At 39.6% G+C, this 238,896-nt stretch overlaps 26 protein-coding genes and 1 long non-coding RNA gene across 48 annotated transcripts; 12 read left to right on the forward strand and 15 right to left on the reverse strand.

Moving 5' to 3' along the window:
* Nucleotides 1-22,651: 22,651 nt before the first annotated feature.
* LOC128254238 (uncharacterized) lies at nucleotides 22,652-26,612 on the forward strand. The gene is made up of 7 exons (XM_052983143.1): nucleotides 22,652-22,840; nucleotides 24,860-25,183; nucleotides 25,409-25,480; nucleotides 25,540-25,629; nucleotides 25,692-25,769; nucleotides 25,836-25,979; nucleotides 26,037-26,612. Exons 1-7 carry the CDS (start codon nucleotides 22,817-22,819, stop codon nucleotides 26,418-26,420), a joined length of 1,116 nt encoding a protein of 371 aa, XP_052839103.1. The 5' UTR covers nucleotides 22,652-22,816; the 3' UTR covers nucleotides 26,421-26,612.
* On the reverse strand, nucleotides 26,612-28,180 carry LOC128254243 (uncharacterized). The gene is made up of 2 exons (XM_052983153.1): nucleotides 26,899-28,180; nucleotides 26,612-26,839 (listed from the first exon to the last, which is right to left on the reverse strand). The coding sequence occupies exons 1-2, from the start codon at nucleotides 27,024-27,026 to the stop codon at nucleotides 26,620-26,622; spliced, it is 348 nt and encodes a 115-aa protein (XP_052839113.1). The 5' UTR covers nucleotides 27,027-28,180; the 3' UTR covers nucleotides 26,612-26,619.
* A 138-nt stretch (nucleotides 28,181-28,318) lies between these two features.
* LOC128254235 (ras-specific guanine nucleotide-releasing factor RalGPS1) lies at nucleotides 28,319-37,999 on the reverse strand. Of its 2 annotated transcripts, XM_052983139.1 has the most exons (8): nucleotides 37,799-37,999; nucleotides 32,985-33,090; nucleotides 32,589-32,914; nucleotides 31,688-32,015; nucleotides 31,176-31,627; nucleotides 30,121-30,324; nucleotides 29,748-29,858; nucleotides 28,319-28,961 (listed from the first exon to the last, which is right to left on the reverse strand). In XM_052983139.1, exons 2-8 carry the CDS (start codon nucleotides 33,042-33,044, stop codon nucleotides 28,349-28,351), a joined length of 2,094 nt encoding a protein of 697 aa, XP_052839099.1. In that variant the 5' UTR covers nucleotides 33,045-33,090; nucleotides 37,799-37,999; the 3' UTR covers nucleotides 28,319-28,348. The 2 variants fall into 2 exon arrangements, with proteins under 2 accessions (XP_052839099.1, XP_052839100.1); XM_052983140.1 differs by lacking the exon at nucleotides 29,748-29,858.
* A 335-nt stretch (nucleotides 38,000-38,334) lies between these two features.
* On the reverse strand, nucleotides 38,335-41,069 carry LOC128254236 (pro-resilin). The gene is given in 4 exon segments (XM_052983141.1): nucleotides 38,335-38,824; nucleotides 38,826-39,482; nucleotides 39,584-39,718; nucleotides 40,037-41,069. Coding segments are annotated over 4 exon segments (1,950 nt in total). The 5' UTR covers nucleotides 40,973-41,069; the 3' UTR covers nucleotides 38,335-38,602.
* Nucleotides 41,070-42,792: 1,723 nt separating this feature from the next.
* LOC128254242 (vitamin K epoxide reductase complex subunit 1) lies at nucleotides 42,793-43,627 on the reverse strand. The gene is given in 4 exon segments (XM_052983152.1): nucleotides 42,793-43,104; nucleotides 43,158-43,252; nucleotides 43,322-43,467; nucleotides 43,469-43,627. Coding segments are annotated over 4 exon segments (459 nt in total). The 5' UTR covers nucleotides 43,493-43,627; the 3' UTR covers nucleotides 42,793-42,910.
* Nucleotides 43,628-46,858: 3,231 nt separating this feature from the next.
* On the reverse strand, nucleotides 46,859-48,805 carry LOC128254237 (actin-like protein 53D). Its single transcript, XM_052983142.1, has 3 exons — nucleotides 48,684-48,805; nucleotides 47,861-48,628; nucleotides 46,859-47,324 (listed from the first exon to the last, which is right to left on the reverse strand). Exons 1-3 carry the CDS (start codon nucleotides 48,769-48,771, stop codon nucleotides 46,912-46,914), a joined length of 1,269 nt encoding a protein of 422 aa, XP_052839102.1. The 5' UTR covers nucleotides 48,772-48,805; the 3' UTR covers nucleotides 46,859-46,911.
* Nucleotides 48,806-49,199: 394 nt separating this feature from the next.
* LOC128254241 (superoxide dismutase [Mn], mitochondrial) lies at nucleotides 49,200-50,264 on the forward strand. 2 transcript variants are annotated; one of them, XM_052983150.1, is made up of 3 exons: nucleotides 49,200-49,303; nucleotides 49,364-49,415; nucleotides 49,527-50,264. In XM_052983150.1, the coding sequence occupies exons 2-3, from the start codon at nucleotides 49,381-49,383 to the stop codon at nucleotides 50,143-50,145; spliced, it is 654 nt and encodes a 217-aa protein (XP_052839110.1). In that variant the 5' UTR covers nucleotides 49,200-49,303; nucleotides 49,364-49,380; the 3' UTR covers nucleotides 50,146-50,264. The 2 variants fall into 2 exon arrangements, with proteins under 2 accessions (XP_052839110.1, XP_052839111.1); XM_052983151.1 differs by having other exon boundaries at nucleotides 49,260-49,312.
* Nucleotides 50,265-50,587: 323 nt separating this feature from the next.
* On the forward strand, nucleotides 50,588-74,398 carry LOC128254380 (kinesin-like protein unc-104). 10 transcript variants are annotated; one of them, XM_052983448.1, is made up of 26 exons: nucleotides 50,589-50,964; nucleotides 61,011-61,150; nucleotides 61,391-61,473; nucleotides 61,533-61,772; nucleotides 61,829-62,013; nucleotides 62,082-62,337; nucleotides 62,488-62,651; nucleotides 62,708-62,847; nucleotides 63,056-63,097; nucleotides 63,819-63,935; nucleotides 64,107-64,889; nucleotides 64,948-65,114; nucleotides 65,317-65,507; nucleotides 66,335-66,744; nucleotides 66,801-66,978; nucleotides 67,039-67,129; nucleotides 67,487-67,783; nucleotides 67,852-68,214; nucleotides 68,784-68,964; nucleotides 69,097-69,489; nucleotides 69,553-69,664; nucleotides 71,396-71,422; nucleotides 71,511-71,700; nucleotides 71,767-71,903; nucleotides 72,172-72,273; nucleotides 72,334-74,398. In XM_052983448.1, the coding sequence occupies exons 2-26, from the start codon at nucleotides 61,051-61,053 to the stop codon at nucleotides 72,428-72,430; spliced, it is 5,046 nt and encodes a 1,681-aa protein (XP_052839408.1). In that variant the 5' UTR covers nucleotides 50,589-50,964; nucleotides 61,011-61,050; the 3' UTR covers nucleotides 72,431-74,398. The 10 variants fall into 10 exon arrangements, 8 of the variants coding, with proteins under 8 accessions (XP_052839408.1, XP_052839413.1, XP_052839414.1 ...); XM_052983453.1 differs by lacking the exon at nucleotides 63,056-63,097 and adding an exon at nucleotides 65,917-66,141 and having other exon boundaries at nucleotides 68,784-68,973; XM_052983446.1 differs by having other exon boundaries at nucleotides 50,590-50,964; nucleotides 68,784-68,973.
* LOC128254381 (mitochondrial sodium/calcium exchanger protein) lies at nucleotides 54,384-57,321 on the reverse strand. 3 transcript variants are annotated; one of them, XM_052983456.1, is made up of 8 exons: nucleotides 57,072-57,321; nucleotides 56,938-57,014; nucleotides 56,215-56,540; nucleotides 55,876-55,950; nucleotides 55,337-55,822; nucleotides 55,069-55,217; nucleotides 54,773-55,007; nucleotides 54,384-54,720 (listed from the first exon to the last, which is right to left on the reverse strand). In XM_052983456.1, the coding sequence occupies exons 1-8, from the start codon at nucleotides 57,222-57,224 to the stop codon at nucleotides 54,425-54,427; spliced, it is 1,797 nt and encodes a 598-aa protein (XP_052839416.1). In that variant the 5' UTR covers nucleotides 57,225-57,321; the 3' UTR covers nucleotides 54,384-54,424. The 3 variants fall into 3 exon arrangements, with proteins under 3 accessions (XP_052839416.1, XP_052839417.1, XP_052839415.1); XM_052983457.1 differs by having other exon boundaries at nucleotides 57,159-57,319; XM_052983455.1 differs by having other exon boundaries at nucleotides 54,385-54,720; nucleotides 56,938-57,320.
* Nucleotides 58,525-60,116, forward strand: LOC128254384 (uncharacterized). Its single transcript, XM_052983461.1, has 2 exons — nucleotides 58,525-59,027; nucleotides 59,980-60,116. The coding sequence occupies exon 1, from the start codon at nucleotides 58,735-58,737 to the stop codon at nucleotides 58,957-58,959; it is 225 nt and encodes a 74-aa protein (XP_052839421.1). The 5' UTR covers nucleotides 58,525-58,734; the 3' UTR covers nucleotides 58,960-59,027; nucleotides 59,980-60,116.
* On the reverse strand, nucleotides 69,745-70,424 carry LOC128254382 (uncharacterized). The gene has a single exon (XM_052983458.1). The coding sequence runs from the start codon at nucleotides 70,405-70,407 to the stop codon at nucleotides 69,817-69,819; it is 591 nt and encodes a 196-aa protein (XP_052839418.1). The 5' UTR covers nucleotides 70,408-70,424; the 3' UTR covers nucleotides 69,745-69,816.
* On the reverse strand, nucleotides 70,798-71,206 carry LOC128254383 (accessory gland protein Acp62F). Its single transcript, XM_052983460.1, has one exon. It carries the CDS (start codon nucleotides 71,164-71,166, stop codon nucleotides 70,798-70,800), a length of 369 nt encoding a protein of 122 aa, XP_052839420.1. The 5' UTR covers nucleotides 71,167-71,206.
* A 193-nt stretch (nucleotides 74,399-74,591) lies between the features above and the next one.
* LOC128254000 (accessory gland protein Acp53Ea-like) lies at nucleotides 74,592-75,226 on the forward strand. The gene is made up of 2 exons (XM_052982758.1): nucleotides 74,592-74,745; nucleotides 74,805-75,226. Exons 1-2 carry the CDS (start codon nucleotides 74,653-74,655, stop codon nucleotides 75,126-75,128), a joined length of 417 nt encoding a protein of 138 aa, XP_052838718.1. The 5' UTR covers nucleotides 74,592-74,652; the 3' UTR covers nucleotides 75,129-75,226.
* A 729-nt stretch (nucleotides 75,227-75,955) lies between these two features.
* On the reverse strand, nucleotides 75,956-79,358 carry LOC128253810 (uncharacterized). The gene is made up of 4 exons (XR_008267488.1): nucleotides 79,311-79,358; nucleotides 76,324-76,939; nucleotides 76,098-76,247; nucleotides 75,956-76,038 (listed from the first exon to the last, which is right to left on the reverse strand). It is a non-coding gene; the product is annotated as an uncharacterized LOC128253810 (long non-coding RNA).
* Nucleotides 77,878-79,196, forward strand: LOC128253809 (uncharacterized). Its single transcript, XM_052982490.1, has 2 exons — nucleotides 77,878-78,347; nucleotides 78,407-79,196. Exons 1-2 carry the CDS (start codon nucleotides 78,013-78,015, stop codon nucleotides 78,738-78,740), a joined length of 669 nt encoding a protein of 222 aa, XP_052838450.1. The 5' UTR covers nucleotides 77,878-78,012; the 3' UTR covers nucleotides 78,741-79,196.
* Nucleotides 79,359-79,499: 141 nt separating the features above from the next.
* On the forward strand, nucleotides 79,500-80,177 carry LOC128254054 (uncharacterized). The gene has a single exon (XM_052982842.1). It carries the CDS (start codon nucleotides 79,515-79,517, stop codon nucleotides 80,025-80,027), a length of 513 nt encoding a protein of 170 aa, XP_052838802.1. The 5' UTR covers nucleotides 79,500-79,514; the 3' UTR covers nucleotides 80,028-80,177.
* Nucleotides 80,178-85,403: 5,226 nt separating this feature from the next.
* LOC128253993 (serine protease inhibitor 88Ea-like) lies at nucleotides 85,404-86,729 on the reverse strand. Its single transcript, XM_052982751.1, has 3 exons — nucleotides 86,679-86,729; nucleotides 85,626-86,618; nucleotides 85,404-85,564 (listed from the first exon to the last, which is right to left on the reverse strand). Exons 1-3 carry the CDS (start codon nucleotides 86,683-86,685, stop codon nucleotides 85,449-85,451), a joined length of 1,116 nt encoding a protein of 371 aa, XP_052838711.1. The 5' UTR covers nucleotides 86,686-86,729; the 3' UTR covers nucleotides 85,404-85,448.
* A 10,666-nt stretch (nucleotides 86,730-97,395) lies between these two features.
* On the forward strand, nucleotides 97,396-160,002 carry LOC128254429 (putative polypeptide N-acetylgalactosaminyltransferase 9). Its single transcript, XM_052983535.1, is given in 12 exon segments — nucleotides 97,396-97,836; nucleotides 123,678-124,491; nucleotides 131,209-131,577; nucleotides 132,013-132,105; nucleotides 132,108-132,176; nucleotides 132,935-133,128; nucleotides 151,530-151,748; nucleotides 153,232-153,374; nucleotides 153,542-153,632; nucleotides 153,752-153,862; nucleotides 157,559-157,666; nucleotides 158,386-160,002. Coding segments are annotated over 11 exon segments (1,986 nt in total). The 5' UTR covers nucleotides 97,396-97,836; nucleotides 123,678-124,064; the 3' UTR covers nucleotides 158,548-160,002.
* On the reverse strand, nucleotides 137,413-139,919 carry LOC128254430 (imaginal disk growth factor 6). Its single transcript, XM_052983536.1, has 3 exons — nucleotides 139,709-139,919; nucleotides 138,507-139,082; nucleotides 137,413-138,181 (listed from the first exon to the last, which is right to left on the reverse strand). The coding sequence occupies exons 1-3, from the start codon at nucleotides 139,842-139,844 to the stop codon at nucleotides 137,529-137,531; spliced, it is 1,365 nt and encodes a 454-aa protein (XP_052839496.1). The 5' UTR covers nucleotides 139,845-139,919; the 3' UTR covers nucleotides 137,413-137,528.
* Nucleotides 160,003-160,439: 437 nt separating the features above from the next.
* On the reverse strand, nucleotides 160,440-161,268 carry LOC128253849 (trypsin-1). The gene has a single exon (XM_052982532.1). The coding sequence runs from the start codon at nucleotides 161,265-161,267 to the stop codon at nucleotides 160,491-160,493; it is 777 nt and encodes a 258-aa protein (XP_052838492.1). The 5' UTR covers nucleotide 161,268; the 3' UTR covers nucleotides 160,440-160,490.
* Nucleotides 161,269-161,468: 200 nt separating this feature from the next.
* On the reverse strand, nucleotides 161,469-162,957 carry LOC128253808 (cilia- and flagella-associated protein 161). Its single transcript, XM_052982489.1, has 4 exons — nucleotides 162,749-162,957; nucleotides 162,173-162,688; nucleotides 162,000-162,104; nucleotides 161,469-161,937 (listed from the first exon to the last, which is right to left on the reverse strand). The coding sequence occupies exons 1-4, from the start codon at nucleotides 162,842-162,844 to the stop codon at nucleotides 161,728-161,730; spliced, it is 927 nt and encodes a 308-aa protein (XP_052838449.1). The 5' UTR covers nucleotides 162,845-162,957; the 3' UTR covers nucleotides 161,469-161,727.
* Nucleotides 162,958-166,560: 3,603 nt separating this feature from the next.
* LOC128253951 (putative inorganic phosphate cotransporter) lies at nucleotides 166,561-180,915 on the forward strand. 2 transcript variants are annotated; one of them, XM_052982678.1, is made up of 6 exons: nucleotides 166,561-166,703; nucleotides 170,367-170,972; nucleotides 178,352-178,524; nucleotides 178,588-179,151; nucleotides 179,217-179,747; nucleotides 180,257-180,915. In XM_052982678.1, the coding sequence occupies exons 2-6, from the start codon at nucleotides 170,909-170,911 to the stop codon at nucleotides 180,467-180,469; spliced, it is 1,545 nt and encodes a 514-aa protein (XP_052838638.1). In that variant the 5' UTR covers nucleotides 166,561-166,703; nucleotides 170,367-170,908; the 3' UTR covers nucleotides 180,470-180,915. The 2 variants fall into 2 exon arrangements, with proteins under 2 accessions (XP_052838638.1, XP_052838637.1); XM_052982677.1 differs by lacking the exons at nucleotides 166,561-166,703; nucleotides 170,367-170,972 and adding an exon at nucleotides 175,924-176,340.
* A 121-nt stretch (nucleotides 180,916-181,036) lies between these two features.
* On the forward strand, nucleotides 181,037-183,514 carry LOC128253953 (sodium channel protein Nach). Of its 2 annotated transcripts, none has more exons than XM_052982681.1 (6): nucleotides 181,037-181,686; nucleotides 181,746-182,036; nucleotides 182,344-182,792; nucleotides 182,852-182,978; nucleotides 183,034-183,137; nucleotides 183,197-183,514. In XM_052982681.1, the coding sequence occupies exons 1-6, from the start codon at nucleotides 181,325-181,327 to the stop codon at nucleotides 183,412-183,414; spliced, it is 1,551 nt and encodes a 516-aa protein (XP_052838641.1). In that variant the 5' UTR covers nucleotides 181,037-181,324; the 3' UTR covers nucleotides 183,415-183,514. The 2 variants fall into 2 exon arrangements, with proteins under 2 accessions (XP_052838641.1, XP_052838642.1); XM_052982682.1 differs by having other exon boundaries at nucleotides 183,034-183,133; nucleotides 183,197-183,373.
* Nucleotides 183,515-184,310: 796 nt separating this feature from the next.
* On the forward strand, nucleotides 184,311-186,446 carry LOC128253955 (alpha-amylase-related protein). The gene is given in 3 exon segments (XM_052982684.1): nucleotides 184,311-184,737; nucleotides 184,739-184,999; nucleotides 185,544-186,446. Coding segments are annotated over 3 exon segments (1,482 nt in total). The 5' UTR covers nucleotides 184,311-184,344; the 3' UTR covers nucleotides 186,372-186,446.
* Nucleotides 186,447-186,568: 122 nt separating this feature from the next.
* On the reverse strand, nucleotides 186,569-198,145 carry LOC128253961 (serine-enriched protein). Its single transcript, XM_052982693.1, is given in 11 exon segments — nucleotides 186,569-190,614; nucleotides 190,653-190,840; nucleotides 190,842-191,996; nucleotides 192,177-192,227; nucleotides 192,436-192,576; nucleotides 192,637-192,968; nucleotides 193,027-193,144; nucleotides 193,932-193,970; nucleotides 194,311-194,469; nucleotides 195,290-195,469; nucleotides 197,485-198,145. Coding segments are annotated over 10 exon segments (3,924 nt in total). The 5' UTR covers nucleotides 195,461-195,469; nucleotides 197,485-198,145; the 3' UTR covers nucleotides 186,569-189,044.
* Nucleotides 198,146-199,493: 1,348 nt separating this feature from the next.
* LOC128253948 (tyrosine-protein kinase receptor) lies at nucleotides 199,494-215,180 on the forward strand. The gene is given in 10 exon segments (XM_052982667.1): nucleotides 199,494-199,778; nucleotides 205,076-206,076; nucleotides 206,429-207,122; nucleotides 207,452-207,944; nucleotides 208,009-208,196; nucleotides 208,583-208,760; nucleotides 208,822-209,855; nucleotides 210,377-210,584; nucleotides 210,656-212,047; nucleotides 212,049-215,180. Coding segments are annotated over 9 exon segments (5,100 nt in total). The 5' UTR covers nucleotides 199,494-199,778; nucleotides 205,076-205,296; the 3' UTR covers nucleotides 212,182-215,180.
* Nucleotides 215,181-215,850: 670 nt separating this feature from the next.
* Nucleotides 215,851-235,534, reverse strand: LOC128253949 (putative fatty acyl-CoA reductase CG5065). 7 transcript variants are annotated; one of them, XM_052982671.1, is made up of 11 exons: nucleotides 235,180-235,534; nucleotides 223,129-224,009; nucleotides 220,581-220,697; nucleotides 220,412-220,516; nucleotides 220,204-220,347; nucleotides 220,002-220,136; nucleotides 219,819-219,939; nucleotides 218,917-219,216; nucleotides 218,713-218,845; nucleotides 218,388-218,645; nucleotides 215,851-217,836 (listed from the first exon to the last, which is right to left on the reverse strand). In XM_052982671.1, the coding sequence occupies exons 2-11, from the start codon at nucleotides 223,546-223,548 to the stop codon at nucleotides 217,689-217,691; spliced, it is 1,881 nt and encodes a 626-aa protein (XP_052838631.1). In that variant the 5' UTR covers nucleotides 223,549-224,009; nucleotides 235,180-235,534; the 3' UTR covers nucleotides 215,851-217,688. The 7 variants fall into 7 exon arrangements, with proteins under 7 accessions (XP_052838631.1, XP_052838633.1, XP_052838630.1 ...); XM_052982673.1 differs by lacking the exon at nucleotides 235,180-235,534 and adding an exon at nucleotides 234,181-234,378; XM_052982670.1 differs by lacking the exon at nucleotides 235,180-235,534 and adding an exon at nucleotides 230,715-231,396.
* Nucleotides 235,535-238,896: the final 3,362 nt, after the last annotated feature.

The raw sequence follows: 238,896 nt of genomic DNA on the forward strand, positions 1-238,896 counted from the left end.
TCTAATGACTTATCGTGATTAAGCAGTACAAAAGCTAAGAGATTTTATTTGTTTTGTTTGTGTTACTGATTGGATTTTAAAGATTATAAGAATAAGTGTTCGAAAACAAATAATAACAAAAAATTATATATACTTAATTTATTTTATGAAAAATCGAATGAAAAATTACTGATTTAAATATAAATATTATTATATTATATTGGCTTTTGCTACCACTCAATGTCTAATGACAAATCAAGACCAAGCATTACAAATGAGGTTTTATAGAGAAATTTAGTAGTAATTCATAAGCGAATTGTTTACAATTGACTAAACTTAAGCCGCCTAAACGTCCATATAAAATAAAGCAAGTTTTTTCTGGAATTAAAATTTTAATAAACCAAATTGTAAACCTTTACTAAAATAATAAATATTTTTTATTTTTATAAACCAAATTGTAAACCTTTACTCAAATTATAAGTATTTTTTATTATTATTAATTATTGTTTTTAAAGCCATAAATATAAGTCTGTACTTGAACCGTTAGAATATTAATTAATAAATGAAATGAACTGAATACTTAAAGAAATGGGAAGATTCAATTTAGTAAATCAAATCAAAATAAAATTCCTTTTTTCAGTGTATGATAAATAGGCTACAGACGTGTTGTCTGCGGCATTTGGCACAGCGATAAAGAGTGGAGGCGAATGGGAATAGGAGTTGGGAGTTGAGCCAGAGAAACAGAACAGAATTCAAGTGTCAAAGTGACAGTTTCGAAATTGATTGCTGCAGCGGCCATTGTGTGTGCGCGTTTGGTTGATAAATAAGGCAGCTTTAAACCGACTTAACCGAGAGCCATTGGGGTTATCTAATAGAGCCAAAGATAGACACCATTGATAGCTGTAGCATACCCCTGCTCCGTATCAATATCAACTTGTTCAAATGATTGACAGGCGACACGTGGTCAGCTCCCTGGAGTTCATGCGCTTTCGATTATCGCGATCACGTCGAACCCATGGCATAAACGATATTTCGCCGTAGAGCCCACCTAGCCCATTTTCAGTGCCACCGACGACAAGGGAATATAAATTAGAGGTGGAAAATTGCATAAATTCTTGACATGCCTACGCGTATGAGAAATGAATCGATAGCAATCAACCAGACTCAGACTCAGACCCATTCCCAAAACCAAAACCAAGTAAACCTCTGGTGGCCCAGGCAAAGACCAAAAATTATTGGAGATACGGGACGCCGCCTGTCAAGTATCGCCAAACAAATTGACAACGAGGGGAGTGCGGAACTAACGAACGTTTCGAATGGCACAGAACAGGAAAATAAAGAAAATTTATGGTCGAGTCCTCCAACAAGAGCAAAAGGTGACCAGGCTGCCCCAACACCTGGAAACAGGCCATACATGGCGAAAAATATGTTCCTAGGTAAGGAATGTAGTTCAAAAATTAAAGAAAAACGAAAAAAGGTTTTTAAAAATATTAAAAGTAACTCGTCTGGTCAAACTGTTTAAGAATATATGTATATACTTTACAGGGTCGGAAATGTCCCCTTCCCTGCGTTGCAAACTTCTGACTGAAATTATAATAGGCTCTGCAAGGGTATAAAAAATGCTAAAACCAAAATAGATTTATTTATATTCTATTAATAAACTTAAAGTTAAAAGTATCTTAAACAATTAAATTAAGTGTTAACGTTGTTTAAAACAGTTTTATATCAGTTACTTTTCAATAAAAACAGAAACACCTTAAGAAAACCACTTAATTTTTGCCGCGTTTTTTTTTTTAGCTTAAAGTTCATTTAACAAAGTTTTATAAAAGTTAGATTTTAATAAAAAATTTAACAATTTAACTAAACTTTGTTATTTTTTATAATGTTTTTAAGAAGGTAATATAACAAATCCCAAAATATGTAAAAAAAATCGTTGAATTTACACTTTGTAGCTATGTCTTAATGGTAAGCATAACTTTTTTAAACTGTATTTTTTCAAAAGATTTCTCAGTTTTAAACCGTACTTAACGTGCGGCCGAGAAAACGGATCTAAGAACAACAGAATCATTTTCTTGTCAATTTTAAAGTATTTATTTTTGTAGCAGTGCCGGAGTAAATAAATGAAGTGCCATGTGAAAATATTTCACACGTGGTAGGGCAAAACTGTTCTGTGGGCAACAATTTGTGATTGTGGTGCTCGTTTGGCTAGCGGTTGGATTGCTGAATTGCCTGGGCTGTTTAGTGGTTGTTATTTGGTATCCATTAGATACAAATCGGCGGTGCTGTTGCGGTTCATTAATTCCGCGGCGTTTGACAAATGCAACTCCAGGAAACGACAACCACAAAACCAAGGCGACCGATGGACTGATTTGAATACATCGCTGCCAACCAACGTTGTGCGGGCCATTTGCATTTTTAAACGATTTTCTCATTTGGGTTCTCTGGTTTACTGTTTTCGATATTTTTATTTTTTTTCCGCTTTTCGGATTTCTTGTTACCGCATCAATTATGTAAAGAGCGGTCGACATTTTATTCGTTTGGGGTCGCCGGCTTTTGGGGACTAAAACCCCAACCCCCGATAAGGGGCACTCGAGTAAAAGATATGCACTCACATAACTGCACATGTTCCTCTTTTTCTGGCCACGCCCCATACATAATTCCCAAATGCCTCGGATGAGTTGGGGGAAAAAAATAAAGGCAAGACTGCAAAAATTTGGTGGCAGGGACTGGGGCAGGGACAGGGGCAGAGGCAGGGGAAGGTTGTTTCGGTGGCCTGGATAGACCCCCAACACTTATATATGTGCCCCTCAATGTATGAAAATTAATGTTGGCAATCTGTAAAATCCTGTAAAGCGTAACTCAAACTCGCCACAAAAAAAAACACAGAAAAACACACGCGAATTAAAAAGCAACGGGATGTCCAGTGATGGGAACTTGGCCAATCGTATCGATGGCCCCCAAAAGATGAGCATCTTTTTTGACTCCTCGTTAAAGACTACCTTTGACAACCAAGCCAGCATTTCGAAAAGGCAAAGCGATGACAACGCTAATACATTTTCTTGCTTTGATATTGTTTGATGTATTCATTTTATTGCTTCCTCGCTCTTTCGGATTGTGTTTTATATTTTAACATCTCTTTTTGACTTCATCATTATTCAAGAGAGATTATATTCTTGCCTCTGGCATTTACTAAATACTGTTTTATTTTTTTTTAAGGTTTTTGACTCCATCTTTATTCAAAAAAGAATAATTTATTTTGCATCTATATCGAAACCAATATTTTGTAACACTTCACCAAAAGCTTCCATCGCTAGTAGGCCAGAAGCATTTCTTATTTGCATTAATTTATTTTAGTTTGTTGCTAGGCAAAATTAAATAGAATTTTAATTTAAAATAAAAAAAATTGTATTTTTAGTACGCGAAATTTGTACAATCCAGAAATTAGTCGAATCAGCTTCATGCCTATACATTTTTTAATAGAATTCCAAAAAAAAGAAAACGTTGAGTAATTTTTATTTTCAAAATAATTAAGATTAATAAGTATTTCCTATATTCTTGCTGCCCAAGAGTGCATTAAAACTTCGTTGTCGGCCTTCCTCGACATTTTTGAAAATTTTAATTAAAATTGTGGCCGCGGAAATTTGTGCGCGCTTCGGTGTGGAAGGAAACCCCGTTCCATCGTTCTCCTGGCTGGCCCCTCCAATCCCTCCCCCTACCCTGCTGCCCCTCCCCAAAAAACTTGCATTGCTGCTGTTGCAAGTTGCATGTTGCATGTGTTGCAGGTTTTACAAGACGGGCGACAACGCTTGTTCAACATGCCTGTTTCTCCTTTTCCTCATCTTGCACTCACACTCGCATCCCAGCGAAATGATCGACGACGTTGCAAAGTATTAAAGTCAGCGCGACACAATCTGCATATTAAAGGAAAATGAAAAAAAAACACAGCAACAGCAACTTGTTGTACAAATACCAACGAATGCACTCCGAGTTACAGTGGTACCTCATTAGTATGGGTTTAAAATTTATAATTTATTTAGTTTAAAATTAAGAATACTATGTATTTACACTCAGAATTAATTAATTAATTTTAGGGGTAATGAAATATTATCCTATAAATTAGGAAAAAATAACAAACAAAAATTACTTAGGCCATGTTTAGGTGATAATAACTAAAATTAAAATTTGTTATTATTTTGGACATTTTTTTGTAAGGTTGGTGACTTTCATAAAAAACATTTTTTTTTGTTGTTGTTTCCATAAATGTAATTATTGTGCTAAATATTAGCATTTTGATTGCTGTTCCAGTGAAATATGATTTTATAAGATTAGATATGTTGTTTTGCGCTGACTTTTAAAAATGTTGAAGGGAAGAAAATTGGTTTATCGATATTGCCCTGTATTTGCGCACATGCAGAAATTAATACACCCCTGACGGGCTCACAATCAAACGAAACGGCCACTGGGAACCGGCCAAGACTGGACGGGATTGGATCGGCCTGGAGGGAGGAGGGGTTTTCTGGGGCTTTGTGGGCTTCGTGGGGCTTGTGGGGGACTGGCACTGGACCCGGCTCGCAGGTGTTTGGCCCGGCCTAGAGAACCGGAAGAGACTGGCCTGGAGACAGGACATTGCTCTTCGGGCCCCCAGCTGATTGGATTAGCTGTGAATTGTGCCAATTCATGCTGCTGAATTGCCGCAGTTGCAGTTGCCGTTGCCGTTTTTTCAAAACATTTCATAAGCATTCCATTTGGTTTTATTTCACTTTTCCGTTGCACACCATATCTCATATGCATTCGTCTGAACTTTTGCCACAACTTCCGCTGCGGACACGACGGAGAGACAAATTCAAATTAAATGTTGCATATGTAACATATGTACGAGCACCCCACCTCCTGCAAGAAAAATTATTGATAGGCCCCAGGTTCAGTTCCCTAGAACTCAGTTCTCGATACTCGTACTCCCTACTTCAGATGTCATGGCTGTTGTTTGTATTTCGCATTTGCACTGTAGTTTCACTGCGCCAGTTGTCTGGCAAAAGGTCGGCAAAGGTCGCATATTTATGGTGCTGGCTTATGTTTTTTGTAAGTGGAGCAGAAACCAAAACAAGCTAAGTCCAAAGCTCCCCCATGCAGAGAAAAAATCAGCGTTATAGTGTTACATACTGATTTTGAATATTATTTGATTTTTAAATATATAAGTTATTATACATGCGAAATCAGTCTAGAAGTACTTAATAAAAAATTGTATGTTGATGATAAGGTTACCATGAGTTATATTGTATTTCCCTAATGAAAAGGTTTAATTCTACATATATTTTTCAACAATTTAAATTTAAAAATTGTAAGCAAACAGTTCTAGAAAATCTATAAAATCTCTAAGTTTTCTTGATGACTAATTGCTGATTGCACTTAGCTCTTTTCAGTAATCCCTCCTGTAAATGGGGGGAACTAAAAGCTAAAGATCGCTGTATTTATTCTGGGCGTTGGACGTGAGTCACTAAAGACGGTGGGCTGTCCAAGAAGATTGCCAAGAAGTCAAGTCGTCAAGGTGGCGGTGTCGGAGGGGCAAAAGTATCTCTATCTCGGCATGGCCGGTGACAAGATAGAAAGAAGTCGGACCGCGTGAGTGATTCAAGTCGAAAGGTATTTTCTCCGTCGCCATTGTGTTGTGTTGTGTTGTTGTTGATGACGATGACGCCGTCGCCACTTTTGCATATATGCGATGCTAAACCGAGATGAAGGTGCGAGAGAGCAGATACATTTCGGCGTTACAATTTCCGAAATACTTTTCAATAGAATGTCAACAGTTGAAATAGCTGTTGCCGCTGAATAGCAATGTTTTTTTTTTTGGTTTGGTTTGATTTGCTTTGGCCAGCCAGTATATAGCGCAGAGTGTATGGGTCTGTCTTTTTATAAATGTATCTCAATCTGTGCATCTGTATCTTTTGTAATGCAATTGAACTAAATGTGGCGACTGCGTGTGACATTTTTCTCCTGCAGCCATAGAAAAACGGCAGCAGCTGAATCTGAATCTGTATCTGTATCTGTATCTGAAACTGAGGCTGATGGGCATGTATCTGTATCTATCAGAGCGTCGCGTCGCTGTCGCTGCCTTGTGGCCAATGTAGCGCAACCATTGATGAAAGCTGAAAGCGACCCAAGAGTTGGTCATTGAACTGGCTATACCCCCTCCTTTTACTCTTCCCTTTCCCCACCATCACGGTACTCTGTGATTTTCTTGAAGAAACTAAAGCATTTAAGTAGTTCGATGGGGACAACGGCAAATGGCTCTTTCGCCGCTTATCTGCTCGTTAATTGTTTTGGGTCTTTTTCGATGCTGTCCTCCCCAGAACGGAAAACCGAAAACTAAACTAAAAAACGAAAATAAAACGAAATGGGAGAAAAAATTTAAATATCTATGCAGTTGGCATAGCTGACATACCCTAGACCAAAAAAAAAGAAAACTTGGCAACGTTGCGTTTGAAGTGTCAATTTTGAAATGTGACTCGTTTCCAACGACTTTTCGTCTTTGGCTTCTTCTTCTCCTTCCCTTTTCACTTTTCCCTTACTTTTTTTGTTGGCAAACTAACAAAAATGTATGAATAACATTCTGGCGAAATCGGGGTGGAGTGTGTGGAGGGAAACACAGCGGAAACTCAACGCCACATTTTCGGGTGGAGTTCAGAAAGCTTGAGGAAAACCTTTGCACTCGATGTTTGCCTAATTCGATGCAACGACCATGTGCCTTAATGCACTGCTCAACGGCGAAACCATTTAACATTTCAATGAACAGTGAACTATGCGCCGTTTCTCTCTCCGTTTCTGTTGGCATATCAATTATTTGGCGGCCCAGTATTTTAAAATACATTTCAAAACTCTGCATACGAAATGGTAGGGTACCCTACGTGCTCATCGGGTCGGGAATATCGGCTTCTGTTATACATAGATAAGTGACTGATCTATGAAAAATTTTAGAATAAATTAGGAACGTTAAAACTTTTATTTAATCCTGAAGCACTTTTTATTTTAATAAGAAGCTTATTTTAAGACCAGTATTTATATTCATAAAACAAAAAAAAATTTTACGTATTTTGTATTAGATACTGATCTATGGAAAATGATAAATGAAAGATGAACAGAAAATCTTAGTTAATCCTAAAGCACCATTTGATTTGGTAGGTATAGAAAAAAATTAACTGAAAGTTAAGTTACAAAATATAAGATAGTTGATGAAACAATTTCAAATAGAGGTTTCATAGGTTTACTATTCCCCGACCTGACTACTCATCGATTCGTTGCGGTATTTCGGTTTCATAGCTTTTAGTCGATTGAAAACCAAGAAGCACCGGGGTGTTTGGGGACCGAGCACTGGGGGCCGAGAACCGAGGACGGAGACCTGGAACCCGGGGAACCTGGGGACCTGGACTGAGACAAATTTCAATTCCACACCGCGTGAGTGTGCGTTATAAATTGCGTATGCAGGCCCATTTGGTCAGTTTGTGAATACAAATCTACGCGTTTTACATAAACAACAAGAGGGATGGGGGGTGGGGGGCGCCCTCTGGATTTATGGTAAATGAGCTGAATGCGTAATCAATTCTAAGCCTGGTTGTCCAAAGTTTTTGTGGGCCCTTTTTTTTATTGGGGCTATGGCTATTCTGGCGAACCATAATTAAGATTCAATTCAATGCAATTGCGGGGCCATAAAACACGGTCACCAAATTGCATTTGACTGTAGGTGAAGAGTTAAGAATTGCGTATGCAAAGCGGCAGCTGAACTTGCTGGTTAATAAAGCGAAATTGAATTGAATCGAATTGAATTGAATTGCATTGAGCCCCATTTCGAATTGGATTTGCTCCGGTCAAAACGATTGGGAACATGACAGCTCCAAATGTATCTGACCGAATCTATTTGGCCGAGAAGAAAGTTCCACGCCGATTGTGTGTTGTCTGCGCTGTGCTAATTGTCTGAATTGATTAAGCCGATTGTCACAAATTGTCATATATGATCCAATTGGAATATGAAATGAATAGTTAATGCTTTAATGGGATCGTCATTATAGCGCCGCCGCCGCCGCCGCCGCCGCCGCCACCGCTGGTCGAGTCAACTTTCGAAAATATGTGGCATTTGGCTAACTCAATTATGTGGCTCCAACTCGTATTAACTTTGCTTCTGGGCTTCTTGGGGCCCCTGAGGTTGGGTACTTGTGGGTTTTCACTTTCACAATCACAACAAGCGCCCAGATACTCCGCGCCTCGGTTACAGATACTTCGTGCTCATAGATGACAGAGAACAGTGGGCCAATAATAACAACAATTGACAGTTATAGATACATGTGTATCTGCAGCTCAAAATGTATTTGCAGCTGAGGCTTTTGGCCAGAGATTTAGTAGCGACTTGGGGCTTTAGTTTTCCGCTATTTTATATACTTTTTTTTAAATTAATGAACCTTAATGAGGATATACATTTTCAGAATTCCTAAATGATTGCTTTAAATTAAAAACATATGTATGTATATTTTTTCTTAAAATTTGGTACAATTCTTATTTAAAGCCTTCTTGTAGTACCATCATTTAATTTTGATGAATGTATTGAAGGTATGATATATTAATTGACTACTTTAAACTAGTGTATCTTCTTCCTCTTATTTTATATTTTCGAGAAAAAGATAAACTTCTTGTCAATCAATCAATCAAAGTAATGAAGATTTAATGTTCCAAGTTTGTATTGTTTTTACTAAAAAAGGAAACCGTCTTGTGATTTAATCATTTAATATCGATGAAACTTATACAGATATGGTACATTATTTTATCATATTATAGAGTGTATTAATTGTGGTGATTGCCTTACGCCCTCATCTCAACTGCTAACAATAAGTGCAGCCGTCATACAGTTGTGCGGTTCATTGGCTTCTTGGGTGCGTTTGCCACCAATAATAACAAAAATAAACAGTAGAATAAATGTTATGAAAATACTTACTAGTTGACTAGTAACTGGGTATCTCTCAGTGTTTGCTTTTTGTCCGTATCCATGAGGCAAAAGAATTATGACCGTGCAAGTTATTAATCATTTACGTGTGACGTTGTAAATGTTTTCGAGCCCCCTTCGCCCATCTTTTTTGTGGAGCCCGGGGCGTGAAAGTCATAATAATTTACTCAGCATAGACACATAATTTTTAGCTCTTTAACAATGGCAAACAAAGAGACAGGGTCAGTTGTACGTATCGGCTGGGCTCATAAAATACTCTTGGCTCTTTGAATCGGCCACAGCACGTGCTCTTCAGCACGATATATCCATAAATATCCAATAAATAACTTACTACAAATGACCAAAAAAATGTCCATAAATTGTACTCGACATCAATTAAAATATACGAAATACCTGAGCGTAAGCTATTTAAATTGGAACCTAAATAGTTGTTAGAGAATTTTGTCCTCTTTACGTGAGGAAATGGGAAGACCTTAAAAATATATATTTTTTGGATGGTTATTGAGGAATTAATCAACTTTAAAGTATTGAAATTTTTAAGAAAATTGGCTTTACCAAAATTGAGTTCATGACATGAAATCGATGTGACAAAACAAAACATAATACCATGCATGTGCATAACTGCCAACTTTTTTATTTTAATTGTATCAAAGTAAATTGGTCTATTTTTAGATTAAACAATTAATAATCTAGTTCGATTTAACCCGCTGAAAACTAACAGGTGGCACTGCCAGCACTTGCATTTCGAATGTGACAAATTAGCAATCAGGTGGTAGACATTTTAGCCACTACCAATCCACAAGCTTCGAGCAATCCACAAGCTACTGTTGCAGCTGCTTCTTGCCAAGTATCTGAATCCGTATCTAGGCAGTGTCGAGGCAATTAGAATAAATTAGAGAAACAGCTTTTGATACAGGTGAGCCAGGGGGGAATGAAGGGGGAGGGGGCGAATGGGTGCCACAGACCACAAAATGTAAATGAAAGAAACACCGAAAAGCCCCGAGATACAGATACCAGATACATTGAGCACAAAATCTGAATTCGAACCGTTTGAATCCAAATTGAGGTTTAATTTTCTTTGTTAGGCGAAGGAAATACAAATACAAAAAGCAATAGAAACAGAAACAGAAACAAAACCCGTTCTGATTTTAAGATCAGCTAGGGTTCGGTTCCCTCCTTCCATATTAGTGGTCTTTTATAGCGGTCCGCTTTCGTTGGTCACTTTTGTTGACTTAATTTATTGACATTAGTGTTTCTTTTTCCATTTCATTTGGTTATTTTTGATTTCTGTTTTATTTTATTCGATTATAGCTCTTGATTTGCCTTTTATGTAAAAATATTTTTGTGTCCATGCATTCTTGACACAAACACCTGACTTCGATAGGTTTCTCAAACTAAACCGGTTGGAATTTTAGTTCGATTGGTTTTCCTAACAGCTGTTGAAGCTGTAAGAGCAAGTAGAGATACTAGCAGAGATAACACTAATGAGATTATGTCTTCCCGATATAATATAGATTTAGTCATGAACCACAGATAAATATAGATATAGATAGAGATATGGGTGATGTTAAAAACGCCACTCGTATAATAAATTGATGTCCCCAGAGTAATTAATTTTATACGATTCATAAAATTGCTCAATTCTCTGATGAAAGCTATCAAATAGCCAATTTCCCCACACCTGATTGCATGTTTTACCAACCACAAACAGTTCGTTTTTCTGTTGTTTTAGTGGGGTCTAAAAATACGCGCAGACATAAAACTTTGGGACTTGATAATAAATGTTTTTACTGTTTATGAAATGAAAACTACATTTCTCTGGGAAGGAGACCAGTTTTTGAAATACCCCTCAATAGACAAATATATCTTTTCATATCAATAAGTTTGAAATATTTTAAAGCTTAAACAAGCAAATTGTTTAGTATTCTTCTTTTGTTGACATTTATTTAATAAAACTATTAATTATATAAATATATTGGTTTTGATTTAGATAAACATTTGATAACCACGTTTTAAATAAAAATATTACTTTTTTTAGATTGATATTTATTTAAGTGAAGAGTAGGTTGAAGACAATGTTTAAAAATGTTTTTTTTAGTTAATTAAATTTAATTCTTATTATTTTGCTTTCTGCTGCCCTAATCATACCTCTTAAACTCATGAAAAATGTAGGAAAAGAATGCAACAAGAGAAATACCACACCCACACACGCATGACGCCCACATGGCGGCTTTAATAGTTGAGGGAAATTAAAAGTGAAACATGAATGTGTCAAATTTATTTATATTATAAACTTTACTCACCTCTGGAATTCTTTGCGGCCTCAAAGGCAGGAAACAGTCAAAACTATTTGAGACTAAATCGTCTCAAAAAAAAACTTTTCATCTTTGTTTCTGAGTGCTGAATGTTTTGGTTATTGTTAAAATTATTTTGGTTGACAATTTATTAGCGTAGATTATTTGCTGCTGGTATTTGTTGTTTGTTTTGTGTTATTTTAGCTTGATTTTAGATTATTTGCCAGCGATTTTGATTGTCACAGGAGGGATTTGCACACACGCAGTGTTTGCTAGAAAAATCTCTTGAAAAATGTCTCTGCTCTCGGGCTTCGTGGGGTGACATAATTTGGCAGCAATTTGCTTGGAATTTGTCAGGATGGATACTCGTGTTTTTTAGTTTTTTTAGTTTTTAGTTTTCCTGTTTTTTCGTTTCAAGTTCAGCTGGTATTCGCTGTTCTAGAGTAATTCACACTGCCATTCTGAGTTCATTTCAGCCAGGAGGATCTGCGGCGACTGACTGACATCCTGCCAACTGTCCGGGCACGAAGTCTTTTTCTATCAGGCCCAAGGACTCAGGACTAAGGACTAAGGACTCGTTCAAGTTCCGCATGCAATATAGTTTTATTCGCCAGCAGTCCGGGGCAAAAACGATGACGACTGCGATGGTATGTGGGTACTTTCCATGGGGCGGTTTCGACGCCTGCGCAGGCACTTTTTCAAAGGACTCCCTCCTCCCATTGCCCCTTTGCCAACATTTATTTGCATTTGCAATACGGGAAAATTTCCGCATATCATGTTAATCGCCCAGTTACACGCAATTGTTTTACCTGGGGCCCCGAAAGTATGTCGCATTTATATTTCCTTTGGTGCTGCGTCGCCGCTGTCGTTTCCTCTATTTAACAGTGGTTTTTAGCAACACTGGGCCTTCTTTGGGCCACAAAAAGCACAGCGCTCTTGGCTGGAATTACCTTATTGCCTGTAATTAATTTTCGGGGCTGGCATACGTTTAAGAGCCGCCCAAAACGCATTTGAATTTATTTCGTTTGTCGCGCGCGTTTTGTTTTGCATATTTTGGATGGTACCACCTTTTTCTGTTAACAATTTTGCTTTAGCCTTGGCAGGAGTTGTTGACCCTGCGGATGTGGATTGCCTGAAAGTAGGCAATGATTTTGGCTGCCAATATATTTATGCAAATCAATTTGCAACGGCGAGAATTCGTAATTGAAAGGCAATTTCGGGTTTACTGTTCGGAATTAATATGTATTATACTCAATTAATGTGCGTGTTTTTAAAACAAATCATAACTTGTGAGTTCTGTGACAAATGTAAAAGAATGTTGGTATTTGTATTTTCCTTTGTCACAATAATTCTAAGTAGAAGTATATTATAAGGATTTAGAACAGTATTAAAGCAAAATTCCACATTGAATCATGGCTAAGTAAAACTATTAGGACCAACCAAGTTTAGATTACGTTCCCCGTCATTTTGACTGTTAAGTTGTCGTAATTAGTTAAATTAAGGCCAGAGCACACAAAAGAATTATAGGCTGGTGTTACTACTCCATAAAGAGTTTGCTAGCAAATAGCGGTCATTAACAGTGGCCGAAAGTAAGAGAGATGATGCCGAGTGGCCCATGATTAGCATAATTTGCGTTGGCGTTGCCTTTTCGTGCGGGCGTGCCAAATGTGGTCAAAAAATGTGGGTCAGTAAGTGGATATTCCCGCTACACGAGTTCCTTGGGGAAATTACGAAGAAAGTGTTGGGTGATTTCTCATCCAACTCGCAGGATTTCTCACTTATGCTGACAGGCCATGTCCTGTGAAGAATGACGTTTTCTTTCTTTTCCACTAAATAAATACATTTTTTTGTGGGTTTTCCGATTCCGTTGTGTGGCTTCGTTGGGTTCCAATTATCGATGAAAGTCTCTCCGAATTCCGATCCCGGTTCCAACTCCCAATTGAAACATTAAACGCCGGCGAGTGCAACTATACAACTATATATTTTTATTCCATGTCCCAAATTAATTAAGCAGAAGGATAAGATACCCACCATGACATGGTGGCAAGGACCTGGGCGTGTATGTGTCTGTAATTCGGAGTACTCCAACTGTTGACTCCCTACGCATCATTTAATTACGTTAATTGGCAGCGGGTGGTGCTGGCTGGTAATGGGTGGTGGGTGGTGGGGGCCAGTGGGCGATGATGACGTTCTTGGTCGACAGAGTTTAGCTGAATATGAAATTACAGGCGCGAAGTTGACCCACATGTGCACGGAAGCAGCGATGGTAAATAGATAGTTATTCAACGTAAGCACAATATCATTTCAAAAGGGTTGACCATTAGAATTAATTGTATCTATAGCTATTTCGTCCTATTGAATAATCTTTTTTAATTAAATGGTATTGGTAAATGGTAAACCAAATGAATTTTACATAAAAGCCGTTTTCAAAGTGTTTTATTAATTGAATTGCGTTTTTTTTTTATTTTATTCAATTGTAAAACACAATTTAACGGCAAACCAAAGAAACCATTAAAACCGAAAACAAAATGGCTGGTATTTGGAAAACCATTTTACAACATAACCGCATCTCTTGCTGTGATTTTTGGTTCGCGACTGCGCAGCATCCTTGGATTCAACCCTCTGGACCATTAACACCCCCAAAGTTAACAGAAACCACCACAAAGGAGGCCATTAAATGTTGCAACTTATGGCCTATGAAAATCGAGTGTGACACACACGAATTCCTTTGCCACACACAAAATCGGACAAGGCGCAGACAATAAGTTGTGGCCTCCACAGACACCGCCCCCTCAACACCCTTCAACCCCCCCAAAAGTTGAGCTAAACATTTCTAATTTATTGATGTTTCCGTCGCCGGGAAAGTTCTTGTCCAACTGCCAAATGTCTTTCGCTCTCTTCGTGTCGCTACTTTTTGTGCTGCTGTTTGACGCGGTGAAGGCAACACGAATTTATGATGATTAAGAAAAATCACAAAATACTTAGGCAATCTATAGATAGTACGATATATGGCCCTGTCTATGGGAAACGTGTGCGCCGCCTGAATCTGATTCTGAATCTCTGTCGCCCATTTCCACTCTCATTCTCATAATTTGTTTGTTGTTTCAAAAATAGACAGCAATGGCCAAGACGACGGATATTTGGCTGGGGTGTGTGGGCGGTATTTGAATGGCTCTATACAAGCACATACTCCTGGATCTGCCCTCGAAGGGATCCATCAATTACGCGGCGAACAGCTGAAAATGTAATCAGGCATGGCAGGGTTAAGATTTAGTACCACTTCTAGTTGGTTTTCAAACGGCATTGGTCATAAGATAAAGAGTTTTTAGATGATTCAGCCGCAATTAAGTTAAGACTCGCAACATTTTTTATGAAATACATTTTTTTTTGTTTTTTTGCAACCTTCGCATTCCGTTGCCCATTTCCCCTTGTAGAAAGTTGTCGGAAAACCAAAGGCAGCAACAAAAATTTGTCATTAAAAATGTCAACTGATTTATGTGAATACTGTGGGCAAGCATTTATAGTTCAAGTGTGCGTGCGTTTCCTTAAATATGTTGTGCTCCACAGTTTTGCGTATTTCTTAATGACCTATTTGAGTGAGAAAAGCTATTTAAAGATTTAAAGCAGCTGACTGAATCAATAAATAACTAACTGAATGAACTGAAATTAAATAAAATACGAAGGCGACAAACAAAAGACGGCAAACAGTATTTTAATTTTTTTTCCAGACCGTAAAGTAGGTTTATGGGTAGAAAAACACAAACACGGCAAATGAGTGTAGATAAACTTTAACTACCCTAGACCCAAATGCGGCACGAGCAAATGAAACAAAATAAAACAAAACGGAAAAATCAACAAACCGAGCCGGGCTCAAAAACCTGCAAATGGAGTTGCCGAAGCCCCTTTTGGCACTTATTCCATAGAGCAAACAGATGCCACACAGTTCCCCCATTTTTTATGCCATTGTATGGGCATTTGCCCTCAAAAATTGCTTTATTATAAATCGAAAAGCTGTTATTTAAAATACAAAGATTTAGGATCTTTGTTTTGGTACGTTTTATTTTTATAACTTATAAAAGCCATACAATTTAAACCATTAATAAAAATCTAAGTTAATAAAACCCTTTTTTTATATGTATACAGTGTAAAACACATTGACTTCTAAAACACACAGAAAAGTTGTCAATTAGTTCTAATCCAAATAACAACAAATAACAAAGTTTCATAATTCATCTGATATTTCCTAGTCTAAATTTAGCAGCAAGTTCTATTTAAATGGCTTAACAAGCTGATTGCAACTGCTATTTTTCGCTTGATAAAGCTATGAAGTATTGCCCATGTCATGACTACGATATTCAGTCAAATTGCATGCCATGCCAACCGTTTTATTTAAACGATCCGACTAGCTCCTGCTTCTGCTTCAAGCTCACCCTCCGAAAAACTCAATCCCGAACCCAAAACGTTGACATAGTTTTAGACCCCTCGTCGGGCAAAAAAAATAACACCACTGGGTAGCTAATTTGGAACACAGTTTTTCAGTTATAGCAGGCTGACTAGAACCCGACCCTAATCGTGCACACAGAAAAAAATGTATTCAAAACGAACACCTATAAATTTTAACTTAATTATTGGCAAAAATTTCATGAATTTTTTTGTTCGATATTTTGAGCCACTTAATAGTTTTAACATAATAAAAATAGGAGAAATAATATGATTTTTTCATGTATTTTTTTTTGTTAAATTAAAAAAGTAAAACAATTATTTATTTGTTAATTTGGTTGTGGTTTTAAAAAGTAATATTTTGAATTTTAAGTTTTTGTAAAAAACTTTCATATAAATTATTAAAAAAAAATTATATTAAATAAGAAGAATAAATCTGCAAAAAAAAAAACACTATTTTAAAAGTACATGAATAACTTTATAAGACAATTACTATTTTTCTGTGTGCTTACACATTTTATGAGTTAACTTCTACTTCCATGGCAATTACCTATTTTTTATAGGTTGGAACTGATTTAAATATTAAATATTATTGAATGATTGATTTTACACATGTTTTGTTTTTCAGTGCGTGGCGGTCGAATTTGCCTTCGCCTAGCTTTGCATGTTCAGGGTGCATATTGGCCAGGACTCTGCTTACCAGCTTACAGCAAGGATATGAAAGTAACAAAAAACAACATCGACTGCCAGTTGTCAACGCATATCCATTTTGGGCTGCAGGCCCCCAAGGACCCCCAACTCCTATTGTTTGTCTCGGCCAAATAGCAACAAACGAAGCCTGTTAAGTGTCCCCTCCTTCTGGTTTTCCCAACCACCAACAACAGCACCCCAATCTCAAACCCAATCCAAGCCCCACTATCCCCACGACCTCTGACATACACAAATTTTCAACATTTTCGCTAATATTTCCGCTGCCGTTCATTTTAATGTGAGCCATTTGTTTGTTTTGCTGGTGTGTCGTGGAAAGTTGCTTCAATGCGGGTCAGTTGGTTTCCTGTCCACTGTGGATTGTTATGGGCGGTGCTGTGCTGGCTTTGTGGTTAGCTTTGGGGCGGTTTGCTTGCTCCGGGTGGCCAACGCTACCCCTTTATGTTGCGGCGCTTATCGGCAGTTTGCGGTTTTGTTTTTTGTTGATTTACTGGGGCAGCCTGTTGAACTTTCCGCTCCAGTGCGGCGACACTAGACAGGACACACCCAATCCAAATGCCCATGCCCAAAGGGGGGCTCCACTCTGCCACCTCCCCTTCCCCACCAATCCACTATAGCCTCATTTAATTTTAATAGCCAAATTTCGTTGCTTGCAGGAAAGACAAATATTTTTAAGTACAAATTCAAAGGAACAATTTATTTCGTAAGGAGAAACATATGTAGTTATCTTTTATATTGTTGGTTCAATATTTTGTTGCTTGCAGCAAAGACAATTATTTTTAAGTAGGAGTTAAAATTAATATTTTTAAAAATATATGTTGTCTACAAACTTTATTTTAATTTGTAATTAAAACGAAATATTTTTGAGTGGCGACACCTATTAAAAATTATAAGAGAGCTTTGGCTTAGCGACCTCTATGTTTTAATTTATTTTAATGTAAAAGTAATGTAAAATGTTTGTCAAATCAATAAGGTTGTTTTCTTTTTTTCTTTTTTCTAAAAATATATATTCTTTTTTTAAAAGTCTATTTACATTTAAATTACAATATAGTTAATGCTCTTTATAAAAGGACTGCGAGCAAACATAACTCATTTTGAATGGCATTCGATGGCAGGTGACGTTACATTACAATACATGTAGAATTTAAATACGTACAATTGTGTAAATAAAAAGTAAACTAAAATTCAAACATTTAATTTAAATTAAAACTGTTAATTTAAAAAACAAATTAATATTTTACCTTTAATAGTTATTGTTCAAAATAAAAATTTTTATTATACATTTAAGGTTAACGTTTAAAAACTGTCTGGATGCAAACTCTTTTAAAAAAATTTAATTAAATACAATTTCCAAAATTGTGTCGATGGCTTAATATATATCATTTTAGACACTACTCTATTTGTTATAAATTTTGTGCAATTGATAGATGAAACGCTGTGATGCAACAAGGAAAGCTCAACCGGATTTTCCGGAGACACAGACGCCTCTTTGAACCTTCCACAGACAAGTGAATTTTCATATAGTATGTCGTTAGATGAAAAACTGGAAAGCCGGCCAGATGAACGGAAACGAAATTGATTGGCACATGTGGTGTGCGGAGTTTTGAGCTCTGCAGACTGTAACGCCACCGCCAACGCCAGAAAGTTGTACAATTATGCAATCGGCGTTGCTTCGGCCGGTCGTTTCAATTCGTTTGCATGTCCCAGTCAATTGGCGAGCGTGACTGCAGCTGACCGAGTGAAGTAAATCAGCTACTGGCACTCGCCATCTCCGTTGATCCATATAGTTAGCAGCTAATTCCGCAAATATTTGCAATTAGCCGGGCTTTTTTGAAGAATGCGACCTTACGGGGGATCCTAAATATATTTCCTGGCCTAAAAAACTATTCAAGTTTTTACTGAATCGACTTTTCAACGAGTTAAATATCACTATAAATTCTGCCACATTCGACAATTAAATAGCTATTGATTATACTATTGATGTACATTTTGAGTTTCCTTTGTTATCGGAAATTGTAAGGAGGTGGAATAATCAAAAATGATCTTTATTTGGTCTATATTTTAGAAAAAAAATATATTTTCTTTATATCTTAACTTGGTTTATATAATGCAAAAAAAAAAATTTCCCCTAATATCAATTTAAATTTATATCATAAGCCAAAGTTAAACATTAAAAATTTTTTTAAAATTAGGCAATATGAAAATTGAATGCTGCAATTTTTCAGATAAAATTTTATTTTTATTTTGATAACAGATAAAGATTTTAAAACGATATAAAGAAAATGTAATGATAGATGAAACTAGATTCAGATTAAATTATTTAAATTGCAAAAGCTATGCTAGCAAATTTATTTTCTTTCCATTTAAAATTAGCTTTTTAAAATTTGGTTTATCTATTTTTCTAACAAACTTTTTAATGTTTTTAAATTTTATTAGTAAATGAAGATTTATGACAAAATAAAATAAAGCATAAACCATAGCCATATAATATTTACTTTTACTCTTAGCTGGGTCAGTGAACTCCATGTGAACCAGTTTTATCGCTTGCATTTCCGCAATTTGTTTATGTCCAAGGGACCCAAGGCGCCAGTGCGTCTCATTATGCGATCGCTGAATTGAAAGGCCGATGAAATTGATATCCAATTAACTGCTTAAGTATGCAAATGACACATCGAAGCGCCGCCGATGGCACTGAGCCATAAAAATGACATAATTCATGCAGTTTGCTTTGTTATGGGCATGCATTGCATGCGAGGTTCGTGCCTTTAGTCTTTTGTTTTGTCCCGAAATGGTGTCAACATATTGCAGCTAACCTTGAGGGGAAAAAATGGGCACTGTTAAATGTGTATATGATTTCCCAGAATTTACTTATCCAGGGCTTGTGCGGAAACTGTTGCAAGTGGGAAATCGTTTTTAATCAAAGCACCAAAATTGGCGGTCCGATTTCGCCATTCATGGCCAGAAACAAGAGCGGTGACAGCCACATCTCGGCTCTTGGCCATGCACATACGCATTTTGTCAAAGCAGTTCGTCCAGCTTCCTTGGCGGCGTTAGCTTATTTTTCGGTGGACAAGCAGGAAGCCGAACTCGATCGGAAGTAAGAGGACCACCAAAATAAAAAAAAAGGTGTCAGTTCATTGGCATGTGTGGTGCGATCAAGTGTGATTGCCTGCGCGATGTGACAGTGTGGGCATATGGGCAGACACGCCCCCTTGCTTACACCCACACCCACTCCCACTTTCAACCTGGCTGACAATCTGCGATCGCTTTGCAATCGTTTTGGCAATTCAAATCAGCCGACGCAGTGCCGCGAGAGCTAGGAAATGCATGCCAAATGTTGCTCTAATTTTCATGCCGGAACCCATTGCAAATGGTGCGGCACAGAAAGAAAAAATATTCCGAAATGTCTACCAAAATTATAGTTTAATTAAATAATACCCAGTGCGAAAAAAGAGTAATCTATTACAGTATAGTTTTTTATACCCTTGCAGAGGGTATTATAATTTCAGTCAGAAGTTTGCAACGCAGTGAAGGAGACGTTTCCGACCCTATAAAGTATATATATTCTTGATCAGCATCACTAGGAGAGTCGATCTAGCCATGTCCGTCTGTCCGTCCGTCTGTCCGTCTGTCCGTCCGTTTATATGCAAACTAGTCTCTCAGTTTTAAAGCTATCTGCATGAAACTTTCCCAAAAGTTGTCTTTCTATTGCAGGTAGTATATAAGTCGGAACGAGCCGGATCGGACGACTATAGCATATAGCTCCCATAGGAACAATCGGAAAAATAAATGAAAAAAAATTATAACTTTGCTGTTTTTTAATTTTTTGTTTAGTTCTTCGACATATAGTAATGGTAAAATATTTCCGATTTACGGTTTAAATTTCATCAAAATCGGACGACTATAGCATATAGCTCCCATAGGAACAATCGGAAAAATAAATGAAAAAAAATTATAACTTTGCTGTTTTTTAATTTTTTGTTTAGTTCTTCGAGATTTAGTAATGGTTTAATATTTCAGAATTACGGTTTTAATTTCATCAAAATCGGACGACTATAGCATATAGCTCCCATAGGAACAATCGGAAAAATAAATGAAAAAAATTATAACTTTTCTGTTTTTTAATTTTTTGTTTAGTTCTTCGACATATAGCAATGTTTAATTATTTCAGAATTATGGTATAAATTTTATCAAAATCGGACGTCTATAGCATATAGCTCCCATAGAAATAATAAAAATATATAAAATAACTATCTAATAATTGAGCTGCAAATAATCATAGTTTCAATGTTTTTTTTTAGCACATACTCAAGTAAATCATAATTTAAATGTTTTCAAAAGTATTTAATTAATGCAATAGCTGCAAGGGTATATGAACTTCGGCTTGCCGAAGTTTGCTTTCCTTCTTGTTTTTTTTTTAATGTAACGAATAAGTTATAAACTTTTCTTTGAATCAGAATCCAATTTCAACTAAAATATTTATATTTTTAAATACTAATATATATACTTCTTATTGGCTTAACAATTATAAATTATTTAACTAATATACTAGTCAGAGAACAAAATTGGTTAATGCTATTTTTGATAAGAAATGAATTTTGATGAAATTATTTATCAATTTGATTTTGCTAATTGGCATAAGAGGAAGCTAAACATTACTGTTTTTAAATATCAATTATTATTATTCTTTAATAATAATACGTGTTTCAAAAAGTTTTTTTAATATTGTTTTTCTCTGTGCAAGCAATAACATCATACCCTTACAGCTCCGCATATATTGACCGATTACCGCCGACGATAAGATGAATAATCATGAAAGGCATAAATAAATAAATAAAACTCAACATCACGCTGTTAGCCAAACGGAGCGGGGGAAAGTAAAAGTGGTTCAACACCGTCTGAAGTTTGCAGTTTATAGTTGGTAAGAGGAGGTGGAGGCGCTGGAGGACTTGGTCTAAGCCGAACGCATGGCCATGGGCAAGTTGTTACGCATTTCAGTCCAGTTTTACGGCTCCACTTCCTGATAGGGGACTCTGGACTATGTATCTCAAATTGATGAATATTAATATGATTTCAGTTTGGCTGCTTTTGGTTGTGTGTGAATCATGTTTGGCACTTCCTCGTACAGAGGGTGGAACTAGCTGTCAGTGGCGGAAAATGATGGTGATGGGTGGCGATTAAGGGTGAAAGGCTTTCAAAATGCGGTGAAAGTCCTGAGAGAAAAATTTAGGAGAACTCTGACATACTACACTTTGGTACTTATAAATTCAATCATCTTATGCAACTGATTACTTCCCACTAAGTGAAACGGAACCAGACCAGGTACCACATACACGCACCTGGAACTCCATAAAACTGGCCAACAGGTGAGCTATCCTATCCGCCGCTCATTCAATCGAAATTAAATCAACATGCAATTAACTTGCTTTTGGCCAAATGAATCGAGCCATTTAAAAAGCGGTATTCCGCATGTCTTCGTTTTGCGGATCCCATTGAAAATGTGGCAGGAAATGAAACGGAAAATGAGCAATAAGCAATGCTGGCTATTGTCTTTAAAATGTCTTGCCACATTGCTGGTTTGCACATGCAGAAATGCAACAATTTAATGGGGATCTGAGCCATAGACACGTCCACGAGCATTGCCCTTAACCGAGTTTGGACCTCGATGGCCAATAAATTACATTAAAAACCATCTAATTAATGCGACACCACTGGGCATATGAAAACACAGACGTGACGACCTTCGATTTCTGGACGATTAAACAATAAGAATTCCCAAAAAAAAAACAATAATCACAAAAAACCGAAGACAAACGCAATAGGCTTGGATATTTCTTTTTGGTTTGTTTGTTTCGTTGATTTCCCATTGCGTGCCATTAATTTGCATTGCCTAAATGTAGTCGTTGATTTTCAACTCTTTTTTTCTTTATTGAGATTTATAACATTTATGGCCATAAGCTTTCGGCGGCGATTACAACATTTGGAGCAAGTCACGTCTCCAGGCCCAAAGAGGTTTTCGAAAATGGCCAAAAGAGTGGCTTAAACCAAAAAAAGAGAGGCAAAGCCGGCTTAAAGCTTTGCCAGCAAAAGCTTCGTCATTGTTTACACACGAAACCGTTATCAAAATTCAAGGTCTGGCCAAGTTTTAACTCTCATTTTCACCGGAGACAGAGAAAAAGTTGGGCGAAGCAGAGCTCTCATTTCGCCGGCTGCACCTGCGCAGTGTGTATTTAACCGTAGGTGCCCGATCTTCAGCGCGACAGTCGATTCCCCGAAAGTGGCCAAAGTGGTGGTAACAACCGCCCATTCTCCAGAGGCAAAAGTGTTATATTTTAAAGAGACCGCCAAAAAGTGAATTCTCAGATAGTGTCTTAAGTTAAGCGTTTTTCACCAGCTGTAATCGGGAGCCATGAGGATCCAGCGGCATTTTGTGGTAATTACAACGAATAGTGAAAAAGTGTCGCGAAATGCAAATTAACATGGAATTGGGGTTGCTGCGGGTGTTGGCTGCACAAGTGGAACTAATGGTGTACTCAGCCCAAAGTTGGCAATCTTTTTGGTTATATTTGCATAAGCTGCAAAGTTTCTTCAGCAATAAATTTTAGGGATTTGCGCTTCAGTGAATCTCTGCTAGGAAAATGCAAAACCTTGGCTTAAGTTTGGCTTGAAAAGCGTTACTTTATTACATGATATTCAGTATTCATGTCGACAGTATTCTTTTGAAAATACATATTATAGAAAGTAAAGTATATTATACATTCAATTATAGAAAGTAAACATAAATTTTGCAGCTAATAATTAATATTATAATATTTATATTATAATATTTATTAATATTAATGCAAAGAGAAGTAAAGCATTAGCCTTGTGAGTAGTGAAATCGATTTATTTTTCAACAAAAAAAACAAAACAAACATTTATTACCAACTTAGAATAGTACATTAAGAAAAACAAACAAAAAATTTAGATTATGTTTTATTAAAAAACCTCAAAGTAATTTTTTGATTCAATAACTTTTAATGATATGATTATTTTCATAATTCATTATTGAATAATAAACTTAATTAAATATTACAATTAAAAATAAAAAACTAAAAATCAAAATTTATTTGATTACAAATCTTCAAAGTTATATTATGCCTCGATTTCGAGTGATATGGTTTTTCCATTAGTCATTTTTCAGTTATAAACGTATAGTGTGCGTTATTTAAATTATTTTTTTTAAATATATATTTTTAAGGAAACCAAGGAATACAATTTCTTTCCTAATGTTTTTTTTATACAATTATTTTTGATGAAGTGATCATTTCTGAGTAAGGAATTTAAATAAGTATGTATTTTTTCTATAATTTCCTTTGAAACCAACATGTTTTAAAATAATTTTAAAGGGGCCCATGACAACACTTTCTTCCTGTCGCTTTGCGTTTGTCAACAGCACGATCCATGCATTTTTCATTGGTTTTAAAAGACCCATGACTGCCCGCCCGTTGGATTCCCTTCCGACTTGCGCCGCATTGTCAACAATTAAAATCGCGATCGTTTCATTAGCGAGGGGATAGCTATATATCGTATATATCGGTAAGGTGCACTGCGGAGTGGAGTCGCAAACTCTTTTCCCTCACGACCGATGATCCAACTGCAGGCGAAACCAGTCGGCTGAGTAGCTTTCACTGCCCACTTGGGCGAGGAAGCTGACACGATCGATCTGCTACAATTAGCACTATCCGATGAGATAATTTTTGCTGGCGCTAATTTTCATTTCATAATCGGCCCATGCCGTACCTCGTTGACATTTATGCGCCAAGTGATTGGGATTAGGTTGTGGGCTTTTGAAATTGTACCCACGGAACCGGGCTAATTTTGCGAAATCATGAAGGCGTTTCGCTCTGACCTTGTTGGATTCTCCAAATGCAGAGGGCTTGCGCCATTTATCCAGCAAGTTCCATATTTATCTTAACAATACAAAAACCCATTTACATAATAAAACAAATTGACCAAATAAAGAGGGGCCAGACCCAAAAAGTCTTTGGCCTGGCATAATTTGTCATCAACTAGCCAACTTGACCCAGGTCAGGCATTATACGAAATTATAAACATCAGAGGCGATATCGTTGTGCAACATTTCTCTGTGGGTCTCCCAAAACAATGCCAGACTGTGACCCACTTAAAACTCGTTTTCAGTCACTCACCTTTCTTTGGAGAATATGGAATTCATTAACATGGTCGTTGCGAATTCAATTTGTTCGAGCTTTCTTCATGCCCCGAGTTTGTTGTCTGAGTCTTTTGATTTGTATCTTTTGGATTTGTTTGATTAAAACAAAGTACATCTATCTTTTTTGTCTTTAAAGCCTTTTAAACTATATACTTTGAATGTTAAATTTTACTTGCTTTATCATTTGTATCTTTTCGATGTTTGATGGAATTTCATCAACTTTTACCTGCCTTTTTTTAGTTGGGTCTGCTCGGTGTGCTCTGTTGGGCCATCGGAGGCAGTCAATCCAAGGCTGTGGTGGATCAGCAGCCTGCCGCTTCCCAGGTGGACAGCAAGAGCGTCGCCCAGAAGAGGATCGATCTGGGACTGGGATTGGGACTGACCGATGGCTTGATCCACGATCACGACCACGATCACCATCACGAGCACATTGTAGAACACCACGAACACCATCATGAGCACCATGACCCCGGGTACTGGAAGAAGAAGGTCACCTGGAAGGAGGGCTGGAAGAAGATCTGGAATCCGGCCAAGAAGCAGATCTGGAATCCCTCGTGGAAGAAGGTGAGCGACAGGGAAACTATACAAAATAACTATAATACAAATTATATAAATAAATTCAGTGAACTAAATTTTAAAATTTAATTGCTCACTCAATGCAGGTAATAAATACACTGTTATTAGATTTTGTTTAAATAATTTTAAAATTTGGTTTTTTCTTTTTGAAAAGCATTTCTTTAGAACGTAGTGTATTTAAGACAATATTCAATTTAACTACTTACTTTACAGATCTGGAAGCCCCATTGGGTAAAAGTGCCTGGCTGGAAGGAGATTCAGGTTCCCGCCTGGAAGCAAATTTGGGTAAGTTATACAGCCACCGCTCTTTGGAAGCGTTCTTAAGTTTTTCGATAAAATTTTAGGTACCACACTGGAAAGAGATTTTAGTGCCCGCCTGGAAAGACATTCAAGTACCCGATTACAAGCAGATTTGGACACCAGAATTAGTCAAGGTACAAAGGAACTTCCTATATATTTCTGAATGGATACATTTAAGAAACTTCTTAATTTTTAGGTTGGCATTCCTGGCGAGAAATATCTTGGCAAGGATCACGAAGGCTGGGAGTACACCAGTCACGATTTGTGGAAGAAGGTCAGTTATACATAAGCCTTTTTATAATTCTTTACCTCCTTAACACTCTAAAACATAACCCTATAGAAAGTGGTCTGGAAGTCGCACTGGAAGAAAATCTGGAAGCCAGCCAAGAAGCAAATCTGGGTGCCCGACAAGAAACTGGAGTGGAAGGAGGGCTGGAAGCAGTACTGGAAGCCAGCCAAGAAGGAAATCTGGACCGATAAATTGGTATGTTTAAATAATAAAATTACTTATAGAGTAAATAAATTATCTAAAATTTTCCAGGAATGGAAGGAGGCATGGAAACAGATTTGGGTGCCCGGCTGGAAGGAGATCTGGGTTCCCGGCTGGAAGAAGATCTGGAAGCCAGTGGTCATTTCCGAGTGGTTCCCCTCACCCGATCACCACCACGATCATCATCATCACGAGCACGGTTTTGATTGGGATCGCAAGGACACAGGTGTCACGGCCACCAAGTCGGCCGATGGCAAGGATAAGGTGGTGTGGAAACGAGATGACACCAATGCCGCCGGCAAGCCCACTTTGCTGCAGCCAGTGGCCAGCGCCGACTTCCAGGCCAAGTCCCTGGAGGCGGCCAAATCCCCTGTAGCCGCTCCAGCCGCCTCCGTGGCAGCCACCTCGCAGTCATTCAAGTTTCCCGGCGCGTAGGAGGCCATTGCAACAGGTTGCATCACAAACGCCCGGTTCCAAGCTCCTTGTACATAGTCGTCGTAACCAGTCGCTAGCTCATAAGGCCATCCATCCACTTCCATTTGCCTTGGCGCCACTTTAAATTATCGCTAGACTTTAATTACAATTACCAGTGAATACAAATTAAAAGATAAATAACTAAAAACTAAAGTCAGTCTTAGTGTGATTTGTACGAGTGGCCCTTTTCCGTCTCCCACTCGTTGGGGGCATTGGGCAGGGGCACCCACTCGTTGTGGATGGTGGGTGTCCAGACCTTCTTCCACACCGGCTCGTAGATCTTCTTGGCCCGCCAGTACTTCACCCACCGAGCGTTCCACGTGGTCTTGTTGGCCCAGAAGCCATCGGCCTGCGGATCCAGAGTGTCTGTGTGGCTAACACTGGCGAAAGGAGGATGGATTAGTGAAAGTGTAGCCCAGTGGTTGCGTAATCCTCTCACATGGTGGTCGTCTTGCCGCCCAGACAGCAGTTGAAAAAAACGAACACTAAGACTAGTAGCCACATCAGCAGTGGTTTAATTTTAATCCATGGATACGCCATCCTGTCGCCACTTTTCGCCGCTTTCATGTTTCGCAATTGACTGGCCGCACTGTTAACCGATCTTCACATTTTAAAGGCCTCCAGTTTGGCGGCAAATCGAGCTCCCTAATTGGGATTCAGTGCGTCTGTGCGAGTGAATTGCAAATTCCCGCACTTTGCACGATCTGATTTGCTTGTAAATAGCCCTAGATGCCTTATATAACGCAATAAAAGAAATGTTTCTTTCTTTCTTTTCGATTTGTGGTTTATTTTTTGTGGTTTGTTTTTGTTGTTGCATTTCTTTCCTAAACTAATGTAAAAACGCTGCAAATGATAATCTGTATGTGTGTGACAAAGCTTAGGAGTTACAATTCATGAGGCCGTCTCAACAGACAAAAAAACAGAAACACTAACATATTACTTTCGTTTTTTACAATTGAGGCATGCATCTTACGAAATATACTTATGTTTGCTTTATAGCTCTGTTTGTTTTTAGAGTGCAACAACTTAAGGCAGATATACAGATTAACTGATGTTGATCAGATATACAGATTAACTGATGTTGATCATGATAGTGGTAGTGATAGCGATACAATATTAAAGCCCTTAGTTACGCGTAGAAAGTTCGTTTGATTTTGATTCATTGTTACAAAGTTAGGTGAGTTGGGCAAATCGTTGCCAACAATCGTTGTGTGAACACAAATTTAGAACTAATATGGCACGATTAGCGCGAAATTAAGTTGAGTAAATGTCAAAGTAATTTCCTTAATATTAAATTTTACAAATACAAAATACAGCAAAGGGACAGCACAATATTAATAATAGACAGCCCTGTTGCCAACATTAAATGGATTGGAAATTGAAAATAACTCGCTTAGAGCTTCTGAGTCATTGCGAAGAAGCTGGCGAAAAATGTTTATTCGTTGACGTGCCAGTTTCTCAATTCCGAATAAAATTTGACTTAGAGAACAGGGCCGTTACATATTTGGGATTCTAATTGCCCTGCGTTGTAGGTTTAGTTTGTTGTTGTTGAGTGTGTGGTTTCTCTGCTGGAACTTCTCCATCTCCTTTATTTTCTCCTCGAATTCTCCTTCTCGGTGTCAGTCTTTTGAAATACCATTTTGAAATCGATTCATCTAGATGCAGGCTTCAATTTGTTCGTTCGTTGTGGTTTTGGGAATGTTCTGTGGTGTTGCCTCGTTTCAGGGAGTGAGTGAGTGGTTTGGTGGGTGTGGTTTTTTTTTCTTTTTGGCTGTGCACGTTTCAAGGGATTAGGCTAACTAAACTAGGTAGTACACTAGGCTACGATGAGGACCATATATATATTCGAGTTCCTGTGCTTGTTTGTTTTTTTTTTTGGAGGGGCCAGCTCATTCGAAGGACATCAGGTTGGTGGGCAGAGGTTTGGGCACTCGCATGTTGGCCAGCTTGCAAATGGCGTTCGACCAGAGGTGTGTCATCTGCGGACTGTCCGTCCGGAAGCGATATACGGTGCCCAGGGCTCGGTGGCACAGCTCGAAGGTGTTCTTGTGCTTGGTATTATCGCTCACATGGGCATACCATCCGTCCAGGGGACACACTTTGCATGGCTCCCGCTTGAAGTCGCTCCGCTCACTGCCCTTGAAGGACTTGGGTGGGAAGTAGAGCAGCGAGTTCTCCCAGATCTGCAGCCAGTAGCGCTGCCATGAGGCCACCGCCGGCTTCCTTCCCTCTTTCTGGACCGTTTTCCGACGAACACATCCCTGCATGGCGGCAGCTGCCTCCGGAGACATCAAATCGCAATCACTGCCAGTGAAGTCACACATTATTCCCTCGGCGCTCTCCAGGGATGTAAGATCCGCTTGGGATAGGGCGTCGCTGTGCTCCAAAACCGAGTCATCTAGAAGGTGGTGACGAGGCTGCCCTTGACTGGGGTCCAGTTCCAGGTGCAGGTGGTGCGGATGCCCATCGCCGTGGTTGTGTAGCGCAATCTTGCCAAAAATGCTGCAAGGACACAAACGCGATTAAGTTAAACTTTTTTTTTTGGGTAAGGAATTCACATTCAGGCTGTTCAAACAAATGAGAACAAATGAAATTGCAAAAAGGCAAACAAGGATGAACTGCGATTTGTGTCTATAAAGGGTTTAGTCGTTTTATAAATCCAACAAGTGATCTGTAGGTTATTCTCAGTTACAAATTTATTTGAAGCTGCGAATCACTTTTTTTTCTTTTCCTTTAAATGTATAAATAATGTATTTCTCATTATGTTATATTCTCAGATATATTCTATAATATTGAATATGTTATTGTCAGTTATAATTTTAATTGAAGCTTGGAAAGAAAAGCTTTTTCTTTAAATTCATAAATTACATTTTTGGCATGAAAGTTTTTTAATATTATTAAAATGGAGTTACAGATATATATAATTCAATTAGCTATGTTAAATGCTCAATAGTTTCTCAAAGATTACATGTATTACAAATAAATACGACATTCCCTTTTGTATATGTAAGTGGACAGGATGTGTGCTGATTATAAGAAGTGGATGAGATCCCATCAAATGAATGGTAACGTGTGAAGGCGTGTGTCTTTTGTGTATTTCATACGAAGCAATTCCAACTCGGGTCCGTGCAAAAGAATAAAAGTAGGAGGAAAAAAATGAACACTTCAAATGGTACGATGACGATAAGGCATCGGATCAGGATCAGTATCTGGATCAGTATCGGTATCGGTTACAGGCTGGCATTACACAGGATATAGCCTAGCTACAGGACTCTGTTCTGGACTCACCGACGGCATGTGCAACGCTTGTTGGAGATGGTGCCAATGCCCGGCGCAATCATCACGATGCAACATTGACACTTCTCGGCAAAGTTTCGCGGCAGGCTGCTGCTGCGAAATCTTCATTCATTTTGGGCAGTGGCAGTGGCGTATGTAGACAATTAACGATAACACATACACACACACAAACGAAAGCATAAGCCAAAATCAAAGCGATTCGAGTGAGAGAAAGAGAATCAAACGAGACGAGGTTTAAACAGATTAATAAGAAGGACCCGGTGTGTACACATGTCCAATTATTGCGCAGTGATTGGAGGTGGGTTGAGTTAAACAAGTGGTTAACAAAAAAGCAGCAGCTGCAGCAGGGGATGACTCTACTCACTTGGTGCCCAGACTACGACACTTTCGGTGACCCGGCACGAACTTGGTGCCGCTGGCCATGCGCATGGAGCCAATGGTCTTGGCCGGCGAGAGATTTAGACAGCCCAGGGCCGGAGTAACTGCCTCCACGTTGAACGATTCCTTCGAGCTGCAGGACGATGAACTAGGTCCCGAAGGCGACGCAGGCTCCAGGTTCAGAGATCGCCTGTAAAATAAAACAAAATACATTAAAATAGTTAACAATAACATTTTGAGATACAAAAACCATAGCAAAAGGGCCTAGGCTTTATAAAGCTGGTTAGATTTTTTTTTAATGTGTTTCTTTTGGACATTTATATAAGAGTTATATGCTGTATAGACCGCAAATTATAAAGTAAATTTTTTGTTTTTGAATAAACAATTGAAATTGATGATTTATTATTTATTATTTAATTTATTCATACAATTGTACTATGACTTGTTGACTATACAATAGAAGAAAATTGCATGAGCTTAAATGACGAATCAAGGGACTTTTATGAAGTATATTTCTAAAATTTGACCAAAGCATAAGAACTGATATAATTTATATTGACGTTACATTTGGAGTAAATTTAATGAGGTTTAATGATGAATCTAAGGGTTTTTATGAAGTGTATTTTTAACACTTAGTTGAAGGATATGTATGAACTGATAAACTATATTACGTTTTGTTGACGTTACAATATGAGGAATTTTCAAGAGGTTGTAATGAATCCCAAATTAAATTAATGAATAGATAATATTAATCTTATTCCATCAAATTATGACTGTTAGTCTAAATTATAAAATGCTGTTCATAACAAACTATATATTGTTAATTGTGAGTCAAGAAAACGGAATTCATTAAGTGAGCTTTTCCTTTTTTGTATTGATAATAAGCCCAGAAGCCAAGTATATTTATCACGCCACACAAGGGTGGTTATGGAGGAGTGTTCCAAATGTCTTACGAATTCGGGTAAGTTTGACTTTTTAATCTGTCCCCAATGTAAAACTGAACTTTGGTTTTGAAATCTGTTAAATAGCAATGCCCCTTACTTGTACTGATCCTCCTCGAAAATGTTTTGCAACTCCTCAATGTATCTTATGGATGTCAGATACTTCTGGGTGGCCTCATGCTTCTGCAGATGCTTATAGTCCGACTGCTGATAGTTTGAAATGACACGGAGTATGTTGTTCATCTTATTTCTCCGCTGCTCCGGTTCCAGTCCGCCCTTGTGCGGATGGGCCAGGTCAATGTAGATCAGATCGGTGAGAAAGAGGCCCAGGTAGGGGATGCACGGCAGGCGGAGGCTCTCGAGGTACGAACGCAGATTGGCCCAGTTGTCCTGGTCGCTAAATATATCGCTGAGTCGCTCGAAGGACTGACGATCCTTCTTCGATAGGCAAGCCCAGGTCTTTGTCAGGCGATAAATGCTGGCGCTTTGCATGGCCGAAATAATGGCGAATAGCGAGTGCAGATTGTTGAGCTCATGCAGCTTTTTGGCCACCTAAAACAAATGATTTGATTATTATGTTTAACATAACCATTAGTTTATTCAATTTCTCACCTTAATAAAGTGCGTCATTATCTCAGCTCTCTGCTTCGGCTGGTCGGCATTCAATATTTCCTGCACTGTCCAAAAGCTCGTGTGGTTGAATCGTTTGGTAAATGCCACAATATTGGGTGTGTTGACATGTTTGTCCTTTTTCGTCCAGGCGCAACTGCTCAGCTCATCCGGTTGGATCTGGCCGAAGACGGGAAAATCCAGTAGCGTTATCTGGTTGGCCAACACATCGGCGGGTACACGTAACGCGCTCATTATAACCGCATCCAACTGCTTGATGGAGGCGTGGGCTGGTAAACTTTGCGACTTGGACGGCGGTGCTGCTGAGGCTCTGAAAAACCCAAGGAAATATAATTAGCAGTGTGTTTAAAAATGCACTTAAATTTCTATAAAACGGATAAAAAAAATAAATTATATTCACTATCAACTTGACCAGATACATTTAAGTAAGCGAGGCATGTTGCATCATACCTTTTATATATATCTGTTTAAAGCTTGGGACATTAAATATATAGTATTAGTTATATAAAGTTAAATGTTTTCACTATCACTATTAAATTTATCACATATATTTAAATAAGCATCTTGCCTTGCTTAGTATGGTAAATACAATTTTTCAACATGTAAAGTTGTATCTACTTAATATCATGTTGTATTGTATATTAATAAAATATTGTACTTATTTAATGTCATAAGCGTAAACTACCAAATTTACTACTTATATTTAAGTAAGCTAGATAACAGAGTGTTTTATCTGCTAACATTATATATTATGTCATAAGCTTCAAACATATAGCTTAACTCATTATCTAAAAATTGCTTAAATAGACCATAAAATTCGGTAAACTATTTTTAAAAAGCTTTTTGGGATAAAGTATAACCCAAGTGATTAATTATAACTTACGCTATGGTATAGTAGCAGCCCGGTGAGTCTGGCGAGGAGGAGAAACTGTTTAAACAACCGATGGAGTTCTTGCGTCGAGTGCTCTTGATGTTAAGCGTTTTGCTGGTCTGCGGTTGCGACATGGGCGGTTCCATATCGTGCTCCTTTTGCAACTTCTCCTGGCGCAAACAGGCCATGGTATGGGCATTTCCGTTGGCGTTTGGACTTCGTTGTTTGGCCAGCCGAGTTGGCTGCTGCGAAGGAGGAGGTGAGCTCTGCTTGAATTGAGTCGAGGCATAAGCCTGACCCGTGTATCCATTATAGTCCGTGGTGGGTTTTCTGCTTAACTGAAATATTAAGAAGCCATAGGCCTTAGCGTAAGTGTACTTTGAAAAAGAAAAGAATTGAGATAGTCACCTCTGAGTAGCGCAGATTATCCGTGGACAGGTCGCGTGAGATTTCCGAGTATCGCATCATGGCAGCCAACTCCGGCTGTCTGTGGACTTCGACCAGCTTTTCAAAACTGCAATGGAAGAGAGACTTGAGTTAACTTCGTGATAAAGTTTCGGCTTTCGGTGTGTTCCGCGCACTGGGCAGACACTTTTTGTTGACTGAAACCGAGTTTGTTTTCCTCAGTTCTGCATTGTGGCTTTTGTGTTGCACGAACGGTAGTAAAAAAAAAAAGAAACAAAAAACAGATGGAAAAAAAAAAGCTGGTGGCAAGTCGGAGCAGAGCTTCTGGCACGCTTCGCTGCTCGATTTTCAATGGAGCGGGCCATGTGAGTCACCATTCCCTGCTCTTTTATGGCAGCTCTCGAGTGTTCAAATGGTTTTTCGGGGGTGCAAGCCAAGCCGCTGATAAAAAGTATCGGGCTGCAGCGGTCAGCGGAAAGTTTGGTTGGAAAACAAGTCACCCGGTCAGAAACCAAATTGGTTTTCGACTTAGTTCACTGAACCCGTCAACTATGGTATAGCTAGGAAATTAACGAAGCCCAATACTTCCGGAATTGTTCCCCTTTCGAGAAAACGAAATGCATTACATACAGTTTCTAATGGTGAGATGGTGTTAAAACACATGAAGGCCAAAGTCCTTATAAATTGGCTTGATAAGGCATAAAATATAAAGCTATAGACTATGGGTTACTTTTAAAAAATGTTAAAAGAAGTGATTAAATTTAAGACGATGATAAATTATAATTTCATCATATGATGAAGCATTTACCATACTAACAGCTACAGCATAGCAAAGGAAAGTAAACCAATAGGTTTCGAAACTTTTCCTCTTTCGAGAAAAGAAAATGCATTCGCTTAAGAGCATAAAACACAATTACTAGTGGTTACATAAGATATACATTCACAAAAGTATGAAGCCTTACGCAAATTTATTAATGGGTTATTTTTAAGAAAATGTGAATAACTTTAAGATGATGACAAATTGTAGTTTCATCATTTGACGCAGCATTTACTATACGGTTTTCAGAATATACATATAGAAACCACTAGTCATTTACCATTTACTACCCCCAACTGCATATATACATAAAATTTTTCTAAGACTGACTGTGCTGACCCCGTCTAATTAATTTCAATTAAGTTTTAATCATTTCAAAGCAAAAGCTGATCAAACGCAGTGACGTCCGCACACATTGTCATTGGGGTTCTGTCTGCGGTTTTCTTCGATTATTTTGCGCCATTCTGTCAGAGCAAATGGAATTATCCGACAGCAGCGCAATTATCTCGAGATACTTGTGGGCGAAACCCATAAGATACATAGTACTAGTTCCAAAACGGAAGAGGCCGATATCTGGGGCTGGGAACGATATCTATTGTTTTTAATTCGGTATTCAGCCAGATAAATTATATTCGAATCATGTGAAACTCGTGTATCTCAGTTGGTATTTCATTTATCTCATAGCCCAAATGAATTACAGCGCATTTACAAAAATATCCAGCAATTTATATGTGGGAGATATATGTAGATGAAATGAAAACAATTTGGGCGGAAAAAGCAAAAAAAAAGATGCAGACCAGACAAAAGGCGAACTCAAATTATATTCCAAAATGCCAGACGACTGCCTCAAGATTTTTGAGCAAATGGACTTTATTGACTATTTGAACTATTCCATATACACATCACTCTTCGCTGTACATTCATATATTTATATGTAGTATAGAGATACATGCCAATCTGTGCCATTTTTCTTCTGGATTTCCTTTTGGTGGGGCAGCTTTTTTATGGCATTATCAAATGCAATTAATGCCAAACAATTAACTCGCCTCATGTGAGGGCACATAAAGTTCTGCCCACTGGGTACAATTTAATTCTTGGCATATGTAAATAATTCCTGCCAGACAGCGTGCTCCTTTAATGCGAGTTTTGTAAACTTTTCGATGGTCGAATGTGAAATCGTGTTGCTTTCGTGGTCAGGGATATGGCGAAATCGAAATGTGTGTGTGGAGGCGAATAGCCACCCACTATAGCTACTCCCCCAGATATTCCAGTGTGTGTTTATTGTTTTTACATAAATTTCTTGAAAGAAAACAAACAACACAGCTGCACAGTTCGAGGAAATCACATTTGCCTTCGCGATTCCGTTTCTCAGTTCTTTTTTGTTTATCAGGCCTGCAGAATTGTATTTAAATAAAATAGAATACATACTCGCGCACATTTCTATACAATCTCGAGGAAACTCGGCGTTATTTTCTCGCTTCTCGTTTTGTGTTGGCGTTTCCCATTGATAAATTCTTTTTCTTGTGGGTCGCTCTGGAATTCGCAATGTGATGACAAGTGACTGGCCATCAAGAGAATTTGCAGTTCAACCTTTTCGCTGACTGGCACTGACCCTCGGCTTCCAGAAATAAGGGGGGTTAAAGATCTCTGGAACAGCTTTCTTTGCCACTCGGAAATGTGGCGAAAAATTTACAAAAGTTATGGTTACACACAAGGTCAACGGCGAGTGGCTGTCGCCAGTGATCTTCGCATTTCCAATTTTCTGCTGTCAGGTTCAATAACCGCCTCCCAAGATTACGATTAAAATTAAATATTTAGCATTTAATGCGGTCAACCTTCGACTTGGCATTCTCTGTGTGTGTGTGTGTCTGAAGTGGGAAAACATTATTAGCTAATCTCCCATTGAAAAACCGAGGGGCGTTATCAGGCAATCGTCTCACTATTTGCTTACACATGCATGCCAGAAAAATACATGCAATTACGCTGGTTTAAAACAAGAGAAAACTACAAATGAAAAGTGCCAAAACAGCAACAGAGCAAGAAGCCTGACTTTCAAGATCGCAGAAGCTGATACCCTAATATAGATGTTTTTTTTTTTAGTTTCATAGGCACTTTAAATTTATATATCTTTGTAAATTACATGTTCGAAATTACTTGTCTGACCTACTTATAGATGCATTAAAACGCATTAATCCATTTATAAGATCTTAAAACGCCCAGCAGTAAAGATTTTATTAAGCAGGACTATAAATTTCTTTATTCAACCCCAAGTTTCCTTCAATTATCCTTAAATAAAACAAACGGACTGACATAAAAGCAAGCTGTAAATTGTTTTTATGGTAGACAAATGATATAGTCATCCGTTTCCGGCTGTTCTGAATTTGTTTATACAACGAAAACCAAAATAAAGGTTTTGTGCATAATTTCAAACAGATGGCATTTGGATTAAGATTTTGAATTTTCCAGAAAAGACAGGTAGATATCCGAAAAAAAAAGAAAGATGTTTATCCTCAATGCAAGATGTGCTGATAGATAAGAATGCTCAGATGTAATATACTTTTAGCAGTTTACATACTATACATATAATACCCACTTATAGGGTACGTAAAAAAACAAAGCGAAGGAAGGCCGAGCGTTCGAGCTGGGGTTTCTTCTTTCGCCTTCTATTCTCATGTTTTGTATTTGTTCCATGAGGTGCTTATATGAGCATGCGATCCGCACCACATGTAAGCCAACGCCAAAGTGGGTCACTTGGTGAGCATCCATCCAGTCGGAGCATCGAGAATCGAGCCTAGAAGTGAGCCACTTTCCCAATTTCTGGTTCGAGTGGCTGTACTTAAGACCAAGGAACATGAACAAAAGGCAACATTCGAAGTGAGGAGAAGAAGCCTTGAGATTCGGCATCTCTGTAACCCAGGCAAAAACATCTGTCGCACATATCCTGTTGGGCCAGTCCAGGAAAAGCAAGTAGAGGTTAAAAAAATTGTTGTGGAAATGAATATACATTTCAGAAATTTGAATATCATCGGAAAAAAAACTACAAAAATATGATATACAAATAAAAATATGTTAGTTTAAGTTCTTACTTGACTTAAAACTCTTTGCGGATACTCATTAAAACTCATGTTTTTATTCAATCTATTATGATGAAAAAATGCTTGTTCCAAGACTTTTTTTATTAGAGTCTACCAATATTAGGATTATAAAAGGTTATTAAGCCGCAAAATAGTGATTGTTATTTAAATGTCGAAAACAAGACATGCAAGACATGACCGACATAGATAAAAATATCATCTTATATAAAAGGTTTATTAAACCGCAAAATAAGTAAGTTCTTGACCCTGTACAGTTTATTTATACAATTTTGATTGTTCATTTCAACAGAAAATAAACAAATTATACATTTTTAGACCCAATAATAAAAGATTTGCCTGTGTTTTTGTTATGATTTCAAAAGTGAACATTGTTTTCTTCTGTGTAGACCAACAGCAGCTGGCACTTGCATTCCGAGAGGCGTTGCTGGGTCTTTGTGTGTATCTTCTTATCACTCCGCTTATCACCTGATCTAATGCCGAAAGGAGGTGCTAAGTGAATTTATTGACCGACCCCCCTGATGATTCACATTTCGAGACATATATATTCCATATATTTTACCATATTCCACCGGCAGGGGCAACAAATCGATAGCATTGAACACGAAATGGAAAAAAGCGAAGCCGAACATAAACACAGATACAGATACACAGGCACTCACGCAATTTGCTTTCGTTAAGGTTCTAAGCTCATTGTATGCAAAGTGTACCGCCCACTCAACACCCACCACCCACCGCCCACTTCTGGTGTAGTTTCGTAATCGTTCCGAAAAAAGAACGAAAATTGCACTTGATACTTGGATGTGATTTGGGCGACAATTGGACAAAGATATGTATTAATAGCGCTGCATATTGTTATTTATAGTTTTCAGTTTCCCCGCCCCACGTAACCAGCACTTTCAACTCACTTCGTAAAACAACTGGAGCATTTTAGTCCGGCTAATTGTAATTGAATTAAATGCGCGACGCCGCGCTCGTTAATTACTATTCACTACACTTATTGGCTTCCTCCGCGCGTTTGTTTATTTCCTCGAGAACAGCGAAAATTGAGCAGCAAACAGCAAAAAACGATCCGCGCGCGACGCCGACTAGAGGTGGAATAACATCGATACCAGCTCGGTGCCAATATCGACGTCATCGATGTTTTCAAAATATCGGTCCTATCGATGTTTTGCAGGGCTTATCGATGTGTATTTATCCATCTCTCTCTCCTTCTGTTAGTTCGACGTTTGGCTAACATTTCGCTGTTAGTTCGACGTTTGGCTAACAGTTCGCTGTTAGTTAGACGTAATTAATTTTAACAAATATTTAAACTACATAAATACTTTTCCAATTCCTCAAAGTATTCAGAGTTGAGAATGATTAATCTGCCATATCAACATCTTGTAAACTCAATTAAATTCCAACAGAATTTTTATATAAAATATATATTTAATTTCTTTACTTACATCAGAAATAGCTTTATCATTTCGTTCTTTTTTTGGGTTATTTTTCGCGCTTGCATTTACAACAACAGGGGCTTAAGACTACGAGGATGAGAGAAGTGAAAATGGACAGAATGGGCAGCGAGAAGTAGAATAAGAATGGACGGGCACAAGGACATGTCGAAGGATGTGGGCCAGACAATGGACATAGTTCTAAGAGGACTTACAACTAGGTACTGCTATAAGTTCGGGGGATGTATCTAGCTTAATGTGCCTGGGGAGTCGTTTCTAGTACCGATAACCGCTGCCATCGTTGTCGCCGTTCTGACCGCCGGGTCCAAAGCCATTCCTGCCTCCTCCCTGACCGCCCGGCCTGCCGCTCGAGTATCCCTGGCCGTCCTGGTTGTCCTGGCCATTGGGTCGACCGCCTGGACGACCGCCGGAGTAGCCATCGCGGCCCAGGTCCTGGCCGCCGCCACGTCCGCCAGAGTAGCCGCCCTGATCACCGCCTGCCATCCTGACCACCGCCAATCACACGTCCACCGATGATCACACGTCCGCCTTCGGAGCCGCCGTTTCCGTTGCCGTTGCCGTTGCCATGGCCTCCATTGCCGCCTGGTCTGCCATTGGAGTAGCCACCTGGTCCCAGATCCTGACCTCCTGGACGTCCACCAGAGTAGCCACCTGCACCTAAGTCCTGACCACCAGGACGTCCTCCAGAGTAGCCACCTGCACCTAAGTCCTGGCCTCCTGGACGACCACCAGAGTAGCCACCTGCACCTAAGTCCTGACCTCCTGGACGACCACCAGAGTAGCCACCTGCACCCAAATCCTGACCACCTGGACGTCCTCCAGAGTAACCACCAGCACCTAAGTCCTGTCCTCCTGGACGTCCTCCAGAGTAGCCACCTGCACCTAAGTCCTGACCACCTGGACGACCACCAGAGTAGCCACCTGCACCCAAATCCTGACCAACTGGTCGTCCTCCGGAGTAACCGCCATTTCCATTGCCATTGCCATTTCCAGGACGTCCGTTGGAGTAGCCATCGGGACCGAGATTCTGGCCGCCGGGACCGCCGGGACCGCTGGCTCCACTGCCATCATTCGCATCTCCCTCGTAGCGGATCTGCGGCCTGTAGCCCTGCTGGTCGGCCTCGTACTCCACGATCTAGGAGAAGGAGAAGAAGAGACCAATAGTTAGCAGTGACAAGAGGAGGAGGAGCAGTGGATCCACTCCCGTTGCCCGCCGCCGTCGCCATCGCCTCTTACTTGCTTCCGTCCGTCGGGCAACAGGACATTGTACTGGCCGGTGGTGAAGTCACCGTCGCGCATCTCTGAATGCCCGAACGAGAGTCCGCTGGGCGCGTCCTCAACCTGGTAATTAAATTCGTACTTGGCGGGCTCCTAAAAACGCATGGATCATGGACAGCGGATCATGGAGAATGGAGAGCGGATTTGGGGCGTGTGGAGAAAGAGAGAAACACAGAGTGATAGAGTGGCTAGGATCAAGAATTCGGGAATTTCTGGTGGGGATGCAAGCTGAGTGCAGGTGAGCGAGTACGAAATCTAGCAAAGATTTGCAAGTGGGCAAATGTGCAGCGGTGCGGGCGGTTGAGCGGTATATATTCCCCTTGGTCCAGGTGATCCCTTTTAGCAGATCCCATTTTCCAGTTGCCAAATAACCCAATTATCCAATAACCTATAACTACCAGAGCTACTCACATCGTTTTCGTAGTCAGGTCCGGATCCACTGCCGCCAGCACCACCAGCACCGCCAGCGCCACCAGCTCCAGATCCCGAGGCTGGGGGTCCGTAGGAGTCGGAGGGTCGGCCACCAGGTCCTGATCCTGGCGCTCCATAGCTGCTCGAAGGACGACCTCCGCCATTGCCGTTTTGGCCCTGACCAGGAGCACCATAAGAATCCGAGGGACGTCCGCCAAATCCACCTTGACCCTGAGCTCCAGGAGCTCCGTAACTGCTCGAAGGACGACCTCCGCCATTGCCATTTTGGCCCTGACCAGGAGCGCCATAAGAGTCCGAGGGACGACCACCGCCATTTTGGCCCTGCCCAGGGGCGCCATAGGTATCCGAAGGACGACCACCGCCGTTTCCGCCACCGGGAGCACCATAACTGCTCGAAGGACGACCGCCATTTCCGTTGCCTTGTCCTTGGCCAGGAGCGCCATAGCTGCTCGAGGGGCGTCCTCCGTTTCCATTGCCGCCACCAGGAGCACCATACGAATCCGAGGGCTTCTGTCCCTGGCCAGGAGCGCCATAAGAGTCTGAGGGGCGTCCGCCAAAGCCACCTTGGCCCTGACCAGGAGCTCCATAGCTACTCGAAGGACGACCGCCTGCGTTGCCATTTCCACCGCCGTTTCCGCCACCAGGAGCACCATACGAGTCCGAAGGTTTGCCGCCAAAGCCACCTTGTCCTTGTCCCTGACCCTGATTCTGACCCAATCCTGGAGCTCCATAGCTGTCCGAGGGTCTGCCACCGCCACCAGGAGCGCCGTAGGAGTCCGAGGGCCTGCCACCCGGACCACTTTGACCCGGTGCTCCATAGCTATCGGATGGCGGTAGATACGAGTTGACTGGTGGCTCCGGTCGCCCAAGGACCACCACCACCAGGAGCAGCGTCACACCGACTAACTTGAACATATCCAACTGGAGCTGCGGACTGCCAACTGCTGATCGAATCTCTCTAGGATGAGGCTAGCGCTTGGGAGCAGCGCCGAATTCTGACTGATCTCTGGTTGCCGCCACATGGCGTATTTATATGTGGTAAGGGCAAAACCAGCGACAAAAAAACTGAAACAGAAACTGAAACTGAAAGTCTAGGATGCACACACACGAACTCGATTATGAGTTGAAGGTGGCTTTGCTTGTGGAGCGTGTGGCAACCGAAACAGCTGCCACATACGATCGTCTTCGGAGAAGCTGCTGGCTGATTCTATGCCGTCCACAGAAAATCTCAATCACTGAGTCGACTCCACTCCACAGTCCACAGTCCACAGACTGGATTTGGCGTGAAGGGTGATCTGCCTTCTTCTACCTCGGGGCGCACATCTTCTCGAGGCGCGGCGTACGAGTTGGTACGAGTTGGTGGTACACTCTGGATCCGCAGTTCGCGTTGGCCCAAAGTAGTCTACTCGGTCTACTCCACTACTTGAACTCCACTGGGTGAATGCTTTGGCGGCGTCTGCCGTGGCTCACTCACTCTCCCAATCCCAAGCGAGTGGTTGACAAGCGCCGAAGTTTGCATTTGTTTGCCTTGTCAGAGCGAAAAAAAAAAAACAAAAAATAGTAAACAAAATAGTAAAAAGCCCAGCGACATATTGAAGAAGATCGTGCCAGCGGCGACCCCAATTGGGAGTAGGATCCGCAGATCCGCAGATGCGTCTAATGGGTGCAGAAGGGTCGAGTCGATCTCATCGCATCGCATCGGAGATTGTGGCGATGGCAATGGAGATCAGTGGATCAAATGAGGAAGAAAGGTAGGTAAATGATCTATACCCTGGAATTCATATAACTAATTGTTCTGATTATGCTTGAAATTGAGATAAACTGATAATTCAATTTGGTTTTTAACTACTCAGAAAGAAACATAGTGCCAGTAATAATTGGATATTCACAAATCAACAAACATTAAATAATGTTAAATTATTATAAAAAAACAGTAACTTTTTGGTTTACCTTTCCAAAAACGATCTTAAATCAAAAAATTAAGAAATATGAAGGATGAAGACTAAAAAAAAGGGGAAAAAAGTTATTACTTTTTCCAAAATCTTGTCCCACTTTTATACAGGCTTTTTAAAACAAATTGACACAGAATTGCAACAAAACGTGTATCATTTTTAAAACATTTTTGTTTCTTTAAATAGTAGGTTACAGTAACTAAACAATTGAAACCAAATTTTGTTTGGGGTCTGATTTGGTGAAAATTAAATATCACTTTTGTTTAGCAAGCCAATGAACATCATTAAAAACCGAATGTCATTAGATTACTGTTTAGAAAGGGTATAGGCTTATATTAATTTAAAAAGTAAAGGATATAGAGTTTAGACAATATAACAGAAGAAAATCTAAATTGAATCATTACTTCAGCTTATGTTATAATCTCTTAGAATTCAAGGGTCTCAGCACAGAATCATCATACCACCTTGATGCCCCTACTTTGATCTGGCATACCCATTGTTTCTCCACCCATTCATTGATTCAGTTGATTCAGCCCATCGGAACCCAAGCCCACACAAAGAGATTCCCGAACTTATGGGAAATTAATTGCGCTGAGTTTTCGTAGTCCGCCCACCTTGTTAGCTTGGCTAACTAGGTTGCCAGAAGCGCCATTCGCAGATGACAGATCACAGATCGCAGATCGCAAATGGGAACGTACAGAATTAATTGCTCGACTACGTGCTTGGTCATGGGAGTTGGTAGTTGGAAGTTGGAAGTTGGATGTTGCCAGCTGAACATCCTGTTGAAAGCCAGACGTGTGGGTCAAACAAGTCGACAGATTAAAATAACTCTCTCGTTGGTAGTTTGCCTTAAGCTTTTATCTTCTTCATAATTTAAACATGACTTTAAATTATAAAAATCTTACAAATAGAGACGTCTATAGCGGCGTACGACTTCCTGAAAGAGCCATGTGTGTATTAAATAGATGGCCAAGCACACCAAACAGCAGTCGTAGAAGAAAAACAGCAGCAGGAATGCCAGATAAACGCAGAGGAATAATGTCAAAGTGCATATTAGCAATTGGGCCAAGCACAGCCATTGATGTTTAAAAAAAGCTGTCAAAGAAATTTATTAAAACTTAATCATTATACCAAAAACATATACTTACAGCTTACAAAATAGAGGACATAAAACACACATCCAATGACTCCATTGGGATAATTTATTTTGGTTATTTTAGAAAGACCAAAGCCATCGCCATAGCTGAAAATAGTAGAATGCATATTTATGAATATGAATATGAATTTTTTATAAATAATTATAGCTAATTACATTGATTTAAATACCAGGGAGCAGCTTATATTATCATTCACATCGCATATGGGCCTATAGTTCTCATCCTCCTCCAGTTTCTTTTTCACATACAGTGAATACACTGAGATGGCCAGGCCACAGGCGCAAATCCAGCGCAGCCGGGAAGGTTGTACTGTCCGCCTGTTCCATTGGGTTGCTGTTTGGATAATGAGCTCATTGTCGCAAAATTCCAGCTTACTATCAGATAGCCAAAGGAAAGATGCTAGGACCATGCCATCGATTCGACAACATTGTTGGCAGCTGCGCAATGCGAAATGCTCCATACTCTTAATATGGGTGTATCAAGACTTTAGACCTTTTAGAATATATATTAAGTTAAGTTTTATGATCCTAAAAGCTAAAACAAATAAAATTGATTTTTTCCTATTTTTAATTTATTTTCGGATCATTTAAAGTTTGACCTGTGAATATTATTTTAGGCTTAGTAAATATTTAAGTTTATACTGTTTATGATGTTTAGGCGTTTAAAAATGTAGTTTCTATTATTCGAAATAAATTAACCAATCTTTATAAGCGACTTATAATGTATGGTTATACGAAAATCTAAAAACCTTTTAGGTAATGTTTTACTTTTTTGTTAATTGATACGACTTTTTTACTTTTATATTAGTATAATCAATACACTTTATATTAAATATCAATATTGTACATTACTATCAAACAGTATAACGTTCCTAGAACTAAAAGCAAATATATATGATTTTAAAGATTTTCTCTTTTAGATATGTATATTTTCGGTTTATTTGAAGACTAACTTTATTTAAGAAAGATTCAGTATTTAAGTTTGAAATAAATTTCAATGATGGTTTGGCAGTATAATTCTTAACAAAATCGTATATGCATCCCATTACCACACAATGATTGTAAGGGTATATAAGGACCGACTTGCTTTGTAAGCATCGCCCTCTTGTTTTCTCAGTTGGGCTCGCATAAATTTCCGTTCTCATTTAATTTGATATGACACGAGGGCAAACGCAACAGGTAATATAAATAAAGTACGTAGCTCGGGGTAGCTGGCCAAAGTGAACTATTTAAGTGGGGTTACTGCCGGAGAAGGGAAGGCCCCTTTGGCCTGGGAACTATCACCTCTGGCTCATCGAACGTGCACATGCATCTGCGGCGAATAAAAAAAAAAAACATAACATTAGGCCACGCTCCATTGCATGCATATGAAATTAGCGACTGCGGCGACATCATCCAAATCCCAGACGACCAAAAGACATCTCAACCCGGCCAAAATCAGACTACAAGCTCATGAAGCCGCATCTGCAACTCGCGGCATGACACAATGATGCCTCCAACTCCATCTCCATCGCCATCTCCATCTTTGGCCCCCACCCACCCACTCGCCATGCTGTGCTCCATGTCCCTTTTTAATTTATAGCCTCACGAATTTGAATTCATGTGTGTTCGGGTGTTTAATAAAAAATATATATATACTATAAATAAGAAGCTGGCCCATCCAAAGTGATATAGAAAAAGCACGTTAGCCCTGAGGTAACCAAGTGGAAACAATTTACAAAATTGCAGTAGCTCTTCGCCCCCAGGAGCGATGATGAAGTGAAGTGATGAATTTACGCAACCTTGGAGTCAGTAGTCTGGCACAGAAAAAAGTCAAATCGAAATCAAAACAGTCACCGCAGCCAGCGACGTGATGAATGGCACAGATACCCATTTGACTTGGAAAACCCTTTCAAACGGCTGTCAACTCGATTCTCACTCAAAACCCAGCCTCACCTGGCCGATCGCTTAATGATTTGCCACTGAAAATGGGCCAGGGTCTTTACACTTCAAATGAGATGCTTCTTTGTTTTTTATACTTTATTTCTTAGTTATAAATACTAATTTGTAAATCGGTCTTAAGGTGTCAAAAGAGAGAAGCCCCAGTTGGTTTTTTTTGGCTAAAAGCTGGCCCATTACCCTCAACTGCAGAAAAATCTCCTCCTCAATGATTTTTCTCCTACTATGTTCTCTTTATCAACTATTTAAAAAACGTTAAGAGATGCAGGATTTAAACATATTTTACGACACGATTGGTTAAATTATTAAAATAAATTTTTAATAGGAATATAGACTTAGGCCATTCAGTGAGAATAATGTAAAGATATTTGATATTTTCCCCGGTGACGTAATTGTTGTCTTGATTTTCAAGATCAGGTACTTGAAGATCATGTTCTTAAGGATCTACAAAAGGACCTTATTTGTAACTTCGTTATTTTTTTCGATAAAAGATTCCACATTGAATAAGGAGTTCAACGAGGCATAACATATTTGCTTAGTTATGAAAAAAATAATCATATACATCTGAATTTTTATTGTTTTTAGGTTTAATTTATTGCTAGGCTTAAATAATTTTCAACTTTATTATTAGTATTAAAAAAAAAACATTGGAAATTTGATTAAGAGTGTAGGAAAAAATTGGGGTCACCTAAAAATGGAACATAATGATAAAAATAGAAATTAGTGCCAGCTATGTTGCTCTGCAGCTGCGATTCCCAGCTCCGTTTATTAGATGATCTTCTCAAGATCGGATGCGTTTAGAAGGGCTTAGGCTTAGGCCAATGGTATTGCTAATGCTAATGCTAATGCAATGTCTTTCTGGCTTTGCCGCTGCTGCAGCTGCTTCTCTTCAAGCACGCGTGTGCTGTTTGTCTCCAACGAGTTTTGAGATTTGAGCTTTGAGTTCTGCTGTGGATCCGTGATTGAAATCAAGTGAAGTGCTCAAACAAAAGCGCCTCCAGCCACAAGTGCAGCTGACTGCGAAATGATGGAGCTTGACGATTAAGATTACGACTGTGAAGGTGAACGCTTGCAACTTGCAACTTGTAACTTGGCTTTTGTTGTCGCCCCGGTGCACGTGCAACTGGAAGGAAGTTAAGGTTACCTACTGCTTGGTGTTCGATTCTCGCCGAGATGTAGCAATCGCACTCGTATTTGTATGCGTCATTTGGCTTAATAAATTCCCAATTAATTAGAATCAAAACGCCGCTGTTGTCAGCGAAATATGATGCTAATGATTGCGTTTATATGAATATTTTAAGGTGCATTTGGCAAGATCACCGTTGCAGGCTAAGTGTGGATCGATGAAGATTTAAGAGACATAAAGCTGCAATTCCATTTAATAATTTAAGAAGCCTTGAAAAATGAATTGTAGTCCAAATTAAACTACTTTTTTTGGGTTACTAACAAGTGACTTATAACTTTTAATAGATTAACAAATAATAAAGGTCAAAATTATGTACAGATTCTGATTTGCACAAAAATTAATAAGTAACTTGGTTCGGTGAACTTTTCTTATAGAATTAACAAATTATTAAAGCCGTGACACTTTTACATTATATAAAGACTAAAATTATTACTTTTTTAGAACATAAAATTATTTTTTTTTTTTGATTGCCCAATATATAACGAAGTCAACGAATAAATGAATGCCTAGTACTTAATTATTTACCTTTTTTAATCATATAAAAATATATTTTTTATTGCTTACTATAAACAGCATTCAAATAATAAATTAACACCATCCCCCTTTTGTCCTTTTTGTTCGCCTAGAAACACTTGCGATGGACGATGGTTGGACCCACTTCGTCGTACTCCATGCTGTCTATCCACATATTTTGAAAACTGGTGAGTGAGGCCAGTACGGAACCACCTGACCAAACGGAAAATCTGCGCTCAGGGCTGGCGTTGATCTTAATTCTGATGGATGGGGGTGCCATTTTGGTGAGGTCCTGCAGGAATCGATGCTCAATATTGCGGAACATGGTCGTGCCACCGGAGAGCACTATGTTCGCGAACATATCCTTTCGCAGGTCCAAGTCGCACTTGAGGATCGAGTGATAGGTGGACTCGTGGATGCCCATCACCTCCTGGCACAGCAAACTGGGCTGGAAGAGAGCCTCCGGACAGCGGAATCGCTCGTTGCCCAAACCGATCTTTTGGCCATCGGGCAGCTCATACTCTGGTAATAAAGATAAAGATCTGGCTATAAAATTCAAAATACTAAATTTCATATATAAATTAAAAATAAAATCATAATATTAAATACAAAGCATATTAAATTGCACGATTTAAATTATATTTATGAATTAATTTGGAAAATATTAAGATTTAAAAACAGTCAACATTATTTTAAGTTTAGGTTTAAACTTAATTAAATTTTTCTGATATTTAAATCAATTCCAAAAATAGTTAAATAAAATTGTAATATTTTTATATTTATAATATATTTTTTTACCATTGTATTTATTCTCTTGTTAATACCTAAATATATAAGCTATTGTGGAAATGGGTACAGATGATTTTAAATGCATTATGCTTAAGTTTTATGTAAATTTTAATGACATTTTTAGATATATAAGTCTATTTCGAAAATGTTCAAAATAAATATTAAACAACATGTAATACATTCATATTTAAAAGAACTAAAAATTGTCATGGAAAAAGGCGAAAAATATTTAATTTGATTTAAAATACTTGATTTACTATTTTTTTTACCAGTGTAGCTATCCTCCCGTTCTTGTTGGCTTTGGTCTTCTTCCGGTGTTCTTGGCTGCTCCATATCCTGGGCATAATTCATGGACACGTAGCACAGTTTCTCCTTGATTTCTCGGACGATTTCCCGCTCTGCAGATGTGCTCATTTTGACACCCCTTTCCAGGAGCAGTGTGCATAGATAGTCCGTCAGATCCCGGCCAGCCAAGTCCACGCGAAAACACGCATGGGGCAGGGCGTAACCCTCGTAGATGGGCACCGTGTGGGTCACTCCATCGCCGGAGTCTACCACCACACCCACAGTTCGTCCGGTGGCGTAGAGGGAAAGTACGGCCTGAATGGCCACGTAAAGTGATGGCACCTCAAAGTTTTCAAACATAATCTCCGTCATCTTCTCACGGTTCTTCTTCGGATTCAGGGGAGCCTCTGTGAGGAGCACCGGATGGTCCAGTGGATCCGCCCTTAGCATCTCATAGGTGTGCTTCCAAATCTTCTCCATGTCCTCCCAGTTCTTGACCACCCCGTGCTCAATGGGATATCTCAGGGTCAGCATTCCCCTTTTACGAGCTGCCGCCTCGCCAATAAGGCAATCATCGACCAGTGAGTCCACCAGGACGTTCTGGTGACGCGGTCTACCCACAATCGAGGGGAAGACCACCCGGGGAGTGTCCTCCGTGGAGAATCCGGCCTTGCACATCCCCGAACCGTTGTCCATAACCACGGCGGGCTGGTGGGCGAAACTCCCATCCTCACTGCTCATTTCTCCAGAGGCTGGAGGAGGAAACATGTTCGACTTCTCTTAGACTCTTTTTTGTAGAAGACTTACGAGCTTGTAGATAGTTGAAGAGAATTTCCTGTGCCCGCCTATCGGTTATATCGATTTTAATACGTGAAGGTATCTGAAATGTCGACATGCTGTGTGTTATGTTGTTGTGTTTCAGGTGGCCTGTCAAACAAGGTACTTTCAAAAGACGTAAAATTCTTTGTTAAATTCAAATTTGCCGCCTGCTAAACGCAGTGCTGGAAAACAGTGGTGGGAAGAATCGATAGCCTTGGGTGGCATTCAAACGGGATGTATCGATATTTGCAAAGCCCAAAACAGGGCTAGTAGGCTTTTGGGAAATTCATTTTGAACCGTTATTTAAAATTTGTTGAGCTTAGATATATTTGTAAATTTTTTCTTAGTGCAAGAATTTTTCAATAATTGTGATTTCAAGAAGATTAGGGTTGATAAAGTAAAGTCAATCCAGAAATAATCGATTTGTTAATTCTGAAGGAATTTAATATATTGATGTTTTTAAGTTAAATGATATATTTATCAAAATAAAATTTAAAAATATGCTATACTCACATCACTGACTTATAGCCCCCTATCGATATTTTCAGCTGGCCCCCCACCTCTAGAAAAATTAAAAAGTTCAAAAGGGAAAAGCAAAAAGCGAGAACGTAAGCCTTGTTTTATTTGGTTTCTTGAACACACAGATAAGAAGTATACTTAATACGCAGATTGATATTAAGCAGAAATGTTTGTGGCCCGTAGAATTTCGCAATCAGCCAGGTAAGTGTGGCAAGAAATAAGCGAAAATCGATGCCGGTATGGATTACATAAATAGCAACAATTGCTATTTATAATGGCGACCCTGATCTTGACAATCTGAAATTCTTATAGCCTGGCGGTGCGTGGCAAGCACACTCTGCCCAAGCTGCCCTACGACTATGCCGCTTTGGAGCCCATCATCTGCCGGGAGATCATGGAGCTGCACCACCAGAAGCATCACCAGACCTACGTCAACAATCTAAACGCCGCCGAGGAGCAGCTGGAGGAGGCTAAGTCGAAGAGCGACACCACCAAGCTGATCCAGTTGGCCCCAGCCCTGCGATTCAATGGCGGCGGCCACATCAACCACACCATCTTCTGGCAGAATCTCTCGCCCCAGAAGAGCCAGCCCAGCGAGGACCTGAAGAAGGCCATCGAGGGGCAGTGGAAGAGCTTCGAGGAGTTCAAGAAGGAGCTGAGCACGCTGACCGTGGCCGTCCAGGGATCCGGCTGGGGCTGGCTGGGCTACAACAAGAAGTCCGGCAAACTGCAGCTGGCCGCCTTGCCCAACCAGGATCCGCTGGAGGCCTCCACCGGGCTCATACCCCTCTTCGGCATCGACGTCTGGGAGCACGCCTACTATCTGCAGTACAAGAACGTGCGACCCTCTTACGTGGAGGCCATCTGGGACATCGCCAACTGGGACGACATCTCGTGCCGCTTCCAGGAGGCCAAGAAGCTCAGCTGCTGAATCATCAAATATTAAACGAATATGTATGTCTAATCCATAAGCATCGGCGGATCGCAGATCCCAAATTGTAGTCTGAGTTGCGGCTTATAAATTAATACCAAAACCTCTGCTGATTTCAATTATGTTGAGGAAATTTATTTTATTTTTTTATTTATTCGTTAACCCCATAAAGTATATACATAAATTCTTTTTTTTAATGGGCCAAAAATATCGTATAACTGCAAAAGGAACGATCGAATAATTCATCGAAATATTTATTTTGTTATAGTCGTTTTAAAAAATATTTATTTTTTTTATGTTTTACTTGTTTCAAATTCTTAAACACAGAATTCTAAGTGGCGAATGCCGCGTGCCGCATGCGTGCGTGCATGGAGGCGTTTTCCAACACTGCCACTTGTCTGCGGGAGTGCCATCACTAGCAGACCAGCTGTGCGCAAACAAAAACAAAACAAAAGCCAGCCTGCCGCGGAATTGGGGGCGGAAAGGAAAATTCACATTTCCCCCGAGTTTTCCCGAGCTTGCGTGCTTTGCGCAGCTGCAAACAATTTTCCAGCACGCGTAGCCGAATGGTGGGACAAATGGCAAGTGCCAGCCGCTGGCAGAGTCGTTTGTTGCCCGTTCGCGTAATGGCCATCCTCGAAAAACGCCCGAACTTTTGAAACAAAAAAAAACGAGACAAAGGAAAGCAATTGAAATTTCCTGTTCGGTGACGAATTCACTTAAGTGCAATATTAATTTAACAAATAACTGTGATTGTGTGTTCGAGTGTGTGCAGAAAACTCTTTAAAAGCGACGACGAGGAAGTAGTTGTTTTTCAAAGTGAGTAGTTAACACTATTAATGGGCAAATTGGATCAGTATATCTCCTTTAAATATATGTTTGTTCAAAGTATAATTTGGTTTTTCACTAATGAAAAACTCCACTTGACTGTATTCGGGAAATTGTGTGAAAAATCAATATTCCACAGCCAGTTGCCCTAGAAATGCGCACGCATCTCCCTGCGGGAACTATTCCGACTTTCGTCCTGTTGCGGATCCTTAAACAGGTCCTTCAGCAGCTGTCCGCCTTTTTATCAAGCTATAAATAAAACCTCTAGACTCTGTTGTGTGCGAATTTCCCCGAGCATATGGTGCAACCTGTCATCCGGACACTTCCCGACTATTCAGAACAAACCCATTTACGTTATCGCCTCGCCAATTGACGTCAGGAGTGGAAACCGAGTTGCCAGGGGAGCTCCGCTTGTCGTCTACCGCTTCAAATCATTGTTGGCGGGCGGACAACCTCTGACCTTTGAGCCCTCACCTCGAGGCATCCCCATTCAAGCGATAAAGTTTTGTGGGAGGATGTAAAGGATGTCCATACGTCTGTGATGCGTGGGCGAACGATTTTCCTTTGAATGAGTATTAGAGTTATAGTATTATCACTGAATTATATTCCATCTTTAAAAATCCCTTGATGACCTTTGACCCATCGCCTCTATGCAAGCCCGACAATATTCAGTGGAAGTATATATATTATCCGTCTGTTATGCGTGTGCAATAAAGTTTCCTTTGAATTCCCACGTTTTTGCGCAATACATTGTTGCATGCTTAGCAAAAATAAAAAGTAATCAGTGTTAAAGTCATAGCTTATGAATAATATTTTTAATATCGTAAGCTTAGTCTTGATACAATAAATCATTCTTAAATCCCTAAATGAGTAAATCTTGTTGAGTAAAGCTAAAAATGGCAGTTCGAATATCCTCAACTCAAACCGCTATCCGCCACCAAATGTCAGAAAAATTTGTGATTGCTTATAACATATCAGTAAAATGTTGCTGTTTTTGTAGATTCATGCTTAAACAGCTTAAAAGTAAATTGATTGTAAATGGGTGATAAAAGACTCAATACTCGAATTTATGAAAACCGTTGATTATACCTTCAAAATACATAAAATATAATAGTAAAATTATATTTAAATTGTTTCAAAATCTAGCTTACTCATTATAATTTAGCAACGGATGACTATTAGACAAGATTTTTAAAATTGATTGTCACGCAATATTCTGAAATAAATGTACTTACCATATTAGGATTAAAATGAACTCAAATTTTTAAGTATTACATTTTTTTTCTGTGTAAAAGTATGCGTCATGTACACAGACACTGTGGTGTGATTATAGTGACCAGCTTGATTGAGAGATTAAGTGTGCAGTGGATTGGAGAGGGATTACGCATATTGTTTGCTTGTGATTGTTTGCTGTTCTAATAATAGAGTAAATCTCCGACAGGGCTCCATTCCTTGCCCCTCGGGAAATATAGATACACCAGCTTTAGGTCCAACCTAAGCTGGTGCCTTTTGAACAAAGCCAACCATAACCGCAGTTTACGAACCGCCCCATAAGTGTCATGAATAAATAAAAGAAAATACTTAAACCGGAAAAAAAAGACCGTAGGAAAAGAGTGGCCAGTGGGGGGCGAAGCAATAAACATAAATTTCCGCTGAACAGCATTAAAAAAGAAAATGTTTAGGGTGGGGAGAAACTCACCTGGTCATTCGCAATGGCTTCCTGCTCTGACAATTTTCCCTTGTTTATTATTAATTATATTTGGCAGGGTAAAGGAGCAAAAGCTTGTGGTTTGTCTGAAATGATTTATGTTACCTGTGGACTGCACTTTTAAGTGTTCCCCATTGCAGTTGCCCCAATATTTGGGGCGTGGTCGCCGCCCAATGCGGTCTACTTCATCACGTGCGGTCAGCTCCTCAGAAAAGTAGGCAACAAAAACTAGCCGAAAAGGAAATCACTTGCTAATCAACGTGTCCTGGCAGCCTCGTGTGTACAAATTATATATCGTACACATATAGAGCGACAGCTAGGCACCGAAAGTTACAACATTCCACACCAACATTGGGACTGTGCTGCGTGGCAAAATAAAAAAAGTACACAGTGGGAATAACTCTAAAAGTTGTTTGTGAATTTAGTTATTTATTTAGTTTTATAATTTTTCACGTTCGATTCCAAGCGACCTTTCATTGTAAAACAAAATGATCTTACAAAACTTTTTTTTATTTAAAAGTTTCAATTCTTTTTTTGCATATAAGTCATAGGAAAATACTCCTTTTTGGATTTTTCCTCTCTGCAGCAGAAACACAGAGTAAACAAACCTTGAAATTATGAGAGCCGAAAAAATATTTGGGAAGTGGGTGGAAAAGCAGGCCTGGCGTGGAAGTCAGGAATGTTTGCCTCTTGAAAGATGATTCACCATTTGGCTTGCTTTTCCTTCCTTCCTTACTTCCTTCCTTATGTCCTGTGGTTCTTGGCAATGCCACTTCGCTGGGACGCGACTGTGGCCAGGTTCCACACTCAAACACGAACATTTTCCTTGGATGAGTCATCCGCCATTTCTCTTTGCGGGTGTGTTGGTTTGGTTTTACTGCGTTTGTGCTTTTTGGCTTTTTTGCGTGGGGCAGGCTTTCTCCACCCCTTTCTCATACATTTTCCTCTATATTTTCTTATTTTTTTTAGCCCCACGCCTTCGCTGCAACGACTTAAATAACCAAATCGCATTAATTGTTTATGTTTTGGACTAAATGGAGGACCCAAGCACTCATACATTTTAGTTTTAAGTGTCCTGGGGGGGCTTTAAAAAATGAGGGGAATAAAGAGGGGTTTTATATACCCATGTCTGACACTCTAAGAGCTCTTGTTTTTCTCTATCCGCCAGCTATGAATGACATTTAAGCTGTAGACTTAAAAAATTGAATTTCAATTTAATTTCACGACCAGCCCAAAGCGAATACTTTTTAAGATGACTCATTCGCAGTGTTGTCTGCTGGAGTGTTACATTTTAATTGCTTGAGCCTCGCCAAAAGAGTCAGCGAACTAGCTTTTGAGCATGAAGCAGTGGAAAATTGAAACTCTTTGACTCATGAACTGTCATTGACATTCGCTGGCGGAAAATCCTTAAAGCTGCCAGTGCAAAAAAGGAATTGCGCAGCCAACAATGAACGTCAACGACCGCTTTTCCCACTCTCCCCCATTTTATTCAGCCACACACGCTCGGTATTATTTGGTTTCGTTTTAGTCTGTGTGTGCTTTTCGTTCCCCCGCTTTTCACGCACTCGCAGGAAAATTCTGCGCAGTAATGCCCATTTCAGCAGTAAGTCCCAGCAACTTGCGCTTTAAATTCCTTGTGCTTTTTTTTTTATTTTTACAAAATTACGTTTTAAACTTATGATTTCAGTCAAGATATCAAAAGATATTACAAATTTAAAATGATATATGCTCTGCGCTAATCACCTAAATATCGCCAAATGCAGCTGAAAGTTGTTTGTTTGGGGTAAACGAATGAATGACTTTCCGTTGAACTAACATCGAGAATATTATATAAATGATGTAAAGACCCATCGAATATAATCCCACAGAGCGACGGGCAAAAAATCCCAATGTTGTGGACCAGAGCAGGATGCTGAAAAGGCCCATACTGAGGAAAACGAAAGCGAAATTGCCATACTCCTCCATCTGATCCCGATGCATATTTTCGGAACCTACGAGGTTCCTAACGTAATTCACTGTGTTTGCGGTTACGATAATAGCTGTGGGATGTTCCATTATTATACGGCAATCAAACAAATACGGTTTACCAACTGAATAAAGGTCCTCCAATGGAGGATGCATATGCCATCCTGGGATAGCCGTGCGCAGCTAATGCTGCGTTGATAAAAAGCGTGCCCAGGTTCCCTGTAAAAGCCTTAATCGTGGCTCCCATGAAATCGTCATCTATGGCCATTAAACTACTAATTACTTCAAATAACGTATCGATTTCCGTGGCGCAGATAAAGATTATGAACATGGAGCCAGTCAGATTCATTACCGTAAAAGCCTGCAAATGTAAAGGGTGTTTATTAGCCTTAAATGCATGTTATGCATTGATTGTGGCTCACCCAGTGATAAGATGGTGGAATATCAGTCCGAGATTGAATCAAAACGAACACGGCAATCGGCACAGTGATCACAAGAGAGTAAGCCCCATAAATCAATTGGTCTTTTATGACAATGTACCATAAAGTGTTTCCCTTGCTGTGTATAAAGGCTGAATAAAAAAATAAAAATTTGCATAGTTAGAGGTTTGAAACCACTTCAAAATATATATTTTAAAACTACGTAAAAGTAATAAAAAAAATTAAATAAAAACAAAAAAAACCTACTCACCCATTAAGACCGATATAGATAGTGCAGGATTTACCATCATATTTATGCTGTTTAGAAGCTTGTTCCAGCCATGTTTTTCCATTTCATAGTCCACCAGCGGAATGTAGAGGGCGCAGAGGACCACAATTGGAGCTCTGAGCAGCAGTAACACGCGACTAAGAAGTTCGGCTTTCCGCCAATCTTTGCACTTGATGGGCCTCAGTCCGAGGAGGAATTCTTTGAATATTCCTCTGTTCTTTGGCAGAGTTCTGTCGTGCTTCACTAATCTGGTGAACCTTCGGTTGACGCTCACTCGATATGTTCGAACCATTCGCATAGTTGTGAACCGCATTCTGGTGCTCGTCACAATACTGTTTTTCTCATAAACCTCTACTTTCCTCGTGTCTTGTGAATAATATTCATACTTCCTTTCGAGATGTCGCAGTTTTAACAAGTTTTCCGGAGTTTGTTCTGCATTCAATAGCTCATCAATTTGTTTACCGATCGCTTTAGATGACAATTAGAATGTAATATTAAAAGTCCTGGGTAAAAATACTTACAGTCCAAAGCCCTGCGCAATAAGTAAAGATCTGCCACGTTCACTAATATGTAAATGACGTAGACAAAGGCCACAACTACATTGTATAAAAATATTTGAGGGATTAGTAGAATATTAGAATTAGATAAAGATAACTTGCGTCGTGTCCTGGTTGTAACTTTTCTGCACACCAAAATCTTTTAAAAGGTTTACATTCGTAAAAATTTTCAAAACATTTTTTTTTAAATGTTTCTAAAGATAAATTATGTATAATCCTAAGAATCTATCTGGACTATTTTTCTGTAATATTTTTTTTTGTAAGTTACAACCAGAACAGCCAGTAGTAGGTATAAATGCTCACTGGAAAATGTAACTTCGCTCGAAATAGTTTTGACGGTCATGAAATAATCCATTAAAAATGTCCCCAAAATCAAGAATAAAATGTCTCGGATTGTCTCGTAGGCATTCATCTGGAAGGGGCTAATGTAGCATACCAATCCCCCGCAAACCATGGTCACAAACAGGGCCGAGGACAAACTGTTGGCGAACACGGGCACATTTACCTCCACGCTTGCCAAGTTTGAGAATAGGTCGGCGGAACTGTTTCCAAATGCCAGTAGAGTAACGCCCGCTAAGTGCTCGTTCATATGGAGGAACCGCGATACGGTCTTCAGAGCAGGACTATAGCTGATATTTCCAAGTCATAATCAAAGTATATATTGAATATTAAATTATAAAATAATTGGAAATTAAATCGGAGATACGCTGGAATAGATATTATAAAATATTCTGCTCCATACTTAATAGACTGAGATCGTTTAAAACTTATAAAAAATTTATCTAGCATAAATAATAGCTTATAAAACACATACTATAATGAAATACCATAAACAGAGTTCCTTATATCATCTATAAAATAAGCAGAGGAAGTTATACACTTTCCTACATTTGAGGATCTCGAAGGAAGTCCTCTATTATATCTAACAGCTTTTATAACAATCATTGAAAAACGCATATGCTTTGCAACTTTCGATACCAAACATATCAAATTTATGTCATATGAGGTAATGTATTTTTAACTTACTAAACGTTGATCGTGTAGATCAGAAAAACCAGTATCTCGAAACAAAGCATCATAAACATTGTGATGAATACCGTTTCCTGGAAATTATTAACACACTTTAGATGGCAAGCAAGTAGTCTCATGTAGGGCACCACATTTGTACTCAAGTTGCAGTTCACGGATTTTTTAACGAAATCGCAACGCTCCTCAAAGGGAAATTGGTTGGCCGCATAGCAGCTAACCTTTTGCCAAAAGTTGTCGAACTCCGCGTCCAATTCATTGGGCTCAAATTTTGATTTGGTCGTCATTGTGGAGTAAGTTGTTAGCTAGCCGAAATCTAAGCTTTGAGTTTGAGATGAGTGACATTATAAATAGGTTTACTTTGTTTCTTCTATGTCAGCAATTCGTCTGAAATAGTTAAAATAGTTAAATAACGGAACATAGTTAAATTGTGGTGCCCATCATAACTCGTTTCTGGATCATTTGAATTCCAAAAATCAAAATCATTATTTTTAGACAATGGCAATTTGTCATGAAAACATCGTTTTTCAAAATTAATATATTAATAATAATAATATTTATAGCTCAACGATGAAATAGTGGTCAAAATGTCAAAACGATTGGTGCAGTAGTTTTAAGTTATGATGGACACTGACTTTAAAAACGTAGAACGTTAGAACATATCTTCGTCAATTTCGCTACGATCGACTTGAACTTTAGACACAATCTCTTATATTACGCGTTCATTTAAAATACTATAGAATATCGAATTTTTTTAACTCCAAGAACAAATCATTAACCTTAAAGCGGCGACTTTATTGTGGTGACACAATTGAAGACTCCCCCCAAACCCTGTTTCCTTTCAACATGTCTCAGCCATCAACCACATCCTTCCCCCTATTCCTCCAACTTTTCATTTTCCTGTCAGCGTCGGCGTCAGTTTTCAATGTCAATGTAATTACGCCGGAGAAGTATACAAATGAAACTACCGAGTAACATAAAAAGCCAAAGCTTGTCGTCTCATGGCGATGGGAAATCGATAGATTGAAAGAATTCGTTTTACGTCATCAGCTGGTGGATATACATGGCTTTGGTAGCTATAGCCACTGTGCCGGCAGCGATAGTGAAATAGCTCATAATAAGATCAAACATTCGAAAATGGGGGGTTGCCACACAGTGGCTGTCTGCGAAAGTGAGCACCTTGAGCTTGTAATGAAATTCTTTGTGCCAAATGGAAGACAGGCGGGCGTTTTGGCTTTGGTCGAACCCCTCAAGCTTTTAGATGAAATTTATGAAATATTTCGCATACCCATATACACCTCGCAGCCCACACACAATATACACTCCACAAAACCCCTGCCCTTCCAGTTTCTCCCCCGGATTTCGGCGCATGCGTTCTCTTGGAGGGCCGTACTGGACGTATCCTCTGAACTTTCCCAGAGCTCACTGTGTCGTCTACCCTTAACGGGTGCAGTTCGTTCTGGTCTTGAATCGTGCGCGAATTTATTTTCTAAGGCCCTCCGCTGGCAAGCCATCGATTTTGTGCAGAAAAGCCCAGAGTTTTTCCCCAACGAATAGTTGCCCAAAAAAAAAAATCAAACAAAGCGCAGCCAAGTAAATCAAATAACAAGTCCCAAATAAAACAATTTGTTTTAAGTGGCAAGCTATAAATTATTAATAAAATACTTTCCCCGCAAAAAAGGAGTGCAGAAATTTTCTCTGTTATACAGAAAGCCAGACCCCTACATATACACATATATGGAAACCTATATATATATAATCAGAATCCTTTAACTAAGTCCAAAAGAAGCTACGCGAATGTGCGCTTTTGGTTACCTCTTGTTTTTCGCCCTATTGTTAACAACAATTCTGGTGCTGTCCATCATTTTTGCTACCACCTCCAAGCGATCCATGCTGGATAGCTTCATACTAGTATTCAATTACACACAAGAAGAACAGCCAGACCAAGAAATGCAGCAGCAACAACAAACGGACTACTATCAGCAACAACCACAAATGTTTTTAAAACAGAAAATATTTTGAGTTCTATAAGTTGTATGAGAAAAAAAAAATAAAATAAAACGAAACGAAACAAAACGGAAAATCAATTGGTAAATGCTTCAAAAAATATTTGCAAAATTTCATCAATTCGCTCGACCAAAACATTTCAAAATTCTCGTGAAACACTAGCCCATAATTTCGTTTTACATAATTTCGATTAGCCTTTTTTTTCCATCATCTAGTATACAGTGGCCTCCAGTAAAGTGTGCATAGTGTGTAGAGTGTAGAGATTTCCTGGCTCGGTGTCCATGGCAAAGGCAACTTGAAAATTTATTAATAAAGGTCAAGAAGAACCCACTGAAGGATATGCCCGCGAACGTGGTTTGTGTGTGTTTGTGTGTGTGTGTGCTTGTGGTTAGAGGTCCTGCATATGGCATTAAGTGCCCGCCGTGTTACCCCGCAGGAAGCCATAAAAAGACCACTATATGACGCAGACGGCAATAAAAGCGAAGTAACGCGAAGGACCTCGAATGTTTCGTTCGTTGCTCAACAGCAAATGAGGGTTTACAAAGTGACGAATAAATTTTCAAGAGCCTAGCCATATAAACTGAGTGGAGGATATCAAAATAAAGGACTGCCAGACAAAGGATATATACCGCTTTAAATTACTTAATTTTTCCGTTTATCAATTTTTGCGCCTTCAACTTGCGTCAGTCTGCATATCATAAAAAATAAAATAAATACATAACACAAATATTTTGCATATTCAATCTCACTTTCGCCCCACTCTCTCTCCATTTCTCTCAGCTTTCTCTCCACATTTCTCCTGTCTAGCGCTTCTGCGCAAATTTTCCCGTGTAGACTTTTTACTGCAGGCTGTTGCACATTTGCTTTGACAGCTTCGTCAAATGGAAATTGAAAGAACAAAAAAACATAAACAAAAGTATTTTTGTCAGGTAAACAAAGAGAGAGAAAGGACGAGAAAGAGAGAAATTCTCACAGCTGCGCATTTGCTTCAAAATCGTTGGAATAGTTTCTAAACTTGGTCTCACAATATTTCAGGACTTTAGTGTACGCGAGTAAAAGAATTTCATTCTTGATCAAGTGAAATAACTACAGGAAAGTAAATAGATTAAATATAAAGTGTCATCTAAAAAAATACAATTCAAACAAAGCGAAATTCATAAAAAATAGCAATAAAGTGCTTTAAAAAAAGTGTTACAAAAACAAATCGCCTTTTTGGGCTATAATGAACTTAAAGGATACTGTTACCCTATAAGCTAACAGTTTTTTGAACGCAATTAAAGGTAAATACATTTTGTTAAATATATTTCAGTATTCCGACATTCTAGTGTTACTATAATAAATCCGCTTTTAAATCCTCCCCTTTTATGCTGGGGTGTGAGTGCTTTTCTTTATTCTGCCTTTTGTATTTGCTCGATGACTCATTCGAGTATTGGCCGACACTCGTCTGCGTTTTATTGGAAGCATTGTGGATTGTGGAATTTTTTCCCTTAGCTTCAAGTGTGAGAGTGGCTGGGTGTCTGTGAAATTTAAGAGGGTGGCGGGTTATACAAAACTATTTGCATAAAAGTAAAGTTTGAAAAAGGCAGAAAACTAATGCAAACCTGTGTGAATAAACTTAAATTTAGAAATTTAAAAATTTAAAAGTTGAATAATAAATACAAACAAATAAATAAAAAAAAAAACACTCTTGAATTCAAAATTCAAACTAGCTTATTTCTTCAACCGAAATTAAACGCAAAGGGCTTACAATACACAACTAAACAGTATCTCTTATAGAACATGAGCCACAACAGTCGTATAACTTAAAGACTGAACCCACATAAAAAAAGCCAACTCTAAGCCCCACCCCTGGCTTCAATTCAAATTTCCCTGGAGACTTGCCGGGGGCATGACTCATAGTTTCGATCTACCACAAGAACAAATCGTGGTTGTCGAGTACATAACCATAAAGTTGGGGCAATTATAAAATGTCAGTGCTGGCAGTGGGAGTCTCGAGCCAATTTGCAGCCCACTCGCATAGGAGAATGTCTATATAAAGTATTCCCTTTCCTCGATTTTCACTCCAGTTAACCGGAAACCAGGACACCCACTGAGCAGCAGGCCAAGATGTCGTCGGTTAAGGTGGCGGTACGAGTGCGCCCCTTCAACTCGCGCGAAATCGGCAGGGAGTCGAAATGCATCATCGAGATGGCTGGAGCCACAACGGGTAAGAGTCCTTCTTAATCTATAGATTGTCAGGGGTGCTCAAAACTTATAGCAGTGCATTTCACAATTAATAAAAACACGCACACATCTAACGGTCAAGGAAAAGACAACAAAATTGAGATTTGGATTTGCGATAAAAAAAACCTCAATATTATTGGTATTTATATTTTTTTTTTGCATAGACGTGAGCACCCCTCTTATAGATTTACTTTAATATAATACCTAACAATATTTTTTTTAGCCATCACCAATCCAAAGGTGCCGCCCAACACAAGCGATTCAGTAAAGCGCTTCAACTTTGATTACTCCTACTGGTCACATGATGTAGGTTCAGCTCAAAGTTACATAAGAAGAAATAAGTTAAACATTATGTATTTTTAAAGCACCACGATGCGGATTTCTCCACACAATCGATGGTCTACAAGGACATTGGTGAGGAGATGCTGCAGCACTCCTTCGATGGCTACAATGTCTGCATCTTTGCCTATGGCCAGACAGGAGCTGGCAAATCGTATACCATGATGGGCAGACAGGAGGAGCAACAGGAGGGCATAATACCCATGATATGCAAGGATCTGTTCACTCGCATTCAGGACACGGAGACCGATGATCTCAAATATTCGGTGGGTTGTAAACAAAAGTCTAAAGTTTTCTGATTCTAATTTAATAACACTTACAGGTTGAGGTTTCCTACATGGAAATCTATTGCGAGCGGGTAAGGGATCTGCTGAACCCCAAGAACAAGGGCAATCTTCGTGTGAGGGAACATCCTTTGCTGGGTCCCTATGTGGAGGATCTGTCTAAATTGGCCGTTACCGATTACCAGGACATTCACGATCTCATTGATGAAGGCAACAAGGCTCGGTGGGTTATATTACAACAAGAATTACCAGTATTTTCTTTAATTAATCAAATTTTTTCACAATTTTTAGAACCGTGGCTGCCACCAACATGAACGAAACGAGTTCCCGTTCACATGCGGTATTCACCATCTTCTTCACCCAACGTCGTTATGATACCATGACCGATTTGACCACGGAGAAGGTCTCCAAGATAAGCTTGGTGGACTTGGCTGGCTCGGAGCGAGCGGATTCCACCGGAGCTAAGGGAACCCGATTGAAGGAGGGAGCCAACATCAACAAGTCACTGACCACTTTGGGCAAAGTTATCTCAGCTCTAGCGGAGGTGGTAAGTTTTGAACTTACTTACATTCGATATTAAGCAATATGCTACTAAACGAATTCTCTTTTTCTGCTGCCTTTTTACTTAACAGTCTGTAAGTTTGCCTGTATTTATAGTTCCCTTCACTGTTACTAACGTATTTATTTATTTTTAAAGGCTTCCAAGAAAAAGAACACCAAGAAGGCTGACTTTATACCCTATCGTGATTCAGCCTTGACTTGGTTGCTCCGCGAAAACTTGGGCGGTAATTCCAAGACAGCTATGATTGCAGCTATTTCACCAGCAGATATTAACTACGACGAAACCCTCAGCACTTTGCGGTAAGTCTTTGTTTCTTTAAACAAATAAAAATTTAATTTATATATTATTTAAATAGCTATGCGGATCGTGCCAAGCAAATTGTGTGCAAGGCTGTTGTCAACGAAGATGCCAATGCCAAGCTCATTCGCGAACTTAAGGAAGAAATTCAGAAGTTGAGGGATCTACTCAAAGCCGAGGGCATTGAGGTGCAGGAAGGTAAGTCATGGCTTAGTCTAAACCATCTAGATTCGGTTAGAATACCTTCCCAACTAAGCTAGAGTACATTAAACCCAGCCACACAACAAATTACTCGCTACACTTGAATAACAAAACACGAAAAAACCCTGCCTAAGTTAGTCTTAGTCGTAGTCTAGTTATGCTAGAAAACCAGAACAAATCCAAAACAAAAACCTATTTCGTTTAGGACCCGATGGCAAAGTGGTGTGTGAGAAGCGCGATGCGAATAGTAAGTAAAGCCAACAGCAATCCAGCGCTAAACAAAACTCAAAGGCTTCACATGCAACAATTGTTATTTAATAAATATGCAAAAATATGTACAGTGCGTTTCAGAGCTTAAGGTGACTTTATATATATCAAGTGCATTTTTTCATGGTTAAATAATAAATCGACTTCTGTTGTAATGTTTCAATGGTAAATAGGAAAAGTTTTCTTGAAGTTCATTTATATAGTTTTGAAACGCACTGATATTGTAGTTTAACCACTGCCAATAATCTTACATAGCTCTCGGTGTGTGCGTCTGTATTGTGCTGTATCGTCAAAGCTTCTATACAAATCGCTTCAGGACGAATATAAACCAATTATTTACCCCATACGATAATCACAATCGAGTCCTCTTTATGTTGCTTTAAAATACGCCAAAGAGACTTAAATAAAAGTATTTAATGATTTATTTGAGTTGCCAAAGTCCAAAAAGAAAGACTGGCACCAACTCTTACAAGTCCGCACTGTTTTTTTGAAGGCTAGAAAGTGGACATGCCAGAGTAATGCATTAGTCCCCCATAAAACCATGAACCATTGGCATTTGCTTCGTTCCGTATAAAATGAACATTTATATCCTATATATCTTTATGTATTTCATACCCTTATAACCTTAGCACGCTTATCACTGCGCTTGTGACCTCTACAAATCAAGGTTTATTTTTCTAATACCTATTTTGGTTTTACAGAGGATGAGCTCACCAAGTCCACGGTTATCAAGTCGCCTTCCAAGTCACGGAATCGCAATGGATCCACCACTGAGATGGCAGTGGATCAGCTGCAGGCCAGCGAGAAACTCATTGCAGGTGAGTGTGTAACCATAAACACGTTATTAAAACAGGGTCATCCTAACGACACGAGCTTAAAACTTATAATTTAGTGCTCTAGTCACAAAAGTCATTTGGATAAGCAACGCACTTTTATGTTTTTACTAGATCTAATCCAAACTTTCTATAATCATGATTAAATTCCCACAGAACTCAATGAAACCTGGGAGGAAAAACTAAAGCGCACAGAGGAGATTCGAGTTCAGCGAGAGGCGGTCTTTGCCGAAATGGGCGTGGCCGTCAAGGAAGATGGCATCACTGTGGGCGTATTCTCGCCCAAGAAGACCCCACATCTGGTCAATCTAAACGAGGATCCCAATCTTTCCGAGTGCTTGCTGTATTACATCAAGGAGGGTCTTACCCGACTGGGAACCCATGAGGCCAATGTTCCGCAGGATATTCAGCTCTCCGGATCACACATCCTGAAGGAGCATTGCACTTTCGAGAATCGAAACAGCACAGTGACCCTTCTGCCGCACAAGGATGCCATAATCTATGTGAATGGACGCAAGTTAGTTGAGCCGGAGGTTCTGAAGACTGGATCTCGAGTGATTCTGGGCAAGAATCATGTGTTCCGTTTCACCAATCCGGAGCAGGCACGCGAGTTGCGTGAGAAGATCGAGACCGAGAACGAGGCGGAGAACGAGGTGGAGAAGTCGGACACCCAGCAGGTGGACTGGAACTTTGCCCAGTGCGAGTTGCTCGAGAAGCAGGGCATCGATCTGAAGGCCGAGATGAAGAAGCGGCTGGACAACCTGGAGGAGCAGTACAAGCGGGAGAAGCTCCAGGCCGATCAGCAGTTCGAGGAGCAGCGCAAGACCTACGAGGCTCGCATCGATGCCTTGCAGAAGCAGGTGGAGGAGCAATCGATGACCATGTCGATGTACAGCAGCTACTCGCCGGAGGATTTCCACCAGGAGGAGGATGTCTACAGTGAGTGGATTTCCAGTTAATCGGGAGTATAAAGTTGTAAATATTTCACCATCCTTAGCCAATCCCATGTATGAGTCCTGCTGGACAGCTCGCGAGGCGGGCTTGGCTGCCTGGGCATTCCGCAAGTGGCGTTACCACCAATTCACCTCCTTGCGAGACGATCTCTGGGGCAATGCCATATTCCTCAAGGAAGCGAATGCCATTTCCGTTGAGCTAAAGAAAAAGGTAAAGCTGTCGACCTAATAAATAGTATTTATACAGCTGCGGTCAAAATTTTCATTGAAAGACTTAAATTAAAAAAAAATTGCTTATGTATAAAAAATTATGTTTTAAAGGACTCAGGGGGCTCATTGCTTCATTACTAATGCTTTGAAAGCAATTGTATATACATGTAGTTTAAATTACATTTTTTAAACTTATATTTTAGGTGCAATTCCAATTTACTCTATTGACCGACACCCTTTACTCCCCCTTGCCACCTGAGTTGGCCTCCAGTGTGGCTCCTTTGCATCAGGAGGACGAGTTTGGGGCACCACCAGTCTCCAAAACTTTGGTGGCCGTCGAGGTGACCGACACCAAGAACGGAGCCACTCATCACTGGTCGCTGGAGAAACTACGGTAAGTTCTTCTATATCCAATAAACCATTCGAATTCCTGCTCCTCCCTCACGTTCATTCTTCTGTGCACTTTGGTTTGGAGATCTTAAATTTAAAGCTGGCTTTTGATTATTCTGTTATTAATACGTGCATGGTGGTTGTAGTTCATGGATTCTAGTTTTTTATCAAATGCGCTAGAATTTGTTGGTTAATTTTGTAACTTTGGCTGTTAACGAAGCGAAGATCACGCCGCCACCATTTACGCCTCAAGTCTCTCATCGCCATTATTCGCCAAAGCTCAGACAGCTTGCTAGGTTATTTTCGGAAACAAATGTTGATTTTTGACTTTTCGGTTCTTTTACTACGTATCCCGAAACCCGAAACCCAAACCCACAAATTCCATCCCAAAATCATTTTCGTACACAAACAAGCTATCGCCTCGAACTGATGCGACAGATATACAATGTCGAGAGCCCACCATCGTCCATGCTATTCGATACGTCCGGCATGGAGGCGCTGAGCGGATGGATCGCACCACCACCCAGCCACCAAGATCCGCATCCAGATCCAAATCCAGATCCACATCCAGATCCAGTGGAGCCACCAGTCGAAAGCGAACGGGGCCGCCTCACATTGGCCAATCTGATACCTTCTAGGTTTGCTTTGACCGCAGGTTTTCATTTGTATATAGACGTTTAGAATCTCTCCTTAGTTGTAGTTGCATGGCTTTCCATCTGGAGCGACGCTCTTCCCGCACCTCTATACCTATGCAAATTTATATTATTATTTCTCCAGCATAAAAAGAGAATACCAATTTCATGTTTCTAATTCTTGGAATCTGTTTTTTAGGCAACGTTTGGAGCTGATGCGCGAAATGTACCACAATGAGGCCGAGATGAGTCCCACTTCGCCGGACTACAATGTGGAGAGCCTGACGGGCGGGGATCCCTTCTACGATCGCTTCCCCTGGTTCCGGATGGTTGGTCGCTCCTTCATCTACCTGAGCAACCTGCTCTATCCGGTGCCACTGGTGCACAAAGTGGCCATTGTCAACGAGCGCGGCGATGTGCGTGGCTATCTGAGGATTGCTGTTCAGCCCGTTCTTGATGAGGAGTCCATTGATTTCAACAATGGTGTCAAGCAGTCGGCTCGTTTGGTCTTCAACGAGGATGATGCCAAGCCCAAGTATCGGGCTCTCAATGAGAAGGATGATGTGCAGCGTTATATCGACAATGGTGGTCTAGACAGCAAGTTGGAAGGTTAGTTTAAATAAGCTTTGGACATACTTTTCATTCATTCATATCCCGCTTAGCAGAACTTGAGGATGTGGATTCTGGGCGTGGCATTGACTCCAATTCCGCTTCCGAGTGCCATGAGAATGCCGAGGAACCTGGCGAGCATCTGCAGGTGGGCAAGGAGTTTACCTTCCGGGTCACCGTACTCCAGGCCACTGGCATTGGCGCCGAATACGCTGATATCTTCTGCCAGTTCAAGTAAGTAATCTTTTAAAAATTCCCTTTAACATTGTGGTTTATAAAAGATTACCTTGACAGCTTCTTGCATCGACATGAGGAGGCCTTCTCCACCGAACCGGTCAAGAACTCAGCTTCAGGCGCTCCTCTGGGCTTCTACCATGTGCAGAATGTAAGTACAACTTTAGACTAAAATATAGGTCGTAAATAAGAGTAATGAGTTTAACAAAATGTATGCCCAAGAAAGCTTTTAGGAAGAACAACAAAAATGCATACATTTCATTTTTGAATAACGTAAAAACAAGGTTTAGTTTTTTTTGTTTATAAAAAATGAAAATAAGTTTTATTTTATTAAAATTAAAAATAAATCAGAAAGCAAATATCTTTAGATCCGATTAGTGTATTAAAAAAAATCTTAAAATATTCAACACCTTCCATATGAGACATCACAAGTACTTTGAGAACGAATGATATTGTGATTGAAAGAATCCTTAACACTGAAATATATATATAATTGCACTTTCTATAGATAACTGTACCGGTGACCAAATCCTTTATCGAGTACTTGAAGACCCAGCCGATTATGTTCAAGATCTTCGGTCACTACCAGACGCACCCATTGCACAAGGATGCCAAGCAGGAGTTTGTTTCCCGGCCACCACCACGTCGCATGTTGCCACCGAGCATACCCATCAGCCAGCCGGTGCGCAGTCCCAAGTTTGGACCTCTGCCCTGTGCGCCCACGTCCACCGTTTTGGCCAAGCACGATGTGCTGGTTTGGTTCGAGATCTGTGAATTGGCTCCCAATGGAGAGTATGTGCCATCGGTAAGTGTAGTGCGCTGTAAACATTTAGATTTTTCAGTTAGTAATGCCAATTTCGCTATTTTTAATAGGTGGTCGAGCACAGCGATGATCTTCCCTGCCGCGGGCTTTTCCTCTTGCATCAGGGCATCCAGCGGCGCATTCGCATCACCATCGTTCATGAGCCCACGGCGGAGGTAAAGTGGAAGGACATCAACGAGCTGGTGGTGGGTCGTATTCGCAACACCCCGGAGTCATCCGATGAGCAGGACGAAGATGCCTGCGTGCTGTCGCTGGGTCTGTTCCCCGGCGAAGTGCTAGAGGTGCCCGGAGACGATCGGTCCTTCTACCGCTTTGAGGCCGCCTGGGACTCGAGTCTGCACAACTCGGCACTGCTCAACCGCGTCTCCCAGGGCGGTGAGACCATCTACATCACCCTCAGCGCTTATTTGGAGGTGGGTTTATTTAAAAAACATGTAGGAACTATTAGTTACCCGTTGCTCAATTAACCCAGAAAATAATGGGGTCGTAGGTGGCGCCATCTGCCGAGCTGTTGATCAACACCTTAAGCAAAGAGAGAACCCCCAGCTAAGAGATATTCGCTTTCTTCCGTTCTTTTATGCTCCCTCAAATAAAATGAACTCCATTAATAACTTTATTGCCAATTATTTCTAAACTTTAGGTTCTAATTTAAAAATTTTTGATTTGTCGATACATATTGAGCGAGTAAACATAGACCGCCCAATAACTGTTCTCTACCATTTTTTAAAATGGCAAGACAAAGTCAAAATAAACAATAAACTTGCGCTTCGTAAACTTAACTAAAATCTGCATGTTAAATCCTAAATCTCTAGTTTGTATAGTTGTCACGAAATCGACATGTCTAATTCGATCCTGATCCTGATTAAGAATATATATACTACTTTATAGGGTCGGACACACTTCCACCTGTTACATATTTTTTTTTATTTTGCGAGTAATGGGTGTTCTAATTGTTCTTAATCAATGTTTTTGACTCTTGCAGCTGGAGAACTGCGCTCGCCCGGCCATCATCACCAAGGATTTAAGCATGGTGATCTATGGACGTGACGCTCGCACCGGACCGCGCTCCCTGAAGCACCTGTTCTCCGGGCAGTACCGCAATCCGGAGGCCAATCGTTTGACCGGCGTCTACGAGCTGGCACTGCGCAGAGCATCCGAAGCAGGTAGTCCAGGTAGCAATTCTCATTGTAGTTGTATACTCGTACTCAGTCCGCTTGCACTTGCTTGTCGAAAACCCGGGAGCTGACCCCCACTAATCCCCATTGCCATTACTTTTTTGTTTTTTGTTTGTACAGGTGTTCAGAGGCGTCAGCGTAGAGTGCTGGACACCAGCTCCACTTATGTGCGCGGTGAGGAGAACTTGCATGGCTGGCGGCCAAGGGGCGACTCCCTGATCTTCGACCACCAGTGGGAGCTGGAGAAACTCACGCGACTGGAGGAGGTGGGTCGCATGCGGCATCTTCTGCTGCTGCGCGAACGTCTGGGCATGGACACCAACCCGAATCCGACCACCAAAACCGAGAAGGATGTGTGCAATCTGGCCGCCCGGGCAGCCACCTCACCCGTGCACATGGTCATTCCACAGTCGCCGCAGACGCCGGTCAAGGATCCGCAGCAAATCATTCCAGAGCGGGAGTACAACCAACGGGAGCAGGACCTCATGCTCAAGTGCCTGAAGCTAGTGCAGGGTGGGTTCAAGTTTGAATACTTTTTTAGCCAACTTGTAACTGATTTCTAACTTCATTTTTAAGGACGCTATACCAAGAGCGAGGCCAACGACACACAGACCCAATCGGATGTCTCGCCCAGCGATGAGGGATGTGCCGACATGACCGTCAGCTGCATCTCCAGCAATTCCATGGAGTGAGTAGTCGCCTAGCCATTCTCATTTTGCACGACATCAGAGCACATCCACACCCCATCTTAGTTAGCTTGCATCCATCCGGCTTTCTTGGTTTATTAAGACAAACAAAATTGGCACGACACCACAGCACACCCATTACACCACACACAGCTCACAAAAACACCCTGTAGATCCCATTCTTGCTCTGTACCACTCCTTTGGGGCAGTCGGAGCGCAGGTTGCAGGCCCGCCGGGCAATATTGTAGACAAATCCGTGCTTACAGCGGCAGGGCGGCCCGCATAGCGGTACACAGTACTTGGAGCGGTACTCGCAGGTCTCCGGACAAACGCCCGCACATCCCACATTGGTGGAATTGTGACAGCAGCCGAAGTAGAAGGGCTGCTTGATCAGCTTCTCCTCGGGAAGTGGCTTCCTTTTTAGGGCTATCATTTCGCCCACCGGATGAATGACGCGGTGTCCCACCTCCAGGCTATCAAACTCCAAAATATCCAACTTATGTGGCTTTTCAAAGAACTCGTCTTCATCTCGCAAGGCATCCAAGTGATCCATCGTACGAGCGGTGCGAAAAGTGGGCGGAATAGTTACGGTCACTGGAAGTTCATCCGGCCAGGTAATCTCAATATCTAGGGTGGCCTCTGTAACGTCTTCGGGCCAGGTCACTTCCTCCTCGGTGGTTTCCGCTGCCCTTTCCAAACATCTTTCTAAGATTAGTAAAGAAAAAAATAGCTTAAGACATGACATTGTTGACAATCTTATTGAGACTGCAGTTAAAAAAAAATGTTATGCTTTAACAAAAAATGGGTTCTTCTGAGATCGCTGTGAAATTTCGATTTGCTTGGGTCAGTCAACTTATTTATTCAAATATTCCAGTTGGTCTTAGTCATCTGAAATGATCAGAACTTCTAGTTATATTCAAAAATAAGTCATTTTACAAACTTAAAGTTAAAGAAAATATGTCCCCTGCTAAAACACTCGATGAGTGGCCACAACCTTCTTTAAATATTTTTGAAAGCTAAACTAAATAAGGCCATTGTAGAGAAAATGTTTGAAAACTTTTGTTTATATCAAAATTTCAAGTTTTATTCAAATATTAGTAATTTTACAAAATTAAGAATGAATTTATTATGGCCCCTATTGAAAAACACGATAAGTTTGCACAATTTTCTGTTTTATATCCGGAGAGCAGTCAGATTTCAAGATGCACAGCTGCAGTTTTTCATCAAAGACATAGTCCGGTTTGCATACGCAATTCACACCGCAGAAACTGGGGCACTTGAGCGATTTGAAGGCGCAGGTTTCGGGACAGACTCCAGCGCACCGCATCATGGTGGCATTCTCGCCGCAGAAGCCCGGAAACGGATTCCAAATGTACTTGACGCGATCCGGGTCCGGGTCCACCTCATGGTTGAGAATGTGTTCCTGTGCAAAGCCAGTTGACATCACTGATTTTATTAAAAACGCTGGCAACAGCAGCAAACAGAGAAGCTTAAACCAAATCATTCTTAAAGCTCAATGCAACTGACGCTCTTAAAAATAATTTCCATTTGTTTGAAACATTTTTATGGCTACTGCTGCCAGCTGTTTCCCAGTAATTGCCGTTCATTTTATCACTGCAGTGCAATAACTAACAAAAACCCCACCACTCATTTTCCCAATAACTCGAGATACTCAAAAACAAAACTTCCAATATTTTATTTGTTTTCCTTTTGGTTTTCTTTTACACAATTAGAAACAACAAATTTGTAAATCGACGCAGGTAATTTTCTGTTCTATCCAGAGAACCTAAACCTAAACCAACTCTGAAATGAGGCTTTAGCTAATTGTTCATACCTTTTTTGCACCAGATTATGTTCGCCGGATCGTGCTGATGCACCCAACGGATGGGAGGCACCTGCTCCGGCCACTCAGCCGGCTCTGCCCCTGCGCCTCTATGTGCCGGAGCTGGAGGAGATTCGCGTGAGTCCAGTGGTGGCCCGCAAGGGCTTATTGAACGTCCTGGAGCATGGCGGTTCCGGCTGGAAGAAGCGCTGGGTGGTAAGTTTCCACTTGCCGATTTTTTTCTATTTAGATAACTCTATTTTAAAAATATTTTGTAAATAGATTGTACGTCGTCCCTATGTGTTTATCTACCGATCGGAGAAGGACCCCGTTGAACGGGCCGTCCTCAATCTGGCCACTGCTCAGGTGGAGTGCAGCGAAGATCAGGCGGCCATGGTCAAGATACCCAACACATTTAGGTGGGTTCGTTACTGGTATCAAAAGAAAACATTTATATGTTTTAGAAGAGAGTGCTTTTTCGAGTATAAAAAAGTATGTTTTAAGGTGTTAGTAACTTTAAAATTAAAATATTTTTAAAATATACCAATACGTCCTAAAAATTTTAAGCCAAACTAAATTGAGCATTGAATGAAAAGTATTCGTTGCGTAGGCGACTATCTAACTTTAAAAGCGTTTTTCTCAAAATGAAATTTTGCAAATAACTTAACAACTTTAATTTCCGAATAGTGTGGTGACCAAGCATCGTGGCTATCTGCTGCAGACCCTTGGTGACAAGGAGGTGCACGACTGGCTGTACGCTATCAATCCATTGCTGGCTGGGCAGATCAAGTAAGTCAAGGCGGTGAATGGACTGCCTCAAATACTAATTGTATTCATTTTCCTCAATAGATCCCGCCTGGCGCGACGAACTTTGGAGCCGGCCAGCCAGACGGCTTCGCAGATTCAGGCCACCAGTGCGGCGAGTGCCAACAGTGCGAGCAAATGAGATACGATCACGATGGAGTCCGTTTTGGTTTACTGAGACGCAGGCTATGGCTGGCTGCAGCGCCTGAATATCGCCCGACGACTGGTCAGGCGGAGATCACAGCCGACGACAGGGGCAGCAGCTGGCAACTGAGTGACATGGCCTGGAGGATTCCATCGGAAGTAGTAGGAAATCGAGGATTGTTGCTAGGGCAAGGCTGAGATGGCAAATCGAAATCGAATGAGAAAACCACTGATTATGTGGCAGAGAGAAACCAAATGCAAAGCGTACGTAATTATTAAGTAGTTCAACAACCAGTTTATGGATTAAATTATGTATTTCGTGATTAGTTGGCCACGGCCCAAAAGAATAGGCACTAGAGAGCAGCTCCAGTCAGATACGATAGCCTACTTTTGTAGAACCCCTTTTCGGTTAAGTTTTTGGACAATTTTGTAAATAGCTTTCGTTTGATTCGATTGTATAAATATTTGGTATTAGTTAATGGATCGTTTAGTTTGAGTTCCCACGTGATATTATGTTGATCAGTTAGAGTATGAATTATTTTCTCAAGTATGCGACAATTATGTAAAGCTTATAATGCAAACAAACACACACACACGTATATGCATTTTAAAGGAGCAAACTAAAGCAAAATACAGAAATATATATAAAGGAGGAACTATATATAAACAAATTAATGTATAAAACCCCATATATTTGCTGTTTATACACAAATTTTCATGTACTTGTATCTTGTATTGTTTAACTTAAAAGTAAAAGAAGAGCAGGCAACCGCCAGAGATAAATATGATACCAAAAATATGTGTGTGTTAAAGAAAGACCGTACAGTATATAGGATATAGGAGTCGTGAGGTATAAGCTCAGCAAAATTTGCGAAATCTCTATGAAGGTAAAGATTATTGTTAGATCTAACAAACAGAACTATATATGCGAATGTAACTATTTTACACACCAGAAAATCGGCGCTGCTATAAAACAGCTGCCCCACATTGTCAACTGTTGACGGCTTTTAAGGCTTCTCCCCCACAGACACCTCCCAAAAAAAGGACAGTTTCGCTTCTATAATGCTCCCACTCGGAACCACCTGCTAAAGCTTCAAGCAACAAGTTACGAAACAACCTATTGTAGTTTTGATAAGAGTCTTAACTTAGTACGCAATGGCCACCTGTACATTTCCCAAAACGAAAACGAAAACAAAAACGAAACCGAAATTTTGCTTTGCTTGCCAAAAGATATTTAAAATTTAACTTACGTTTTGCCTTCGGTTGACGCACGAGCTTAGGTCAGGTTAAAGGATCAATTGGAGCTTCACTTGTGCCCGGATCACAAGTTCCGAAGCTCATAAAAGTTGTTGATGGAGTCACTTTCGTCGGTGTCCGCAAATGAACACTGATCGTTAAGAGATCGTTGCTGGATGAAGATAATTCGCATTCTGAGTCGGCGTTTTGGGTTTGAGTTTATTGTAGCAAAATGTAAACATTTGTTAAACTATTGAATTAATTTCGAATTGTAACATATTAGAGAATTGTAATTAACAATAATCATTATACGAGCATACGATTATATGATACCTATGTAATAACCTATTTTGGCCCAGTTTGAATTTACCAACAATGAATGGCACACAAACAAAAATATAGAGCTATGTATTAGCCATGCGAGGTAAACGAGCAAACAACTCAACTTATATATGCGTATATGGTACAATACATTTCAAAATCTATCTAAATATGTACATCGGCTATATATCAATGTATGTACGAGATGATTGCCTGGCAAGCGTTTTAAATTACAGATTAAAGACCAGAGAGCAGAACCAATACGGATCAAGTTAATGGAAATGAAATGGAATGAAAACCTATGCTATGTGTGTGTATAATCCAAAACAAATTGATATATGCCAGGGCGTATCACTATTAAAGAAATATAAAATAAAACGGCTTTAAATAAAATCTGTAAATTATCAAATGGCTTTTACTTTTCTGAATGTTATATTTATCTGTATATCTATTCTTAAAAATTCAAAATTTAGGTTTTCCGGATTTATTGATAAACAGACATTTAGGTTGTTAGTCTGTTGAATTGCTTAAGATGTACATACAAATATGTACCCAACTGTAAGTAATGATCTTAAAAATACTAATTAAGTCAGTTACACTTTCATCGTATTACAAACAAGCGTGGTTAAACCATTTAATTCCATTTTTTGGAAAACTATATAAATGGCGATTCATTTCAAAATATCTTTTTATTATTTGCCCAAGTTCCTAAACATGAGGTCCAACCAACTCATCTTCACCACCTTCAGCATGATTGTAAGAATTATTGTACCAAAAGATTTTTGCATCTTAGTAATCTTTTCAAATTTTATAAGCTGCTGGCATCCCTGGTGCCATTTAATGTGGCACAAAAAATCGATCTCGACAAGCTTAGCAGTTGCGCTGAAGTGGCAATCAAAGCTGGCAATTCCTTGGCCTCAAAATCTATACCAAGCATCAGAAAACTCGCAACCTGTGTTAAATTTACTCCTTTGAAGACCAAGAATCTCGATATTGTTGCGCTGGCGCTCCTGGGCTATCAATTCCTGCAAAAGGTTATTGGCAACCAGAAATGTCTCTTGAGCTGCTTAAAGGAATCGTACGAAATGGTATCGCCACATTTGAACAAGATTGTTCAAATGAAGTGTTTGTCATTCTAAAAGCTCAAAAGGTAAAGGCTAACCGTACAGAATCAATTTGTGAATGTAAGAACCAATTTTTTCATCGATAATAAAAATATAAGGGACATGTGACAGCACTTTTGAGTGGTAATTTTTTTAAAACCTAAGATATGTCTGCTGTCTAGGTTTAAAATATGTTTTATGGGTAAATAAATACGCTGATGACTGATCATATGGGTGAAATCCTCACGCCTCATTGGCGGCATTGGTGTGCCCAAAAAGAGTATACCCAAAGGAGGTGTTATGGTAAAAAGAGTAAAAAATGTGTTTCATGCCTTCTTCTTACTAAATATCTAACCATAAAATATTATGTCAGTTTATCAAGCTTGCAGCATTTTCGGTGCAGATGGACTCCCTGATTCAAAAAATGACACTCAAAATAGAAATAGATCATTCTTCAACTTTTCCATACAACTTATAAGAATAGGTTTCCTTATATGAATGATAGAGCTCGACAAAGTTTGAATTAATTGCTAAAAGTTTTGACAACAAAAATTAATTCTTAAAAAATTTGGAGCACATTAATACAACTTGACTATTGAATTTAAAATGTTATATATTACATTTGTATTACATATAAAATCTAAATTAAATTTTCCAAAATGAGTCAAATACACAATTTTTAAAATGTTGAATATTTTCATATTTAAAGTAAATAAAACCGCAATGAATGAAAATTAAAGCGAAACAATTTGAGTTCAAAATATTTGGATTTACTAAGCTTTTTTTATACCAATATACCAACAGCACATTAAAAAAAAAATACAAAATTTTTAAAATACAAGTGTTATTTAACAAATTACATATTAGCTTGTGACCCGCTTTTTAATGTATAAGATGCGATTAATTTTTGTACCTAGGCACACAACCAGTATGACAGTAAAGATAACTAAAAGAAAATTGTACTGTAAAATTATAATCATTTATTTTTTAATTTCAAAAACTTACGCAAACGTAGAAAAATATGCATTTTTAGTTATTTTAGAAACGCAGCACATGTTCGCTGCTTTATATAGAAAAATTTGAAAATATTCGTGACTGTTTAGTTTTTTGATAAGGCCAAGGAACGTGAAAGCAATTATATGGGGAAAATCTTACCTGAAAACGTGACTAAGTTTAAGTGACTGGCCAAAATAAAAGCTCCACTTGCCAGCAGCACCTGCTAAGTAATTACCTCAATTCCATGGTCGGAATCCTTTCCATTGTGGCGGTGGAATTTCATGACAACAAAGGCTGGCCACGCTCAGTGATGCAAATCCCCGGGCAAAATGGCGTTGCATAAGCTTCGACAAGCTGCAAAGTGCTTCTGGAGGGGGTGGATTTTGGACTAGACAAATAAACTTTGGAGGTAAGGATGCTATACCCAAAGATCTTCTGTAATTAGGCAAGATGTCTCTGCTTTTTGCCATTTGCTATTTGGCCACTTTTCCCCCGACAATACCATTTTATGGGCTGTTGTTGGCGGGTTTCTCTTCTCTTTTTTTTATGCTGCTGTTGTAGAAAATGAATAATTCAATAGTCCAGCAGCAGGTCTCCCGACATTGCAACCTCGGACCATCTCGTTGGCAGTAGCCATAATTGAGGTCAGTGAAATCAAATCGCCCGGACCAAGTGGTTAGCTGGTTAGCACTTGCCCAGCGGAGTGTGGAGGAACTGGAAATGGACTTGGAGCTGCTTGGCTGCTCCCTTGGCTCTCATGGCGGCTCCACTTTCAATGGCCAAAAGCGGCCATGGGATCTTTCTCGTGGTCGGTCGGTCGCTTTTGTTTCCGTCAGCCAAAATCACAGCCACTAAAAATAGACAACAATTAAATGCAAATCAATTGCATTGATTTCCCCCTTAGTCAACAGTGGGTAACACTTATAGGTACAAGAGAATCTGAATCTACAAATAAATAATTCAATAAAAAAGACAATCAAATTGAGTAAATTTGTATTGAATTATAGGTTCATTATGCAGGCCAACAAGTGGTTAAAAATCTTCATTAAAAAAATAAACAATATAAAACAGTCCAGTAAAATCAATAACTTGATTGGTAAAGATACAATGTTTTTTAAATTAAATTCATGTCCTCCAAGATATGAAGAAAATTGTAAATTGTAAAAAGAATAGCGCATCATTTAAACACAAATTCCTAAAAATCTATCATTTAAAAGTAAAACTAATTTCAGTTGATGTTATTTTAATTTAAATTCTTTTACTTGAAAAGAAATGAAAAGTGTAAAAAGAAAAAGTGCACACAAAAATGTAAAAGCGCAACATATGTTCTTTACGGTCTACTCAAAATCTTTGAAATCAAACGATTTGAAATAAATTTTAATTTAATTTAAGCAATTTTAATTTAAATTCATTTTCTTAAGAATAGGTTAAGAAAGTCTAAGTCCAGCCTTAACTAAGGGTTAAAGTTGTTATTCAACCTCATACTGTTTTATAAATATTAAATTCGTGAAAAATTGAATTAAAGTAATTTTAATTTAAACTCGTGTTCTTGAAAATAGAAAAGGTTTTATTGTTTTGTCGGAATAATACTAAATCCAGACTTAACTGAAGGTTAAAATGGCTAGTTTAGCCCTTACAAATCACACATCCGTGATAAAACTTAGAGAAGTTCCTTGAGGGTTTTTTAAATAGTTCCCCCTGTACTTGGCACTCCCACTAGTCAAACCCCTTGACATTGTCCCTGTCCGCATCCGATTTATCTGCCAATATATCGGCTATAAAAGCCAGCGAACTGCTCGACCAAAGCCAGACGATACAGTACCTCCGGTCCGCTTCTACCGGCTTGGGATTCAGTTTCATCTAGCCATATATCCATCTTTCCGAAGGGCCATACACACTCACTGTTGAGTTAACCAGAACCAAAATGTTCGACTCAAAGATTAGGGTGCCCAAGTACGACTCGGAGGCGTTCGACAATGTCGAGTACGAGCTGCAGATGACGTACACTTTGGAGACGGATCGCCGGATTATGAGCTTCTACGATGCGATGTGGGGCATGGAGGTGTCCGGCGGCATTGACCAATTCGAGCCGCTGACTATACTAAATGTTTCCCCCACCGGATTGGCTAAAAGGGGAGGAATGCGGGTGGGCGACGAGATCACGCAAATCAACGATGTGCCTGCCTTGGAGATGACTTTCAACGAAGCCCTGCAAATGTTCCGCAAGAACTCGCATTACGTTCGCGTTTATGTGAGGGGGTAAGCTTTGGTTTTAATATGTTTTTACTTTTAGAGTCTTAACTATTTCCAACCCTTAGCGATGACGATGCGCCTGGCGAGGAGGACTGGACCTGCGATTGCTGGTTCAAGCCCAGGAAGCCCTGGCGTCGCGATTTCACACCCATTCAGTGGACCTTCCCCTGGAACGATCGTCGCAAGCCCGTGTACAAAGAGTCCAACTGCTTCATGGTGCCCAGCAAAATGGAGGAGAAGATTCGGGCCAGACGTGCCGCCACCTCGGCTGTTCACAAAAAAGAGGAGCTGGCTCCACACACTCGCTCCCTGACGCCCACGCCCAGGCCCAAGAATCAGCCGGGTCCCAATCTTCTGGAGACTGTGCTCCGACCACGAGGACCTCCGCCAAGGGATTAGGAAAGCGATCCGTTGCAGATAAAACTGGCCAAGTCACAAGCAGATGCAGGCAGCGTACTATCCGCTGCAGTGCATCCGGATTACGGATAAAAAAGTAGGCAGACTGCTGTATAGCCAGTGGAAGTGCCTTACAAAAAACCTGCGAAACGGTTTTGAAGATTGTTCTCATGAGGACAGTGTCTTAATCCTGCCCAGAAACAAACAATTTTCTCAATTTATGGAGAAAAGAATGCAGTGCTTAGAGAGTATCTAAAACATAGATGGCAGGCATCTGTGCAAACAGTTGAAGTGCCAACTTAAACTATGAGCTGAGATTTTTAAGAGGTTTCTAAGGGAACTCTGTCAAAATGCAACCTTACAAAAAGTATACAAGTGTTAAGAATTTCCAAGATTATTCTACAAGGAATACTGTCGAAATGTTTATATAACAGTATCAAATAAATATATAACCACTGATTTGGGAATTTAATTTGTTAGCATGTATGTTATATATTGTATTGTTGGGTGAACAAAAAATCAATACGTTACTTTAATGCTAAATTTAAGTAAATAAATGGCCTTACTGTTCACCTATGAACTTGCTGTGAATATCAATTTCTAACTCTTGTCTTCTTTGTCACAGAGCTATAAAATGACTAAATGATACAAGCTTAGCTTATGGTCTAGAAATAAGACCAAAAGCCAATCAGTTAGTTCCACTCGCTGCATTACCAAATTTACTAATGTGGTAATGTGTCGCCCATCCATCCATTTGCTTTTTACAGCAGTGCCGGCATGAGGTTTAGCATTTTAGTGGCTGCTCTCTTCTGTCAGATTCTGCTGCAAGCCCATGGTTTTGACCATGATCACGCCTACAGGACCTGCGAAGGTAAAGTCTACTACGATTGCTACGACTTCTGCCGCAGGGGCTGCTCCGAAACCATGGGCAGGTGTGTGCATCGCTGCCTGAATGGATGCGGATGTGTTGCGGGCTCAATCATACGCAACAACGGGGGCTGCAAGAGGGTGATAAAGTGCACCAGTGATGATCAAGACTCTGCTTCGATGGAAAATCAAGACTATTCGGGGCAATACGTGACAGATTGGTGGGAGGAGATGCAGCCTATGCTTGAAACTGCATTAAAAAAAGCAGTTCCGGCTTTATTGGAAGGTACTTCGAATCGAGGCCGGGCTAATGATATTCCCCCCGGGGAATCGATCGAGTGGAGTAGGGATGTGGAGCCTGTTCTGCTACCTGCCCTCAATCAGCACCCGGGCTTGGAAAAAATACTGGAAAAACGACGCTAGAGGAGCACTTGATGAAGAAAATAATCTGATGAACTAATAAAAAACAATCGAATTTTCTCTAAAATAATTAAAATATGGGAATTATTTTAATTATCAATTCCTTTTAGAATAATATTTGTTGCGCAAGTCAAACGGCTTGAAAAAATTATAAACTAGAAACTATCATTTCAATTAAAATTTACTTCTTTTACTTCTTAAATGTTAAAAAAAAATATAAAATTACATATATATACATTTTAAGCAAAAAAAATTCCATTACCTTTGGATTTAGGAGTACAAGGTGTAATATTTGAAGCTAGGAAAGTTGTCATTTCTTGGCAATTCAGTTGAAAGAAGTTTCTAATATAAATAAAAAGGTGCATACAATATTGCAAGAAATTTATGTATTTTAATTCATTTCAATGACTAGGCTTAGATCAGAATTTTATTGATCAAGAGAACTACAAGTGAATTACAAGAAAATGCTAATTAACAATGCCCGAAATTCATAACACAATAAATTCCAGACAGCTTGATAATATTAACATTCAAAAATAAACAATATATATTAGAGCTTCAATGAGTGTATGTAAATATATGGAAAGTTAGTAAACTAGTGCCAGTGCTGAAAAGCCTCAAGCTATTTATTGAAAAATTACCAAACAGCTCACTTTTATTGAGACCCCACATACATTTTTATCATTATTTGATTCGATGGCTTTTGATTCCAATAAATAATGCCTAAGGGCAAGTTACAATTACTTATAATTAATTTATGAAATTAACTTCCGCAGAAATTATCAAACTGTTGTTATCGATTTGTTGTGAAAATACCTAATATATTTATTTATGGATCAATTAATTTAAGTCAATATAGATATATCTATGCTGTACTTACTGTACTATGCTGTAAGTTAAGTGAAAGCATTCAGCTGCTGGCGAAACTTAAATTTCTGTACGAACCTCTCCTTTTTCCTTCAAGCAACAAAATGCTAATTGCTGATTTAAGCAAAGTACACATTCATGGCTTCGTAAATACAAAGCCATGAATCAGAAATATTATGTTTGCCAAATGAGAAGGCGGTAGAAATGCAAATCGTGCGAATCTCATCTCATTTGGCTCCAGTTTACGTAGAGATGTAGAGCAACTTTCTGCAGAAGGCTTTATTAAGCATATAATTCAATTTTCATTATTCAAAGGAGGCAAAGGGGAGTAGATATTGTGCATGTTCTTGTTGGTTTTCCGGAATACTTCAAAATGTTGGCCTCCAACAACTACACAGCACATATAAAGGCACAAGCCGCATTATGTACACTTGAAGAATTCTGATATGACTTAAATAGAAAAAAAAGGTTTCCAAAATTAGAGAACCATTACGTTACGTTACGATCATAATGTTATTACAATTCAATGCTAGCCGTAGTCCACATAATCTATGTCAATCCGTTATATATTCAAATAAAATGGAGATCGAGTTTTATTTTCTTAAAAAAAAATAATAACATAAGGACTGAAAAGTTTAAAATTATACCGAATAAAGGCTTTACTGGTATAGTTAGACCATTTCTAGTTGCTTTCCGTGACCATGACTTTGTTGTTAAAAAAACCAAAACTAATATTGACTATTTTCGGTCCCTGGCCAAAATAAAAAAAAATTCTTCATTTACTGGAATCTGATTGTGTGAGTATTGGGGGGTAATGGGGTAAATTTCTTTCAGTGGTTTTCTAGGCTGAAACAAGGAGTGTTTCTGCTGCAATTAATTGAATGAAAAGCAGTGGATTCCATCTTGATGAAGTCCTTAACCCTAACGTGCGGGCTGGATCCATTTCGATGCCAGTTTTGTAAGCGGCATAACGCAAAATGGCAGCGAGGGTTAAGCTCACCACAATGGCCTGCCAAAGCAAACGGAATCGGAACCGTAATTAATATTAATTTAAAACGAATATCAAACAGAAAGAGGTAAGTGGGTGCAGGAATGGAAGTAAAAATAAAAATTCCGCGAGTGAATTTTTAATTGGCGGACGAATTCAACTTTGTGCCCCTAATGATGAAAATGATGAATGGAAATTTTCGTTTTGACTTTCCGTTCGAGTAGAGTTTTGATTAATGCCTTAATCGAAGCGAAATTGATGAAAATTGAAGCACTTTTTTAACCTCTTCTATTTTTTTAAGAACTCTTATTCCGCAGCGCATTGAAAACTTTAATGTGCCAAGTAATGCCAACGATTTTCACTGGTTGTTAAAGTTTTCACTTTTCTGCAGCTGATTCAGCGATAAAGTTGCCGTGACAAAAAAACTAATTTTCATCCTAATCACAATAATAATAATGGGGCTTGGCCTGGCACTTTAAAAAGCGAACCCCAAAAGCAATCTATGCAGACACAAACAAAAAAAAAATGAAGGTAAAAGAAAAACAGGTTCGCCATTGGGATTGGGCAAACATTTCCCAATGTCGATTGCGATGATGACGATGATGCCAAACGAGCTGCGGATGTCGTGGGAATCTTGGCCAGCTAAAAGCTGAAAACTTGTCAAAGCGAATGCCATGGAAAATTAGCAAAAATCATTGCAAATCAAATGAAAGACATGACAGGCCGCAAAGAAACTTTTCAGCCAGCATCGAAACGCCAGAGATTGAGTGCCGTACATCAAAGTTCAAAAGTGTCAAACGTTGTAGCCACCTTCTGCACTCCTCCGCCGTCCCCTGGATATGGAGCCCACTCATCCACTTTTTCTGGGGAACTTTTGAGGGCGCCGAGAATGGGCACACACTCCAAAGTCGAAACTCCAAGCTCCAAACTGGTCGACTGTCTGGTCCGGGGCTTAAGCCAATTTATAGTTTGTGTGGTGCCGGGCGACATCGATGCTGTTTTCCCAATGCCATCGGCTAGGACGCTTTAAAAGTTTGCCTCTACATCTGCCTTTGCCTGTGCACACAGAAAAACACAATCGAAGTTGCACAACTAGAACCATAAACCACCAAAGCGTTAGTTACGAACTTTAAGTTTTATACATTTTTCTGTGCTGCCATAAAATGTTTTTAAAGTTAGAAAACAATTCTAGTGGCGGAAGTAAGGGACTTTAACTGAGATTTGGATTATAATTCAACCATAAGTCGATTTTATTACTGAACATTATTCGAGCAGTTAACAACTCTGATTTCAACATATTTAAACATAATTTGACTGTTAGCTTTTTAAGTTTTCTTTCGTTTAAGTTTTCAATTTTCCATTAATATTCAGTAAATCAATATTCAATAAGTTAAAAGCATTAGTTACGACCACTTGAAGTTTATGTTTTATATTGTTTTGTGTTGCTATGAAATAAATTTTTAAAGTTGTAAAGAAAAGGGATTTTAACAGAGATTTGGATTATATATATTATTCGTAAGAAAATTTTATTACTAAGTATTCAACAAATTTGTTAAAAAAATTTAACACGATTTCATTATTAATAAAGTGTTTATTTGTTTAAGTTTTTTACTTAAGATTTCGTTCTGTTCTTTGTTTATTTACTTGTCTAGTTAGAATATTATATTTATAGAATTTAAAAAAAAAGAAATTTAAAATGTTATATTAAGGAATAATTGTTATTTCTTTTTCTCTGGGTGTGATTTTCCCCTGGGTTTGGCTGCTGCTTTTTCCCAATGCTAACCAACAAGGTCGTGAGGTGAGCTGTGAGCCGAGATCTGGTAGCTGGGACTATCAGCTTGGACAAACATGGGAGTACGTATGCGCCGTGTGTTCGAGTGGCAGGGGAAACTTGAGCTGTGTCAAATGTGGGTCAATCTTAAGCTAACCAAATAAACGATTTGTCCGAAACCAGAAGCAAGTCGTGCAGTAAAGAGGCCAGATGAGATTGAATTGGGCTTGAAGCTGGGAAAAATGCAGAAGGGCTGAGGAAAATTGAGAAAAAATTTGTAAGAACAGATTATTTGTTATGACAACAGTGTGCGAAGAAAATGAATTGCTTTGATAACATAAAAGGTTTTTTTTAAATTAAGTAGCTATATGAAAAGGGAGCTCATGATTAATCAAATACTCATGTGTCGATTGATAATGCTCATATTTTATAGACAATGTTGATAAGCTTGTATCTTTATGGGTGTTTTGGATGAATGGGCAAAAAAAACTATAAGGTTTCCTCCCATGGTTGTAAATTGTGTTTTTCTATTTTGTATATATAATTGCTGTATTGTGAGTCGTAATCATAATATATTTTACATTTATTTTCAGAACTGTTGAATATTTTTGTATGAATATTTGATTTATTCCGACTGCCTCAATTCCGATCGCTCTTACGAACTGCAACAATTGTTGGCTGCACTGCTGGCACTCTTCAATTTTCATCCACTCTGCCTGGCAGCCCAATAAATCCTGGAGCCCCTCGACGTCAACTCCAGGGCCTGGCTACTCTGGATACTCTGGATATGCTGGATATTGTTCACATTCAGCTCCTCCGGGCTGACAGCATCAGAGCCCGGTTTTTTTGCCTGCATGAATATTTCATGAATGCCACTTCTCGCAAATAAAGTTGTTTGGCAGTCACATTTTGTTGCCGCTGTGGCCGCTGATGTTCCCGATGCCAATGCCGATGCGAATGCCGTTTCCCGTGTCAATCAATTCATGCAGACAAGAGACCCCTTGACTTTAGGACATATATTCATGCCAACCTTCCTCCTCCTCCTTTCGCTTTAACATTACGCATACGTCGCATAAGCCGCCCGCTAAACATGCCATCAAGGGGGCGGGGATGGGGGCGGCCAGAGCGAAACATTTTTATCGCTGTCAGGAATTCTCACAAACACAAACAGCAGCAGCAGCAGAAGCAGCAACAACTAAAACAGGAGCAGCAGTGGCAAACACAGTAGCCACACCAGCAACAATTCACTTTGGTCATTAGCATAAGAGGCGGGGGAATTTGCCGGCCAACGATGCTCTTAATTACACATTCCTAATGTGGGTCATTCCGACGCGAAACCCAAAAGACAGGCTGTGGATGATGTTTTCGCAGTAGGAGCCGGAAATTAAGATCTATCAGGGCAACGAGTCACAGATTAAATATCGTGACGATGATGTTTCAGTTGGGCGAACGTCTTTAGCTAATTAATGGCTTCCTTTGGAATCTGCGAATTTATTTTTAAAGAAATTCCTTAGAAAGACAAGAGATTGTTATTTTAGGTATTTGATTTGAGTTTGTTTCCTTTTTTAATAAGATTAAATAGCGTGACGATGATATTTTATGATGACTTCATTCCAGAGGGTAGTTCAATTTTATTTATTTTATTTATTTTCTGTACCTTGTTCTAAAGGTATAATACGGATCAAGAAATAAGCTATATAGCAATAAAAAAATGTGTTTATTTCAAGAAAGATTAAAGTAAAATTAGCCATTTATAAATATATATTTCACTAGAGTTAAGAACATTTATAATCAAGTCTTACGGACCTAAAAACTCGCCACTGAAAAGAAGCTGCGATTCGTTAAGAATTGAGAAAAAGAATGGGCGATCCGCAATGAACGTCAGCTTCTCTGTTTCTGACTCCAGTGGGGAAGCTATTAAGTAAAAACAAATACATAAATACGCAGAAAAATGTATAAATAAGACTTAATTTACAATGCGCAATTTCAAAAGGTTCCTCGTTGATGCCGAACTCATCGATTCGAATAGATGTGGCATGCACCATGCTTGAAAGCTTAATTTTGCTAGAAGTAAGTTTGCTGAAGTCAGCATTTTTCTGATGAACCCGACGAATACCCATTCCGTTGAGGGCTCTGGGCACAAGTTCGGCGCGATATTCGAACTCGATCTTGGGCATCTGCACCTCCACGAACTCCATTTTTCCCTTTTTTAATAGTTCAAGAGGATTGTATTGATTAGGAATCTCATAGGATTTCTTATCAATAACCTGGCGACTTAGTAGAATGAGCAGGGTGAGATTGTGATTCAGCGGCAGGTGTAGCAGTTGCAATCCATCAAACTCACTAAACAGAAAGTTACCTACTATTGACATAAAATCAATGGCCACCGGTCGTATCCCGCCGTGTTCATCGAGCTGGCTATGGAAAACCCGCAATCCGGAGTTTTTGGGCTCAAAATTGTGGATCCAATGAGCGGTCATGGTGGCGGTTCCAACAGAAATCAGTTCTGTATCCCAATTTATATAACGTCGCTGCAGGATAGAGGGAAAATAGGAACTCTGGTGGGTCTCTTTCAAGGCTTCATTGAACTTATACAGACTGCGTCTCGGGTAGATAAAGTCTATAAACTGAAGTGTGGCTAGGTTCTCAATGGCTTTTATTCCGGAATCGAGTACTTCAGTTCCAGCTCTTAAGAGCAGTGTATTCGTGTGGTTAAACCACAAGCTTTCACTTATATTTCGAAGTGGCCGTACATATAAGCCATTGAACTCCTTATGGGTTTCACCATCTGTCAAAACTGAAAGGGTTTCGAGAGCCGTCAGCACTACCGGATGACAGATGAGAACGCCAGGTGGAATATGTTTGGGACCCGATACCCATTTGTGTATAAGTTGGGTAGTTAAGCTGGGGCTTGAAATGCCACTACCCAAAAATAAAAGCAGTACGATAAGATTCAACCATTGTGGATCTGAAATAAAGTTGATCTAAAATAATAGTGTTATCAATTGCTTATTTATTCTTTAGTTACATTTCATTTTCTGACTTCTAGGTTTGCTTCATATGATATTTTTCTGTGAACTAATTTTAGTCATATAGATTAAGTAGGTACTGGAATTAGTTACACTTTTATCCTCGATATTATAAAAAGCTTAGCTAATCGCTTTTTAATTGGTGTTAAATTTTTTTTTTTAAATATAGAGAACATTAGATACATAGTTTTGCTCCTATTTAATTTAGTTACTTTAAAATGATTTTTATGAATTTCTATTAAATTTGAGTCAAAGCCTTTAAAGTCCAACTAAATTTTAGGTGTTCATGGATAATTATATAAATTTAAAACCATGTATATCTGTATTAATATTATCAGGGCTAAGCTAATCGCTATTAAATTGGACTAAAGTGTTTGAAGTCCAACAAAGACATAATATATAAATATAAAATGTATTCTCTTGGCATTGTTTAACCTTTTCCAAGGGATACTAAATCGTCTAGCTGTTTCGGAGAAGCTTCATCTTAGTGCACTTCATTAACACCATATAAATGGATCTTGGCTTGAAAAACGACTTGAACTCTGAACCCACAGTTCTCAAAATTCAGGCTCCGACGAACGCGAAATTAATTAACGTTGCTGCAAACTTTGGCCACTACAATCTTTTGTCATAGTTTTCCACCCGTTCCATTTGGTGACCCGCCTGCAACTTCGTTTACACTCCTCGTCTTAAGTTTTTCACAACGGAAAAATGTCACGCAAATAACAAAAGCAACGTTTTCCGCAGGGGGGTGGGGGGTTAAAAGCGTTCAGTAGAGTGGGCAAACAAAACTTAAAACTGGCTGGCAGCCATTTTGCGCAAAGTGTTTCAGTTTCAGTCCGATCCACTGCATCCTCTTATCCTTCCATTTTCCCGAAAAACAAGAGCTCCCCGAGGACAGTCGTTCATTTGGCCTTTTTTTTTGCCTCACAAAAAGCGGCAAAGCGGGCGGGAAATTCCTTCGCATTTGTTTTTCTTCCGCTGGACCTTCACTTTCTTGGAAGAAACCGCAGATCCCTTTAATTATTTGTTACCCACTGTCCAGAGCAATTAAATGTTAAGTGCGACCAAAAAGAAAACTCAAGGAAAGGGAAAAAATTTCCCAAGGCATAAATCGCGGGACTTTATTGCAATTGGAGTAATCGCTGCGTTTCAATTGTTTCATCCGCGTGTTTGTTTCCCAGCTTGTTTGCTTGTTTGTTTGTAGCTGTGTGTTTGCCGCCAAAATTGAATTTCTCTCTTGCTGAGCGGAAAACAATAAACAAGCCAAGTGAAAAGGCGACGTAGCGCAGCGGACAGAAGGAGAAAGGGAGAAAGATGAATGGCCCAAGAGGAAGGAAAGCCAAGGTAACCAAGTTGCGTATACGCCACGTTGCTCTCGAGCTGAGTTTTGTTGTATGCAGCTCTTTGCAATAGGACTTAGTTGATTTGATTAGCGGCTTGGCGAAGGATTAAAATCATACAGAGCTTCACAAAGTTTTAATGCAAACATAGATTTGATTTTATTTTATTTTAAGGAAACGGAATATTTGAAAAAACAAATGTTTAAGTTAAGTTTATGTAAAATAAAATTAAGTGCAACAATTTTTTAATAAACATCAATGAGACAAAAAACGTTTAAGGTAAAGGGTTTTTAATTTTTGAAATTTTGTTCAAGGCTGGTAATGATACATAATAATAAGTAATTGCTTAAATACTACCAAATATTAACAGAAATGCTTAAAATATGTTTTTTCTTCTTTTTTTATATTTTTTTCTTTATATTTTTTAATAGTAATTTAATGTTAAATATTAATTGAATATGCATAAAACTATCGTTTTAGTATAACATGTCGTGTGAGTAATTTTTACAAACTTTTTAAGACCATTATGAATCTTTTTAAACTTAAAATAAATTATTTTAAAGTTTAAATTCATTTATTGCTTCCAAAAACTTATAACACTTAACACGCTTATCTTTATACCGTTTTTTTTTAAATATTTGAAAGAAAAAAAGTGGTATCGAATAAATGGAGTTGAAGTACTTTAATTCGGGCTTTCAGGGTATCTCAAAAGTCACCTCAGCCAAAATATTTAGCATTACCCTTTTCCCAAGGGCTTTTTGCTCGCCTGGTGTCGCTTTTCTTGGCACATTGTTTGGCCGAAACGGAAGGAAACACTTTCATTATCACTTTGGCGCTGCAAATTTATGGCGTCAGCCGAGCGAAGTCGCGACTCCTGGGAGGCCAACTCACGTATCCCTCGATGTCGCAGTGCGAGGAGCGTGCAAAATGTAAAGTAAAGCGGAAAACGATAAAGGCATTACCACCGCGAACGGTTGTGCAATCCCCATGACCAATCGATGTCGGCTGATGTGTGGGGAGTCAGTGTCTGGCCGGGATTACGGCAGTTCAAGACGAGCCATGGCGGCTTTTGTTGGCTTACTATCTTTGGGCCTTTTTTTCGGAGCTATCCAGGCTGAAGAAGCCGACGAGGTTGAGGAAACGCCCGAGGCAAGACGGAAATGGGGTGGGCAGTATGGAGATTACAACTTTGCCGGATTACTATATAACCATGTTGCGTCTACGTTGGATGGCGACCAGGGATTCTTAATCTCACCACTGGGCATTTCGCAGGCCCTGGGATTGCTTCTTTTCGCTGTGGGTCCAAAATCGGCGGCCGAAATCGATGGCCTTCTATTCCCAAAAGGTGCGAATGCAAGTGGCTTGCGACCTCGTCATTTTCTGCAGAGTGGTAAACTGACGTACGCGACAGTGGCTTCGTTGCGACCGGATGTCTATATTGATCCCGGCTTCCTAACGGATGCTGCTGAACTGGATTCGTACGTTTACAGGACACACTTTGCACGACGGGACCTAAAGTCCTTGAACACTTTTCTCAAATCGAAGTCCCAGGGAATTGACGTCAACCTACAGTACTTACTGGACGATTATTATCCTGCGAATCGGCTGTTATTTTTCAATGTCTTGGAATTTGAGGCACAGTTCAGGTATGGCTTTAATATTGAAAAGCGAGCTTTAGTGGCCAAAAGGACCTTGGCTTGGCATGGACACATTCCGGAGCTAAGAAGTCGAGTCCTTGGGACTACCTTTAACGGAATCCAGTGCTCTGCTGCTGATCCTGCTACCCATTCGTAAGGCAAGTGTGCAGATGGTTGAGCGTAGACTAAGCACAGTGGATGTGCGAAAGCTACGCAGCCGATTGAATATAACCCTAATGAACATCAGCCTGCCCAAGGTGGAGATACGGCAGCTCCTCCAGTTACGAGAACCTCTGAGAAAAGCTGGAATAACCACTGCCTTCAACAAGACCACCGCCGATCTCAATGCCTTCAGAACGGAGCTGCCATTGGATGACGTTATAGTTTTCACGAAAATCAACATCTTTAGTCAAGGCATCAATGTGGGCACTTCGAATACCACCAAAAGCGAGCAAATTGCCCAGCAGGAGACGGATAACGAGCGAGCATTCGTCAGGGAGGAGAAACCCCTGCAATTCGAGGCTCTGAGACCGTTTATTTATGCGGTCGTGGATTCGCGACATGTCTACCTAATGGGTCGCCATATCCCGACTTTGTGATTGTGAGCTCTGGAAAATGGTGAAATTAACTCAAAATGCAATAAATAAATAAACAGTTAACTGTAATGGTCGTTGTATATTGGCACTAAATCACTTATCTATTTTGTTATTTCAAAACTGAAATGAAAACTTCGGCCGGTCGTAATAAACAGTATTGGATTTCTTTTTGTAACTAGGTAAGGCACAAGGTAATTGCAAAAATAAGCACTTAGATATATTAAAAAATACATTTTTCAAGTGTCTAGTTAAGGAAAAATATACAAAAAACGTATACAAAAACAAATTATATCTTGCATATGCGATGGAATTAACTTATCTTCGAGTTGCTGTGAAATTATGCCATTTTTTATAAGCATATGTGCAAAAATAACACAAAATTAAATTTTTAGGTATTAAGCTTACTTGAAAACAGAAATAAATAAAAATAAAATACTGCTTTTGGTCGTAGTAAACTAATTAGTTATATTTTTCTAGTTTTTCTATTATTTTTCATTCCCTTATTCACTTCAGTGGGTTTGTCTTGGCCAACTTTGTCGGTGGTCAGCTATAACAATTTGCGAAAATTAGCCAAGGTGTTTTATGGTCATTACCATCGACTCACCCCTCTCTCTCTCTTTGTAGGAAAACAGTCATCGGATGAAGGAGCCGTGGCACTTCGAAGTGGATTGTTGTCCGGCAATGTGAAAATGTTTACTTTTTCTTCGGTTTGCTTTTCCAACACTCTATGCCACTCGTTTGGCTGCCTTTGGGGGCTTTTTAATTGAGGTCTAAGCTGTAATTAAGCAGCTCGGCCTTTTGCCATGTGCTCTAATTCTATTTTTGCAGTTTAATGAAGTCCTTGGCTGCAGGACGTTCCTCCGCTCGTCGGCTAGTCCTTCGTCGTTCGTCCTCTCGTTACCTGTCACCTGGGCAAATTGGCTGGCATTATTCATTCACTGTCCTTTAAAGCTCTGGCCCAGGCTGACGATATAGCCTGCCAGCCGGTCGTTGTTCTGACCCGGCTTAAATGCCAATATATCACTGGCTAACAAAGCCGCCTGTCCGGTGAATTTGTGAGCAAGATTATAGGTGTGGATTTCTAAAAGCTAAAATTTAATGAACTTTTTTGGCTACTACTCATTTAATTAATAAACTATTAACAACTGTTGAGTAATTAATAGCTAAAAACATTATGTTCATAAGCTTGTAAGTTTGTAAAACTAATTCCTGTGAATATAATAAATATTTTATATATATTATTGCCAAATTAAATTGCAGAAAAAAGTAAATTTATTTTTATTTTTTCAAGGACATTGAAGAGCACTAATATTTCCACCACCACTGTTTAAAGATACCTGCAGTGTGTTAGTGCTGTGGATTATAACATGCATCACACACACACATGTCTTCAGAGGATACTAATTATGATTGCGGTGGCAAGGCAAGGACATTGAAGCCTCTGTTCGTCCTAGCACCTGCATCAGCCAGATGAGTAAATAGCTGAGTGTGTGTGTGTGAGCATAAGCCGATGTTTGTGAATGGAGAAGCTTTAAAAGCATCCACACAACTCCAATAAATGGCGTCCGTAGTGAAAGGATATTCCTTCTTTGATGGGATTAAAGCTTTGGCTGAAAGAAAAATGTTCCAGCAGCTCTCCTTAATCTTCTTACCGCTGGCTAATTAAATTGTGCTCTCTCTCTCAAGTTTTTGGTTAGCTTTTGGGATTTTTTCAGTTGCCTTTCCTTAGATGTTTAAGGGAAGAAAACTTAGTTTTAATTAAATAAAGATATATACAACTAGGTTACTTAAAATAGTTGTGCTTTAAGTACTTCCATAGTTTAATTTAATTTATATATTTACTAGTTTACTGACATTTTGGATTAAGAATTAACTTAGTAGAATTTTACCATGGTTAATGGCCCCAATTTACCTTCGATTATTGAATTTTGATCAGCATACCCCATCATTGGCAAAATCCAATTTACCCCGACGAAATTAAGCTTTATCCTTTGTGTTCTTGGCAGCAGTTCAAACGCCCCCAATCGACCACCCCCCTGGGTATTTCAATTTAACTTGGTTACAAATCGCAAGCTCCGTCCTCATCCCTTTGCTATTCAATAAAGAACTCAGCCCCAGAGCCAGAGACCATCATAAATTCTCGTCATTCTCAGCTGCACCTTTGGGCGAATGCATCTTACCATTTACCCGACGCTTTCCCCTTTCCTTCATCCTTTTACCGCAAAACACCTGTACTGCCACACCCCGTTCCTGGGGCCATTTGTCAGGAAAAGAGGGGGATTTGGCAGGGGCATCCAAATAGGAATAGCTGCCAAGTCATGTCACTGCCTGCTCATCTACATACACGCAGAGATCCTGTGCCGGGATACGAGGGGAAAAACTCGTATGCGAAAATACCTTCGCGACTCCGTGCCAAGTTGTACGTGTTCGGGATACCCCCTTTCCTTCCCAAATTTTCCCCCATTCGCGACTTATATTTACAGTTTTTCAAATTGCACTTTGCAACTTTTGGCTGCCAGCGCTATTTTTCCCAGATCCGGACCTTTTTGCCCCATGTGTTTATGGCTTCTTAATTGTGTGTCCCAGCCAAAAACTTTTTCCTTTATGGCCTTTGTTTTTGTCCTTTTTTCCCCGACATTGACAGTTAATGTTAATCTCGGGCTGCAGTAAAAACCCGTAATCAGGTTGATATTAATATTGATTAATTACCCGTCATGTTTGCCCATATTCCTACCATGAATATTGTTTTTAAAAATAATTAAAATGTTTTTACACATTCAATGCCTGATTGGTGGGCATAATTAACCAGCTTAATTGAGCATGAATTGAATGAACGCAACTATTGATGGAATGATTAACTGGGATAAAAACCCACACTATGTGCAAGTGGATTGACTATGGTCGAGTAAATACAAACTAGGAGATGTAACCCAGCTTGATTTATTTTTTAGTAAATTAATGTTACTTTTATTATCTGAAATCCTTGCCTTTACATAATTCTATTTGAGTTATTAAAATCATTTGATAACTTTGGACGCATTTGTTGGTTTATAAATTCTTTGTAATGAAATAAAAGATATTTTAACATATTTTTGCCATTAAGGTATAATGATTATTATATTTTGTTTAACCTATTATTTTAAGTCATTTATGTTTCAAGCCGTTTATAAAATTAGTTCTTAATATTCAACTTTTGCCCTTACATGCTTCTATTTGAATAATTAAGCCCGAGCTCTTTGGAATCGTTTTAAGCCCCTCAGCTTAATTGCGAGCCTGTAGTTTAATACCCAAAAGGATCAAATCGCTTTGCAGTCTTGTTTGTGCTGGAATTTTAATTGGTAGCAAAATCAATAATCAGCAATGCGGCATAAACTATTTATGTGTGTCAAACCAATTGCCACTCCTCCCGCCCCCAAAGCTAAAGTCCCTAAACTAACACAAACACCAAACTAACACACACAACTTCCGCTAACTCACACCAGTGAAAACAACTGAACTTGAGTCAGGAGTTATGGCAGGCAAATTGACTTGAGGAAATTTTTGCTCCAAAGTATGCAACGATTTTTCGACACTCCATTTGTGTCTGTGTGTGTGTTTTTTGGTGTTTTCCTTTGAGTTTTCGTATGTTTTTGGGGGATTTTCGGAGGGGGAGGTGTGGAAGGGGGTGTGTCTGCAAGCTAAGCCGAGCCAAAATCTAATTGGATTTGTGCTCACTCAATGAACTGCAAACGAAAAAGTGTTTTATATGATTACTCCACTGGGAGCCTCCGGGGACCCGAGAAAGAACATTTTTATTTCCATTTTGCACTTTCCATAGTCCATTAAACCGAAGTGCAAGTGATTGCAAAATATGATTCAGACGTCCATACGGAGAAAAAAACTTTGAAATATAGTTAAGATGAAAAAACTACATTTTGTTTGAAAATCAATATATAATTTTTATTTGATTTATATTTATTAAAGGAGTTTAGATAATATATTTATTTTCTTTATGCAAAAGGTTGAAAAACCAGAATTAGCAATGGCAACATTTAAACATCAATGCATTGAAACAGTTATGAATAATTATATTGCAATTTTTAAATAACAGTTCTTAGAGCAATATTTATTAAAAAAGTTTATTTTACTTAATTGTTGTTGGTGCATTATTTAGAACTAGTCCTTAAGTTATTGTGCCAGTATATCTATATAAATATGTTTTTTATAAGCCGCTTGTTGTTCAGCTTTTATTGAGCTCCCTTTTAATGGCGACAAAATATTTGCCACGTGACATTTCCAGCAATTAGGTGTAAAAACACGTAGCCAAGAATGGCGAACGGAATGCCAGGGCATACTTCGGAATCGAGGGTTTATCATAGCGAAAATCGGCGGCAGCGAAACAAACAAAAAAAAAAGGGAGCACCAGCACCAGCAGCGCCAGCTATTTTTAATGAGACGGAAAGTGAGCGCCAATCGCAGCAATTAAAATTAATTACAGTATTTGTCAGCTTAGCCGGGCTAACTAACTAGCTGGCCACCAAGTAAACTCGCCGTAAACCTGGAATAAAACCGAAACCTGGCCAGGATCCATTCACAACCGGCGCGGGGAGTTGGGAGTGTGGGAGAACTGCTTTGATTGCAATCGCGATCGTTAATTAAATGTCGAAAGGAATGTTGTTGGTGTTGCAGCTTGTGTTTGCAGATATTGCAGATGTTGTTGCTGTTGTTGTTGTTGTTGCTGCCCCCTGTGCGTAAAGATCAGCCAACATGGATAAGGGCCAAGTTGCTCTTGCCGTTGGCTATTTATATCTGCATCACGTTGTTGCACGCAATGCGATGCACATATAGCCAAAGTTGCTGTTGCAGCTTTTTCGATGTTGCTGCTGTTGCAGTAAATGCTGCTGTTGCTGCTGCTGGTGCAGTTGTTGCTGCTGCTGCGTGCATTATCGCCCTTGATCTTGGCTAAATCGAAATCGCCGACGTTGCGTGAAGTGTTGCAAATGAGTTTTTGTCTGGGGCGTGCATTGCATTTTCAATTGGTCGGCAAATTGCCAGCGCCAACAAAAACAGCCATCAAATCGAAATCACAGGTGGCACAGCTGTATTGAAATTATTATGCCAGTGATTTGGGAAATGGACACTTTAAAAAGTTATTGACATAAAGTACAGATGGCTTTATTAACTTAAATGGTTTAAAATTCATTAACAAATTTTAAGTACGTGATACAAAATTTAAGTTTCTACCTATTAATAGCTAATATCCAAAACGACTTGTAAAATATAAATCAGTTGTGTTTTTATTAACACAAAGTTGTATGTTATTAGAGAATTAAAAAACAAATTCTTAAAGGAGTACCATTTTTATTTTGGGATTAAACTAAAAATTTTTCGAATTTTAAAAGTGTTTTCCTATAAATCATCCAAAATTAAGAAACAGCCCATATGCTATGGGTAAAGATATAGCTTAACATACAAAAAAAACATATTTTTGAAATGGCCAAGTCTCTAGTAAACATTTCCACGCTCTCTGATAAACAGTTGAAAAATATTTACACTTGATATATAAAGCTCATATGCGCTATATATATATATTGCCAACATATGTAAGGCAATGCCTTTTGTGTACATCACCAAATGCAGTTGTATAAACAGAAACTTGAGCTATCAATAGATGACAACAAACAGTGGAAAACTTGAGACTCGTTTTGGGGCCAAGAAAACTTATTCGCTGCATAGGAAAAACTAATGAAAAATGCAGCGCAGAGCAAAAAAAGTTGATTGGTGTCGTCCTCCCAATTCTCTCCATTGCCCAGTTTGTTTTTTTCGCTCCCCAAAACTTGGCCATGTTTCAATTGAAAGAGCCAAACAAAACCAATGAAAAGTCCATAACGAACGGCGGGCGGAAAATGCGGGAAATGGGAGGTAGTGCCAAAGCGAAGCAATTGAAAAACATCTTCCGTCGGTGTTGCAAATTGTCAATTTCGTGGTCGCTTTTTTTGCACTCGTCAATGGCTGTGTCAAATGCACAGAAAGTTGTTAACCGAAAGTCGATGAACAACTTCAAACTTCTGATAAACTTTAATTAATATTCATGCTTAATCTGAAAGCGTTTCCATTGAATGTGCAAATCAAAAGATTGCGAATGGAATTCCCAGCAGCAACTGCCCCCCAGAAAAGCAACAACAATGGAAGCAACTCCAATATGCAAATGAGCCACGTGCATTCAGATGGCCAACGACAAGTGCAGCGGTCAACAAGTTCGAGTTGCAGCTCGAGTTGCAGTTCGTGTTGTCAGCCGGCTTAAATCTGGCGAACTTGTTTGGTAGTTCGATGTTGACACAGTGATGAGCAGTTGGTTCATGAAAATAGCTAAAAATGTGGTCATTGTGCTCAAAAGATGAAATTCTGTATCAGTTTGGTTTTGATACTTATGGTTTCACTTTGAATGGAGAAAGAAAATGAATAATTATAATTTGTAATATAAAAAATTAAACTTGTTTTTTCACTTGTGAATGTCAAATTGATACTGACACCTAAAAATTATTTTCAGATTTTTAAAAGGAATTCCCGGCTAGGAATCTCATAGAAATTTTTTATTTTATTCAAAAATATTCAAAAATATATAGGCTTAAGACCTTTCACAATTTGTTTCCATTTTTCCTATGGTTAATGGGTATTGGGATGATGCAAGAAAACATTGCAGAGATTTCATAATGTCAATCCCAGTTGATTGCCAACTGTTTTCGCAGGCATTAGTCTCATTAAGAACCGAGTCCTTTTGTGTAACTCTTGTCCAATTCCCCTCCCTCGTGTCCATTAGGGTGGACCGCTCTTGGATTCACCTATTTCAAATTCCATACTCCACATACACCATTTGCCGAATACGGGCTCATTTGTCATTCACAGACTAACAACAATGCCGGGGTGGACAACAACAAAGGCCCTTTCTGTGTGTGTTGGCTTATCAGCGAGTGTTTATCAGAAGGAAAGAAGTGACCCATACGCCCACTCCCCTTTCGTCACCCGCACCCGCACCCCCACCATCGAACATGCAACTCGAACATGCAACTCGAGCATCGAATCTCGAACATGTTGCGGCCTCTGTTGCCGGCTAAAACCCCACGGAAAACCTTTATTCTTTGGTTCAAATTTAGTCGATTTTTGACCGTTGAATTAGCAGGTTGCGGTCGGTCTGTAAGTGTGAGTGAGGGAGAGCGCGCGTGCTAAAGTGAATCCGTTGCATTTCTCTTCCTCTTCCACTCTTCGCACCTACGCAGGTGTGTGTGCGAGTGTGTGTGTGAAAAAACGAATCCACAACAACACAAATCACAATCAGCTGTGAAGTTTCTTTCAATGTGTGAAATAAATATGCAAACGGCTAATAAAGCAAAAATTACAAAATAAATAGTGTGAAATTTCCACACACAAATTAAAGCATGCTAATCGAAATAGCTCAAAGCAACTGAGTTAAATAAAAGTATTACAAAAAAACACAACACATAACCGCAAAAGGGTATATTTTAAGAGAAATTCACTGGCGGCATAAGAACTTGGGAAATTTTGACAGCAGAATCAAGGAGCAAGAGGAGAGCAGAAAGCAGGGTAAGTTTGTATAGAAATAACGGAAAGGAGAGCTTGGCAATTGTTGTAACACGCGATAGGGCGGCATGCCATCTCACTTCCACTCACATCGCACCTGCTTCTCCCCCTTCTCCACCCATTGGCGCCTTCTCTCTTTCGCCTGACAGCAGATCAAACAAAACATTCATGTTTGTTGTTGTGTTGTTTGTTTGCTGCCTTGGTGTGCGTGCACCGTTAACTTGGGCTGACATTTTACAATGCTCCCTCTTCTTTCGCCACCTCTTGTTCTTCGTCTTGTCTTAGCCTTAGTACAAGTCTGCCCAACAACTCTCTTCCTCATTTTTAGCGAGCTTTTGACTTTGTCTGCGGGGTTAAGACAAAAACAATACAAAACATAAATATGCATTCCGTCTAGAATAGTTGCACACAGAAAAAAATGTCTAAAGAAGTTTGCTTTATCTTAGATTGAAAGTCTTAAATATATATATAACAAACATCAAATAATCACTTTTGGGAAGGGTTTTTTCTTTTATAAAAAAAGGAAAATTTAAGATATAAAGATCGTCTAACTATTGTAAAACTATAATTATGTGACTTGTGATCACTAAAAATGTATATTGGAAGAGTTCTTCTTTCTTAGAAACAAAAAAATTATGTTTTTAAAGACAAGATTGAGGGTCTTAAAATTAGAATACGCGTATCAAAAGAACTTGCAATAGTTATTTTGAAATCAAAATTGTGACCTGTGATTTCCAAAATTCCAAATGAAATGGTCTTCCCAAGTTAAACTATTATTCTTCCATTATTAATGTTTAAAATAATCCTTTGGAAATTCGCAAACATTTTTTAAATCCAAAACATGTCATGCCCCAATAAATTTTAAAACCATAATTATTTGTTAATTTATGTTTAGCTTTAGTTAAAATTAAAACTTATTTAGAAGTGCACAAGGTTTTTGAGTGTGGCTTATAATGTTTGTTTTTTCATTTTCTTAGAGTATCAAAAGTTCTTTCTTTACTATGCAAAAAATATGTGTTTTTGCTTGCAAATTACTTTTTATTGGCAATTTCCTTGACTTTGCCGCGCTCTCCTTGTTTTTTTTTGCACTCGCAAAGAAAAATCAATAAATTTCATTTGATTTTTATAGTCGCCTTCTGCTCTCCTAGCAGCTGTGCCTGTGTTTGTATTTATACGTTTGTATATTTGTGCTCGAGGAAAACCCTTGAATGGGCCCGCTTTGTTTTTGCCTTTGGCTTTGCCATGGCAGCACTTCATCCACCTCTTCAACTCCCACTGCCACTCTTTTAGCCTCGTTCATCGACTGTCTGGCTGCGTGCGTTTTGCCGGTTTTTGTTTTGGTTTTTGCCTGAAAAACTCTTTAGCCTAGAATCACAGACACAAAAAGCAAAAAGCCAGAATTTTCCCCTTTTGTTATTAATTATCAAAGACGGTCGTTAGTTAGACCCGCCTAGATTAGACAGTTGATTGTGGGATGAATTGGTGTCATGACTGGAAAGAGGGGCTTCATTTATAGCCGTCTAATTAATATGAATTTTTATTATATTTTAGATTGTAAATTTTGGCATTAATAAGAACCAGTTCAGCTGGTCAAGTATTATTTTCAACTGGTTTGTGAGGCGACTGTCTTTGCAAGTTGCTCATGTGTATAAATAGATTAGATAAGATTAGATTGCTCCAGATATCTTTTGGGGGCGAATGTTATCTTTTGGTGGGGAAGACATCATTATGAAATATTTGGTTCTTTAAATAAAAATAATTACCTTCATCCGCTGTCAAGTTGAGCTCATTGCGTTAATAGGTTTATTAGCAAATAACTAACTAGTACCTAATAGAAATAATGTGTAATCTCTATCTCTACAATTTTCAGTTACAGAACTTCATTTTTATTGGCTTACAATATAATAATTTGCAAAAAAAACATGTCAAATTTATATGAGCAATAAAATGAGTGTGCGTTTGGACTGCATAATTTTTCCATTCGTTACATTTTAATATGCAGCAATATTAAATTTCCTTGATAGAGCTATTTAAATTAAACCAACTCTCTGTGACAAGGGAAAATGTCATTTGTCTTAATGCCTGCGGAAACTCATTTTTTCCTATGGCATTTCCTCAGCTTATATTTCCATTTAGTATTTGCTTAATTTCATAAAATGTACCTTTATCGCTGTCACTTGTCGTTGGTTGCCTGTGACAACGACGAGGGCTGCGTTTAATTTAATTTCCATTTCCATTAAAACGGGTTTTAGGTGAGAAAGAGACCTGGGTTCAGAGGTCTTTTCGGCTCTTTGGCTCGTTTGATGCTTGGTTGCATCATTAAGAAGCAGCAACGGCAATTAAATTTAATTATTTATGTCGGGCAGGGTGAAGAAAAAAGGGTTGGTTGGGGGGCCCCCTGTGGTCAGGCTGCAAAAGTTGAAGCTGTTGCCATTTATGTTAATTTCGATGAATTAATCACTCCGCATATTAGCATGCCTTTTGACTGGGCTTACATCATGGCCCATTCTTTGTGCGCCATTCGTGTTAGTGCGGCATAAAGTTTTGGTATAATATCGAGCAGGTGCCAGCTTAAGTTTCGATTCTTCTCGTACGGCCTCCTCTTCTTTTGGATTTCGCACGTCTGCACGTTCTTTATTGGATATATACAAAAAAAAAAGAAAGAGAACTAGGGAAACACAGTTTAGTTTGCAGCAAAAACGAGCAAAAAACAGTTGTCAAAATGTGGTACATAGGAAAAAAAAACATTATACAATATTCTTTGTCTTCGAGCTAGTTGCACGTTTTGGCGTCGGATCGAATTGGTTGCTGGTATCTAATGTACGGTATGTCGCAGGGATTGATGGGCGTTCTTAAGGGGCGAACTACTCGAATCGGTAGTCAAACGAAACTATTCTGCAGCACGTTCAAGTTGTTGGGCGGTGCTGATAAACCCAACCTTAACCCAGTTTAAAGCACACTTGATAAGTTTGAGAGCAGATAGTTAAGAGTATCCAATTTAGACAGACGAGTGACAGGTTGTTGGAAATCGAGTTGGTGATATGGGGACACCTGCTTTTCAGGAATTTGATTTGTGTTTCGGTTTATTTGTCAAATATACGGTAAAGGGTACTTACTTAGTTTTCCCTTTTTTGCTAATAGTTATTCTTTAATTGGTTAGTTTTACTTGAAATAAAATTTATTTTATAGAATTGCTCTCCAATCCAATTGTCTTATTACTAAAACATTCCTTCTCTAACCTCCTTATAGTTTTCCTTTTCCCGTAATCTTTTTACAGCTGACCTACTAATTTATCTCTCCGAGAAAGTTGCTCCTTGCAAGATTCCTTTAGCACAAAAGCTGTAGCGTAGCTCCTTCCTCTGAGAAAAACGAGATCTTTTGTCAAAACTTGCGTTGTGTTGGTCTTCTGCTGATTTCGGGTTTATTTTTCATGTTTTATGTTTTGTTTGTTTCTGGTTGGCCCCTTTATAATTCCGCTTCCTTTAGCTGATAACAATGCAGAACAAAACTTTTTAGCAGGCTTTTATACACTCCCCTCGCACGTTCACTTATTCAGTTTGGGGCAAGAGTGTGAGTTCCTCAAAGTTGCTGGAACATTTTGGCAACTGCTTTCAGCTGCTTTGCCTTTTTGGCTCTTTTATTGTTTGCAGCTCCTCTTGAAAGGAGTGCGGAAAGTCTGACGCGTAATTCATTACTTGTTGAGGGTTTGTTCTGGGGGCCTTAGTTTGGCTTTGTATTTGTGCCTACTTAGGCACATTCCCCTGGCCCTCCGACGGTTTGCGGAAGTTTCAGCCGAGATATCGCAGAAACTACTCGTATTTGCTGAGTTGCTCATATTTTGCTAGCTCTCCGCTGGACCATTCGCCTCTAATCTGTCGGCCTACGTCTTTCCTCCTCTAATTCCTCCGAAAGTCTGTGCATAATGTAAACAAAGCGAGCACAAAAATGTTTTAATGCGATAAGCAGTTTCTTAGATTGAATATATGAACATTTCCGTTCCTAGCGAAAGTGACCGTTTTACTCATTTATTGTTGAATAAAAAAGGTTTTTTGACCTTTTGACGGAAAATCCCATAAAATAATAAGTAGCCGCAACTGGTTCGGCATGGTGAAATGCTTATCCCACACTCTGAATTCCCTCAGGGCATTTGAGTAAGCAGTGGAGCAATTGGCAGATACTCAGAGTTAAGACTTGAAAATACTTAGTAAGCCAAAAAACTTTTTGAAATATTTACTTAATTTAATAGACTTTAGTTAGTATCCCAATAATATATATTTTGAAAGCCTTAAGCTCAAAAAGTATATTTAATTATTTTAAAATAAGTATAAGCTGCATAAATAAAACCTAAATTCGGCCAAATCATCTCTTAAATATCTGTTAAGCTCAACGCATAAATTTATCGATTCCCATTTTGTATTTATAAGTTGCCGACGAGTATTCTCACAGCGGGATCCTGGGGCAATATACCCCAAATGAATACAATGTTTAACCATTATGTCAGGCCCACATGCGAAGGCTTTCTTCATATATCATAAAATACATATACATAAATTCGCCGACAGTTTAAGTTTTGGCATTGTGGTATGGAGGAACCCTTTTGTTTATATGATAATGAGAGCTTCTGCGCCTCCGAGCGGGTTTCTGTTGATTTCTCCCAGACGATCTATTTCGCCTGGTTTTCAGCCTATTTTGGCCAGAATTCCTTGCCCGCCGTTGCCCTTCCCTTCCCGTTGGCCCCAAGCCATGACATGTGGCGGCGGACAACAAGCGGGCTGCTAGCCAATTTATGGCCATGGATACTATAAATTGTGGCCGGGCTATTGATTTGCTGTTACCATTCTGCTGCTGCGTGTGCTGACAGTTGACAGTTGAGTTACAAGGTCATTAAGTGGGGTGGGGGAGGGTGAGGGTGAAGAGTGGGTGGTAGGAGAGTCGGGTTGCGAACCCCCGAACATGAACCCGTTTGTGCGTCATAAGATACAAATGTAACTGTGTATCTATCGTATCTAACACAGTGCGTGTTTCTTTGCGCAATTACGCTTAATGTCCAAAGCGTGGATTCATTTCCGTTTTAAACAATCTTTTTTTGTTTTGAGAGTTTTTTGATTGATTGATGGTTTTGGTTAGAGAGGCTGAAAGGTCACTGAGATGACTGGCAGCAATCCCTCATCTTTTGTTGCTGCCAAAGAAAAGGAAAACACAAAGATGATCCCTGGAATTGAGTTGTTCTGCCTTTTTGTATCCCACAGAGATACAAATCTCTTTGTGGCTTTTTTTGCCGCTGTTTCTGCTCTGTTCTCGGGCATTAGATTACCATTCCTGTTTTCGGGTCAATTAGTTTGTTTGGCCAACTGTTTGACACTTCGATAAGGCGCGAACTGGAAATGGAAATGGAAGTGGGTCGTCGGGGCCTGAAAATGCAATGTGAAAAGATGCGAACGCTTTCACCCAACTAGAGTGCAGAGATACAAGGTACAAGATACAAGATACACATACTGACAGCTACTTAATCGAAGTAGCCGCAGTCTAAAGAGAAATGCGGCGCTGATTTTTATGCATTTGCAGCTGACCAAAACCCAGACCCAGACTTAAGATTCGAAAACCAAGATGAGTCTCAGTTTTCAGGGCAGATGACTGCCGCATTCCACTCAAAAGAAGCTGCAGGCCCCAAAAAAAAAATACACACACTCGTTCATGTGTAAGCCAAAGTCTGGTCTGAAGTACAGAGAAAAAAATGTGTACATTTAGTGGATATTTTATTGCTTATCATTACAAATTGGTCATGTAGACTAGACGATTATATATTGAACCAAAATTTAAAAAGTAATGGGACTTTTGGCCAGACTTAAGCACTCCATACACTTAATTTTACATGTTAATTTTATCTCAATTTTTCCCGGTGTATATCTTTGTTTTTGGTGGATGCAGGAGAACCTGTTTGGTTTGGGATTTGGCTTCTTTTTTCCTCTCTTTATTTTTTTTTTTCTTGTATGTTGAAAATTTACGAGTTTGGCGAATACCCAGCGAGAAGAATTCAATGAACTCGTCTTCTAAGTTGGCTCCTCCGTCTGCCGGGCTAAGTGGGCAGATCCCAGACATGGTCTTAGGCCATGTAAATGGGGGTTCTCAACAACCCACTGCCCCACCGCACCATCCCCCCACCTCCCCACATCACCAAGTCCCAAAGCCCAATCCACCCAGAAATTGCTTTCGAATTGGATTAGCTGCATAAAAAAGTTACTTTGTAGGCCCACAAAACTTGTAGGCCGCATGTTGCAGTCGTGTTGATTTGTTGTTGCTGCTTGTCCCAACATTTGTCTTGTCATTGTTTTTACTTTTTACTTTATATTTTTGTTTGTATTGTTTGTATAGTTGCCATAGGCCGGGAGGATGGCCCGTTTTCGGAGTTGGTCCGACGACAATTAGCTGCAGACTCTGCCCCACTTGCCCCACTTGCCCCATCATCTGTGACAAATCTGTGCTCCGGCCGCCCCACCCACTTACCGAAAGATATTTTTAATTGTGGACAACGCACAATTAGTCCTCAAGTTATAATTAAATGTAGCCAAAGCTGTGATGGCCACTAAGCGACACTAACAGTCGGGCATCTAAGTTTTAATTGCCGTCATTTGCTGAAGTGCCTGAAATGGCAGATGGGAGGAAATGAGTTGGGGAAATCACTATAAATACATTTGTGCAAAAAGGGAGAGTTTTGGCGTGCGATTTGAATGCGAATCAGCTTGTGGGGCTTCATGCCATTGGCAGTGGGAAGTTTTGCTTGCAAACGTTGGTGAGAATATTCTTGAAATCGAAATAAAAATTTAAATGTCGAATAAAAGGCCAATTTATCGAGAAAATTTTTAAATAACAAATAATTAATGTAATAAATAATAATTAAACTCACTCACCCAACACAGCAATCAAAAATTAATTCTATAAGCATTACAATTTCTTCAAAAGAGTCAGTTGAATTTAAAATTGCACTTAAATATTCAATCAATGCCAAGCAACTATTTCCTTTTGTTCCAAATGAAAAAAATACATAGCAACATGTGGAAAATCCAAGCTGTTTAGTGTTGTTAATATCGAACAGCAGCCTTGTAGTTTCATTTTGTTTATAGTCTGTATCGTTTTCCCAGCAAATCATGTTTTATTCAACACCTTTAAAGATAACATTCAACTATTTTAATTGATTAACAATAGGTTTTCGAAGCATTTAACTAGGAACATAACAAAAATCCAAGGCAAAAACATCTTCAATTTATGGCAGAAGCGGCGGCAAATGCAGCACTAATGACTTAAACTAACCTTCGGCAACAAATCATGGTTGTCAGAAGCGGCAGCAGAAAAATGAAAGATAAACATACAGAAATATAAAATACAAAAACAATGGCCAAAAGAAGATTTAATAAAACGCCACCGACACCGAAAGGCCAATCGAGAGAAACCTGTTGCAATTTCTTGAGTTTGCCTCCGACGGACGACGGGTTTTGTTCAGTTTATATTTTTTTCTGTGCTTTGTTTTATATACTAAACTACGGGTGGCTTTTGCTGCATTGCGGAGAGTTCTGCTAGCTCTTGTTCACAGTTTTTCCTCTGTTTTGGCATTAGGAGGCATGAATGTTCATTAAACCGTAACCGCAGCAACAGAATCAGCAACAGCAGCAGCACCAGCAGCAGCACCAAGTTGTCAAGCTCTCGGGCTCACCTGAGCCGAACATTGCCGCAAATGCCAATGCAAATGCCTCAGGTGAGCTGAAGTCACCTGAAACAAGGAGAGCCATATCAGTGGCATTTAACCAGGAAGGTGCCAATGACGCTGATGGACAACGAAGATAGGTTGCCCTTTCCAAAGTATGAAGATGGTGGTTGAAAAGATATAAGATCTTTTATGGCATAATAAAATCAACGACATGAAAGCTTTACAAAAAAGCTACCAATGAAACCAAATATTCTGTTCCTTTAAAGTTTACCAGAAGATCTTATTAAAAGTTTTATTTCAGAATTCACAGCATTTTTATTACAGTATACATTTAATGTCTTAATAAACTTACCAAAATATAAACAAAAGTTGTTGAGTGTCTAAAACTTGTAGCTAAGTTTGTTTATAATTAGGCAACTTTTTTTTTAACACTTAGTATGGCCAGTACATTGTTTAGATAAGTTTGACGTAAGTGTAGGAATAGAAAAAAATGGGGTGTTGCTTTCAAACAACAGATTAAAGCCATTTTTACTAATTTTCACATTCTCAAAATGGAGCAAACAAATTGGTTTTTCGCAAGTTTATAAAAATTGTAAGTTGTGTGGGTTGAAGAGAAAACAAATTTGCATTTATCTTTATGACTCACAGCAAATAACTAAAAATGCCATTGAATAAGTTCTAATGCGGGCTTTGCCCTCAAATCTGTTCCACTTATTAAACCCCGATCCTCGTCCAACACAAAAAAAGGTTTCAGTTTACAACTCTGAACTAAAAAAAGAAGGAAACAAGCCACTTTGAGAAAGTCAAACGCGCTTCTGGCCTTCGGGCATAAAACTTTACTTAGCCATGGGTGCTTGGGGTTTTTTTTATACTCGTAACTTTTTACATTTGTGGCAAATGTTGCATCATCATTAATACAAAACGTTGGCAACAACACAACAGCACAATCGGTGATGATGTTTCGCTTGGTTTGAGTTTGTGGTTCCCCTTTTATAAAGTTGCCCCCTGCATTTCTATAGGCCACAATCTTGCCACTTCTTTCGCCCTCTTCATTTCGAATCGACACTTTCAAATGCAAATGCAGACGATGATGACAGCTTAGGCTTCTACTTTTTTTCGTGTTCAACAACAGAAAAAAAGTAGAGACTGACTTTTGAACTTTACATTACGAAAAAATAGTTCCTGTTGATTTAAAAATACAAATACTCAAGAGTAAGAGTACAATACACTGAAATTTGTGTTATAAAAATGGTTAAATTTAATTTTAATTCAACCTATTTCCATTTAAAATATATAAATTTTTTGCTGTGCCTGCCGTTAAGCTTTTGTGTTTGAAATGTTAATGGTTAATGCCGGGCCTATGCCTATGAAGGTGCAGTTCATGAGTCAGCCTAACCAGAAAATGTCAGTCTGATCAGAGAGCAGCAGTGGGTTAAACCTGAAAAAGAAACAGGCTGTACTCACCAGCGACTGCAATTTATCACAGGTTGCAACAGAAAAATTTGTAAAATGCATTCAAGTGCCGCAAAATATTTAAAGCATGCCACCGGGGCCACCAGACTCGACTCTCCGACTTTAGTGAAGTCATTAAGCTGGAAGTTAGGTAACTCATCGGATGGTTCGCCGCCATGAGGCAATTTTCCGAGCCCTGCAGCAGCAGCCCCATCCAGCATTCAACAGCCAGCATTCAACAGCCACCAGCTGAAGCTGATTGAGCCGTAATTAGGCGGCTGCCTCATCGGATCTTGCCAGGGTTTTCACCATTTTTATATACTTCTTTTCCACTCGCGGTGTGTGTGTTGTGTGTTGCAAACTTAATTAGACGGAGCCGAGTTGTCAGTGGTTATGTGGGTCGCCTGGCAATCAACACCCGCAAAAATGTGTTACAGATATACGCAGATAAAAGTATAATTTGACAACTGCCAGCAAAAAGCAGTCGAAATTGACATGGACGGCCGCGAGTCATACTCGTGAAGTGGAATTCCAGGCACGTTGAAAATTAACCAAAAAGGTGTATGAGCGAGCGAGTATATATAAAAAGAAGAAAAGAACAGGGGGCACAGAATAAAAACCATAACCGTATAAAACGAAAACTGGGCACGGTCCAAAAGGTGTTGAGGTGACCAGCGACCAGCGACCGAAAGACCAGGTGAACAACCGTCTGATTGCCTTTTGGAGATCTTTACAGCTATTTACTTATGCCAGTCTCGCCCCCTCTCTTTCACTCTCTCCACAGCCGACTCTTTCTTTCATTTGTATTCCTAATTTCGGTGGCCGAAAGGCACCTGATTTTGTTTGGTGTTTTTTTTTTCTTCCAACATGTTGAGCACTCTAATTATATTTGTTGTTTTCCTTTTTGTTGATAAACAAAGAAAGTTTGTGGTAAATATAATTAAAACAACATCGCGATAAAACAACATATCTCGTGCTATTGCAATTAAGGTGTAACCAAAAGAAGCTGTAAATGAATTGAAATAAATCATTATGAGTGCATATTTTATACCACAATGCAGGCCTAATTAGGAAATTAAGGTGGTATTAGGTGTTTAAAGAAGTTAACTATGCGTATGTACGAAAATAATTAGTTTCTTAGAAATTATAGTTTATTTATTTGTGAACATGCTATGTAAATAAATGCTTTGTATATATAAAGACATGCATGTGGAATTTCACAAAATCAAATCTTATCGCTCAACTGAAAAAAAAGACTGTTAAAAATAAACATATTTGTCTAGTCCTTATGAACATTTATTATTAAGAAATACCCTTTATTAAAATACTCCTCCATTTAAATTGGCTAATCCTTTATAATGATTTTCCTTGCATAACTTTTATCAACTTTGACGGAACATTTCCCGTTCCAGCTTTCATAAGTCATGATTATATTTCTCTCATGTTTTCTTTTGAACTTTTGCTAATTTTGTTTTTTTTTGTTTGAAGTTATGTAAAGTTAATGCTCGCTCCATCAATGCTGGTAGCTCAAAACTTTTGTTCGTTCATATTTACGTTTTTTTGCCATCATCATCATCTGCCGTCATCGTGTGTCTATCCGTTGGATCACTTTCACTGACGTTGGTTCCCCCAAGGCTGTTTCCAGCTTGTTTTTGTAGATATTTTTTAATTTTTTGCAATGTTGATATCAACAATGAACAAATGCGATAAATGTTTATTATATTTAATGTAGGTCAATTTTTTTAACCATGATGCTAGCCATTCTTTTCTTTTGTATTTATCTATTTTTCCGATGGGATGCACAAGAGCGATTGTGAAAATTCATTTGTAAAATTATTTTTGTCAATTTTTTGATATGCATAAATCCCCCTAAAACAACAACGCAAAGAACGATACAGAAAAAACTCGCTTTGCACAGCAGTTGCATAAATACGTAAATGTAAACATTTTTGGCAACGATTGGACAAATATTTGTTAACAAAGTATGTATATGTGTGTATAATGAATGGAAAATGTAAAATGTACAAAAGGTATGAGGGGGAGGTGAAGAGCGAGATAAAGAATTGTGGCAAGGTGCAAATATACTGTTTTGTTATCCGTAATGAATGTGGGCAAATAATTGCTATATCGAGTGCATTGAATTTACAAGCATGTGAATATATATCTCAATATTTACAGTGTTTTTGCAACGTATATTGCACGTGGCCCATCAGTCAGACTATTCTTTCGATTTCGACTTCGATAGTGTGTCAAACTGTCATGCTATTTCATGGAATTCCGAATTTTTTGATTGATATGACGCCAGAATTAGTTTCTAATTTTGTTTTTTTACCATTTGATTATAGAAAAGCGATAAGGCTGTGATTGGGCTAGAATTCAAGGTGTTTGAGTATTTTCAGTTTCGGCTAAAATTCAAGGTGTTTGAGTATTTTCAGTTTAAAGTCAACGCTAAATGTATCGCAGCAAAACAGAAAACTAGATAAACGATTCGTGAGAACTAAACTTTAAAAACGGTTTGAGTTTAATAGGTAATCAAAAATATCTTAAAGTTCGTGTTTATTTTCCTGAACCTCTATTATTTTAAACAAATCTATGCAAATCGCTTTCTTTCATGTTTTATCTAGATGAATAAGTTATTCTTTAATCTTACTTGTAGCTAACCCCCAAGCCTTAATTAATAAAAATACATCTAATCTTATCAGAAAGGTTGATAGGGTTTTCTTAGAATATAGGTGTTTTAATTAATTGGTTCCATAAGGAAATAGAATGTTTAAGATACGTGAACTCTGGGTTAACAAATGGTTGCCAAATTTCCCAAAATGAATAGATATTAATATCAATTTACTACTGATTAAAACTTGCTTCTCGGAAATCAGAGTTATTCTCTTTCCTGCAATCTGTGTGTTGCAAGTTCCAGTTAACTATACGCAAGATTGAAACTGTAAATTACCTTTAGGTTGTGGGTAGCAACGACAAACTTGTAGATACAGTTACTTTGCTACCCACTCACGCAGATTCGCAGATACAGGAAAGTGCAGTAACACAACTCTTCGAGGCCATCGCTGTCGTCACAACTACATATCGCCGACGCCTCGCCTGCAACTTTTACAATCGCAGCTAATTAGCAAATTCATGCTAATTTCGAGTTGTAACAAATAAAATTACAAAGTGCACGTGTTGCTTTATGTAATTAGTTGCAACATGTTGGCAAAACTTTGAGCTCTCAAGAGAGCGGAGATAAGTCCTTGCCTCGTTTGGGGTGATAAAACAAAAGTTATGTCCCATGGGAACGAGAACGAGAACGAGAAACTGGGGAACCGCGAAAGCTGGGAAACTTCGAAGCGCATAATTCATAATGAAGATGTTGTAAAGAGGCGATCGCTCCAAAGTCTAGACAAAGGGACTGCTCGTTTATCACAATGCAAAAAAGGGGCTGCCAGAAGGGGCTGCCAAAAGGGGCTGGCTAGGGTCCCAAAAGTGGGATGGTCCCCCGGTTCTAGAGGAAGTCTGCGCATAATTACAACTCTTAACTCTTGGCCCAGGCGTCTCCACCGATTTCTATGGCTCGTTGAGATATGCTCACGAAACACGATTTTCACAAAATGTCAGGCACATTTTATAAAAAACTCATGTTAAATTATAAATATTTTCGAGGATAAAAAATTTCTAATTGTTAAATATATTTTTAAATGAGGTAACTGAACTTTACGTCTTTAAATTTACTTAAAGTTCGATAAATATATAATTTTTAAAAATTTTGTATTTCTATTATAGTATTTATTTTTTTTTTAACTATCTTAGTTTTGAATATGTTTTAAGTTATCAATACACAAAATATTTTACATTTAGAATCAATACTTTTATCATTTAAATATATTTTTAAATGAAATCAAAAGTCGTTTTCGTTAAAAGGTTAAATTCAAGGAATAGGACTTCTCCCTATTTCCCCCTTCGTGTCACGAGGTCATTTCTGTTTTAAGCTGGACAGCTACTGAAAGCTTTTGAAGGTCCAAATCGATTTTAGTTATTGATTGTAATGATTCCTTAGGCACCATCCTTCATGTCAGCTTCCTTTAGGTCGCCTTCTATCCTTTCCCAGAGCTATGATTAATTTTTGTTTCGAATCAGGTTTTGCCGGCTTTGTTGTTGTTGTTGCTGCTGCTGCTGTCTTTTGTGATTTGAAAAATTAGTGCAAACTGCAAATGATCATAAATCAAACAGTTTTGTTGATTGCATTCGAAGTGCCCACAAATTGCATGATTCTGCAATTTCTGGACTGCATCTCCTCGCCAAACCTGCAGTTTGCATTCCCCGGATGCTGCTGACACGACAACAACATTGGAGTTGGAGTCTTGTCCCTTGGAATCCCAGAAGTGGGGGATTTTCGAAGGAAGGGAAGGGAAGGCATTCCTGCCCATGGTAGTTCCGCAAATAGTTCGAATGTTTCTGAGGCAAATACAACCTGAGTCAGGCATTTTTATATCTTTCGGTTTTTATTGTCTTTCTGCCATTTTTATTGCATTTTAATTATATGGTATTTTGGTAAAAATAAACTTCAATTCTCTCTAATGTGTAAGGCAAAATATTAGCAGCTATGATGACGAAACCCCGTGATAACTGGTTTGCCAGCTATGTAAATTCCCTCTCCATCTCTAGTTAATACTCAAAAGAAGCATCGCGTGTGTAGTTAAGGCCACACGACCTTCGCTCATCGATGATTATGCGGGATATAGCATTGACCACTCAAAACGGTTCAAGACAATTGCACAAAATTAACTGCCATACCTGGTGATGATGATGATGATGATAGCCACATAGCTCCATGACGTAAGCCCAGCACTTTGTCCGTCGATCATTAGCAAATAATTTACGCTATTTATTTGGGGAGTGAGCAGAGAGTGAGCCGGGTTACCTTTCGGCAACTGGGAATCGTTCTTGTAATCGGCTTAAAGTTTATGGACCACCATTTATCTTAATGAACTGCCATCGAGGTTTTCAGCAATAGTTTGGGTGGTCAATTTCTGTAAGTAGCTTAAAGTCGATCGCCACAACATTTTGTTCTCGCTTCTGTGTTTTGTTTTCGAGCTGCATCTGCATCTGCTTTGGCTTTATCTGGCTTTTAGACAACAATGTGTGTGTGTTGCCAGGGGAATTGCAGTCCGCATTTAAAGCATCGCTAATTAGTGTTGCCATTTCAATTAGCCCATTGATGTGTCGTCGAGACGGTAGTTTGCTCATCTATTTGGGTGAGTTGGTCACCGCATCTACAGCCACATCCACATCCAAACGACTGCTGCCCACACCATATTGCTCTTCGGCATGCGATTGGATCGGAGTTCTCTGCCAAGTTGTCTGTCCTCGTGTACCTTGAAGTAGCTTGATATCAGCAGACAACGGCCAACACCTAACCGGTTTGGCAGAGGGAAAAATGGCAAAAAGCAGGAAAAATATGCGATAATACATAGTATGTGGGCGTTTGAATTGAACCCAAGAGAAAGCCAAGTAAAGTGGAGGAGAGAAAATGTCGGAAAACCCCGTTGGGAGACACTAAACCATATTGATTAGCCAGTGACCCAAAACGAAAATGTTTGGAAAACATTTAGGAATCTTGAAGGCAAAAATGGGTTTTAAGAAATTTCTCTGCATGCCCCATTTTATTAGCTTCAGATTAGAGGAAATAAGTATAGAAAATATGGTTTTAGACAATTTTCTGAAGCGTATTTGAAAAATATAATAATATAAAATATATCTGTTTTTGAATGTATTCAAAATTATATTTATATAATATTAAGTTTGAGAGTCTATATGCGAGGTATTTGTGATCTTAAAATTAATCAGAATTAAAAATGTTCCTTTTATGTCATAGCGACCATGGAACTTTAATTTGATTAACTTTTATCAATTTCGTTACAAAATCGAACCATGTTAGAAACAAACCGTACATAATCCACTAAAATGATTATATAATATTTCTGTGGCAATAAATTCTGAATATTAATTTCATATTCAGCATAATAAGCAAACCAAATACAAACCCTTTATTATAATGGGAAATTTACCATGTGCCTGGCCGAAGCGGAAGTGAGACTCCCACGACAAACATATGGTTCCAGTGTCATAAATTCATAGCCTTACAAAAATAATTAAATACATTGTAATCTATAACTACAAGCAATACATTATCTTGTTGATAGTGAGAAATTTATCGAAGCTTTAGCTTATATTCTGTTTGCATATTTTTCTGTAATTGCAGCTTTTGTGGTCACGCAACGAAGAAGGGAAGCCAGGAAGCGGGCAAGGAAACCTATGCAAAGGTGAGCACTCTGCAGGGAAAACAAACAAATTTTCAATGTCAATTTGTAGCTGGAATTTATGATAGCCATTGTTTTGTGCGCCAAAGCCAAATATGGCTAACAATTTCACTGAACATGGCCGGCTACTTACGGCCAGCTAACTAGCCAAGAGACCAGGTCTCATTGTCTCGAATGTGTTGTGTGGCTGCCTTTTATTTACTTTTCTTAACTTTTTCTGTGTGCCCTGCTGTCGGTCTCTTGGCTCTCGCTCTTGGCCTCGTTATTGTGCCAAATGGCCATAAAAGGTTAATTGGGTCCTTAGCAACTCGGCTGCTGCTACAAATAATGCAGGCATTCCTTAGACTTGGGCGACTGCTTTTTTTCCTACCTAGGCGCGACATAGAAAAATCTTAATTAGTTAATTAAAACAACAAAGAAACTGCAGTCGCGACAAGAACTGGTCAACTGCTTCAATGGTCCTCTTTTTACCTTACTTTTTGTCCTTTTCAGTGGGTCTCTTGTGTCCGCTGCACAGATACAAAAATGAAAAGCTAAAAAAAAAATATATTGCTATTGAATTTAACATTTTAATATAACATTCTAGTTCTTAACACAATCCATATTAAATTTATTGATTTTATTTAAAAATATTTGAGCTAATGTAAAAAATGTTTCCTTTTTTTTAGATAAATATTATTATGGTTTACATTTAAATACATTTTTTATATATTGGAATACATTTCGAAAATAGTCAAATGAAATATTAAAAAAATACTTTTAATTTCCATATTAAAACAAACTAAAATAAATAGAGAATGAAAAACTTTTATGTACTATGATTTTTGTGTACCTGTATACATAAAATGGAACATTAGAGGCAACATTTTCTTTAAATAGAGGAAAACAAGCCTGAGTATTCCTTGATATGCATTTTATTCTCTTTGCTTTCTTTAGTATTTGAAAAGTTAGAAAAGTGATGTGACATGAAAAAATCCATACTTGGTTTTTCCTCTGTGCACTTTTCTGGTCTGTTTTCCAAGGGCGGACTGCAAGTAGTTCACTTGGGCTACTGCATAATTCATTCGGTTTTAATGACATCGAGGCGTGGATGCTGGACTCGGATAGAGACACGTTGTCTGCTCCTCCATATATCCATCCATTCGCTCCTTCAAATCCCTCGAGGTGACATTAAACTATGAAAGGCATTTAGTTTAGCGATTTATATAGGCGACTTTTTGACAGTTTTATGTCGCCCAGATGCAGTTACAGATACAGATATAGATACGCTTTGGCCAGCGATAACGAGCTGCAAGCAGCTGAAATGTTCTCCTTGTTTTGCTTTCCCGCAGCCTCATTAAATGGAGCGGCAAATGTTTATATATATTTATTTGCAGACAACATTCGCCCCACAAATACTCGTTATCCTTTGCCATCGTCGATGCAATTGCCTGGCAGGGATTTATTTGCTTTTAAGCAGTTTGTAATTGCCGTACATCCAACGTGCAAGCAACGTAATCCACCAGTGAGATGTGTGTGTCCAGTGGCCAAAAGTAAACGCCAAAGGGTTCAGGGTTCCTCCTTCGAGTGCAGCTTAGCCCCCAGGGGATTTCAATTTTATTTTACCCTAACGAATCACATTAAAACGGAGGAAGTGCAAATGAATTTAATGAGGAATTGGGCTGTAGGGTGTTGCAGTTGTTGAATGCATTCAGAGAAAATTTTAAACTAAAAATGCTCTTGTATTACGTATTACATATTCAGAAGAACATATTTAGTTGTATTCAAAGGTTATAAAAATGACAGAAACTTTTCTTGTGCACATTATGCAGGGATTATTAATTTCTAGACTTAAACTTAAAAGTTTGGACAACCCCTTTTGCTCCAAAACAAGCAAACTTTTTGACAGGTTCAAAGCGCAGCCAATTTCCCTTAAACTTTCCATGCAATATCATTTATGATCTAATTTGACTCATCTCATCTCCATTTTCCCTTAGAGCGACCTTTGCCAAAAAAAATGGAAAAACTTTTGCTTCCAGCAAATTGTTGGACATGGCAAACCTCAGCAAAAAATTCGCCACAAATGTTATTTTCAATTTCTTTTTTTTTAGTTCCACAGCTTTTGAAGGGAAGGGTTTCCCTGAGTTTTCGCCTCTTTCCCACCCCCTTCTTGACCGCAAAATGTGGGCCCTAATCTGATGCCAACGAAAATGAGCATCAGGAAAAAGGACAAAGTAGAAAAATAAATATAATATAGGAGCATGTTGTGGGCCTAGACATGAAAAATGCCCATGAGCGGTGGGGCACACACATTCAGAAACTGAAACCATTTTTGTCATTTGACAGGCAATTTTCAGGCGTAACATTTTCGATTTTTCTAGCCCTCTGCTTTTCATTTTCCGCCACAACGCAACCGAATTATCTCCCCCGAAAAAGGGCCTCTCACTAAAAAGAACAGAAATAAAATGTGTGCTGTCCGATGGTGACCCGAAAAAAATGTCCATATATAGTACAATCTGACGATTATAGTTTATACAGCCAAAAACATGTGCAGGACACAGGCGTATATGTGTGGTGCTAAATCTGTTGCCATTTCTCATGTTTCAGGACCCGGGTCACAAAACATTTTTCCCATTTTTCCACAAGCCTGCCAATCTGCTGGGAAATATTTAATCGAGCTGCCACATTGAAATATATTGAGTGCATTACCAAATCCAGCAGCCGCTCACAATTCAAATCTAGCTCTGGGCTATCATTTGATTAAATCTAAATCTGTTTACGAGCCGCAATTTTCCCGCCGTTATAGTCTCTCCCTTTTTATAGTCCCAGTTGCAAGTAATAAATTAATTTTTCCCCCTTCATGGCGGTGCTTTGTTTTGGGACTTTTTGTTTGCTCTGAGTAAACCTGAACAAACAAAATTAACGCTGATAACTTGTTGTGTGTAGCTCGCTCTTTTTCAGTAGTTTGGCAAACAGTTCTGGCGCGAGTTTGTTTTTGTGCAGCTTTGCAAACGAATTAGAGGGTATATGGGAATTAGCTTGGAAACGAATAGTTGTGAGTGAAAAATACGAAATGGTAAAAGTCTTTGCTCTAAATACATGTGCTAACTAATATCAGTGTCATATTAATTCACACATATTTGTAATGTCTGGAATTTATGAGTGGATTGTAATTTAATTTGCTGTGATTAAGGGTCAGTTGTAAAAAGTAAATTAGATACAAAAGTTATTTTTGTTTCAGCAGAGCATTTCTATTTAAATCATTTCTTTTTAAAGAAATTATATTTATTTGGGGATATAAAGCGTTTATTTAAAGGGCATAAACTAGTCTCCAACTCTCTGTTTCAATAAAAAATATTTCAGTTTGTTGGAAATTAGTTTCTTATTCAATTTGCCAAAGTTGATGGCCAAATGGCCAAGGGCCAGCCGTATTGAAAGCGGCAAAATGCAATTCCCGCTCTAAAGTGCAGAAAAAACCAAAAAAAAAATCTAAACCCAAACATAAGTCGAAAAGGCCAAAAAAGGCCAATAAACAAAAAAAAAAAAAAGGAGAGAGCCGTGAAAATCGTGAAGATGCCGCTGACTGGTCAGGTTGAAAAATGGCATGGAATGGAAATGAAATTGAGGGCCCGGCGGAATGGCTTTGACTTCGAAAATGGCAAAAAAAAAAAGGAAAACAAATAAATATTGAGGTCGTGCAATAAAACCGAGGAAAAGCGCTACATGGGGAGTGGTTGATGGTGGACACTGCAAGTGGAAAATGCATGCATATGCAAATGAACAATTGAATTCCTTGCGGCTCATTTTGAGTTTTATTTGAAACGAGTTTTACTTTAAGCTTTCGGTCTTTTGGGACTTGCTGCGCCTTTTTGCCATTTAATTTGGCCAACTTGCTTGACCTTCAAAATTAGTTTTGGCACGGCATTAGACAGTAGAACGCTGACCTTGTTTTCTGGTTGTGCAAGTGCAAGGTCAGCAGATAAAAAATAAAGCAAAAATTGCTGAAACGGAGTCAGAACAGAGAACTTGGTTGGACCAAAAACCGAAGCTGAATCTGGGGAATTCTGATTACGTTCCATTTGGATTCTTCTCAGATTTCTCGCCACACATTTTTTATTTTGGGTTTTGGGCTGGGCCAACAAGTTTGGCAAGTTTCTTTTGGACAGTTTGCTGAATGAATTAGGCAAAAATCTAGCCCGACTTTTTGACAAGTTTGCTGGCAACAAAGGAAACGATTTGTGGCCAGTTGTCATAGATTATCAAAGTCTGGCGGCCAAAAAAAGGGGAAAACAAATAATTTGATTTGATTTCTGGTTTATGTGAATCGGATAATGATGATGATATCAGATGGGCCAGTTTGTTCAACTCCAGAAACTCTTAAAACTCAAGGAAATTTCTTTGCAGAAAACTTTCCAAAATTTAAAATACATTTCTAATGCCGTTCCATGCAAGTTGGTAATCAACTCTTTATCTCCCAAGAGAGATATATGGAAAATCCATGAATCTTGTTGACTGCCAATTGTTTAATTGCAGTTTAATAGCCCTCTCGCACACTCTCATCCTGTAATTTATTTTCGAACAATGAAAAGTGCACACACAAAAACGGCAGCGAAAGAAACAGATGTTAGAGGAAAAACATTTACTTACATTTTCCACATGTATAGTATGTGGAAAAGCATTGCTGCTGCCCCCGTTTGTCAAATTAAGAGCCATAAAAAATGCGTGGCATGTAAGCAATTGTCGGCGGGGATCGCCGCAGATTGGTGAGGATGCAGTGCAGCTGGAACAGGAACAGGTCCTAGTCTCGTCGGTCGAGCAAAACGAAGCGAACTGGTTACCTGCCTCGCAAATTAACAGTTAAGCGCCAACGGTAAATAATTGTCAAAGACCACAACCAGTCCAAAGATGCTGCCTCTGAAAAAAAAGCGTTTCGTGATGCACCGCTCTCAGGTGAAGCTGAAGCTAAAACTGAAGACGAAGATGAAGATGAAGTCGCGCGCCGGTTGCATTTGCCATCGCAAATGAGGTTTGACTGGTTTCCGTGACATGAACCAAATGCCCAAAAGGAGTTCTGCCAAATACAGTGGGCTCTGACTTTGAAGGTTGCGAAAAGAATTTACGTATATAATTAAGGTGAAAACAGAAAGAAGTATGAAAAGGTGAAACGAAACTTTTGTTAACTTAATTCAAAACTATTGATCATGAACAATTTCTCAATAAGATGAGCATTAAATTAATGCCACGAAATTTTAAAAACAAAACGTACATATGTGGTTTAAAAATAAGCCCGAAGACTAAAGTTTAAGACTCTTCGGTATTAAAATGAGTCTAACAAGTAATGGGGTTATATTAATATAATAACTTATACTTTAATACTGACTGTAGCTTATTTTGAAGGCACACTTATTGAAACAAAACGTTCAGTTTTTGTTTGGGTGTTTCTAATAAGTAAATATTTTTTAAGGGGCTCAGCTAAAAATTTTTATACTGCAACAAATAGTTGTGGGAATAGCAAATACGAAAAAAAAGATGGTAAATATTTAAACATAATAACTTGAAACTGTCATTGCCTTAAAAATATATATAAATTAGATTATTTTAACCAAGTCAAATGATTTCTGACCTACTTTCATAGTCACATTGAGTATTTATTCTGCCGCATGAATTGATAATTATTGAAATGATATAAAATTGTCAAAATCTTTACCGAGATTCAGACTTTCTATATGTGAGTTGTCGACCAAAAGATTTTGAGGAAAGCTCTTCGCCGCAGGCTAGTCAGCCTTCTTTCATTTAATACTGATATTTTCTGGCAAGGAACCAAGTTTGCCCGGCCGCATCAGAAGCGCAGACCAAGTCGAATTCAATTACCATCCGTTGAGATTTCAATTTGTGTGTGGTGGCTGCCTGCGATTCTCACTGTACCTGCTTGGAAAGAAGACCTGCCTGTCTGTATGTCTGTCTGTGGGTCTGTTGGCAGCAAACCCATCCATTCCCCACCGTTTTTGCCAAGATGCTGGCTGGTCTGTGCTTCTTAGACTGGTAATTCTAGTCGCCTTGGCAACTTCGCGCTGCTGGCGGATGTGCAAATATTTTGATTAAATTTTCTCCATGGCAACTTTCTTTCCACGAAGCGAGGCTGCAACTGCAGAGGCAACCTCATCATCATCAGCAGTTGGAAAGAGCAGTTGCAGTGGCACCGGCAGTGGCAGTGGCATCCATCTCCCAGTTTTCTGGCTCTGGTGTTCTCAGTGAGTGCATTTCCAGAGTTTTCTTCTGATTTTCCCCCCACTGATTTTCAAACACGTTCTGCCAGCGTATCCCCAGTCCTCAAACTTGACTTACTGATGGACATAATTCCCAAAAATTATGGTGCAAAGTTCGGGCTAAAGTTCGACCTGCTATAACACAACGCAACTTCATTCCTATGCACTCGAGAACCAAGAACTCATTAGAAACTAAAAAGTTTTCATTTGCCACCGAATGCAAATGAATATTAAACGGGGGGTGCAATGAGAATGGAAGTTCGCTGTGGCTGCTTTTTAATAACTGTGGATTAAGTCTGCATAAATAATAATGATTATAAACTGTGTGAACCGCAGACAGCGTGGAAATGCGCAGTCCGGAAAATTCCTTCTTACAGCCACGAAAAGTTTCCTGCATAAGAAAATGACAAATGATCGCCGAGCAAAAGTATTCAAAAAGTAGCTAGCAGTAGCGGCAAAAAAGATGGAAAGCTGAAACCGCGACAATAAACTTTTCTTCCCCTTTTTTCTGCTTTTTTCTGTTTTATTCTGTTCCAAGGAAAATGCGAAAAATTCTTGGACTTTGTTATGCGTAATTTGAGATCTCTTATACACCGACCGATTCCCCTTGGCTTTTTCCGCAGGCGTGCCTTTAATTTGCAGTTAAGTGTTCGACGAATTATCTTGGCAATTATTTTTTGAAAGCACTGATTAATGCAGAGCATAGATAAGGCGATCCGAACTAAAAGCAATTTGCGAGTCAACTACTCTCCTTTCTCTTTCCTTAGCACCCGAGCTACTTGCCTATGGAATTTAATTGTATCTTATCTGGGGAGCAGAACAAGAGCGAGCCTGAACTAGACTCATCAGGGAAGGCACAAATTGCCCGACTCGCTTATCAGTCAATTAGCCAGGCGATAAGACGCAACACGAAGCGAAAAATTAGGTAAGACAGGTGAAGAAGGTGAAGAAGGTGAAGACAAGTAGCCTACAGGGAAAACAAAAGTGGGGAGTAGTCTGCCAGTCATTAAAACGCTTACCAGGTCCACGCTTACTTCCTCTCCGTTTCTGTAATTTCCCTTATCGCAGGAACAATAAAAGTTTCCATTCCTTATCAAACCGGAAATGGGATTTTTTGGGCCATCAGGCCAACAACCAACATACATAAATAAAAAAATCTAAAACTTTTTAAAGTAATATTTTTACATATTTAACTCAGTCATTTTTATTTCCTCCTGATAAAAATTTATTGTTTGGCGCAAACGAAAACAGAGACTAATGGGACAAAATAATCTGCAGATAAAATCCCATCAGTCCCCTCTTTCAACATAATTTTATACAGATATTTTAGCAGCGAAGCACCAATGTTGGCTATTTTCATTAGCTGCACAAAACCCTAAAACCCACACACATTCTCACTAGGAAATCCAAATAAATGCCAACATTAAATACCCATTTGGAGCTGAACATGTTTTCCAAACGGCAGGCATATAATATTATGATATCTATGGCCCAAAATAACTGCATTTCAAATTTATACAACCTAGCCCAAAGACCAAACCCCAAACCAAACATTACGCATACGCCGCTTGAACCGTTGCCAAACCAACGGCGCAGCAACAGAAGAGCATTTTAATTAATTCACAAATTTAAACGACCGACCGACCTGCCTGCAATCTATCAAAGAAGTCATCAATTATAGGCGGCTGTCGGGAATTTTATTATGAAGTCAGTGGTTCGATTAACGATAGGGAATTCCGAGTGAGTGAAACAGACGCCGACTTGCATCTGATAAATACTCCATTTAGTTGGTCGAAAATAGACGAAAACTGACGGCAGAAATCCGGCAATTAGCGTGTTGTTGGCGAGTATTTTGGGATGGTTCCGAAATAATAATTGAGATTGTCAACATTTGGTTTTGACAACCCCCTCGCCGTCGCCCTCGACCTGCCTGCCAACTTTAATCGCTCTATTTTGCCCGGGCAAACTCAGTGTGTGTGTGTGTGTGTTGCTGTTTTACAGCTGACTGAGGACATGACATGCTGGTTACGACCCCTTTGGCACCTCACCCTCGCATCGCCCTCGCACCCACCCGAAGTCTTTCTCTTTTGTTTTCAATTTATAAGCGCATACAACGGAAATTGCCAACATGGCATGGGGAAAATCATAGAGGGTCGCGGGCTGGATGGCACTTGAACCCAACGAGCCATAACAAAAGGCACACGAAGTAATTAACTTGTATTTATTGTATGCACACATAGTTGCCATGGTTAGTTTGCCGTGGTGAGAGGGCGATGTGGGGATGCTGCCCTCTAATTGATAAGCTCAGAGTTGGATTGGCCCTCGATCCACGGGCTCTTTCTCTGGGATTTCTGTTCTGCCCAGCATAGCCAGCATAGCCAGCATAGCCAGCATAGCCAGCATGTGCAGTCAATTACTTTGGGCCAGAACTGCAATCTGTGGCCGGCGCTCGAAAAGCCTTCAATGAGTGCCGATCACTGAGGCGCCCCGTCTAATGTTTATTACTTTTCTTCTTTTTATACACATTTTCCTCAATAGACTTTAAATTCCAGGCTATGTTTTTTGCAACTAAGCTACACTTGACAAAATGTGGGACAGATGCAAGCACAAGTTTCTTAATATTTAAAATTTTAAAATAAATAAAAATTTTGGACAAACGAAATTTAATTTTCTTAACTTAGCTAATAAGAAACTCGTTATTAATTTCATATTTTTCAATTTAAAAGAACTAAAAAAACTGGTGCTAGTGCGTGTTTCGCTTGTCAACTTTGCCAGAAGTATTGGAAGTAGTAGGGTCAGGCAACTAATCCTGGGGCTAATTCAATTTAAACCAGTATCAAACGCAAACTTGAACATTTGCCATACACATAACCCACAGCGGCGGCAGTCGCTAATTGGATTAGCATCGAAGGGTATTCAACTGCGGTTGCCGGGCGAGGAACCACAATTTCTTGTTTTCTGTTATCCGTTTCTGTTGCTGCTGCTTCTCGGTGGATGCACTGCACCAACCTGACACGCAACTTCACTCTCTGTGGGGCAACCACTTGAGCTTCTCACCCTATCAATCTTACCCATGCACTGGAATAACATACATGAGTAGGTTTATACCCCTGAATTATAACTTGTGTTATAAAAAGAAAATATGTATATCTATAAAAAACACTAAAATTATACTAAAGAATCTGGATAACAAATTTGTAACAGATAAATACGGTTTCTACTATAGTTTTCCTGTAAAAGTATTGTCTTACAAATTATTTAATTTTAATTAAAAATACTTTTTTAACCTTTAGTTGTAAAATGTACTGGAAAAAATACATGACAAGGCTTACACGCTCATAATTAAATTTTTTATATTAATGAATGATCTACATAATTAAAGTATTGTAATAATGATGAAAGGTGCTGTTAATAAACTCTTAACATAAAAAGTGTTTGTTATTAAAGTTTTCCTGCAAAACTATTGTCCTAAAACTACTGTATATCCAATTAAAAATGATTTTTAAATGTTTAATTCAAATGTTTTCTGTAACTATCCCAGATTTGGGATGTAAGCACGCCCTGAATAATACCACATTCAAGAGCCATTCTTACAGCATGTTGGACATGTTGGTCTGCCTTGGACATTGACTCCATTTTTCCGTAAGTCCACCTCTGTCCCGTTCTGTTTCGTTGGCTTGGGGGCTCAAGTGGCGTGTCCATGTCATTTACCTGGCAGCCACTCAAGTGGCAAGAGCAAAGGTGGTGCGCAGGGCTGAGTGGGCTCTGCGGATCGGTACACAGTTCTGATGCGGTTTTTGCTGCAATTATATAATATTGACATTAGTTGCATGTTGGCTGTCGTATTATGTTTGTGACGAGGCCGGAGACTGGAGGTTTCGAGATTCGAGCTTCGAGCTTAATTGCAAAATGCAGCAACAGCAGCAGCGTCGAAAGATGAAGATAAAGATGCGGCATCATCAGCACAAATCCAAAATCAATACTATCTTTAATGGCTCAATTACTTGATTTGCGTTTCAGTTTAATGGCTTAAAAACATATAAATTAATTGCCATTTGAGGTCTGGGATTAAGCTTGAATCTGTTTAAATTGAAATCAGTAACCTTTAAGTATTTTTGCATCTTTTATTCACAGACTCTGCCCAACGATCCTTCCGTTCTTAAAGTTCTTCGGTCACACATATCCAGGCGCTTCAGACTGATTGAATGCACAGACTGCTATTAAAACATAGACGATATCTTCCAAGAGGACAACGCATATCAGAAAGAGAGAACAAGGAGCAAAAATACGATTGGAAAACGAGAAAAACATATCCTGCATCATAAATCATTGCCTGGCTTTGATTAATGTTGCGTATACGCAATGTTGCCGGCCCCCGTGTTGGCCTCTAACTAAGTGAAAGCTCAAATCGGTCAAAGCGAGCGAGATAGAACACTTCCATTAGCACCTTCTGGGACATAACAACAACGTAATCATCATCATCATCACTAGCTGTTTAATCCACAAATCCAGAAACCAAAGATGGCCTTCATCTGGCGACGACGTTCCACAACGATTGTGAAGCTAGTGGCCTTCCTGCTGGCCATTTGGTTCTGTATAGCCTTTCTGGTCTACACGGACGACACGCGGCGAAGAGCCTCCCAGGATGGGGGCGGTGGTGGGAGTGGCGTGGGAAGTGCCCTGGGAGGGGGCGGCGCTGGAGGACTAGGTGATCCCGTTGCAATGGCGCTAAGGAACGAACCCGTCGTCGAGGACTTTGGCATCAATGGGAATGTAATCGGCGGAGGAGGAGGTGGAGGCAGTGGAGGAGGAGGAGGCGGTGGTGGTCAGAAGCAGGTGCACGATGAGGCTGATATCCCACCCACCGTGGGCAAGCACAAGATCGACCTCCAGGCGGAAAGGCTGCGAAAGAAGGCGGCTGAGCAACCGAAGAAAAAGCCGCAAGACGGTGAGTTTTAATTGCATATTAACAGCATTTATTGGTTAATTGGGAAGTGGAGAAATTCTATGGAATAGCTTGAACAAGTTGCATATTAACAGCATTTATTAGTTTATTGGGGAATAATATAATTCAATAGAACAATTCGAAAATATTTAACTAGAAACTAAGTTTACCTAATTAAGTTAATCTAATTGTATGCAATAAATGCCGGGCAGTTTTATTTATTTATAATCAGAATATTATAAATTAAATTTTAACTCAATTTAATTCAACTTAATATTCTCAATAGTATCAACAACTAGAACACAACATCATGGAGCACTTAACAATTTAGAATTGCTGCCAGAATATTACAAATTAAATTTAAACTCAATTTAATTCAACTTAAAATTCTTAATAGTATCAAAACAAATTTTTTACAACCAATTCATTTTCCAGTTTCACAAAATAGCTAAACTTAATTTCATGTAAAATTCTCAACATTATTCCAAAAATTACATTTCCCAGTGACAGAAAAGGGCCACTTATTCCCATTTTCCCGAAGATTTCTTAAGGGCTTTCTCGATTCTCTACGTTCTTGGCCCATTAGTGCCCATTGCACGTTGCACATCGGAATCCCTCTGTTCTGCGTTCAACAATAAGCATTTATATTGAAATCAGTTGCACATTTATTTCTGACGCAAAACCCGGCTATTTCTCCACCCCTTCCTGCCCAACTATTCAACTGCCTTTTTCCGCTCTTGTTATCGACGCCAGCGATTCTACTAGAATATTTCCTCGTGCACCTCCCTTTCCTTTTTGCATCCACGATTTCAGTTTTTTGCACTTCATTTCCACGCAATCGCTTGCAACTTGCAACACGCAGGCGAAATCTCCGCCTCCTTTCCAACCATTTCACCCCACTCTAAATTTCCCTGCTCGTTTTTTACGGTCACACATCCTCAATCCCTGTTTGGGAGGTTGCATTTTGGGTCACCAGCCCGATTCGATACAAGATGCTGAAAGAAGCGTACCAAACGGGGGATAATAACACATATTGCTTTCCTGTGTTCGCCCTCCCCTTTCTGTATCCCCATCCCCCCTGAATTTCCCTCGCCTGCGAAGAAAAACTTGCTGCTGCCACACTTCCTCCATTTGGCCACCGCCTTTGTGCCTTTAAGAAAATTTCTAACAAGTTTTACAACAATGTCGAAGATGCCTGCAGCGGCGGGCACTAACAGCCCGAACACAACAACATGCAGCACTTAACAACTTGGAATTGCTGCCAAACAGCATTTTCAATGTCAGGGTAGGGGACATTCGGAACCCAGAGATAGATATTCGCATTAGGTTTTGGCGGGGAAAATAATGTTACTTACTAATCAAGTCAAGTCTTAGGAGCTGAAGCTGGTCCTGGGATTTTACTCAATGGTCGCCCAGGCAAATCAATGAAGCCAGACCAGAGCCAACCAGCCATGAGTTTCGAGGAGGGGTCTGGATGGGGAATTGGATGGGACCTAGACGGGGTCTTGTATCGTAGCTTCCTGTACGTAAGACCCTCCTCCTTCATCTATTGCCTCGCATGTGGAACAAGCATTTAAGATTGCATCAGCATGTGGTCTTCGGTCAGTTGGGTAAAAAGGGTGTCGGGGATTGGGGACTGGGGATTGGGGAGCAAAGCCGGGAGATCTAGTCTCCCTGGCAGACAATGCACGTATTTGCAATTTCGCATATCATGTTTGCATCTCTCGTTCCTCGCTGCTCCTTCATCGTCATACCTGTAGTCATTCCCATCCCATCCCACCCCATACCACCACCATCATCATCATCCGTGTAGCAGCATCTGGATCTGCTCATCAGCGTTGAGGTGGCAAAGCTACAAGTTGGACCCCGATCCTTGGCAGCAAGTCTCGGCAGATTCACTTCCAGCTTCGGAGGCATCAGCGGCTGCCCTATGGCGTCAAAATTATGCGCAAGCTTACAAACGTTTACCAACACTCCCAAAGAAAAGGGCTCGCACAGTGTGAGCTATTGATTTCCAGGCACAGCGAAGTCAATATAATAACAAAATAAGTCTGAAACCCAGTGTTTGGTAGCAAACGAAATATTACGACATGTTTTTAAGCAGGTTATCAATTTCAATGACCGAAAACCAGGAATGTTTAATCACTAACCGTTATCTTTCTCGTATATCTCATGAATATGTAAATTTGTCTTTATACAAAATGTATATTGCATGGTATATGAATTAGTTTCAGTGTTCATTTCTCTGATAGACTTATAATATTAGAAAATGGAATTATTATACGTAACAAAATTATCATGAATTATCTGTAGAAAAATTAAACAATCATAAGAATTATCCATTTCCTTAAAAAATACCGATCTTGGTTGTATTGAAATTCAATGCTTTTCAAAATGTGGTACACATAAAGCTAAGAACCAGTTTTAAATATGCTAAAATATTCCCCCTTAGATTTATAGTATTAAAAAAATTTATTTTCTGTGCCATATTAAATTGGTGGTACTAAATTAAAAGAAAATATATATTATTGAATTTCTGTTCCCTAAAAAATATTTTTGTTTCATTTAAAGCTTGCTTAGATTTGTTAAAGTAAAGAACTACTTTTAGAGATGCTTATAAATCGCCTTTAATAAATAAACTTTGTTTTATAAATTAAAAAAAATAAGTTGTTTACGGATCCGAATGCTAATGGCTTCTATTCAAAACTAGTTTCAACACTGATGTTTTGCATTTGATCAAACGATCCCAACACTTATCTTAATCTTGAAAAGACCCTCTTGAAAGCAGCTCATTAACTATGGTTTATGGGTCTGGCACAAGATTGCTCTCGACCTCTTTTCTCAAAAGTCTAGAGCATTTTTACAACTTTGCATGTGGATCACCTAACAATAGGGTTATGGTCTCGAAATAGATCACTCATGTGATGGGGGCCATAACTTTAAACCACGCTCAATGGGGGGCTATTGTGACCACTGTGGCGTACTCCTCATCTGGATTCCTGCCAGTCCCTTAGAGTTTCTCAATTCTGTGTTCGTAGCTGGTAATTAGTGTTGTTGTACTTATTGGCTTTGGCCTTGGGGCGCGTTACCACCACCGAAATGGCTGAAATGGGAAGAGGTTGTGCGAGTGGCTGCAACACGACGTTTATCGCGCGCTCGCATCGGGTTCTTAAGGCAACTAGCCCCCCTCCCCCCCAAATCCCCCTACTACTATACCAAAAGGCAGCAAGGGAACCTGCCTTCTGGCCATGTTATCTTGATCGTTTACCCGTTTTCCCTGGCCACCTTTTACCTCCCGATCGCCTTGATTCCTTTCCCTTTGTTTTTTTTTTTTTAATTTTGCTCTTCATGTATGCATAATTCTTGTTTTTACAATTTAGCAGCGATAATGATTTTCTATATACATTGACAATGCGGTCACGCCCCCTTTGGGCCAGATTGATTTGCCTGGCTTGTGTGCTTTTAATCAATGCTAATCCCACTAGCCTTGATGTGCTCCTCATGTTTCTTTGCATGTCTATTGCTGTTTATGGCCCACACACACACACACACAAACACACACATGCAAACATCTATTATATACGTATATATTGAGATCCCTTTCAGCATTATGCGAAATAACGGTACTATAGCATATTATGTTACTTTTATGCGGCAAACATGATGATGAAACGCAGGCACGCAGGCCAAACATCCGATATGTCAGTTCTTCTCCCCTTTCCTTTGCACACTCACACACACGCATTTGTCATGTGGCCACGCCCCCTTCCGCCTTTAGTATATGGTGCATAGCACCCCCCTTTTCCACCTGCTGTCGCTGTCTATAACAAAACATTTATAGCTTCCTGTCACGCTCAGGCGTGTCCCTCGAGCTCAGTTCGCTACGATTGTCTCCTTTTGTCTTTTCCGCCAAAGCCCCCCTTCCCCACTCCCCCCTCACAAATTCCAGTACCCAACCATACATAGACGACCCCCTTTTTGGCAGATGCCAGGACATGAGCACTTGGAAATATAACGCATACGCCCCGCTGAGCATTGGAGCTTACAACAAAAAAATACTTGTCAACTTCGATTTGCCAAATGCGCTCCAAAGTTGAAGGTGAACTGATATATATTATAAAAGTCGGAAAGAAAAAGTTGACAATTGAATGATCTATTATCACTTATCTTGATTATGATAAGTATGCAAACATAAAATTGGAAAAAGTTTATTTTCAACACAATGAGTTTACATTTAGTGCACTCAATAAATTGTCAATATTGATTTATGAAATCATAAATATTTTATTAAGAAAATTGAAAATGAAAGAAAAGTCTGAAATTATATTTAATACTCTGTATGTATAATAATTTGAATAATTGCATTTTCTTGTTATATATAGTTAAGAAATTTAAAGAAATTGTGCCAAGCATACATAGTCACTATAGCATATTATAATTTTGAAAAGTTTAATACCAACAAACACCTACAACACTCCGTTAATTGTCTTTTGTGATTTATTAAATACAAATAAATGACTTAATCTAAAGAATATTTATTTTAAGAAAATCCCTTTTATATTAATTATGGTGTTACCTTTCTTGACAAACTGTAATTAAATCCTATCTTAATCACATATGTATATGTTGAATTTTATAGGTATTTAAAGAATGTATAGCCATACCCAACTTTGTTGGACTCACCTTTGGCGAATAGGGCGTGACCATAATTGGGTTAATTCGACTGGAGCTCAGCCAGTCGAAAAAGGGACAGCAATTGGAGGGAAAAAGATCGCCTGTGTTTCCAGCACTCTTGGGCGGAATCATTAATATCGAAAGAGGACATAAACATGCTACAGAGAACCAATAAAAGACATAAATCCAGTTACAGTCCCTCCTCCGCGCCTTGGGCAATATTTTGTATTGTTTTTTATTATGATGATGCGTGTGCGAGCCCAGCATGCAAAAAAGTTCATTACGATGGGGTGTGGATTTGGATTTAGGATTTGGGGATGGGAAAAAGAGTACCCATCCGGAACTAAGGATGCATGCCCAAGTCCTTGGCGCTCGCGTGAATGTACCGCAATGATGTTGTAACTACGGCAACCCGCGGTAAATCATAAAATTTATGAGTTAAGGGAGCCTCTGCCCCCCTCCCCCCTCCTCTTTTAAGCCGCCGCCTCTGGGCAATTTAATGGTTTTTCTCTTATTTTCCATTTTTTTTGCGAGTGAATTTATTGTCGACTGATTGGCCTCTTGGTTAGGCTGCTAGCATAATGCGGCTGAAATCCTCGCTGGATCCCCACCCCTTGCACTCATCCCACTTATTTGCCAGCCTTTATGGCTTTTTATTTTGCCAGCTAGCTTTTTTATGCTTATTGAAATTGAAATGATTGTGGTAATTGAAATGTTTTTGCATGGTTGAAAGTTGACCACTGGGAATGTCTAGAATATGTCTGCGGGTACAGGAATATGCTTCTCAATTTGGATGGGCACCGAATCGGGTAGAAGATGTTAGCTTCAGTAAAAATGAGAGAGAAGAAAACCAGTTAATACGGCCACTTTCTGGCCAAGCACTCAGTTAAGTTTTTATGGGCTTTTAATTGAACCGGTTCAGCATGTATTCTAAAACTTATAAAAGAGCTGAGAATCAATTAAAATAAAATAAATTTTATTTTTTTTTTTGGGCTCTAAAACAAATTAACCATTTGTCCGCATAGAAATTAAAATCAAAGATCTGTTTGCAATTCAGTTGACAAAAAATTAAAAAACTTCTTATTGTTTTAAAAAAACTTCTGAATTTTCACATAAGACTTTGTTTCACCGTCTTTACATTTCTGTTGGCTGGCCCTTAAATTCCCGAATGCAAATTTGCACACAACTTTTTAAGGTGTTTCCTATTTTTTTGCCTTTATAATCTGGGCTTAAGCCATTTAATACTTTAAAGGCAAAAACGCCAACCAATCGTAAGATTGTTGTTCTTTGAGCCCATTTAATCCGTTTGAAATTAGAAAACAGTGATTTTATGATAAGAAAATACTTTTAATTATATTTGCAATCCCCATGAGCAACGACTCAGGTTGTGCCTGTGTTTGTCTTCTCTGAAATTTCCATTAATGTGGTCCCGTTTTGCAAAGGACAACGAACACGCGCACAGAGACATATACAGAACTCAAACAGGCATTCGGGCGATGCCCAATAAGTGTCACTTGTGGCTGACAAATCGCATAAAAAGCAGGAGGCAGGATCAGTGGCACGAGGACATGGAAGTGGAAGTGGAGCAGTGTATGCGTAGGAAAAGCTGGAGTAGAGTGGTAGCAGCTGAGAAGAGGGAATTCATATTTCCATGCAAATGCAAATAACAAAATAATAAAATGCAGAGCAAGGGGAAAAACACTGATAGCCAAGGAAACAATTGAGGGGGGGCTTAAAATGGGTTGGGGAAAAAAGAAGAAGGAGCAGCATGGTGCTTCCTCACACTCACACATGTGAGGAAATTTGCAAGGCAAACGATTTTTCATGACCCCAGAACGCAGAGCACCCTCTGATGATGGCAACTTTTCATGTCCAATGCACCAGGAACTGAGTGTTTCTCCTTGTATTTTGTCGTAAATTTCACGCATAACAAAGCTTTATCTTCATCCGGCTAGGTGTTCAGCCCTCCTTTGACTCACAACTTGGTAGAAAATATAAAGTAATGTCGACATTTACTTACCATTTTTCTTCTCTTACATTTTGCAGACACAAAGAAGGTGATAGACGCCCCGAGTGACTTTGAGGAGAACCCTGGCGAGTTAGGCAAGCCGGTGCATCTGCCCAAGGAAATGTCCGATGAGATGAAGAAGGCCGTTGACGATGGCTGGACCAAAAACGCCTTCAATCAGTACGTATCAGACCTGATATCAGTGCATCGAACGCTGCCCGATCCTAGAGATGCCTGGTGTAAAGATGAGGCTCATTATTTGACCAATCTGCCCAAAACGGATGTCATCATCTGCTTCCACAATGAGGCTTGGACTGTGCTGCTGAGAACTGTCCATTCGGTTTTGGACAGGTCGCCAGAACATCTGCTTGGCAAGATTATCCTGGTAGATGACTACAGCGATATGCGTGAGTATTCACTGATTTTATTTTACATAACTATTAATGTGTTTATACGATGGGCATTTCATGCAATCATTTAATGAAATGGGAAAATACTTATGTGTATAAACACCATTTCATATATTGGCTTACCTACGAAAGTTGACTGTGAATTCAGATCAAAAGCGCGAAATGATAAGGCACAACCAACCTAATTGCTATAAATAAGGAGGACGCAAAAGAAAAGAATTGAAATTTAATTCTTTTCGCCCTTAAAATGATATTTATTATATGTAGTTGTTCTTGTAATAATCATCTAAAACAATAATACAAGCAGAGCTGCCAGACTTGTAAGCCAAGTTGGTAACTCTGCTTATATTATTTTATGCATTCGCCTGAATTGTATAAGTAGGGGATATTTTGAATTTATGATTCAAAAATTCACGAAATTCGTTTCTTTAGCTCACTTGAAGCGTCAGCTGGAGGACTACTTTGCCGCATATCCCAAAGTTCAGATCATCAGAGGCCAAAAACGAGAGGGTCTGATTAGGGCCCGAATTTGGGTGCCAACCATGCCAAGTCCGCCGTTCTCACCTATTTGGATTCCCATTGCGAGTGCACAGAAGGTGAGTTGGCCAATAATTTAATTATAAATTCAGACAGCCTAAAAGTATACAGCAAATTTTTATACCTCTCTTAATGGCATTTCCATTAAAATTTGCAATATTGCCAATATGCTAATAGCCCAAATTAAGCTCTTAATTGACTTACCAACTACGTTAGTCAGTTTTGGCTTATAAAAAATTCAGTCTAAATAAATATTTGAAATATATACAGCCCAAAATAAAAGTTAAACATTCAAACGGCAAATTTTAAAGCTTCCATTTTTTTTTGTTTATCTGAGATTTCCACATTTCCCAATGGACTCTAGTCGTATCTTGTTTATTGTCGGGAGTAATGTTCTCTGGAATACTCAATTTTGATGGCCATCAAACAAAATCCGCTGGGACGAATACGATGCCAATAAAACAAGAGCCGAGCTCTAGAAAAATCACTTAATCTTCCGCATTAGGCCGACTCCGTATCTGTTTCTGCTTCACATTTTCAGCTTTTATTAAGCTGGTGAAGAGCGATAAGTAAACCAAACCGAAAAAGGCAATGGATTTTGTTTATTGCGAAACTTGGGAAACTGATTGTCAAGAAGTAAACAAAATGAAGAAGCACAAAGGGAAATCATGTTTCCCTGCCGTTGATGGAAATCAAAAAAAGCAATTAAGCCTGGCTGTAAATGAATATTTTTGACATATTAGTTTGAGCCTTTCTGATGGCTGACTAAATAAATATTCTGGATATTTTAGCGATATTAATGTTTACCCTTTTGCAGGATGGCTGGAACCGCTTCTGGATCGCATTGCCCGTAATTCCACCACTGTTGTTTGTCCAGTTATTGATGTTATTAGCGATGAGACTCTGGAGTACCACTATCGTGATTCTACTGGCGTTAATGTTGGAGGATTTGATTGGAATCTGCAGTTCAGCTGGCACCCAGTTCCTGAAAGAGAAAGGAAGCGCCATAATGTAAGTCATATCATAGCTTTTTTCAGCTTTCACACTTTATTTTATTTAAAACAAATGAAATTTTAATCAAAGTTTATCATACGATAACTTTCCTTTCTGTGCGTTAAATATGGCTCGTTAAAAGAGCGGTTTTTGTGTGGTCAACATACATGGCCATTTATACCATTCTGTGTTTGCTTTTAGTTATGTTCGTTTTACGCGATGGTTACCACGGTTACCTATGCCCATCCTCCAACTTTGGTTTCTAACCCCATTTGGGGAGTTTTTTCCCCGTTGGAATGCCAAAAACATGAAGCCGCTTAAGCGCTCGAACGTGACTACAAAAACTGAATGTTTGCCGTGAAAAGGGAATGCGGCTGTCAATACAAACACACAAGCTCACATTCACGTGCCAAAGGAAAAAAGGGAAACGGAAACAAACCGTCATCCTCACGTACAGGCCACAAAAGTGTCGTTTGCTATATACGCTATTAGAACTAAGAGTCGTTTCCCTTGCTCAGATGAGTTTGCAAATTTATGCTCAAGTTGGCTCGACGTTAAAGTTAAAGTTACTGCCTTGGTTAGTTTTATACCAGGATAGTGGCGAAGACCCGTAAAAAATTTCAGAATTTTTAAAGGGATATAAAAGTTATAGCCGTAAAAAAGGAGGATTCTTAATCTGTAATTTCCCTTTTATTATGGGGATTTTAGAGTTTATACAGAAGTTTAAGTACAGTAAAATAAAGATGAATACATCATTCGGTTTTTAAATTAATGAATTTATAGCGTTTTGATTATAAGCATAATTTTTTTACCGTAAAATTTGTTATTTTTATTTATTACTTGCAGTTTAGCACATATATATGGCATATCTTAGTTTTTAGCAGCGGTTAACATCTACAACATTTTATTTATTTAGATTATTACCTTACAAGCTTGAAGTATTTCTTTCGCGGTTTGAAAACGCAGAAATGTTTTTGTTATTTTACGACCGCCTGTGCTCAACACGTACAAACTTTCCCCACACTCTGACAAGCAATTAGATACTCCCGCGCACATACACACTTAGCAGTGGGGGCAAAGGAGCTTCACAAATGGACATTCGAAACTGTCGACGGGCTTTCAGATTCGCCGACAGCTGCTGCCGCCCGTGTAAATGGGGAAAAGTCCACCTTGGCTGAGCCATTTTCCACTTTTCACCTGCCTTGCTACATACCTTCGGGCGGAAATGCAATCGAGGATTCCTGGCGGCTATCCATTTCATTCCATTTTTATTATTTGTTTAACGTTTTAATTAAAATTTCATAATTACACTGTTCACTCTTTGGATCGTGTGTGAATTGCCTTAATGCCTGCACACATAGGCGATATATTGCGCATACGCCGCAAATTGAAAATGGCTGAGGCGAAGGAGCGGAACAGAAAAGCTTCATGACACTGCAATTAAAAGCCAAAAATGTTAACGGCAAATTTTCGTTGCCTGTTTCGGCTGCTGCTTATGCTGCTTCTGTTGCAGTTGCTGTTGGCACAACGCTCTTTTGCGGCGTAAATATCTGGCATAATTGTTTTTACAAGCGCCATGGGGATTTATGGCAGGATTGTTGCCGAAAAATCCTTTCGCAGGCCGGAATTGTTGCTGCTTCCTGGCAACTGGCAACATGCGGCGTGGCAAACTGTGTCTCTGTCTCCGTCCTCGCCTCAAGTTGCACTTAGCAGCTAAATCAAGTAAAGCATTTCCCGTCTGCAACAACATTGGCAATTTGCCGAGCAGCGACTTGCGGAAGGCAACTGCTGCTGGAAACCATAAATGTTGCATGCTGCCTGCTTTCTGCCATGTGTGCGTTTTGGGGAGGGAGGAGATAATGGCCGACGTTGTGCCCTGCAAATGACAGCGAAAAGTTTTTGCTGGAAAATTGAAAGAAGGGCTGGCTGCTTGTTAAAGCTGTATCTTCTCTCAACCGATTGCTAATTTCAAATATCTGTTTGAGTTATGCCATGTGCCACCTGGCTGAAACAAAACTCAACGGATTGGGATGTAAACTCATACACTTCTACCGCCCATCAGGGATTTTCAGATGCCGAGCACAGCTGTTGACAGTCCCAAGGCTGCCTGAACGAAAATCCTCCCAGCAACTTCTGATGTCTGTCCAAAGTTGCTTAACTTGTTACGAGTTGGCAGCAGTAGAAGTAAAAGCAACAGCAACAATAATAACACTAGCATGGGGAATCAAAAATACATATTCGTTATAGGCAATGCCATTTCCCCTGCACTCAAAGTTGCTACTTCAGCTTTTGTTTGTATTTCCTTGGCGGGTCCTTCTGCTGCTGCTTGTGCTGTTGCTTGTGCTGCTCCAAGGTAAAAGTTTGCGCTGTATATATTTTTATATTTTCCAAAGTGAAATCACCAAATTGAAACTGAAAAAGAGCTGGGGACTTGGCTAATGGCTTTACTTGCCTTCAGCAAATCAATCAAATCCAATTTTGAAAATAAAAAAATTCTTCAAATCTTAGGCAGTTAATCATTTCAAACAACTTAATTCAAGCTGTGAGTCCAAGTCGGAAAATTGCTTAAGACTTATTTTACTTGTTCTATGTTTGTAAAAGCTTCTCTTTTGATTACATCGCAACATTCCCCACAAAACATAACGTTTTTTCCTATATATGTATCCCTTATTTGCCTGGGCAAAGCAATATGGAAATTTTAACATTTTGGGAACCACAGCAAATAACATGAAAACTAATTCGCTTCGTTGGTGAAACACCGCAGGCTGTTAAATATATATATACGTGTGCGGCAAGGCAGTGAAAACTAATACCCGCAACGAGAAAAAATCTGGAATAAAACTACGGGTGCAAACAAATTCACATGGAGCTAAAGCAGATCCGAGTACGTACCCATTTGGCTGCTGTGTTTAGGGCGTTGAAACACTAATCCAATTATTTGAGTATAAAGAGTAGCAGCAGCTAAGGCAAAAACTTTTTTGATAGCGTTGCCAGGGCGTATGCGCAATATGCGTGCTTCGGCAGCCAAAGGCAAACGCACACGGAGCACTCATACGCAATGTTGGCCAAAGCGTTTAACTATACATAGGAAGGCCAAATATACATAAAGAAGAGTGTGCCTGAAGTGCCAAATCCTCGCAGCACGCGCTCTCCACTCCCTCCTTGTAGCTGAGCCAAAATACAGGAGAACTTCTGTAATATGAACATGAATAAATTGTTTCCTAACTAGAATTCGATTTATTACATTTTGATTGTCATTAGCGTTTAGCTTGACACTATTTTGTCATAAAGACGTTTTCAAGCTAAAAGTTAATGCAGAATTTAACCAAGCAGTGTGGCTATATGTTTTTATGGCTTTTGAACTACAGCTAAAGCGTTGCTTCCTTTTGCAAAGTATCTTATGAGAAAGTCGTGTTTACAGGAGCTCTTCTGTAAATATAAAATTGTGGGCAAAGTTTACCTTTAAAAATTGTTTAGGCTGTCGTCATGGTTCGTCGGCTCTCATTCCAACCAGCCACATATATATGCAAGTGTAATGGGGCCTGTGCGGAAAGGTAAATGTTTTCTAATACCCCAAGAAATGGCAAATTGGATGGGGATTGGGTAGGACTGAAGATAGAGCTGCTCTCATCTCGGCTATTGTACGTTTCATTTCATTTCTTTTCGGCTCTTTTGCCTCTGTTTAGCTGTTGTTGTGGATGTGAAATCGTGCATAACACAGTGCTACTATACAGCTACCGAGTTTGAGTGTGTAACGCAACGCGCTGCGTATGCGAAATTTTCGACGTTTTCGCTCCAATGACAAATGTTGAGCAGTCAATTCAGAGCTTTCGTTGCCAGCTTTTCGGGTACTCCATGGTTCTTGGGGGGTGTCAGCCACTCTGGTTGCTTTAATGATGGAGCCGATTTGGTATTTTCTGTCAAAGTCAATTGGATTTCGGCTATTCATCAGAGCATTAAAAGTCTGGGGGGCACACAAATCACATCTAATGGCTTAATATTCCCCTGGGCCTTTGCGATTGTGTTACTTATGAACAGCGACTCGGTACATTTATTTCGAGCCTATATATCGATGTGTATGGAAGCTACAAAAATACAAGAAGCAAATTAAGTGTACAGAAATTTATAGCGGATTAAATGAACAAATGTTTAAGTAACTGGTTTAAAAAGAAATGTTTGTTGAATTTTTTTTTTTTTTTTTGTGTTAGCCTACTGTAACACATAATAAACGGCAATTACCTCAAATATATATTCCTTCGAGACCTTCTTGCCACCCTTAATAAACACTAATTGAAGCAACTATTTGATACATGTTCTACGTTTCTTTATGACATTACAAAAGTTAATGGGACAAATATATCTTGATAAAGCATTTCATTCACATGGTCATTTATACATTAATCAAAAGGACACCCATATTAGTTGGTCAGGCGATACTTGACCGCCCTGAGGATGGGGTACTTCTCGTTGGTGCAAAGTCCTCGGAAATCGTCAAAGGACAAGTCGAATAGGGCCACTCCACCCAGGTTTTCGGTGCGCACATAGCCAGCCTTTTCGGCGGCGGTGTCGGGATCCTCGAAGCTTACCCAGATGCCATTGTCGCCCTTTTTGTCGGCCGCCCTGTAGGCATACGACCCGAATCTCTTGGCTGGATCCTGAACCTTGGTCAGAGGGGCATTGGCACCCTTGGCATAGGCGTTGTTCTGGTTGGGCAGCAGGGCACACACCTCTGGCCAGCTGTAAATGCCCGGCAACATGGTGTTGCCACCCACGGGAGCCTCGTCCTTGACGTCCTTAACGGGGGGAACTCCCGTATCGCCGGAGTCATCCGTCAACTTCCAGGGACGACCGTAGGTGGCCACGCCCACATTGATCTTGCTGCCGGGACAGTTGTTTCGCAGCCAGTACTTCACTTGGGCGGCCACATTGAACTCGGGATTGCGATCGCTCAGCTCATAAATGGGTGCGATATAGTCGGCCACCTCGGGATTGCGCTGGGGTGTGGAGAAATCGAAGGCTCCCAGGTTCACAAAGTCCAGATAGTTGATCACGGCAGGAATGTCGTAGAACACTGGGGGAAAATTATAAGATTACAAATCAAGGTCGCAAGAATTCTGATATGTACACTGAATTCAAAATTGTATGTTTCATATACAATGCTTATCAAACTGCATGATTTAATTACTTAATGTGGAAAATGTTCGATTTCTATCTGATTGGAAAGCATTATGTTTAAGAAAACATGGTTTTAGTTTAAATTAAATTTTCAGTTACTAAAACAAGAAAATAATTTTAATATTTCAATATTTCTCTAAAAACCGAAATTAATCTAAGCGAAAAATATTTAATTAAATAGTAAACCATTCCATTCTGAATGTGTGAATGGTAGCACTTACAGGATGAGTTCACATTGGGCAGAACGGTGGTGGAGAGCAGCAGGTTGTCCGGGCGGAAGGCGTTCTTGACATCACGCAGCAGCGCGGTGAACTGCTCCTTGTGCTCCTCGGACTTCTCGTCCACGATCGAATCGCCGGAGAAGACCTTCTTGAATCCCTTCCAAAGGCTGCCAATGCCGCCGTGCACCTTCTTCGGCTTGTTCTTGGGGAACTGCCAGGCCACGTCGAGGCCATCGAAGCCGTAGGTCTTTACCAGCGAGTAGACGGTGTTCACGAAGCGATTGCGACCTGTGGCGCTCTCGAGCAGCTCCAGATACTTGTTGGGTAGCTCCTTGCCATCCTTGTCCAGTTCAATGTCCTTGTCGCCGCCCACGCTCAGTAGGAACTTCACATTGGGGTACTTACGCTTCAAGCGGGTCACAGTGCGGTACAGACCCTTGCCCAAGTCGAGGTCCAACTGCTGGTTGAGACTCACCGCCTTGTTGGAGTCGCGCTCGATCCCGGCATAGCCATAGATCAGATAGTCGCAGAACTGCAGAGCCGGCTCCAGTTCATCGATTACCAGTTTGCCCAGACCTAGATTAAACAGGGGATTTTGCGATTAGAGGAAGGTTTTACGCACCGGGAAAAACACAGACTTAGTCAGATAGTGTTAGTTATCATTGATTTCCGGAGTCAAATGCTTTACTTTTTATGCTTAACCTTTTTCAACGGTTTTGTTACTTTAATACATTTTAAAAAGTATTTTGCTACGGTAAAAAATTAATTAAAATTAGTTATCATTGTTTCCGAAATTAAAAATTTTACTTCTTATGCTTGACCTTTTTCAATGGTCAATATTTAATTTCATACATTCTATGGTCGACCTTTTCCAAGACTCTTTATTAAGTACAATTAATTATTAAACGAAGGTAACAAATAATCAATGTCATTCAAAAAAACTTTATGGTTGAAATGGTTTAAAACATCACTTAAACTATGATCAATTTAGGTGCTTTTTTTTGTTGTGCGCTACATTATCGCACTCACATTTGACTTGAATAGCAAATAAACTACCTAAGCCAAGTTCCAAGTATTTGTCGATAAGCTTTGTCCGTTTGTTTTCGATTTCGTTTTCATCTTTTCTAATTAGCAACTTCCAGGCGGAGGTTACATAACATTGAACAGTGCACTTAATAAGAAATATTGCCTGGTACGCATACCTTCCTTGACGAAACTGGCGGAATCGTAGTAGCAGACCAGGTGCTTCTTCGGCATCTGAGACTGAGGGGGTCCCACCTTCGAGGCCTGAATGCTGGCCAGGCATAGCGATACGATCGCTAGGGTTTTAATGATCATCTTTGAGTTGATTTCACTTGATTCCGCTGAGCTGTGCGCCGCTCGATTGCCGACTTGGAACTGAAACTTGGGCTTTACTTGGCATCCCAGCTTGTCGAAGGTTGAGACGTGGTCGTCGCCGTCATTGTTGTTCTTATTTTCGCTGTTGTGGGTTGAGAGCAAAGTGTGAGCTGATAAACACAGCTAAGCTTTGAGGCGATCATTAGAAATATATACAGTGGAGCTTCGATGAGGAGAAAAGGTTATGATTATTCATTGTAAGTCGATATCTACTGCCCTTGTGTTTGTTCCTTTAAAATATATATTTTGTTCAGGTCATTGTGCTGTTTATTATCACTACATGAATATAAGTAAATCTAAAATTTCCATTACTGGAATAACATTACCTAAAAGCCCTTTTTAATTTACTTCTTAATAACTGCACTTTCATTAGCCTAAACTGGTTTCAACTACTTTGTAAATCATAAGTAATCTGGTTCATGTGTATAAACTGTCAAAGCTTATTCCTACTGTATTAATTCCAGTACATTTGTGTGGGCCGCACACAAATATATTTAAATTTTTACGACTTGGATGTCGACAAATTTTAATTTTGCTGCTTTTTCCTTTGCTTTTGTATAGTTTATTTGTTATTTTTTCTTGTTTGCTGATGTTCGAGATTTTTTGTTTTTCGGCATCGCCATGTTTAAGTTTTTTTGGTTATTGCTGCTGCGCTGTTATCAATTCCCGACCCCGATTTGCGTTTTTTTTTTTGGCTGGGGCACCCTAAGACCGAGTTTCTTGTTTCCATTCTTTTCTTTGTTTCGTTCTCTTCCTTTCTTGTCGGTTTTGGCATAATTCTTGTGTTTGCTTGCCCTAATCGCTGTTCAATCCACTTGCTTCCTTTTTTCTCTGTCTCTTTCGGTCACACATGCTGATTTTCTGATTTTACAGGCAGAACAAATAGTACACGTTTAAGATAAAGAAATTTATTTTAATTTTGAATTTAATATATATAAAAAAATCAAATCAAGTAAAAAATCAAAAAATAAATGTAAGTTGGTATTTTAAAAAAAATATTATTTATCCTACAAATTTTATTGGTTAATGATATTTATAATTAAACAGTCAACTTTTGAAAATTCTATCAAGTTATTTAAGATCTTTATTTACAAAAATTAAATATAAAAAAACCGCTAAAATAATTTGTTGTTCTGAATTTTTGTCTGTGCTTGGACTGCTCCATCGTCCTTAATAATTCATGTTTTTGGAGTGGGTTTGTGTGAGTAGAAGTATGCTCCATCAATTCCATTTGCTTAGTCCGAGTTCCTTTTCTTTCCTTTTCCTTGAATTTACACTGCAGTCTTTTTATCCGTCTATATCTAAGTTGAGGAATTGTTTTCGGTAACACAATTGCTTGCTCTTGTTAGCTTTCCGAATTAGAAATTTCCAATTTCAGTTGATTTGAAATTGAGGAGAAGTCTGTGTGTTTGCCGTTGCTTGGTACTCAATTATTTCTTGTGCAATTTCAATTTTTTACATTATCAATTAACGGACTAGCTTTCATCTTTTTTTCGGGCTATTGTGGGTGTTAATTCACAGAAAGTGAGAGAAAAAATCGGGGTTAAGCTTTGGCTACGAAAAACCAATCACATGCACGAGCAATTTCTCGACCGCAGGAAGTAACTAAAAACCCGGTGCCAGGGTAAAAAATGTTTTTTCTTAGGTCGCAGGGATTTTCGCATTTTTTTTCGTCTAATTTTCAGCAAAGCTTTTACTTTTTCTCTTTAAGCATTTTGGTTAATTAATTTTCGCCATGCGCTTTTTGCTCAGTCAGCGCCAGCGGAATATTACTTACACATTTTCCTTGTAGTCCGCATAATTACGTGCACGTTTAACTTTTAATTGAAATGTTGTAACAAGAGTTGATGGTTGAGATGGGAGGTGGGAAAAACGGGGAAAATATGGGAAAAACGGGGCAAAGTGGGGTTCTAGGTCCGTGGCCTGCGGGCTTGTCATGGCAATTCATAAAACTCCTGCTCGCTTGCTCTTTTCTGCCCTATTCGCTCTGTCTATATTTCAGTTTATTATATCGAGCTAAAAGCTGGCGTTCTTTAATTAAAAGCGTAGCCAGCAGACACACTCCACTCACACGTTCACGTTTATATCAGATATTTATGAGCGACCCCGAAGTATGCTACACTTTAGTGGTTTTGAGCGAAAGCGTCTGGGTAGAGGGCCAGCAGAATGTTGCCAGTTTTTCGGCTGCCACTAATATTATTCCAAATTATTATGAAAATAACCAGCAACTGAAGCCAGCTTTAACGAGCCAGCAGAGGAAAAGAAATTGAAGAGAATGCGTCTACAAAAGAACCTTTATAAAATATTCAGGGGTCTTTATATGTTTCTTTATAATAAATGTTTCTAGTGCTGCAAAGTTTAACCTTAAAATTAGTGGTCTAGTCAATAGAAAGAATTTTAAGTTAATTGTTAGATTTATTTGTATTAATTATGTTCTTAAGATTCATTATTAATTATATAAGAAGTGTTTATAGTTAACATTTTTAAAGTGTTGGGTTGGTTATAAACCTATTTTCCTTATTTTTCTTTAAAACCATTGCATGACATTTTATATGTTATTATATTTTGTATTTTTGTTGGAAACATATAAGAGCACCGCTTCTCAACATCCATCCCTCAAAATTTAAAATAATATTGAATGCAATGCCTGATCTCTAGAGAATTTGAGTTATAGAGTTTCGACTGTATCGCCTTTTGCCTCCCTGACTTTTCCTTTCCCCCATAACTTTGCATATTAAGCCATGTGCAGAGGGCAAAAACCAGCACACACCAGTAAACAGAGAAAACTTTGTTGGCTGCTCGTTTGTTTTTTTTCACCAGCACACAGCCCCCTTTACCCATGATAGCCGGAAAACCGCAGCAACTGCAACTGCAACACCATGAGCAGCAACAAGATCGTCCAGCAATTTTCCCTCGTGGCTGGCAAGTGTATTAATTTGCACCCAATGGCGGGGCACAACAGCAGCATTTTTTTGGGAAGGGAAGGGGGTATGGAAATCCCCTTAAACCCGAAACTAACGGCCCTCTCGATGGTTGTTGGGGGCGTGGTCGAAGTGATTTGTGGCCCCAGAAGACAGATGGAGACCAGGGCTGGCCGACCGATGAGATGCAGATTGAAGTTCTTACGGAAAGCGAAGCAGTTCATTTGGGAAACTAATTGGGCCAAAGTGCATTTGTGGCCTGCAGTTTTCCAGCCCTGGCACTTGCAGCATATGCAAATCACTCACTCAGGCGCACCCGAATATACGTACATACTATAAATGGAAAGGAGAAGGGAAATATATCCTGTGCATGAAAGTCGGCTTACGTGGCGCATGATTTATTAAAAAACGCTCATAAAAATGCACAGCACACTCAACGAGCACAAACAAAAAAAAAAAAAAACAGGAAAAAAGGGCGGAAAAAAGAAAACAAAACATCAAAGGCAGAGCAGCAACAGTATGATAGCACCCACTGTGCGACAGCTACTGCTACTGCTACTGCTGCAGCAAAAATGCATGAAAAATAACTATGGAAATAAGCTGAGGCAGCGGAAGGAGCAGTGCCACTAACAACAGAAGCACTAAAAATATATATGAAATTTTTAAAGCGTTCACAGCGACTCTTAACCCATGGCAGGCCCAGCCCAACTGGCCACGCCCCCCTCCTGCCAAGGCAAACACTTAGTCGCGCATGATGAGAGTTGTGGGCGGACGGGATATACACGGGGGGTGTACTATATGTATATGGGGGGCGGGGACGATCGACTGTGGGCCAAATTTTCCAGACCATCCATCAACTGTCAGAGTCGGGTTCATTTTTAAGCAATTTTCGCAAACGATGCGAGGGGCGAATTGTATGCCTCTCAGGATGCATGCAATAAAAATGAAGAGCGAACAAAACTATGACATCTAAGCTCGTACGAAAAATTGCATGAATAATAAAACATTCCAGAAATATAGACATGAAATGGTGTTTTTAAAAATAGTTATTTGTGGAACTATTTCCTAAAGTAAGAATTTCTGGTCCTATACTTATATGTGCCACTACCATTTGTAACTAACTTGACTAACTTTTAAAAATAATCGCTGATCTATTTATACCCTAACTTTTCTCTTTGCATTTAATATAATCTTATTTATCTTAAATCTTAAAAATGTCATTAAAAGATTATATGATGCAATGTAAGCTGAATTTTTACTTTAGATTTAGAAAGTAGGAACCAAAACTAGCAAAACTGTATTAAAAAAAAAGTAATCAAAAGTTGTAGACATTTTGAGTTCGAGGCCCTAGGCGTGATTCTTCAAATCAGCTTGTTTTAAATTTTGTTTCTACTAGCCTATTCCCATTATAATGCTTAAGACTGGAATTTAAAATTCCTTGTGGCTTAAGAGGCATTGATTTAAATTTTCATATATCGATCAAATTTTGTATGTACTTTCACAATCTAAACTCCAAAAATGTTGTTTACATTTCATGTGTTTCACTGTGTTATCATAGTCTTTTAGTTTTAAAAGTTAAATGGAAAAAAAATTGTTATATTATTCAAGTTTAAATAGTACAAAAAATTGTATTGGACTTTATTAGGAAAATATTTTAGAAGTTTGGGTTGGAAGACATTTAATATCTAATATTAAAACAATAGAAGTATCTCATGTTAATAAGTATTATACAAATAAGATTTTTAGGATTCCAAATGGAGACAAATTTACAAATCCTACTTTTTAACATATGTGACTGATAATAACTATTTTTTCAATGTGCATGCGCATAGAATTTAGCGGCAGCTTTTCTCAGCCACAGCTCCTCGTCATTATCATGGGTGCCGTTCTGCATTGCCGGTCAGGCAATCGGGAAATGTTGAAACGGCAGCCATGTTTGGTTTTCATCGCCAGTTCCTGGCAGCGCAATTTCGTATTATTAATTAGCTGCCATTCCGAAATGGGGGGTACGACACGGAACGGAACCACTGTGACGTCATGTCCGTGGCACATTTGTTCTGGTTAGCTGCGGTGGACTGTGGACTGTGGACTATGGACTATGGACTCTGGTATTGGGACCCTCGGCATTGCCGCCAGCAAATTGCCAGTTAACCCATTCCAAACCAGCCCAAACGGAGCGAACCAAAGCGAACAAAACTGGGCTTCATTTGCATAGCGTCATTTTTGGGGAACATGTCTTAAGTCCCATTTACACCAACTAATGGATGTGGGGCATTTCAAATGACATCCTCGAAATGATAAATGTTTGAGAATTAAGGGCGAGGTTTTTTGTTTTTTTGCCGTTGTAGGTTTGGTGAGAAAAGCTTCAGTGCTATTGATTTAAAGATAGCCAATCTGAAAGGAATACTCTTACTTCCAAGAGCCTTAATTTATTAATTAATTATCATTCGTATACACTTTCCAACTTCAGCTGTATCTTTTTAAAGTTTTTAAGCCACGTAAAATTAAAAAATTCCCAAGCTTAAATTCCTCTTTAAAATCTACAATCCCTTACTTAAGATGTAAACGGGTCATAGTAAGCGAGCCATCTGCATTTTGTTAACTGCTAATAAGTGCATATTTTCCGGAAACTCGCCGTACCGTCAAATTGCATGCATAATTTATGCAGGACTTGAGACCAGCGTCCATTTTCGCTCATCAACTGGATGTAAGCACGTACTTAGAAGGCAGTTACCAACCTTCCATTTCCACTTCCACTACCCTACTAAGTTTCCCATCCATCAGCCATCCATCTGCCCGACTGCTATGCAAATTGAGCACGCGTTTCGCATAACCAAAAATTACACTTTCATCAAGTTTCAGAGGAGGAGAGTCCTTGGAAGTGGGCAAGATAGAAAGTGGGAGGGCCTTGCCCACGGATGCGGACAAGGCCATAGGTAAATGTTCATCTTGAAGCGAAAAATATGACTGCACTGAAAAATGTTACAATCTTATTAGAACTAAGGCGCATAAATTTAAAAAAATATTGTATAAACAATATATAATAAACAAAAATGTCTAAAATGGAAGTCAAATATTTTATATACATTTGTTGTTAAATTTGAAAAAAATATTGTAAATTAACATTCCGAAAAATGTCTAAAATACAACTGTAATATTTGAGATGTGTTTTCAAAGCTCTTGACAAATTCACCATACATTATCCTGAATTTAATTGACAGAAAGAATCTCGCAACTTTCGTCTTACTTAGTCCGCGGGCTTAAAAACTTAAATAACATCAGAACAAATTAAATAAGCGTGGAATTTCGGACCGTCCTTGGGTAGGTCAAGCACGTGCTGTTGGCCAGGCCTCGCTTCTGCCATTTTGACAACGTAATTTAGTAATGTCCTGGGGGGTGGCGAAGAAGAGTGCGGGGGAGGTTTCAAGTGTACTGGTGGCGGAAAGCCTGCCAGCAAACATTTGCCATTTTCTTTTAATTTTCCAGCAGTTAAGCTGCCGCCTCCTCTTGCGCTCGCGTTTCTCCCTGGCAGATTTTACTGCTTAATACGCAAAGTTGCACTTTGGTTTTTATTGCACTTGGTCCAGGGGATTTGCCGACGCCTCCAGGACTTCGAGGTAGGATGCGCTGCGTACTGAAAACGTACAAAGTTTTGTGCACGCGCTTTCGCGCCTGGAAATCGCTGCTGCGTTTTATTACTCCCCTTTTAGAGGCAGGGGCGCCGTGAGAAAGGGGTTCTAAAAGGGCTTCAGAGAAAATGGAGAGAAGCCGACCTAATCCTGCTTTAATCGAAATTCCTGCCTTGCAACTTTTCGATGTCGTTTAGCAGAACTGGTTCCAGGAGAACTAAGTATCAATTGGATTTAGCTGATGTATTTCCCTTCAATTAGACAAAAAAGTTAAACATTAAAACCCTTTTCGGCTATACTTTTAATTTAAAGTAAAATCTTTGCCAAAGTAAAGCTATTCAATATTGTTAGGTAATGCTAAGAATAACAGATATTGATGTAAGAACTACTAGAGATATAAGTTACCTACTACGCTTCTGACTTTGTGTCTTCCACTTTTATGGTGCTGGTGTGATGGCTAAGGGGTTTTGAAGTGGGCTTGGGGCGCTTAAGCATTTGCTAACAGTCCAGTGAACCGGTAATCAAAGCAAAATCAGCAGAGCACTAAAACAACTTTTTTATGCTAATTTTTACCTTAACCTCCCGTCCCCTTTCTTCTCTGTGTGTGTGGGTGTGTGTGTTCGCTACATTAAACATTTAAATACGCTTTTAAGCAGCCTGATTCCTTTGCACAGCGATGCCGAGTGGGTTAAGCATCATTCAAAAGAACGGAAAGGATTTGCAGCACTCGAGCAATAAGCCAAATTGTAGCTCGCAGATACATCCACGCAGATGCAAGGCTACTTATTCCGCTTCCACTTCCACTTCCTCTGCTTTTCAGTCGCCCATTGACCTGAAGAACTCCTCAACTATTAACTTTGGCGAAGATTGCGACTTTTTGGTGCATGACTCGAAATGCAAATAGCAGGCGGAGGAGCGCATAAAACTTTCAAGCTGTCCCCGCTAAGTTGTCACTTTGCCATCTCGCAAATACAGCCTATATTGTGTATCCTGTGCTCTGTATTCTACATCCTGCATCAGTGTCTGAGTGTGTGAGTGTGTCAGTGTGTGTGGTGTCGCCTTTTTTTAGGGGGGCGTGGCACGGCCCAGGCACTTGTCAAAGTCAACTTCACATTATGTCAAGCAGCGTTTTATTTTTTTTTTTTTGCGCGTGTCTCGCCTCCCACCGACAACGTCTTCATTATTTTTTCGAGCATTACATATTACCACTTACAGGGTAGCAGGGGCCTATTGTTTTTAGGGTTATTTAAAATTTGTAAATTTCATTTTGCAAGATATAACATACATATTTTAAAAATGGGAAAAAAATAAATAAATAATATTATAAAATAATAATTTCTGAAAAAGCTTTAAATACTTTTTTTTTAATTAATAAAGGTTTAAGAATAATTTAATAATTTTAATTTTAATTAAATTTAATTTTTTTTAAGGTCTTATTAATTCTGAAATAAATGTATATACTTTTTTAAATGACTTCATTTCTTAATAAGTCAGTTGAAGTCGTTTATAGAAATATTTACATCATCCATAAAATTAAAATATAAAGAAAATAATTTTATTAATTTAAACTTCCCAAGATAAACAAATATGTTAAAAATTTCTAAAACAGTTTTACCACCGATAAACTAATAAATAATTAAAGGTCTAATAATGTGATTTTAAAAACAAAGATAAACTAGAAAAATTTATAGAAAATTTCACAGCACCCTGTAAGAAATGTATCATAAGTAGGCAAATTAAAGATGTTTCCCATATTAATAGGGTGCTCGCCTAGTATGATTCCCCTATACTCTATATTTTAAACATTATCATCGCCTGCCGCCTCCTGGACCGCTGCCTGCTGTGAGCTAAGAGACCCATCGGCACTTGGTGCGTGTCAGGAGGGAATCCAAGTCCACCCATCCGGAAAACACCCTAAGATCCACCACCATCATCCAGCCCTAAGGCTCCTCTGACATTTACGATATTCCTGGGCATATTTTTTTTCGGCGCCTCCTGCCGCTCGACGTGACTGTTTTATTTGATGTTAATGTGGATATGTTGATGCCCCGCCCGTGGAAGAGGTTTTATGGTGGTAGGGTGGCGTTTTTACAGGCGCCTTGGCTTGAAAGCCACAGCAGGTTAGCACATTATTCACAACGCCAGGCCTTTAAAACCGAACCGCACTCTGAGGTTTCGCTTGCTTAATTTGCGGTTGAGACACCCAACCCGTCCCCTGAGATTCGCCCTTCATTTCTCATCATAAAGTGTGTCACACACTTTAACCATTACGAATGGCTAGCGATTTATGTTGATATCCAAATATGCCAAGTGAATGAGAAATGGGCTTAAGTTACTTTTGACGTTCTGTCGTTTTAAGCTTTATTTCCGGGTCTTGTGTTCTCTTCTTTTTTTCTTTTGGCTTGTTTATAAATTTCTTGAGAAAAATTGATTGCTCTTGGCCATAAATCCCTATTTGGACAACTTCCCAAGTGGGCCTAATGGCAGGATTTGGTGCAAATAAATTATCCGTAAGAAAAGCGGCGTGAGAAGAACAACTGGCTTATTGAAAAATTTATTTTGCCACTTTATTGTGGAATTTACAGCTTTAATGGTCGATTGAAAAAATACTTTGTCCGCCGAAACGTAAGCCTCTTGATTGCCCTTCACAATGTTATTACTTTGTTGCAAACAAACAATTTAAAATGCAATTATTTTCTGTTATTATTAATAGATTGTTGTGATGAAAGCGAAAATTCTTTTCATGTGGGGGACGTGTTTGTATTTTGTAAGTCAACAATTTTATATTGTAATTTACATAATTAAAAATAATTAATTAATTTCCAATTATGTGGCGAAATGAAAGATTTCGGGTTAATGTTTTTATTGCGACAAAACTATTTAAACGAATTTAAAATTTGGGAATACACGTTAGTATAAAAAAGATTATTTACGCCAGTTGCGGTTTGATTTCAAAATTTATTTGCCACCTTTCCTTGGCTTGTGTCGACATAATTTTCCTTTTTTTTTTGTGCACCCACGAAACGCCACATGACACGGCCATAAAAATTGCGTTTATTTGCCCGCTTTTAAATCATTTAAGCCGCATTATATGCAGCCAATGGCAAACACACACAGCACACGCGGGCCAAGAGGAAAGAGGGAAAATGGGCAAAAGGGGGATAGAGGGCTTGGAAAAGCGAAAAGTTCTGCAGCGTTGTTTGCACAAACAGCAAGTGCAACTGCAGCAGCAGCACACGCTTCACTCATATTTTCGTGTATATTTATTTATTCAGCATTCTGCATTTTATTTCATTTCAGTTTATTTTCGCTCCTGCGAACTCTTTCTTTTTTGTTTTCAATACATATGTATGCATTTTTTTTTTGCCTTTTACTTCCATTTCCCGAGCGGAGAAAGCGGAAAGGAAAAACGGATACACACACAGGAAAAGCGTACAAAATAAAAACCGAAGCTGGTGTGGGTTATAATAATAAAAGGAATCTTTTTACATTCGCATGCAGAAAACCACGGCTCCAGCCCCCCGGAACCACCTTGAAGCTTTTCGCTTTTCACTTTTCACTTTTGCTATTTGTTCTGTCACTTCCGGTGGCAACAAAAAATGGCCGCCCTCATGCCAGCAATACTTGTTTTTCCCCGCGCTTTCCTCTGCTCGGTGCGTTTCGCATATTTGTCCACATTGCTGGGCCTGTCCACTCAGTTTTAACCCCTCTTCTTTTCGGTGAGCCGTTGCAGGCGTTTATTAAATGTCACACTGCGAATTTTCCTCCCCTGCGGAGGTTTTTCATCCGCAAAAGGACAATGGTACTTGTCGCGTTTGGAGATTTCACTTTGTTGTCCGGCAGCTGGATATTTTTTTGGATCCTGTACTTCTTGTTGACTTTAAGTTACACTTTTTTTTCGTCTTGCACTCTTAGTGCCATCGCTTTTCCCCTTTCCCTTTTCCCTTTGGGCCTTTGCCGTGACAATTTCATTTATTTTGCCATTTTCTGTTTTACGTTTGTCAGCGTTTTTTCGCTCATGAAACTCAATTACTTGACTGCAATTGTATCTGTTGGCTAAGCCATCCTTGTTCATGGATGTTTCCCTTTGGCCCTGCGACGCTGCGTATACGCAATATTTACCTCAGTGGCATATTTTGCATTGTTCCATAATAACGAAAATTATTATGATGTCTCCCCAGCCGGCAATCCATTAAATGAAAAGCAATCACAATAAATATATTAAGTGAGCAGAAAATCGTATTTCCTGATAATTTATTAACAATTACGCCACAATTAATACCCTTGTCTTGCTGGCATAACAGTAATTATTGTTTAAAAGAGAATAAATACGAAATGAAATGATTAATATTAAACATTTTAATAAATCCGTAACTAACTAAAAAATGTTGACAATTTTTTACTTGTAAATAAATAAAATAAAAAATGAAATCATATACAGACAGCATTTTCGTAAAACTTTTTGTTTTATAGGGCTGTAAACTTATTTTCCTTACAATTAAAAACAAATGGAAAACTGTATTTATTTTTAATTATTTTATAACAGCTGCCTGCTGGCATAAATACAAGTGCAAACACAGCACAAGCCAGAATACAAATTCAGGCAAGAGCAGAGATACCAGACATTTAATTGCACTCCAAAATAGAATGAAATTCTCCAATTAAATACTACCAAAAGCGAAATCAAGGGCCCTAAACCAAATATTCAATTACAAACAAAATTCTCTGCTGCAAAAGCGTATCGAAAGTGTGAAAGAGATAGCCCTTTAAAGGAGCGAGCAATGAAAATGTTATACTAAATAAAACGTAGCCTCAAGTGTTTTGTGGCAAGTTGTTGAAAGTAACCAAAAAAAAAAAAGTAAAGTAGGAGGGAGGCAGCAAACTTTCTGCTATCCAAAAAGAGAAGTAGAGATTGGGGTGGCTGGCTGCGGAAAGTTTGCTCAGGTGCTCTGCCACTTGTGGCACATCCTCCTCAGTGTTTATCTCTGGTTCTTCGCAGCCGAGTATCAATTAGCCAAATGAAATTGCTCTAAACCCTTTGATTTTGTTCATGTTTCCTTGTTTGTTTTTTCCAGAGCACTGCCGAACCCGTCTTCTCACCCACGATGGCCGGCGGACTCTTCTCCATCGACAGGGAATTCTTCGATAGACTGGGCACCTACGATTCCGGATTCGATATCTGGGGTGGCGAGAATCTGGAGCTGTCCTTCAAGACCTGGATGTGCGGCGGCACTCTGGAAATAGTACCCTGCTCCCACGTGGGCCACATTTTCCGAAAACGTTCGCCCTACAAGGTGAGTGCAGTGCCATTGATCAATTATTGAAAAGACAACCGAAAACCGAGAACCGAAAACTGAAAATCGAACTGAAAATGGCAAATCATTGCGAACAGAGGAGAAACCAATTCCGTTGGCCGAACCCCATTGCTCATTAAGCAGCATTGGCATTGGGTCTCTGGCTGGAATTTAAAACTCTTAGCCAACATGTGTGGGCAGCCTCAGGACCAGTTACCAGCTACCAGCTACCAGTCCGGTCCAGAGCTTCGTGTTTGGTCATCAGTGTCCCTATACCGATCCCCTCCGTCTACTCCGTTTGCCAATTGGCAGCCGCAGAGCAGCAACATGGCACACATGGCACAGACATTGACCCACACATCTCCACTGACATGGACATGCATTGCGGCTGTCTTTGCCACATGGCAATGGTGATTGTGTTTGTGATTGTGTGTGTGTGTGTGTATTTGTGACTCCCCTACGTTCCCTTAACATCATCCTCTAGTTCGGACCAGCCTCAATTATCAACGGTTTACGCTTGACAAAAGTTTGGCAACTGTTTTGATGTCAGTGGCGTGGCACACGCAATACTCTCAGAGTAGCGCTGACCAATTGGACACCTGCCAAAATCCCAGGGGAGTTTTGTGTTCGACCTTGCTGTAAAAAGATTATTTATAAATCAAAATAATAAAGGGTTTACTAATTTGATTTATTTCATCTTATTTTCTAAAGAAGTTTAATTTAAAAAGAATTTTGATTGAACAATATAATGAAAGAAATATTAAATTAATTTTTCTTATTAGCTACAAAGAATTTAATGTTTATAAAATCCCACTATTTTGATTTATATTAATAGCCATAAATTGATTTAAATTCATTTTAAACTTACTCCCTAATAATAACAAACAATGCAGAACAAATCAAGCTTATCTCTAAGCAACAAGATTACACAATGCAATATGAGTTCAAGGGAATTGATCAGCTATTGATTGCCGTCGGCCTCACAATTTACAACCTTATCAGGCGCTTTCAATAAATGTCAGGAGCAAACACTGGGTGCACTTTCCCTTTAGGCCAAGCATTTTCCTGCTGTGCGACAATGAAGCTGAGCCCACAGACACCTGTACGGTGAACGCATGAACACAAAACAAGACACACAACGGGCAGACATTGTTCCGGTTTTTGGGGGAGGGGGTTGAAAGGCAAAGATAGCCAAGACAGATGGCCAGATGGCCAGAAACAACCGCATAAGGACTGAGAACCGGAGCCACCTAATGCCACTAAGCAAAAGCTACTCATTCAGGTAATTAGGCTTTGTTGTTCACTCTGCTCGGTCGCCCATTCTGCTCCTGCCTCTTGCCTCCTTCGTCCTTCGACTCTGTTTGCTGGCCAAATATTTCCATTGACTCCGGCACCGGCAGCCGTCCACTGATTGCGATTTCCCTGCACCAACCACCTCCCAAAACCATCCACTCATGGCCATTATGGTTCCCTTCAATTGCAGTGGCGTTCGGGCGTGAATGTGCTGAAGAAGAACTCCGTGCGTTTGGCAGAGGTTTGGATGGATGAGTACTCGCAGTACTACTATCATCGCATCGGCAATGACAAGGGCGACTGGGGCGATGTCAGCGATCGCAGGAAGTTACGGTGAGTGGATTTAGTATTTCGAAATTGCTTAGTCTCCGAAAACTATCATACTAGCTATAGGATATAGACGTCCGATCTGTGTGATTTCTGTGCCACTTCCCTATATCTTAATGTGATAATGTCTTAAAAACAAAAACCCAAAACAATGTTCATTTTTTTCCACACAGGCGAGATCTCAAGTGCAAGAGTTTCAAGTGGTATTTGGACAACATTTACCCCGAACTCTTCATTCCCGGCGATTCGGTGGCCCATGGAGAGGTAAGTTCTCAGAGTTTGCATAACATTCTTAACCCCACATTCCGAAACCCTGAACCCAAATCTAATACCAAAGCTAACGAAAACAAACGGCAACCCATAAACACTATCCAATTCCGCAGATAAGAAACCTAGGTTATGGCGGTCGCACCTGCTTGGACGCACCTGCTGGAAAGAAGCACCAGAAGAAGGCCGTGGGCACGTATCCCTGCCATCGGCAGGGTGGAAACCAGGTTTGTTAGCCCATCATCTGGGCCATCTAGACCATCTAGTGAGCACTGCGACCGCCACAAACTCCGTCCAGTGACATGAAAACCGCGCCAGGAACAACATCGAACTTCTTCCCCCCTTTCTCTACTTTCTCCACTCCTTTTTTTCTACTACTAAAACTCTAAACTCGGGCATTTGGGTGTCACACTCCCCTAAGACTCCTTCCTTGAATAGCTGTTAGATGGCTCCGCTATAAAGACAACTTAAATTACAGATCGCCAACGAGCCTAGCGGCATGTGCCTGGATGCGAAAGAGAAATCCGAAGAGGATGCGCCGGTGTCCATTTATGAGTGTCACGGCCAAGGAGGAAATCAGGTATCCACCTTCACTCTGAACTCTGAACTTTGAACTCTGAACTCTGAAAGGAAGAGGCGGCGATTCAGAGTCCCTGATTTCCAATTTCTCGATATCGTTGCTTGGGGAATTGTTTCTGCTTCGGTTGTGAACTCTCCTGTTTTTGAGTTGACGCTTAATGCCATTCTTTTTTAATTTATTGGTATCTTTTTGTTAATTTTTCCTGCTTGCTTTAATAACTTTAGACTAAAACCAAACCCAGTTTCACACTAGACAGTATACTCCTTCAAGTCACATCACATAACACCATCATCGCTTAACCAATTTACAACTTCAAATATTTTTTATAAATTCTTTTAAAAAAAACCTATTAAATTAACTGCCTAAATTAAATTCATTTCCTTTCCTCAGTTTCCTCTCAAAAGAGAATTCAACAAACCAACACAATTTTCAAAACACTAAATCTATAAATAATATTTTGTTTCCTAACTGTAGGTCTTTCAAATAACTGGTTTAACTCTTTTGTTCTGGCTTAACTTTACTACTTAAAACTTTCTTTATATTCTCTAAAATTCAACTAAATACCCGTAATCTTTAACTGATTTCTTCCTCGTTCTTTGTTTGAAATTTGTCCCCTTAATTTGTTTTTGATTTTTGGTGCCTGTTGGGAAGTCCTCTTCTAGAAAGGTGTTTTTCCTCCTTAAAATACCTGACAACAATAATATTTTTGTCGTTGTTAACTGCTACCCTTGTGAAAGTCCTGCGGTTCTGAGCACTAATTTTGACGGAGTTTGTGGCTACAATAACAAAATCTGTAGAGTATATAAATAAAGTGAATTTATTGCTCTCGGGCAAACAATTCATATTCAATTTGTTAGCCTAGCTAAAGTGAAAGTATTTATCAATAAAAGTTGCCAATTGAAATTTCATTGACAATTTAACAGTTTTTCAGGATGCATACAAGCGCACCAACACACAACATACACACTTACACGCACAGAATTGCATATTTTGAGGATTTTGGGGTCGATTTATCTCATGTCACGAAAATTAATTAAAACGCAATCATAAATACAATGCCAAATGATAAATCGTTTACATGACTTTGGCTTTAGCTTTCTCATTTTACATCGTTCAGCTAGCTAAAAAACAACCACATTTACAATACCAATACCTCAAAGTTTCACACAAAAAAAACCTTTAGTTACAAGTATTTTGAACTACAATAAAAGTACGAACAACACAAATGCAAGTAAATGAACTGCAACAATGGAACCTCTCACAGACACGCACAAACTGAAACCGAAACTAGAAAATATCCTATCGACTGCGCGACACCCTTTTGCCATAAAAAACATAATCACAACCTTAACAAATATTAACATTTTTGAAAATGCTTGCTTGCTTACAAATTTTTACAAAATATGCTTTGGAAGACAGAAATGTAGGAACATTTCATTTTACAAATACAACACACCCTTGTTTCTTACAAATACCAGGTATTAAAAACAAGCTCAGATACTTTTACACTGCGGATGTGTGAGACTATTGTATATTCAACATTTAAGAGCGGGGGGAAAGTGTTGACCTCGTTCCGCTTGCTCTAGAATCGCCCCAGACAGACAACTGCCACGCCCACTGCCCAAAGCACCGCCCTCACACACACAATGCCACAAAATAGAAGCCACATTTAAAGGGGGAAAAGTATTGAAAAAGATGCATCCAAATGTTTGTTTGCACTCGGAAATGCGGCTAAAATAATCAACATTTGCCAGGCAGACACATAAGCGCGGAAGAATATGCGTTTTTCGCTCTTTTGCCCGCAAATTTTAATTTTGCACTTCGTAAAATTTAGCCAGCGAACACAGCCAAATGGGAAAAATGGGGAAATAAAACGCTTTCGACTGAATCGTCAAAGGATAGCGCCAGCGAAAAGTGGGTTGAAAAAAGGGGGTGTCCACATAATGGAAGTATTCTCCTCATGCGGAAAAAAAAACGCGTCTAGGCTAGCAAAAATATTTTTGCCCAGCCCGCAAACAAATTTGTTCAGTGGGCGAAACAAAAAATGAAGATACATAAAAAGTACACTAGATAAAAACTGGGGAAGTGGTAAAAAAAACGTAATTAAAAACGCATCTCACGCGCACACAGAAAAACCAATACGAGCGCCGGGGAAAAAGGGAAAACATGATAAAAGAAATGCAAATTGAGACCGCCAAGGACGACAGTAAAGAGAGGGGCGGGGTGGTAGGGTAGTGAGCCTAAATCGGTGCAAAGGAAAACGTCCTTGGGCGGTCGGTGAGTGGGTGTGCATTAGTCTGGATACGCCGACTGTATGTGGTACGGCTATAAAATAGACTTATAGTATAAGGACTTTTATAGGGAAACGTTTTATTGGTCTAGAAATAAGCCTCTTTAAATTTGTATTTTTGTATATTAAATAAATTTTTTCTTTAAATAGGTGTATCTTGAAATGAATCTATCAGCATAAAGTAACAGAAATTTTATGGATTCAGCGAAATTTGTCTTAATAGTTTTGACAGACGTTTTTATTGAACTAGAAATTAATTTTATTAAATCTAACCTTCGTGCTAAGATAACAATCGATGAGACCCTGTTAAATTTGTAGTTATTGTATATTAAATACATTTTATTTTAAAATTGTATCTTAATATATCAATATAACCTAGCAAAGAGGGCATGGAAACATTTTTTTTTACCAGTTTTTGTATCCAGAACTGTACTAGGCGTCATTGAAACTGCCTTAATTGAACCGGTCATACAATAAGAGTAATTATTCATGGTACAATCGCTGCGCTGACCAATCTCATCATTATTCCAGTCCTGGCATCATTATAAACAAAATAAAGACGGAGGCCCATCCGGCTGGCGGTGCGGAAGCGGAAATGGTAACACAAAATGGCGGCTGGTCACGACCTTATAGCGAGCGAGAGAGAGGGAAGGGAAGGGCGGGACAGGCAGGGGGCGTGGCAGGAGCGGGGCAAACAATGGCAATTTCAGTCACCAGCAGAATCTGAACCGAGCTCAGGCCATCTGGCAATGGCAACGTGTTTTAAATTATAAATAATCATGGCCAGCGAGTTTCAGACAAAATCCAGACTCACACAGACGCGACCACCCCACACACACAACACTCACATACACTCACATACACTCACACACACAGACAAAGGCAAGGATATACACACTGAAAACCGAGCTGCTTTTTTGGCATTTAATTGAATAAAACATTAGTGTGTAATAAGTTGTGCGCTTGTAGCCCTGGAAAAACTTTTGGCAACTGGCAAACGCATTCCCCGCCATTACAATTTATATTAATGTGTTTTCCCCTCGATTTTCCCAGTACTGGATGCTGAGCAAGGCAGGCGAAATTCGACGCGACGACTCCTGTCTCGATTATGCCGGCAAGGATGTGACGCTCTTCGGCTGCCACGGCGGCAAAGGAAATCAGGTGAGTGCATAAAATAAATGCACAAGGGTATAAGAGTAGCGGGGAATATAAGCATTGTGTAAAAGAATAGGGCGGAATTTAAGCTTTGAGAAACACAATGACAATGGAGACTTAAGCTTTAAGAACCCTTTGTGACATAGTCGTGTTTATAAATTTTAAAAAATACAACAAATAAAATCAAAGTTATCTGCTTTTAAAAATTGATACCTTAAAATGAAACCATTGATATTTAAAATTAGCAAGCATCAATATGCCTTCAGCACAATTTAAAATTTGTATAATTTCTTTTTTATCCTCATGACAACGACAATTTAATTTTGAAAAGCTTAAATTTTATATTAATAGTGTTTCACCAATGGTTTTCGTCATTTTGTAAGCAAGGCCCTGAAAGTTGTCATACATTTATAAATATTGTTATTTGAGACATTTATTTAAAAAAAAAACAAATATTATGGTTGTTTAAAATTATTTTAATGACTTCAGGGCAACTAGGTTTTAAGAAAAATACATCACACATTGGTGCTTTAAGTAAATGTCTGTAAATATGAGCGCAACCTTCAAAACCTGTTTTAAAGTTCAGTCTTACTTTTGTGGGTGTGTTTATTTGATCTAAAATTTCTACGGTAAAGCGTTTTTTGAATCTGAAATAATCGTAGTTGAAGATTTTTATATTGACAAATTTAAATTTTCATGGTATTTTAATTTTCCATTTTTTTTAGTTCTGGACCTACCGCGAGAACACCAAGCAGCTGCACCACGGCACCTCCGGCAAGTGTCTGGCCATCAGCGAGAGCAAGGACAAGCTAATGATGGAGGAGTGCAACACCAGCCTCAACCGCCAACAGTGGACCCTCGAGAACTACGACAGCTCCAAGTTGTGAGGCTACTTCTATGCGAGGGGCAACCTCCTGTTGCCCACATCGCGGCGACACCAACAACCACATGCATAGCGGCCTGGCCAGAAAAGGATGCGCAGACAGGACATGAAGTGGCGGCAGGAGCTGGAGTAGTTAGATTCCCCGAGGCATGTGCAATAAGGAGTGGGACGAACGGATTGTGGCAGCGGCAGCAGCAGCAGCATCACTTGCCATGCTATATAAATATTATTAAAATTTATATGTTTCCAAACAACAGATTAGACGTTACTTAGCCTTAAGTACCACACCTCCACAGACTAGACAAACAGACACTGAAAAGATAACGACTGCTGTACAGTAGCTATAAGTTAATAAGACCTAAGTCGGAGCACTTAGGATTAGGCTAATGGAGCCAGGCCCAAGGACAATTGATAATTGAAACTTGACAATTGCTGGCCAACAAAACGAAGTCGTAGCGCAATTTTTGCATTTAAATTTGTAAACATTTAGCACAATTTACGGAAAGTGTGAACCTTGTCTCCTGTGTACTTGACTTATTCCCATGGCCAACGACTGGCGAAAGATGTGTCCGGATTATTTATGAATTTTACAAATGTCATCAAATGGCTCTGCGAAAGCCTCATTCCAAATATATGTTTTAGTGAGTAAGCCCTAGGCTAAGTCTAAGTTGGAAAGCATTTGGTGATAGCCTTTGTTTCGCCTGTGACCCGAGCATTCCCATTTATTATTTCCTCTACCTAATACTACCTAAATATCTCTTTAAATGGCGAACCAAAATTTTGATTTTATTTATTTTCATACGATTTAGGAACAGTCTTGTGTTGATTTTATTTTAGACGAGAACGAGCGTTGCGTTTATGCCAAATTACGTTTAGATGTTTAGATTTCGGGTAACTTTGCGTTCTCTTTGAAAATCCGTTGCATTTCATTTCGTTGGATTCTCACAACGACAACATATCCTATTTGTTGGACAAAGCCAGCTTGTAGTACTTACAAATATCAGTTTCCAAACTACCGATATCACACAAAATATATAGCGTTAGTCCCTAGTGGTTAGTTCTTAATGCAAATGTGCATAGTGCCTTCTATTTATAACGGACGCATTCTTCACAGCGACTGTGTATATACTGTATACAATTTCATATCGCATCCTGCAGAATGTGTACATAACTATGATTAAATACTGTTTTATTCAAGACTAAAAAGTACATATTATATCCAGATGGTAGCCAAGAGCCAAGAGTTGCGCATTGTTTTTCATTTGCTATGCTTAGCTTCACTGTAGGCGGCATTTACATTTTACTTACGAAACCAAAAGCCATAGGAAGTGGTCGATAACCTTTTTTAAACTAAACTTACAGTAGTTAACTAAGCGCGTAAAAAATGTGTAGTAAGGAAAATATTGAGCAAGGTAAAGATATAAATAAAAGGATAAAGTTATAAATAAAAATGTGTGAATTGTAAATGTGTTTTTAATTATTCTATTGTAGCTATGGCCATCTATGGAACAGGTGGCCAACATCTTGGCGCCACCTAGCGGTGGTGTTTTTCCCATGTAAAATTCCCGAATAAGCTGTTATGATTTTGATAAAAAACTGTGTTTTGAATAGTTGATTTTTGTTCTTTGAAACCAAATTAAATTGTAGTAAGCTAAACATTGAACTAATTTTTATGGATCAACAAAAAGTAGCCTGCATTTGAAATTTTTTTAAGCTCAGCTTGAAGCTTCTATGTTTTGTAGAATACTTTTGGGCTTACTGTTTGAGAAACATTGTAATTGTTTTTTTATCTTTATATTTGTTTACCAGTAATGATGAATATTGCGGCTTTTTACCTTAATACTTTTGCATCTTTTAGACGAAAAGTAAAAAAAATGTAAAGAAAAATGTGTAAAGTAATGTTGCAATAGTTTTTATTTAAGGTTTTTTCACATTTACGTTTTTCATTTAGACATTGGCGTTCTGCTTGATCCAGGACCTCAGGGCACCCACATAGGTGTACATGGCCGGGCGTCCCTTGGCCCCGCAACCGAATCCCCAGGACACCACACCGAAGAGCTTGCCATCGACGGTCAGGGGACCGCCGGAATCTCCCTGGCAGGAGCTCACCTGCCCACTTGGATGTCCGGCACACACCATGCGATCCGTGAGACCGGGAATGTTCTGGGAATTGCAATAGTCACGGCTCCACAGCTGCACCTGTGCGAACTTGAGGCGGTTGGGCAGCTGCAGGTTCTGATTGATGGCCCCGAAACCGCTGATCATGGCCATCGTATCGGCCGCGTAATTGGCATCCGAATCCGCCAGTTGGATGGTCTTCACAGATCCGCCCATGGGCACCGGACTGCTCAATCTAATCAGCGACATGTCGAAGTCCTGGCTCTGCGGATTGTACTGCGGATGGATGAGAAACTCGGCAATGCTGAAGGTCTGACCATTTCCAGCGCCCAGATCGTTGGTTCCCAAAATGGCCTTCATCTGGCCTGGACTCTGACCCCTGGTGCAGTGGGCAGCTGTCACGATCATCGTCTCGGAGATCAGGGAACCGCCGCAATGGTGGCGACCATTCAACTGGAGCGACACCTGATGCGGAAATTGTCCAGGAGCAGCAAACTGGCCACCTATAATCCGGGATTCTTCCGCCGCCACATCCACCTCGCCGAGCACCAAAGCCGCAACAAGGAGCAGAATCAAAGACTTTACTAGTTTGTTAACCGAAGACATGGCAAAGGTTGAGTGTGTTGAATGCCGCTCGGCTGTTCTATATTTATAGGTCTGGCACTGTGTTACGTTCGAGTGGTTTTATCACCAAAGTGGCACACTTTCATGTAGGAAGTACCACCGATAAGGTGGGTCATGTTTTTATACTTTATTAATTTTTGAATACCAAAAATAAATATATTACATCATACTTGTTGACATGTGCCACTTAATGATTTAATATAATTCCAGATTTTAATATTTTTGTTTGAGTTTTTTTATTCACTTACTATCTTAAGTACCGCCCCAGTTAAGTCTATTTTCGTTTCAAATTAACCCCGCAAATGCCAATTTCTATCTAGGTCATAACAGCAGGGGCTCGGCTAGGCAAAGTAAACGTGCGAAATTTAAATTTTTGCCTCATAAAAATCAAGTTCACACACCATCTAATTGCGTTACCCTTATTTTTACCACTAAGTAATGCTCAGTGAGACGAAGACTTGGCTGATTTTGAACCAGTCTGATATCCATTGCTGATAATCCACACATTCTTCCAGATCTCATGCTTGAAGATGTTGCGATAGTTTTGAACTGACACCAGAAACTCCGGGCCAAATAGGGTTTGAGTTAAAACATTTTCGGCAGCTAGATTTCGATTTGTGGTTGCATGTACAATCACCAATGGGGAATTGCTCTGCGATGATATATAATAAATGTGATTATTCAAGCCTAATCAAAGTTTGAGCATATACTTACCGGTATATCTTCTCCTTCGCTTTCAAAACGCTGCTTTGGATCAATGTGTCGGCAGAACCAGTTTGTATAAGCCAGGGGTATGTCATTGTCCGGGCAGGTGAATTTCTGGGCAATTAAAATTAATATTAAAATACAAATATTCATGATAATGATAATAATACTCAATTTCCTACACTGCGATGCACCAGTCCCAGGTTCAGATTGAGCTCCCCGTTTTTGTGGGACAAATAGGTGGCATTGACGCCCTGCTGCAGGTTACATTGCTTGGGCCCACTGTACAGTACTATGGGATCGTGTTCCGAGGCCATGCACTGCAGCTGGAATCGCTGACCGTACTTGATGTTCTCCCCCGTGCGATCGCGGCCATCTCCGCTGACTATCCTGAAGGAGTTGCGCACACAGGGCCGTTTCGAGGGGGCCACCGAAAGTTCACAGTCCTCATTGATTGACTGGCTTTTTCGCACCACCTTCTCATTAATAACCACCGAGAGGGCGGCGTTCAAATCGGTTGTGTCCATATCACTAATGTTCATAGAGATGGGCATTAATTGCACAACAGCACCAAAAATAATAGTCTGCTTGGGGGCAGCCAAAACGACCTCCTTGTGGAAATTATCATACAAAGTGCGAGCCTTTTCCACGAGAAGCTCGCCCCGATCGCGTTGTTTCTTGAAGTTTACTATTTTGTCCTACAAAAGAAAGTATAAAAATATAACTTATTTTGTTTATATTTATCTGTTAAGCACTACCTCTTCTAGGCAATGTTCTTCCACCCAATTTCCAATTCTTACACTTGGCTGAAAGCGAGCTGAAATGGAATCCGTATCGCCGGCTCTGCAGGGCATTTTGTTGTGCTTCAAAAAACCGAAAAAAATAATTTTTTAAGTAAAAGTTGAGTTTTTGGGTGAGTATTTGAGAATGAAAACTGGTGTGCAAATGTAAGGCTACTAAATGGTTACTAGATTGATTAAGAATTATTGTTTCTACTAAACAATAAAAAACAAATAGCAAATATGATGGTCACCCTTGCTTCCATGATTGCACCACTTTTGGCAACAATAATCTACTTTTGGGCTTTAATGGCAAATTTAATCTGCTGTTCTGCGAGTGTTGTTCATAGCAGACATGGCGTATGAGTAATGTCAGACCCAATATTTTGCACTGGCACACATTTCCCAGCACTAAGACATTTATTTGCCGCTCTCGGACAACTCAAACAGCGATGATTGGACCTGTTTGCTGTAATCCAAGTCTGCTGAGTCCATTTGTGTCTCATACTCGGAGCTAAGAAGTCGGGAATTTCTGCCCCCATGATGATCACTTGCAAATCTAGCCAAATATCGGTGACAAGATAAGCTGCCATTTAGCACATTGCCCGCTCTTAATTGTGCATGTTATTCATTATCGCGGTTGTCGTTGGGTTGTTGTGGTTATACCTGTTGCTGATTTACCTGCCGGTGGGTAAACGTACCTGGCCGAATGGATCGGCGTGCACATCACGTGAACGTGAACGAGCAGCTCGGCCGATTTGCGGCACGTTTCTTATCTAGCCACTTGATTGCAATGGCGGCTATATGAGATATATGTATATATATTGTCCCCGGGGCTCCAAGCTTTATGACTATATTTACCCCCGGTCCAGGGCGCGCCTTCTAATCGAGACATCCAATGTTCAGCCTAACACTGATTTTTTGTTTTTTTTTTGCACCACAATTTATTATACAGCAGATCACGTTTGCCAGTAGTTTTTTAAAAATTTAGGGATCACTTAAGTGCTTAAAAGTTAATACACAATCAACCATAGTTGGAGCCAAAGTATTTGACACTGCTCACTTCATAGGATGGCACTTCCACCTGTTTCTCACCGCAATCTGTCCACAAAACGCAGCGCGATTTGCTTTCATCGATTACGTAGTCCTTTTTGCAGACACAGGGACCACCACAAATTCTGGGAGGACATCCAATGGACTTGTACTTGCAGGTTTCCTGGCAACGAGATGAGCAGTAAGAAAGTGTGCCATTTTGCCCACATTCCAGGGTCTGAGGATATGGTGTAGGGAATGTTAAACAGCCCACAATCCTTCCCAAATATAATATTATAAATAACTTATGTACCGGCAATGCCATTATTGTGGCTCTGATATTATTTAAATGACACTAATTGCTAGCGCAAATGAAAAGTGGAACAGATTTTCTTACTAATCTAGTTAATTTATTCACAGCTAGTTTTAGCTACAGCGTTTCGCCTGAGGAATAGAGATTATAAGCATTTGTACTTAAGTGATACGAAACTAGTTATCTAAAACTGTCATGCAACTTAAGATGTCAGCGACTGTGCATTATACAGTAACATAATAATTCTTTTTTATATTGAAACCCCATTAATACTGAGGTTAATACCATATTTTAAAAGCTTAAGCTCAACAAGTAAAATCAGATTAGGCAACTTAAAAAATATAAGTAGGAAAAATAAATATACTTTCTTATCACTTACAATATACTGTGACTGAACGCCATATTTCTTATTCATAGCATAATTTACCTTCTACATTTATTTTATAGTTTATATTTGTGATAAGAAATTATTACAAGACACTCGTAAATAATTTTCAAATGCTATCACTGATGTCCATCGATTTCAAATCCGCGAGTGACTCACCTTTTCAAGAGTTTATTCAGTGCTAAATCATTTCATCAACGCTTATTTCCAGTAATCAAATAAAAATACACCTAGCGTTGTTTTGCACCTGAAATAATGTCATTTAATTGCTTGCTCTGCCACATAGCCACACTGGTTATCTTGACAAAAAAAGATGGAAATCCGAAACCGCGTTAACTGCGTCAAACGACAGGCCCCAAAAAAGCTCAGCAGATCAATATGAGGCGCTGGAATATCTTCTTCGATCCCCCAATTTCGTCACTAACACTCGCTCTGTCCTATCTCAAATTTCGAAATACAATTAATAGCGAGATAGTGTGGGCGCTAGGGACTAAAATGGATCGGCCAAATATGATTTGGCATGGGCAATTGAATCGCACTCAAACCTGTCATACTTATAGTCCCCGCGATAAGAGATCTCTGAAAGGTTATACCGACTGGGTTGTTCGGCTAATCCGATAACCACAATCCGCTAAATCATGTGACTACGTTTTTCCCAGTTTAAGTTGATCGCTCATTCATGGGGCTGCCATGGGACTGTATTAAAACGTATACCGAACCTCACTATTGCTGGTCAAGATTGTGTTTTACGACTCTTTATAGACCAAAATCAGTTGATATTTGATATTGGCTACTGGGGAACAGAACTGGCCTTAGTCTTATCGCTCACCATACTCGGTCTACGGCGCATAGCTGCACTCAGGGAAAACATATACTATAGTAGAATAAGAAGTTTTAGAGAAATCTTGTTTTAATAATTTCCAATTACAAATTTATTAATCTTCTAGTACAAGGATTTGCAATTTCTTTATTCTAGCCTAGAAAGCCATACCAACAAATGCAAGCAAAATAAATTTCTTGTCTTATAGGGATTCGGATTTTGATGATCAAAATCTTTAAAGATTATTTTGTTTAGTGTTGACAGAAAATTTTTTTTTTTACGAATTAAAATTGTTATAGCTGTTTCTGAGCCTTGCTGATATTTGTTTTATATTATATTTCCTGATCCCACAACATTTTCTGACAAGGGTTTTAAATTTATTTATTATAGCCTGGGAAAACCATATAAACAAATTCAAATAAAATATATTTATTGGCCTAAAGGTATTCGGATTTTGATATCCCAATATCTAAATGAAATACTAATCAAATTAATTTGTTTAATGTTGACAGGGAAAAGTGTTTTGCTACGATTTACATTTTTTATATCTGTTTCTTAGCTCCACTTATTTTTATATACTATGTTTCCTGAGCCCACAGCCTTTTCTTTTCTTGACGTCAATTCTGAAGCTCTAAACTGTGGCATTGTAAATCTCCTTATGGGGCTTGTCAATTTGTCAATATCGTAAAAGTCTCTTTTGCCCATCGCCATGTGTCTCTCATGCGGGCGAGAGATTAATTTAATAATTTGCCAGAAAGTAAGAGTGTGCTCACGTGAGCGGCACACGATTTGCGGGAGTGAGTGCCAGTGTAAACTCTCTATAGGAACGTAGTTGGAGTAACTGCATTAACTCTCTTTAACCGGTTACTCAGCTCTCCCGAGGACGATAAATTTCTTAGCTCTCTCTTGGCTCTCAGAGGGAAAAGCGTTAGATAGAGACAGTCAAAAATAACGTCATCAGAAAAAAGCAGATCTCGTGTTTAGATCACCTTTTATATTTGCATCATGGGTCATTTTATATGAGAGTGGGATCCTCGGAAGGCAGCTCCATTATACCATATACCAGTGGTTTATAACGCCACCTTATTACCACAATGGGCTATTATCACCCGGCGGAAAGGTATTTATCAGTTAAACGAAGCTCGGCCGGTGAATCAAATTGAGCGCTTCGTGTTTCCTAACTGCGACGTCGCTGCCGCAGTCGACGGCTCTGCTTCGCGGGTAAAACAGAAACAGAATTATAAAAACGTTCAATTAGCCGAGGTAGTAAGTCATTACAGTGCCAACGCTCGTGGCGAAAAGAGCGAGTGAAAAACTCCAAAAGAAAGTTTTCCAGCAGTTAAGGTTGTGCGTGCAAAACTCGCCATTTGACAACAACAACAAAGTGAGTGGTAAATCTAGAAACTAAGTTGATTGAATTTTGCTGTGCTGTCAGTTTACTCCCTTTTTTCCCCTTTTGTTTTTGTACGAAAATTCGCTGAGATCCAGTTAATTTTGAAGGCATTGCAAAATGAGTGTAAGAACCTTATTTAAAACAGACAAGTCAAAACAGCTGATTCGTATTTTTGAAAAGTTGTTTTTCTGTGCGTTTGCGCGTGTGTTTGTGTGTCGGCGTGAGGTGAGTGAGTTTCTGATTAAAAACCACCAGCCAATTAAATCCACAAAAAAAATTTAAAAATATGTTTAAAACCTCTGGCTGACGAAAAAATTAACAAAGGAAAGAAACGAGTTAAGCAAGCAGAACAAAAACTGCAGCTTTGTATTGTCAAGGAACTCGATTCAAGTGTATGATTTACGATCGCAAACGATGCATTATTTTGTGTAACCATACCATTCACTTCCACCCAGACAAGTGGTTACTTTCAAATCGAATCCCAATTCGATAGCCAACTCAAGTGCGAAAATGCGCGTCGATAAGCAGATAAGACCCCTTGAAGCTCCCAAGTCCACTTATCCAAACAGTCCCTTCTGTTTCCCACTGCTCGAGAACAGCGAAAACAATGTTAAGAATCTGATAATAACTGCCGCACTGCGAAAATTATATATACGTATAAATCGGAAAGTGCGTTTTTATGGTTTTGCTATATCTTAAATCCTTTATTTCGCAGTAATACACTGTAAGGATTGTAACCATTTTTAGTTCCATTTATTGGCTAATAGATCTTTATTTGTTTTTCTGTGGTAGCAAAATATGATAATATTTGCAAAATACATATCAGTTTTAGTTTGACAAAATATTTGGTATACAAATTTAACACTTACGTTGCTAAAATTTGTATATATCTATAATCGTTTACTTCGCAGTTATACACCGAAGGATTGTAAAACTCATACGTTTTTACTACCTTTTATTTGTTTAACATTGGTTGCAAAATATGATCATATTTGTTTTCAGTTTGACTATACATTTTTGGAAACAAATTTAACATTTATCTAAGCAGACACGTTCAAGAAAATTTCTCCAAACATTAGATAACACATTTTCTCCGAGTGTACAACCACTGGGCCGAATCGAATCGAATGGGAATGTGAGTTGAGGTTGAGTCTCTCGGGCCTGAACTTGAACTTGAAAAACTGAATGCAAACACTCGCTGCTAGTGGAAATGAAAATTGAAATGGAACTGGAAATGAAAATAAAAATGGAAATGGTGTGGAAATGTTGGCAGCAATTGGAACAAATAGCGAATAACATTAAAATAAATTAAGAGGAGAGCCAATTCCCATTAAAATGCCAATCTACTGCCGTCGTTGAAACTGAAGCACGGATGGAAAATTTGCTATTGCCTTGTCACGTATCCATCGTATAGGCGACAAAGGCTGGTTTATGGACCAGCGATATGGCCCAATTATGACATAATTAACGTAATCTGATGCCAGACGTCTTGGGTTCCTTCTTTATGGCCGCATCCCCATTTCCAGTCAGCCGAAAAAAAGGTGAATGAAGTGAATAAAGTGTAGTTAGCACGTGTTTCGGTTGGGTCAAGAGGAAGTATCTCGTTTCGAGTCCGGAGTCCGCATGGCCGTGCAATCTATGAGAGCTCCCCCACTCTTAGATAAGCCTATTTGATTTACTGCCACGGTCACCTCTCATGGTAACCAATTCCGATTCGGTTTTGGAGAAGAACTCGTCCGACAATCTGTCAATAAATCTGTCTGAATGGAAATTTATTAGCACCTTGGTGTAGGACAAGAGCGGCATCAAGTATTCTATTGGCCAAATCGAACTTTGGCAGCCTCTTTTTTTTTTTTGGCCCACCTATCTTGCTGAAATTTCCACCACTTCAGTACTTTTCAATCCGATTAAGAGGCGTTAGCGATAGCGATTAGATTCATAAATTTTTGTTGGCCCCTCCACTGCATTAAATATGGTTTTATGGCCAGCCATAAATTTTTCGGCTTTTATTATTATTTACTAATGCACTTTTAATGCCGTCGAAACTTAGCTATAAACTACAGACAACTGACAGTTGCCATACAATGTTAGTCAGCCGTTCAAACCGCAATTTAAATTTATTGCATTATTTAGTTTTAAGGGAGATCCCTAGACCCTTGGGGGATTTTTTTCTATTTATGCATAAGTTCCAGCAAATTAGCCATTACCGGATTGAATTAATTGCATTTGTCGTGACTTATATAATAATATTGTGAGATCAGTGCCTGGAGTAAAGCAACCAACGCTATCAACAGCTTTCAGCGATCTGCGGTCGTTTAGCGGCCGTAAAAAGATAAATCATTCCGTCTAAGTTTGATAGCCCAAATGTTTACCGAAATGTCAGATTGCTAATTGTTCAAATTGATCAATATTTGTAACAAAAATACGGCATAGCAAACTCAAGATTTGCGCTACCTCTTATAGACATCACGTTTCTATTTTTGATCACTAGCTAATAAAAAAGATAAGGCAAATTCCGTATAATATTAGCAATATTGGTTACTCAACAAATGCATTCATTAATCGATTAAGGCAAACATTATGTCTGATAAAATTAAATGTAACCATATGCTCGGCTATTAAATAAACTGATCTAAACGATAACATTTACGCTTGATTAAAGAATTAAACCATAGCATAAAGACCAAGTTTATTTTTCCTACGACATCGAGCTTAGCTTATGGAAATTTTTGTACAGTAATTAGTGGGGTGACATATTTATAGACTGTTTTTTGTTTGTCAGACTTTGGCATTCAAAACAGCCCAATTTGGGCATTGTGTGGGCTCCTCAGTTTCTAAGAAATCTGCGCAAACAAATTGAGACAGCTCCCTGAACAGGTTGCTCCGCCGACTTACGAAACTTTCCAAAAACGTTTTTTCGTCTACTCTCTGACGTGCAAGCAATTCGGACAACAATTGAAATGCGGCTCACACAAAAACTCAAGTGCGCAACTGTGTTATTGTTATTTTGACTTCGGCATATTTTTTTTTAGTTTTTAAATACATGTAGAATCAAAGCGCTGTTATAATCAATTTACCTGGAAATTTACCTTTAAAAACCAGGTAAGAGGTTTCGTCAAAAGGGAAACATTGTCTTGATTTTCGGTAGTTAGCTGTGAGGCAAAAAAAACGTAAAATGTATAAACACATTACATCATCGGTGAGCCGAAATTGTCAATATGTGAGTGGATAAGCTGCGAACGAGATAAGTAGAGCTGTAAGGTTAATTTCATTGCGAGTGTGCGATATAAATGCAAATATTAAGCTAGCCTTGCAATGCCATCCCACAAGGTCTCCTTCTCCCCACAGAACTGGCTAAGAAATCGGGTGGCAAACTGTACTCCAACTCCAGATATGGATAAATGCTATATATAATATTTGTCAAATCACCGTGTTAAATATTTGATCGCCGGCCACTGTTAACTGGGAAAACGTGCGTAGGGCGACTGACTCGTGAGATCTCGAAATCAAATGCCAATCTCGACGGGATGACGGTGGACATTTCGCATTCGGCGACACTTAGCGTTTACCTAACCAATTGAAGCCAGTAGCCAGTAGCCGATAGCCTGCTAAATTTATCAAACTAATTTGTTTACCGCTGCTCTCTGCTTTCAGATTAACAACTTGATCTGCCGATCTGTAGCGCGAAAAGCGGGGAAACTGCTGGAGAAGTGAAGGTGTCCGTATCCCCGAAGAGCGAGTGTCAACAAGCCGGTAAAACGGCGAATAAATCGTGCAAATAGCAGACGGCAGACGACAGACAACAGACGTCTGAGTGGAACCCAGACCGAACCTGACTGAATCGGGGCTTATTTAAAGCCCGCTACCCGCCGACTGTCAATCAGAACAATTCAAGCTGCCGGCGGCAGCAGATCGCGAGTGAAGAAATCCAGAAGAATTCCGAAGAAAGCCGCAGAGGCTTCTGCAAATAAAAAAAAATACTATATATCGGTGGGGAAAATGCTCCGACACCTCGCACACAAAAGTTAAACTGCAAATATAGTAACACCCCCGTACAAAGCATTGTGTGCAGTACAGTATTGTGATATTTAAACGCGCCACCTGCTGCGTCGTAATCAATTTGTTTTAACACTTTGTGTTCAACTTAAACAAAGTCACTAAGTCCATAAAGCCTGCACAACACCACAATTAGCAAGATGTCCGCGTCAAAGGAGGCCATTTGTGCCAGCACCGAGAAGGATCTTGAGAAGCCAGCGTTGGGTGAGTTTTCTCAACATATAAAGTGATAATACACCCTAAATTACTGAAGAAAGCGTGTCCTAAATGCCACTGTAAAATGGTTTAATATTTACTAATTATAGCTGATATAATTCACAATTGTCTTTACACTTATTGCCGAGATAGTTCCCAACTGTTATTGCACTCTTTGCTTGCCAATTATTAAGGGAATGATAGGGATGTGACAAAAACACCATAAATACAATGGCCAACAAGCTAATAAAAATAGTATAGGATGCTTTCTGTTCTATGAGAACAGGTATTTTATATATCTTCAAAAGCTTTTCTATTTTCTAAACAAATTGTTGATAAAATAGATTATACCAAGAAACAATGGTACATAAATAGAATACCTTAATATAAAAACTTTTGTTAAGCTTGTTAAGCTCCACCAACTAAATTTCACTCATTAGTAGGAAACAACCTAGATAGGAAATACTTACCCTTAGCAATTAACTTCTTAACTCTTTCCTGTGAAAGCCAGATTTAGAAAGTAATTTTAAACCCCTTATAATAATCAGTGTATGTAAGTAACATGCAAATGCACATTTTTTCTTTCTTTAATTCAAACAATTACCCGCTTGGTTTGCAATCCATATGATGCATTCTATTATTTCAGTTGCCGGGTAATTGCCCCATTTATTGCAAATAACAATTCACTCGGATATGTGTCTCAAGCGCTGAGCCATATAATTTATATTTATCAGTTGCTCGAAATACTAAGCAAATTAACAGAACAGAACCTGAATAGAAAACGTGAGCACACGTTCCACGCCCGGCTGTTTTGCAATCGTTAAACTCGAAAATTACACTTGAAGTCGATTGAATGGGCTGCTCATTGCTTCTCCGGGGATTCACTTGATTTAAATAACGAAATCCGCCCGAAAACAGATGAGAAGGTTGCCGCAAAACGGAAGTTATTTGTTATGCAACGAAAATGGGGAGAATAATAAAATCCATTAATGAAAAGAGTCGCCAATGCGTGAGCCAAATACACAATTAACGTGTGACACAAAGTACGAAGTTTGCTTAGGAAATATGAATTTATATATTGTGATGACAGTCATATATTTTTCTGATAAAAAATAAATATACCTTGTCAAGTTTTTACAAGTAATTTTTAACTACGAGAAAATAAATACATTTTGCTAAAAAAATTAAGCGTTAAAGCTTGCCAAAATTTATTTTCTTGACAAAATGTTAAAATATTTTTAAAAATAAGACAAATTTGCTCTTTAAATAAATATATATAATTAAAATATTTATATTTTAAATACAATTTCATACATTTTGACAATAAAATAAAACATTTATTGAACAGTTTTTACAATTTATTTTTTAACCACAAAAAATAAATACATATTGTTAGAAAGAATTAAATGATAAAGCTATCCCAATTTTTAATCTCTTCTTGTTTCCCAATTGATTTAAACATAAGATAGATAAAACCATTGTTGTTGCCATTTACGAACAAGCCAAGTGGTTTGTTTACGATGTCTTTGCTTCCTTAATATATTTTATTCAGAAGTCATCTGCTCGACACTTGACACAGTTTGCGCTGAGTTCCCGGTTTACCTTTTTCATAGGCAAGTAGCGTGGTTTGAATCCGAAAAAAACCGGTTACCGGCAAAGGCCCAATAATACAACAAACAAAACAAGCCAAAAAACAAAGCTATAAATCGCGGCAAATGCCGAATACAGTACGTGTTTATAACTGTGCAAATGAACTCTGCAAGGCGAAGACAAAACTCGTTTACCCCCTCGAGATTCGCGGCTAAGGTCAGTCGGGGAAATGCATGCACTCGCCTTGAGATTCCGACGAGAACTTTTCACTTTTTACTTTCGCTAGCGATTACAGAGCCATGTTAGCTACTCGTGTCGAGAATGCAATTGCCAATTGAGAGCGATTTTCGGTCTGGCAGCTTGCCGAGTTTTTCACCGAGTCGCTGACTTTTAACCCTGATATTGACATTTGAATGGGGGCCCTCTGCCTCTGTCACCATCGGTTAATTGGATGAAACAGTAGTGAATACATTATCTATTCAATTTCCCAGCAAAAGCCCCCGCAGTTTGAAATCCTATGTGGAGGTGGGTAACTCACAAAAAACGCCCAGTGACAATTTAACAATAGGAAGGCAGAGTATCAGAATCAGCGACCTGTTCAGCGATGCGCTCGACTGGAGCCCCATATCCATTCCATATATTTCCATGGGATATATCTACTATATATATACCTCTGTATTGTTGGCGTTGACGTCTCGGGGCACTGGCGTAATCCGATTTGCGGCCCATCTCAGTGCGACTTGCTAAATTGAAAAATTGCCTTTACAAAGTAGGTTTTAATTTTCATGCGACAGCGCTTGCACTATAAACTTTTAAACTTGGACAGTTGAAATTCCTCACTTTTTAAGATCGTGACTTATATGACGATTTCGCAGAAATTCATTTTACTTTTTTCGTATTTTGCGACACTGAGTGGCAATGCAAATTACTCATCTCATCTCTTGAGTGTGCATGTTACTATTTTTATAGATTACAATTAGCACGGAAATAGCCCAGCCATTCATTCAGATAGTGCTACCTGAAAAAGGGAAATTGAATTAGAAATTACAGAGCAATTAACCCAAATGCCACCGCAGTTTGTGACTCGCTGAATTGGAACTATCTTATAAAGATGACCAAATAATCTCCGACTGACAACAGTCTGACCTTCTGGGAAAACAAAGCCGCCTCTTTTATGGCCGGTAAATATTTGCGCTACTCTTTTGCACCTCTCAAGATACCCGATACCAGGAACGAACCCTCAAAATGCGACAAGTATTCGTTGTTTATGTTTAAATTGAGTTGAAAGCCAAATAAACGACAATTGTGTCTTATTATTAATATGGCTGGCTGTGGCAAATCGGTTCTTGTTTTTTACCCAGAGTTTCCCAGAATGTTCTCATACAAATACTTTGGGAGTTGAAAGCTTAGTGCTCATAGAAATTCAAGTCACTTATGTTACGTTACGTTACGTGAAAGTTCAACCCAAAAGCATGCACTGAAAACGTAGTGAAAGCTTGCGTACTTTCATGTAGAGTAAATGTAAAATAGTTAACTCTTTCGGATAACCACAAATAAATATCAATAAAATAAATTCCCTTTTGCAGCCGTACTAAAATAGATCGTAATATTTGGCATTCGAAATGAAAAATCACTTAATTGCTTTGGTCGCGCACAACTGTACCGCAGCCTGACCATAAAAATTCCATTAGAAGACTGCCAAAAATTCACCCTACATACGCGAACACTTAAATAATTAGAATTAACATACATCAAGCTAGACAGTGTGGATGGCTTCTCTTTTTTTTGTCACGAGAGCTTAACACGCTCAATGCCAGCTAAAAACAATTAACACAAAAGGAGCCATAAAGAAAGGAAAAGGAAATTATGCTGTTGCGAATATCTAGTGTTAGAAATAATATCATTAATATAAACAAAAAAATAAGAACTATTCATGATTTTTAGCCGCTTAGAATAAATGCTTTTTGCTTCTTGGGTATTCTTTCCCATTCTTCACCATTTAAAATAAAATAATATGTAAAATCAAAATAGCCAGAAATTGTTAGTTAGTATTCTTATAGATAAACTACTTGCGTATGATACTTTTAACTATATTTGACTTTTAGCTTTCTTGTTTTTTTAATGCAGAAATCAATACTTTGATCTTCTTTTGTATTCTTGTAGATACTTACCCTTTTAAAGCTTCCATATCAACTTTTACCTCTTATTCAGTAGTAGCTCATTCGCAAGTCGTTGTGATCGCATCGGATTGGCAATTTGAACTTGTGAGAAGAGGCAGGCGACAAACACGTGTCGGTCTCAGCTGGCGGCAACTTTCGGAGCGGACTCCGCCATTGCCGCACACATTAATAGTATATGAACAAACACTTGTGGTAGTCAAGCGTGACTGTGGCTATTTTTACTGATTCAGCTTTGGTCTCGCTCTGCGGTTTGTTGAAAAAATAAATAATGGTTAAGCCACAAACAACAGGGGAATGGTGTGCTGTTTTGTTCTGACTTTCGGGTTTTGTCAAATTAGCAACAACTTGTCAAAACGATTAAATAGCGTATATATTTTGGCATGACCAGTAATTACACAGAAAATATAGAGTGCACCTTGTGGGGGCGCCTCCATTTAGCGACGTCGCATTTCTATGACTTCATCCTGGGTCTATAGACATATTTACGTATGTCTGCTCATTTGCTTTTTGTTGTGGGTGGTTAGGATAGTTTAGGAACGATAATTTCAATAATTTTCTTTTAAAAAATATATATAATTTTGGTGTTGAAGAGATACTTTTTAAAATGTATTAAACACAATAAACTACAAACTATAAAATAAACAACTTTCTTAACCTTTTCCCATAAAGCACAATAATTATCTTATGAATGAAATAGAGAACATACTTAGTAATTTTCCAAGTACCCCACAGAGTAGCTCCCCATGTTACCATAATCACTTAGCTGTGCATATTTTAGGCAGCGCGTGTACGTGTACTCCATGTGCCGAAAGTCACGAGATGTGGGGGTCTACCAATGCTTACGTCCATCCGATATAATTAGACATATATACTATGCGAAGGCGGTTCGTCCGATTCCGCTGACTTTGGTTCCGACTGAAAAGTTCACTCTATCAATTGACATCAATCGCCGGGCCTGAAATGATGCATTATGCAGGGGAGAATTTTCCATCGCCTCACTTAATTAGTCGAAATCTGAACACTTAAACTGATGTAATCACCCGGCGGCGGTGAGAGCGACGCCGGCGCAGAATCGTACATACTCGTACATTCGTGCACCCATATGCTCGTTCTATATCCGAACCCAGTAGCCGCAGAAATACTCAGGGCTCATACTCATACCCACAGTGCCGCAGTTTATTAATGAAGGCGGCGCAACAGTTGGCGCTCAGTAGGAAAAGCTGAAAGCAACAAGCGGGAGCGCAAACTACCGACTCAGTTGACCGTTCAGCCTCGAGGGAAGAACTCTTTGGGCTATTGGGCTAGCAAATATTATTGCTAATTATTTTCCGATTCGAGCCGAGTCCGAGTTTCCCAGCCCGCGATATGTTACGGGCTTCAGCCGGCCAAGTCAACAGATAGACAATGAAATGGTTTAAGCGTGTGCGCAAAAAGTCTTTACTCGAGAGGAAAACCGAACTAGAAAATATCGAATTTAGTTGCGTTAAGGGTGGCTTACCACAAAATGCCCTTCCGACGCAGCAGTCTGAATCACCGTCATCGCGATGGCCATATTTTGGTGTGGAATCAGAGGAGCGTCCATGAGTCTCTGGAGCAACAGCCGCAGAGTAAGCTAAAATCGCCTATAGCAAGACTTGGGAATGCTATGTTAAGTTCTCTTTACACTCAAAAAAAAATTGCAATCGAAAAGGCATAGAATAATTCAGAAATAGTATTGAAAGCAAGGTGTTCTCGAATATTGATCTAGAAAATATCAACAATTTTATCATTTTATTTTTATACTCCTAAAAAGATTTAATAATCTTTTTTATTCGAAACCGATATCGAGATCAATAACTGAATTAGACAAGCCGTTTGTATATTCAGTGTACTGTTTATGGATATTTGTATTTGTACATGTTGTATTTGAGAATGACTTGTCTATTGAAGGACGTGTATTAATACCTTATTGCCCACTATATACTCACCCTGTTTTTTCCGATTTTTCTAACACCATTTCTTTGATTTTTCCTACACATTTCCTCTGTGCTCACCCTGCGTATACGTAATACTAAGGGTAGAACAAACCGTCGTTCACCTCTTGAACACACATCTCCACCCGTAGACCGGGATTCTTCTCCTTGTGCTGATTTCGCGCGATATACACGTGCTTCTCTTCATCGCCACATTGCTGCCAACGAAAGCAGCCGCGACAATTGTGCAACACGAGATGTGATGGTGGAAAATGGGGGGAAACCAGGGAAAAAAAGCGAGCAAATCGCGCGATTTAACGCTGCGTGAGCAGAAACAAACGGCCAGCGAAAACAATATTTTTGAAATAAAATTTTCAATCAGCAACTTTGTGGTTTTATACCGATTGTTTATTTCATATTTTTTTCGGAAATTTAAGGGGAAAGCTAAATGTTCAGCGAATCCGTTGGGTTATTGAACACAAAAAGCTTATCGTACAGTTTTTGATTTACCGAAAGGTGGGCAAAGTTCATTAGTTTTGAAAGTAAATTGCCTCGACTATTTCTGTTCAGCGGCAGCCTTGAACTTTCAATGCGTCACCCTCTAATTAAGCCATAAAGACCCAGCCCCAGCCCCAAGCCCTAGAAAGCAAACACAACTGTACTGAAAACTGGAATTCTGGATAGCCTCACGTGTTTCACGGCCTTGTGAATTGCTAGTAATGCCGACGATTCACGTTTGACAAATGACACAAACGGCACTAAAAAATAACAAGCACTCATCATTCCCCCCAAACGTAAACAATTGCTTTTGCTTTCATCATAATAACAAAACGCGATCTCGGAATATGACTCTGTGGCCATAAAAATAAAAATAAAGGGGACCGATAGGCCATTGTGAAATGGTGACACAAATCATATAAGAACGAATCATTTTTAATTGGATATTAATTAAAACAAATTTCATTAAAAATTTTATGGGAAATAAAGTATACTTTGTTAGGGTGTACAATCTTCTATGAGTCATTTAGTAAACCTGAAGAGAATCTTATCTCGATCGAGCAACGAACCTTGAGCTAAGCAAACCCCAGACTAGATTATATCTTCATATCTCACTTGTAGTCTAGATGTATTTGGGTTATTTGTGCATTTCCGAAACATATAATTTGCCAGCTAGCATTTATAGTTGTTGACAAGATTTCCGCCTGCCTTAGATTAATTATTTTGTGCATGCTTATTGCTCACTGACGCATGAATCGAGTAATATAAATTCGGTTTTCACCATCTCTGAGGGTGTTCATTTAAATGTTTTATATTCTCTTGGGGTCTCCTTTGATTGCGTTTTTTCTTACACTGGAAAAATTAAAAGTAGTGAATCAAATTTTGTTCTACTAAGTTTAAACATTGTTCGCTGTATTTATATGTTTTAAATCTACGATCTTATTACATTTTTATTGGACTATTTTCGGAATGTATTTTAATATCTTAAAACGAAATTTAAATTTAAAAATTATTTAACTGAAATAAAATTAATTAAAACAAAGTAGGAGATTTTTAAATCTAATATTATACACATTATAGTTAAAACCATGAATTTATATTTCAATTAAAAAATTCGTCATACATTTTTTTTATCTGTGTACTTATTTATATTATCTTTATGTACTAGGATGCTTTGCCACCCGGTACTTTGTGACCTTTATGCTTTTCCTGGGCATGGCCAATGCGTACGTGATGCGCACCAATATGTCGGTGGCCATTGTGGCCATGGTAAATCACACGGCCATTAAGACCGGTGAAGAGGAGTACGATGATGAGTGCGGAGATCGGGATATACCAATTGTAAGTTGGCTTTTCAAATTTAATAACTTTTTCGCTTACCATAACCCTTAATCCAATTTTCAGGACGATTCCCAGGATGGCGAGTTCCCCTGGAGCTCGGCCCTGCAGGGCTATATCCTGTCCTCCTTCTTCTACGGCTATGTGATCACCCAGATTCCCTTCGGCATCTTGGCCAAGAAGTACGGCTCCCTGCGATTCCTGGGCTATGGCATGCTGATCAACTCGGTATTTGCCTTTTTGGTTCCGGTGGCTGCCCGGGGAGGCGGAGTTTGGGGTCTTTGCGCGGTGCGCTTTATCCAGGGTCTGGGAGAGGGACCCATTGTGCCCTGCACCCACGCCATGTTGGCCAAATGGATTCCGCCCAACGAGAGATCCCGCATGGGTGCAGCAGTCTACGCGGGTGCTCAGTTTGGCACCATCATCTCGATGCCACTTTCGGGCTTGCTGGCCGAATACGGTTTCGATGGCGGCTGGCCATCGATCTTCTATGTGTTTGGCGTGGTGGGAACCATCTGGTCCATTGCCTTCCTGATCTTTGTGTACGAGGAACCCTCTGCGCATCCCACCATCGATGAGCGCGAGAAGAAGTACATCAATGATGCCCTCTGGGGAACTGATGTGGTTAAGGTGGGTTGTATGCTTTTTCCTTAATTTAAGTTTAGTTTGTAATAATTTTGCATTGTTTTTTACAGAGTCCCCCCATTCCCTTCAAGGCCATCATGAAGTCGCTGCCCTTCTACGCCATTCTGTTTGCCCACATGGGTCACAACTATGGCTATGAGACCCTGATGACTGAGCTCCCCACCTACATGAAGCAGGTGCTCCGCTTCTCCCTGAAGTCGAACGGTCTGCTTAGCTCCCTGCCCTACCTGGCCATGTGGCTCTTCTCCATGTTCATCTCGGTGATCGCCGACTGGATGATCAGCTCGAAGAGATTCTCGCACACGGCCACCAGGAAGCTGATCAACAGTATTGGCCAGTATGGTCCTGGCATTGCCCTGATTGCCGCCTCCTACACGGGCTGCGATCGAGCTCTAACGTTGGCCATCTTGACCATTGGCGTGGGCCTCAACGGCGGCATCTACTCCGGCTTCAAGATCAACCACTTGGACCTCACCCCGCGCTTCGCCGGCTTCCTGATGGCCATCACGAATTGCTCTGCCAATTTGGCAGGTCTGCTGGCGCCCATTGCTGCCGGCAACCTCATCTCGGATCACAGCAAGGTGAGTTTGGAGTTTAGGTTTTGTGAAATCTGAAACAGGGGTGCTCAAAACTGCATAATGGCAGTGCATATGCTAACACAATTTTTCGTATGTCAGTGAAGAGTCGAGGAAAAGACAAAAAACTAATACCATTTGGATAAGCTATGAAAAAAAAAACTTAAAGTCATTGCTGTTATAAAGAAAAACAGGGACACATGTAACAAATGTCATTGTAAAGACAAAAGAGAAAAACTAATACCATTTGGGTTAGCGATGAACAAGGAACTCATTGTCATAATTGTTATAAAAGAAACGGGCAAATTTGTAACAAATGTCAGTATAGAGTCAAGGAAAGGCAAAAACTAATATCATTTGGATTAGCCATGAAAAAAGAACAGCATGGCAAAGAAAAATCGAAACATAGTTAGTGTATAGCCTGAGCACCCCTTGTCTAAACGCTTGATCTTGATTGTGAACATCGGTAGGGATGATCTTTATATCTTACTAACTTTTATCTTTTTCCATTTTAGCCCATGATGGGTCAGTGGCAGATCGTGTTCTTCATCGCCGCCTTTGTGTACATCATCTGCGGCACCTTCTACAACATCTTCGGCTCCGGTGAGCGTCAGTACTGGGACAATCCGGAGGATGATGAGCAGAAACCGGCCCTGCAGACCTCGAGCACCACCCCGCAAAGGCTGGGCAATGGCAACTCGGCGCCTCAGGCCATTTCCAGCTCCTAAGACTCCAAAAAATGGCCCTAGTATTAGCCGTCATTACTATTAATACGTACACTATACTACATAGTTTAGTCCTTGTTTTAGTTACCTAATTGTTAAGCCAAAAGTTGTTAATATTGATAGTTTAGCCTTTGATCTATTCCTGTGCCTGCATATACACCGCTAAAAAGACAGAAGTAAGCTTCCCATTGTAAATATGTTACTTTTGGAAACTCCAAACGAACCCACACCAAATCGAGCACAAACCGTCAACTTTAGAGTAGGGAAAATCGAGGTCTACCATTGCAAATGCGTAGTTTTCTTTAACTTATTGTGATAGCGACAGAGTTTAGTTCTCTCACTGATTTCACTGTTTTGAAATTAATTGAGCCGCTCAAGCGAACGTTGTTGGGCAAACAACCAAATGTATGGAAACCATTAAAAACTACTAGTTTAAGAAACAACGAAAAGCTACTTTTCATTTAATTGGGAAAAATGTATATTCTCAAATTTCTCTAAATATCCTTTGAGATTTCTATTTTACAGAAATTTTGCCTCTTTTGCGAATTGGTCTACAAAAAGCTAAGAAACAACCAACATGCGACCTTTTATTTTATTCGTAAATTGTTTTTTTTTTTGTATTCTTATAATTTGGCCCAAATTTCTAAAGAACCTCTATATGATACAATTGAAATCGCTGCAATACCAAAGCTTAAGTACTCCCAAAACTGTATGTTAAACGTTCTTTGACGACTCCCTCACCCTCGAATCCTAATTCGTTAATAATAAGCACTTGTCAGGATATCAAGTGAACCATCTTTTCTAAGCCATATATTAAAGTGCGTGTACCAAAGCAAAAGCCTTCAGTTGGCTTTTCAAATGGGTCACGAAGAGGAGCTGAGCCCGGACCAAGTGGATCTGAAAGTGTCTCCTTTGGTGGGCTCCCTTCGACGCACTTGGGGTGACTTCTGTGCCACCAGCAGTATCCATGGATTGAGATACACCCGCGACGAGGATACCAACAAAATAGTGCATCTAGTATGGCTGTTGATCTCGCTGGTGATGTTCTGTTGTGCTGTGGTTATGGCGCACACCTTCTACATGGACTACCGCAGTAGTCCCACGAGAATGAATGTGGAAAGTGATCACACGCCTGTCAGCAATCTCTACTTTCCACCAGTCACCATTTGTCCCGATGTGCTTTTCAATATGCAGAAATCAAAGGCTTTCTTAAAAACTATGTGGGTGGAAATTACTTGAAAATATTTTCCTTAATTTTGAATGTATTTAATTCTAACAGACAACTACCAAAAGGATCCGATTTAAGTGGCATTCTTCGGAAACTTCACATTTTCTACGGTTTTATGCTGGATGATGAACGTTATACTGCCCAGGATATTGAACAAATGGAGACCTTGATCTATATCAACAATTTGACAATTCAACAGTTTGTGGAACACCTACGTTGGGATTGCAATGAGATTCTCTATCGCTGTCGATTCAATGGTGAAATATTGGATTGTTCGCAGATTTTCCAGCTGTCCAAGACTTTTTTCGGTCACTGTTGTTCGTTCAATTTACGACAGAAGGGGTGAGTTAACAATATCACAGGGACTAAAATCATCAAAGGATATTTAATGAAAATAAAAAATAAAAATTGTAAACCCAGATTTTAGGGTTTTTTTTTTGTTCGTCTTGATTTGCTAAAAAAAAAATGATTTGCGACTACGAGCAAAAATTTTTGTTTAGAAAAATAATAATAATAATTTTTTTGAGTAATTTATTGATTCAAAACAATAATAATTACTTTGTGAAAGATTAAATTTAATCAGAAAACAGTCAATAAATAAATCCCTGAAAAATCATTTAAATATTTCATTTAACAATTTTTTGTACAGTCTCAACTTCACAGCGGAACGAGCCAAAGGAGGTTTTAAAAATGGACTTTCAGTTATTGTTCGGTACAAGGATGACAGCTACGATCCAGTGCAATCCTATTCCTATGGCGTAAAGCTGCTAATCCAGGAAGTTGATGCTTTTCCCAGTGCCCATGCTGCTGCAAAATTTGTAGCCTTTAATACAGAAACTTTTGCTGCTCTCAGACCTCAAGAAACATTTTGTTCGACGGCTGTCAAAGCTTTAACGATTGAGGAGAGAAATTGCGTTTTTCAGAACGAGTTCCCACTGCGATACTTTCCGGATTATGTTTACCCCAATTGCGAGCTAAATTGTAGGGTCACAAATATGGTCAAGTTCTGCGGCTGTCACACGTACTTCTTTGACTTTAATAGAACCACAGATCGGATTTGTACCTTCAGGGATATTCCCTGTCTAATTGATAATTTTGGTGGGTGATTTATTGGTTTCGATTATACAATAACAATAAATTTAACACTTTATTTTTAGAAAATATTATTACCAGAAAAAAGAGCACACAGTGCGATTGTCCACTTGCTTGTGAACACCTTGATTACGATGTGCAGGTAACCAATTTTCCCCTCGAACTCAATATGCCAGTTGCGGATAAGTTCTAGTAGGTAACCAAATACTTCTTCACTGAAAAAGTATAAAATTATCTTTGATTTCAGCTCAGGCCTTGCCAAAAATGATGGTATATTGCATGTCTTTATCAATTCCTTTAGCTATCGTCGCCTACGTCGAGATTTGCTTTCCAATATGGTTACTTTGGTTTGTACGTGTATTTCATTTAACACAGCAATTTCTTAACTTATAAAGTTACCTTTTCTTTAGCTAACCTGGGCAGCGCCTTTAGTCTCTTTGTGGGCATGAGTATGCTGTCGGTGGTGGAGATTATCTACTACTTTACAGTAATCCTCCGCAAGAACTATATAATGGAATGTGAAACACGCAACAAGATGCTCAATAAGGTACCAAAGTTCGCCCGGCCCAAAGCAAATGACATGCACAGTAAACACCAGAAATCAGTTTTCATAATTCACAAATCGTAATCACCCGATGGCAAAATGCAAAAAAATATTGTCATAAATAAGGGCAATAAAATCGATTTCAAGCGGCATACGGCGCGCGAATGAACTTGCTTATTTATTCAGTTAGATGGGTATATATGTTTTGCTAAAGTAAACAATTCAATTAAAAACAATTAAAAACTTTTTTATTTAAAAATCGATTTCTAAGAATTAAGATTGAAAACCAAAATTTCGATCTTAATGAAATCAAGATAATATTCGAAAAAATCCATTGGATCTCTTGGAAAATTTTATTTCATTTTTAAAATTGTTTATATTAAAATGTCGTTTTAAATCAATATTGTTAATAGCTAAATACATTTTTTTCTCAAAATGATTTTTATGTCTTTCTAGATGTTTGAGTGCTAATATATTCGAAAATTGAGTTCTAGGAATTAAGCTTTAAGGATATAGATAATATAAAGTTAATATTTGAAAACATAAATTTATTTTTTTTTGAGAAATTAAGTTTGATCATAATAAAATTTTAATTTAAAATTATTTTATCAAAATGATATTATATATATATCATTTATGATATTATGATATTATATATATTTAATGACATTTATGTTCAATATAATATTAGAAATGGAATTTTTATTTTAACGAGTGTATATTTTGACTTAAGTGAAACAAAGTAACAAACAGCAACTTTATCTCATGCACTCACAAATCTAATCATCGTGTCTCATGAACTTCTGGGAAAGCGAAGATACTTGCAAAAATCTGCCCCACTATCTCGTATTGCCATAGGTCAGCCGATGGCCATTGTAAATCTGCCCCCCAATCAAAAGGCGACCATCTGCTAGTCGTAAATCGGACCCAAGCGAAGCAAATCCGCGATAAGATTTGATACCCGTGGGGTATAAAAGGGGATTTTGTTTCAAAGATTGCCTACAGTTTACGGTCATGTTCAAGTTCGCATTGGCCCTGACGCTTTGCCTGGCGGGCAGCCTTTCGCTGGCCCAGCACAATCCCCATTGGTGGGGCAATCGCAACACCATCGTCCACCTGTTCGAATGGAAGTGGTCGGACATCGCCGAGGAGTGTGAGAGTTTCCTGGCACCGCGGGGATTTGCCGGAGTGCAAGTGAGCCCCGTGAATGAGAACATCATTTCGGCGGGTCGTCCCTGGTGGGAAAGGTACCAGCCCATCTCCTACAAGCTGACCACTCGCTCGGGAAATGAGGAGGAGTTCGGTGACATGGTGCGTCGCTGCAACGAAGTGGGTGTTCGCATCTACGTGGATGTGCTCTTGAACCACATGTCCGGAGATTTTGATGGCGTGGCCATTGGCACAGCCTGGCACAGAGGCGGAGCCCAGCAAGAAATCCTTCCCGGGAGTTCCCTTCTCGGCCCAGGACTTCCACCCCAGCTGCGAGATCACCGACTGGAACAATCGCTTCCAGGTGCAGCAGTGCGAGCTGGTTGGCCTCAAGGATCTGGACCAGAGCAGCGATTGGGTTAGGAGCAAGCTTATCGAGTTCCTCGATCACCTCATCGAACTGGGTGTGGCCGGATTCCGAGTGGATGCCGCCAAGCACATGGCTTCGGAGGATCTGGAGGTGAGTTTGCGTGTTTCTCTGTTAAGCTGGGTTGGTGAGTAACTAGATACAAATACCAACCTATGTACACTGGAAAAAAAACGTAACAAATTCAAGTATTTCATACTCATTTTAAATGTTTTTCGTTTTAATTATCATCGATTATGCAATTTTAACTAGTTATGTAAATATTAATCATGTTTTAATATTTGACCATTTTCGGAGTGGGGTTAATATCTGAAAATGTATTTTTAATTTAAACCTTATTAGTAGTAGGTCCCATTTTATTTTAAATATTACATTTTTCACATTAGTTAAAATACTTTTAATATTTGGAGCATGCAATTCACTAAGCATTTACCTTTTTCACGTTTTACCTTATACTTAAAAAATGGTGTATCTTACCCAGGTATTTATTCTGGCAAACAATGTTTTGTACCTTTTTTTGCGAATTTTAGCTTACGTAAAAACTTACAAGAAGTATCACCTTTAACCTTACATAGCTGCAAAAAACTAGTGCTGTTAAATAAAACCTGATTGGTAATGTTTTTTTTTTTAATTGCAGTACATCTACCGCAGTTTGAGCGACCTGAACACCGATCACGGCTTCCCCCACAACGCCCGCCCCTTCATCTTCCAGGAGGTCATCGACCATGGCCACGAGACCGTGTCCCGTGATGAGTACAAGGATCTGGGTGCCGTCACCGAGTTCCGCTTCTCCGAGGAGATCGGCAACGCCTTCCGTGGCAACAACGCCTTGAGGTGGCTGCAGAGCTGGGGCACCGGCTGGGGATTCCTTCCCTCGGGTCAGGCCCTGACCTTTGTGGACAACCACGACAACCAGCGCGATGCGGGAGCCGTGCTGAACTACAAGTCGCCCAGGCAGTACAAGATGGCCACCGCCTTCCACTTGGCCTATCCGTATGGCATCAGCCGCGTGATGAGCTCCTTTGCCTTCGATGACCATGACACTCCGCCGCCGCAGGATGCGCAGGAGAGGATTATCTCGCCGGAGTTCGATGAGGACGGAGCCTGTGTGAATGGCTGGATCTGCGAGCATCGCTGGCGCCAGATCTACGCGATGGTGGGCTTTAAGAATGCCGTACGTGACACGGAGATGGCCGAATGGTGGGACAATGGCGACAGCCAGATCTCCTTCTGCCGCGGCAACAAGGGCTTCCTGGCGGTCAACAACAACCAGTACGACCTGTCGCAGGAGCTGAACACCTGCCTGCCCGCCGGCGAGTACTGCGACGTGATCTCCGGCAGCCTGATCAATGGCTCCTGCACCGGCAAATCGGTGACGGTGAAGGACAATGGCTACGGCTACATCCACATCGGAGCCGATGACTTCGATGGCATGATGGCTCTCCATGTGGATGCCAAAGTTTAAGTAAATTAATTAGGTAACACAGAAATCTGGGCTTTATTTGTTGTCTCAAATTACAATAAAAACGAACGCACATAATGTATGGAGGTTTTAGCTCTAACTATTCGAGTATGCATAATATGTGAGCAGCGGCAACAATATAGTACAACAGTACAATGCAAAGTAAGACATTAATTCGATTCGATTCGAATTGGAACTGGAACTGCAACTGGAACTGGACTTAGTGTAACAAACGCCACGACAACGACATACTCTGAATTAAAATGCCTAATAACGTATGGGCTTGGGCTTAAAATCCCGGGGCCAAATCCACATTCGATCCAGCTGGCACACTGTAAACGTAAACTCGCCCTGAAAATAGAAGAAGTTGGCATTGTGAAATTGTAGTTGGCTGTTGCACTGGCCAGGATTCAAGTCGCTACAAACTCCGTACCTCTCGCAAGCATTCAGAGGCGCAATCGATCAAAAATAAGTAATTGCTCAAGCGATTTGGTCAGCGACTGTGTTGGTTAGTTTCAAAACAAGCAACTACAAATCAAAATATCAACGTTTCTACTGGCATTCCGATTAGTTACGAGTGTAGTGCGTAGTCCTGGATCGAAGGGGGCTCCGGATCCGAGATGTCGACTGGTTATCGCTAGGATTAGCTACCATCTTAACTTGGAATTAAATGCTTATGATGCTTAATTACCTGTAAAATGCTGATATCTTTCGGCTTACGAGTAATTTGCTAAAAAGCCAACGAGTATTACATACAATGTGTATACTTTGTAAATTATGATTTGTTGGATACTCCACTTAAATTTACGGTTTAGGGTTCCTTTGTTTTTAACTGACAAACATAGAATCCAAAAATGTTGCTCAAAGTTTAACACTAAATATTAATTTGATAATGCGATATTTTTCACTTCTCATCTTCATTTTTTTTTGCGGCACAAAAGTTAATGCTTTCTTACATTGTTAAGATTTAAGTACGGCCCCAAATCCAGCTTTAATATACAAACATGCGCACACACACATTCTTGTATGCGCATTATTTTGCTCTGATCTTAGTCTTAGGAGATTATCTAGAAAAACGTTTCTGACTCTTTGCAATAGCAGCGCAGTTCGGTTACATTTAGAATTAAATATTTCTTAGGTTCCTTAGAAACATACAATGTATATCGATTATATTTTGCCATCAAAAATTTGTAATACTTGCGCTTGACTGCGCATATATCTACTATATATATATATATATAGCTATATAACAGGAACCACGTAAAAATGCACAAATACTTAGAATATTCTCTCTTTCTGATTTCGATTTTCAGTTTTTTGGTTTTTGGTTGCCACATTAATTACAACATCGAAGTTTGAACTCGTATGCACATGTATACATATAAACTTTTGATCTATTGTTTGTCGTTAAATAGTAGTCAGGTAAATCGTGGGAGGAATTATTGTTGCGTATAAGTTTGTTAATTATTTAGAATGTACAATATATATTTAATATCATCCACGGCTGGCTATTTGTAGCCGTGGATCCAATGAGTTGGGTTGCTTGACAAATCAGCAGAGATCATAAGTGTAGACCGACTTCGGTCGGCCAAAGTTTACGCCTTTGGTAGAGAGCTTTTGAAACGGCCTAAAAACCAGAACCATTTTATAAAGTTTGATTACCAAACGCCAGCAGTTCGGTGTTATCCTTAACCCTAAAGAGGTTGCGATTGCTAGAGGTTCTCGATAGATGCCACACTGAGATTGTCAAAAATATATGCGTATCGTGGAGATATCAATAGATTGCCGCGAGTATTTCATGAGGTTCACCTGTGTTTTTGGGGTACGAGGTACCAGTGATGGGAATTATATATTTTGGTTACCTAGCTAAACATTTATTACCTGTATTGCTATACAAATAACTTTATTTTTCAACTGACTATTAAAAACAAATTATTTAGTTACAGGTACTTAGATTCATTCGGTTTTAAAACGTGTTATTTCTTTTACCATATATTGAACATCAAAATGTTTTTGTAGAGTAAGTGTTGTTGTCTTCCTTAGCAATGAGCATTAATATTTAGGATTTGCAGGACTTTATGGCTTTTATTTTACAGAATTTGATTCGTTTTGAGATATATTCTTTATGGTATGAGTATTCGAATATTTGTTGAAAGAGTATTGTATTGTACCCTCGGTAAGGGTCTAAAAGGCAGTTTATTGTTAAGTTTATTTATTTGGTTAAGCTAATTTGCGTTATTTTGATTTCTTTTACTTGGCTCTTCATGTAGTTATAAAACATCAAAGCACCAAAATGTACCGAACAGGATTAAAATGACTTACTTTTTAGGAATAATGACCAAAAAGTTTCGAAACTGGGCCTTATTTTAGGCCACTTTAGTTCAATTCGACACTTTCATTGTTCCAAGAATGATACTTTTTGCACTTAACTTCCATTTTTTACTTGCATTTTAGGAAGATGAACTAAAAAGTGTTGAAATGTACTTTATTAGGTCCTTATTTTAGATGGTTTTTGTCTATTTAGTCACTTTTTAGATCATTGTTCCTGAAATGTAGTTATTTTAGATACTTCTTGGGTCACTTTGGTTTTCGCTGGTTTTCTGAGTGTGTTTGATTTCCTATCTAAGTACTTTACCCATCACTGGTGGCCACTCTATTTGCGCCCTACTGCTCCCCCTAGAAGCTCTTCCCAGCATCATGGATTCGCTTGCGGCGACTGTCGCGCCTTCTGTACCTATCTATTATCCTCGATCGATGCCGCTCCGGGCACAGGGCCTCCGGCGAGCTGTCCACCTTCTTCATCACGATGCGGAACGTGAAGGTGTGCTTGGGCGAGGCACTGGCCGCTCGTCTCGGCGACGGTGGCTCGAACTCGCTGCCGCTAGAGAAGCCACCGCCGCCGCCGCCACCGCCGCAGGTGGAGGAGAGCGGTCCAGGATGGGCAAGCGGTACGGGTCCAAAAAGCACCCGGGGTGTACCATTTGTATAGCCCGACGGGGTGGACATTGACCCGGTGGACAGCTGCTGGGTGAGCACGGAGCTGGGACGCGGCTCGAAGATCGAGGCACATCTCTGGTCCGTGCAGAGGAAGGTGCGCACCTCACGCTCCTCCTCCTCCGCCCTACTCTTCTGCCGCACCGTCAGCGGAAAGTGCTTGCGACTGGGATCGCCGTACGGAGATTTCTGCGGCTCCGGCGGATAGCCGTAGCCATGCGGATACGAGCCACTCGAATCGTAGCTGTCCCTGGAGCTATAGTTCGAGGATGTCTGCTGGGAGAGCGGACTGCGTGCCCGGGAAAAGGCACTGAACTGGGACACATGCAGCTGACGGAAGTTCTCCGTTCGCTGCTTCTTGCTCATGGCCGGAAATGGGAGGCTGGGCGAGCGACCATCGGTGGGCGTGTAGTCAAAGTGGGTCTCCAGCGAGGACTTGCGACCGCCGCAGGAGGAGCCCGACCTTTGGAAGGTCTCCGCATCGACCAGCTCAATGGAGCTCTTGCGCAGGTCGACGGCCCTTCTACCGCCCTGAGCTCCCTGAGCGCCCTTCTCATCCGTATCGACAATCTCAAAACTGGAGGTCTGATCCTCGTAACTGGTAGACTGATAGCGCGAAATGGAGACATCAAAGCTGGTGTCCCTGGAGGAGTAGGGGCAATCGAAACTGGACTCGCCGCGACTGGACTTGCTCCACTTGCTCTCGACCAGGTCGAAGCTGTCGCCGCCAGAGTCGAGCCGTTGGAGATTGATCAAATCGGTTTCCGTGTCCACGCCGGGACTGCGCAGCTGCTCGAGGAAGGGCGAGCGGGGGGGGTCGAAGGAGGAGCGGCGCGAGGGCGGCTCAAACTCGATGGTAGGACACTGCAGCGGCTTCTTGAGGGGCTCGGCCACCAAGGCCGCCGCCAAGACTGCAGCCTCAGCCTGGGCGACGGCCAGGTCCGCATCTTCCGTTTCCCGCCGCAGTGCCTGCAGATTCACATAAACTGGTTCTGGGGCGTAGGCCTTCAAGATCTCTACCAACTCGGCGCGCATCTCGTCGGGTATCATCAGATCGTTGGAGTCCGACTCCCGTTCCTCGCTAATCCGCGGCTCTATGGGCTCCCGGCTCTCCGAGCGACGCGTGAAGTGGTGTACAGCGGCTGCTCCGCCTTCGCCATTCAGGGCCACCACTTTCAGCGAATTGGTGACCTCCTCCACGAACAGCGCCATGGCTGCATCGGTTTGCTCCACCTCCACTTCCGCTTCTTTGCTTCCGTTTCCGTTTCGCCTGCCATTTCCGTTGCCTGCTCCCGTTCGATCTCCTTTTCGACTTCCGGTTCTTGGAGCTCGCGTAGCCGCTCATGCTTGATATAGGACTCACCTACCTTTTCGAAGTGCACATTGGCCAGCTCGAAGGGCAGCTCATCCGATCCACCTACCTGTTGGTGCTCCGCATTGGCCTGGCTCAGGTCCGCACTGGGCCTCTTCGAGCCCGCCTGCCGAGCTCTGCTTTTTCTCCTCCTCGTCGCGCTTGGTGGATCGCCTCAGCCGCAGGGACATCTTGGCGTAGTGGGTGAACTTCTGCGATATCTTGGGCTCGAAGCCCACCTCGGACATTTGCTTTTGCACAGCACTCTTGGCCGCCGTCGAGGAGGCGGCTGGACTGGCGGAGAACGTGCTCTGTCGGATTAGCGGGCCACCAGAGGAACCCGATTCGGCGCGTGTGAAAGCGTTGGCAAAGCGGTTGGTCCGACTGCTCAAGTGCTTCGATGGCTTACGCACAAAGGCCAGAATCTCACGCATCACGCTCTTCTTCTCCTGCGGCTGGGCTGCCTCCTTCTCCCGCTCCCGCTCCTTCTCCCGGGCAGCCGCCTCCGCCGCCTCCTTGTAGGTCTCGGCGGGATTCGAGACGGTTATGGGTGGTATGGGACCCATGGGCGAGCGCTTCTCGCTGGCAAAGTAAATGGGTGTGAAGAGACTTATCGAGGGCCGCTTGAGGCCCACAAAGCCAGCCTCTTCCGGCTCCGTGGCCATGTCCTGCACATGAACCGTGGATGTGGGGCTCCTGCGGTGCGTGCCCGGCAATCCGAATTGACAGCCAAAATCCGTGGGAGCCACTGCGCCCAGTGGCGAGCGACGCTCCTGTGTGTGCACACTAAAGGTGGGACTACTCTTACGCGGCTCGCCAGTGGGACTTCGCACCGTGGGACTGGTCATCGGGTCGCATGGTGATCTCAGCCCGCCAGCACTGTTTGGAAAGAGCGGACTGCGTCGCCCCTGGGGACTGCGATCGTTGAGACCCACGGGACTTCGCCTGCCCTGAGTGCCCAGGGAAATGGAGAGCTGTCCGCTGTTCTTTCGCCGATTCGAGGCCCTCAGAGTTCCCTGGCGCGAAAGCGATGTGCTGCTACCCGGACTCTTGGACTCCGGCAACGGCATCACTGGACTTTTGGGCGTTAGAGGACTCCGCTTCTTTTCGCCGCCGCCATTGCCAGAGTTCAAACTGGTGTTTAGCGTGAGATTGGGGGCATTCGTGCTGGGACTTCGCCGCTCCGAGGGACTGCGTCGCGTGCGGAAGGACTGCGACTTGGCCTTGCGGATCTTCGGCAGCGACTGGTGGTGGTGGCGATGGCGGTGGTGGCCGTGCAGCTGCTGCTGCTGCTGCGACGACGAGGAGGAGGAGGGGCCGTTCAACTTATGTTAGTTGCTGTGATGGGGACCACTCGTGGGGTCGCTGCTGCCGCTGGAGCTGAGCGTGGTGTTCGAGCCGTAGGGGTCCAGCGAGCTCTGGACCGACATGGAGCGACCTTGGTTCTGGCGCGCCCGCCTCACTCGGCTAGAGTTGGGAGACAGCTTTCCGGGGTCGATGCTTTCTGGGTCTGCCTGCAAAGTGTAGAATCAGACATAAAGGGGACAACAGGATGGATGGATGGAATGGAGGCGGTTGGCGGTTGGCGGTTAGTTGCATGGTTCGATGGACGGATAGACAGATAGGCAGGCGGACAGATAGATGGACAGATGAAGGCGTGAGTGACTGAGTTAAACACCAAGGAAGCAACGCAAATCAATCGAGAAGCACAGTGCAACCCACCTGATAGGCCAGCGCGTTCATGATGATGGCATAGGGCACGAGATTCAGCGGATGGATCTCCCGCATCAGCACATTGGCGGGGATCTTGTGGAACTGGATGTACTCGCAGAAAGTGCCCAGGATCTCCTTTATGTCGATATTCTGTGGGGTAAGAGCTCGGATAAATAAAGCCCTGATGTTCAAGGAGACCTCATCCTTTACCGGATTGTTGTCATAGTACTTCTTGCTCCACATCAATGCCGCCTGGAACTTGGTGAATTCGTCGGCCCGCAGCTCCTCCCTGGCCAAAATCAGTCGCACCACGTGCTGTGGCAGCAGTGTGAAGCTGCCCAGGTTCAGCACCTCCGTGCCATGCTCATCCACAAACTCCAGGACCTTTTGCACCAAGGTCTTGGTGCACTTGTACTGGATATAACGCTCGGCGGAGGCCAACAACGCGCATACAGTGTCCACATTGATGCAGCACTGCACAAATCCTGCACAGGCGCGACGTAGTTCCTCCAGGCCATAATAGTCAGCGGCATTCATGACACCTGAAAGCAAATAGCTCTATTAGTTTTCATACTAACACTTGTGTCAGTCAAAATTTACCTAGAAGCGTACGAGGTTGCAGGGTCACACAACCCGTGTGGATATACTCAATCAGTTGGCGGAAAACATCCGGTTCGAATTCCTCAATGATCAAAGTCTGATGCTGCTGACCTGAAGGCTAAATCAACAGATCAATGTCAGCATTTATATGAAGTATTATAATGTTTAAACTAACAATTCACTAGCAACTAAGCTTGCAGAGAAAAGTGCAGCGCGTATAATTTTCTTAGGCATTCCAATAGTGAGGATCAGGCAACCCAAAGTGAAATCTTAACTCAGATAGAAGTTAGAGGGAGCTTACTCTCTAATAAATGTTAAAAGCAGGAAGTAATTTCTGAAGAAATATTTTATTATTATTTAATATTTTATTTTAACACGAACAGCAGTAAATAAACATTGTTATCAAAAGTAAATCATACAAGAACTAGGTATTGAAGCTGGGAAAATAACAGAGTTTTTGATGTATAAATTTACATCTAAGCCACGCGAACCAATTATCTGTATGCCAAAATTAAGACAATACATTAAGTGCACACTCAGTCTAGTCATATAGATAAGTATATAGTTTCTAAGAAGTAAGCACACCCACAAAAAAATTGTCATAGAAATTTAATTATTGTTTTCAAGATCTATTAAAACGAATGACCGACGTTTTTAATGTTTTTGGAGGTAAGCAAACATTTAAAAAAGAACAGAAACAGTTTAAAGATTTAACGATCCTAAAAGAAACAAACTCATAAGTATACAATCGAAAAGTTTCTCATTTGAAACGTTTTGAACTTTATCGTACTGCTTGCAAGGACATCAAAGGACTTTTAATAATTACAACACCCACACAGTTACAGTAACAGCTACAGTTACACATACACATACACGCACGGATTCAGTATTTGATGCTTGGTTACCTCGGGTATCGGAGCTAATTGTTGGGTGAAACCGGTTCTCTATGATTACGGATATGAGTTGCGGGATAACGAGTACGAGTACGAGTACGAATGATGGTTGTCACAACAGAAAAGGCACAAGAACATCGATATCAGTTAAATGGAATTTACTGGTTCACACGACGTGTATTTACACACAAAAGAAGGAAAAAAGTAGGAAAAAGGAGGAAAAAGGGGGAGGCAACTGAATAGCTGGATACGAAAATAGCCCCATTGATGCACACCCACTTGGCAAAATGCAAAATCACACTGGCACACCACACCACACATCACACACGTAATCCCCCCGCTGGGTAATCGATTATGGATGAATATATAGAACACATATGCGAATACGAACCTGTTGTGCGGCATTCTGCAGATTGAGCAGGGGCTCCGAGGAGCGTTTCAGGAAGAGGCGCAGCTTGTTCTCTTTGGTGGAGGTTTCCCTTTTCCGCTGGGGCGAGGGGGCAGCATACAGCATTTTTGCAAACACACGGGAGCGGGATGCCAGCACAGCCTATATGGGATTGGAAACCATAATAATATCACTTAGTGGCAGAACATTTAGTGCATACATTAAATACGAAACTACGTTTAAATAGTTTTAAGACGGGGCAAGAAATCATATTTGAAGTTACTCAATATTTTCATGAGCTACTTAATATTTGTACTTGTATAACATCGGAAATTGTTTGAATTAAATTATAAATACATTTTCATTATTGTAGTTTCGTTAAGTACATTCACTTCTTAGTTCAAAATTTAAATTGTACAAGCTTTAATATATTAATTGGTGAAAGTTGACTTTATTGAGTAACATTTATTTTGTTTCTAGCTTCGGTAATGTTAAATGCTTAAAAACCTTTTAAATCATGTCAAATTCGAAATATTAGATATTTAAAGTCGTACGATTTTATGTTCAAACTAAATTTAAATATTTGTAATTTTAACAGCAAATCATTTTGAAAGCTTTAACCTTTTGAGACCACAACAAGAAATAATAAATAATTTCTGTGACCCATTGCATTCAGATATTTTTTCAAAGCCACATTGGTAAGGCAAATAAAAACTTTGTAATTTTTCCAAATACACGAAATTGATGACGCCCTTTTGCCTTGCTTCAGCAACAGTGTAAGGGTTTAAGTGGGAAGTTATTCAGCGCCGGGATTATTCAACAGGAGACGCATCCCAACACTGGAGTTATGCAAGGGGTGTCAATTATTTAAAGGGCCCGTGCGGCGATTACGCAGTGACCTGATTACAAAGTGCGACCAAAGGGGAGCCGACTGGTGAGTACACAATACACAAAGAAAAATAAGGGGGTACAAAGCACAAACCTTGACGGCGCAGACGGGTTCGCGGGTGTCGCCCACCAGGAAGGTTACGTCACACAGCTCGGGCATGGAGGCCAGGAACTTCATGTCCTCCGCCAGGCCCGTCTTGTTCTCGAACGTCGAGAGGTCCGGCTCTGCGTCAGCCATGCCGGGTAGAATCAAAGCCTCGGGCATCTGGGTTTACTGCAATCATAGATCGTAATCAATAAAAATGCTCTCACAAGCAATGTTCTCTTACATTTTATTTAAAGTACCGTTATGAATTTAAAGTTTTTATTTCATGCATCTAACTGTCTTCAACCCAAAATTCTCTTTATTCTGTAGAGAATTAATTTCTCTTTGCAAGTCCATTTTTTTTTCGATCACACATTTCTTTTTGTGCCAATATTCTCTGCTGATAAGACCGAGAATGTCAACAAAAATTTACGGTACAAATTTTTGCGTCTCTTAGTGTTTAAGAATTAAAGAGAATTTAATGGTCTAAAGCCCAAAATTCTCTTTAATGTGTTCCATTCTCTGATCGTTGCCTTATGTTTCTTAAGATAATTTATTTATCTTTGCCCACAGCATACATAAACAATTTTACACAATTGTGATTTTATTTATTTCCATAAAATTGATTTATAAATTAGTTTGTTGTATGAATACAATTTTACATTATACAAATCTAAATATTTTTAAATACAGTATCATTTATTTGTAAAGACGTCAAGTCAAGAATTTAAAAACAGTTAAATACAGCTACTTTGAAATTATTGACTAAATGTTGTATTTATCTGTCTTTATTGTGCCTACACTCAAAAAAAAAAATAATTGATTTTAGGAAAAATAATGAACTTAAATATTTTTTATATGTTGATATTCTTATTGACCTGTACAAACTGATGTGTTGGTTTGAAAAGTGGCAACAATTGTAATCTTTAACAAAAACTCCATCGAAGTCGACTTGCTAGGCCATCGCTTTTCGAGCGTAATTGAAATTTCTATAAATAAATTCCTTAGTATCCAAGGCTCTATCCACAAAGCCCGGCATTAAGCCGTTTGAGACCTGCTGGTAATTAAATTGTAATTCACTTCAACTTCTAGCCCCACCCAGCAGCCAGTTCCCAGGAAACGCGTCTGCGCCTGCTCTTCCCCGTACTTTAAGTCAATACTTTCCACCCCCCGGGAGACCAGACCAAGGTAAGCCTCGAAAAGCCCCTTTGAAAAAGCCACAGCCTCCGCACTTGTCCTTGAACACGGTTAAATGACAACTAAATTACAATTACCATAAAGGCGGGCAAAAAGGCAAATGTAAAAGGTAAAAGGCAACCTCAAATGGCAGCAGACAAGGTCCTGTCACAATCAGCTACGCACAAAACAACAACAAAGATCAGGGTGGGCGTGGCTACAGCCTTGCCAGGGGGCGGTGGGTTGGATGGGTGATTGGGGTTGGTTTTGGGGTGTTTCTCTAGACAATGCAGAAAATTGCTGCACACTTTGGCAAAAGTTTGCTCTGCACAGTGAGGAACATGCATCGAAAATTGGTAAAGTTTACCCAGGGAAAAGTTTAAATTACCTGTATGTATGCTCATTATCAAATATCGATCAAAGTAAAATTAGCTGCAAAAGTTTTCTACTCGTACGTATAACTCACCCACTTGACACTTACCTGTTGCGGCTGCGAATTCGGTCTCTGGTCCCTCTCCCTCAGATATTTATTTTATATATTATTTTAATTTTACACATACAGTTTTTGTTTTTGCAACGGATTGGTGAAAATCCGTTTGCTTACTTAATATAAAATCATTTCGACTGCAATTCCAAAAGTGAGCAAAGTAGGAAAAATCGTATACAAAAAATTCGCTTGCCAAGACATCCAAAAAAGGTATATTTACAAAAAGTGTAAGAAAAAATTGAAGAAAAATGCTCGTGTCCTTAGTACAATTTACAGCATGCCAGAAATTGAAGGTTAAAAGAGGGGTTGGGCGGGGTAGGGGCTTGGGGGTTGGGGGGTGGTGTTGGATACCAAAACTGTGCTGTGTATAAGTGTGTGCCAAAAAGAAAGGAAACAATTTTGTATGTGCCACGAATAAATTAGAGAGAGAAAAAAGAGAAAGTCTAGGGGGGAGGGTGTCGGATTGGGTAAAATTTGATTAGATTTCGGTTAACGTGTGGAAAATTATTGAAACTTTGGCATCTGGGGGTTTTCCACTAACTTTTTTCAAGACAAGTTGTGCGCCGAATGCGAAAAGTACCGAGCTGTCCGATTTCCGGGTCGCTGGGGCGTCTCACTTTCACTTTTCTCCAAGGGTGACGGTGTGTGTGCGTGCGTGTGTGATGTGTACTTGTGTGTACGTGTGTTGGTAAGGCAACCAAGGCAACAAAAGCGACACTGAACACAATCACTCGTCCTTCCACTCACACAAACGCGCGAAAAAAGCGAAATGTGGTTCGCTGAAAATTCAAAAAACTTATGTTTCTGCTATGCAAAAATTAAAGTGCTGTACTGAAAGCTAATGGCCTATAAGTTGATTTTTCTCTACTCAGGCCTTTACTTTGGCCAATACGCACACTCACATCCACACAGAAAGCAGAAGCGTTTTAGCTGGACGAATTATGAACCGTTTTCCACGAGGCACAGGAGCGTTCTGGCCGAAATATTGGTGTCTACATCTGAGGAGGAGTCCTCGGCCACTCAGCATGTCCTGCGCATGTCCCTCGCCAATCGATCCGCTGCCATGGATATCCTCAGACCTCCCAGGACCCCTTTTTTTTGCTGGCCAGCACAACGTGGCCCACAGCCACTTGTTTGCATCACATTGCGTGTTTATCTCGCGGATGCGCAGGCGCCGGCAAACATAAACAAAGCCCAAGCCTAATATTTGACAGTTTTCCAACTGACAGTTGACAGTTGACAGTTGGGCAATCGGTCCACTTGACATGCGCTTTGCAGGCGCCTTTTGCCACTGGACTAGCTACCAGGGTTTCGGCTTTCGGTGTGCGGTGGCAACCCTTGAGGCACTCGAAAAAAAAACACCGACCACACAGGCAATCCCAAAATATTTTCAAGTGGAACGCTATGCACAAACAGTTTCAACAAAATACCATTTGTGACGCAGCGTAAATAATAAACATGTAAAAGTATATATTTAAAAAATTATTATCACTTTATTGACACCGTGCGAATTAAAAGTAGCTATGTATATATTCATACCATTGCAAAAGGTTATATAGTTTCACTCATTTCCGACCCTATATAGTATAAACGTATATATTCTTGAGTCTATCTAGCCATATCTGTGTGTCCGTCTCAGTCCATCCATCCGTCCGTTTCTGCCATAAGTAGTCTTTCCTTTGCAGGTAGTACAAAAGTCGGACTTTTATAACAAAAGTGTTTTTTTACATCCAAAATCAAATTATAGCGATAGATTGTGAGAGTCAATATATAAATGATGTGAGCTTGAGCATTAATCAACATATTTTTCTTTGCAAGTGACTGTGAATAAAAAAAAAAATTTGAATTTTAATTTTATAAATTTGTTAATATGATTTAAATGTTAATGCAAATGATCTTACTTGAAATTCGAATAAGTTTACTTTGTGGATTATTGTTCGGAAAAAATTACTCACGATTTAAACTAAGGTATACATTTAACATAAAGTTCCATTTTGTGCAAATTGAACAGTTCGGAAAAAACCTGGTATTTTCGCTGTGATTTGTGCCCCACTCTTCTTGTGCGTCCCACTGTGATCTGCAGAGTTCGCCAACTTCCGTTCTGCTCCAGCGAATGCATCTTCAGCCGCAGAATCATTAATTACTTTCGCAGCTACAGCTGCTTCCCCCAAGCAAAAGGAAACTGTCGCAATGCCGGCTAAAAATATCTCCCCCTGCGATGCAACGGACATAAATCTTGCGGCTGATCGGACGGCGGCAGGTAGCTGCAGCCCAGCCGGTGGTCAGGGGTCAGAAGTGAGGACACAGACTGGACGAGGTCCATAGGTCCGGGTCCTGACGCCACAGCCCCGCGGCGACTGACGAAACGCACAAGTCAATTTCAATTGCATTACCACTTGACACGTCGCGACGAAAACAAATAAACAAACAAACACACAAACGACCCCAAGGATGCCGATGCCGTAGCCGTGAGAAAAAAGAAACTAGCCGGCGGATTTACTTGTATCTCGTATCTCTTGTGTGAGATGGACTGAGTTTTCTCGGGGCGTCTTTTTCTACGGACGACGCCTTCGCATCTTTAGCTTCTTTGGCCGATCAGCCCTAGCTCTTGTCAGTCGTCGTCGAACATTCGTACCGCTCAGTCGTCGCCCAGCGGATGTCGCACACCAAATATCCAAGAGATATACATATATTCGTAAAAGTACACTCGAGAAACACGCTCATGTGCGCGTCGGCTTTAAGTGAATATAATTGAAGTCCAAGTGATATAAATATAGTGGGATAAACTCTTTCTCCAACCACGACACGTGCCGGGCACACTTCACCCCGAACTGCGTGAGTTTTCCCCTACATAATCTGATGTCTATTTTTAAATAATATATATTTTCTGGCGAAGTGCATCTGCTAGACGCGGACTGCTTATACTGAATATTTTATGTGCCATTTTGGGAGCACTTGGCGCAATTTGCGCATCTCTAAACATTTTACGTCCCCATTTTGATGTTGCAAAATAGAAAACAAAAAAAATATTTAGAGATGGAAATAACATTTTTAGAAATCTGACAAAAATTTGTTGTTGCGATGCTGTGTATACCATTTTGTGATCAAAAATAGGGAGTTTGTAAATCTACAATTGCCAAAAAAAAAAAGGTTTGTTGTGTATTGATACATTTTAGCTTAATCTTGACGATTTTCTGCTATCTTGTTGATCTTTCCTAGTATTAAATGTAAGCGCTGAGTTTTGCTTCTGATCATTACAGTCTTTATCTTTTTCTTCCTCTCTATCCATCTCTTTCTGCTGTCTGCGATTTTCTTCAGCTGCCGCCGACACTTATAAATATGTTTGCATATATTGGCGTGTTCTACAGATATATTATCGTACGTATGCACATATATCTGCACATGTACTTTCATCTTCGCGATTCTATATTCATTTTGGCTACGTCTGTGTCGCCCATTTCCGTTTGTTGTCGTCATTAGTTGATGTTGTTGATGCCAAATTTAAATAATATTAGCTTATTTTGGTAATAAAAAATATGGTTTCAACTGCTGATTTATTTTACAAATATATTTTGCTAGGCTTATGAGCCAATTATAATTATCAATCAATCATTCAAAGAAATCTGAAATTTTAATATTTTTTTTAAAGAAAATATTTTTGGGTTGGTACTATTTGATTAAAAAAGTGTATTTTTCAATCACTTTCATAAATGTTTTCTGAAACAAATTGCTAGAAAATTTTATTCTAATACTTTATTTGAGTAGCTGAGTAGCTTTATAAATGTCCATCAAAGCATTTCCTTGGCATACTTATCAACTTGGAATTATACAATTCATAGGTTTATTGCATGCATCTGACATTTTTGCGCAGATAAAGCCCAAAGCAAGTTTCTATGTTTAGAATATAGCCGTTTGCCCTTTTATCTTGACTTAATTGACAGATTACCATTTAAAAGCTACCAAGAAAATGCTGCGAATTGCATTATTTCCTGTGAATAAATATGTGAGGCCCGGAAGGCGAATGCAAATCTGGGCAGCGCAAGTAGCACCTGTTGGCATCGAGCTTACTTAAAACAAGTGTCCGGCTTACAAGCAGCCTAGAAAAAAGGCCAAGATAAATGAATTTGTTTCGCATCCGTGGCACTGATTAGGTGAAATTACATCGCAGGACGAAGGATGTGCAGGAAGGTTGGGGCTCTAATGCACTGCAAATTGAAAGAGGAAACGCAGCAGCTCCGACTGCAACTGACGCACAAGCAGGCCCATCGGTTTTTCCTCAAACCGCCCCCAACCCCCCTGAAATGAGGGGTTTTGCCACTGCAGCGGCTGATGTAGCTAAATTCAATTTCCAGCAGTTTGTATTAATTTCCCGGCTTATGCCGACCGACAGAGTGCGCCACTGTCGCCCCCCCTCCCCCTTTCCTGCCTTCATATTCAATCAAAAACAGCAACAGCTTTCGGTGTCTGAGAAAAACGAGTGGAAACGCTGTGGAAAATGCAGCGAGTCGGGGGGAAATTTCCTCAATTCAATCTCGCAGCTCTTCGTGTATCCTGTGGCTCGTTTTCAGCGCAGGATATTCGTTTAGCTGCCGACGTCGCGAGATACCGATACCAATACCGATGCAAAGGATGCTGGCCGGGCACTCTCGCATTTTCCCACATTTCAGTCTTCGTTTGCCGAGCGTCGTGCGCGCAAGTATCCCACAGATACGCGGATTGACGGCCTCCAAGAAAACAACAACAAGAAATACCACAAAAAAAAAGAAAATCCTGAAGAAAAAACAATACAGTGCTTAAGAAAATGTTACAACTATATCAGCGGGCAAATAATACCAATAGCAAATGAAAAAGAAGAGGAAACGTGAAATGTGTAACTGAAAACTTCATAATTTTCTTCCGCAAAAAAAAACATATTTTCCTTAGCTCTATACAGCAGCCTTTGCAAATTTCAAGACCCCACACAAAATGAGTGCGTTATGGTAAAAGCGATTACATATTCAAGCATATAGCGAACAAATGTAGTTAAGAAGTCCCCCATAATGATGTTGAAAATACTGTCGAATCTAATGAAAAATTTGTTGAGCTGCAGAAAAAATTTCGTTACTTTCGTCTGTGTGTGTGGTGTGTTTTTTGTGTAGTATCTTTTGTGCGCCTCGGCTTCTCTGTGTATCTGTGAGATACGCAAAACAATTTGTCTGCGCCATTAGTAGCAAAGACTGTCCTATGTGTGTGTGTATCCTGCGCAGTCAACGAAAACGAAGCTGCGTCTCGCATCCTGGCAAATCCCTGCCACCATCACCATCGCCATCGCCATAGCCATCGCCATTGCCAGGAGTCGGGGTCAGAGGGCAGCGCAATATTTGCGACGTTGACGCAGCCTCCACTCGCTCCTACCAATATTGTTGTTGTTGGTCCCGTGTGTGTGTATCTGCAAAATACAGACCAAGGATATTGTCCATGTGCTGTTTCTCTTTTGTTGATTCCCTTCGAAACTTACAAAACATTGTTGGCACTTTTTTATTTGATTACCCGTATCTGTTAATATATTAAAAGTTTATTTTAAAAACATAAGCTTTTGAAAACATTTAGAGGTATAGTTATGATAGTAAATAAATTTTTAATTGGTTTTCGTTTAATTTTTTTGTTATTCTTCTTCACTTAATGAAATAAATAAATAACATTTCTTTTATTAAGTATGGCCTAATATTTAAATGATTGAATTCAATTATGATACGAGATTTTGTAAAAAATCCAGATTAGTTTTAGAAATTGTGGAATCGAAATGGATTACAACTAAAACAAGAAACAAGAAGATTAAATGGATATAATTTTAAAACTAAAGAAAGGGGAGCAAAAACAAATACAATAATATTTACGCTATTAACATTTAAACTTTTTGTATTGATTTAGAATTTCTATACATTATTTGGTAATAAGCAACAACAAATTATATTTCTTTTGCCTTTTAATTTAAGGGAGTTTTTTACCTGTCCCAGTTTTTTGCACTTTAGTTTCATGATTTTTATAATTATGAGTTGTGGAACAAACCATAATATATATATGAACTATAGACAGCGTTTCTTTCTTTTAGAATCGACAAGTCAAGGCCAATTTAGTGGCACTAGATAGAAATATCTTATTTTCTAAAAATGTAATTCAATTTTAAATATTTTAAGTCAATCAAGCTGACAGAAGGGGTTCTTTTGCCTTCCTAGTTGCGCTCCAAATATGAAATACCCACAAAATAAAGTTTTTCAGTGGTATACGCTCGCCATTGTAACCCTCATAGCTTCTGGCACTTGTCCGTGTCTTGAACTTTTGCCTCAACTCGAGTTCGCTTCCTACTCCTCGATTTTAGAGGGTTTTCAGTAGGGCTTAAACGGGGAGTGAGGAAAAGGGCATTTTGCATGCATGTGTAGTTTCAGCTAGTTGGCTTACCGCTTTCCCAGCTTAGCGCTTTCCCGCTTTCCCACTTTCCCGCTTCACCGTTTTACTCGCCGGACTTTCAGCTTCAGTTGCGTTTCCGTTTTCTGTACTCGCTGCAAATATCCCGCAAACGAGTGGGGTGTGCAGTGAAAACTCTATAGTTCTCGTTTCAGTTCATTTTCGCTTTTCTTTTCCTTTTTTCACGAGGCGTGTTTTGGCACTCTTTGTGTGTGTGTGTGAGTATTTACAATTCCGTTTTGTTGTTGTTTTCGCGTCAGCCATTTTGTATAGCATACTTTGCGTACTATAAAGTTACACACACACACACATACCAAAGAACTTTCTTTTTTTTGTGAAAAATTTCCCGACTTTTTCGCTATCCCAACATGGAATATATTTTTTTTGTTGGGGTCTTCGCTTGGCAAAAATAATAGAAAACGTGAAAAAACGAAAGGCGAGCAGCAACAACAACATCATATTCTCACTCTTTCTTTTCTTTAGCTTTCTCTATCTTTCACTTGTCTATTCCTTAGTCTAGTATCCACAAAAAAAACGATGGAACAAATGTTAGCTGCAAAATCAAATAAAATATATGCAGTTGTCATTCGCAATAAAAACAAATCAAGAAAACAAAATTCGGGAAAATACCATTATATTATTGTGCATGTGTGTGTGTGTGTGTGTGTATGTGTTGTATAGCCAAATGTTAAAAGTGAAATTTAACGACGCCCCTTGAGAAGAAGAAAATGCCTGTGTCTACATATACAAGAAATATAAATTGATTCGTTCAAAAAGGCAAATAACTATGAAGAAACCCATTTGGACATGTGAAATTCGGCATCAGGCCAATGACAGGTTTTTCCAATCTCAGAACCAATCTAAAATACAATTTCAAATTAGAATAAATGGTTTATGGAAATTACTTGGCATGCAATAAGTGAAGGCAATTGTTATCAAAATTATTTTTGCTTAAATAAAGAGAATATAATTTATTTTGAGCTCCTTTAATTGATTTCTTTTTAGCCTCAGTTTTAAAGTTAAAACTTATGCCTAAGTCTTCATACTTTTGCTGGTCAATTATATTCTGAAAATCAACTTTGTTCATTGTTCGAAAACATATACGCCTTTAAATTATTTAATATTGTTGTTTTATACAAATTTGGATTTTTTATAGCTGCCAGGGTATATAAAATTCGGATTGCCGAACTGAAAGTCACAGAAAATGCATTAAATTCTATTTCCGAAAAATCATTTACAAATTTTACCCGAATTCCAATACAAGCCTCGTAAATCGAGAAGCGCAATCAATATTTACATTTTAAGGAACTGCGTGCATCTTCTTCAAAATAATCGGAAGGGTGCAATCGATTGGTTTCCCTTACTCAGAAGAAAAACTCGGATTTCTACAAAAATAAAGGCAGCCTTATTGCAATTTTGGGCCTTGGGCTTTACTATGTCAATTGTTCGCCTGTGAGTCGACATCACTCTCATTGATTTGGTGGCAGGACAGGGGTAACGGGTTTTTGTCTTTTGAAAAAGGACGCATGATACTGTGTGGGTTGGCCAAATCCCAAACCTCTGCATTATGAAATGTCATTACGTGGGCTGCATTGTCTCCACTCAAAAGTCAAACGTCAAAAGCCAATAGAAAAATGATTATTTATAACTTTTGGTTAACAAATTACCCTATTTTTTACTCTCAACAGAATCGAACGGAGGTGGCATTTAATTAGCGAAAAATAGCACACTCACCTTTGGGTGAAAGCTTTAGCAATGAGCTGCCTGCACTTAAAGAACTTTAAACGCGTCAAGTGGTCGCAATCTTTACCAAGGAGTTAAGCACCTAACTATCGTACCATAAATACAAATTGTATTGTCTCTGCAATTAAAATCTATTAGAAGGTGGTTAAGAAGAGGAGCTTTTAGAATGGTGCTGCTGTGTGTGGTGGTGGCCTTGGCCCTCCTGCTGGTGGATCCCTCCCATGCTCAGCGACCTTTGATCATGAACCACACCTTTAGTTCGCTGCCCATGTCCCAGCATCCGAGCTTCAACAGTTGGCCAGTTGCGACGGGGGGCAAGCAGTTGAGGAACGGCCGGCTGCATGAGCAACCGCTGCCCCTGCCACAACCCACTTTTCCGGTCGCTACGCAATACGAGGACTACGAGGTGGCCCCGCCAGGATCGCGTAGGGATAACAAACGGCGACTGGCGCAGATGGCTCAACGGCCAGGAAGTGGAAATGGCGGACGACGGGGCATAGAATCGCTGCGAAAGGAGCTTATGAACCCCTCGGTGGGGGGCCCAGGTGGAGGAATCTCCGGCAGCAGTGCCGGCTATCCCTCCTACTCCGCCACCTCCTCGATTGGCCGCATCGATGGGCTTGGTCAGGGCATAGGCTCGGCGGATCGCTATGGCGAACAGCTGCGACAGCCCAGTGGAATGGCCGCCATGACGGCCGGTCCCTTGGGTGGACCCTACTCCACGCGCTTTCCCCCTCTGTACGCCGGTGTCGATGACCAGCCCAAGCGCTCCAACCAGCGAAAGAACTCCATCAGCGAGCTGTACAAGCTGAAGAAGGCCTTTAACCAAGCGGACGAGCCGGCCGGTGGTGTGACCCACGGCAATTTCGAGGGCGATCCACAGCCCGCGTCGGCGGATCCGCTGCAGGAGATCAAGGACCGCATCCGAGATACGTCCCCAAATGCGGTAAGTACAGCATAAAAGAACGCTTTTTATAAAATACCTAGCCCAGTTTGGGTATATATTTTTTAAGAGCAAATCTTCTAGCAGGAGAAATCCGAAATTTCTAATAGTTGTTGATTTTTCGTTTCAAAATTTTTTGTACGGCATCTATTTTTTTAAGTATGAACAACGTTTTTTACATGTTTTCCTAATACTTCCTAAAATTATACATTGTAAGTCCTTAAATCTTTTGAGGCAAGAACTAAGTACTTTTTTTATTCATAAATACTTACTGCAACAGGATACCTCTCCCGAATTAGCCATATATGATTTGAAGGAGTATATTACTTATTAATCAACCTCTTAATTTTTTTAGAACACCTACGCCCCCCACACGGACGCCACGCCCTCGTCGGAGTACGAGTATGAGCTGGGCGTGAAGTGCAATTTCGAGACGCCCTGCAGCTGGACGTGGGGAAACTATACGGATGGCTTTCAAGTCATCAGTGGCACGGAACTGGCCAAGTGGAATCTCACGGGACTGCTGCCAGGACCTGCGGCGGATAGTATCGACGATGCCAACGGACACTTCCTGTACGCCCGCGTGCATCCGAATTCGAGGCCTCTAAATCTCACCTCCCCGGAATTCAGCACCACAATGGAAAAATGCTTCTTGGAGGTGTACATGCACCAGAGCGACATGAGCCACGGACTTTCGAGGGTGGTGGTGGAACTGCTGGACACGGCGGGCGGCAGCTGGGTTCCCGCCGAGATTCTCGGCGATAATGTGCGCCAATGGACCCGGAAAGTGTATCGCTTGGGTCGCATTTCCCGCGATTTCCGCATTGTCTTCGAGGTCGTGCCCGATCTGCGAGTGGGCCAAAAGGGTCACGTCGCAGTGGACAACTTACGCATGGTGAACTGTTTCCCCGAGGGCACAAAATCGGAGAAGTGCAGCACCTCGCAGGTCAAGTGCACCGCCAACAGAGTGCCCGTGTGCATCCACCTACCGCGGATATGCGATATAACCCGGGATTGCGACGAGGCGGAGGATGAGCAGCAGTCATGTGGTGAGTGAAAACATTTAGTATATCACGGTTTATGGTCTTAATTCTTCAGTCGACCTAAGCTGTCGTAAAATCTTAAGCTATACAAAAATAATAAAATCTTAAAAAAAGTCAAATTTAAGAAGTAATGCGATATTATTCAAACAGTGGTTCAATACGACGTTCTTTTGTGGTACTTCAATTAAACTTTTTGTTTGGAACTTTAAATAACATTCATGTACAGAACTGTTTATTTTATGTACTGAAATGTATCTCTTAAAACTTTGAGTATAACACACGTTTTGTACTTTATGTGTTATTTTACATCTATCTAATCTATGCGCCCATTTCAGATAAAATTCCCTATGGCGGTCGCTGTGACTTCGAGGAGGACTGGTGTGGATGGCGCGATTCGGGGAAGACCACGCTGACCTGGTCGCGGCACACGGGCTCCTCGCCCACCCACGATACCGGACCGGATGGCGACCACACCATGCAGCACCTGCAGAACAACACCAGCGGCTACTACATGCTGGTCAACATGAACCAGCATGCGAACAACACCGAGAAGAACTCGATCATCGGGTTCGCCAGCAATGCGATCATGGTCAGCAAGACTTTCAATCCGCCACCATCGGTGCATGGAAATCCGGACTCCGCCTATCGCAACTCCTGCGTGGTGAGGTTTTTCATCCATCAATTTGGCAAAAATCCGGGCAGCATCAATCTCTCCGTGGTGGAGATGAAGGAGAAGGAGAACATCACCACCACGCTGTGGTGGAGCACTAAGAACCAGGGCAGCGATTGGCTGCGGGCGGAGTATGTACTGCCTAACATAACGTCCAAGTGAGTTTTCTATTTGAAATCAATTTCGCTAGAAGTCCAATTAACTGTGAGAAATCCCCCCTAGATACTATCTGCAATTCGAAGCTCGAATGGGCATGCGAATCTACTCGGATGTGGCCGTGGATGACTTCTCACTGAGTCCTGAATGTTTTGGACTCAACATTCCAGAGGATCACCTGGGTGGCTACAATTACTGGGATGTCCGACAGAATCTGAAGAGTCCTACCTACAAGGACTTTGAGTACACGAACTGTAAGTTGAGACTTGCTAAAGATAAATGATTTAAATCATATATAAATATCAAATATCTTTCTAACCACTCAGATTATAAGAAATTTTTAAACACACCTTGATTTATCTACGGATTGATCATTTTCGTGTGATATTTCACAAGACCCTATACAACATTTATACATTGAGTCCTATTTTTTTTCCTTGGTTTGTAATTAAATTATAAGCAAAAACAATTGTACACAGTATATCTTTAAAATATCTTTAAAACCACACAGAAACAAAAGAACATTAAGTCACACATTTTTTCCTTGTTTTGTAATTTAATTTTAATTGTATGAAAGTGTGTTTTAGTTTGAAAACATGGCACCCTATATTAACCCACTGTTTTGTACAATTCTTTTCAGATCTTGAGCTAACCAGCTGTGATACGCGTGGCATGATAGGACCATCGCAGGCGCAATGTGAAGCCGCCTACAAGGAGCAGAACAAGACGCATATCCTGCGGGAAGTCCATGTGGTGGAGGACCAGAGCAGCTACAAGGGCATGCAAAAGTGGAAGGTTCCCCACGAGGGTCACTACACGTGAGTTTGGGATCTACCTCATACAGGATCTGCCATATTAATGTACTGTAATCCCGAACAGAATCATTGCCAAGGGCGCCAGTGGAGGCCTGGGATCGGGCGGAGTGGGCAGCTCTCGAGGATCGGTGGCTGTGGCCGTGCTGGAGCTGCACAAACACGAGGAACTCTACTTTCTGGTGGGCCAGCAGGGCGAGAATGCCTGCATCAAGTCGATGGGAGTACTCAAAGAAGCCGGCTGCGGTACCGATCACGACCTGGATCTGGGTCAATATAGCTTCCGTTCCAAGCAGGATATGGTCAAGAATATCTATATCGAAAATGGCGCCGGCGGCGGAGGCGGTGGATCCTACGTGTTCCTCCTCAATCAGGCCAAAAACGAGGCAGTGCCTCTGCTGGTGGCCGGTGGTGGTGGCGGTCTGGGCATAGGTCAGTACATAGACGAGGACTTCCAGCACGGACAAAAGGCGAAGCCGCTGCAGGCGCCGGAAAGTGGCCAAATTAATGGAGAGCCGCTAAACAAGAAGACCGCCGGTCCAGGTGGCGGATGGCGGGCCAAGGAGGACCAGGCCTTGAGCCCCACCAATGGAGCTGCCCTGCTGCAGGGCGGTCGTGGTGGTCACTCCTGCTACGTGGAACTGGCGGACAACGGCACCTCCGTGCACAGACATGGCCAGGGTGGATTCGGCGGCGGCGGAGGTGGCTGCAACACCGGTGGCGGAGGTGGTGGCTACGCCGGCGGAGATGTCTACCTCACCGAGTCCAATGGCGAGGGCGGCAGTTCGTACATCAGCGCGAGTCGCAGTCTGCGGGAAATAAGCGACATCCATGCGGGTGCCAGCAGTGGACCGGGTGCCATCATCATTATCCCGGCGATTGAGGGCTGCGGCTGCGACTACAGGTGTGTCGCACTGGACGAGTTCCGGTCGAAGGTGCGCTGCATTTGCCCGGACGGCTGGAGTCTGAAGCGGGACAACCACACCGCCTGCGAAATTCGCGAGGAGGCGGGTCAGTCGTCCTTCCAGTATCTCGTCACCATCCTGATGGTATCGCTGGCCGTGCTCTTCATCTGCATCGCGGCACTCATCTTTATGCTGTGTAAGTAGATCAATAAAATTAATGATTTAAAAATTCATTAGAACGTTTAAAACTGTTATAACAATTATTTGAAAAACCAACGAAAAATATTTACTAAAGCCCTTAAACGCATTCCATCAAAACTGGAGAGCAGTTTTCTTTGAGAAATATTTAAAAAAATCTGACAGCTTACACTTGAAAAGAATGAACACAAAAAAAAAATTGATGAGTCATATTACTCGTTTTGATTAAAAAAAAAGCAAAGCATTACAAATACAATTTAAATTTGAATGTGCATTATGAAATTTTGAATTTAAAAGCTAGATATTAATTTAACTATTTCCTTTATTTGTTTTTTAGCAATCATCAAAAAGAAGAAAAAATAAATTCATTAAATTTACTGATCGATAAAACCAATAGTATATCGTACATAGAATAGTTGTAAATTTTATGTGTATCAGGTTCATCATCTTTTAACTACAACTTATATAAACTAAAATTGTATCGTGATTGCTGATCTGATTTCTTTCTTTCTGCCGCAGACAATCGCTATCAACGTAAGAAGCAGTCAAAGAAGCGCCACAAGATGCTCGTGGAGCAGGATCTGCAGCTGACACGCCTGCGCAACAACATCGACGACTCCAATCTTAACAACTTCAATCCCAACTACGGATGCGATGGCATCCTCAATGGCCACATCGATGTCAACAGCTTACCCCAAGTGGCACGCGATAGCCTCCAGTTGGTCAAGTAAGTCACTGAGTCTTGATTAAAATACCAAAAACATACACTAATATTTGAATATATTTATAAATTTGCAGTGCTTTGGGCAAGGGAGCTTTTGGTGAGGTCTATATGGCACTGTATCGCCATCGCGACGGGGATGCTGTGGAAATGGGCGTGGCAGTGAAAACGCTGCGGGAAGATCCCAAGCGGGAGAAGGAGGAGGATTTCCTTAAGGAGGCTGCCATAATGGCCAAGTTCAATCACCCGAATATGGTGCATTTAATAGGCGTCTGCTTCGATCGCCAGCCATATTATATAGTGTTGGAACTGCTGGCCGGCGGGGATCTGCAGAAGTTCCTGAGGGAGAACAGGAATACCCCCGAACGCCCATCGCTGTTGACCATGAAGGATCTGCTTTTCTGCGCCTTGGACGTGGCCAAGGGATGTCGCTATATGGAGAGCAAGCGATTCATTCATCGTGACATTGCCGCCCGCAATTGTTTACTGAGCAGCAAAGGCCCCGGTCGAGTGGTGAAGATTGCCGACTTTGGCATGTCCCGGGATATCTACAGATCAGATTACTATCGCAAGGGTGGCAAGGCCATGTTGCCCATCAAGTGGATGCCACCGGAGGCCTTCCTCGATGGCATATTCACCTCCAAGACGGACGTGTGGTCCTTTGGCATTCTGCTGTGGGAGGTCTTCAGCTTGGGCCGTTCGCCATATCCGGGTCAGCATAACACCCAGGTGATGGAGCTGGTGGTGCGTGGCGGTCGACTGGGCTCACCCACCGAGTGCCCTGTCTCCATCTACAAGGTCATGGCCGACTGCTGGAATCCCACGCCCGAGGATCGGCCCACCTTCATCAGTTTGCTGGAGCATTTGACGGCCTGCACGCAGGATCCGAGCATAATGAATGCCCCGCTGCCCAATATTTTGGGACCGACGGCCTCCGAGAGGGACGACACTGTCATCCGGCCGCCCAATGGCGAGGAGTTCTGCCTGGCAGTGCCCGACTATCTGGTTCCGCTGCCACCAGGTGGTGGCAGTGGAGGCAATCCCTCGGTGGCCAGCAGTTCGGGCTATGTCCCAGAATCGCAGCGCCAGCAGATGAGCTCCTGCACTCCGCCAGCGGTCACATCCCCGGCTGCACCACATCCGCGGCCAGTAGAGAGCATGGCCCCCACTTTGGCAAACGGAGATTGCTGGGAGACGTCCTTTATACTACCCAATGCGAAAGGTGGAAGGGTGGAGCCGCCAGATGCTCCACTGGCGAGTGGCGAGGAGGCCAAGCTCATCAGCCTGGACACACCGCAGCCCACACCCACTACCATCCAGCCGCCGCTGTCCTTCGCCTCGCAGCTGGACGGGATTACGCTGGATCCTTCGGCTCTCGGCAAGAGTTTGCCCAATGGCAATGCCAAGCAGTCGTATGCCAATGTGCAGGTGAAACAAAACGAAGGGGCGGAGGGCAAGGTCATCAACGGTGGTTAGCAATGGAGCGGTGATGAATGGAGACGTCTCCACGGGATCAGCAGGTGGTGCCGACTCACCATTCACCATTCAGGGATATGCGGAACGCTACAAGGACAACAACAATCATTCCGAAATCAGTTGTTAAAAGCCACCACGGTGCCACCAAGGGATGCCAATGTCAGTACACAACACTTTCAAAAGCAAAGCAAAGTCTTTGGATTTCTGGCAGATTTTTAAAGATTTCTAAAATCTTTAAGCAAAATGACCTTTATAATTTGTAACCACTGACTTGTAAACTCTGAGTCGCTCATATGAGTTTGTCTTGTTTTGGGGCAATCACAATTTGCTTGCGCCTCACCAGCGCATTAAGTGTATGAATTCTCAATTTACAATGAGAGAAAAACCAAAAATTGGAATAGCAAAAACCGAGTGAGAACTTCACAAAAAAAATTTTATTGTAATTTAATCTTAAATTTGTATTGCGTAAAACAAAAACAAAAAACCAAAGTCGGATAAAACAAAAAAAAAGAGAAAGTAATACATAAATTTAGTTGAAATAAATAGTTTAGTTTTTTACCAGATATTAGTTTTGCGAAAGAAAAAACCAAAATTGTGCAAGAGGTTGTATATATTAATTGTATCTTAGTTTAACAATTACCCTTAAATAATTTATTTGTTTTTTTTTTTAACCATTTTAGTTTTCTAACTTTAGTTAACTTTTTAAGCTGATGACTGAAATGCCAAACAATATTCCTAAAGTAAAAAAAAAGAAAAGAGCGAAACGTTAGCTTATTTTTAATACGCAGTCCAGAACCGGGAACCAAGTTGTCAACTCAAAGTAGTTCAAAGTCTCTAACACAGCTCGTTTAAAGTTCGCAACAATACCACAAATGTAGTCAGACAGATATGCCACATATGTTTTTAAAATAGGATATATTTTAATTTAGGATTCTCAATTCTTATATGGTTTACTCCGGGAAAAATAAAATAGAGTGTAAATAACAAGCTTCCGTCGTAGCGAATTACGTATATTAAATGTATTTGAATAGTCTTAAGGCAAATGAAAAACAAAAAAACAGTAGCATGTAAAGCGATAGAAGAAAAACTACAATTTACAGGGTGATTTTTATGAAAATTCAGTTGTATGTTTGAAAAACAAAAATTAGCATTAACGAAACCAAGATGACGCAACGACTTTCAGCTCAATTTGAGTTGCTGAAAATGTTGTAAAATATTGTTTTAGCACAGCCCTGTATTTGTTCATAAACATTATAATGCTCTTTTTTTTAGGTGTTGGATTGGAATTCGAAATTTTGTAAATTTAGTTGGAACATAACGAACAAGCTTTAAATTATATAATTTTTATAAAGATATATTAACGATATACAAGTGAGGCGAAAACATAATATTTAACCAAGCAGAAAATATATAAATTATACAAGAACGGGGCTCCCAAGAGCCAATTTTGATTTACTATATATTGAGGTATAATTAGATGTAAGAAAATTGAGTGTGTGTTTAAAACAACAAATCGAATAAAACAAAAAATATATATATACTTAGATAATGATACAGAAACATACATATATAGGAAGGATAATGTTATGTCTGTTTTGCTTTATGTACAAGTCTATGGTTATATGCGCATACATCTATATACACGCAAACATATTCTCGTATATAAACATATGTATAATCAACTTATATATCCAAAATGTATGTGCGACTAAGCGAACCGTAAAATTAAAATGCTGAACAAGCGGAAACCAAAAATCCTGTAAATTACATTATTAATTACATAGTTCTTACCCGCATTTTCAGACGAGCTCCCGATTCTCCATTTTTATGTTTAACAATGAAATAACGTATGATTTGTATCTCAAATAATTATTGTTTTACATTTTAAAGTAATACTTAAACAACTCTGTAGATTATTTCAGCCCGATTTTATTTTCTTAAATAATTTTGTTATGATATATTAAGTTTAACATTTTTCGATGAATTTAAAATGAAAGGACGGCTGAAAATACACCATACATTATACTTTAGATGCGACTTGTCACACGAAACACCGGAACCCAAACAAAAAATGTACAAAATAAAATAAAAAACCAATTGAGACAAAAATATAAATAGACAAAAATCGAACAATGTATGATCTAAAAGAATGCTCAATAAGTATACATCTCAGCATCCATGGCTTACACTTAGTCTTAACACTTAATCGAGTCGTTAACTTGACAGTATTTTTTTGTTGTTGTACGTGTATCTATAATGGTTGTGCCGAGGCATCTTATGTAAGCGAAATAAACTTACCAAAATGCATTACACACACATCTCCAGGAGATCCTTTCCGAATACATGCATATGTATAAATACACAGACACCTGCGAACAGGATTCCCACACATTTTTGTACCCTGACAACATTACCTTGTGTACCTAAGCCCACAACCTGAAAGAGAAGAGTTCAAGATGCATATATCCGCAGATCGTTGATTAATTGTTGGCACTGGTTCAGTTTGAGATTTTTGGGTCTTGGATTCGGGAAGAGGAATCTATATTCGTTCGTTACGTTTAAGATGTTTTTACTAAATTCATTTAATATGATGATAATGTTTAAATATGAATTGAAGATTATTCGATTGGTATTTAAAATAAAAACCCTGGTTGAATTTTTTGCCACTTGGCTTGCTGATTGGGAACTGAAGGTTTTTTTGAAGCTTAGAACCAGGTCAAGGCATTTACTCCCGGTGAGATAAATCATTTTTGGCAGCATAAACGATTTTGATTGGAATATCAGTAGCTTTGCATACACTTCATTTCTCCACAATAACAATTCGCAACGATGTTTAGAAAAAAAAACACAAATTATATATATTTAAAGACAAATTTAAGAAACGAGATAAGTATAAAGATCACACAATAAATGGTATTTTTATATACTACGAAAAACCCCGCAAAAAAAGAGAAAAACCAAAAGACAAAAAAATTGAATGCAAGTTTAGTGCATGCGAAGAGGCTTAAACTTAGCTCTAGCTATAAAATATTAATAAAAAAAACAAAATTAATGGTTTTCATTTAAAATCGTAAATTATTTTGTTACATTTAAAAAGTAAAGGCAAAACTAAACGAAAAACAAAAATAATAAACAAGAAACAGAAACGCAAAGACTAGAACCACATTTTGTAAGCTGGATCGATTGATTGATGGATGGTGGTGGCAAGTAATGTAAAATACAGCATAAGCAAGCCGAACAGCAGCAAAAAGTCCATTTAGAGGAGCTACCACACTCGAAAGTAAAACGAACATAACTTGCTGAAAAATATAACGGCGGGCGAAGAACGCGAACCGGAACTTGGGAATTCCACTCACATAGTATAATTTTCGATTCGGTCTAAGCTATAGAGAAATACCAGCTAAGAAACGTATAATTGACACACACCCCTGCTCGTACTTCCTCTCCCTCTCACACTCCGCTCACCCCCAATCTCAACTTCGGATTTCCAAATTTTCTATGCTTTTCCTTGAGAGGAGTCGAAAAGACGACTCTTGAATTATCTAAGCATAAGCACATCTCACAACGCAAAAACGAAGAATTATAAATATATCTTAATGACATATATATTTGGCGCTATGGAGTGGAGAACAATTTTAATGTTGGTAGCGTGTAAGCGCTGGAAATGCGAAATGACAAAAATCTGAGAAACTGAGAAAAATAATAAAAGTGAAAATTCATGTGTACAAAACCAAGATGAAGTGTGTTTTATTCGGGACATCCGTTTCATCCATTCTTCCATTAAAACAATAAACAATTCTTTTTAATTTTCTTTTATTGAGTTCTTTTTTTTTGGGTTGGATTACTTTCCTGTTTTTTTGTTTCAATTTATTTTCATTCATCTCATTACTAAAGTCAATTTCTTGCCATGGCCAATTAGAACTAAGACTTTGTATGGCTTACAATTTGTTTTTTAAGTTTTAGTTTTTCTCGCCCCTGTCACAAACTATTTGAATTGGATAGTTTTTTTTATTTTTCTAGAAGCTAATAAAACGTTTTTATTTAGGAAAAAACAAAATAAGAACGCGTTGTGGTATATTTGTATTATTATTTCGGAAGTGTATTTTATTGATGCACTGCAATTTACAAATCGATTTAGAAATAAAACATAATAAATTCTAGGCATAACATAAGATATTTAATAATTGCACGAAAACGAACCCGAGAACGAACTATATCCTGGCCGTAACCGTAACCCGGCCAATATTACCTGGCCCATATCGATCAAACGAGACGGGAAGCAAAAGCCCAAAGTGGAGGAAGAATTGGTTAATGACCCGATTTCCTACTGACTGGATGGAATGTTCTTACTGTATGTGTCTTGGTTTCTGTGTGTATTTGTGTGTGTGTCTTTGTGTGTATCGGCTTTTTGTGTTTAATTTATCGCATTTAAATATAAATTTCATAATCATGTTTCTCTAATTGCGTTTGTCTCAAAAAACTTCATTCATAGTTTGTTTGTTGTATTTTTTGGAAACTCTTTTCCTGGCTACGCTTAGATTTAGGTTTTAGGCTGCAAATGCTAAGAAATTATGTTTCTGATGTTTATATATAAATATAATTTTTGTTTTCATTAATTTATTATCATTATGATTTTTTTGTAGTTTTCTTGCTTGTATTTTCGCTTTTTCTCATATACATATACATAAATTGAATTTTGTATATCCGAATTTTGTCTCCTGTCGCATATAATTCCGCTCCTTCTGCTTTGTTTTTATATAAATTGAAAACTTAATTGTAAATGTAAAAATGTTAAAACTACATTCAATTATAAATAATGTTGGTTTTTGTCGTCGTATTATTTATATGCAATGTTCGCTCATTACGTAATAATATTTATAATTAATATTAATTAATTAGCATAGTTCACGTTACTTTTATGTAATTTTTAAAGCAATAACAAGCAATTTCTTTTAATTTCATATATCCTCTCTTCTCCAATCATTGCTGAAAATTATAGCTTTTGTTTGTCTTTTCGAAATATCCTTTTTTATATATTTTTGGATGTATATATTTTTGGATGCAAATTGCTTCACATTGTCGATAAATCCGCCCATTAATTCACTCGATCCCCTACTATCTCTTTATGCAAAAAGGTGGTATTCACTTCTACTTTGGGTTTCTCCTTGCGCGTTTAAATTATTTCACAAAATTGTACAATCTCGCAAAAGGAGAAAGATAATTGGAGACAACAACCGACACCTCTCACACCTGACCTATATTTGCATTGCACCTGAATAAATGTGATGATGCCATTTAATTACCCCATTGCGTTAATGTCTATATTTTAATCTGTTAGTTAGCTGATGCTTCTTTTCTCGTAGTTATTTGGATGTGTTGTTGTTGTTGCTGTTGCTGTTGTGGCTTCTGCAGTTTGTTTACTCATTTGTAACATATATAAAAAATATGAATATAACTATTTGCTAAAAACCTCTAAAATGTACGCAATTTTAAAGCATTTAGAAATCGCAAAGAAAAGAAGAACATCGCAGATCCTGCCAGATCATCCCAGCGCATATACAAATTTCCGCAGTTGCTGTCTCCAAGCTTCCACATCGCAAGGACATCTCCCTCGGCACTTAATTACAATTACAATTACAAAAAGGGTATCAAGCGCGCCATCTTCAGCGCGTTCTCCAGGAAGGAGCTCCACAAGTCGTTCAAGCGCTTGGAGCGCGACATCAGGAAGCGCCAAGTGAGCAGCACCGCCACCAGTTTGGTCAGCTGATGCAGATAGTAGAGCCTGGGGAGCAGAAAACAAGTTTTAGAGATTAACAATTGCAGGAATACAAAGGGCGTACACGTAAGAGGTTCATATACCCATTTAAACAATTCTAAATCAGTGTTTTTTGCCATTAATTTTTAAAGCGGACGTAAGACACCAAATTCTAAGTGTGTTACATATTCATTGACTGAAATCTATAATTTTCATATTATAAACCAATTTAAAAATGTTTGAATTAGTATGCTTTAAGTGTATTTAAAGTCGGGCTCTGCTATACTATTATAACTATAATCAAAAATTAATCATTTAATTTTACTATGCTGTTTTTCGCTATTTTTAGTTCGGCTAAATTAAAAAGCCTAATTAATTTAAGAGTTAATTTTAATCAAATATGAACGTATTTATTTTACAATGCCGTTTTTCTCTGTACCTAGTAAATGATCTGCTAGGCTAAGCCGTTCTATTCTATTCTATTATAATAATAATGATTTTATTTTTGAATTATGTTTAAGATACCCTTTTGGTACATAGTATTGTATTTTCCTGGTTGTATTGTTTATATTTCTTACCTGAGCATGCGCTTTCTGCTGGCCGGCAGCGATTCGGGGCGCTGCTTGAAGAGGAACTCCCTGAATCCCAGGACATAGCGCTCCACGTACTTGTCCCAGTTGATGTGGCGCACGTCGAACACGAAGATCTCGCGATCCTTGGGACTCAATGTGTTCAGCAGGGCGTGGACGTTGTCGTCCTTGAAGCGCCATTGGCGTGTGGCGAAGTACTCCAGGCATTCCACAGCTTTGGCAATTTTGTTTTGTACGTTGACAACGCTATAAAAGATACACAAACAAACAAGGGGGCATTAAGTGGAACGCTCTGGGGGAGCGGCCTACTCACAATGGCTTCTTGCCCATGATTCTTGCCACTCCGTCCAGAATGTAGGCCGGCAGAAAGTGTTTGGCTATACAGTTCAGCGTGTTCATGGGGCGGTTCATGCGCAGGTCGCCAGTCGGATACCACAGGCAGCCCTCTGGGAAAATATAATAATTGCCGGGTAATAATTATATGGTAATGTTCATATTAGGCGCCGCTCCTGCTCACCCAGGGGATGCTTGCGCACACTCGTCATGGCGTGTTTGACAAACTCCGACCAGATGATGGGATTGCGCTGGCCGGTGCAACAATTGTAGATGAGTAGGTTGTTGGACTTGCGGGTCGCTGTGCGCCAGGCGGCGGCAATCATCAGGTTAATCACAATATCGACAGGTACCATATCGGCCACATAGTTCTTCTCGCACATCATCGTGCGGAACATGCCCTTGGCCAGCGCCGAAACCAGGCCCGTTGGCCCATTAAAGTTGTCCACCCATCCGGCAAAAGGCTCATTCAGACTGGCAGTCACTGAAAAGTTAACCCAATTTTTAAAAATAAATAAAATTAAATTCTATTATATGGTATAAGCAACTTGATTTAGTTTTAGTTGTTCTCCAAACATTTTTTAGCCAACCAATTTAGTTATCAAATGATTCAAAAACAAAATCTTTAATTCTTAAGACATCTACTTTATATTCATCAAAATTAGTTTTACTTCTTTAACATTTATTTAGTTTACTACATATTAATTTCATTAATCCTATGGAAATTTACTTGATTTGGTTTCCTATCCTATGATTACTTTCATATAGTCAACTCACCAATTGAATTAATAACAAATCTTTAATTCCTTACGCATCTCGTTTTCATTTAACAAAATAAGTTTTAGTTCTTCCAAAATGGCTTAGCTTACTACAAATTTATTTCATAAATCCTATGGATATTTATTTTATTTGGTTTAACACCTCATAGATATTTTTCTTTAACTCACCAATTGATTTAAAAACAAAAACTATATTTCTAAAGGCAGATAAAGTTGTTCTAGTCTTTATTTAGTTTGCTACATATTAATTTCAAAGTCCTATGGGTTGTACGATTTGATTTTCTGTCTTATGATAAAGCCAACTCACCAATCGATGGCCTCACAATGGCAACGGGCAGATTACCAGCCTCCTTAAGTAACATATGCTCCGCTAAGGCCTTTGTAAATGTGTACGTATTAGGACGCTTGCCAATCAGGCGCGGTGTCAGCTAAAATATTAATTTAAATTAATTAACTAACCCCAATAAATACCATATATTTAAATGCCGACCTGATCGAGTATATCCTCCGGAAGCCAGTTGATTAGTGAAATGATATCGTCGGGATTGTAGGGCGGTGCGTAGATAACCTCAGACACATCGGTTCTATCGCAATTGCAATAGGCAGTGGATACATGGATTAGTGCCTGTCAAAGCGTTTAGTGGTTAAAAAATCAAGTCGGATCTCCGATTTCCATAGCGCAAAACACTTACGTCCAGTGACAGCATGCGATGGCAGAGCTCGACGAGACGTTTCGTGCCCAGCATATTGATTGTGACAGACAGTTTGAGCTTCTCGTCGAATTTCACAGTGGCAGCCGAATGAAAGACAACGGAAACATTGCGACACAGTAGGTTCTAAAAGGGCAAAGTCACAATCAATACAAACTTTCATTAAGAACTAAGGTTAGGCAAAACGCACCTGATCTTTTTCTGAAATACCCAATTCCTCGGAAGTTATGTCGCCCGAAATAGGTATGACTTTGCTGAGTTCCTTGGGCTTCTCCTGACGCAGTGATTCGAAGAGCTAAAAGTAAAGTTTAATCAATTAGTAAAGCAAACTCTTTTATAAAATATGGTATACTACTTACCGGTGCATTTAGTAGTTCCGTGAGACGTGCGGACACTTCTTGACCGCGTTTCGGTCGTATCAGTAGATATATATTCCTTATGTCCGGACATGAGCGCAGCAACTTCTCCACCAGCACCTGTAAAACGAAAGAGCGGAAATCGAATTGTAGCTAGTCAATCATTGAATATATAGCCATTAAGCATTTAACGATTATTGTTACACTCTTGACCCACTTCAGTGGTGTCTGCGGTTTGGCCTGACCCGACTTCGACTTCGGCCAGTACGTGATGGTTGGGTTTCGGGACACGCCCCGAAAACGATGTGAGAATTGTACCGGAATTAAGCGACAACAGCCCACCCACAACAGTCAAAAAAGGGGTAGTCGATTCTGGGCTCTGTCGGCTGTTAGGTGAGTGGTTTTGGGTTGTGCGGGGGTGATGGGCGTGCCAGGAGCACAAAATCGATGAACAACACACAACAGCACTGTGAGCTCAGAGTCTGGGCGGCGCCACTGCGATTTCATGTCATAATGACGCAGCTAGGAGCCACCGACATGCAATATGCACAGAGAACAAATATAGAACAGCACACATTTTAAATCTAAGGCGTTATTTAATTGGATAGATATTTTTTGCAAAAATATTTAAGGTAAATATTTTTCATATATATATGTGCTAGAAAAAAAATTTTCATATACAGGGAAAAATGTTGAACACTAAAAACTAAAATCTTGAAATCTAAACTAAATACGTATTTTAAACTTGAAAAAATTATTAAAAATAATTAATTTTTAATAGATTTAATTTTTTAGTGAAAATAACATTTTCTTAAGCGTTATTTTCATTTGATTACATTTTCTAAGAATTTCATATGTTCTAAGAATTTACCAAAAGTCATAATTAAATATTGTTTGCATAGTATATTAAACTGCTTTGATGGACAATTTTTTCCTTATATATGCGTATAAATTTGTTTTCTCTGTGTACATATATTTAACAATGGCTGGCACAGAAATTGGCACAACAGCGGAGGATGTATTTGGAGCAGGGAAACGGGTAGTCGCCTGCACCACTTGAGGAACAATTAAGCGGAACTCGGAGTTGGAGAGGCAGGCAAGCCAAATGCATAGACGCAGTCACAATATACTTGTATTATGAGGCTTTCGCATGGCAGGCGACGATGAGTCAAAAACGTCTAGTGGAGTTAGCACAGCGTAACTTAAGCATTTCGGCTTTAAAATAAAAATCTAGCAAACCAAGCCAAGCACACACGCATATTCTCGACCGTAAACAGCTTACACACAGAGTGCATATAAAATTCAGGGTGGGCAAGCATCGAATCCACCCACCCAACACTCTGTTGCCTGACTATTTGTTTATCAGCACCGCACACAAATATTTGTGCATATTTTATGACCGAGAAACACTTGGAGTTTCAATCGAGCCCAACCAGGCCGGCGGGTTCAATAGTTCAATTCGAAGCCAATAAAGACGCGGCGTATGCGTGTCGTGAATGAAAGTGGCTCGCCGATGGCCCACAAAAATACGCAATGAAAATGGAATAGTGGGGGGTAAAAAGCGGGTTTGAGCATTCATTGGTAAATAATATTGGCCATGAGTGGGCAGTAATTGTTTCATAATTAGAAGGATTTTAGACAAGTTAATAAAGAACCTTATTATTAATAACAGCAAGTAAGTTGGAACATATTAAAAAAAATGCATATAATTTTTATTTATGGTTTTACCTCTGCACTATTAACATATTAAGATTATCTGTTATATGGGCATCCTAAATCGTAGAAGTGATTACTTTTAATCATGAAAATGTAGTCGTGTTATCACGAAGGTCATTTACAAATTAAATTGAATTAAACTTCAAGTGTTTATCTGTCATTAAAATTTACTGAAAAAGCTTTACTCTTTAAAGAACAAAAATTTTAATATAGAATAATGTAAGTGTTTTTTAGTCTTGTGTTGATAAGAAATTTGAATTATTCAAGTTTTAACATCTAAATATGATAAGTTAACAATTCAAAAAATTTACAATTATTTTCTATTCCACTGACATATTTTTCGTTTTAATTTTCATCCATTGTGGTTTTTAGTTATTTTTAAAATGGAAATATTTTTTTTTTTTTTGACTGTTTTTGAAATTTAAATTTACGCCTTATTAAAATTAAATTTAAAACGCATTTAAAATCAAAATGACCCTTTCCAGAAATAAAGTTTTTAACATTAATTCAAATATTTTAATATTAAATCATGCAATTTAATATGCCTTGTATTTAATGTAACCATTTTATATTTACTTTCAATATGAAATAAAAAAGGTTAAATTAAAAAGCAAGCTATTTTTTTAAGAACTCAATTTTGTTATTAGTGTGGATTTTTAAAATTGAACTCTGAACTCTTTAATGAACAACGATTTTGTGCATCGAACTCTGATATATCTTTGCGAGGGGTTTTATTATAAAAAAAAAGTAAGTATCGTCTTAAATGGTCTTAATCCTTAAAGATGCTTTTACAGGAGGCCCCGACTTGTTATAATTTTGCAATCAACGAACTCACCTTTCCCATGAAGCCAGTGCCGCCTGTGATGAAGACGCTGCGACCCGCGTAGAACTGGCCGATGGGCACGTAGCTGGAGTCGTCCGCCCGGAACCGCTCGTACGGCATCTGGAGGCCATTGCTGCTCGGCGGCAGGGGCAGGGCCGTGGAGGGTGGTCCCGGTCCCACTGCCGCTGAGGCTGCGGAGGAGGTGGCTCCGCCGGAGCCCGCGCCGGTTCCAGCCGCACTCGAACTGCCGTAGCCGGAGGAGGAGGAGTTGACGGCCGCGCTGGCGGCATGGGTTAGCCCGTTGGTGCGGGCCAAGGTGCCGTTGAGCAGCTTGGCATCGTGACTATTTGCGGGCTGGGGGAGCGACTGTTTGAGGCTGCTGTTTGTGGCTGCTTCCGTTTCCGTTTTGTTGTTGGCTGCCGCGTGTGACATGTTCGATTGTTTGTTGCCTGGCTTGTATTTTTTTTGTTTTGTTTTGTTTTTGTTTGTGTGCTTTTTTATATATCCTGCGGTTCGGGCCCTGTGCTTAATTTAAAGTAGGAAGCAATTCTTTGTCATTTGCAGTGTGCGCTCGAGTTGCCAAGGGATGTTTTCCCTTAAAATCCTTTCGGTTTGGAAGTAATTTTCTCTGATTTTCCTTATTTGGAAGCTGCTGAATACTGCATATAAATTTATGCAATTAAGTCCTTCGAAAAGCTAGTTGAAATTCCTTCTGTCGCCGATGAACGTCTGTCCATGTTTCCATGAGTCGCTTATCCTGGAGGTTGCTTTGGGTTTTGTACAAAAAGAGTTCAGCAGGAGAGTGGTTAGTCGTCCTCAGGTGTATCCTGTGGGTTGGGTGGGGTGAACAAGACCGATTTACGACAAATTCCAGGCTTGAGTGCACTGCTGAACTGAAAGACAAATCAGAAAACATTATTAAGTACGGCGGGAAAACGTCATATTTGGAACTGAGAAAAGTATTCGTTTTTATTGCTTAATAATATTCGAAAACGACTTTTTTTGGGCCAGGTGTTATTTATCAAAAGTTGAGAAATACCTAGGGCTATGTATAAAAACAAAATTTAAAAAAGACGTAAGCGCCGTTTTAAGTTAAGCAAGAAACTTATCATATTTTAAATGGATTTCTTTTACTTCTTAACACTTTACTTTTTAAGTTATTCCACTCTTTAATTTCTTATACACTTATGTATTCAACTATGATTCTGAGTATAATTTTAAACTATTATTGATTTTGTGTTATCCTATTCCGCACTTGCAATCCCTAAATCATTAACCCTCATCATTTCCTTTTACCCTCTCCATGCCACACAATTAGCTATGAACAACGAATTTATGTCAAAGCAAAATACCCCACCAAACCCAAATCAAAGTCCTAGCCAATATCCTTCGGCCCTTGCATCCATGCATCCATCCATCCATCCTTCCACCTATCCATCCACCTCTATCTATTTATATATCCATCTATCTTTCCATCAAAACGTCATTTATCCTTGGGACCGGGCTAAAATTAGCAATCATTTTGAGCCGCAGCTGATTGGCAACCCAAATCTAAGCTATGACGTCTAAGAGCTTGGCAATCGGCCATCACGGAAAAGGATATGCAAATGACGTCGGAGGATGATTTACTATGTACTATGTGCGCGAACAATCCACTTCACTCCACTTAGATCTTGGGAAATGGTTTTCGACCGGCCGCAAACGAATTTAATGCACAATAGGGCTAAGTATGCGGAATCCGCTTAATGCTTAAATCGGCTTACAAGGCGAGAACTTAAAGAGCCGTCGAAACGAAAACGAACCGAACTGGGGGAGACGATACTGTCGATAGCAGTGACAGTTGGCGAATGCTCACTATACGTCTGGGAACACTTCATTCTATATTAAACGATTTTTACATGAGCCGAGTGGAGCTGCGTTTGCGTTTAGCTGCGCTGAGCCGAGAGATTCTATTGCTGAATGGCGACCCGCATGATCAAGTGCCACTTAAGAGTATTTCACACGTCATAATATCTTCGCAGGTCAAAAGTGGCCCTGCGTGATTGCATAAGGTTGGCGGTAGTAGTCCGCACACGATCCATTACCACAAGGAAAGATTTATCGAGACTTCGGGGTTGGGTGGGTGTTTATTACAGTCAGTCTTGGAGGGGTGGTGTCCGGGAAATACTGCTCAATCCAAATCGGTGTCGGTAGGTAGTTAATGGGGGGGCTAGCTCACTTAGCCAGTCCAAACAAACGATTCGGTTCTACCGACGTAGTTCCTGACTCTGTAGGGTTGTAAAAAATCCCTAATGAATTTGTCAACAAGCGTTGGTAACAAGTGAAACAACAGGGCTGACTGGCTAAAAGGAAAATTATCAGATAAACAACAAACCGTATTTGTTTCGCAGCGAAGTTCGCTTCCCATCAAGACCCCCGTTATTTGGTTATCTGGCAAGGGTTTGACCTTCGAACCCCCCACACAATGCATCAGAAAGTAGCCCCCCATCTCATCTGCCATGTAATTCGGCTTGCTAATTGAATTTCAAATTTATTGTTGACCAAATATTGATCGTAACCAGGAAACTGGTGTGTGTGTGTGTGTGTGTGTGTGTGTGTGTGTGTGTCTATCTATCTATCTATCTATCTATCTGGCTAGATTTATTGGTAGTTAGATATACTAATGGGGTCTGACGTCAAGCTCGCATGATGATCATGATGATGATATGTTGGCTTAAAGCGTGGCTTCTCTAAAACGAATTTTTGGGGGTTCGAACTGCTGCCCATGACTTTCACTTTTTATTTTTCGAATCTTTTGTAGGTCTTTGGTTTTGTTTTTTCTTCTTTTTTAAATATCTAAATTCCGCAATATTTTTTCCCCGCGTATGTATTTAAATTGTTTTTGTTGTTGTTTGTTTTTGTTTTATGTTCAACTTTCGTTTTCAATTTTTTAGTTTGTACAAAAATCTACCGCCTCAGATGGCTGGAACTATTTTAGTGGTCATTTGCATTTGAGGGTTTTTTTCGCTGACTTGGCGAAAAAAAAAATTTCGTCGCTCTATTCGCTGTTTGACTATGCGGCCAAGAAATGTGTTAAGAAATTGGCACATTGGTTGTTTGCCTTTTGGCCGGGCATCATCATCATCTTGTGTGGCGATGTTATCAAATCGCAGAGGGCTATATCCGCTGAACTAGTTGAGTGGTTGGAGCCGTCGCAGCTCTATAATTAAAGTTTAAACAACTTTAAAACGCGGCAATCAGAGCGGCCTCATCACGTAACTGTAAATTTATCAATGAAGCCTCGAGACGCTGCGGCCTGGCCAACTTTGTTGACTGGTTCCGCTCCTCATTCTAAAGTGAAATTTCTTGAAATTCAACTTTTTCTCGCCCTCTCTTTTCAGCGCCGTGGGTTTTTCTCTCATTTCTTTCCTGGTGTCTTGGTCTTGTCTTACCCACCAACTGCATCGCATCGAAAATTTGCGCGCCAGCGACAAGAGGCAAATGAACCGACCATCGGACCATCGCTTTGGCCCAGCTACGCCCCTCCGCGCCATGCCTCCCGCCACTCGCCCACCGCCGCCGCCCCACGGAGCGTGTTAACCAAACATGAAGACCGAAATGTATCTGCGTGTGTGCTGTTAAACGGTAAACATTCAACATTCAACCTGCCTTGACAAGGTAGTTACACACCAGTCTTTGCTGCCCGTGTATTGTCTGACCCATTTCCTATAATCGTGCCGCATTATCATCATCAGCAAGCTCGTCATCGTCATCAGCATCGACTTGCCGGACATTTGGAAGCGACCGCTTCACATAATTTACTTAAACCCTAAGGGATGGGTGTCTATTCCAAAGGATTTGAAAAAAAGTAGACTAGTTGTTTTTTAATGTCTTTCTAAAATTAGCATAAAAGTTCTGAATGGTAAACACTGAATAAAGAGTTCAATACATTTATTAGTTTAACATGTATTCATATAACACATTTTTTGCAAATTATATTATAAGTTCAATATAACATCTCGCATATGAAGTCGAAGTAAATAACAATATTTTTCTTAATCCCAGGGAAATTTATTACGAAAAGAAAAAAAAACCATTAAATTGATTTAAATATAGAATCTTATTTTTCTGTAAACAACTATTTCTTCTTCTTCAGCACTCGGGTTATAAATATCGCCCCCTTCTGTTTAAAGATTAGCAACTTGTTAAGCCTTTTAACTCATTACATGTGCAAACAAGTGCTACTTGACTTGAAGGCCTCTTATCGATTAACCACCTCACACTAAATACATCTGAAAAATTGTTTAAGTCCCCATACATTGGAACTTCCTCAAGGGTATGCCTTGATTCGACCACAACCACTGTCTTATTTTTCTCCCATAACTGAAGACCCGTCTTTAGCTGCGTTTCTTCTTTGAGCTTTTCTACACTGTCTTCTCTTTTCGGGCCCTGCTGTTTCCTCATTTGGAGCTTGTTGCTTTCGGATTACGAGTCTTTAGCACTCAGGGCTTCGACATATACATATGTGTATACACTTACAGCCAGCCGCGTCGAATGCTTCCGCATGCACACCCTGGACTACAGTATGGCCACAAGATATTGCCGTGCGATTCTGAGGCGTCTTTCGGGGTCCCTTGGCGGCCGTGTCAACCTGTTTGTTTTGGCAATTTGGAAGCGCGTTTCGTTTTCGGATCGGTTTCTTTCGTCTCGGACCGCATCGAATCGAACTGAATTGAACACAAACGAAAGTTCAAATATGCATTTTCACTTTTCAACAATGGGAGGCCTCTCATTATGTAAACCCGTAGACCTCGAGCCACGGCGGATGTGTGGACCATGTGGATCCATGTGTGATGTGGTGCGCATAATGGGTCTGTGCCCTCTATTCTATTGAACCTTTAAGTGAGGCTCTGGAATTGCCGTCCGTTGTGTTGTGTCCGTTCGTGAACTGACTGTCCACGAGTTGGTTGTCAGTTGCTAGTATCCACTGGCCAGTGGTCGACTATGTCTGCTCTTATGGTTATCGTAAGCTATCTATGCTTTGTGTGTAATTGAATAAATCTGTAGGGGGTTGGATAGAATGGATCTCGGATCTGGATCTGTCTCACTCCCACTGCCCATAATTCGTGTGCCTTGATTAACAAACAAAAGCGATCTCGCAGTTTACAGCATAAAAGTTAAATTTAACTGTGTATAATGGGGGCGGCTTCTGCGCCCCCGCCCCACACCTGCCGTTCCCCCATTTGGAGGTAGTCAGCAGATTAGCTACCCAATTTAAAAGCTCAGCTGAGTCGAGTTAAGCCTCTGTCCCGCTCGCACCCACACGCGCTTGCTGGATATTAAATAATTCACAATTATAATATAGAGTCTATCTTATTTTTAGGCTGGTCACATGAGCTAAGACCAAATGTCTACGGGCTCAATTAAAACATTCTTTTATCCTCGGCTGCAATTAAAATTTGTCTCAGTTGGCCAATTTGAATAATCAAAAACAATTTCGACTTTGCAATTATAACTTGAAGATTTATAGACGACTAGACCTTATGAAAAGCCTCCGTTTTCTGTGAAACAGGGTTCATTCACGGTGGACTTATCAAGATTTCGCGAGTTCAAGTTAAGGTCTCGAATTGCATTTTAAATTAAGTGGTAGCTAAGTAGGTAATCAAAAGTGCAATTAGAAGGTTGAGACTAAACTTTATAAGCAAACAAGAAGGAAAGCAAACATTGGCCAACCGAAGTTTAAATACACTTGCAGTTAAAACAAAAACGTAATATTTTATAAAACGACTGTATATAGTTTTATAGGCGTAATGTTTATGTCGACTTTTCTAGTCTTTTTTTAATCTTTCCTTTAAGTTTTTATAAAACTTAGATCGAATTTTTGGATACATAGCACCGAAACTATAGATGGACTTAGCTAAATCAATCCGTCTAGTGGTGGCGATCAAGAACAAGATATATTGTATATATTTTTTCTTCACTGAAATCCAAAATTATAATACCCTCTGTAAGGGTATAATGAGGATGTTAGAACTAGATCTTAAGAGAAAATTTGTAGGTTGATGGCAAATATAAACCAGCTTAGGTAACTTTTTAAGTAACTTGGAATAGTTTCTAAGATCTGACAGCGACTGGCTTTATTTACTGCTTACGAAATCAGGAAATCTTAAGTGTAGGGCTAACCAAATATTCCGGCTAAAACAACAGTCGGTTATTCCCAGGCTTTGTTTACAGTTGCCAAGTTTACAAAGAAATACTACGCTGCAATTAATGAAGTCGTCAAAATCGAGGAAGCGTATATTTAGGACTTCTTATTTACTAAAGAAACCTCGCCTTTAGCTTTACGTCATAGAGCTGCGAAAGTGTGTGCCCAATAAACAATCGATCTGAATGCCAAGTGGCTTGCTTTATGGCTCAGTAACCCATTTTGAGTAGGACCATTAGCCCCCTGGCCAAGTAGAATGAATCTAGCCCAGAGTTTGCGAAAGTGAAAAAGAAATTCAACGGGTCGCTCAGGTAAGCCAGGCACGTAATCAATAGAAATATGTCGCCTTCTCGAACTCGCAGATACCGCTGTCGATACTGAAAAACCGATCCTATATACCATACAGCCGTATTGACTGTGGCAATAATTTTGGCTGAGCTCAGCGCTGGCCGTCGATGCATTTGCGCATGCGTCCACTCATTTCATTTCACTTCATTCCACTCCCAGCCAAAAATGTGGGTCAAGTCAATGTGGGTTCGCAATTATGACACATTGTCCGCGTCCGAGAAACAGATATTTACCCCACAAAAGCTGAAATCGGTGTAATGATATTTGTAAATGTAAAAATTAAATAAACAATCGACCGACCGACCGCTGTCTCACTCTTTTTACTACACCGTTTTGGAGGGTTTTCGGCTATTTGGTTTTTTTCGGTTTTTGGTTTTTCTTTTTTTGCAATTCGAGATGTAGTATCTTTGTGCCTGCAAGTATGTGTGTGGCCATGATCCATGTTTATTTATTATGCTCCATCGTCTTTTTGCTGTCGTTATCGTTTTCATTTTCGTTTTCGTTGTCGCTAGTCGTTGTCTCGTCTGTGTGCAAATTTTATTTGTAAATATGCAATGATTAATATTACAAATACACCACAACAAAAATTTCGAAAATATTTGTTGCCTTTTAAAACTTTCTCGCAGCAGCAACCTGAATGTTAATACAGTCAAACTTCTATAAATTGAACGCCCACGTGACTCGAACTTGAACAAATTGTACAGTTAATTAAAACGAACGATACCTTATTTTATATCTCTACAGAACAATATTCTTTTAAAAATTGTTCACATTTTGAAAAGAATGTCATCAATTAGTTGACACAAAGGTTTTATGAGATTCAAAAGCTACCTTAAAAATAGTTGTTGGGCGCCAAAATAAAATGAGGTCAAATAAGGTCAAAGCATAGTCAGATATATTTTCAAAATTATTTGCAATGACTCAATCTCGATTTGATGTAATCGAAACTCTACTGTAAATGGACTCAAAGGCTGTGGGTCAAATATTAGCTAAAAATGAAATTGCATAATCCGACGAAAAAAGAAACGGCTCAAATATTAGTGGGCCAGGCCTGGCTTGCACTTACTTGTCAGACAAACTTATAGCCGACGCTATTGGCTTTTATAGAAGACGCTGAAGATGCTGCGGCAATCGTGTTTGCATTGACTTGATTTGATTTTTCCCACTTGGTTTTTCCGAGAAACCCCGAATTTAGGTCATTGACATTGGAGCTTGCGAATTCGTTTGTTATGGTCTCGAGTTATATCGGAACTTAAGCACAACCCCCGTAGGGTTTTAGAGGTCGTTCGCTTGGAAAAAAACTGAGTACGACAGAACGGAAAACTATATTCGTAGACGATACTTTATTTCGTTGTTGACACTACAGGCAAGGCCAGATACGATGATACCGATACCAATGCCCACTTCTGACACACTAAAAAACTCCAGACCGAAATTCTGCTTCTTCCCAAGAAATTTCTCCAAATATTTTCACTTTTGCGGCAGAGTGCGAGAGAGAGCGGGGAGAGTAAAGACGAGGATTGACCGTTGCGCAGTCGCAAAGAAATCTAACGACTGAGAGAGACAGAGCGCGTGAGAGAGTGATAGAGAGCCGCCGCGGGAGAGAGTTGACCGTTCTTTGCTCGCTTTCTTAACTTTTTTAACTGCTTTTCTTTACCATCTGCCACATATATGTATATATGTGTAAATGCGTGATCTTTTAGCGACGCGTCCGCTTCGTCGGCCGTTTCGAACTGAACTAAACTTGGCCCTCGAAGAAGTGAAAGATTTAAGCTGCGCTGCCAAGAAAGGCGCACAAAAGAAAGCAGCGCGAAGAGTGAGCGGCGGACACGTAGATTTCGGATGCGAGATTTGAGATTTCATATTTGAGATCCCGAAGAGAAAGAAAGAGCGCCGGCAACGACGTCCACTGACACAGCGGCAGAAGCAGCATGCAACAAGCTTTAATTGAAAAAGCCGCAAAAGAACGGTGTGAGTGGAAAACAAGTCGTGGAAAACGGAAAACGGAATGGGGAGGAGCGGCAGAGAAATGGAAGAAATTGGATATGTGGTCAGGCACTGACATTGACCACTCACGTCGACGGCGGCAGCGACGTCGGCAGAGCCAAAAGAGGTCAAAGTACACACATAAGCTTCAGCGGTATCAGGTATCTCCCGCTGCCTTCGTGTGCGTGTGCATGCATAATCTTGCACTTGCCTCCAGGTTACAGTTAACAAAAAAAAAGGAACACAAATTGACCAAAAAAACTTTCGTGTCTAATTGAAAGGCAAGTCACACTTGCGGTTAGGAAAAGGGTAAGCGGAGAGGTGATTAATTCACCACAGTTAACTGAAAGAACTAATTGACAACACTGGAAAAAATAAGTAAGCTCTTGGTCTTTTTTAAAATTATAAACTAAATTGGTGGTTATAATGAATAATTTTACTTAGAAATTCTTAACTTGACATCACGGCCTATACATTTTTAATATAAATATTCCAAGACCGATTTAAATACTATTAATTTGTAATAATCATCTTTTTACATAAATTTATTGTTAATTCAGCAAATTTTTATAAGAATCAGAAATCTATAAAAAATTAAAGTTAATAAAGTTTGGGATAATTTTCCACTGACAAATATATGTAATAATCGTTGTCATAATCAAAAAGTTCAGGCTCAAAGGGAGTAATAGCCTATTACGTTTATTAATACTTAAAGCTGGTAATTAGGAATACCTATTAAATATAGGTATTTATTTTCAAGTCGAACTAAATTTTAATTTGATTAACATAGCATAGAACTCAATATTTACTTTCTTAAGCTATTTCCAATCGACAGCAGTACTATAGTCACTATAGCCACTTTAATACATAATCAACAGTAAATACTTGGAAATGGAAATTTAAGAGCGCCCGTACAAATAAACAAGCTAAAAAATAGCAAAGGCATGATAACAAACTAAATTAAGTTCGATTATAAGCAATATTATTGAATCGAATACTTTATAACAACTTATTTACAAATTTTTTAAATGTAAAATTTATGTGTCTTTAATAATTTCTTTCGTATTTCAATAAGGGGCACTTGTCAATTCCAATTTTTTGTTGGTAGGTGTGTGGGTGTGTTTCGTAGATTTCCTGCCACGTGCCCCCAAATCCCTCTAATGGCGCTGGTCAATATTTGAGTTTTTAATTGATTTTGCATATACCAATTCTCACATTGTGCGAGTTATGTTCAAGCTCCCTCCCAAAATATGCTTTCCGTTGGCATAAACTGTTGGCCAAATCGAAGAGCCAGCGAAGCGTGGGTAAATCAACCTAGTTCATCTCCCTACTTTTTCTCGAAGTGCAAAAACTACAACTACCACAAAGCTGACGCAAAAGTTTCTGACCAAACCACAGAATTAGTTTAGTGTAGAGGAGGGAAATGGCTGGGAGTCGAAGAGGCTGAGCGAGAAACGACCCATTTGCCTACTTTTGGGCTGAGCAAATAAATTCTCATTTGACCGGAAATAGGGCATTAAACAAAAGTTTATTTTCTCAATGGAATGGAATACTCAATAAAGGGGGAGGAAATGTGGGATTTCTGCAACTTTACTTATAGAAAATTTAAAATATAAATATATGGTCGAGGAGAGTTCACAAAACTCCGTTGATGTAAGTTTTTCAATATGCTATAAGTTATTAAAATAACATTTAAGTTAGTTTTACTTTTTAGTGTGGTCTATACTAGTAATATTGTATACAATCGATTAATTATGAATCGCAAATAATTTCCTGTACAGGGAGAAGATGTAAAGAATTTAAATTGAATCACACTAATATTTTTAATTCAAGAAGTGTCATTTTTAGAAAATTTGGGAATTATTTGAAGATAAATCCAGGAAAGGACGTATATAATTCTATAAGCAGCATTATCAGCTGAGCAGGACTTCCAGCATAGTCACTCAAGTGTCACACTTTGGAGGCTTAATATATGCATCCCCACAGCCACCCTCGCCTCTTGCTTTGTTCATATTTATTTTTTTTAATTACACAAAGTTACGGCATTAGATGGCGCCCTGTTGACAGGACCTGCTCGTACTCGTCCACGTCCTCGTCCTTTTCGTTTTTCTATTTTCTCGGCTGTGAAATGGCAAACACTCACACACATGGTCACAGGGGGTGGGGCTGGGGTCGGGTGCGGGAAAAATTGAGGGGGTGGACGGGGTGTGAGATAGACAACAAAACGGGGAAAATGACATAATGCACTTGAAATGTTATCGCCTCGCTGTCGAGTGCAACAATATACTCGCTCACTCACTCACACACACACACACACACACGCACGCACACACACACACACACACACACACACACACACACACACGCACACACACACACACACTAGTCGAAAAAGTTGCGATTAAATCGAAATTATTTATGAGACCAATTAATGGCCAGGCTCTCAGAAGCTCCATTCATCTTGGAGCATACTTTCGGGCTGAGCACCTCCGACCACCCCTTCTGAATTTTCCTAAAAGTTTTCCGGGCGCGCTGCCACTACTCACACATCGTTTTTTTATGCAATATCAGCTCAGTCCTCAGCTGCTGTTTGAGAAACTTTTCCTGCACTTTTCACGCTTTTTCGGAAACATCTTCACCGCTTAGAGAAACATGGAAATATTATATGAATTTTTGTGAAATTTTTTTTGGATATTTTAGGGGAAACTTTCTGGGGAGAACTCGCGTCGACCGCCTTGAAAATCAATTGGAAAATGCCTGTTTCATTTTTCCTCCCAAGCTCCGCAAGATTATTTCACGCGCCTGCTCTCATTTCGAGAGAGATACTTGGAGAAATCCCAAGAGAAGAGGTGTCCTGGAGAGAAGAGAGACTCGCTCTTTGGCTACAATTTTCTGCTACTATTTCCTTGGGCGTCTGCCGGCTTTTCCGGGGGTGTCTAGCTGCTTATATAATGCCCAACCAGCTGACTCAACGGCTCCATTAATTTTCAGATAAGATAAGTTCTTATCGGCGGGGTTTATCAGTTTAACATTACTTTTATAGATAAAGGATTTAATTGAGTCTTTTTTTGTGAAAATTCATAACATTATTTAGCATAATTTCAGGCTGATTTCCTCTTTTCGCCCTTCAAGACACAGCAACACTGATTTTCGCTGCTCTTTGCTGGCTTTCTCTTTTTCTCTCGTTTGCGTAAAGCTCGTCTTCTCTTTGGCGGAAACGCCAAACGGAAATGTCAGATTTTCTGCTAAATTTTTTACAACCGTCGACGCCAAAAAGCAGCGACACATTCTCCGGATGAGATAATAAACCCAGCGACATACATTTTTTTGTAGGGAGCGAAGGGGAAACCAAAAACAGGGGCTGCTGCTAGAAGGGGTCTAAAAATAAATGGCAAGCCAAAAAAAAAAAACAGGCCACAAAATGTGTTCAAACTAGGCCAAAAAAAATGCTAAAAATAAAGGAAGTCAAAAGGAAACGGATAGAGTGGGGGGATTTTTAGGGGTCTGGGAGAAGACCCCTGATTTTTTTTAGGGCGTGTACGTACCGGCTCCAAAACGAAAGTGAGGTTAGAAACGTGTGCGGATGCTGCGGTGATTTGAACTGAACTGGGTTTCCGGAAGATGGGTACTTTCCTAATTTCTGGCCTTATTAACTTGCTTGCTATTTGGCATCACACTCACTCACACACGTAACCAGGCATTTCGCGTCGCGTTTGTTTCCTTTTTTACTATTATTTTTTTTAACAGCCTTATTTTTTGGGGGAAATGTACCGTTGTCTGCGACGGAGAGAAGAGAGCAGCACTGCTCGAAATGCGAAAAGTGACTGAAGCAGGAAGAAGAAGCTTCTGGCGAACCGGGCCGCCTGCAATTCTCACCATTAACACACATAGAGAGCGACTCTCTCCCTGCTTTCTCCTTTCCCTGTCTCCACCCTCTCCCTGCCGTAGTCGCTCTCCCGTTTTTTTTTCTTTTCGGTGGTGAGTTAACGGAAACACACACTCTCTCGCAATCTGGGGGCTGATATTGCTATGATTTTCCCACCACCTTGGCCGTTTTTCCTATTGAATGAAATCCACTGCGGTCTAGTTCTTCCTCCTTTGGGCTCCTCTTCTTCTTTCCGCCCGCTCTGCGCCTGCGTTGGCCAACTTTTAGTAGCAGATTATTGCGCAGAAAACACGGAAACTGATTTTTGGCACTGCGTTAAATGCCGCAAAGGAACGAAAACCAAGCACACAAATCACCGCTTGCTGCGATTTCAAATAAACGACGGAGCTGCCACTTCACCGCCAAAGCACTGTTGCCATTGCGCGGCAAATATTTTAATTATTATTCTTCTAATTTTTTTATTGTTTTATTACGTATTTCTTTAGTTTACTTACATGTTTACTTACTGCATTTAACTTCATATTGAGGTGTTGGGAATAAATATAATGTTAAAAACCCCAAAGTCATATACTTTATTAAATTTATATTTAATGATTAATTAAAAATATTTCAAAGTTTCTGTAATTTTAAATATAAGGAATATTTTAATAATAAACCTCTCAAACTCAAATAAAAATTTTAATTATCATATTACTAAATTATAACTCCAAAATATGATTATTACCATCTAGTTCATTTTGATTTATTGAATTCCCAATTTCTATTAACATAACTATTAGCTCAAAATTTTTGTAACTTCAAAATAAAATTTTAAATAATTCGTTGCTAAAATTAATGTTCCACAGTATGATTCTCACCATCCTTACAGACTCTCTTTCCTCTTATTTTTATATAATTCTCAGTTTCTACAAACATATTCTATTAATATTACTTAAATCTCCCCTTTTAAATTGAGTTTTTGAAGCAACAACCTTCGGCGGCCCAAATATTTGGACAATGAGGCAAGGTCGCCATCCGATTGCAGTGCCCAACATAAATGTGAAAACCAAAACATAAAGACGACGAAAACAAACCAAAAATGCATTGTCATGTGGGACGGTGGGGCCTTAACTTGTCGGATATATAGATAAAGGGGTGGGGTTGGGGGTGATGACTGCCTTGCCCGCTGCATAATAATCAATTTTAAAATACATTAAGACAAATGAGTAGGGAGAGGTTCACGTGAATTACTCAATGCTCTCAAAAGCGGAAATAATTGATGTCTCAGAAAAAAATATGAAAACGGTAATTAAATCTAATTTTATATTTATTAAACAAAATGAATGATAAATTATTAGATATAATATAGCTGTCAGGGTAACAAATTGCTAATAAGTGATCTTCATTAAATATATTTGAGTTAGTTATGTACCTTCAGAAAAATACCTCAAATAAAAATTGCATGATTTTTAAATTTAAGAAAGATTTCTTCTTTAATACCTCTGCTACTATGATTTCAAGGAGTTTAACGAGAAAACAAAAATCTAGTAATTATAATGTAAGTTGATTGAAATTTCATGGATAAGCCAAAAACATTACTATTTTAGCTTACCTCTTGAACCGCTCCCAAAAGAGGGTATTAACGGAGACAAGCGACTTTAAAACGACAACAAATAGGTGAGACATCGGCAAACATACAAAAGCCAAGCATGAAATGAAAACCAAACCAGGCTCATTACTCATGCGCACTGGGTGACGTCGTTTAGTGGCCCAAAGGGGTCTCGTTGGTCCTCAAGATCCCCCATCTTCACCGCCTCTTTTTTTTAACACTGCTCCACTGCAACTGGTTTATGATGACGAGACACTAAAAAATGTGAGCGAGCCATGAAAATTCCCAGCCAGTCGTCAAGACTAGCAGCCAAGTAGCGCTGACTAAGTGGAAATGCGATTAACTAACAAGAGCCTTCTCTGCAGTTTTCCTGCTACCGAAGTTCGTTGCTGTTGCTTTTGTATGGAAATTAAAATGATGACACGTTGATAGCCACTTGAGGTTGATATGATTGAAAACTTCACTGCTAATGGTATGATTGATTTGTATTCTTGTTGGGTGTTGGGGGAAAATGGGCAACGTCAATTAAATTTATAAGACATGGCTTTTAAAATTGCTGACAATAGGTGTACACAAATAATATTTTATTATCTGTTAAATATGTATACTTTTAAAATAATATATAAATATATCTGAGCTATTATAACATAACTAAACATTTTTTTTCCATGTTCATTCAAATTTGTCAATTAAATTGGTTGCAGTTGTCAAGCCTCTTTTATATTTGCTCTCATCTTTTTGAGTTGCTAATTTGCAGCCATTTGTTTTGAGACCGCAATTTCCTTTTCCTTACAAGCCCTTCTTCCCAATTCACTCACCACTTTCCTTAGCGTGCCGCTCAAATTATTGCCAATTTTGACATTTCTTTTTCGGTTAAGCGAAGAGTCGTATCCCCGCACACCTGTAATTACCGCTGAGATGTATTCCCACTCTAGTCCATTGCTACTTAGGCCTATAACTCTGGTTTCAGTACCTTCCACTTTATTTTATTTGCTTTTAACCAACATTTTGGCCAACTGCAATTGAACGAGCTTAGAAAGCTTGTCTCCGCGAATAGGAAATATTTTTAACTGACAGTTTTGTAATACCAAGGTCCCCATCGACTGATTTGCATTTTTGCATTGGAGATATCCAGGGGCTTTCAATCAATTAACTGAACAAATCGTTTTGCATAATTAGACAATGGAAAGCGTGATCGCAAACACCTCATACAAATTACCGGTAATTTTCCTACCTTACAATGCCCTCATTGACACCGAAATCAAATTATCAAAATCAGCATAATATGTATAATGTACCGTCGTATACCTGGCCGCAATTAAATGGAGATGTCAGCAAACTGTTTCGTGTGCTTGAAAATGTAAGAACAGGAAGCAAGGTAACAAAGTGAAAAGTTTGCACAATTGGCTTTTATTGCAAAGGGGATTTTGTTTAAAAATTGTGTTTTTTTTCATTTTAAAATAACAATAAACTTTTTTTTTTCTAGCATGATAATTTGTGTTGCATTATTTAAAGGCTAAGTATTAAACATCTTTAGAGAGCATGACAAAATAATTTTTGTAAAACGTTGCTTATTATATATATTAACAAAATTGTTGTGGATTTATAGTTTATCAAATTAGTATATTATTGCAAAAGGGAGTTTAATTTAAATTAAAGATACTTATTTTTGGAGTTTATAACATAAAAGTCTTCCAATAACTCAGCATGTCATTTGAATTGCTTTATGTTAAAGTTTAGTTTTAGCATTTAAATTCAAATAAAGTTTATCGCATGACAAAATAATAT

The sequence above is a fragment of the Drosophila gunungcola genome (genome assembly GCF_025200985.1).
Source record: "Drosophila gunungcola strain Sukarami chromosome 2R unlocalized genomic scaffold, Dgunungcola_SK_2 000004F, whole genome shotgun sequence".
Classification (NCBI taxonomy): domain Eukaryota; kingdom Metazoa; phylum Arthropoda; class Insecta; order Diptera; family Drosophilidae; genus Drosophila; species Drosophila gunungcola.

Excerpts from the sequence above, each read along its gene's own strand:
- LOC128254238 (XM_052983143.1), top strand. The coding sequence starts at position 22,817 with ATGAGGATCCAGCGGCATTTTGTG. Across the intron at positions 25,630-25,691 it reads GGACACCAGAATTAGTCAAG|GTTGGCATTCCTGGCGAGAA; the intron begins GTACAAAGGAAC and ends CTTAATTTTTAG. Across the intron at positions 25,980-26,036 it reads AAATCTGGACCGATAAATTG|GAATGGAAGGAGGCATGGAA; the intron begins GTATGTTTAAAT and ends AAAATTTTCCAG.
- LOC128254243 (XM_052983153.1), bottom strand. The coding sequence starts at position 27,026 with ATGAAAGCGGCGAAAAGTGGCGACAGGATGGCGTATCCATGGATTAAA. Across the intron at positions 26,840-26,898 it reads GGCGGCAAGACGACCACCAT|TGTTAGCCACACAGACACTC; the intron begins GTGAGAGGATTA and ends TCCTTTCGCCAG.
- LOC128254235 (XM_052983139.1), bottom strand. The coding sequence starts at position 33,044 with ATGATGCGATACTCGGAAATCTCACGCGACCTGTCCACGGATAATCTG. Across the intron at positions 32,016-32,588 it reads GGCTGCTACTATACCATAGC|AGCCTCAGCAGCACCGCCGT; the intron begins GTAAGTTATAAT and ends TGGGTTTTTCAG. Across the intron at positions 30,325-31,175 it reads TTCGAGGAGGATCAGTACAA|GCGATCTCTGAACCTGGAGC; the intron begins GTAAGGGGCATT and ends TTTATTTTACAG.
- LOC128254237 (XM_052983142.1), bottom strand. The coding sequence starts at position 48,771 with ATGTCGACATTTCAGATACCTTCACGTATTAAAATCGATATAACCGAT. Across the intron at positions 48,629-48,683 it reads CTTCAACTATCTACAAGCTC|CCTCTGGAGAAATGAGCAGT; the intron begins GTAAGTCTTCTA and ends TTCCTCCTCCAG. Across the intron at positions 47,325-47,860 it reads ACGGGAGGATAGCTACACTG|AGTATGAGCTGCCCGATGGC; the intron begins GTAAAAAAAATA and ends CTTTATTACCAG.
- LOC128254241 (XM_052983150.1), top strand. The coding sequence starts at position 49,381 with ATGTTTGTGGCCCGTAGAATTTCGCAATCAGCCAG. Across the intron at positions 49,416-49,526 it reads AGAATTTCGCAATCAGCCAG|CCTGGCGGTGCGTGGCAAGC; the intron begins GTAAGTGTGGCA and ends AAATTCTTATAG.
- LOC128254381 (XM_052983455.1), bottom strand. The coding sequence starts at position 57,224 with ATGACGACCAAATCAAAATTTGAGCCCAATGAATTGGACGCGGAGTTC. Across the intron at positions 55,951-56,214 it reads GAGCGAAGTTACATTTTCCA|TTGTGGCCTTTGTCTACGTC; the intron begins GTGAGCATTTAT and ends TATACAATGTAG. Across the intron at positions 55,823-55,875 it reads ATTGCGCAGGGCTTTGGACT|CGATCGGTAAACAAATTGAT; the intron begins GTAAGTATTTTT and ends TGTCATCTAAAG.
- LOC128254384 (XM_052983461.1), top strand. The coding sequence starts at position 58,735 with ATGTGCGCTTTTGGTTACCTCTTGTTTTTCGCCCTATTGTTAACAACA.
- LOC128254380 (XM_052983453.1), top strand. The coding sequence starts at position 61,051 with ATGTCGTCGGTTAAGGTGGCGGTACGAGTGCGCCCCTTCAACTCGCGC. Across the intron at positions 65,508-65,916 it reads TGGTCGCTGGAGAAACTACG|CTATCGCCTCGAACTGATGC; the intron begins GTAAGTTCTTCT and ends TACACAAACAAG. Across the intron at positions 66,979-67,038 it reads GATATCTTCTGCCAGTTCAA|CTTCTTGCATCGACATGAGG; the intron begins GTAAGTAATCTT and ends TTACCTTGACAG.
- LOC128254382 (XM_052983458.1), bottom strand. The coding sequence starts at position 70,407 with ATGTCATGTCTTAAGCTATTTTTTTCTTTACTAATCTTAGAAAGATGT.
- LOC128254383 (XM_052983460.1), bottom strand. The coding sequence starts at position 71,166 with ATGATTTGGTTTAAGCTTCTCTGTTTGCTGCTGTTGCCAGCGTTTTTA.
- LOC128254000 (XM_052982758.1), top strand. The coding sequence starts at position 74,653 with ATGGCGATTCATTTCAAAATATCTTTTTATTATTTGCCCAAGTTCCTA. Across the intron at positions 74,746-74,804 it reads TCACCACCTTCAGCATGATT|CTGCTGGCATCCCTGGTGCC; the intron begins GTAAGAATTATT and ends AAATTTTATAAG.
- LOC128253809 (XM_052982490.1), top strand. The coding sequence starts at position 78,013 with ATGTTCGACTCAAAGATTAGGGTGCCCAAGTACGACTCGGAGGCGTTC. Across the intron at positions 78,348-78,406 it reads GTTCGCGTTTATGTGAGGGG|CGATGACGATGCGCCTGGCG; the intron begins GTAAGCTTTGGT and ends TCCAACCCTTAG.
- LOC128254054 (XM_052982842.1), top strand. The coding sequence starts at position 79,515 with ATGAGGTTTAGCATTTTAGTGGCTGCTCTCTTCTGTCAGATTCTGCTG.
- LOC128253993 (XM_052982751.1), bottom strand. Across the intron at positions 85,565-85,625 it reads ACCTTTTGAAATTGCGCATT|CTTCCCCACTGGAGTCAGAA; the intron begins GTAAATTAAGTC and ends TTTACTTAATAG.
- LOC128254430 (XM_052983536.1), bottom strand. The coding sequence starts at position 139,844 with ATGATCATTAAAACCCTAGCGATCGTATCGCTATGCCTGGCCAGCATT. Across the intron at positions 139,083-139,708 it reads CGCCAGTTTCGTCAAGGAAG|GTCTGGGCAAACTGGTAATC; the intron begins GTATGCGTACCA and ends TGTTTAATCTAG. Across the intron at positions 138,182-138,506 it reads GCCCAATGTGAACTCATCCT|TGTTCTACGACATTCCTGCC; the intron begins GTAAGTGCTACC and ends ATTTTCCCCCAG.
- LOC128253849 (XM_052982532.1), bottom strand. The coding sequence starts at position 161,267 with ATGTCTTCGGTTAACAAACTAGTAAAGTCTTTGATTCTGCTCCTTGTT.
- LOC128253808 (XM_052982489.1), bottom strand. The coding sequence starts at position 162,844 with ATGCCCTGCAGAGCCGGCGATACGGATTCCATTTCAGCTCGCTTTCAG. Across the intron at positions 162,689-162,748 it reads AAGAACATTGCCTAGAAGAG|GACAAAATAGTAAACTTCAA; the intron begins GTAGTGCTTAAC and ends TTTCTTTTGTAG. Across the intron at positions 162,105-162,172 it reads TGGGACTGGTGCATCGCAGT|AAATTCACCTGCCCGGACAA; the intron begins GTAGGAAATTGA and ends TTAATTGCCCAG.
- LOC128253951 (XM_052982677.1), top strand. The coding sequence starts at position 176,238 with ATGCCCTTCCGACGCAGCAGTCTGAATCACCGTCATCGCGATGGCCAT. Across the intron at positions 176,341-178,351 it reads TCTGGAGCAACAGCCGCAGA|GATGCTTTGCCACCCGGTAC; the intron begins GTAAGCTAAAAT and ends TTTATGTACTAG. Across the intron at positions 179,152-179,216 it reads GGGGAACTGATGTGGTTAAG|AGTCCCCCCATTCCCTTCAA; the intron begins GTGGGTTGTATG and ends TGTTTTTTACAG.
- LOC128253953 (XM_052982681.1), top strand. The coding sequence starts at position 181,325 with ATGGGTCACGAAGAGGAGCTGAGCCCGGACCAAGTGGATCTGAAAGTG. Across the intron at positions 182,979-183,033 it reads CCAGTTGCGGATAAGTTCTA|CTCAGGCCTTGCCAAAAATG; the intron begins GTAGGTAACCAA and ends CTTTGATTTCAG. Across the intron at positions 183,138-183,196 it reads CAATATGGTTACTTTGGTTT|CTAACCTGGGCAGCGCCTTT; the intron begins GTACGTGTATTT and ends CCTTTTCTTTAG.
- LOC128253949 (XM_052982671.1), bottom strand. The coding sequence starts at position 223,548 with ATGTCACACGCGGCAGCCAACAACAAAACGGAAACGGAAGCAGCCACA. Across the intron at positions 219,940-220,001 it reads CGGAGGATATACTCGATCAG|CTGACACCGCGCCTGATTGG; the intron begins GTCGGCATTTAA and ends TTAATATTTTAG. Across the intron at positions 218,646-218,712 it reads ATCATGGGCAAGAAGCCATT|CGTTGTCAACGTACAAAACA; the intron begins GTGAGTAGGCCG and ends TATCTTTTATAG.